The sequence below is a fragment of the Heloderma suspectum genome, chromosome 3 (genome assembly GCF_057233095.1).
Source record: "Heloderma suspectum isolate Gila_16-S chromosome 3, 16-S_ref, whole genome shotgun sequence".
NCBI lineage: Eukaryota > Metazoa > Chordata > Lepidosauria > Squamata > Helodermatidae > Heloderma > Heloderma suspectum.
In genome coordinates, this window is record NC_139460.1 from 320730288 (window position 1) to 320978150 (window position 247863).

The 247863-nt window shown below is 54.1% G+C and overlaps 3 protein-coding genes, 68 non-coding genes and 3 pseudogenes across 78 annotated transcripts; 1 reads left to right on the forward strand and 73 right to left on the reverse strand.

The window, feature by feature from the left end:
- Positions 1-492: 492 nt before the first annotated feature.
- LOC146351629 (5S ribosomal RNA) lies at positions 493-611 on the reverse strand. Its single transcript, XR_014789770.1, has one exon. It is a non-coding gene; the product is annotated as a 5S ribosomal RNA (ribosomal RNA).
- Positions 612-14006: 13395 nt separating this feature from the next.
- Positions 14007-14125, reverse strand: LOC146351630 (5S ribosomal RNA). The gene has a single exon (XR_014789752.1). It is a non-coding gene; the product is annotated as a 5S ribosomal RNA (ribosomal RNA).
- A 3010-nt stretch (positions 14126-17135) lies between these two features.
- Positions 17136-17254, reverse strand: LOC146351631 (5S ribosomal RNA). The gene has a single exon (XR_014789783.1). It is a non-coding gene; the product is annotated as a 5S ribosomal RNA (ribosomal RNA).
- A 940-nt stretch (positions 17255-18194) lies between these two features.
- On the reverse strand, positions 18195-18313 carry LOC146351632 (5S ribosomal RNA). The gene has a single exon (XR_014789785.1). It is a non-coding gene; the product is annotated as a 5S ribosomal RNA (ribosomal RNA).
- Positions 18314-20000: 1687 nt separating this feature from the next.
- On the reverse strand, positions 20001-20119 carry LOC146351633 (5S ribosomal RNA). The gene has a single exon (XR_014789709.1). It is a non-coding gene; the product is annotated as a 5S ribosomal RNA (ribosomal RNA).
- A 2271-nt stretch (positions 20120-22390) lies between these two features.
- LOC146351634 (5S ribosomal RNA) lies at positions 22391-22509 on the reverse strand. Its single transcript, XR_014789786.1, has one exon. It is a non-coding gene; the product is annotated as a 5S ribosomal RNA (ribosomal RNA).
- Positions 22510-23449: 940 nt separating this feature from the next.
- Positions 23450-23568, reverse strand: LOC146351635 (5S ribosomal RNA). The gene has a single exon (XR_014789787.1). It is a non-coding gene; the product is annotated as a 5S ribosomal RNA (ribosomal RNA).
- A 1688-nt stretch (positions 23569-25256) lies between these two features.
- Positions 25257-25375, reverse strand: LOC146351636 (5S ribosomal RNA). Its single transcript, XR_014789760.1, has one exon. It is a non-coding gene; the product is annotated as a 5S ribosomal RNA (ribosomal RNA).
- Positions 25376-27063: 1688 nt separating this feature from the next.
- LOC146351637 (5S ribosomal RNA) lies at positions 27064-27182 on the reverse strand. The gene has a single exon (XR_014789788.1). It is a non-coding gene; the product is annotated as a 5S ribosomal RNA (ribosomal RNA).
- Positions 27183-28125: 943 nt separating this feature from the next.
- LOC146351638 (5S ribosomal RNA) lies at positions 28126-28244 on the reverse strand. Its single transcript, XR_014789789.1, has one exon. It is a non-coding gene; the product is annotated as a 5S ribosomal RNA (ribosomal RNA).
- A 1687-nt stretch (positions 28245-29931) lies between these two features.
- LOC146351639 (5S ribosomal RNA) lies at positions 29932-30050 on the reverse strand. Its single transcript, XR_014789761.1, has one exon. It is a non-coding gene; the product is annotated as a 5S ribosomal RNA (ribosomal RNA).
- A 1688-nt stretch (positions 30051-31738) lies between these two features.
- Positions 31739-31857, reverse strand: LOC146351640 (5S ribosomal RNA). Its single transcript, XR_014789790.1, has one exon. It is a non-coding gene; the product is annotated as a 5S ribosomal RNA (ribosomal RNA).
- Positions 31858-32800: 943 nt separating this feature from the next.
- On the reverse strand, positions 32801-32919 carry LOC146351641 (5S ribosomal RNA). Its single transcript, XR_014789791.1, has one exon. It is a non-coding gene; the product is annotated as a 5S ribosomal RNA (ribosomal RNA).
- A 1687-nt stretch (positions 32920-34606) lies between these two features.
- LOC146351642 (5S ribosomal RNA) lies at positions 34607-34725 on the reverse strand. Its single transcript, XR_014789792.1, has one exon. It is a non-coding gene; the product is annotated as a 5S ribosomal RNA (ribosomal RNA).
- Positions 34726-35668: 943 nt separating this feature from the next.
- Positions 35669-35787, reverse strand: LOC146351643 (5S ribosomal RNA). The gene has a single exon (XR_014789793.1). It is a non-coding gene; the product is annotated as a 5S ribosomal RNA (ribosomal RNA).
- A 1688-nt stretch (positions 35788-37475) lies between these two features.
- Positions 37476-37594, reverse strand: LOC146351644 (5S ribosomal RNA; annotated as a pseudogene).
- Positions 37595-38534: 940 nt separating this feature from the next.
- On the reverse strand, positions 38535-38653 carry LOC146351645 (5S ribosomal RNA). The gene has a single exon (XR_014789717.1). It is a non-coding gene; the product is annotated as a 5S ribosomal RNA (ribosomal RNA).
- A 2446-nt stretch (positions 38654-41099) lies between these two features.
- LOC146351646 (5S ribosomal RNA) lies at positions 41100-41218 on the reverse strand. The gene has a single exon (XR_014789794.1). It is a non-coding gene; the product is annotated as a 5S ribosomal RNA (ribosomal RNA).
- A 940-nt stretch (positions 41219-42158) lies between these two features.
- LOC146351647 (5S ribosomal RNA) lies at positions 42159-42277 on the reverse strand. Its single transcript, XR_014789796.1, has one exon. It is a non-coding gene; the product is annotated as a 5S ribosomal RNA (ribosomal RNA).
- A 1687-nt stretch (positions 42278-43964) lies between these two features.
- Positions 43965-44083, reverse strand: LOC146351648 (5S ribosomal RNA). Its single transcript, XR_014789797.1, has one exon. It is a non-coding gene; the product is annotated as a 5S ribosomal RNA (ribosomal RNA).
- Positions 44084-45026: 943 nt separating this feature from the next.
- Positions 45027-45145, reverse strand: LOC146351649 (5S ribosomal RNA). Its single transcript, XR_014789798.1, has one exon. It is a non-coding gene; the product is annotated as a 5S ribosomal RNA (ribosomal RNA).
- Positions 45146-46833: 1688 nt separating this feature from the next.
- Positions 46834-46952, reverse strand: LOC146351650 (5S ribosomal RNA). The gene has a single exon (XR_014789799.1). It is a non-coding gene; the product is annotated as a 5S ribosomal RNA (ribosomal RNA).
- Positions 46953-47891: 939 nt separating this feature from the next.
- On the reverse strand, positions 47892-48010 carry LOC146351651 (5S ribosomal RNA). The gene has a single exon (XR_014789718.1). It is a non-coding gene; the product is annotated as a 5S ribosomal RNA (ribosomal RNA).
- A 1688-nt stretch (positions 48011-49698) lies between these two features.
- LOC146351652 (5S ribosomal RNA) lies at positions 49699-49817 on the reverse strand. Its single transcript, XR_014789800.1, has one exon. It is a non-coding gene; the product is annotated as a 5S ribosomal RNA (ribosomal RNA).
- A 1688-nt stretch (positions 49818-51505) lies between these two features.
- Positions 51506-51624, reverse strand: LOC146351653 (5S ribosomal RNA). Its single transcript, XR_014789801.1, has one exon. It is a non-coding gene; the product is annotated as a 5S ribosomal RNA (ribosomal RNA).
- A 1687-nt stretch (positions 51625-53311) lies between these two features.
- LOC146351654 (5S ribosomal RNA) lies at positions 53312-53430 on the reverse strand. The gene has a single exon (XR_014789762.1). It is a non-coding gene; the product is annotated as a 5S ribosomal RNA (ribosomal RNA).
- Positions 53431-55118: 1688 nt separating this feature from the next.
- On the reverse strand, positions 55119-55237 carry LOC146351655 (5S ribosomal RNA). The gene has a single exon (XR_014789802.1). It is a non-coding gene; the product is annotated as a 5S ribosomal RNA (ribosomal RNA).
- A 943-nt stretch (positions 55238-56180) lies between these two features.
- Positions 56181-56299, reverse strand: LOC146351656 (5S ribosomal RNA). The gene has a single exon (XR_014789803.1). It is a non-coding gene; the product is annotated as a 5S ribosomal RNA (ribosomal RNA).
- Positions 56300-57986: 1687 nt separating this feature from the next.
- LOC146351657 (5S ribosomal RNA) lies at positions 57987-58105 on the reverse strand. The gene has a single exon (XR_014789764.1). It is a non-coding gene; the product is annotated as a 5S ribosomal RNA (ribosomal RNA).
- Positions 58106-59793: 1688 nt separating this feature from the next.
- LOC146351658 (5S ribosomal RNA) lies at positions 59794-59912 on the reverse strand. Its single transcript, XR_014789804.1, has one exon. It is a non-coding gene; the product is annotated as a 5S ribosomal RNA (ribosomal RNA).
- A 943-nt stretch (positions 59913-60855) lies between these two features.
- Positions 60856-60974, reverse strand: LOC146351659 (5S ribosomal RNA). The gene has a single exon (XR_014789805.1). It is a non-coding gene; the product is annotated as a 5S ribosomal RNA (ribosomal RNA).
- Positions 60975-62662: 1688 nt separating this feature from the next.
- On the reverse strand, positions 62663-62781 carry LOC146351660 (5S ribosomal RNA). Its single transcript, XR_014789807.1, has one exon. It is a non-coding gene; the product is annotated as a 5S ribosomal RNA (ribosomal RNA).
- A 1687-nt stretch (positions 62782-64468) lies between these two features.
- On the reverse strand, positions 64469-64587 carry LOC146351661 (5S ribosomal RNA). Its single transcript, XR_014789808.1, has one exon. It is a non-coding gene; the product is annotated as a 5S ribosomal RNA (ribosomal RNA).
- Positions 64588-66271: 1684 nt separating this feature from the next.
- Positions 66272-66390, reverse strand: LOC146351662 (5S ribosomal RNA). Its single transcript, XR_014789729.1, has one exon. It is a non-coding gene; the product is annotated as a 5S ribosomal RNA (ribosomal RNA).
- Positions 66391-68079: 1689 nt separating this feature from the next.
- LOC146351663 (5S ribosomal RNA) lies at positions 68080-68198 on the reverse strand. The gene has a single exon (XR_014789809.1). It is a non-coding gene; the product is annotated as a 5S ribosomal RNA (ribosomal RNA).
- Positions 68199-69886: 1688 nt separating this feature from the next.
- Positions 69887-70005, reverse strand: LOC146351664 (5S ribosomal RNA). Its single transcript, XR_014789810.1, has one exon. It is a non-coding gene; the product is annotated as a 5S ribosomal RNA (ribosomal RNA).
- Positions 70006-70944: 939 nt separating this feature from the next.
- On the reverse strand, positions 70945-71063 carry LOC146351665 (5S ribosomal RNA). The gene has a single exon (XR_014789765.1). It is a non-coding gene; the product is annotated as a 5S ribosomal RNA (ribosomal RNA).
- A 1688-nt stretch (positions 71064-72751) lies between these two features.
- On the reverse strand, positions 72752-72870 carry LOC146351666 (5S ribosomal RNA). Its single transcript, XR_014789811.1, has one exon. It is a non-coding gene; the product is annotated as a 5S ribosomal RNA (ribosomal RNA).
- Positions 72871-74554: 1684 nt separating this feature from the next.
- Positions 74555-74673, reverse strand: LOC146351667 (5S ribosomal RNA). Its single transcript, XR_014789740.1, has one exon. It is a non-coding gene; the product is annotated as a 5S ribosomal RNA (ribosomal RNA).
- A 1688-nt stretch (positions 74674-76361) lies between these two features.
- LOC146351668 (5S ribosomal RNA) lies at positions 76362-76480 on the reverse strand. The gene has a single exon (XR_014789688.1). It is a non-coding gene; the product is annotated as a 5S ribosomal RNA (ribosomal RNA).
- A 1688-nt stretch (positions 76481-78168) lies between these two features.
- Positions 78169-78287, reverse strand: LOC146351669 (5S ribosomal RNA). The gene has a single exon (XR_014789689.1). It is a non-coding gene; the product is annotated as a 5S ribosomal RNA (ribosomal RNA).
- Positions 78288-79226: 939 nt separating this feature from the next.
- Positions 79227-79345, reverse strand: LOC146351670 (5S ribosomal RNA). Its single transcript, XR_014789766.1, has one exon. It is a non-coding gene; the product is annotated as a 5S ribosomal RNA (ribosomal RNA).
- Positions 79346-81033: 1688 nt separating this feature from the next.
- LOC146351671 (5S ribosomal RNA) lies at positions 81034-81152 on the reverse strand. The gene has a single exon (XR_014789690.1). It is a non-coding gene; the product is annotated as a 5S ribosomal RNA (ribosomal RNA).
- Positions 81153-82095: 943 nt separating this feature from the next.
- On the reverse strand, positions 82096-82214 carry LOC146351672 (5S ribosomal RNA). The gene has a single exon (XR_014789691.1). It is a non-coding gene; the product is annotated as a 5S ribosomal RNA (ribosomal RNA).
- Positions 82215-83901: 1687 nt separating this feature from the next.
- On the reverse strand, positions 83902-84020 carry LOC146351673 (5S ribosomal RNA). The gene has a single exon (XR_014789692.1). It is a non-coding gene; the product is annotated as a 5S ribosomal RNA (ribosomal RNA).
- A 1692-nt stretch (positions 84021-85712) lies between these two features.
- Positions 85713-85831, reverse strand: LOC146351674 (5S ribosomal RNA). Its single transcript, XR_014789705.1, has one exon. It is a non-coding gene; the product is annotated as a 5S ribosomal RNA (ribosomal RNA).
- Positions 85832-87518: 1687 nt separating this feature from the next.
- On the reverse strand, positions 87519-87637 carry LOC146351675 (5S ribosomal RNA). The gene has a single exon (XR_014789693.1). It is a non-coding gene; the product is annotated as a 5S ribosomal RNA (ribosomal RNA).
- Positions 87638-88580: 943 nt separating this feature from the next.
- On the reverse strand, positions 88581-88699 carry LOC146351676 (5S ribosomal RNA). The gene has a single exon (XR_014789749.1). It is a non-coding gene; the product is annotated as a 5S ribosomal RNA (ribosomal RNA).
- Positions 88700-90387: 1688 nt separating this feature from the next.
- Positions 90388-90506, reverse strand: LOC146351677 (5S ribosomal RNA). Its single transcript, XR_014789716.1, has one exon. It is a non-coding gene; the product is annotated as a 5S ribosomal RNA (ribosomal RNA).
- Positions 90507-92194: 1688 nt separating this feature from the next.
- LOC146351678 (5S ribosomal RNA) lies at positions 92195-92313 on the reverse strand. The gene has a single exon (XR_014789694.1). It is a non-coding gene; the product is annotated as a 5S ribosomal RNA (ribosomal RNA).
- Positions 92314-94001: 1688 nt separating this feature from the next.
- LOC146351679 (5S ribosomal RNA) lies at positions 94002-94120 on the reverse strand. Its single transcript, XR_014789695.1, has one exon. It is a non-coding gene; the product is annotated as a 5S ribosomal RNA (ribosomal RNA).
- A 943-nt stretch (positions 94121-95063) lies between these two features.
- LOC146351680 (5S ribosomal RNA) lies at positions 95064-95182 on the reverse strand. Its single transcript, XR_014789696.1, has one exon. It is a non-coding gene; the product is annotated as a 5S ribosomal RNA (ribosomal RNA).
- Positions 95183-96870: 1688 nt separating this feature from the next.
- On the reverse strand, positions 96871-96989 carry LOC146351681 (5S ribosomal RNA). The gene has a single exon (XR_014789697.1). It is a non-coding gene; the product is annotated as a 5S ribosomal RNA (ribosomal RNA).
- Positions 96990-97932: 943 nt separating this feature from the next.
- On the reverse strand, positions 97933-98051 carry LOC146351682 (5S ribosomal RNA). The gene has a single exon (XR_014789698.1). It is a non-coding gene; the product is annotated as a 5S ribosomal RNA (ribosomal RNA).
- Positions 98052-98990: 939 nt separating this feature from the next.
- LOC146351683 (5S ribosomal RNA) lies at positions 98991-99109 on the reverse strand. Its single transcript, XR_014789699.1, has one exon. It is a non-coding gene; the product is annotated as a 5S ribosomal RNA (ribosomal RNA).
- A 1687-nt stretch (positions 99110-100796) lies between these two features.
- On the reverse strand, positions 100797-100915 carry LOC146351684 (5S ribosomal RNA). Its single transcript, XR_014789767.1, has one exon. It is a non-coding gene; the product is annotated as a 5S ribosomal RNA (ribosomal RNA).
- A 1688-nt stretch (positions 100916-102603) lies between these two features.
- On the reverse strand, positions 102604-102722 carry LOC146351685 (5S ribosomal RNA). Its single transcript, XR_014789753.1, has one exon. It is a non-coding gene; the product is annotated as a 5S ribosomal RNA (ribosomal RNA).
- Positions 102723-104409: 1687 nt separating this feature from the next.
- LOC146351686 (5S ribosomal RNA) lies at positions 104410-104528 on the reverse strand. Its single transcript, XR_014789768.1, has one exon. It is a non-coding gene; the product is annotated as a 5S ribosomal RNA (ribosomal RNA).
- Positions 104529-106216: 1688 nt separating this feature from the next.
- On the reverse strand, positions 106217-106335 carry LOC146351687 (5S ribosomal RNA). Its single transcript, XR_014789754.1, has one exon. It is a non-coding gene; the product is annotated as a 5S ribosomal RNA (ribosomal RNA).
- Positions 106336-108022: 1687 nt separating this feature from the next.
- On the reverse strand, positions 108023-108141 carry LOC146351688 (5S ribosomal RNA). The gene has a single exon (XR_014789769.1). It is a non-coding gene; the product is annotated as a 5S ribosomal RNA (ribosomal RNA).
- Positions 108142-109829: 1688 nt separating this feature from the next.
- LOC146351689 (5S ribosomal RNA) lies at positions 109830-109948 on the reverse strand. The gene has a single exon (XR_014789755.1). It is a non-coding gene; the product is annotated as a 5S ribosomal RNA (ribosomal RNA).
- A 940-nt stretch (positions 109949-110888) lies between these two features.
- Positions 110889-111007, reverse strand: LOC146351690 (5S ribosomal RNA). The gene has a single exon (XR_014789758.1). It is a non-coding gene; the product is annotated as a 5S ribosomal RNA (ribosomal RNA).
- A 2436-nt stretch (positions 111008-113443) lies between these two features.
- Positions 113444-113562, reverse strand: LOC146351691 (5S ribosomal RNA). The gene has a single exon (XR_014789700.1). It is a non-coding gene; the product is annotated as a 5S ribosomal RNA (ribosomal RNA).
- Positions 113563-114505: 943 nt separating this feature from the next.
- On the reverse strand, positions 114506-114624 carry LOC146351692 (5S ribosomal RNA). Its single transcript, XR_014789701.1, has one exon. It is a non-coding gene; the product is annotated as a 5S ribosomal RNA (ribosomal RNA).
- Positions 114625-116312: 1688 nt separating this feature from the next.
- On the reverse strand, positions 116313-116431 carry LOC146351693 (5S ribosomal RNA). The gene has a single exon (XR_014789756.1). It is a non-coding gene; the product is annotated as a 5S ribosomal RNA (ribosomal RNA).
- Positions 116432-117371: 940 nt separating this feature from the next.
- Positions 117372-117490, reverse strand: LOC146351694 (5S ribosomal RNA). The gene has a single exon (XR_014789759.1). It is a non-coding gene; the product is annotated as a 5S ribosomal RNA (ribosomal RNA).
- Positions 117491-119178: 1688 nt separating this feature from the next.
- On the reverse strand, positions 119179-119297 carry LOC146351695 (5S ribosomal RNA). Its single transcript, XR_014789757.1, has one exon. It is a non-coding gene; the product is annotated as a 5S ribosomal RNA (ribosomal RNA).
- Positions 119298-121733: 2436 nt separating this feature from the next.
- LOC146351696 (5S ribosomal RNA) lies at positions 121734-121852 on the reverse strand. The gene has a single exon (XR_014789702.1). It is a non-coding gene; the product is annotated as a 5S ribosomal RNA (ribosomal RNA).
- A 1687-nt stretch (positions 121853-123539) lies between these two features.
- Positions 123540-123648, reverse strand: LOC146351697 (5S ribosomal RNA; annotated as a pseudogene).
- A 1862-nt stretch (positions 123649-125510) lies between these two features.
- LOC146351698 (5S ribosomal RNA) lies at positions 125511-125629 on the reverse strand. Its single transcript, XR_014789704.1, has one exon. It is a non-coding gene; the product is annotated as a 5S ribosomal RNA (ribosomal RNA).
- A 649-nt stretch (positions 125630-126278) lies between these two features.
- On the reverse strand, positions 126279-126397 carry LOC146351699 (5S ribosomal RNA; annotated as a pseudogene).
- Positions 126398-140368: 13971 nt separating this feature from the next.
- On the forward strand, positions 140369-153414 carry LOC146351700 (uncharacterized). 3 transcript variants are annotated; one of them, XM_084847662.1, is made up of 3 exons: positions 140369-140443; positions 147238-147355; positions 151003-153414. In XM_084847662.1, the coding sequence occupies exon 3, from the start codon at positions 151028-151030 to the stop codon at positions 152171-152173; it is 1146 nt and encodes a 381-aa protein (XP_084703788.1). In that variant the 5' UTR covers positions 140369-140443; positions 147238-147355; positions 151003-151027; the 3' UTR covers positions 152174-153414. The 3 variants fall into 3 exon arrangements, with proteins under 3 accessions (XP_084703788.1, XP_084703789.1, XP_084703790.1); XM_084847663.1 differs by lacking the exon at positions 147238-147355; XM_084847664.1 differs by lacking the exons at positions 140369-140443; positions 147238-147355 and adding an exon at positions 148502-148565.
- A 2567-nt stretch (positions 153415-155981) lies between these two features.
- Positions 155982-164109, reverse strand: LOC146351701 (PHD finger protein 13-like). Of its 5 annotated transcripts, none has more exons than XM_084847661.1 (6): positions 164058-164109; positions 162573-162616; positions 159768-159860; positions 159042-159603; positions 158518-158562; positions 155982-158308 (listed from the first exon to the last, which is right to left on the reverse strand). In XM_084847661.1, the coding sequence occupies exons 4-6, from the start codon at positions 159574-159576 to the stop codon at positions 158082-158084; spliced, it is 807 nt and encodes a 268-aa protein (XP_084703787.1). In that variant the 5' UTR covers positions 159577-159603; positions 159768-159860; positions 162573-162616; positions 164058-164109; the 3' UTR covers positions 155982-158081. The 5 variants fall into 5 exon arrangements, with proteins under 5 accessions (XP_084703787.1, XP_084703785.1, XP_084703786.1 ...); XM_084847659.1 differs by lacking the exon at positions 164058-164109 and adding an exon at positions 162875-163303; XM_084847660.1 differs by lacking the exon at positions 164058-164109 and adding an exon at positions 162875-162982 and having other exon boundaries at positions 155982-158305.
- A 1894-nt stretch (positions 164110-166003) lies between these two features.
- ABCF3 (ATP binding cassette subfamily F member 3) lies at positions 166004-201191 on the reverse strand. Of its 2 annotated transcripts, none has more exons than XM_084847654.1 (21): positions 201096-201191; positions 196423-196570; positions 195634-195713; positions 193917-193969; positions 193297-193394; positions 191219-191341; positions 189724-189990; positions 189530-189610; positions 185411-185470; positions 185074-185130; positions 183180-183202; positions 181599-181654; positions 180917-181117; positions 179924-180000; positions 179146-179190; positions 177381-177513; positions 176000-176088; positions 173391-173482; positions 170736-170868; positions 169319-169406; positions 166004-167191 (listed from the first exon to the last, which is right to left on the reverse strand). In XM_084847654.1, the coding sequence occupies exons 1-21, from the start codon at positions 201169-201171 to the stop codon at positions 167033-167035; spliced, it is 2139 nt and encodes a 712-aa protein (XP_084703780.1). In that variant the 5' UTR covers positions 201172-201191; the 3' UTR covers positions 166004-167032. The 2 variants fall into 2 exon arrangements, with proteins under 2 accessions (XP_084703780.1, XP_084703781.1); XM_084847655.1 differs by lacking the exon at positions 201096-201191 and adding an exon at positions 200505-200823 and having other exon boundaries at positions 166021-167191.
- Positions 201192-247863: the final 46672 nt, after the last annotated feature.

Genomic DNA, 247863 nt, shown 5'->3' on the forward strand with positions numbered 1-247863 from the left:
CCTAGGCTTCCTGGCATTGCCGCCCTTCTGAAAAGTCACTGAAACACCGCTGCTGCTCTGAGATGCACTCCAGCGCTCCATAGGCGTCTCAAGTCTCCCTTAAGCTGCATCTCCACAAGGTTGCAACAGGACGAGGGAATGGCTAGGCTGCCGCCAGAGGCAGCCGCACTCCACCGCACCACCGGGATGGAAGTCCGGATACCGTCACGGGGGAGGGGGAGACAGCCCCTCTCACAGGCTGGGCAGGTCCGCTGAATGTCGCCCACTCTGCCCCACATGTGGATTGCACCAGCCCACTTTTCCAAAGGCTTGGAGGGAAAAGCCCCCTGCCCAAGCCCTCCTCTGCTCTCTGGTGGAGGAAGGGCATAGCCAGGAGCTCCAGGGGCAGCCAGAGTATGTTGCAAAGGGGAAGCGGCGGCAGGAGCTGCGCTGCAGCACAGGCTGGCTGAAGAGAAGTATAGAAAAGGGAGTGGGAAGAGCAAAAGGAGGAAAAGCCTACAGCACCCGGTATTCCCAGGCGGTCTCCTATCCAAGTACTAACCAGGCCTGACCCTGCTTAGCTTCCAAGATCAGACGCGATCGGGCGCGTTCAGGGTAGTATGGCCGTAGACGCTCTGCTGTCTTGCCACCACCGCCTTGAAGCAGGAGCCCCGCAAGAACGCACCTGTAATGTCAAATGCAGCAGTGATCCAGTCTCCCTCCACCCTTCGTGTCGCCTGCCTCGCTGCATGGGCCTCATTCTCCTGCTTCTGTCGCCTGCACCTTGGCTTCCCTGCCTTTCGCCCTTCTGAAAAGGCACTGAAACACCGCTGCTGCCCCGACACGCACTCCAGCGCTCCGTAGACGTCTCAAGCCTCCCTGGAGCTGCATCTCCACAAGGTTGCGCCGGGACGAGGGAACAGCAGGGCTGCCACTAGAGGCAGCCCTGCCCCGCCACACCACCGGGATGAATGCCCGGAATCCGTCACAGGGGATGGGGGAACAGCCCCTCTCTCAGGCTGGGCAAGTCCGCTGCATGTCCCCCATTCTGCCCCACATGTGGGTTGCACTGGTCTAGTTTTCCAAAGGCTTGGAGGGAAAAGACCCCCGCCCAAGCCCTCCTCGGGCACGTTCAGGGCAGTATGGCTGTAGACGCTGTGCCGCCTTGCCACCAGTGCCTTTGAGCAGGGGCACAGCAACAAAGAGCAAAGGAGATCTTCAGCAAAGGAGATCGTTACCTTGTTGTGGTGCTGGAGCTTGAGCACCTCAGTGACGTCATGAGCTAAACCGTGAAGGGACGCCCAAGAGGGGAAGGTCATGGCAGAGAGGTCAGACTAAATACGATCCCTGGGGAAGGAAACGGCAACCTACCCCAGTATTCTTGCCATGAAAACTAAATGGATCAGTACAACCAGAGATATGTTGGTATACTATCGAAAGGAAAGGACGGCTAGCAGCCGATGGTGCTGGTACTGAATGATGAATCCGATGTTCTAAAGATCAACACACCATAGGAACCTGGAATGTAAGATCTATGAGCCAGGGCAAATTGGATGTGGTTATTGGGGAGATGTCAAGATTAAATATAGACATTTTGGGTGTCAGTGAACTGAAATGGGCCACTTCACATCAAATGACCACCAGATCTACTACTGTGGACAAGAGGACCACAGACGAAATGGAGTAGCCTTCATAATTAATAATGAAGTGGCTAAAGCAGTGCTTGGATACAATCCAAAAAATGACAGAATGATCTCAATTCGAATTCAGGGTAAGCCATTTAACATCACAGTGATCCAAATATATGCCCCAACCACAGAGGCTGAAGAAGCAGAAGTAGATCAGTTCTATGAGGATCTGCAGCACCTACTGGATAGTACGCCAAACAAAGATGTTATTTTCATTACAGGAGACTGGAATGCTAAGGTGGGTAGTCAAACGACACCTGGAATTACAGGCAAGCATGGTCTGGGAGAACAAAATGAAGCAGGACATAGGCTGATAGAATTTTGCCAAGACAACTTACTGTGCATAACAAACACTCTCTTCCAACAACCTAAGAGACAACTTTATACATGGACTTCACTAGACGGTCGACACCAAAATCAGATTGACTACATCCTTTGTAGCCAAAGATGGCGGACATCTATGCAGTTGGTAAAAACAAGACCTGGAGCTTATTGTAGTTCAGATCACAAACTTCTTATTGCACAATTTAGAATCAGACTAAAGAGAATAGGGAAGACCCACAGATCAGTCAGATATGTTGTTGTTGTTCAGGCGTTCAGGCGTGTCCGACACTTCATGACCCCATGGACCATAGCACGCCAGGCCTTCCTGTCCTGCGCTCTCTCCCGGAGCATGCTCAAGTCCATATTCATTGCATCAGTGATGCTATCTAGCCATCTCATCCTCTGCCGTCCCCTTCTCCTTTTGCCTTCAGTCTTTCCCAGCAAAAGGGTCTTTTCCAGAGAGTTTTCTCTTCGCATTAGGTGGCCAAAATATTTGAGCTTCAGCTCCAGTATCTGTCCTTCCAATGAGCACTCAGTGTTGATTTCCTTTGGGATTGACTGATTTGACCTCCTTGCAGTCCAGGGGACTCGTGAGAGTCTTCTCCAGCACCACAGTTTGAAAGCATCAATTCTTCGGCGCTCAGCCTTCCTTATAATCCAGCTCTCACAGCCATACGTTACTACTGGGAAAACCATAGCTTTGATTAGATGGACCTTTGTCGGCAAGGTGATGTCTCTGCTTCTTACTATGCTGTCTAGGTTTGCCATAGCTTTCCTCCCAAGGAGCAAGCGTCTTTTAATTTCATGGCTACAGTCACCATCTGCGGTGATCTTGGAGCCCAAGAAAATACAATCTGTCACTGCTTCCATTTCTCCCCTTCCATATGCCAGGACGTGATAGGGCCAGATGCCATGATCTTAGTTTTTTTAATGCTGAGTTTCAAACCAGCTTTTGCACTCTCCTATTTCACCCTCAACAAGAGGCTCTTTAGATCCTCTTCGCTTTCTGCCATTAGGGTGATATAATCTGCGTATCTGAGGTTGTGGATAATTCTCCTGGCAATCTTAATTCCGACCTGTAATTTATCCAACCCGGCATTTCTCATGATGTACTCTGCATATAAGTTAAATAAGCAGGGCAACAATATGCAGCCTTGTTATACTCCTTTCCCAATTTTGAACCAATCGGTTGTTCCATGTCCGGTTCTTACTGGTGCGTCTTGACCCTCATACAGGTTTCTCAGGAGACAGGTAAGGTGGTCTGGTACCCCCATCAATTTCAGAACTTGCCACAGTTTGTTGCGATCCACACAATCAAAGGCTTTAGCGTAGTCAATGAAGCAGAAATAGACGTTTTTCTGGAATTCTCTTGCTTTCTCCATGATCCAGCGAATGTTCGTGATTTGATCTCTAGTTCCTCTGCCTCTTCGATACCCCGCTTGTACTTCCGGTAGTTCTTGGTGCACATACTGCTGAAGCCTAGCTTGTAGGATTTTGAGCATCACCTTGCTGGCATGTGAAATGAGTGCAATTGTACGGTAGTTTGAACACTCTTTGGCGTTGCCCTTCTTTGGAACTGGAATGTAAACTGACCTTTTCCAGTCTTGTGGCCACTGTTGAGTGTTCCAAATTTGTTGGCATATTGAGTGCAGCACTTTAACAGCATCATCTTTTAGGATTTTAAATAGCTCAGCTGGAATACTGTCATCTCTGCTAGCTTTGTTGTTAGTAATGCTTCCTAAGGCCCACTTGACTTCACTCTCGAGGATGTCCGGCTCAAGTTCAGTGACCGCACTATCGTGGCTATCAGAGACATTCAGATCTTTCCTGTATAGTTCTTCTGTGTATTCTTTCCACTTCTTCTTAATTTCATCTGCTTCTGTTAGGTCCCTGCCTTCTTTGTCCTTTATCATGCTCGTCTTTGCACAAAACGTTCCCTTGAGATCTCCAATTTTCTCGAAGAGATCTCTAGTCTTTCCCATTCTGTTGTTTTCCTCAATTTCATTGCAATGTTCATTTAAGAAGGCCTTCTTGTCTCTCCTTGCTATTCTCTGGAACTCTGCATTCAGTTGGGTATATCTTCCCCTTTCTCCCTTGCTTTTCGCTTCCCTTCTTTCCTCAGCTACTTGTAAAGCCCCATCACACAGCCACTTTGCTTTCTTGCATTTCTTTTTCTTTGGGATGGATTGAGTTGCTGCCTCCTGAACAATGTTACGGACCTGCGTCCATAGTTCCTCAGGCACTCTGTCTATCAGGTCTAATCCCTGAAATCTATTCCTCACCTCCACTGTATATTCATAAGGGATATGATTTAGGTCATACCTGAATGGTTTAGTGGTTTTCCCTACGTTCTTCAATTTAAGCCGAAATTTTGCAACAAGAAGCTCATGATCTGAGCCACAGTCAACTCCAGGTCTTGTTTTGACTAACTGTATAGAGCTTCTCCATCTTTGGCTGCAAAGGACATCATCAATCTGATTTCGATATTGACCATCTGGTGATGTCCATGTGTAGAGTCGCCTCTTGTGCTGTTGGAAAAGAGTGTTTGCTATGATCAGCGTGTTCCCTTGGCAAAACTCTATTAGCTTTTGTCCTGCTTCATTTTGTACACCAAGGCCATGCTTGCCTGTTATCCCGGTGATTTCTTGACTTCCTACTTTAGCATCCCAATCCCCTATGATGAAGAGGACATCTTTTTTTGGTGTTAGTTGTAGAAGGTGTTGTAGGTCTTCATAGAACCGATCAACCTCATCTTCTTTGGCCTCAGTGGTTGGGGCATAGACTTGAATTACTGTGATGTTGAATGGTTTGCCTTGGATTCGTACTGAGGTCATTCTATCGTTTTTAAGATTGTACCCCAGTACTGCTTTTCCCACCCTTTTGTTGACTATGAGTGCTACTCCATTTCTTCTAAGGGATTCTTGCCCACAGTAGTAGATATGATGGTCACCTGAATTAAATTCGCCCATGCCTGTCCATTTTAGTTCGCTGATTCCCAAGATGTCGATGTTCAATCTCGCCATCTCATGTTTGACCACTTCCAGCTTACCTTGATTCATTGATCTTACATTCCAGGTTCCTAAACAATATTGTTCTTTACAGCATCAGATTTTCTTTTCACCACCAGACACATCCACAGCTGAGTGTCCTTTTGGCTTTGTCCCAGCCATTTCACTCTTTCTGGCACTACCTGGAAAAACCCTCTGCTCTTCCCCAGTAGTATATTGGACACCTTCTGACCTGAGGGGCTCATCTTCCGGCGTCTTCTCTGTTAGCCTTGTGATACGTTCCATGGGGTTTTCTTGGCAAGAATACTGGAGTGGGTTGCCATTTCCTTCTCCAGTGGACCACATTTTGTCAGAACTCTCCACCATGACCTGTCTGTCTTGGGTGGCCCTGCACGGCATAGCTTATGGCTTCACTGAGTTACGCAAGCCCCTTCGCCACAACAAGGCAGTGATCCTTGAAGTTAGATATGAGCTCACTAATATTCCTCATGAATATGCAGTGAGGTGAAGAATAGATTTAAGGGACTAAATTTAGTAGATAGGGTCCCGGAAGAACTATGGACAGACGTTTGCAATATTGTTCAGGAGGCGGCAAAAAAAAACGTCCCAAAGAAAAAGAAAACCAAGAAGGCAAGATGGCTGTTTGCTGAGACACTGGAAGCAGCCCAAGAAAGAAGGAAAGCAAAAGGCAACAGTGATAGGGGGAGATATGCCCAATTAAATGCAACATTCCAGAGGTTAGCCAGAAGAGATAAGGAATTATTTTCAAACAAGCAATGCACGGAAGCGGAAGAAGATAATAGAAGAGGAAGGACAAGAGACCTCTTCCAGAAAATTAGAAACATCGGAGGTAAATTCCAGGCAAAAATGGGTATGATCAAAAACAAAGATGGCAACGACCTAACAAAAGCAGAAGAGATCAAGAAAAGGTGGCAAGAATATTTGAAAGATCTGTATAGGAAGGATAATAATATCGCAGATAGATTTGACGATGTGGTCAATGAGCTAGAGCCAGACATCCTGAACAGTGAGGCTGAATGGGCCTTAAGAAGCATTGCTAATAACAAGGCAGCAGGAGATGATGGTATCCCAGCTGAACTGTTTAAAATCTTGCAAGATGATGCTGTCAAGGTGATGCATGCCATATGCCAGCAAATTTGGAAAACACAAGAATGGCCAACAGATTGGAAAAGATCAACTTATATCCCCATACCAAAAAAGGGAAGCACCAAAGAATGTTCAAACTATCGAACAGTGGCACTTATTTCATATGCCAGTAAGGTAATGCTCAAGATCTTGCAAGGTAGACTCCAGCAATTCATGGAACGAGAATTGCCAGATGTACAAGCTGGGTTTAGAAAAGGCAGAGGAACGAGAGACCAAATTGCCAATATCCGCTGGATAATGGAGAAAGCCAGGGAGTTTCAGAAAAACATCTATTTCTGTTTTATTGACTATTCTAAAGCCTTTGTGTGGATAATCACAAATTGTGGCAAGGTCTTGGTGGGATGGGGATACCAAGTCATCTTGTCTGCCTCCTGAGGAATCTGTATAATGACCAAGTAGCAACAGTAGGTAAGAACAGACCACGGATCAACTGACTGGTTTAAGATTGGGAAAGGAGTACGGCAGGGTTGTATACTCTCACCCTACCTATTCAACCTGTACGCAGAACACATCATGCAACGTGCTGGGCTTGATGAAGCCAAGGCTGGAGTTAAAATCACTGAAAGAAGCATTAACAGTCTCCGATATGTAGATCATAGAATCATAGAATAGTAGGTTGGAAGGGGCCTACAAGGCCATCCAGTCCAACCCCCTGCTCAATGCAGAAATCCAAGTCAGAGCATCCCTGACAAATGGCTGTCCAGCCTCGTCTTGAAGGCCTCCAGTGTGGGAGAGCCCACCACCTCCCCAGGTAATTGGTTCCATTGTCGTATTGCTCTTACAGTCAGGAAATTTTTCCTGATGTTCAGCCAGAATCTGGCTTCCTGTAACTTCAGCCCATTATTCCGTGTCCTGCACTCTGGGATGATCAAGAAGAGATCCTGGCCTTCTTCTCTGTGACAACCTTTCAAGTACTTGAAGAGTGCTATCATATCTCCCCTCAGTCTTCTCTTCTCAAGGCTAAACATGCCCAGTTCTTTCAGTCTCTCTTCATAGGGCTTTGTTTCCAGTCCCCTGATCATCTTTGTTGCCCTCCTCTGAACCCTCTCCAGTTTGTTTGCATCCTTCTTAAAGTGTGGTGCCCAGAACTGGACACAGTACTCCAGATGAGGCCTAACCAGTGCTAAGTAGAGGGGAACTAGTACTTCCCGGGATTCTGAAGCGATGCTTCTATGAATGCAGCCCAAAATAGCATTTGCCTTTTTTGCAGCCACATCCCATTGTTGGCTCATATTCAGCTTGTGATCGACAACAATTCCAAGATCCTTCTCGCTTGTAGTGTGGTTGAGCCACGTATCCCCCATCTTGTAACTGTGCATTTGGTTTCTTTTTCCTAGGTGCAGAACTTGGCATTTGTCCCTATTAAATGTCATTCTGTTGTTTTCTGCCCAGCGCGCCAGTCTATCCAGATCACTTTGAATTTTGTTTCTGTCTTCCAAAGTATTAGCTATCCCTCCCAATTTGGTGTCATCTGCAAATTTGATCAGCATTCCCTGCAGCTCCTCCTCCAAGTCATTCATAAAAATGTTGAAGAGCACTGGGCCCAGGACTGAGCCCTGCGGTACCCCACTCGTTACCTCTCCCCAGTTTGAGAAGGTCCCATTGAGAAGCACTCTTTGAGTCCGATTCTGTAGCCAACTGTGGATCCACCGGATCGTTGTTTCATCTAGCCCACTTTGAGCTAGTTTGCTCATCAGGATATCATGGGGCACTTTGTCGAAAGCCTTGCTGAAGTCGAGGTATATGATGTCTACAGCATTCCCACAGTCCACAAGGGAGGTTACTTGATCAAAAAATGAGATCAGATTTGTCTGGCAGGACTTGTTTTTGACAAATCCATGTTGGCTTTGAGTAATCACGGCATTGTTGTCAAGGTGCTTCCAGATGGATTGCTTTATGATCTGCTCCAGAATTTTCCCAGGGATTGATGTCAGACTGACTGGTCTGTAGTTCCCAGGTTCCTCCTTTTTACCCTTTTTGAAGATAGGGACAACGTTAGCCCTCCTCCAGTCATCTGGCACTTCCCCCGTCCTCCATGATTTCTCAAAGAGAATAGACAGCGGTTCTGAGAGTTCTTCTGCCAGTTCCTTTATGACTCTAGGATGCAGTTGATCTGGCCCTGGAGATTTGAACTCATTCAAAGTAATGAGGTGTTCCTTGACCATATGCCTGTCGATCTCAAGCTGCAATCCTGCCCCTTCAGCCTGTACTTCGCCTTTGCCAGGGGGGTCATAGACCCTCTTTTGGGAGAAGACTGAGCCAAAGTAGGAATTGAGCACCTCTGCCTTTTCTTTGTCATCTGTTATCGTTTTGCCATCCTTATTTAATAGCTGAACAACCATTTCTTTCCTCTGCCTTTTACTATGCACGTAGCTGAAGAAAGCCTTTTTGTTGTTTTTAACATCCCTTGCTAACCTCAGCTCATTCTCAGCTTTAGCCTTCCTGACGCCATCCCTGCAATTCTGTGCTATCCGCCTGTACTCTTCCTTTGTTACTTGGCCTTCTTTCCACTTCCTATTTGTGTCCTTTTTTGTTTTCAGGTCATCCCTAAGCTTTTTGTGAAGCCACATTGGCTTCTTCTGTTGTCTTCCACCTTTTCTTCTTGTTGGAATTGCTTGTGATTGTGCCTTGAGAATTTCCTTTTTTAAAAGCTCCCACCCATCTTGGACTCCTTTTCTCGCTAGCATCGCTTGCCATGGGACCTTACTGATCATTGTTCTGAGTTTATGAAAATCAGCTTTCCTAAAATCCAGGGTACGCGTTTGACTACACTCGGCTTTTGCTTCCCTTAGAACCAAGAACTCAAGTACAACATGGTCGCTTTCCCCCAGAGTTCTTGTAACTGCTACTTTATCCACTAAGTCATCTCTGTTGGTTAGGATCAAGTCAAGGATAGCCGATCCTCTAGTTCCTTCCTCTACTTTCTGTAGGAGGAAGTTATCCACCACACAAGTCAGGAATTTCCTGGAGGGGCCATGTTTTGCAGAATTTGTCTCCCAACAAATATCGGGGAAATTGAAGTCCCCCATTACTACTACATCATGCTTCCTTAAAACATTGGCTATTTGCTTTTCAAAAGTTTCATCCTTGTCTTCTCCTTGATTGGGTGGCCGGTAGTAGACTCCGACCACCAGGTTCCTTTTATTCTTTGCTCCATTTATTTCAACCCAGATGCTCTCGATGGGGCTACCAAGCTCCTCCTCCTGTATTTCGGTGCAGAGATATGTATTTTTCACATACAGTGCAACCCCACCTCCCTTTCTGTTCCTCCTGTTCTTTTTGAACAAGTTATATCCTTCAATTACTGTATTCCAGTCATGAGAGTCATCCCACCAAGTCTCAGTTATACCTATCAGGTCATAATTTCCCTCTTGTATTAAGAGTTCAAGTTCATTCTGTTTGTTTCCCATACTCTGGGCATTAGTATATAGACATCGAAGACCATGTGCTTCATAGTCTGGCTTTCTTCCTACATGTGTCTGAAGACTATTATTGGGCGCTATCAGAGCTGTTCTCTCCATTGCAGTGCATGCGCCTATGTCCATCGTTACCCCCAGCATTACATCTCCCTTCCCCGTAGGATTCAGTTTAAAGCCCTCCTGATGAAGTTCTTCATGCTGTGGCCAAACACATTCTTCCCATCCTTTGTGAGGTGCAACCCATCCCTAGCCAACAGCCCATCTTCCAGGAAGTATAGCCCGTACTAAGTATAGAGGAAGTATAGCCCGTACTAACATCTCGTACTAAGTCATGGGCAACACCACTTAGGATTAAATCCAAGGTTGCCTTCCCTCTGGTCACTTCCATGAGCAACTGTTCTAGGGCAGAGTCATTTCGGGCACCAAGAAATTTAACCCCTTTGTCATTACTGGAGCATGCCTTTGTCTAGTCAACGTGGGGAGGGGGGGAAACTGAAGTCACCCATTATTACAACACTTCCTCATTTGGAGGCCTCCTTGATTTCGTTTTCCATCCAAAGATCACCCTGAGTGTTCTGGTCTAAGGGATGATAGCATGTTCATAGTACTAAATTAGTTCTGAAGATCTACATGCCCATCACGACCCCAGCTGTCTATAACAGGGTTTGCATGATCACCACACGTCATCATGGGTGCCATCCTGAAAATTCAGGCTCCCCTGGGAATGCAAGGGGCTGCCAATAGGGTAGCTGATTTAGGAAGAGATGTGGAGCACTTCCACACAAGGCTTTTATTGCATGCTTGTGATTGGTCACTCATGGAAGCTTGCGGGTCCTTTACATGACGTTGTCAACTTCCAGGGCATCTCCCATGCTTTCTGACCTTTATCCTGCTTTTTAAAAGATCAGAGATAACCCGATAAGCAACATTAATCCAGTATATCAGCCGTGTGTGATCATTTTTTAAAATTATTATTTACAATATTTGTATACCCCTCCATATTTAGAACAGATTTCAGAGTGGTGAACACAAGAGATAAAATAGTAAAAGAATAAAAAGATTAAAACGCTAAGTCAAAATTATGCTATTTTTAAAAAACAGAATAATGATGGAGTTGCACTATAACCACAGCGCCATCTACTGGCTGTAAAATTAAACATATAGAATAGAACTTGCTAAGAACTTGCCGAGAAAGACAGCCCCGAAAGAAACAGCATGAGTCAGCTCATGTAAGGAGCCGATCTTAATCCTGCAAAGAATCCAGGAGCAGAAGCCCTGGTAAATTGGGGGATTAAAAAGCCTGCTGTGGTGGTGCCTGTGGTTTGCAAGGGGCTGAGTTCCTTTTTGTGCATCTTTTAAACTAAATGAAAGCTAAACTTTCAAACTTGGGATGAGTCTGTTTCCGAACTTTAGTTTATCAGCAGCTGTATAAGACCTAAACCCTGAGCCTACACTGAGCCCAAACTGAAGTTAGCCTACACTTTTTTTTTTGTTTATAAGCTGACTCTTCCACTAGATAGGCCTGCACAGTGGCCCTTATCAATCTAGATGTATGTATTGCTTCTGTTGCCCCTTTCCAAACTTCAGTTTTGTTTAAGTATGTGGTTGCGGTTCTCTTCAACCACACAGGAATAGCTGTTAGAGCAGGGCTGCAAGAACTCTAAGTTCCTGTTGGATTCCCCACCCCACCCCCGATTTAGCTCCTAGCTGTAAATTCCTAAGGGGTTACCCTTTGGGGATTTAGCTCCCTTTGCTGTTTTGGCTTCAGCTGATGATTTATGAGATTAAGGGCACAATCCTATGCATGTTTAGACAGAAAAAAAGGCCTACAACTCCTTGCAAGGCTGGCTGGGGAATGCTGGGAGTTGTAGGCCTTTTTTTCTGTCTAAACATGCATAGGATTGTGCCCTAAATGAGTTTTAAATGATTACCTGAGATAATTTAATAAATATGTAAATAAATAACACCTCCTTTCATGGGGGCCTAACTCGCTAGTGTGCTGTTCCAGAAGCGATGCGGAGATGCTGCATCACTGCGGCTCCTTGTGCTCAGAGAGCTCAACATCTACATGGGACTGCTGAGTGAGCTAATGGGAAGATAAAATTTAAAACTTGAAAGCAGCTGAGCAGCAGAGGAAAGGGGACTCTGGAGTCTGCTTTCCCCACTGCTCAACTGTTTTCTAGCACTCAGCTGAGCACTTAAACCTCATCTTTCCAGCAAGCTCTCCCCGCATTCTGCTCAACGGATGGAATGGTGTGTGTATGCCTGCATGCAGATTATTTGGTGCAGCACCCTGCACAGCTTGAGGGGCCGGGAAGGTGCTCAACAACAGCACACGGGTTATTTGAGGGTTATTTCCCCCTTCAGCAAGCCAAACTGCCCGGGTTCAAACAACACGACAAGCCATGCCTGGGTGGGTGATTAGGCAAATGGCGCCCAGCCAGTGCCATGGCTTAAGCAAGCTCTACGTGATGTTGGGAAGATGAGACAGGATTGTTATTACCTTGGCGTGCTGCCCTGCTGTTAGATATAGTAAGGCAACTGTCTTAGGTGGGAGATACTGGGGGCAATGGTGGCCGTCCCTCAGCCATTACCCTTGAGCCCTCAGCCATATGAAAAGGAAAATCATGAAGTTAAAAACCATGTTTGGAGCAAAAACTGAAGTTTGAAGCTTTGCCCAAGAAGTGGACAAAGAGGCAGTGTGGGGCAGCGGTTAGAGTGCTGGACTGGGACATGGGAGATCCGGATTCTAGTCCCCACTCAGCAATGAAGCTCACTGGGTGACTTTGGGCCAGCCACTAACTCGGAGCCCAACCTACCTCACAGGGTTGTTGTGAGGATAAAATGGGGAGGAGGAGGCCCATATAAGCTGCCTTGTGTTCCTTGCAAGAGGGGAAAAGGTGGGATATAAATGTAGTAATAAAATGTAATAATAAATAAATAAGTGAGATTCTGCACTCCCCCTCCCTTTCCATGACTCCAACTGTTTTGGCTCCCCCCATTTCCCCCCTCCTTCTCTCTCTCTGGGCTCCCTCCCCCTGCACGAAATTAGGTCACAGGGTGCATGAAATTAAGCCAATGGATGCTGCTTGCGAACCCCTACTTGGTATGTTAGAAACGTGTTCCTGTCATGAACAAAGGTTGTCCGAGAGAGGAAGGCCAGGATCTCTTCTCGATCATCCCAGAATGCAGGACACGGAATAATGGGCTCACGTTACAGGAAGCCAGATTCCGGCTGAACATCAGGAGAAACCTCCTGACTGTTAGAGCAATACGACAATGGAACCCATTGCCTAGGGAGGTGGTGGGCTCTGGCACACTGGAGGCGTGCAAGACAAGGCTGGACAATGCTCTGACTTGGATTCCTGCACTGCTCTGACATCCAATGACATCCAATTCCTGCACTGCTCTGACATCCAATGCTCTGACTTGGATTCCTGCACTGAGCAGGGGGTTGGACTCGATGGCCTTGTAGGCCCCTTTCAGCCCTACTGTTCTATGATTCTATGTTTTATCGGTGAAGAGAGTTCTACATCCACAGGACTCCCAATGAAGTATAAGTAACTCCACATTTTTCAAGCATAGGGTTTTTAAATAATTACAGTTACTATACCAATATTTCTATCAAAGAAAAATACATCATTTTGGGAAACAATAAAAGATGAATAAAAGTATGTCCACTGAACGTCAAAGTGTAATTCTTACACTTTTGAAACTTTTCTGAACAAAATTGTCCAGACACTGGAAAAGTAGATAGATTATCCAATACAGTTCCATACTACCATCTAGTGGCATAGTTTGAATATGCCAGAATCATACGTTGTTTTTTTAAAAAACCCTATTATTTAGGGGAGTTGTGTGTCTTATCCCACACTAAGTGCTTATTTGCATGAGTATTTAATGCATAAAATATCACCTTTATAACAGGTAACCTTACAGCAGTGTTTATTGATCTTCTGAAAGGTGGCTTCTGAATTAAAATCAAAGGTACACTTAATTCTTACACTCCAAAAAGGCTTAGAGTAAGTATAGGAACTACCCATTGTCAAAAGAACCTACTACATGCATTTCTGTGTGAGGTGAGATTGGTCTGTAGGCAGATAATTTCCCAGCAGAAGCTGACTGCTAAGCACGGAACAGAACATCGCAGACACAACGGGGCACCTCCTATTTGTGTCCATGTATGTTAGTGTCGGTGGGGTGGGGTGGGGGGATGTCAAGCTCTGGCGTGAGCTGGTCAATGAAGTCATGAAGAGTCGGAAGCAACTGAATGAATAAACAACAACAACAACAACACAGCAACAAAGAACCCTGGAAGCAAAAGACTGCGGTGAGCCAGTTTACCCCCAGCAGCTGTGCTGGGGTACAGGCTGGCTGAAGAGAGGAAGGGAAAAGGGGGCGGAAAGAGCAAAAGGAGGAAAAGCCGACAGCACCCGGTATTCCCAGGCGGTCTCCCATCCAAGTACTAACCAGGCCTGACCCTGCTTAGCTTCCGAGATCAGACGAGATCGGGCGCGTTCAGGGTAGTATGGCCGTAGACGCTCTGCTGCCTTGCCACCACCGCCTTTAAGCAGGAGCCCTGCAAGAACACACCCGCAACTTCTAATGCAGCAGCGAGGCAGTCTCCCTCTACCCCTCGCGTCGCCTGCCTCGCTGCGTGGGCCTCATTCTCCTGCTTCTGTCGCCTGCACCTTGGCTTCCCTGCCTTTCGCCCTCCTGAAAAGGCACTGAAACACCGCTGCTGCCCCGACACGCACTCCAGCGCTCCATAGGGGTCTCAAGTCTCCCTGGAGCTGCATCTCCACAAGGTTGCGCCGGGACGAGGGAACAGCAGGGTTGCCGCTAGAGGCAGCCCCGCCCCGCCACACCACCGGGATGAATGTCCGGAAGCCTTCACGGGGGAGGGGGGAACAGCCCCTCTCGCAGGCAGGGCAAGGCCGCTGCATGTCCCCCATTCCGCCCCACATGTGGGTTGCACTGGCCTAGTTTTCCAATGGCTTGGAGGGAAAAGCCCCCCCCCCAAGCCCTCCTCTGCCCTCTGGTGGAAGAAGGCCATAGCCAGCGGGCCAGGAGCTTCAGGGGCAGCCAGAGTGTGCTGCAAAAGGGAAGCGGTGGCAGCAGCTGCGCTGGGGCTCAGGCTGGCTGAAGAGAGGAAGGGAAAAGGAAGCAAGAAGAGCCAAAGGAGGAAAAGCCTACATCACCCGGCGTTTCCGGGTGGTCTCCCACCCAAGTAGTATCCAGGCCTGACGAGATCGGGTGCGTTCAGGGTAGTATGGCTGTAGATGATGCGCCGCTTTGCCGCCTATGCCTTTAAGCAGAGACACAGCAACAAGGCACCGTCGGAGCAAAAGGCTGCGTTGAGCCAGTTTTCCCCCGACAAAATGCTGCGTTGAGCCAGTTTTCCTCCAGCAGCTGCGCTGGGGCACAGGCTGGCTGAAAAGAGGAAGGGAAAAGGGAGCGGGAAGAGCAAAAGGAGGAAAAGCCTACATCACCCGGCGCTTCCGGGCGGTCTCCCACCCAAGTAGTATCCAGGCCTGACGAGATCGGGCATGTTCAGGGTACTATGGCCGTAGGCGCTCTGCAGCCTTGCCACCACCACCTTAAAGCAGGAGCCCCGCAGGAACACACCCGCTACGTCAAATGCAGCAGTGATCCAGTCTCCCCCTACCCTTCGCGTCGCCTGCCTGCCTTGCTGCATGGGCCTCATTCTCCTGCTTCTGTCGCCTGCACCTTGGCTTCCCTGCCTTTCGCCCTTCTGAAAAGGCACTGAAACACCGCTGCTGCCCCGACACGCACTCCAGCGCTCCATAGGCGTCTCAAGTCTCCCTGGAGCTGCATCTCCACAAGGTTGCGCCGGGACGACGGAACAGCAGGGTTGCCGCTAGAGGCAGCCCCGCCCCGCCACACCACCAGGATGAATGTCCGGAAGCCGTCACGGGGGAGGGGGGAACAGCCCCTCTCGCAGGCTGGGCAAGGCCGCTGCATGTCCCCCATTCTGCCCCACATGTGGGTTGCACTGGCCTAGTTTTCCAAAGGCTTGGAGGGAAAAGCCCCCCGCCCAAGCCCTCCTCTGCCCACTGGTGGAAGGCCATAGCCAGGAGCCAGGAGCTTCAGGGGCAGCCAGAGTGTGCTGCAAAAGGGAAGCGGTGGCAGCAGCTGCGCTGGGGCTCAGGTTGGCTGAAGAGAGAAAAGGAAAAGGAAGCAGGAAGAGCCAAAGGAGGAAAAGCCTACATCACCCGGCGTTTCCGGGCGGTCTCCCACCCAAGTAGTATCCAGGCCTGACGAGCTCGGGCGCATTCAGGGCAGTATGGCTGTAGAAGCTGCGCCACTTTGCTGCCAGTGCCTTTAAGCAGAGACACAGCAACAAGGCACCGTCGGAGCAAAAGGCTGCGTTGAGCCAGTTTTCCCCCGACAAAATGCTGCGGTGAGCCAGTTTTCCTCCAGCAGCTGCGCTGGGGCACAGGCTGGCTGAAAAGAGGAAGGGAAAAGGGAGCGGGAAGAGCCAAAGGAGGAAAAGCCTACAGCACCCGGCGCTTCCGGGCGGTCTCCCACCCAAGTAGTATCCAGGCCTGACGAGATCGGGCACGTTCATGGTACTATGGCCGTAGGCGCTCTGCAGCCTTGCCACCACCACCTTAAAGCAGGAGCCCCGCAGGAACACACCCGCTACGTCAAATGCAGCAGTGATCCAGTCTCCCCCTACCCTTCGCGTCGCCTGCCTCGCTGCATGGGCCTCATTCTCCTGCTTCTGTCGCCTGCACCTTGGCTTCCCTGCCTTTCGCCCTTCTGAAAAGGCACTGAAACACCGCTGCTGCCCTGAGACGCACTCCAGCGCTCCATAGGCGTCTCAAGTCTCCCTGGAGCTGCATCTCCACAAGCTTGCGCCGGGATGAGGGAACAGCAGGGTTGCCGCTAGAGGCAGCCCCGCCCCGCCACACCACCGGGATGAATGCCCGGAAGCTGTCACGGGGGAGGGGGGAACAGCCCCTCTCGCAGGCTGGGCAAGGCCGCTGCATGTCCCCCATTCCGCCCCACCTGTGGGTTGCACTGGCCTAGTTTTCCAAAGGCTTGGAGGGAAAAGCCCCCCGCCCAAGCCCTCCTCTGCCCTCTGGTGGAGGAAGGCCATAGCCAGCGGGCCAGGAGCTTCAGGGGCAGCCAGAGTGTGCTGCAAAAGGGAAGCGGTGGCAGCAGCTGCGCTGGGGATCAGGTTGGCTGAAGAGAGAAAAGGAAAAGGAAGCAGGAAGAGCCAAAGGAGGAAAAGCCTACATCACCCGGCGTTTCCGGGCGGTCTCCCACCCAAGTAGTATCCAGGCCTGATGAGCTCGGGCGCGTTCAGGGCAGTATGGCTGTAGAAGCTGCGCCGCTTTGCTGCCAGTGCCTTTACGCAGAGATACAGCAACAAGGCACCGTCGGAGCAAAAGGCTGCGTTGAGCCAGTTTTCCCCCGACAAAATGCTGCGGTGAGCCAGTTTTCCTCCAGCAGCTGCGCTGGGGCACAGGCTGGCTGAAAAGAGGAAGGGAAAAGGGAGCGGGAAGAGCAAAAGGAGGAAAAGCCTACAGCACCCGGTATTCCCAGGCGGTCTCCCATCCAAGTACTAACCAGGCCTGACCCTGCTTAGCTTCCGAGATCAGACGAGATCGGGCGCGTTCAGGGTAGTATGGCCGTAGACGCTCTGCTGCCTTGCCACCACCGCCTTTAAGCATGAGCCCTGCAAGAACACACCCGCAACTTCTAATGCAGCAGCGAGGCAGTCTCCCTCTACCCCTCGCGTCGCCTGCCTCGCTGCGTGGGCCTCATTCTCCTGCTTCTGTCGCCTGCACCTTGGCTTCCCTGCCTTTCGCCCTTCTGAAAAGGCACTGAAACACCGCTGCTGCCCCGACACGCACTCCCGCGCTCCATAGGCGTCTCAAGTCTCCCTGGAGCTGCATCTCCACAAGGTTGCGCCGGGACGAGGGAACAGCAGGGTTGCCGCTAGAGGCAGCCCCGCCCCGCCACACCACCGGGATGAATGTCCGGAAGCCGTCACGGGGGAGGGGGGAACAGCCCCTCTCGCAGGCTGGGCAAGGCCGCTGCATGTCCCCCATTCCGCCCCACCTGTGGGTTGCACTGGCCTAGTTTTCCAAAGGCTTGGAGGGAAAAGCCCCCCGCCCAAGCCCTCCTCTGCCCTGTGGTGGAGGAAGGCCATAGCCAGCGGGCCAGGAGCTTCAGGGGCAGCCAGAGTGTGCTGCAAAAGGGAAGCGGTGGCAGCAGGTGTGCTGGGGCTCAGGCTGGCACAAGAGAGGAAGGGAAAAGGAAGCAGGAAGAGCCAAAGGAGGAAAAGCCTACATCACCCGGCATTTCCGGGCGGTCTCCCACCCAAGTAGTATCCAGGCCTGACGAGCTCGGGCGCGTTCAGGGCAGTATGGCTGTAGAAGCTGCGCCGCTTTGCTGCCAGTGCCTTTAAGCAGAGATACAGCAACAAGGCACCGTCGGAGCAAAAGGCTGCGTTGAGCCAGTTTTCCCCCGACAAAATGCTGCGGTGAGCCAGTTTTCCTCCAGCAGCTGCGCTGGGGCACAGGCTGGCTGAAAAGAGGAAGGGAAAAGGGAGCGGGAAGAGCAAAAGGAGGAAAAGCCTACAGCACCCGGTATTCCCAGGCGGTCTCCCATCCAAGTACTAACCAGGCCTGACCCTGCTTAGCTTCCGAGATCAGACGAGATCGGGCGCGTTCAGGGTAGTATGGCCGTAGACGCTCTGCTGCCTTGCCACCACCGCCTTTAAGCAGGAGCCCTGCAAGAACACACCCGCAACTTCTAATGCAGCAGCGAGGCAGTCCCCCTCTACCCCTCGCGTCGCCTGCCTCGCTGCGTGGGCCTCATTCTCCTGCTTCTGTCGCCTGCACCTTGGCTTCCCTGCCTTTCGCCCTTCTGAAAAGGCACTGAAACACCGCTGCTGCCCCGACACGCACTCCAGCGCTCCATAGGCGTCTCAAGTCTCCCTGGAGCTGCATCTCCACAAGGTTGCGCCGCGACGAGGGAACAGCAGGGTTGCCGCTAGAGGCAGCCCCGCCCCGCCACACCACCGGGATGAATGTCCGGAAGCCGTCACGGGGGAGGGGGGAACAGCCCCTCTCGCAGGCTGGGCAAGGCCGCTGCATGTCCCCCATTCCGCCCCACCTGTGGGTTGCACTGGCCTAGTTTTCCAATGGCTTGGAGGGAAAAGCCTCCCCCCCAAGCCCTCCTCTGCCCTCTGGTGGAAGAAGGCCATAGCCAGCGGGCCAGGAGCTTCAGGGGCAGCCAGAGTGTGCTGCAAAAGGGAAGCGGCGGCAGCAGGTGTGCTGGGGCTCAGGCTGGCTGAAGAGAGGAAGGGAAAAGGAAGCAGGAAGAGCCAAAGGAGGAAAAGCCTACATCACCCGGCGCTTCCGGGCGGTCTCCCACCCAAGTAGTATCCAGGCCTGACGAGATCGGGCATGTTCAGGGTACTATGGCCGTAGGCGCTCTGCAGCCTTGCCACCACCACCTTAAAGCAGGAGCCCCGCAGGAACACACCCGCAACGTCAAATGCAGCAGTGATCCAGTCTCCCCCTACCCTTCGCGTCGCCTGCCTGCCTTGCTGCATTGGGCTCATTCTCCTGCTTCTGTCGCCTGCACCTTGGCTTCCCTGCCTTTCGCCCTTCTGAAAAGGCACTGAAACACCGCTGCTGCCCCGACACGCACTCCAGCGCTCCGTAGACGTCTCAAGCCTCCCTGGAGCCGCATCTCCACAAGGTTGCGCCGGGACGAGGGAACAGCAGGGTTGCCGCTACAGGCAGCCCCGCCCCGCCACACCACCGGGATGAATGCCCGGAAGCCGTCACGGGGGAGGGGGGAACAGCCCCTCTCGCAGGCTGGCAAGTCCGCTGCATGTCCCCCATTCCGCCCCACATGTGGGTTGCACTGGCCTAGTTTTCCAAAGGCTTGGAGGGAAAAGCCCCCCGCCCAAGCCCTCCTCTGCCCTCTGGTGGAGGAAGGCCATAGCCAGCGGGCCAGGAGCTTCAGGGGCAGCCAGAGTGTGCTGCAAAAGGGAAGCGGTGGCAGCAGCTGCGCTGGGGCTCAGGTTGGCTGAAGAGAGAAAAGGAAAAGGAAGCAGGAAGAGCCAAAGGAGGAAAAGCCTACATCACCCGGCGTTTCCGGGCGGTCTCCCACCCAAGTAGTATCCAGGCCTGACGAGCTCGGGCGCGTTCAGGGCAGTATGGCTGTAGAAGCTGCGCCGCTTTGCTGCCAGTGCCTTTAAGCAGAGATACAGCAAGAAGGCACCGTCGGAGCAAAAGGCTGCGTTGAGCCAGTTTTCCCCCGACAAAATGCTGCGGTGAGCCAGTTTTCCTCCAGCAGCTGCGCTGGGGCACAGGCTGGCTGAAAAGAGGAAGGGAAAAGGGAGCGGGAAGAGCAAAAGGAGGAAAAGCCTACAGCACCCGGTATTCCCAGGCGGTCTCCCATCCAAGTACTAACCAGGCCTGACCCTGCTTAGCTTCCGAGATCAGACGAGATCGGGCACGTTCAGGGTAGTATGGCCGTAGACGCTCTGCTGCCTTGCCACCACCGCCTTTAAGCAGGAGCCCTGCAAGAACACACCCGCAACTTCCAATGCAGCAGCGAGGCAGTCTCCCTCTACCCCTCGCGTCGCCTGCCTCGCTGCGTGGGCCTCATTCTCCTGCTTCTGTCGCCTGCACCTTGGCTTCCCTGCCTTTCGCCCTTCTGAAAAGGCACTGAAACACCCTGCTGCCCCGAGACGCGCTCCAGCGCTCCATAGGCGTCTCAAGTCTCCCTGGAGCTGCATCTCCACAAGGTTGCGCCGCGACGAGGGAACAGCAGGGTTGCCGCTAGAGGCAGCCCCGCCCCGCCACACCACCGGGATGAATGCCCGGAAGCCGTCACGGGGGAGGGGGGAACAGCCCCTCTCGCAGGCTGGGCAAGTCCGCTGCATGTCCCCCATTCCGCCCCACCTGTGGGTTGCACTGGCCTAGTTTTCCAAAGGCTTGGAGGGAAAAGCCCCCCGCCCAAGCCCTCCTCTGCCCTGTGGTGGAGGAAGGCCATAGCCAGCGGGCCAGGAGCTTCAGGGGCAGCCAGAGTGTGCTGCAAAAGGGAAGCGGTGGCAGCAGGTGTGCTGGGGCTCAGGCTGGCACAAGAGAGGAAGGGAAAAGGAAGCAGGAAGAGCCAAAGGAGGAAAAGCCTACATCACCCGGCATTTCCGGGCGGTCTCCCACCCAAGTAGTATCCAGGCCTGACGAGATCGGGCGCGTTCAGGGCAGTATGGCTGTAGAAGCTGCGCCACTTTGCTGCCAGTGCGTTTAAGCAGAGACACAGCAACAAGGCACCGTCGGAGCAAAAGGCTGCGTTGAGCCAGTTTTCCCCTGACAAAATGCTGCGGTGAGCCAGTTTTCCTCCAGCAGCTGCGCTGGGGCACAGGCTGGCTGAAAAGAGGAAGGGAAAAGGGAGCGGGAAGAGCAAAAGGAGGAAAAGCCTACAGCACCCGGTATTCCCAGGCGGTCTCCCATCCAAGTACTAACCAGGCTGAGATCAGACGAGATCGGGCGCGTTCAGGGTAGTATGGCCGTAGACGCTCTGCTGCCTTGCCACCACCGCCTTTAAGCAGGAGCCCTGCAAGAACACAGCCGCAACTTCTAATGCAGCAGCGAGGCAGTCTCCCTCTACCCCTCGCGTCGCCTGCCTCGCTGTGTGGGCCTCATTCTCCTGCTTCTGTCGCCTGCACCTTGGCTTCCCTGCCTTTCGCCCTTCTGAAGAGGCACTGAAACACCGCTGCTGCCCCGACACGCACTCCAGCGCTCCATAGGCGTCTCAAGTCTCCCTGGAGCTGCATCTCCACAAGGTTGCGCCGGGACGAGGGAACAGCAGGGTTGCCGCTAGAGGCAGCCCCGCCCCGCCGGACCACCGGGATGAATGTCCGGAAGCCGTCACGGGGGAGGGGGGAACAGCCCCTCTCGCAGGCTGGGCAAGGCCGCTGCATGTCCCCCATTCCGCCCCACATGTGGGTTGCACTGGCCTAGTTTTCCAATGGCTTGGAGGGAAAAGCCCCCCCCCCAAGCCCTCCTCTGCCCTCTGGTGGAAGAAGGCCATAGCCAGCGGGCCAGGAGCTTCAGGGGCAGCCAGAGTGTACTGCAAAAGGGAAGCGGCGGCAGCAGGTGTGCTGGGGCTCAGGCTGGCTGAAGAGAGGAAGGGAAAAGGAAGCAGGAAGAGCCAAAGGAGGAAAAGCCTACATCACCCGGCGCTTCCGGGCGGTCTCCCACCCAAGTAGTATCCAGGCCTGACGAGATCGGGCATGTTCAGGGCAGTATGGCTGTAGAAGCTGCGCCGCTTTGCTGCCAGTGCCTTTAAGCAGAGATACAGCAACAAGGCACCGTCGGAGCAAAAGGCTGCGTTGAGCCAGTTTTCCCCCGACAAAATGCTGCGGTGAGCCAGTTTTCCTCCAGCAGCTGCGCTGGGGCACAGGCTGGCTGAAAAGAGGAAGGGAAAAGGGAGCGGGAAGAGCAAAAGAAGGAAAAGCCTACAGCACCCGGCATTTCCGGGCGGTCTCCCACCCAAGTAGTATCCAGGCCTGACGAGCTCGGGCGCGTTCAGGGCAGTATGGCTGTAGAAGCTGCGCCGCTTTGCTGCCAGTGCCTTTAAGCAGAGATACAGCAACAAGGCACCGTCGGAGCAAGAGGCTGCGTTGAGTCAGTTTTCCCCCGACAAAATGCTGCGGTGAGCCAGTTTTCCTCCAGCAGCTGCGCTGGGGCACAGGCTGGCTGAAAAGAGGAAGGGAAAAGGGAGTGGGAAGAGCAAAAGGAGGAAAAGCCTACAGCACCCGGTATTCCCAGGCGGTCTCCCATCCAAGTACTAACCAGGCCTGACCCTGCTTAGCTTCCGAGATCAGACGAGATCGGGCGCGTTCAGGGTAGTATGGCCGTAGACGCTCTGCTGCCTTGCCACCACCGCCTTTAAGCAGGAGCCCTGCAAGAACACACCCGCAACTTCTAATGCAGCAGCGAGGCAGTCTCCCTCTACCCCTCGCGTCGCCTGCCTCGCTGCATGGGCCTCATTCTCCTGCTTCTGTCGCCTGCACCTTGGCTTCCCTGCCTTTCGCCCTTCTGAAAAGGCACTGAAACACCGCTGCTGCCCCGACACGCACTCCAGCGCTCCATAGGCGTCTCAAGTCTCCCTGGAGCTGCATCTCCACAAGGTTGCGCCGGGACGAGGGAACAGCAGGGTTGCCGCTAGAGGCAGCCCCGCCCCGCCACACCACCGGGATGAATGTCCGGAAGCCGTCACGGGGGAGGGGGGAACAGCCCCTCTCGCAGGCTGGGCAAGGCCGCTGCATGTCCCCCATTCCGCCCCACCAGTGGGTTGCACTGGCCTAGTTTTCCAAAGGCTTGGAGGGAAAAGCCCCCCGCCCAAGCCCTCCTCTGCCCTGTGGTGGAGGAAGGCCATAGCCAGCGGGCCAGGAGCTTCAGGGGCAGCAAGAGTGTGCTGCAAAAGGGAAGCGGTGGCAGCAGCTGCGCTGGGGATCAGGTTGGCTGAAGAGAGAAAAGGAAAAGGAAGCAGGAAGAGCCAAAGGAGGAAAAGCCTACATCACCCGGCGTTTCCGGGCGGTCTGCCACCCAAGTAGTATCCAGGCCTGACGAGCTCGGGCGCGTTCAGGGCAGTATGGCTGTAGAAGCTGCGCCACTTTGCTGCCAGTGCGTTTAAGCAGAGACACAGCAACAAGGCACCGTCGGAGCAAAAGGCTGCGTTGAGCCAGTTTTCCCCTGACAAAATGCTGCGGTGAGCCAGTTTTCCTCCAGCAGCTGCGCTGGGGCACAGGCTGGCTGAAAAGAGGAAGGGAAAAGGGAGCGGGAAGAGCCAAAGGAGGAAAAGCCTACAGCACCCGGTATTCCCAGGCGGTCTCCCATCCAAGTACTAACCAGGCCTGACCCTGCTTAGCTTCCGAGATCAGACGAGATCGGGCGCGTTCAGGGTAGTATGGCCGTAGACGCTCTGCTGCCTTGCCACCACCGCCTTTAAGCAGGAGCCCTGCAAGAACACACCCGCAACTTCCAATGCAGCAGCGAGGCAGTATCCCTCTACCCCTCGCGTCGCCTGCCTCGCTGCGTGGGCCTCATTCTCCTGCTTCTGTCGCCTGCACCTTGGCTTCCCTGCCTTTCGCCCTTCTGAAAAGGCACTGAAACACCGCTGCTGCCCCGACACGCACTCCAGCGCTCCATAGGCGTCTCAAGTCTCCCTGGAGCTGCATCTCCACAAGGTTGCGCCGGGACGAGGGAACAGCAGGGTTGCCGCTAGAGGCAGCCCCGCCCCGCCGGACCACCGGGATGAATGTCCGGAAGCCGTCACGGGGGAGGGGGGAACAGCCCCTCTCGCAGGCTGGGCAAGGCCGCTGCATGTCCCCCATTCCGCCCCACCTGTGGGTTGCACTGGCCTAGTTTTCCAAAGGCTTGGAGGGAAAAGCCCCCCCCCCAAGCCCTCCTCTGCCCTCTGGTGGAAGAAGGCCATAGCCAGCGGGCCAGGAGCTTCAGGGGCAGCCAGAGTGTGCTGCAAAAGGGAAGCGGCGGCAGCAGGTGTGCTGGGGCTCAGGCTGGCTGAAGAGAGGAAGGGAAAAGGAAGCAAGAAGAGCCAAAGGAGGAAAAGCCTACATCACCCGGCGCTTCCGGGCGGTCTCCCACCCAAGTAGTATCCAGGCCTGACGAGATCGGGCATGTTCAGGGTACTATGGCCGTAGGCGCTCTGCAGCCTTGCCACCACCACCTTAAAGCAGGAGCCCCGCAGGAACACACCCGCAACGTCAAATGCAGCAGTGATCCAGTCTCCCCCTACCCTTCGCGTCGCCTGCCTGCCTTGCTGCATTGGGCTCATTCACCTGCTTCTGTCGCCTGCACCTTGGCTTCCCTGCCTTTCGCCCTTCTGAAAAGGCACTGAAACACCGCTGCTGCCCCGACACGCACTCCAGCGCTCCATAGGCGTCTCAAGTCTCCCTGGAGCTGCATCTCCACAAGGTTGTGCCGGGACGAGGGAACAGCAGGGTTGCCGCTAGAGGCAGCCCCGCCCCGCCACACCACCGGGATGAATGCCCGGAAGCCGTCACGGGGGAGGGGGGAACAGCCCCTCTCGCAGGCTGGGTAAGTCCGCTGCATGTCCCCCATTCCGCCCCACCAGTGGGTTGCACTGGCCTAGTTTTCCAAAGGCTTGGAGGGAAAAGCCCCCCGCCCAAGCCCTCCTCTGCCCTGTGGTGGAGGAAGGCCATAGCCAGCGGGCCAGGAGCTTCAGGGGCAGCAAGAGTGTGCTGCAAAAGGGAAGCGGTGGCAGCAGCTGCGCTGGGGCTCAGGTTGGCTGAAGAGAGAAAAGGAAAAGGAAGCAGGAAGAGCCAAAGGAGGAAAAGCCTACATCACCCGGCGCTTCCGGGCGGTCTCCCACCCAAGTAGTATCCAGGCCTGACGAGCTCGGGCGCGTTCAGGGCAGTATGGCTGTAGAAGCTGCGCCGCTTTGCTGCCAGTGCCTTTAAGCAGAGATACAGCAACAAGGCACCGTCGGAGCAAAAGGCTGCGTTGAGCCAGTTTTCCCCCGACAAAATGCTGCGGTGAGCCAGTTTTCCTCCAGCAGCTGCGCTGGGGCACAGGCTGGCTGAAAAGAGGAAGGGAAAAGGGAGCGGGAAGAGCAAAAGGAGGAAAAGCCTACAGCACCCGGTATTCCCAGGCGGTCTCCCATCCAAGTACTAACCAGGCCTGATCCTGCTTACCTTCCGAGATCAGACGAGATCGGGCGCGTTCAGGGTAGTATGGCCGTAGACGCTCTGGTGCCTTGCCACCACCGCCTTTAAGCAGGAGCCCTGCAAGAACACACCCGCAACTTCCAATGCAGCAGCGAGGCAGTCTCCCTCTACCCCTCGCGTCGCCTGCCTCGCTGCGTGGGCCTCATTCTCCTGCTTCTGTCGCCTGCACCTTGGCTTCCCTGCCTTTCGCCCTTCTGAAAAGGCACTGAAACACCGCTGCTGCCCCGAGACGCACTCCAGCGCTCCATAGGCGTCTCAAGTCTCCCTGGAGCTGCATCTCCACAAGCTTGCGCCGGGACGAGGGAACAGCAGGGTTGCCGCTAGAGGCAGCCCCGCCCCGCCACACCACCGGGATGAATGTCCGGAAGCCGTCACGGGGGAGGGGGGAACAGCCCCTCTCGCAGGCTGGGCAAGGCCGCTGCATGTCCCCCATTCCGCCCCACCTGTGGGTTGCACTGGCCTAGTTTTCCAAAGGCTTGGAGGGAAAAGCCCCCCGCCCAAGCCCTCCTCTGCCCTCTGGTGGAAGAAGGCCATAGCCAGCGGGCCAGGAGCTTCAGGGGCAGCCAGAGTGTGCTGCAAAAGGGAAGCGGCGGCAGCAGGTGTGCTGGGGCTCAGGCTGGCTGAAGAGAGGAAGGGAAAAGGAAGCAGGAAGAGCCAAAGGAGGAAAAGCCTACATCACCCGGCGCTTCCGGGCGGTCTCCCACCCAAGTAGTATCCAGGCCTGACGAGATTGGGCATGTTCAGGGTACTATGGCCGTAGGCGCTCTGCAGCCTTGCCACCACCACCTTAAAGCAGGAGCCCCGCAGGAACACACCCGCAACATCAAATGCAGCAGTGATCCAGTCTCCCCCTACCCTTCGCGTCGCCTGCCTGCCTTGCTGCATTGGGCTCATTCTCCTGCTTCTGTCGCCTGCACCTTGGCTTCCCTGCCTTTCGCCCTTCTGAAAAGGCACTGAAACACCGCTGCTGCCCCGACACGCACTCCAGCGCTCCGTAGACGTCTCAAGCCTCCCTGGAGCCGCATCTCCACAAGGTTGCGCCGGGACGAGGGAACAGCAGGGTTGCCGCTAGAGGCAGCCCCGCCCCGCCACACCACTGGGATGAATGCCTGGAAGCCGTCACGGGGGAGGGGGGAACAGCCCCTCTCGCAGGCTGGGTAAGTCCACTGCATGTCCCCCATTCCGCCCCACCAGTGGGTTGCACTGGCCTAGTTTTCCAAAGGCTTGGAGGGAAAAGCCCCCCGCCCAAGCCCTCCTCTGCCCTGTGGTGGAGGAAGGCCATAGCCAGCGGGCCAGGAGCTTCAGGGGCAGCAAGAGTGTGCTGCAAAAGGGAAGCGGTGGCAGCAGCTGCGCTGGGGCTCAGGTTGGCTGAAGAGAGAAAAGGAAAAGGAAGCAGGAAGAGCCAAAGGAGGAAAAGCCTACATCACCCGGCGCTTCCGGGCGGTCTCCCACCCAAGTAGTATCCAGGCCTGACGAGCTCGGGCGCGTTCAGGGCAGTATGGCTGTAGAAGCTGCGCCGCTTTGCTGCCAGTGCCTTTAAGCAGAGATACAGCAACAAGGCACCGTCGGAGCAAAAGGCTGCGTTGAGCCAGTTTTCCCCCGACAAAATGCTGCGGTGAGCCAGTTTTCCTCCAGCAGCTGCGCTGGGGCACAGGCTGGCTGAAAAGAGGAAGGGAAAAGGGAGCGGGAAGAGCAAAAGGAGGAAAAGCCTACAGCACCCGGTATTCCCAGGCGGTCTCCCATCCAAGTACTAACCAGGCCTGACCCTGCTTAGCTTCCGAGATCAGACGAGATCGGGCGCGTTCAGGGTAGTATGGCCGTAGACGCTCTGCTGCCTTGCCACCACCGCCTTTAAGCAGGAGCCCCGCAGGAACACACCCGCAACGTCAAATGCAGCAGTGATCCAGTCTCCCCCTACCCTTCACGTCGCCTGCCTGCCTTGCTGCATTGGGCTCATTCTCCTGCTTCTGTCGCCTGCACCTTGGCTTCCCTGCCTTTCGCCCTTCTGAAAAGGCACTGAAACACCGCTGCTGCCCCGACACGCACTCCAGCGCTCCGTAGACGTCTCAAGCCTCCCTGGAGCTGCATCTCCACAAGGTTGCGCCGGGACGAGGGAACAGCAGGGTTGCCGCTAGAGGCAGCCCCGCCCCGCCACACCACCGGGATGAATGTCCGGAAGCCGTCACGGGGGAGGGGGGAACAGCCCCTCTCGCAGGCTGGCAAGTCCGCTGCATGTCCCCCATTCCGCCCCACCTGTGGGTTGCACTGGCCTAGTTTTCCAAAGGCTTGGAGGGAAAAGCCCCCCGCCCAAGCCCTCCTCTGCCCTGTGGTGGAGGAAGGCCATAGCCAGCGGGCCAGGAGCTTCAGGGGCAGCCAGAGTGTGCTGCAAAAGGGAAGCGGTGGCAGCAGGTGTGCTGGGGCTCAGGCTGGCACAAGAGAGGAAGGGAAAAGGAAGCAGGAAGAGCCAAAGGAGGAAAAGCCTACATCACCCGGCATTTCCGGGCGGTCTCCCACCCAAGTAGTATCCAGGCCTGACGAGCTCGGGCGCGTTCAGGGCAGTATGGCTGTAGAAGCTGCGCCGCTTTGCTGCCAGTGCCTTTAAGCAGAGATACAGCAACAAGGCACCGTCGGAGCAAAAGGCTGCGTTGAGCCAGTTTTCCCCCGACAAAATGCTGCGGTGAGCCAGTTTTCCTCCAGCAGCTGCGCTGGGGCACAGGCTGGCTGAAAAGAGGAAGGGAAAAGGCAGCGGGAAGAGCAAAAGGAGGAAAAGCCTACAGCACCCGGTATTCCCAGGCGGTCTCCCATCCAAGTACTAACCAGGCCTGACCCTGCTTAGCTTCCGAGATCAGACGAGATCGGGCGCGTTCAGGGTAGTATGGCCGTAGACGCTCTGCTGCCTTGCCACCACCGCCTTTAAGCAGGAGCCCCGCAGGAACACACCCGCAACTTCCAATGCAGCAGCGAGGCAGTCTCCCTCTACCCCTCGCGTCGCCTGCCTCGCTGCGTGGGCCTCATTCTCCTGCTTCTGTCGCCTGCACCTTGGCTTCCCTGCCTTTCGCCCTTCTGAAAAGGCACTGAAACACCGCTGCTGCCCCGAGACGCGCTCCAGCGCTCCATAGGCGTCTCAAGTCTCCCTGGAGCTGCATCTCCACAAGCTTGCGCCGGGACGAGGGAACAGCAGGGTTGCCGCTAGAGGCAGCCCCGCCCCGCCACACCACCGGGATGAATGTCCGGAAGCCGTCACGGGGGAGGGGGGAACAGCCCCTCTCGCAGGCTGGGCAAGGCCGCTGCATGTCCCCCATTCCGCCCCACATGTGGGTTGCACTGGCCTAGTTTTCCAATGGCTTGGAGGGAAAAGCCCCCCCCCCAAGCCCTCCTCTGCCCTCTGGTGGAAGAAGGCCATAGCCAGCGGGCCAGGAGCTTCAGGGGCAGCCAGAGTGTGCTGCAAAAGGGAAGCGGCGGCAGCAGGTGTGCTGGGGCTCAGGCTGGCTGAAGAGAGGAAGGGAAAAGGAAGCAGGAAGAGCCAAAGGAGGAAAAGCCTACATCACCCGGCGCTTCCGGGCGGTCTCCCACCCAAGTAGTATCCAGGCCTGACGAGATCGGGCATGTTCAGGGTACTATGGCCGTAGGCGCTCTGCAGCCTTGCCACCACCACCTTAAAGCAGGAGCCCCGCAGGAACACACCCGCAACGTCAAATGCAGCAGTGATCCAGTCTCCCCCTACCCTTCGCGTCGCCTGCCTGCCTTGCTGCATTGGGCTCATTCTCCTGCTTCTGTCGCCTGCACCTTGGCTTCCCTGCCTTTCGCCCTTCTGAAAAGGCACTGAAACACCGCTGCTGCCCCGAGACGCACTCCAGCGCACCATAGGCGTCTCAAGTCTCCCTGGAGCTGCATCTCCACAAGGTTGCGCCGGGACGAGGGAACAGCAGGGTTGCCGCTAGAGGCAGCCCCGCCCCGCCACACCACCGGGATGAATGTCCGGAAGCCGTCACGGGGGAGGGGGGAACAGCCCCTCTCGCAGGCTGGCAAGTCCGCTGCATGTCCCCCATTCCGCCCCATCTGTGGGTTGCACTGGCCTAGTTTTCCAAAGGCTTGGAGGGAAAAGCCCCCCGCCCAAGCCCTCCTCTGCCCTGTGGTGGAGGAAGGCCATAGCCAGCGGGCCAGGAGCTTCAGGGGCAGCCAGAGTGTGCTGCAAAAGGGAAGCGGTGGCAGCAGCTGCGCTGGGGATCAGGTTGGCTGAAGAGAGAAAAGGAAAAGGAAGCAGGAAGAGCCAAAGGAGGAAAAGCCTACATCACCCGGCGTTTCCGGGCGGTCTCCCACCCAAGTAGTATCCAGGCCTGACGAGCTCGGGCGCGTTCAGGGCAGTATGGCTGTAGAAGCTGCGCCGCTTTGCTGCCAGTGCCTTTAAGCAGAGATACAGCAACAAGGCACCGTCGCAGCAAAAGGCTGCGTTGAGCCAGTTTTCCCCCGACAAAATGCTGCGGTGAGCCAGTTTTCCTCCAGCAGCTGCGCTGGGGCACAGGCTGGCTGAAAAGAGGAAGGGAAAAGGGAGCGGGAAGAGCAAAAGGAGGAAAAGCCTACAGCACCCGGTATTCCCAGGCGGTCTCCCATCCAAGTACTAACCAGGCCTGATCCTGCTTACCTTCCGAGATCAGACGAGATCGGGCGCGTTCAGGGTAGTATGGCCGTAGACGCTCTGGTGCCTTGCCACCACCGCCTTTAAGCAGGAGCCCTGCAAGAACACACCCGCAACTTCCAATGCAGCAGCGAGGCAGTCTCCCTCTACCCCTCGCGTCGCCTGCCTCGCTGCATGGGCCTCATTCTCCTGCTTCTGTCGCCTGCACCTTGGCTTCCCTGCCTTTCGCCCTTCTGAAAAGGCACTGAAACACCGCTGCTGCCCCGAGACGCACTCCAGCGCACCATAGGCGTCTCAAGTCTCCCTGGAGCTGCATCTCCACAAGGTTGCGCCGGGACGACGGAACAGCAGGGTTGCCGCTAGAGGCAGCCCCGCCCCGCCACACCACCGGGATGAATGTCCGGAAGCCGTCACGGGGGAGGGGGGAACAGCCCCTCTCGCAGGCTGGGCAAGGCCGCTGCATGTCCCCCATTCCGCCCCACCTGTGGGTTGCACTGGCCTAGTTTTCCAAAGGCTTGGAGGGAAAAGCCCCCCGCCCAAGCCCTCCTCTGCCCTCTGGTGGAAGAAGGCCATAGCCAGCGGGCCAGGAGCTTCAGGGGCAGCCAGAGTGTGCTGCAAAAGGGAAGCGGCGGCAGCAGGTGTGCTGGGGCTCAGGCTGGCTGAAGAGAGGAAGGGAAAAGGAAGCAGGAAGAGCCAAAGGAGGAAAAGCCTACATCACCCGGCGCTTCCGGGCGGTCTCCCACCCAAGTAGTATCCAGGCCTGACGAGATTGGGCATGTTCAGGGTACTATGGCCGTAGGCGCTCTGCAGCCTTGCCACCACCACCTTAAAGCAGGAGCCCCGCAGGAACACACCCGCAACATCAAATGCAGCAGTGATCCAGTCTCCCCCTACCCTTCGCGTCGCCTGCCTGCCTTGCTGCATTGGGCTCATTCTCCTGCTTCTGTCGCCTGCACCTTGGCTTCCCTGCCTTTCGCCCTTCTGAAAAGGCACTGAAACACCGCTGCTGCCCCGACACGCACTCCAGCGCTCCGTAGACGTCTCAAGCCTCCCTGGAGCCGCATCTCCACAAGGTTGCGCCGGGACGAGGGAACAGCAGGGTTGCCACTAGAGGCAGCCCCGCCCCGCCACACCACTGGGATGAATGCCCGGAAGCCGTCACGGGGGAGGGGGGAACAGCCCCTCTCGCAGGCTGGGTAAGTCCACTGCATGTCCCCCATTCCGCCCCACCAGTGGGTTGCACTGGCCTAGTTTTCCAAAGGCTTGGAGGGAAAAGCCCCCCGCCCAAGCCCTCCTCTGCCCTGTGGTGGAGGAAGGCCATAGCCAGCGGGCCAGGAGCTTCAGGGGCAGCAAGAGTGTGCTGCAAAAGGGAAGCGGTGGCAGCAGCTGCGCTGGGGCTCAGGTTGGCTGAAGAGAGAAAAGGAAAAGGAAGCAGGAAGAGCCAAAGGAGGAAAAGCCTACATCACCCGGCGTTTCCGGGCGGTCTCCCACCCAAGTAGTATCCAGGCCTGACGAGCTCGGGCGCGTTCAGGGCAGTATGGCTGTAGAAGCTGCGCCGCTTTGCTGCCAGTGCGTTTAAGCAGAGACACAGCAACAAGGCACCGTCGGAGCAAAAGGCTGCGTTGAGCCAGTTTTCCCCTGACAAAATGCTGCGGTGAGCCAGTTTTCCTCCAGCAGCTGCGCTGGGGCACAGGCTGGCTGAAAAGAGGAAGGGAAAAGGGAGCGGGAAGAGCAAAAGGAGGAAAAGCCTACAGCACCCGGTATTCCCAGGCGGTCTCCCATCCAAGTACTAACCAGGCCTGACCCTGCTTAGCTTCCGAGATCAGACGAGATCGGGCGCGTTCAGGGTAGTATGGCCGTAGACGCTCTGCTGCCTTGCCACCACCGCCTTTAAGCAGGAGCCCCGCAGGAACACACCCGCAACGTCAAATGCAGCAGTGATCCAGTCTCCCCCTACCCTTCACGTCGCCTGCCTGCCTTGCTGCATTGGGCTCATTCTCCTGCTTCTGTCGCCTGCACCTTGGCTTCCCTGCCTTTCGCCCTTCTGAAAAGGCACTGAAACACCGCTGCTGCCCCGACACGCACTCCAGCGCTCCATAGGCGTCTCAAGCCTCCCTGGAGCTGCATCTCCACAAGGTTGCGCCGGGACGAGGGAACAGCAGGGTTGCCGCTAGAGGCAGCCCCGCCCCGCCACACCACCGGGATGAATGTCCGGAAGCCGTCACGGGGGAGGGGGGAACAGCCCCTCTCGCAGGCTGGCAAGTCCGCTGCATGTCCCCCATTCCGCCCCACCTGTGGGTTGCACTGGCCTAGTTTTCCAAAGGCTTGGAGGGAAAAGCCCCCCGCCCAAGCCCTCCTCTGCCCTGTGGTGGAGGAAGGCCATAGCCAGCGGGCCAGGAGCTTCAGGGGCAGCCAGAGTGTGCTGCAAAAGGGAAGCGGTGGCAGCAGGTGTGCTGGGGCTCAGGCTGGCACAAGAGAGGAAGGGAAAAGGAAGCAGGAAGAGCCAAAGGAGGAAAAGCCTACATCACCCGGCATTTCCGGGCGGTCTCCCACCCAAGTAGTATCCAGGCCTGACGAGCTCGGGCGCGTTCAGGGCAGTATGGCTGTAGAAGCTGCGCCGCTTTGCTGCCAGTGCCTTTAAGCAGAGATACAGCAACAAGGCACCGTCGGAGCAAAAGGCTGCGTTGAGCCAGTTTTCCCCCGACAAAATGCTGCGGTGAGCCAGTTTTCCTCCAGCAGCTGCGCTGGGGCACAGGCTGGCTGAAAAGAGGAAGGGAAAAGGCAGCGGGAAGAGCAAAAGGAGGAAAAGCCTACAGCACCCGGTATTCCCAGGCGGTCTCCCATCCAAGTACTAACCAGGCCTGACCCTGCTTAGCTTCCGAGATCAGACGAGATCGGGCGCGTTCAGGGTAGTATGGCCGTAGACGCTCTGCTGCCTTGCCACCACCGCCTTTAAGCAGGAGCCCCGCAGGAACACACCCGCAACTTCCAATGCAGCAGCGAGGCAGTCTCCCTCTACCCCTCGCGTCGCCTGCCTCGCTGCGTGGGCCTCATTCTCCTGCTTCTGTCGCCTGCACCTTGGCTTCCCTGCCTTTCGCCCTTCTGAAAAGGCACTGAAACACCGCTGCTGCCCCGAGACGCGCTCCAGCGCTCCATAGGCGTCTCAAGTCTCCCTGGAGCTGCATCTCCACAAGCTTGCGCCGGGACGAGGGAACAGCAGGGTTGCCGCTAGAGGCAGCCCCGCCCCGCCACACCACCGGGATGAATGTCCGGAAGCCGTCACGGGGGAGGGGGGAACAGCCCCTCTCGCAGGCTGGGCAAGGCCGCTGCATGTCCCCCATTCCGCCCCACATGTGGGTTGCACTGGCCTAGTTTTCCAATGGCTTGGAGGGAAAAGCCCCCCCCCCAAGCCCTCCTCTGCCCTCTGGTGGAAGAAGGCCATAGCCAGCGGGCCAGGAGCTTCAGGGGCAGCCAGAGTGTGCTGCAAAAGGGAAGCGGCGGCAGCAGGTGTGCTGGGGCTCAGGCTGGCTGAAGAGAGGAAGGGAAAAGGAAGCAGGAAGAGCCAAAGGAGGAAAAGCCTACATCACCCGGCGCTTCCGGGCGGTCTCCCACCCAAGTAGTATCCAGGCCTGACGAGATCGGGCATATTCAGGGTACTATGGCCGTAGGCGCTCTGCAGCCTTGCCACCACCACCTTAAAGCAGGAGCCCCGCAGGAACACACCCGCAACGTCAAATGCAGCAGTGATCCAGTCTCCCCCTACCCTTCGCGTCGCCTGCCTGCCTTGCTGCATTGGGCTCATTCTCCTGCTTCTGTCGCCTGCACCTTGGCTTCCCTGCCTTTCGCCCTTCTGAAAAGGCACTGAAACACCGCTGCTGCCCCGAGACGCACTCCAGCGCACCATAGGCGTCTCAAGTCTCCCTGGAGCTGCATCTCCACAAGGTTGCGCCGGGACGACGGAACAGCAGGGTTGCCGCTAGAGGCAGCCCCGCCCCGCCACACCACCGGGATGAATGTCCGGAAGCCGTCACGGGGGAGGGGGGAACAGCCCCTCTCGCAGGCTGGCAAGTCCGCTGCATGTCCCCCATTCCGCCCCATCTGTGGGTTGCACTGGCCTAGTTTTCCAAAGGCTTGGAGGGAAAAGCCCCCCGCCCAAGCCCTCCTCTGCCCTGTGGTGGAGGAAGGCCATAGCCAGCGGGCCAGGAGCTTCAGGGGCAGCCAGAGTGTGCTGCAAAAGGGAAGCGGTGGCAGCAGCTGCGCTGGGGATCAGGTTGGCTGAAGAGAGAAAAGGAAAAGGAAGCAGGAAGAGCCAAAGGAGGAAAAGCCTACATCACCCGGCGTTTCCGGGCGGTCTCCCACCCAAGTAGTATCCAGGCCTGACGAGCTCGGGCGCGTTCAGGGCAGTATGGCTGTAGAAGCTGCGCCGCTTTGCTGCCAGTGCGTTTAAGCAGAGACACAGCAACAAGGCACCGTCGGAGCAAAAGGCTGCGTTGAGCCAGTTTTCCCCTGACAAAATGCTGCGGTGAGCCAGTTTTCCTCCAGCAGCTGCGCTGGGGCACAGGCTGGCTGAAAAGAGGAAGGGAAAAGGGAGCGGGAAGAGCAAAAGGAGGAAAAGCCTACAGCACCCGGTATTCCCAGGCGGTCTCCCATCCAAGTACTAACCAGGCCTGACCCTGCTTAGCTTCCGAGATCAGACGAGATCGGGCGCGTTCAGGGTAGTATGGCCGTAGACGCTCTGCTGCCTTGCCACCACCGCCTTTAAGCAGGAGCCCCGCAGGAACACACCCGCAACGTCAAATGCAGCAGTGATCCAGTCTCCCCCTACCCTTCACGTCGCCTGCCTGCCTTGCTGCATTGGGCTCATTCTCCTGCTTCTGTCGCCTGCACCTTGGCTTCCCTGCCTTTCGCCCTTCTGAAAAGGCACTGAAACACCGCTGCTGCCCCGACACGCACTCCAGCGCTCCATAGGCGTCTCAAGCCTCCCTGGAGCTGCATCTCCACAAGGTTGCGCCGGGACGAGGGAACAGCAGGGTTGCCGCTAGAGGCAGCCCCGCCCCGCCACACCACCGGGATGAATGTCCGGAAGCCGTCACGGGGGAGGGGGGAACAGCCCCTCTCGCAGGCTGGCAAGTCCGCTGCATGTCCCCCATTCCGCCCCACCTGTGGGTTGCACTGGCCTAGTTTTCCAAAGGCTTGGAGGGAAAAGCCCCCCGCCCAAGCCCTCCTCTGCCCTGTGGTGGAGGAAGGCCATAGCCAGCGGGCCAGGAGCTTCAGGGGCAGCCAGAGTGTGCTGCAAAAGGGAAGCGGTGGCAGCAGCTGCGCTGGGGATCAGGTTGGCTGAAGAGAGAAAAGGAAAAGGAAGCAGGAAGAGCCAAAGGAGGAAAAGCCTACATCACCCGGCGTTTCCGGGCGGTCTCCCACCCAAGTAGTATCCAGGCCTGACGAGCTCGGGCGCGTTCAGGGCAGTATGGCTGTAGAAGCTGCGCCGCTTTGCTGCCAGTGCCTTTAAGCAGAGATACAGCAACAAGGCACCGTCGGAGCAAAAGGCTGCGTTGAGCCAGTTTTCCCCCGACAAAATGCTGCGGTGAGCCAGTTTTCCTCCAGCAGCTGCGCTGGGGCACAGGCTGGCTGAAAAGAGGAAGGGAAAAGGGAGCGGGAAGAGCAAAAGGAGGAAAAGCCTACAGCACCCGGTATTCCCAGGCGGTCTCCCATCCAAGTACTAACCAGGCCTGACCCTGCTTAGCTTCCGAGATCAGACGAGATCGGGCGCGTTCAGGGTAGTATGGCCGTAGACGCTCTACTGCCTTGCCACCACCGCCTTTAAGCAGGAGCCCTGCAAGAACACACCCGCAACTTCCAATGCAGCAGCGAGGCAGTCTCCCTCTACCCCTCGCGTCGCCTGCCTCGCTGCGTGGGCCTCATTCTCCTGCTTCTGTCGCCTGCACCTTGGCTTCCCTGCCTTTCGCCCTTCTGAAAAGGCACTGAAACACCGCTGCTGCCCCGAGACGCGCTCCAGCGCTCCATAGGCGTCTCAAGTCTCCCTGGAGCTGCATCTCCACAAGCTTGTGCCGGGACGAGGGAACAGCAGGGTTGCCGCTAGAGGCAGCCCCGCCCCGCCACACCACCGGGATGAATGTCCGGAAGCCGTCACGGGGGAGGGGGGAACAGCCCCTCTCGCAGGCTGGGCAAGGCCGCTGCATGTCCCCCATTCCGCCCCACATGTGGGTTGCACTGGCCTAGTTTTCCAATGGCTTGGAGGGAAAAGCCCCCCCCCCAAGCCCTCCTCTGCCCTCTGGTGGAAGAAGGCCATAGCCAGCGGGCCAGGAGCTTCAGGGGCAGCCAGAGTGTGCTGCAAAAGGGAAGCGGCGGCAGCAGGTGTGCTGGGGCTCAGGCTGGCTGAAGAGAGGAAGGGAAAAGGAAGCAGGAAGAGCCAAAGGAGGAAAAGCCTACATCACCCGGCGCTTCCGGGCGGTCTCCCACCCAAGTAGTATCCAGGCCTGACGAGATCGGGCATGTTCAGGGTACTATGGCCGTAGGCGCTCTGCAGCCTTGCCACCACCACCTTAAAGCAGGAGCCCCGCAGGAACACACCCGCAACGTCAAATGCAGCAGTGATCCAGTCTCCCCCTACCCTTCGCGTCGCCTGCCTGCCTTGCTGCATTGGGCTCATTCTCCTGCTTCTGTCGCCTGCACCTTGGCTTCCCTGCCTTTCGCCCTTCTGAAAAGGCACTGAAACACCGCTGCTGCCCCGACACGCACTCCAGCGCTCCATAGGCGTCTCAAGTCTCCCTGGAGCTGCATCTCCACAAGGTTGCGCCGGGACGAGGGAACAGCAGGGTTGCCGCTAGAGGCAGCCCCGCCCCGCCACACCACCGGGATGAATGTCCGGAAGCCGTCACGGGGGAGGGGGGAACAGCCCCTCTCGCAGGCTGGGCAAGTCCGCTGCATGTCCCCCATTCCGCCCCACCTGTGGGTTGCACTGGCCTAGTTTTCCAAAGGCTTGGAGGGAAAAGCCCCCCGCCCAAGCCCTCCTCTGCCCTGTGGTGGAGGAAGGCCATAGCCAGCGGGCCAGGAGCTTCAGGGGCAGCAAGAGTGTGCTGCAAAAGGGAAGCGGTGGCAGCAGCTGCGCTGGGGCTCAGGTTGGCTGAAGAGAGAAAAGGAAAAGGAAGCAGGAAGAGCCAAAGGAGGAAAAGCCTACATCACCCGGCGCTTCCGGGCGGTCTCCCACCCAAGTAGTATCCAGGCCTGACGAGCTCGGGCGCGTTCAGGGCAGTATGGCTGTAGAAGCTGCGCCACTTTGCTGCCAGTGCCTTTAAGCAGAGACACAGCAACAAGGCACCGTCGGAGCAAAAGGCTGCGTTGAGCCAGTTTTCCCCTGACAAAATGCTGCGGTGAGCCAGTTTTCCTCCAGCAGCTGCGCTGGGGCACAGGCTGGCTGAAAAGAGGAAGGGAAAAGGGAGCGGGAAGAGCAAAAGGAGGAAAAGCCTACAGCACCCGGTATTCCCAGGCGGTCTCCCATCCAAGTACTAACCAGGCCTGACCCTGCTTAGCTTCCGAGATCAGACGATATTGGGCGCGTTCAGGGTAGTATGGCCGTAAACGCTCTGGTGCCTTGCCACCACCGCCTTTAAGCAGGAGCCCTGCAAGAACACACCCGCAACTTCTAATGCAGCAGCGAGGCAGTCTCCCTCTACCCCTCGCGTCGCCTGCCTCGCTGCATGGGCCTCATTCTCCTGCTTCTGTCGCCTGCACCTTGGCTTCCCTGCCTTTCGCCCTTCTGAAAAGGCACTGAAACACCGCTGCTGCCCCGACACGCACTCCAGCGCTCCATAGGGGTCTCAAGTCTCCCTGGAGCTGCATCTCCACAAGCTTGCGCCGGGACGAGGGAACAGCAGGGTTGCCGCTAGAGGCAGCCCCGCCCCGCCACACCACCGGGATGAATGCCCGGAAGCCGTCACGGGGGAGGGGGGAACAGCCCCTCTCGCAGGCTGGGCAAGTCCGCTGCATGTCCCCCATTCCGCCCCACATGTGGGTTGCACTGGCCTAGTTTTCCAAAGGCTTGGAGGGAAAAGCCCCCCGCCCAAGCCCTCCTCTGCCCTCTGGTGGAGGAAGGCCATAGCCAGCGGGCCAGGAGCTTCAGGGGCAGCCAGAGTGTGCTGCAAAAGGGAAGCGGTGGCAGCAGGTGTGCTGGGGCTCAGGCTGGCTCAAGAGAGGAAGGGAAAAGGAAGCAGGAAGAGCCAAAGGAGTAAAAGCCTACATCACCCGGCATTTCCGGGCGGTCTCCCACCCAAGTAGTATCCAGGCCTGACGAGCTCGGGCGCGTTCAGGGCAGTATGGCTGTAGAAGCTGCGCCACTTTGCTGCCAGTGCCTTTAAGCAGAGATACAGCAACAAGGCACCGTCGGAGCAAAAGGCTGCGTTGAGCCAGTTTTCCCCCGACAAAATGCTGCGGTGAGCCAGTTTTCCTCCAGCAGCTGCGCTGGGGCACAGGCTGGCTGAAAAGAGGAAGGGAAAAGGCAGCGGGAAGAGCAAAAGGAGGAAAAGCCTACAGCACCCAGTATTCCCAGGCGGTCTCCCATCCAAGTACTAACCAGGCCTGACCCTGCTTAGCTTCCGAGATCAGACGAGATCGGGCGCGTTCAGGGTAGTATGGCCGTAGACGCTCTGCTGCCTTGCCACCACTGCCTTTAAGCAGGAGCCCTGCAAGAACACACCCGCAACTTCTAATGCAGCAGCGAGGCAGTCTCCCTCTACCCCTCGCGTCGCCTGCCTCGCTGCATGGGCCTCATTCTCCTGCTTCTGTCGCCTGCACCTTGGCTTCCCTGCCTTTCGCCCTTCTGAAAAGGCACTGAAACACCGCTGCTGCCCCGAGACGCGCTCCAGCGCTCCATAGGCGTCTCAAGTCTCCCTGGAGCTGCATCTCCACAAGCTTGCGCCGCGACGAGGGAACAGCAGGGTTGCCGTTAGAGGCAGCCCCGGCCCGCCACACCACCGGGATGAATGTCCGGAAGCCATCACGGGGGAGGGGGGAACAGCCCCTCTCGCAGGCTGGCAAGTCCGCTGCATGTCCCCCATTCCGCCCCACCTGTGGGTTGCACTGGCCTAGTTTTCCAAAGGCTTGGAGGGAAAAGCCCCCCGCCCAAGCCCTCCTCTGCCCTCTGGTGGAGGAAGGCCATAGCCAGCGGGCCAGGAGATTCAGGGGCAGCCAGAGTGTGCTGCAAAAGGGTAGTATGGCCGTAGACGCTCTGCTGCCTTGCCACCACCGCCTTTAAGCAGGAGCCCTGCAAGAACACACCCGCAACTTCTAATGCAGCAGCGAGGCAGTCTCCCTCTACCCCTCGCGTCGCCTGCCTCGCTGCCTCATTCTCCTTCAGGGGCAGCCAGAGTGTGCTGCAAAAGGGAAGCGGCGGCAGCAGGTGTGCTGGGGCTCAGGCTGGCACAAGAGAGGAAGGGAAAAGGAAGCAGGAAGAGCCAAAGGAGGAAAAGCCTACATCACCCGGCATTTCCGGGCGGTCTCCCACCCAAGTAGTATCCAGGCCTGACGAGATCGGGCGCGTTCAGGGCAGTATGGCTGTAGAAGCTGCGCCACTTTGCTGCCAGTGCGTTTAAGCAGAGACACAGCAACAAGGCACCGTCGGAGCAAAAGGCTGCGTTGAGCCAGTTTTCCCCTGACAAAATGCTGCGGTGAGCCAGTTTTCCTCCAGCAGCTGCGCTGGGGCACAGGCTGGCTGAAAAGAGGAAGGGAAAAGGGAGCGGGAAGAGCAAAAGGAGGAAAAGCCTACAGCACCCGGTATTCCCAGGCGGTCTCCCATCCAAGTACTAACCAGGCCGAGATCAGACGAGATCGGGCGCGTTCAGGGTAGTATGGCCGTAGACGCTCTGCTGCCTTGCCACCACCGCCTTTAAGCAGGAGCCCTGCAAGAACACAGCCGCAACTTCTAATGCAGCAGCGAGGCAGTCTCCCTCTACCCCTCGCGTCGCCTGCCTCGCTGTGTGGGCCTCATTCTCCTGCTTCTGTCGCCTGCACCTTGGCTTCCCTGCCTTTCGCCCTTCTGAAAAGGCACTGAAACACCGCTGCTGCCCCGACACGCACTCCAGCGCTCCATAGGCGTCTCAAGTCTCCCTGGAGCTGCATCTCCACAAGGTTGCGCCGGGACGAGGGAACAGCAGGGTTGCCGCTAGAGGCAGCCCCGCCCCGCCACACCACCGGGATGAATGTCCGGAAGCCGTCACGGGGGAGGGGGGAACAGCCCCTCTCGCAGGCTGGGCAAGGCCGCTGCATGTCCCCCATTCCGCCCCACATGTGGGTTGCACTGGCCTAGTTTTCCAATGGCTTGGAGGGAAAAGCCCCCCCCCCAAGCCCTCCTCTGCCCTCTGGTGGAAGAAGGCCATAGCCAGCGGGCCAGGAGCTTCAGGGGCAGCCAGAGTGTGCTGCAAAAGGGAAGCGGCGGCAGCAGGTGTGCTGGGGCTCAGGCTGGCTGAAGAGAGGAAGGGAAAAGGAAGCAGGAAGAGCCAAAGGAGGAAAAGCCTACATCACCCGGCGCTTCCGGGCGGTCTCCCACCCAAGTAGTATCCAGGCCTGACGAGATCGGGCATGTTCAGGGCAGTATGGCTGTAGAAGCTGCGCCGCTTTGCTGCCAGTGCCTTTAAGCAGAGATACAGCAACAAGGCACCGTCGGAGCAAAAGGCTGCGTTGAGCCAGTTTTCCCCCGACAAAATGCTGCGGTGAGCCAGTTTTCCTCCAGCAGCTGCGCTGGGGCACAGGCTGGCTGAAAAGAGGAAGGGAAAAGGGAGCGGGAAGAGCAAAAGAAGGAAAAGCCTACAGCACCCGGCATTTCCGGGCGGTCTCCCACCCAAGTAGTATCCAGGCCTGACGAGCTCGGGCGCGTTCAGGGCAGTATGGCTGTAGAAGCTGCGCCGCTTTGCTGCCAGTGCCTTTAAGCAGAGATACAGCAACAAGGCACCGTCGGAGCAAAAGGCTGCGTTGAGTCAGTTTTCCCCCGACAAAATGCTGCGGTGAGCCAGTTTTCCTCCAGCAGCTGCGCTGGGGCACAGGCTGGCTGAAAAGAGGAAGGGAAAAGGGAGTGGGAAGAGCAAAAGGAGGAAAAGCCTACAGCACCCGGTATTCCCAGGCGGTCTCCCATCCAAGTACTAACCAGGCCTGACCCTGCTTAGCTTCCGAGATCAGACGAGATCGGGCGCGTTCAGGGTAGTATGGCCGTAGACGGTCTGCTGCCTTGCCACCACCGCCTTTAAGCAGGAGCCCTGCAAGAACACACCCGCAACTTCCAATGCAGCAGCGAGACAGTCTCCCTCTACCCCTCGCGTCGCCTGCCTCGCTGCGTGGGCCTCATTCTCCTGCTTCTGTCGCCTGCACCTTGGCTTCCCTGCCTTTCGCCCTCCTGAAAAGGCACTGAAACACCGCTGCTGCCCCGACACGCACTCCAGCGCTCCATAGGCGTCTCAAGTCTCCCTGGAGCTGCATCTCCACAAGGTTGCGCCGGGACGAGGGAACAGCAGGGTTGCCGCTAGAGGCAGCCCCGCCCCGCCACACCACCGGGATGAATGTCCGGAAGCCGTCACGGGGGAGGGGGGAACAGCCCCTCTCGCAGGCTGGGCAAGGCCGCTGCATGTCCCCCATTCCGCCCCACCAGTGGGTTGCACTGGCCTAGTTTTCCAAAGGCTTGGAGGGAAAAGCCCCCCGCCCAAGCCCTCCTCTGCCCTGTGGTGGAGGAAGGCCATAGCCAGCGGGCCAGGAGCTTCAGGGGCAGCAAGAGTGTGCTGCAAAAGGGAAGCGGTGGCAGCAGCTGCGCTGGGGCTCAGGTTGGCTGAAGAGAGAAAAGGAAAAGGAAGCAGGAAGAGCCAAAGGAGGAAAAGCCTACATCACCCGGCGCTTCCGGGCGGTCTCCCACCCAAGTAGTATCCAGGCCTGACGAGCTCGGGCGCGTTCAGGGCAGTATGGCTGTAGAAGCTGCGCCACTTTGCTGCCAGTGCGTTTAAGCAGAGACACAGCAACAAGGCACCGTCGGAGCAAAAGGCTGTGTTGAGCCAGTTTTCCCCTGACAAAATGCTGCGGTGAGCCAGTTTTCCTCCAGCAGCTGCGCTGGGGCACAGGCTGGCTGAAAAGAGGAAGGGAAAAGGGAGCGGGAAGAGCCAAAGGAGGAAAAGCCTACAGCACCCGGTATTCCCAGGCGGTCTCCCATCCAAGTACTAACCAGGCCTGACCCTGCTTAGCTTCCGAGATCAGACGAGATCGGGCGCGTTCAGGGTAGTATGGCCGTAGACGCTCTGCTGCCTTGCCACCACCGCCTTTAAGCAGGAGCCCTGCAAGAACACACCCGCAACTTCTAATGCAGCAGCGAGGCAGTCTCCCTCTACCCCTCGCGTCGCCTGCCTCGCTGCGTGGGCCTCATTCTCCTGCTTCTGTCGCCTGCACCTTGGCTTCCCTGCCTTTCGCCCTTCTGAAAAGGCACTGAAACACCGCTGCTGCCCCGAGACGCGCTCCAGCGCTCCATAGGCGTCTCAAGTCTCCCTGGAGCTGCATCTCCACAAGCTTGCGCCGGGACGAGGGAACAGCAGGGTTGCCGCTAGAGGCAGCCCCGCCCCGCCACACCACCGGGATGAATGTCCGGAAGCCGTCACGGGGGAGGGGGGAACAGCCCCTCTCGCAGGCTGGCAAGTCCGCTGCATGTCCCCCATTCCGCCCCATCTGTGGGTTGCACTGGCCTAGTTTTCCAAAGGCTTGGAGGGAAAAGCCCCCCGCCCAAGCCCTCCTCTGCCCTGTGGTGGAGGAAGGCCATAGCCAGCGGGCCAGGAGCTTCAGGGGCAGCCAGAGTGTGCTGCAAAAGGGAAGCGGCGGCAGCAGGTGTGCTGGGGCTCAGGCTGGCACAAGAGAGGAAGGGAAAAGGAAGCAGGAAGAGCCAAAGGAGGAAAAGCCTACATCACCCGGCGCTTCCGGGCGGTCTCCCACCCAAGTAGTATCCAGGCCTGACGAGATTGGGCATGTTCAGGGTACTATGGCCGTAGGCGCTCTGCAGCCTTGCCACCACCACCTTAAAGCAGGAGCCCCGCAGGAACACACCCGCAACATCAAATGCAGCAGTGATCCAGTCTCCCCCTACCCTTCGCGTCGCCTGCCTGCCTCGCTGCATGGGCCTCATTCTCCTGCTTCTGTCGCCTGCACCTTGGCTTCCCTGCCTTTCGCCCTTCTGAAAAGGCACTGAAACACCGCTGCTGCCCCGACACGCACTCCAGCGCTCCGTAGACGTCTCAAGCCTCCCTGGAGCCGCATCTCCACAAGGTTGCGCCGGGACGAGGGAACAGCAGGGTTGCCGCTAGAGGCAGCCCCGCCCCGCCACACCACTGGGATGAATGCCCGGAAGCCGTCACGGGGGAGGGGGGAACAGCCCCTCTCGCAGGCTGGGTAAGTCCACTGCATGTCCCCCATTCCGCCCCACCAGTGGGTTGCACTGGCCTAGTTTTCCAAAGGCTTGGAGGGAAAAGCCCCCCGCCCAAGCCCTCCTCTGCCCTGTGGTGGAGGAAGGCCATAGCCAGCGGGCCAGGAGCTTCAGGGGCAGCAAGAGTGTGCTGCAAAAGGGAAGCGGTGGCAGCAGCTGCGCTGGGGCTCAGGTTGGCTGAAGAGAGAAAAGGAAAAGGAAGCAGGAAGAGCCAAAGGAGGAAAAGCCTACATCACCCGGCGTTTCCGGGCGGTCTCCCACCCAAGTAGTATCCAGGCCTGACGAGCTCGGGCGCGTTCAGGGCAGTATGGCTGTAGAAGCTGCGCCGCTTTGCTGCCAGTGCGTTTAAGCAGAGACACAGCAACAAGGCACCGTCGGAGCAAAAGGCTGCGTTGAGCCAGTTTTCCCCTGACAAAATGCTGCGGTGAGCCAGTTTTCCTCCAGCAGCTGCGCTGGGGCACAGGCTGGCTGAAAAGAGGAAGGGAAAAGGGAGCGGGAAGAGCAAAAGGAGGAAAAGCCTACAGCACCCGGTATTCCCAGGCGGTCTCCCATCCAAGTACTAACCAGGCCTGACCCTGCTTAGCTTCCGAGATCAGACGAGATCGGGCGCGTTCAGGGTAGTATGGCCGTAGACGCTCTGCTGCCTTGCCACCACCGCCTTTAAGCAGGAGCCCCGCAGGAACACACCCGCAACGTCAAATGCAGCAGTGATCCAGTCTCCCCCTACCCTTCACGTCGCCTGCCTGCCTTGCTGCATTGGGCTCATTCTCCTGCTTCTGTCGCCTGCACCTTGGCTTCCCTGCCTTTCGCCCTTCTGAAAAGGCACTGAAACACCGCTGCTGCCCCGAGACGCGCTCCAGCGCTCCATAGGCGTCTCAAGTCTCCCTGGAGCTGCATCTCCACAAGGTTGCGCCGGGACGAGGGAACAGCAGGGTTGCCGCTAGAGGCAGCCCCGCCCCGCCACACCACCGGGATGAATGTCCGGAAGCCGTCACGGGGGAGGGGGGAACAGCCCCTCTCGCAGGCTGGCAAGTCCGCTGCATGTCCCCCATTCCGCCCCACCTGTGGGTTGCACTGGCCTAGTTTTCCAAAGGCTTGGAGGGAAAAGCCCCCCGCCCAAGCCCTCCTCTGCCCTGTGGTGGAGGAAGGCCATAGCCAGCGGGCCAGGAGCTTCAGGGGCAGCCAGAGTGTGCTGCAAAAGGGAAGCGGTGGCAGCAGCTGCGCTGGGGATCAGGTTGGCTGAAGAGAGAAAAGGAAAAGGAAGCAGGAAGAGCCAAAGGAGGAAAAGCCTACATCACCCGGCGTTTCCGGGCGGTCTCCCACCCAAGTAGTATCCAGGCCTGACGAGCTCGGGCGCGTTCAGGGCAGTATGGCTGTAGAAGCTGCGCCGCTTTGCTGCCAGTGCCTTTAAGCAGAGATACAGCAACAAGGCACCGTCGGAGCAAAAGGCTGCGTTGAGCCAGTTTTCCCCCGACAAAATGCTGCGGTGAGCCAGTTTTCCTCCAGCAGCTGCGCTGGGGCACAGGCTGGCTGAAAAGAGGAAGGGAAAAGGGAGCGGGAAGAGCAAAAGGAGGAAAAGCCTACAGCACCCGGTATTCCCAGGCGGTCTCCCATCCAAGTACTAACCAGGCCTGACCCTGCTTAGCTTCCGAGATCAGACGAGATCGGGCGCGTTCAGGGTAGTATGGCCGTAGACGCTCTGCTGCCTTGCCACCACCGCCTTTAAGCAGGAGCCCTGCAAGAACACACCCGCAACTTCCAATGCAGCAGCGAGGCAGTCTCCCTCTACCCCTCGCGTCGCCTGCCTCGCTGCGTGGGCCTCATTCTCCTGCTTCTGTCGCCTGCACCTTGGCTTCCCTGCCTTTCGCCCTTCTGAAAAGGCACTGAAACACCGCTGCTGCCCCGAGACGCGCTCCAGCGCTCCATAGGCGTCTCAAGTCTCCCTGGAGCTGCATCTCCACAAGCTTGTGCCGGGACGAGGGAACAGCAGGGTTGCCGCTAGAGGCAGCCCCGCCCCGCCACACCACCGGGATGAATGTCCGGAAGCCGTCACGGGGGAGGGGGGAACAGCCCCTCTCGCAGGCTGGGCAAGGCCGCTGCATGTCCCCCATTCCGCCCCACATGTGGGTTGCACTGGCCTAGTTTTCCAATGGCTTGGAGGGAAAAGCCCCCCCCCCAAGCCCTCCTCTGCCCTCTGGTGGAAGAAGGCCATAGCCAGCGGGCCAGGAGCTTCAGGGGCAGCCAGAGTGTGCTGCAAAAGGGAAGCGGCGGCAGCAGGTGTGCTGGGGCTCAGGCTGGCTGAAGAGAGGAAGGGAAAAGGAAGCAGGAAGAGCCAAAGGAGGAAAAGCCTACATCACCCGGCGCTTCCGGGCGGTCTCCCACCCAAGTAGTATCCAGGCCTGACGAGATCGGGCATGTTCAGGGTACTATGGCCGTAGGCGCTCTGCAGCCTTGCCACCACCACCTTAAAGCAGGAGCCCCGCAGGAACACACCCGCAACGTCAAATGCAGCAGTGATCCAGTCTCCCCCTACCCTTCGCGTCGCCTGCCTGCCTTGCTGCATTGGGCTCATTCTCCTGCTTCTGTCGCCTGCACCTTGGCTTCCCTGCCTTTCGCCCTTCTGAAAAGGCACTGAAACACCGCTGCTGCCCCGACACGCACTCCAGCGCTCCATAGGCGTCTCAAGTCTCCCTGGAGCTGCATCTCCACAAGGTTGCGCCGGGACGAGGGAACAGCAGGGTTGCCGCTAGAGGCAGCCCCGCCCCGCCACACCACCGGGATGAATGCCCGGAAGCCGTCACGGGGGAGGGGGGAACAGCCCCTCTCGCAGGCTGGGCAAGTCCGCTGCATGTCCCCCATTCCGCCCCACCTGTGGGTTGCACTGGCCTAGTTTTCCAAAGGCTTGGAGGGAAAAGCCCCCCGCCCAAGCCCTCCTCTGCCCTGTGGTGGAGGAAGGCCATAGCCAGCGGGCCAGGAGCTTCAGGGGCAGCAAGAGTGTGCTGCAAAAGGGAAGCGGTGGCAGCAGCTGCGCTGGGGATCAGGTTGGCTGAAGAGAGAAAAGGAAAAGGAAGCAGGAAGAGCCAAAGGAGGAAAAGCCTACATCACCCGGCGCTTCCGGGCGGTCTCCCACCCAAGTAGTATCCAGGCCTGACGAGCTCGGGCGCGTTCAGGGCAGTATGGCTGTAGAAGCTGCGCCACTTTGCTGCCAGTGCGTTTAAGCAGAGACACAGCAACAAGGCACCGTCGGAGCAAAAGGCTGTGTTGAGCCAGTTTTCCCCTGACAAAATGCTGCGGTGAGCCAGTTTTCCTCCAGCAGCTGCGCTGGGGCACAGGCTGGCTGAAAAGAGGAAGGGAAAAGGGAGCGGGAAGAGCCAAAGGAGGAAAAGCCTACAGCACCCGGTATTCCCAGGCGGTCTCCCATCCAAGTACTAACCAGGCCTGACCCTGCTTAGCTTCCGAGATCAGACGAGATCGGGCGCGTTCAGGGTAGTATGGCCGTAGACGCTCTGCTGCCTTGCCACCACCGCCTTTAAGCAGGAGCCCTGCAAGAACACACCCGCAACTTCTAATGCAGCAGCGAGGCAGTCTCCCTCTACCCCTCGCGTCGCCTGCCTCGCTGCGTGGGCCTCATTCTCCTGCTTCTGTCGCCTGCACCTTGGCTTCCCTGCCTTTCGCCCTTCTGAAAAGGCACTGAAACACCGCTGCTGCCCCGAGACGCGCTCCAGCGCTCCATAGGCGTCTCAAGTCTCCCTGGAGCTGCATCTCCACAAGGTTGCGCCGGGACGACGGAACAGCAGGGTTGCCGCTAGAGGCAGCCCCGCCCCGCCACACCACCGGGATGAATGTCCGGAAGCCGTCACGGGGGAGGGGGGAACAGCCCCTCTCGCAGGCTGGCAAGTCCGCTGCATGTCCCCCATTCCGCCCCATCTGTGGGTTGCACTGGCCTAGTTTTCCAAAGGCTTGGAGGGAAAAGCCCCCCGCCCAAGCCCTCCTCTGCCCTGTGGTGGAGGAAGGCCATAGCCAGCGGGCCAGGAGCTTCAGGGGCAGCCAGAGTGTGCTGCAAAAGGGAAGCGGTGGCAGCAGGTGTGCTGGGGCTCAGGCTGGCACAAGAGAGGAAGGGAAAAGGAAGCAGGAAGAGCCAAAGGAGGAAAAGCCTACATCACCCGGCATTTCCGGGCGGTCTCCCACCCAAGTAGTATCCAGGCCTGACGAGCTCGGGCGCGTTCAGGGCAGTATGGCTGTAGAAGCTGCGCCGCTTTGCTGCCAGTGCCTTTAAGCAGAGATACAGCAACAAGGCACCGTCGCAGCAAAAGGCTGCGTTGAGCCAGTTTTCCCCCGACAAAATGCTGCGGTGAGCCAGTTTTCCTCCAGCAGCTGCGCTGGGGCACAGGCTGGCTGAAAAGAGGAAGGGAAAAGGGAGCGGGAAGAGCCAAAGGAGGAAAAGCCTACAGCACCCGGTATTCCCAGGCGGTCTCCCATCCAAGTACTAACCAGGCCTGACCCTGCTTACCTTCCGAGATCAGACGAGATCGGGCGCGTTCAGGGTAGTATGGCCGTAGACGCTCTGGTGCCTTGCCACCACCGCCTTTAAGCAGGAGCCCTGCAAGAACACACCCGCAACTTCCAATGCAGCAGCGAGGCAGTATCCCTCTACCCCTCGCGTCGCCTGCCTCGCTGCGTGGGCCTCATTCTCCTGCTTCTGTCGCCTGCACCTTGGCTTCCCTGCCTTTCGCCCTTCTGAAAAGGCACTGAAACACCGCTGCTGCCCCGAGACGCGCTCCAGCGCTCCATAGGCGTCTCAAGTCTCCCTGGAGCTGCATCTCCACAAGCTTGTGCCGGGACGAGGGAACAGCAGGGTTGCCGCTAGAGGCAGCCCCGCCCCGCCACACCACCGGGATGAATGTCCGGAAGCCGTCACAGGGGAGGGGGGAACAGCCCCTCTCGCAGGCTGGGCAAGTCCGCTGCATGTCCCCCATTCCGCCCCACATGTGGGTTGCACTGGCCTAGTTTTCCAATGGCTTGGAGGGAAAAGCCCCCCCCCCAAGCCCTCTTCTGCCCTCTGGTGGAAGAAGGCCATAGCCAGCGGGCCAGGAGCTTCAGGGGCAGCCAGAGTGTGCTGCAAAAGGGAAGCGGCGGCAGCAGGTGTGCTGGGGCTCAGGCTGGCTGAAGAGAGGAAGGGAAAAGGAAGCAGGAAGAGCCAAAGGAGGAAAAGCCTACATCACCCGGCGCTTCCGGGCGGTCTCCCACCCAAGTAGTATCCAGGCCTGACGAGATCGGGCATGTTCAGGGTACTATGGCCGTAGGCGCTCTGCAGCCTTGCCACCACCACCTTAAAGCAGGAGCCCCGCAGGAACACACCCGCAACATCAAATGCAGCAGTGATCCAGTCTCCCCCTACCCTTCGCGTCGCCTGCCTGCCTTGCTGCATTGGGCTCATTCTCCTGCTTCTGTCGCCTGCACCTTGGCTTCCCTGCCTTTCGCCCTTCTGAAAAGGCACTGAAACACCGCTGCTGCCCCGACACGCACTCCAGCGCTCCATAGGCGTCTCAAGTCTCCCTGGAGCTGCATCTCCACAAGGTTGCGCCGGGACGAGGGAACAGCAGGGTTGCCGCTAGAGGCAGCCCCGCCCCGCCACACCACCGGGATGAATGCCCGGAAGCCGTCACGGGGGAGGGGGGAACAGCCCCTCTCGCAGGCTGGGCAAGTCCGCTGCATGTCCCCCATTCCGCCCCACCTGTGGGTTGCACTGGCCTAGTTTTCCAAAGGCTTGGAGGGAAAAGCCCCCCGCCCAAGCCCTCCTCTGCCCTGTGGTGGAGGAAGGCCATAGCCAGCGGGCCAGGAGCTTCAGGGGCAGCCAGAGTGTGCTGCAAAAGGGAAGCGGTGGCAGCAGCTGCGCTGGGGATCAGGTTGGCTGAAGAGAGAAAAGGAAAAGGAAGCAGGAAGAGCCAAAGGAGGAAAAGCCTACATCACCCGGCGTTTCCGGGCGGTCTCCCACCCAAGTAGTATCCAGGCCTGACGAGCTCGGGCGCGTTCAGGGCAGTATGGCTGTAGAAGCTGCGCCGCTTTGCTGCCAGTGCCTTTAAGCAGAGATACAGCAACAAGGCACCGTCGGAGCAAAAGGCTGCGTTGAGCCAGTTTTCCCCCGACAAAATGCTGCGGTGAGCCAGTTTTCCTCCAGCAGCTGCGCTGGGGCACAGGCTGGCTGAAAAGAGGAAGGGAAAAGGGAGCGGGAAGAGCAAAAGGAGGAAAAGCCTACAGCACCCGGTATTCCCAGGCGGTCTCCCATCCAAGTACTAACCAGGCCTGACCCTGCTTAGCTTCCGAGATCAGACGAGATCGGGCGCGTTCAGGGTAGTATGGCCGTAGACGCTCTGCTGCCTTGCCACCACCGCCTTTAAGCAGGAGCCCTGCAAGAACACACCCGCAACTTCCAATGCAGCAGCGAGGCAGTCTCCCTCTACCCCTCGCGTCGCCTGCCTCGCTGCGTGGGCCTCATTCTCCTGCTTCTGTCGCCTGCACCTTGGCTTCCCTGCCTTTCGCCCTTCTGAAAAGGCACTGAAACACCGCTGCTGCCCCGAGACGCGCTCCAGCGCTCCATAGGCGTCTCAAGTCTCCCTGGAGCTGCATCTCCACAAGCTTGTGCCGGGACGAGGGAACAGCAGGGTTGCCGCTAGAGGCAGCCCCGCCCCGCCACACCACCGGGATGAATGTCCGGAAGCCGTCACGGGGGAGGGGGGAACAGCCCCTCTCGCAGGCTGGGCAAGGCCGCTGCATGTCCCCCATTCCGCCCCACATGTGGGTTGCACTGGCCTAGTTTTCCAATGGCTTGGAGGGAAAAGCCCCCCCCCCAAGCCCTCCTCTGCCCTCTGGTGGAAGAAGGCCATAGCCAGCGGGCCAGGAGCTTCAGGGGCAGCCAGAGTGTGCTGCAAAAGGGAAGCGGCAGCAGCAGGTGTGCTGGGGCTCAGGCTGGCTGAAGAGAGGAAGGGAAAAGGAAGCAGGAAGAGCCAAAGGAGGAAAAGCCTACATCACCCGGCGCTTCCGGGCGGTCTCCCACCCAAGTAGTATCCAGGCCTGACGAGATCGGGCATGTTCAGGGTACTATGGCCGTAGGCGCTCTGCAGCCTTGCCACCACCACCTTAAAGCAGGAGCCCCGCAGGAACACACCCGCAACGTCAAATGCAGCAGTGATCCAGTCTCCCCCTACCCTTCGCGTCGCCTGCCTGCCTTGCTGCATTGGGCTCATTCTCCTGCTTCTGTCGCCTGCACCTTGGCTTCCCTGCCTTTCGCCCTTCTGAAAAGGCACTGAAACACCGCTGCTGCCCCGACACGCGCTCCAGCGCTCCATAGGCGTCTCAAGTCTCCCTGGAGCTGCATCTCCACAAGGTTGCGCCGGGACGAGGGAACAGCAGGGTTGCCGCTAGAGGCAGCCCCGCCCCGCCACACCACCGGGATGAATGCCCGGAAGCCGTCACGGGGGAGGGGGGAACAGCCCCTCTCGCAGGCTGGGCAAGTCCGCTGCATGTCCCCCATTCCGCCCCACCTGTGGGTTGCACTGGCCTAGTTTTCCAAAGGCTTGGAGGGAAAAGCCCCCCGCCCAAGCCCTCCTCTGCCCTGTGGTGGAGGAAGGCCATAGCCAGCGGGCCAGGAGCTTCAGGGGCAGCAAGAGTGTGCTGCAAAAGGGAAGCGGTGGCAGCAGCTGCGCTGGGGCTCAGGTTGGCTGAAGAGAGAAAAGGAAAAGGAAGCAGGAAGAGCCAAAGGAGGAAAAGCCTACATCACCCAGCGCTTCCGGGCGGTCTCCCACCCAAGTAGTATCCAGGCCTGACGAGCTCGGGCGCGTTCAGGGCAGTATGGCTGTAGAAGCTGCGCCACTTTGCTGCCAGTGCGTTTAAGCAGAGACACAGCAACAAGGCACCGTCGGAGCAAAAGGCTGTGTTGAGCCAGTTTTCCCCTGACAAAATGCTGCGGTGAGCCAGTTTTCCTCCAGCAGCTGCGCTGGGGCACAGGCTGGCTGAAAAGAGGAAGGGAAAAGGGAGCGGGAAGAGCCAAAGGAGGAAAAGCCTACAGCACCCGGTATTCCCAGGCGGTCTCCCATCCAAGTACTAACCAGGCCTGACCCTGCTTAGCTTCCGAGATCAGACGAGATCGGGCGCGTTCAGGGTAGTATGGCCGTAGACGCTCTGCTGCCTTGCCACCACCGCCTTTAAGCAGGAGCCCTGCAAGAACACACCCGCAACTTCTAATGCAGCAGCGAGGCAGTCTCCCTCTACCCCTCGCGTCGCCTGCCTCGCTGCGTGGGCCTCATTCTCCTGCTTCTGTCGCCTGCACCTTGGCTTCCCTGCCTTTCGCCCTTCTGAAAAGGCACTGAAACACCGCTGCTGCCCCGAGACGCGCTCCAGCGCTCCATAGGCGTCTCAAGTCTCCCTGGAGCTGCATCTCCACAAGCTTGCGCCGGGACGAGGGAACAGCAGGGTTGCCGCTAGAGGCAGCCCCGCCCCGCCACACCACCGGGATGAATGTCCGGAAGCCGTCACGGGGGAGGGGGGAACAGCCCCTCTCGCAGGCTGGGCAAGGCCGCTGCATGTCCCCCATTCCGCCCCACATGTGGGTTGCACTGGCCTAGTTTTCCAATGGCTTGGAGGGAAAAGCCCCCCCCCCAAGCCCTCCTCTGCCCTCTGGTGGAAGAAGGCCATAGCCAGCGGGCCAGGAGCTTCAGGGGCAGCCAGAGTGTGCTGCAAAAGGGAAGCGGCGGCAGCAGGTGTGCTGGGGCTCAGGCTGGCTGAAGAGAGGAAGGGAAAAGGAAGCAGGAAGAGCCAAAGGAGGAAAAGCCTACATCACCCGGCGCTTCCGGGCGGTCTCCCACCCAAGTAGTATCCAGGCCTGACGAGATCGGGCATATTCAGGGTACTATGGCCGTAGGCGCTCTGCAGCCTTGCCACCACCACCTTAAAGCAGGAGCCCCGCAGGAACACACCCGCAACGTCAAATGCAGCAGTGATCCAGTCTCCCCCTACCCTTCGCGTCGCCTGCCTGCCTTGCTGCATTGGGCTCATTCTCCTGCTTCTGTCGCCTGCACCTTGGCTTCCCTGCCTTTCGCCCTTCTGAAAAGGCACTGAAACACCGCTGCTGCCCCGAGACGCACTCCAGCGCACCATAGGCGTCTCAAGTCTCCCTGGAGCTGCATCTCCACAAGGTTGCGCCGGGACGACGGAACAGCAGGGTTGCCGCTAGAGGCAGCCCCGCCCCGCCACACCACCGGGATGAATGTCCGGAAGCCGTCACGGGGGAGGGGGGAACAGCCCCTCTCGCAGGCTGGCAAGTCCGCTGCATGTCCCCCATTCCGCCCCATCTGTGGGTTGCACTGGCCTAGTTTTCCAAAGGCTTGGAGGGAAAAGCCCCCCGCCCAAGCCCTCCTCTGCCCTGTGGTGGAGGAAGGCCATAGCCAGCGGGCCAGGAGCTTCAGGGGCAGCCAGAGTGTGCTGCAAAAGGGAAGCGGTGGCAGCAGGTGTGCTGGGGCTCAGGCTGGCACAAGAGAGGAAGGGAAAAGGAAGCAGGAAGAGCCAAAGGAGGAAAAGCCTACATCACCCGGCATTTCCGGGCGGTCTCCCACCCAAGTAGTATCCAGGCCTGACGAGCTCGGGCGCGTTCAGGGCAGGATGGCTGTAGAAGCTGCGCCGCTTTGCTGCCAGTGCCTTTAAGCAGAGATACAGCAACAAGGCACCGTCGCAGCAAAAGGCTGCGTTGAGCCAGTTTTCCCCCGACAAAATGCTGCGGTGAGCCAGTTTTCCTCCAGCAGCTGCGCTGGGGCACAGGCTGGCTGAAAAGAGGAAGGGAAAAGGGAGCGGGAAGAGCAAAAGGAGGAAAAGCCTACAGCACCCGGTATTCCCAGGCGGTCTCCCATCCAAGTACTAACCAGGCCTGATCCTGCTTACCTTCCGAGATCAGACGAGATCGGGCGCGTTCAGGGTAGTATGGCCGTAGACGCTCTGGTGCCTTGCCACCACCGCCTTTAAGCAGGAGCCCTGCAAGAACACACCCGCAACTTCCAATGCAGCAGCGAGGCAGTCTCCCTCTACCCCTCGCGTCGCCTGCCTCGCTGCATGGGCCTCATTCTCCTGCTTCTGTCGCCTGCACCTTGGCTTCCCTGCCTTTCGCCCTTCTGAAAAGGCACTGAAACACCGCTGCTGCCCCGAGACGCACTCCAGCGCACCATAGGCGTCTCAAGTCTCCCTGGAGCTGCATCTCCACAAGGTTGCGCCGGGACGACGGAACAGCAGGGTTGCCGCTAGAGGCAGCCCCGCCCCGCCACACCACCGGGATGAATGTCCGGAAGCCGTCACGGGGGAGGGGGGAACAGCCCCTCTCGCAGGCTGGGCAAGGCCGCTGCATGTCCCCCATTCCGCCCCACCTGTGGGTTGCACTGGCCTAGTTTTCCAAAGGCTTGGAGGGAAAAGCCCCCCGCCCAAGCCCTCCTCTGCCCTCTGGTGGAAGAAGGCCATAGCCAGCGGGCCAGGAGCTTCAGGGGCAGCCAGAGTGTGCTGCAAAAGGGAAGCGGCGGCAGCAGGTGTGCTGGGGCTCAGGCTGGCTGAAGAGAGGAAGGGAAAAGGAAGCAGGAAGAGCCAAAGGAGGAAAAGCCTACATCACCCGGCGCTTCCGGGCGGTCTCCCACCCAAGTAGTATCCAGGCCTGACGAGATTGGGCATGTTCAGGGTACTATGGCCGTAGGCGCTCTGCAGCCTTGCCACCACCACCTTAAAGCAGGAGCCCCGCAGGAACACACCCGCAACATCAAATGCAGCAGTGATCCAGTCTCCCCCTACCCTTCGCGTCGCCTGCCTGCCTTGCTGCATTGGGCTCATTCTCCTGCTTCTGTCGCCTGCACCTTGGCTTCCCTGCCTTTCGCCCTTCTGAAAAGGCACTGAAACACCGCTGCTGCCCCGACACGCACTCCAGCGCTCCGTAGACGTCTCAAGCCTCCCTGGAGCCGCATCTCCACAAGGTTGCGCCGGGACGAGGGAACAGCAGGGTTGCCGCTAGAGGCAGCCCCGCCCCGCCACACCACTGGGATGAATGCCCGGAAGCCGTCACGGGGGAGGGGGGAACAGCCCCTCTCGCAGGCTGGGTAAGTCCACTGCATGTCCCCCATTCCGCCCCACCAGTGGGTTGCACTGGCCTAGTTTTCCAAAGGCTTGGAGGGAAAAGCCCCCCGCCCAAGCCCTCCTCTGCCCTGTGGTGGAGGAAGGCCATAGCCAGCGGGCCAGGAGCTTCAGGGGCAGCAAGAGTGTGCTGCAAAAGGGAAGCGGTGGCAGCAGCTGCGCTGGGGCTCAGGTTGGCTGAAGAGAGAAAAGGAAAAGGAAGCAGGAAGAGCCAAAGGAGGAAAAGCCTACATCACCCGGCGTTTCCGGGCGGTCTCCCACCCAAGTAGTATCCAGGCCTGACGAGCTCGGGCGCGTTCAGGGCAGTATGGCTGTAGAAGCTGCGCCGCTTTGCTGCCAGTGCGTTTAAGCAGAGACACAGCAACAAGGCACCGTCGGAGCAAAAGGCTGCGTTGAGCCAGTTTTCCCCTGACAAAATGCTGCGGTGAGCCAGTTTTCCTCCAGCAGCTGCGCTGGGGCACAGGCTGGCTGAAAAGAGGAAGGGAAAAGGGAGCGGGAAGAGCAAAAGGAGGAAAAGCCTACAGCACCCGGTATTCCCAGGCGGTCTCCCATCCAAGTACTAACCAGGCCTGACCCTGCTTAGCTTCCGAGATCAGACGAGATCGGGCGCGTTCAGGGTAGTATGGCCGTAGACGCTCTGCTGCCTTGCCACCACCGCCTTTAAGCAGGAGCCCCGCAGGAACACACCCGCAACGTCAAATGCAGCAGTGATCCAGTCTCCCCCTACCCTTCACGTCGCCTGCCTGCCTTGCTGCATTGGGCTCATTCTCCTGCTTCTGTCGCCTGCACCTTGGCTTCCCTGCCTTTCGCCCTTCTGAAAAGGCACTGAAACACCGCTGCTGCCCCGAGACGCACTCCAGCGCTCCATAGGCGTCTCAAGCCTCCCTGGAGCTGCATCTCCACAAGGTTGCGCCGGGACGAGGGAACAGCAGGGTTGCCGCTAGAGGCAGCCCCGCCCCGCCACACCACCGGGATGAATGTCCGGAAGCCGTCACGGGGGAGGGGGGAACAGCCCCTCTCGCAGGCTGGCAAGTCCGCTGCATGTCCCCCATTCCGCCCCACCTGTGGGTTGCACTGGCCTAGTTTTCCAAAGGCTTGGAGGGAAAAGCCCCCCGCCCAAGCCCTCCTCTGCCCTGTGGTGGAGGAAGGCCATAGCCAGCGGGCCAGGAGCTTCAGGGGCAGCCAGAGTGTGCTGCAAAAGGGAAGCGGTGGCAGCAGGTGTGCTGGGGCTCAGGCTGGCACAAGAGAGGAAGGGAAAAGGAAGCAGGAAGAGCCAAAGGAGGAAAAGCCTACATCACCCGGCATTTCCGGGCGGTCTCCCACCCAAGTAGTATCCAGGCCTGACGAGCTCGGGCGCGTTCAGGGCAGTATGGCTGTAGAAGCTGCGCCGCTTTGCTGCCAGTGCCTTTAAGCAGAGATACAGCAACAAGGCACCGTCGGAGCAAAAGGCTGCGTTGAGCCAGTTTTCCCCCGACAAAATGCTGCGGTGAGCCAGTTTTCCTCCAGCAGCTGCGCTGGGGCACAGGCTGGCTGAAAAGAGGAAGGGAAAAGGCAGCGGGAAGAGCAAAAGGAGGAAAAGCCTACAGCACCCGGTATTCCCAGGCGGTCTCCCATCCAAGTACTAACCAGGCCTGACCCTGCTTAGCTTCCGAGATCAGACGAGATCGGGCGCGTTCAGGGTAGTATGGCCGTAGACGCTCTGCTGCCTTGCCACCACCGCCTTTAAGCAGGAGCCCCGCAGGAACACACCCGCAACTTCCAATGCAGCAGCGAGGCAGTCTCCCTCTACCCCTCGCGTCGCCTGCCTCGCTGCGTGGGCCTCATTCTCCTGCTTCTGTCGCCTGCACCTTGGCTTCCCTGCCTTTCGCCCTTCTGAAAAGGCACTGAAACACCGCTGCTGCCCCGAGACGCGCTCCAGCGCTCCATAGGCGTCTCAAGTCTCCCTGGAGCTGCATCTCCACAAGCTTGCGCCGGGACGAGGGAACAGCAGGGTTGCCGCTAGAGGCAGCCCCGCCCCGCCACACCACCGGGATGAATGTCCGGAAGCCGTCACGGGGGAGGGGGGAACAGCCCCTCTCGCAGGCTGGGCAAGGCCGCTGCATGTCCCCCATTCCGCCCCACATGTGGGTTGCACTGGCCTAGTTTTCCAATGGCTTGGAGGGAAAAGCCCCCCCCCCAAGCCCTCCTCTGCCCTCTGGTGGAAGAAGGCCATAGCCAGCGGGCCAGGAGCTTCAGGGGCAGCCAGAGTGTGCTGCAAAAGGGAAGCGGCGGCAGCAGGTGTGCTGGGGCTCAGGCTGGCTGAAGAGAGGAAGGGAAAAGGAAGCAGGAAGAGCCAAAGGAGGAAAAGCCTACATCACCCGGCGCTTCCGGGCGGTCTCCCACCCAAGTAGTATCCAGGCCTGACGAGATCGGGCATGTTCAGGGTACTATGGCCGTAGGCGCTCTGCAGCCTTGCCACCACCACCTTAAAGCAGGAGCCCCGCAGGAACACACCCGCAACGTCAAATGCAGCAGTGATCCAGTCTCCTCCTACCCTTCGCGTCGCCTGCCTGCCTTGCTGCATTGGGCTCATTCTCCTGCTTCTGTCGCCTGCACCTTGGCTTCCCTGCCTTTCGCCCTTCTGAAAAGGCACTGAAACACCGCTGCTGCCCCGACACGCACTCCAGCGCTCCATAGGCGTCTCAAGTCTCCCTGGAGCTGCATCTCCACAAGGTTGCGCCGGGACGACGGAACAGCAGGGTTGCCGCTAGAGGCAGCCCCGCCCCGCCACACCACCGGGATGAATGTCCGGAAGCCGTCACGGGGGAGGGGGGAACAGCCCCTCTCGCAGGCTGGCAAGTCCGCTGCATGTCCCCCATTCCGCCCCATCTGTGGGTTGCACTGGCCTAGTTTTCCAAAGGCTTGGAGGGAAAAGCCCCCCGCCCAAGCCCTCCTCTGCCCTGTGGTGGAGGAAGGCCATAGCCAGCGGGCCAGGAGCTTCAGGGGCAGCCAGAGTGTGCTGCAAAAGGGAAGCGGTGGCAGCAGCTGCGCTGGGGCTCAGGTTGGCTGAAGAGAGAAAAGGAAAAGGAAGCAGGAAGAGCCAAAGGAGGAAAAGCCTACATCACCCGGCGTTTCCGGGCGGTCTCCCACCCAAGTAGTATCCAGGCCTGACGAGCTCGGGCGCGTTCAGGGCAGTATGGCTGTAGAAGCTGCGCCGCTTTGCTGCCAGTGCCTTTAAGCAGAGATACAGCAACAAGGCACCGTCGCAGCAAAAGGCTGCGTTGAGCCAGTTTTCCCCCGACAAAATGCTGCGGTGAGCCAGTTTTCCTCCAGCAGCTGCGCTGGGGCACAGGCTGGCTGAAAAGAGGAAGGGAAAAGGGAGCGGGAAGAGCAAAAGGAGGAAAAGCCTACAGCACCCGGTATTCCCAGGCGGTCTCCCATCCAAGTACTAACCAGGCCTGATCCTGCTTACCTTCCGAGATCAGACGAGATCGGGCGCGTTCAGGGTAGTATGGCCGTAGACGCTCTGGTGCCTTGCCACCACCGCCTTTAAGCAGGAGCCCTGCAAGAACACACCCGCAACTTCCAATGCAGCAGCGAGGCAGTCTCCCTCTACCCCTCGCGTCGCCTGCCTCGCTGCATGGGCCTCATTCTCCTGCTTCTGTCGCCTGCACCTTGGCTTCCCTGCCTTTCGCCCTTCTGAAAAGGCACTGAAACACCGCTGCTGCCCCGAGACGCACTCCAGCGCACCATAGGCGTCTCAAGTCTCCCTGGAGCTGCATCTCCACAAGGTTGCGCCGGGACGACGGAACAGCAGGGTTGCCGCTAGAGGCAGCCCCGCCCCGCCACACCACCGGGATGAATGTCCGGAAGCCGTCACGGGGGAGGGGGGAACAGCCCCTCTCGCAGGCTGGGCAAGGCCGCTGCATGTCCCCCATTCCGCCCCACCTGTGGGTTGCACTGGCCTAGTTTTCCAAAGGCTTGGAGGGAAAAGCCCCCCGCCCAAGCCCTCCTCTGCCCTCTGGTGGAAGAAGGCCATAGCCAGCGGGCCAGGAGCTTCAGGGGCAGCCAGAGTGTGCTGCAAAAGGGAAGCGGCGGCAGCAGGTGTGCTGGGGCTCAGGCTGGCTGAAGAGAGGAAGGGAAAAGGAAGCAGGAAGAGCCAAAGGAGGAAAAGCCTACATCACCCGGCGCTTCCGGGCGGTCTCCCACCCAAGTAGTATCCAGGCCTGACGAGATTGGGCATGTTCAGGGTACTATGGCCGTAGGCGCTCTGCAGCCTTGCCACCACCACCTTAAAGCAGGAGCCCCGCAGGAACACACCCGCAACATCAAATGCAGCAGTGATCCAGTCTCCCCCTACCCTTCGCGTCGCCTGCCTGCCTTGCTGCATTGGGCTCATTCTCCTGCTTCTGTCGCCTGCACCTTGGCTTCCCTGCCTTTCGCCCTTCTGAAAAGGCACTGAAACACCGCTGCTGCCCCGACACGCACTCCAGCGCTCCGTAGACGTCTCAAGCCTCCCTGGAGCCGCATCTCCACAAGGTTGCGCCGGGACGAGGGAACAGCAGGGTTGCCACTAGAGGCAGCCCCGCCCCGCCACACCACTGGGATGAATGCCCGGAAGCCGTCACGGGGGAGGGGGGAACAGCCCCTCTCGCAGGCTGGGTAAGTCCACTGCATGTCCCCCATTCCGCCCCACCAGTGGGTTGCACTGGCCTAGTTTTCCAAAGGCTTGGAGGGAAAAGCCCCCCGCCCAAGCCCTCCTCTGCCCTGTGGTGGAGGAAGGCCATAGCCAGCGGGCCAGGAGCTTCAGGGGCAGCAAGAGTGTGCTGCAAAAGGGAAGCGGTGGCAGCAGCTGCGCTGGGGCTCAGGTTGGCTGAAGAGAGAAAAGGAAAAGGAAGCAGGAAGAGCCAAAGGAGGAAAAGCCTACATCACCCGGCGTTTCCGGGCGGTCTCCCACCCAAGTAGTATCCAGGCCTGACGAGCTCGGGCGCGTTCAGGGCAGTATGGCTGTAGAAGCTGCGCCGCTTTGCTGCCAGTGCGTTTAAGCAGAGACACAGCAACAAGGCACCGTCGGAGCAAAAGGCTGCGTTGAGCCAGTTTTCCCCTGACAAAATGCTGCGGTGAGCCAGTTTTCCTCCAGCAGCTGCGCTGGGGCACAGGCTGGCTGAAAAGAGGAAGGGAAAAGGGAGCGGGAAGAGCAAAAGGAGGAAAAGCCTACAGCACCCGGTATTCCCAGGCGGTCTCCCATCCAAGTACTAACCAGGCCTGACCCTGCTTAGCTTCCGAGATCAGACGAGATCGGGCGCGTTCAGGGTAGTATGGCCGTAGACGCTCTGCTGCCTTGCCACCACCGCCTTTAAGCAGGAGCCCCGCAGGAACACACCCGCAACGTCAAATGCAGCAGTGATCCAGTCTCCCCCTACCCTTCACGTCGCCTGCCTGCCTTGCTGCATTGGGCTCATTCTCCTGCTTCTGTCGCCTGCACCTTGGCTTCCCTGCCTTTCGCCCTTCTGAAAAGGCACTGAAACACCGCTGCTGCCCCGACACGCACTCCAGCGCTCCATAGGCGTCTCAAGCCTCCCTGGAGCTGCATCTCCACAAGGTTGCGCCGGGACGAGGGAACAGCAGGGTTGCCGCTAGAGGCAGCCCCGCCCCGCCACACCACCGGGATGAATGTCCGGAAGCCGTCACGGGGGAGGGGGGAACAGCCCCTCTCGCAGGCTGGCAAGTCCGCTGCATGTCCCCCATTCCGCCCCACCTGTGGGTTGCACTGGCCTAGTTTTCCAAAGGCTTGGAGGGAAAAGCCCCCCGCCCAAGCCCTCCTCTGCCCTGTGGTGGAGGAAGGCCATAGCCAGCGGGCCAGGAGCTTCAGGGGCAGCCAGAGTGTGCTGCAAAAGGGAAGCGGTGGCAGCAGGTGTGCTGGGGCTCAGGCTGGCACAAGAGAGGAAGGGAAAAGGAAGCAGGAAGAGCCAAAGGAGGAAAAGCCTACATCACCCGGCATTTCCGGGCGGTCTCCCACCCAAGTAGTATCCAGGCCTGACGAGCTCGGGCGCGTTCAGGGCAGTATGGCTGTAGAAGCTGCGCCGCTTTGCTGCCAGTGCCTTTAAGCAGAGATACAGCAACAAGGCACCGTCGGAGCAAAAGGCTGCGTTGAGCCAGTTTTCCCCCGACAAAATGCTGCGGTGAGCCAGTTTTCCTCCAGCAGCTGCGCTGGGGCACAGGCTGGCTGAAAAGAGGAAGGGAAAAGGGAGCGGGAAGAGCAAAAGGAGGAAAAGCCTACAGCACCCGGTATTCCCAGGCGGTCTCCCATCCAAGTACTAACCAGGCCTGACCCTGCTTAGCTTCCGAGATCAGACGAGATCGGGCGCGTTCAGGGTAGTATGGCCGTAGACGCTCTGCTGCCTTGCCACCACCGCCTTTAAGCAGGAGCCCTGCAAGAACACACCCGCAACTTCCAATGCAGCAGCGAGGCAGTCTCCCTCTACCCCTCGCGTCGCCTGCCTCGCTGCGTGGGCCTCATTCTCCTGCTTCTGTCGCCTGCACCTTGGCTTCCCTGCCTTTCGCCCTTCTGAAAAGGCACTGAAACACCGCTGCTGCCCCGAGACGCGCTCCAGCGCTCCATAGGCGTCTCAAGTCTCCCTGGAGCTGCATCTCCACAAGCTTGTGCCGGGACGAGGGAACAGCAGGGTTGCCGCTAGAGGCAGCCCCGCCCCGCCACACCACCGGGATGAATGTCCGGAAGCCGTCACGGGGGAGGGGGGAACAGCCCCTCTCGCAGGCTGGGCAAGGCCGCTGCATGTCCCCCATTCCGCCCCACATGTGGGTTGCACTGGCCTAGTTTTCCAATGGCTTGGAGGGAAAAGCCCCCCCCCCAAGCCCTCCTCTGCCCTCTGGTGGAAGAAGGCCATAGCCAGCGGGCCAGGAGCTTCAGGGGCAGCCAGAGTGTGCTGCAAAAGGGAAGCGGCGGCAGCAGGTGTGCTGGGGCTCAGGCTGGCTGAAGAGAGGAAGGGAAAAGGAAGCAGGAAGAGCCAAAGGAGGAAAAGCCTACATCACCCGGCGCTTCCGGGCGGTCTCCCACCCAAGTAGTATCCAGGCCTGACGAGATCGGGCATGTTCAGGGTACTATGGCCGTAGGCGCTCTGCAGCCTTGCCACCACCACCTTAAAGCAGGAGCCCCGCAGGAACACACCCGCAACGTCAAATGCAGCAGTGATCCAGTCTCCCCCTACCCTTCGCGTCGCCTGCCTGCCTTGCTGCATTGGGCTCATTCTCCTGCTTCTGTCGCCTGCACCTTGGCTTCCCTGCCTTTCGCCCTTCTGAAAAGGCACTGAAACACCGCTGCTGCCCCGACACGCACTCCAGCGCTCCATAGGCGTCTCAAGTCTCCCTGGAGCTGCATCTCCACAAGGTTGCGCCGGGACGAGGGAACAGCAGGGTTGCCGCTAGAGGCAGCCCCGCCCCGCCACACCACCGGGATGAATGCCCGGAAGCCGTCACGGGGGAGGGGGGAACAGCCCCTCTCGCAGGCTGGGCAAGTCCGCTGCATGTCCCCCATTCCGCCCCACCTGTGGGTTGCACTGGCCTAGTTTTCCAAAGGCTTGGAGGGAAAAGCCCCCCGCCCAAGCCCTCCTCTGCCCTGTGGTGGAGGAAGGCCATAGCCAGCGGGCCAGGAGCTTCAGGGGCAGCAAGAGTGTGCTGCAAAAGGGAAGCGGTGGCAGCAGCTGCGCTGGGGCTCAGGTTGGCTGAAGAGAGAAAAGGAAAAGGAAGCAGGAAGAGCCAAAGGAGGAAAAGCCTACATCACCCGGCGCTTCCGGGCGGTCTCCCACCCAAGTAGTATCCAGGCCTGACGAGCTCGGGCGCGTTCAGGGCAGTATGGCTGTAGAAGCTGCGCCACTTTGCTGCCAGTGCGTTTAAGCAGAGACACAGCAACAAGGCACCGTCGGAGCAAAAGGCTGTGTTGAGCCAGTTTTCCCCTGACAAAATGCTGCGGTGAGCCAGTTTTCCTCCAGCAGCTGCGCTGGGGCACAGGCTGGCTGAAAAGAGGAAGGGAAAAGGCAGCGGGAAGAGCAAAAGGAGGAAAAGCCTACAGCACCCGGTATTCCCAGGCGGTCTCCCATCCAAGTACTAACCAGGCCTGACCCTGCTTAGCTTCCGAGATCAGACGAGATCGGGCGCGTTCAGGGTAGTATGGCCGTAGACGCTCTGCTGCCTTGCCACCACCGCCTTTAAGCAGGAGCCCCGCAGGAACACACCCGCAACTTCCAATGCAGCAGCGAGGCAGTCTCCCTCTACCCCTCGCGTCGCCTGCCTCGCTGCGTGGGCCTCATTCTCCTGCTTCTGTCGCCTGCACCTTGGCTTCCCTGCCTTTCGCCCTTCTGAAAAGGCACTGAAACACCGCTGCTGCCCCGAGACGCGCTCCAGCGCTCCATAGGCGTCTCAAGTCTCCCTGGAGCTGCATCTCCACAAGCTTGCGCCGGGACGAGGGAACAGCAGGGTTGCCGCTAGAGGCAGCCCCGCCCCGCCACACCACCGGGATGAATGTCCGGAAGCCGTCACGGGGGAGGGGGGAACAGCCCCTCTCGCAGGCTGGGCAAGGCCGCTGCATGTCCCCCATTCCGCCCCACATGTGGGTTGCACTGGCCTAGTTTTCCAATGGCTTGGAGGGAAAAGCCCCCCCCCCAAGCCCTCCTCTGCCCTCTGGTGGAAGAAGGCCATAGCCAGCGGGCCAGGAGCTTCAGGGGCAGCCAGAGTGTGCTGCAAAAGGGAAGCGGCGGCAGCAGGTGTGCTGGGGCTCAGGCTGGCTGAAGAGAGGAAGGGAAAAGGAAGCAGGAAGAGCCAAAGGAGGAAAAGCCTACATCACCCGGCGCTTCCGGGCGGTCTCCCACCCAAGTAGTATCCAGGCCTGACGAGATCGGGCATATTCAGGGTACTATGGCCGTAGGCGCTCTGCAGCCTTGCCACCACCACCTTAAAGCAGGAGCCCCGCAGGAACACACCCGCAACGTCAAATGCAGCAGTGATCCAGTCTCCCCCTACCCTTCGCGTCGCCTGCCTGCCTTGCTGCATTGGGCTCATTCTCCTGCTTCTGTCGCCTGCACCTTGGCTTCCCTGCCTTTCGCCCTTCTGAAAAGGCACTGAAACACCGCTGCTGCCCCGAGACGCACTCCAGCGCTCCATAGGCGTCTCAAGCCTCCCTGGAGCTGCATCTCCACAAGGTTGCGCCGGGACGAGGGAACAGCAGGGTTGCCGCTAGAGGCAGCCCCGCCCCGCCACACCACCGGGATGAATGTCCGGAAGCCGTCACGGGGGAGGGGGGAACAGCCCCTCTCGCAGGCTGGCAAGTCCGCTGCATGTCCCCCATTCCGCCCCACCTGTGGGTTGCACTGGCCTAGTTTTCCAAAGGCTTGGAGGGAAAAGCCCCCCGCCCAAGCCCTCCTCTGCCCTGTGGTGGAGGAAGGCCATAGCCAGCGGGCCAGGAGCTTCAGGGGCAGCCAGAGTGTGCTGCAAAAGGGAAGCGGTGGCAGCAGCTGCGCTGGGGATCAGGTTGGCTGAAGAGAGAAAAGGAAAAGGAAGCAGGAAGAGCCAAAGGAGGAAAAGCCTACATCACCCGGCGTTTCCGGGCGGTCTCCCACCCAAGTAGTATCCAGGCCTGACGAGCTCGGGCGCGTTCAGGGCAGTATGGCTGTAGAAGCTGCGCCGCTTTGCTGCCAGTGCCTTTAAGCAGAGATACAGCAACAAGGCACCGTCGCAGCAAAAGGCTGCGTTGAGCCAGTTTTCCCCCGACAAAATGCTGCGGTGAGCCAGTTTTCCTCCAGCAGCTGCGCTGGGGCACAGGCTGGCTGAAAAGAGGAAGGGAAAAGGGAGCGGGAAGAGCAAAAGGAGGAAAAGCCTACAGCACCCGGTATTCCCAGGCGGTCTCCCATCCAAGTACTAACCAGGCCTGACCCTGCTTAGCTTCCGAGATCAGACGAGATCGGGCGCGTTCAGGGTAGTATGGCCGTAGACGCTCTGGTGCCTTGCCACCACCGCCTTTAAGCAGGAGCCCTGCAAGAACACACCCGCAACTTCCAATGCAGCAGCGAGGCAGTCTCCCTCTACCCCTCGCGTCGCCTGCCTCGCTGCGTGGGCCTCATTCTCCTGCTTCTGTCGCCTGCACCTTGGCTTCCCTGCCTTTCGCCCTTCTGAAAAGGCACTGAAACACCGCTGCTGCCCCGAGACGCGCTCCAGCGCTCCATAGGCGTCTCAAGTCTCCCTGGAGCTGCATCTCCACAAGCTTGTGCCGGGACGAGGGAACAGCAGGGTTGCCGCTAGAGGCAGCCCCGCCCCGCCACACCACCGGGATGAATGTCCGGAAGCCGTCACGGGGGAGGGGGGAACAGCCCCTCTCGCAGGCTGGGCAAGGCCGCTGCATGTCCCCCATTCCGCCCCACATGTGGGTTGCACTGGCCTAGTTTTCCAATGGCTTGGAGGGAAAAGCCCCCCCCCCAAGCCCTCCTCTGCCCTCTGGTGGAAGAAGGCCATAGCCAGCGGGCCAGGAGCTTCAGGGGCAGCCAGAGTGTGCTGCAAAAGGGAAGCGGCGGCAGCAGGTGTGCTGGGGCTCAGGCTGGCTGAAGAGAGGAAGGGAAAAGGAAGCAGGAAGAGCCAAAGGAGGAAAAGCCTACATCACCCGGCGCTTCCGGGCGGTCTCCCACCCAAGTAGTATCCAGGCCTGACGAGATCGGGCATGTTCAGGGTACTATGGCCGTAGGCGCTCTGCAGCCTTGCCACCACCACCTTAAAGCAGGAGCCCCGCAGGAACACACCCGCAACGTCAAATGCAGCAGTGATCCAGTCTCCCCCTACCCCTCGCGTCGCCTGCCTCGCTGCATGGGCCTCATTCTCCTGCTTCTGTCGCCTGCACCTTGGCTTCCCTGCCTTTCGCCCTTCTGAAAAGGCACTGAAACACCGCTGCTGCCCCGACACGCACTCCAGCGCTCCATAGGCGTCTCAAGTCTCCCTGGAGCTGCATCTCCACAAGGTTGCGCCGGGACGAGGGAACAGCAGGGTTGCCGCTAGAGGCAGCCCCGCCCCGCCACACCACCGGGATGAATGCCCGGAAGCCGTCACGGGGGAGGGGGGAACAGCCCCTCTCGCAGGCTGGGCAAGTCCGCTGCATGTCCCCCATTCCGCCCCACCTGTGGGTTGCACTGGCCTAGTTTTCCAAAGGCTTGGAGGGAAAAGCCCCCCGCCCAAGCCCTCCTCTGCCCTGTGGTGGAGGAAGGCCATAGCCAGCGGGCCAGGAGCTTCAGGGGCAGCAAGAGTGTGCTGCAAAAGGGAAGCGGTGGCAGCAGGTGTGCTGGGGCTCAGGCTGGCACAAGAGAGGAAGGGAAAAGGAAGCAGGAAGAGCCAAAGGAGGAAAAGCCTACATCACCCGGCATTTCCGGGCGGTCTCCCACCCAAGTAGTATCCAGGCCTGACGAGCTCGGGCGCGTTCAGGGCAGTATGGCTGTAGAAGCTGCGCCGCTTTGCTGCCAGTGCCTTTAAGCAGAGATACAGCAACAAGGCACCGTCGCAGCAAAAGGCTGCGTTGAGCCAGTTTTCCCCCGACAAAATGCTGCGGTGAGCCAGTTTTCCTCCAGCAGCTGCGCTGGGGCACAGGCTGGCTGAAAAGAGGAAGGGAAAAGGGAGCGGGAAGAGCCAAAGGAGGAAAAGCCTACAGCACCCGGTATTCCCAGGCGGTCTCCCATCCAAGTACTAACCAGGCCTGACCCTGCTTACCTTCCGAGATCAGACGAGATCGGGCGCGTTCAGGGTAGTATGGCCGTAGACGCTCTGGTGCCTTGCCACCACCGCCTTTAAGCAGGAGCCCTGCAAGAACACACCCGCAACTTCCAATGCAGCAGCGAGGCAGTATCCCTCTACCCCTCGCGTCGCCTGCCTCGCTGCGTGGGCCTCATTCTCCTGCTTCTGTCGCCTGCACCTTGGCTTCCCTGCCTTTCGCCCTTCTGAAAAGGCACTGAAACACCGCTGCTGCCCCGAGACGCGCTCCAGCGCTCCATAGGCGTCTCAAGTCTCCCTGGAGCTGCATCTCCACAAGCTTGTGCCGGGACGAGGGAACAGCAGGGTTGCCGCTAGAGGCAGCCCCGCCCCGCCACACCACCGGGATGAATGTCCGGAAGCCGTCACAGGGGAGGGGGGAACAGCCCCTCTCGCAGGCTGGGCAAGTCCGCTGCATGTCCCCCATTCCGCCCCACATGTGGGTTGCACTGGCCTAGTTTTCCAATGGCTTGGAGGGAAAACCCCCCCCCCCCAAGCCCTCTTCTGCCCTCTGGTGGAAGAAGGCCATAGCCAGCGGGCCAGGAGCTTCAGGGGCAGCCAGAGTGTGCTGCAAAAGGGAAGCGGCGGCAGCAGGTGTGCTGGGGCTCAGGCTGGCTGAAGAGAGGAAGGGAAAAGGAAGCAGGAAGAGCCAAAGGAGGAAAAGCCTACATCACCCGGCGCTTCCGGGCGGTCTCCCACCCAAGTAGTATCCAGGCCTGACGAGATCGGGCATGTTCAGGGTACTATGGCCGTAGGCGCTCTGCAGCCTTGCCACCACCACCTTAAAGCAGGAGCCCCGCAGGAACACACCCGCAACGTCAAATGCAGCAGTGATCCAGTCTCCCCCTACCCTTCGCGTCGCCTGCCTGCCTTGCTGCATTGGGCTCATTCTCCTGCTTCTGTCGCCTGCACCTTGGCTTCCCTGCCTTTCGCCCTTCTGAAAAGGCACTGAAACACCGCTGCTGCCCCGACACGCACTCCAGCGCTCCATAGGCGTCTCAAGTCTCCCTGGAGCTGCATCTCCACAAGGTTGCGCCGGGACGAGGGAACAGCAGGGTTGCCGCTAGAGGCAGCCCCGCCCCGCCACACCACCGGGATGAATGCCCGGAAGCCGTCACGGGGGAGGGGGGAACAGCCCCTCTCGCAGGCTGGGCAAGTCCGCTGCATGTCCCCCATTCCGCCCCACCTGTGGGTTGCACTGGCCTAGTTTTCCAAAGGCTTGGAGGGAAAAGCCCCCCGCCCAAGCCCTCCTCTGCCCTGTGGTGGAGGAAGGCCATAGCCAGCGGGCCAGGAGCTTCAGGGGCAGCCAGAGTGTGCTGCAAAAGGGAAGCGGTGGCAGCAGCTGCGCTGGGGATCAGGTTGGCTGAAGAGAGAAAAGGAAAAGGAAGCAGGAAGAGCCAAAGGAGGAAAAGCCTACATCACCCGGCGTTTCCGGGCGGTCTCCCACCCAAGTAGTATCCAGGCCTGACGAGCTCGGGCGCGTTCAGGGCAGTATGGCTGTAGAAGCTGCGCCGCTTTGCTGCCAGTGCCTTTAAGCAGAGATACAGCAACAAGGCACCGTCGGAGCAAAAGGCTGCGTTGAGCCAGTTTTCCCCCGACAAAATGCTGCGGTGAGCCAGTTTTCCTCCAGCAGCTGCGCTGGGGCACAGGCTGGCTGAAAAGAGGAAGGGAAAAGGGAGCGGGAAGAGCAAAAGGAGGAAAAGCCTACAGCACCCGGTATTCCCAGGCGGTCTCCCATCCAAGTACTAACCAGGCCTGACCCTGCTTAGCTTCCGAGATCAGACGAGATCGGGCGCGTTCAGGGTAGTATGGCCGTAGACGCTCTGCTGCCTTGCCACCACCGCCTTTAAGCAGGAGCCCTGCAAGAACACACCCGCAACTTCCAATGCAGCAGCGAGGCAGTCTCCCTCTACCCCTCGCGTCGCCTGCCTCGCTGCGTGGGCCTCATTCTCCTGCTTCTGTCGCCTGCACCTTGGCTTCCCTGCCTTTCGCCCTTCTGAAAAGGCACTGAAACACCGCTGCTGCCCCGAGACGCGCTCCAGCGCTCCATAGGCGTCTCAAGTCTCCCTGGAGCTGCATCTCCACAAGCTTGTGCCGGGACGAGGGAACAGCAGGGTTGCCGCTAGAGGCAGCCCCGCCCCGCCACACCACCGGGATGAATGTCCGGAAGCCGTCACGGGGGAGGGGGGAACAGCCCCTCTCGCAGGCTGGGCAAGGCCGCTGCATGTCCCCCATTCCGCCCCACATGTGGGTTGCACTGGCCTAGTTTTCCAATGGCTTGGAGGGAAAAGCCCCCCCCCCAAGCCCTCCTCTGCCCTCTGGTGGAAGAAGGCCATAGCCAGCGGGCCAGGAGCTTCAGGGGCAGCCAGAGTGTGCTGCAAAAGGGAAGCGGCAGCAGCAGGTGTGCTGGGGCTCAGGCTGGCTGAAGAGAGGAAGGGAAAAGGAAGCAGGAAGAGCCAAAGGAGGAAAAGCCTACATCACCCGGCGCTTCCGGGCGGTCTCCCACCCAAGTAGTATCCAGGCCTGACGAGATCGGGCATGTTCAGGGTACTATGGCCGTAGGCGCTCTGCAGCCTTGCCACCACCACCTTAAAGCAGGAGCCCCGCAGGAACACACCCGCAACGTCAAATGCAGCAGTGATCCAGTCTCCCCCTACCCTTCGCGTCGCCTGCCTGCCTTGCTGCATTGGGCTCATTCTCCTGCTTCTGTCGCCTGCACCTTGGCTTCCCTGCCTTTCGCCCTTCTGAAAAGGCACTGAAACACCGCTGCTGCCCCGACACGCGCTCCAGCGCTCCATAGGCGTCTCAAGTCTCCCTGGAGCTGCATCTCCACAAGGTTGCGCCGGGACGAGGGAACAGCAGGGTTGCCGCTAGAGGCAGCCCCGCCCCGCCACACCACCGGGATGAATGCCCGGAAGCCGTCACGGGGGAGGGGGGAACAGCCCCTCTCGCAGGCTGGGCAAGTCCGCTGCATGTCCCCCATTCCGCCCCACCTGTGGGTTGCACTGGCCTAGTTTTCCAAAGGCTTGGAGGGAAAAGCCCCCCGCCCAAGCCCTCCTCTGCCCTGTGGTGGAGGAAGGCCATAGCCAGCGGGCCAGGAGCTTCAGGGGCAGCAAGAGTGTGCTGCAAAAGGGAAGCGGTGGCAGCAGCTGCGCTGGGGCTCAGGTTGGCTGAAGAGAGAAAAGGAAAAGGAAGCAGGAAGAGCCAAAGGAGGAAAAGCCTACATCACCCAGCGCTTCCGGGCGGTCTCCCACCCAAGTAGTATCCAGGCCTGACGAGCTCGGGCGCGTTCAGGGCAGTATGGCTGTAGAAGCTGCGCCACTTTGCTGCCAGTGCGTTTAAGCAGAGACACAGCAACAAGGCACCGTCGGAGCAAAAGGCTGTGTTGAGCCAGTTTTCCCCTGACAAAATGCTGCGGTGAGCCAGTTTTCCTCCAGCAGCTGCGCTGGGGCACAGGCTGGCTGAAAAGAGGAAGGGAAAAGGGAGCGGGAAGAGCCAAAGGAGGAAAAGCCTACAGCACCCGGTATTCCCAGGCGGTCTCCCATCCAAGTACTAACCAGGCCTGACCCTGCTTAGCTTCCGAGATCAGACGAGATCGGGCGCGTTCAGGGTAGTATGGCCGTAGACGCTCTGCTGCCTTGCCACCACCGCCTTTAAGCAGGAGCCCTGCAAGAACACACCCGCAACTTCTAATGCAGCAGCGAGGCAGTCTCCCTCTACCCCTCGCGTCGCCTGCCTCGCTGCGTGGGCCTCATTCTCCTGCTTCTGTCGCCTGCACCTTGGCTTCCCTGCCTTTCGCCCTTCTGAAAAGGCACTGAAACACCGCTGCTGCCCCGAGACGCGCTCCAGCGCTCCATAGGCGTCTCAAGTCTCCCTGGAGCTGCATCTCCACAAGCTTGCGCCGGGACGAGGGAACAGCAGGGTTGCCGCTAGAGGCAGCCCCGCCCCGCCACACCACCGGGATGAATGTCCGGAAGCCGTCACGGGGGAGGGGGGAACAGCCCCTCTCGCAGGCTGGCAAGTCCGCTGCATGTCCCCCATTCCGCCCCATCTGTGGGTTGCACTGGCCTAGTTTTCCAAAGGCTTGGAGGGAAAAGCCCCCCGCCCAAGCCCTCCTCTGCCCTGTGGTGGAGGAAGGCCATAGCCAGCGGGCCAGGAGCTTCAGGGGCAGCCAGAGTGTGCTGCAAAAGGGAAGCGGTGGCAGCAGGTGTGCTGGGGCTCAGGCTGGCACAAGAGAGGAAGGGAAAAGGAAGCAGGAAGAGCCAAAGGAGGAAAAGCCTACATCACCCGGCATTTCCGGGCGGTCTCCCACCCAAGTAGTATCCAGGCCTGACGAGCTCGGGCGCGTTCAGGGCAGTATGGCTGTAGAAGCTGCGCCGCTTTGCTGCCAGTGCCTTTAAGCAGAGATACAGCAACAAGGCACCGTCGCAGCAAAAGGCTGCGTTGAGCCAGTTTTCCCCCGACAAAATGCTGCGGTGAGCCAGTTTTCCTCCAGCAGCTGCGCTGGGGCACAGGCTGGCTGAAAAGAGGAAGGGAAAAGGGAGCGGGAAGAGCAAAAGGAGGAAAAGCCTACAGCACCCGGTATTCCCAGGCGGTCTCCCATCCAAGTACTAACCAGGCCTGATCCTGCTTACCTTCCGAGATCAGACGAGATCGGGCGCGTTCAGGGTAGTATGGCCGTAGACGCTCTGGTGCCTTGCCACCACCGCCTTTAAGCAGGAGCCCTGCAAGAACACACCCGCAACTTCCAATGCAGCAGCGAGGCAGTCTCCCTCTACCCCTCGCGTCGCCTGCCTCGCTGCATGGGCCTCATTCTCCTGCTTCTGTCGCCTGCACCTTGGCTTCCCTGCCTTTCGCCCTTCTGAAAAGGCACTGAAACACCGCTGCTGCCCCGAGACGCACTCCAGCGCACCATAGGCGTCTCAAGTCTCCCTGGAGCTGCATCTCCACAAGGTTGCGCCGGGACGACGGAACAGCAGGGTTGCCGCTAGAGGCAGCCCCGCCCCGCCACACCACCGGGATGAATGTCCGGAAGCCGTCACGGGGGAGGGGGGAACAGCCCCTCTCGCAGGCTGGGCAAGGCCGCTGCATGTCCCCCATTCCGCCCCACCTGTGGGTTGCACTGGCCTAGTTTTCCAAAGGCTTGGAGGGAAAAGCCCCCCGCCCAAGCCCTCCTCTGCCCTCTGGTGGAAGAAGGCCATAGCCAGCGGGCCAGGAGCTTCAGGGGCAGCCAGAGTGTGCTGCAAAAGGGAAGCGGCGGCAGCAGGTGTGCTGGGGCTCAGGCTGGCTGAAGAGAGGAAGGGAAAAGGAAGCAGGAAGAGCCAAAGGAGGAAAAGCCTACATCACCCGGCGCTTCCGGGCGGTCTCCCACCCAAGTAGTATCCAGGCCTGACGAGATTGGGCATGTTCAGGGTACTATGGCCGTAGGCGCTCTGCAGCCTTGCCACCACCACCTTAAAGCAGGAGCCCCGCAGGAACACACCCGCAACATCAAATGCAGCAGTGATCCAGTCTCCCCCTACCCTTCGCGTCGCCTGCCTGCCTTGCTGCATTGGGCTCATTCTCCTGCTTCTGTCGCCTGCACCTTGGCTTCCCTGCCTTTCGCCCTTCTGAAAAGGCACTGAAACACCGCTGCTGCCCCGACACGCACTCCAGCGCTCCGTAGACGTCTCAAGCCTCCCTGGAGCCGCATCTCCACAAGGTTGCGCCGGGACGAGGGAACAGCAGGGTTGCCGCTAGAGGCAGCCCCGCCCCGCCACACCACTGGGATGAATGCCCGGAAGCCGTCACGGGGGAGGGGGGAACAGCCCCTCTCGCAGGCTGGGTAAGTCCACTGCATGTCCCCCATTCCGCCCCACCAGTGGGTTGCACTGGCCTAGTTTTCCAAAGGCTTGGAGGGAAAAGCCCCCCGCCCAAGCCCTCCTCTGCCCTGTGGTGGAGGAAGGCCATAGCCAGCGGGCCAGGAGCTTCAGGGGCAGCCAGAGTGTGCTGCAAAAGGGAAGCGGTGGCAGCAGCTGCGCTGGGGATCAGGTTGGCTGAAGAGAGAAAAGGAAAAGGAAGCAGGAAGAGCCAAAGGAGGAAAAGCCTACATCACCCGGCGTTTCCGGGCGGTCTCCCACCCAAGTAGTATCCAGGCCTGACGAGCTCGGGCGCGTTCAGGGCAGTATGGCTGTAGAAGCTGCGCCGCTTTGCTGCCAGTGCCTTTAAGCAGAGATACAGCAACAAGGCACCGTCGCAGCAAAAGGCTGCGTTGAGCCAGTTTTCCCCCGACAAAATGCTGCGGTGAGCCAGTTTTCCTCCAGCAGCTGCGCTGGGGCACAGGCTGGCTGAAAAGAGGAAGGGAAAAGGGAGCGGGAAGAGCAAAAGGAGGAAAAGCCTACAGCACCCGGTATTCCCAGGCGGTCTCCCATCCAAGTACTAACCAGGCCTGACCCTGCTTAGCTTCCGAGATCAGACGAGATCGGGCGCGTTCAGGGTAGTATGGCCGTAGACGCTCTGGTGCCTTGCCACCACCGCCTTTAAGCAGGAGCCCTGCAAGAACACACCCGCAACTTCCAATGCAGCAGCGAGGCAGTCTCCCTCTACCCCTCGCGTCGCCTGCCTCGCTGCGTGGGCCTCATTCTCCTGCTTCTGTCGCCTGCACCTTGGCTTCCCTGCCTTTCGCCCTTCTGAAAAGGCACTGAAACACCGCTGCTGCCCCGAGACGCGCTCCAGCGCTCCATAGGCGTCTCAAGTCTCCCTGGAGCTGCATCTCCACAAGCTTGTGCCGGGACGAGGGAACAGCAGGGTTGCCGCTAGAGGCAGCCCCGCCCCGCCACACCACCGGGATGAATGTCCGGAAGCCGTCACGGGGGAGGGGGGAACAGCCCCTCTCGCAGGCTGGGCAAGGCCGCTGCATGTCCCCCATTCCGCCCCACATGTGGGTTGCACTGGCCTAGTTTTCCAATGGCTTGGAGGGAAAAGCCCCCCCCCCAAGCCCTCCTCTGCCCTCTGGTGGAAGAAGGCCATAGCCAGCGGGCCAGGAGCTTCAGGGGCAGCCAGAGTGTGCTGCAAAAGGGAAGCGGCGGCAGCAGGTGTGCTGGGGCTCAGGCTGGCTGAAGAGAGGAAGGGAAAAGGAAGCAGGAAGAGCCAAAGGAGGAAAAGCCTACATCACCCGGCGCTTCCGGGCGGTCTCCCACCCAAGTAGTATCCAGGCCTGACGAGATCGGGCATGTTCAGGGTACTATGGCCGTAGGCGCTCTGCAGCCTTGCCACCACCACCTTAAAGCAGGAGCCCCGCAGGAACACACCCGCAACGTCAAATGCAGCAGTGATCCAGTCTCCCCCTACCCCTCGCGTCGCCTGCCTCGCTGCATGGGCCTCATTCTCCTGCTTCTGTCGCCTGCACCTTGGCTTCCCTGCCTTTCGCCCTTCTGAAAAGGCACTGAAACACCGCTGCTGCCCCGACACGCACTCCAGCGCTCCATAGGCGTCTCAAGTCTCCCTGGAGCTGCATCTCCACAAGGTTGCGCCGGGACGAGGGAACAGCAGGGTTGCCGCTAGAGGCAGCCCCGCCCCGCCACACCACCGGGATGAATGCCCGGAAGCCGTCACGGGGGAGGGGGGAACAGCCCCTCTCGCAGGCTGGGCAAGTCCGCTGCATGTCCCCCATTCCGCCCCACCTGTGGGTTGCACTGGCCTAGTTTTCCAAAGGCTTGGAGGGAAAAGCCCCCCGCCCAAGCCCTCCTCTGCCCTGTGGTGGAGGAAGGCCATAGCCAGCGGGCCAGGAGCTTCAGGGGCAGCAAGAGTGTGCTGCAAAAGGGAAGCGGTGGCAGCAGGTGTGCTGGGGCTCAGGCTGGCACAAGAGAGGAAGGGAAAAGGAAGCAGGAAGAGCCAAAGGAGGAAAAGCCTACATCACCCGGCATTTCCGGGCGGTCTCCCACCCAAGTAGTATCCAGGCCTGACGAGCTCGGGCGCGTTCAGGGCAGTATGGCTGTAGAAGCTGCGCCGCTTTGCTGCCAGTGCCTTTAAGCAGAGATACAGCAACAAGGCACCGTCGCAGCAAAAGGCTGCGTTGAGCCAGTTTTCCCCCGACAAAATGCTGCGGTGAGCCAGTTTTCCTCCAGCAGCTGCGCTGGGGCACAGGCTGGCTGAAAAGAGGAAGGGAAAAGGGAGCGGGAAGAGCCAAAGGAGGAAAAGCCTACAGCACCCGGTATTCCCAGGCGGTCTCCCATCCAAGTACTAACCAGGCCTGACCCTGCTTACCTTCCGAGATCAGACGAGATCGGGCGCGTTCAGGGTAGTATGGCCGTAGACGCTCTGGTGCCTTGCCACCACCGCCTTTAAGCAGGAGCCCTGCAAGAACACACCCGCAACTTCCAATGCAGCAGCGAGGCAGTATCCCTCTACCCCTCGCGTCGCCTGCCTCGCTGCGTGGGCCTCATTCTCCTGCTTCTGTCGCCTGCACCTTGGCTTCCCTGCCTTTCGCCCTTCTGAAAAGGCACTGAAACACCGCTGCTGCCCCGAGACGCGCTCCAGCGCTCCATAGGCGTCTCAAGTCTCCCTGGAGCTGCATCTCCACAAGCTTGTGCCGGGACGAGGGAACAGCAGGGTTGCCGCTAGAGGCAGCCCCGCCCCGCCACACCACCGGGATGAATGTCCGGAAGCCGTCACAGGGGAGGGGGGAACAGCCCCTCTCGCAGGCTGGGCAAGTCCGCTGCATGTCCCCCATTCCGCCCCACATGTGGGTTGCACTGGCCTAGTTTTCCAATGGCTTGGAGGGAAAACCCCCCCCCCCAAGCCCTCTTCTGCCCTCTGGTGGAAGAAGGCCATAGCCAGCGGGCCAGGAGCTTCAGGGGCAGCCAGAGTGTGCTGCAAAAGGGAAGCGGCGGCAGCAGGTGTGCTGGGGCTCAGGCTGGCTGAAGAGAGGAAGGGAAAAGGAAGCAGGAAGAGCCAAAGGAGGAAAAGCCTACATCACCCGGCGCTTCCGGGCGGTCTCCCACCCAAGTAGTATCCAGGCCTGACGAGATCGGGCATGTTCAGGGTACTATGGCCGTAGGCGCTCTGCAGCCTTGCCACCACCACCTTAAAGCAGGAGCCCCGCAGGAACACACCCGCAACGTCAAATGCAGCAGTGATCCAGTCTCCCCCTACCCTTCGCGTCGCCTGCCTGCCTTGCTGCATTGGGCTCATTCTCCTGCTTCTGTCGCCTGCACCTTGGCTTCCCTGCCTTTCGCCCTTCTGAAAAGGCACTGAAACACCGCTGCTGCCCCGACACGCACTCCAGCGCTCCATAGGCGTCTCAAGTCTCCCTGGAGCTGCATCTCCACAAGGTTGCGCCGGGACGAGGGAACAGCAGGGTTGCCGCTAGAGGCAGCCCCGCCCCGCCACACCACCGGGATGAATGCCCGGAAGCCGTCACGGGGGAGGGGGGAACAGCCCCTCTCGCAGGCTGGGCAAGTCCGCTGCATGTCCCCCATTCCGCCCCACCTGTGGGTTGCACTGGCCTAGTTTTCCAAAGGCTTGGAGGGAAAAGCCCCCCGCCCAAGCCCTCCTCTGCCCTGTGGTGGAGGAAGGCCATAGCCAGCGGGCCAGGAGCTTCAGGGGCAGCCAGAGTGTGCTGCAAAAGGGAAGCGGTGGCAGCAGCTGCGCTGGGGATCAGGTTGGCTGAAGAGAGAAAAGGAAAAGGAAGCAGGAAGAGCCAAAGGAGGAAAAGCCTACATCACCCGGCGTTTCCGGGCGGTCTCCCACCCAAGTAGTATCCAGGCCTGACGAGCTCGGGCGCGTTCAGGGCAGTATGGCTGTAGAAGCTGCGCCGCTTTGCTGCCAGTGCCTTTAAGCAGAGATACAGCAACAAGGCACCGTCGGAGCAAAAGGCTGCGTTGAGCCAGTTTTCCCCCGACAAAATGCTGCGGTGAGCCAGTTTTCCTCCAGCAGCTGCGCTGGGGCACAGGCTGGCTGAAAAGAGGAAGGGAAAAGGGAGCGGGAAGAGCAAAAGGAGGAAAAGCCTACAGCACCCGGTATTCCCAGGCGGTCTCCCATCCAAGTACTAACCAGGCCTGACCCTGCTTAGCTTCCGAGATCAGACGAGATCGGGCGCGTTCAGGGTAGTATGGCCGTAGACGCTCTGCTGCCTTGCCACCACCGCCTTTAAGCAGGAGCCCTGCAAGAACACACCCGCAACTTCCAATGCAGCAGCGAGGCAGTCTCCCTCTACCCCTCGCGTCGCCTGCCTCGCTGCGTGGGCCTCATTCTCCTGCTTCTGTCGCCTGCACCTTGGCTTCCCTGCCTTTCGCCCTTCTGAAAAGGCACTGAAACACCGCTGCTGCCCCGAGACGCGCTCCAGCGCTCCATAGGCGTCTCAAGTCTCCCTGGAGCTGCATCTCCACAAGCTTGTGCCGGGACGAGGGAACAGCAGGGTTGCCGCTAGAGGCAGCCCCGCCCCGCCACACCACCGGGATGAATGTCCGGAAGCCGTCACGGGGGAGGGGGGAACAGCCCCTCTCGCAGGCTGGGCAAGGCCGCTGCATGTCCCCCATTCCGCCCCACATGTGGGTTGCACTGGCCTAGTTTTCCAATGGCTTGGAGGGAAAAGCCCCCCCCCCAAGCCCTCCTCTGCCCTCTGGTGGAAGAAGGCCATAGCCAGCGGGCCAGGAGCTTCAGGGGCAGCCAGAGTGTGCTGCAAAAGGGAAGCGGCAGCAGCAGGTGTGCTGGGGCTCAGGCTGGCTGAAGAGAGGAAGGGAAAAGGAAGCAGGAAGAGCCAAAGGAGGAAAAGCCTACATCACCCGGCGCTTCCGGGCGGTCTCCCACCCAAGTAGTATCCAGGCCTGACGAGATCGGGCATGTTCAGGGTACTATGGCCGTAGGCGCTCTGCAGCCTTGCCACCACCACCTTAAAGCAGGAGCCCCGCAGGAACACACCCGCAACGTCAAATGCAGCAGTGATCCAGTCTCCCCCTACCCTTCGCGTCGCCTGCCTGCCTTGCTGCATTGGGCTCATTCTCCTGCTTCTGTCGCCTGCACCTTGGCTTCCCTGCCTTTCGCCCTTCTGAAAAGGCACTGAAACACCGCTGCTGCCCCGACACGCGCTCCAGCGCTCCATAGGCGTCTCAAGTCTCCCTGGAGCTGCATCTCCACAAGGTTGCGCCGGGACGAGGGAACAGCAGGGTTGCCGCTAGAGGCAGCCCCGCCCCGCCACACCACCGGGATGAATGCCCGGAAGCCGTCACGGGGGAGGGGGGAACAGCCCCTCTCGCAGGCTGGGCAAGTCCGCTGCATGTCCCCCATTCCGCCCCACCTGTGGGTTGCACTGGCCTAGTTTTCCAAAGGCTTGGAGGGAAAAGCCCCCCGCCCAAGCCCTCCTCTGCCCTGTGGTGGAGGAAGGCCATAGCCAGCGGGCCAGGAGCTTCAGGGGCAGCAAGAGTGTGCTGCAAAAGGGAAGCGGTGGCAGCAGCTGCGCTGGGGCTCAGGTTGGCTGAAGAGAGAAAAGGAAAAGGAAGCAGGAAGAGCCAAAGGAGGAAAAGCCTACATCACCCAGCGCTTCCGGGCGGTCTCCCACCCAAGTAGTATCCAGGCCTGACGAGCTCGGGCGCGTTCAGGGCAGTATGGCTGTAGAAGCTGCGCCACTTTGCTGCCAGTGCGTTTAAGCAGAGACACAGCAACAAGGCACCGTCGGAGCAAAAGGCTGTGTTGAGCCAGTTTTCCCCTGACAAAATGCTGCGGTGAGCCAGTTTTCCTCCAGCAGCTGCGCTGGGGCACAGGCTGGCTGAAAAGAGGAAGGGAAAAGGGAGCGGGAAGAGCCAAAGGAGGAAAAGCCTACAGCACCCGGTATTCCCAGGCGGTCTCCCATCCAAGTACTAACCAGGCCTGACCCTGCTTAGCTTCCGAGATCAGACGAGATCGGGCGCGTTCAGGGTAGTATGGCCGTAGACGCTCTGCTGCCTTGCCACCACCGCCTTTAAGCAGGAGCCCTGCAAGAACACACCCGCAACTTCTAATGCAGCAGCGAGGCAGTCTCCCTCTACCCCTCGCGTCGCCTGCCTCGCTGCGTGGGCCTCATTCTCCTGCTTCTGTCGCCTGCACCTTGGCTTCCCTGCCTTTCGCCCTTCTGAAAAGGCACTGAAACACCGCTGCTGCCCCGAGACGCGCTCCAGCGCTCCATAGGCGTCTCAAGTCTCCCTGGAGCTGCATCTCCACAAGCTTGCGCCGGGACGAGGGAACAGCAGGGTTGCCGCTAGAGGCAGCCCCGCCCCGCCACACCACCGGGATGAATGTCCGGAAGCCGTCACGGGGGAGGGGGGAACAGCCCCTCTCGCAGGCTGGCAAGTCCGCTGCATGTCCCCCATTCCGCCCCATCTGTGGGTTGCACTGGCCTAGTTTTCCAAAGGCTTGGAGGGAAAAGCCCCCCGCCCAAGCCCTCCTCTGCCCTGTGGTGGAGGAAGGCCATAGCCAGCGGGCCAGGAGCTTCAGGGGCAGCCAGAGTGTGCTGCAAAAGGGAAGCGGTGGCAGCAGGTGTGCTGGGGCTCAGGCTGGCACAAGAGAGGAAGGGAAAAGGAAGCAGGAAGAGCCAAAGGAGGAAAAGCCTACATCACCCGGCATTTCCGGGCGGTCTCCCACCCAAGTAGTATCCAGGCCTGACGAGCTCGGGCGCGTTCAGGGCAGTATGGCTGTAGAAGCTGCGCCGCTTTGCTGCCAGTGCCTTTAAGCAGAGATACAGCAACAAGGCACCGTCGCAGCAAAAGGCTGCGTTGAGCCAGTTTTCCCCCGACAAAATGCTGCGGTGAGCCAGTTTTCCTCCAGCAGCTGCGCTGGGGCACAGGCTGGCTGAAAAGAGGAAGGGAAAAGGGAGCGGGAAGAGCAAAAGGAGGAAAAGCCTACAGCACCCGGTATTCCCAGGCGGTCTCCCATCCAAGTACTAACCAGGCCTGATCCTGCTTACCTTCCGAGATCAGACGAGATCGGGCGCGTTCAGGGTAGTATGGCCGTAGACGCTCTGGTGCCTTGCCACCACCGCCTTTAAGCAGGAGCCCTGCAAGAACACACCCGCAACTTCCAATGCAGCAGCGAGGCAGTCTCCCTCTACCCCTCGCGTCGCCTGCCTCGCTGCATGGGCCTCATTCTCCTGCTTCTGTCGCCTGCACCTTGGCTTCCCTGCCTTTCGCCCTTCTGAAAAGGCACTGAAACACCGCTGCTGCCCCGAGACGCACTCCAGCGCACCATAGGCGTCTCAAGTCTCCCTGGAGCTGCATCTCCACAAGGTTGCGCCGGGACGACGGAACAGCAGGGTTGCCGCTAGAGGCAGCCCCGCCCCGCCACACCACCGGGATGAATGTCCGGAAGCCGTCACGGGGGAGGGGGGAACAGCCCCTCTCGCAGGCTGGGCAAGGCCGCTGCATGTCCCCCATTCCGCCCCACCTGTGGGTTGCACTGGCCTAGTTTTCCAAAGGCTTGGAGGGAAAAGCCCCCCGCCCAAGCCCTCCTCTGCCCTCTGGTGGAAGAAGGCCATAGCCAGCGGGCCAGGAGCTTCAGGGGCAGCCAGAGTGTGCTGCAAAAGGGAAGCGGCGGCAGCAGGTGTGCTGGGGCTCAGGCTGGCTGAAGAGAGGAAGGGAAAAGGAAGCAGGAAGAGCCAAAGGAGGAAAAGCCTACATCACCCGGCGCTTCCGGGCGGTCTCCCACCCAAGTAGTATCCAGGCCTGACGAGATTGGGCATGTTCAGGGTACTATGGCCGTAGGCGCTCTGCAGCCTTGCCACCACCACCTTAAAGCAGGAGCCCCGCAGGAACACACCCGCAACATCAAATGCAGCAGTGATCCAGTCTCCCCCTACCCTTCGCGTCGCCTGCCTGCCTTGCTGCATTGGGCTCATTCTCCTGCTTCTGTCGCCTGCACCTTGGCTTCCCTGCCTTTCGCCCTTCTGAAAAGGCACTGAAACACCGCTGCTGCCCCGACACGCACTCCAGCGCTCCGTAGACGTCTCAAGCCTCCCTGGAGCCGCATCTCCACAAGGTTGCGCCGGGACGAGGGAACAGCAGGGTTGCCGCTAGAGGCAGCCCCGCCCCGCCACACCACTGGGATGAATGCCCGGAAGCCGTCACGGGGGAGGGGGGAACAGCCCCTCTCGCAGGCTGGGTAAGTCCACTGCATGTCCCCCATTCCGCCCCACCAGTGGGTTGCACTGGCCTAGTTTTCCAAAGGCTTGGAGGGAAAAGCCCCCCGCCCAAGCCCTCCTCTGCCCTGTGGTGGAGGAAGGCCATAGCCAGCGGGCCAGGAGCTTCAGGGGCAGCAAGAGTGTGCTGCAAAAGGGAAGCGGTGGCAGCAGCTGCGCTGGGGCTCAGGTTGGCTGAAGAGAGAAAAGGAAAAGGAAGCAGGAAGAGCCAAAGGAGGAAAAGCCTACATCACCCGGCGTTTCCGGGCGGTCTCCCACCCAAGTAGTATCCAGGCCTGACGAGCTCGGGCGCGTTCAGGGCAGTATGGCTGTAGAAGCTGCGCCGCTTTGCTGCCAGTGCGTTTAAGCAGAGACACAGCAACAAGGCACCGTCGGAGCAAAAGGCTGCGTTGAGCCAGTTTTCCCCTGACAAAATGCTGCGGTGAGCCAGTTTTCCTCCAGCAGCTGCGCTGGGGCACAGGCTGGCTGAAAAGAGGAAGGGAAAAGGGAGCGGGAAGAGCAAAAGGAGGAAAAGCCTACAGCACCCGGTATTCCCAGGCGGTCTCCCATCCAAGTACTAACCAGGCCTGACCCTGCTTAGCTTCCGAGATCAGACGAGATCGGGCGCGTTCAGGGTAGTATGGCCGTAGACGCTCTGCTGCCTTGCCACCACCGCCTTTAAGCAGGAGCCCCGCAGGAACACACCCGCAACGTCAAATGCAGCAGTGATCCAGTCTCCCCCTACCCTTCACGTCGCCTGCCTGCCTTGCTGCATTGGGCTCATTCTCCTGCTTCTGTCGCCTGCACCTTGGCTTCCCTGCCTTTCGCCCTTCTGAAAAGGCACTGAAACACCGCTGCTGCCCCGACACGCACTCCAGCGCTCCATAGGCGTCTCAAGCCTCCCTGGAGCTGCATCTCCACAAGGTTGCGCCGGGACGAGGGAACAGCAGGGTTGCCGCTAGAGGCAGCCCCGCCCCGCCACACCACCGGGATGAATGTCCGGAAGCCGTCACGGGGGAGGGGGGAACAGCCCCTCTCGCAGGCTGGCAAGTCCGCTGCATGTCCCCCATTCCGCCCCACCTGTGGGTTGCACTGGCCTAGTTTTCCAAAGGCTTGGAGGGAAAAGCCCCCCGCCCAAGCCCTCCTCTGCCCTGTGGTGGAGGAAGGCCATAGCCAGCGGGCCAGGAGCTTCAGGGGCAGCCAGAGTGTGCTGCAAAAGGGAAGCGGTGGCAGCAGGTGTGCTGGGGCTCAGGCTGGCACAAGAGAGGAAGGGAAAAGGAAGCAGGAAGAGCCAAAGGAGGAAAAGCCTACATCACCCGGCATTTCCGGGCGGTCTCCCACCCAAGTAGTATCCAGGCCTGACGAGCTCGGGCGCGTTCAGGGCAGTATGGCTGTAGAAGCTGCGCCGCTTTGCTGCCAGTGCCTTTAAGCAGAGATACAGCAACAAGGCACCGTCGGAGCAAAAGGCTGCGTTGAGCCAGTTTTCCCCCGACAAAATGCTGCGGTGAGCCAGTTTTCCTCCAGCAGCTGCGCTGGGGCACAGGCTGGCTGAAAAGAGGAAGGGAAAAGGCAGCGGGAAGAGCAAAAGGAGGAAAAGCCTACAGCACCCGGTATTCCCAGGCGGTCTCCCATCCAAGTACTAACCAGGCCTGACCCTGCTTAGCTTCCGAGATCAGACGAGATCGGGCGCGTTCAGGGTAGTATGGCCGTAGACGCTCTGCTGCCTTGCCACCACCGCCTTTAAGCAGGAGCCCCGCAGGAACACACCCGCAACTTCCAATGCAGCAGCGAGGCAGTCTCCCTCTACCCCTCGCGTCGCCTGCCTCGCTGCGTGGGCCTCATTCTCCTGCTTCTGTCGCCTGCACCTTGGCTTCCCTGCCTTTCGCCCTTCTGAAAAGGCACTGAAACACCGCTGCTGCCCCGAGACGCGCTCCAGCGCTCCATAGGCGTCTCAAGTCTCCCTGGAGCTGCATCTCCACAAGCTTGCGCCGGGACGAGGGAACAGCAGGGTTGCCGCTAGAGGCAGCCCCGCCCCGCCACACCACCGGGATGAATGTCCGGAAGCCGTCACGGGGGAGGGGGGAACAGCCCCTCTCGCAGGCTGGGCAAGGCCGCTGCATGTCCCCCATTCCGCCCCACATGTGGGTTGCACTGGCCTAGTTTTCCAATGGCTTGGAGGGAAAAGCCCCCCGCCCAAGCCCTCCTCTGCCCTCTGGTGGAAGAAGGCCATAGCCAGCGGGCCAGGAGCTTCAGGGGCAGCCAGAGTGTGCTGCAAAAGGGAAGCGGCGGCAGCAGGTGTGCTGGGGCTCAGGCTGGCTGAAGAGAGGAAGGGAAAAGGAAGCAGGAAGAGCCAAAGGAGGAAAAGCCTACATCACCCGGCGCTTCCGGGCGGTCTCCCACCCAAGTAGTATCCAGGCCTGACGAGATCGGGCATATTCAGGGTACTATGGCCGTAGGCGCTCTGCAGCCTTGCCACCACCACCTTAAAGCAGGAGCCCCGCAGGAACACACCCGCAACGTCAAATGCAGCAGTGATCCAGTCTCCCCCTACCCTTCGCGTCGCCTGCCTGCCTTGCTGCATTGGGCTCATTCTCCTGCTTCTGTCGCCTGCACCTTGGCTTCCCTGCCTTTCGCCCTTCTGAAAAGGCACTGAAACACCGCTGCTGCCCCGAGACGCACTCCAGCGCACCATAGGCGTCTCAAGTCTCCCTGGAGCTGCATCTCCACAAGGTTGCGCCGGGACGACGGAACAGCAGGGTTGCCGCTAGAGGCAGCCCCGCCCCGCCACACCACCGGGATGAATGTCCGGAAGCCGTCACGGGGGAGGGGGGAACAGCCCCTCTCGCAGGCTGGCAAGTCCGCTGCATGTCCCCCATTCCGCCCCATCTGTGGGTTGCACTGGCCTAGTTTTCCAAAGGCTTGGAGGGAAAAGCCCCCCGCCCAAGCCCTCCTCTGCCCTGTGGTGGAGGAAGGCCATAGCCAGCGGGCCAGGAGCTTCAGGGGCAGCCAGAGTGTGCTGCAAAAGGGAAGCGGTGGCAGCAGCTGCGCTGGGGATCAGGTTGGCTGAAGAGAGAAAAGGAAAAGGAAGCAGGAAGAGCCAAAGGAGGAAAAGCCTACATCACCCGGCGTTTCCGGGCGGTCTCCCACCCAAGTAGTATCCAGGCCTGACGAGCTCGGGCGCGTTCAGGGCAGTATGGCTGTAGAAGCTGCGCCGCTTTGCTGCCAGTGCGTTTAAGCAGAGACACAGCAACAAGGCACCGTCGGAGCAAAAGGCTGCGTTGAGCCAGTTTTCCCCTGACAAAATGCTGCGGTTAGCCAGTTTTCCTCCAGCAGCTGCGCTGGGGCACAGGCTGGCTGAAAAGAGGAAGGGAAAAGGGAGCGGGAAGAGCAAAAGGAGGAAAAGCCTACAGCACCCGGTATTCCCAGGCGGTCTCCCATCCAAGTACTAACCAGGCCTGACCCTGCTTAGCTTCCGAGATCAGACGAGATCGGGCGCGTTCAGGGTAGTATGGCCGTAGACGCTCTGCTGCCTTGCCACCACCGCCTTTAAGCAGGAGCCCCGCAGGAACACACCCGCAACGTCAAATGCAGCAGTGATCCAGTCTCCCCCTACCCTTCACGTCGCCTGCCTGCCTTGCTGCATTGGGCTCATTCTCCTGCTTCTGTCGCCTGCACCTTGGCTTCCCTGCCTTTCGCCCTTCTGAAAAGGCACTGAAACACCGCTGCTGCCCCGACACGCACTCCAGCGCTCCATAGGCGTCTCAAGCCTCCCTGGAGCTGCATCTCCACAAGCTTGTGCCGGGACGAGGGAACAGCAGGGTTGCCGCTAGAGGCAGCCCCGCCCCGCCACACCACCGGGATGAATGTCCGGAAGCCGTCACGGGGGAGGGGGGAACAGCCCCTCTCGCAGGCTGGGCAAGGCCGCTGCATGTCCCCCATTCCGCCCCACATGTGGGTTGCACTGGCCTAGTTTTCCAATGGCTTGGAGGGAAAAGCCCCCCCCCCAAGCCCTCCTCTGCCCTCTGGTGGAAGAAGGCCATAGCCAGCGGGCCAGGAGCTTCAGGGGCAGCCAGAGTGTGCTGCAAAAGGGAAGCGGCGGCAGCAGGTGTGCTGGGGCTCAGGCTGGCTGAAGAGAGGAAGGGAAAAGGAAGCAGGAAGAGCCAAAGGAGGAAAAGCCTACATCACCTGGCGCTTCCGGGCGGTCTCCCACCCAAGTAGTATCCAGGCCTGACGAGATCGGGCATGTTCAGGGTACTATGGCCGTAGGCGCTCTGCAGCCTTGCCACCACCACCTTAAAGCAGGAGCCCCGCAGGAACACACCCGCAACGTCAAATGCAGCAGTGATCCAGTCTCCCCCTACCCTTCGCGTCGCCTGCCTGCCTTGCTGCATTGGGCTCATTCTCCTGCTTCTGTCGCCTGCACCTTGGCTTCCCTGCCTTTCGCCCTTCTGAAAAGGCACTGAAACACCGCTGCTGCCCCGACACGCACTCCAGCGCTCCATAGGCGTCTCAAGTCTCCCTGGAGCTGCATCTCCACAAGGTTGCGCCGGGACGAGGGAACAGCAGGGTTGCCGCTAGAGGCAGCCCCGCCCCGCCACACCACCGGGATGAATGCCCGGAAGCCGTCACGGGGGAGGGGGGAACAGCCCCTCTCGCAGGCTGGGCAAGTCCGCTGCATGTCCCCCATTCTGCCCCACCTGTGGGTTGCACTGGCCTAGTTTTCCAAAGGCTTGGAGGGAAAAGCCCCCCGCCCAAGCCCTCCTCTGCCCTGTGGTGGAGGAAGGCCATAGCCAGCGGGCCAGGAGCTTCAGGGGCAGCAAGAGTGTGCTGCAAAAGGGAAGCGGTGGCAGCAGCTGCGCTGGGGCTCAGGTTGGCTGAAGAGAGAAAAGGAAAAGGAAGCAGGAAGAGCCAAAGGAGGAAAAGCCTACATCACCCGGCGCTTCCGGGCGGTCTCCCACCCAAGTAGTATCCAGGCCTGACGAGCTCGGGCGCGTTCAGGGCAGTATGGCTGTAGAAGCTGCGCCACTTTGCTGCCAGTGCGTTTAAGCAGAGACACAGCAACAAGGCACCGTCGGAGCAAAAGGCTGTGTTGAGCCAGTTTTCCCCTGACAAAATGCTGCGGTGAGCCAGTTTTCCTCCAGCAGCTGCGCTGGGGCACAGGCTGGCTGAAAAGAGGAAGGGAAAAGGCAGTGGGAAGAGCAAAAGGAGGAAAAGCCTACAGCACCCGGCATTCCCAGGCGGTCTCCCATCCAAGTACTAACCAGGCCTGACCCTGCTTAGCTTCCGAGATCAGACGAGATCGGGCGCGTTCAGGGTAGTATGGCCGTAGACGCTCTGCTGCCTTGCCACCACCGCCTTTAAGCAGGAGCCCCGCAGGAACACACCCGCAACTTCCAATGCAGCAGCGAGGCAGTCTCCCTCTACCCCTCGCGTCGCCTGCCTCGCTGCGTGGGCCTCATTCTCCTGCTTCTGTCGCCTGCACCTTGGCTTCCCTGCCTTTCGCCCTTCTGAAAAGGCACTGAAACACCGCTGCTGCCCCGAGACGCGCTCCAGCGCTCCATAGGCGTCTCAAGTCTCCCTGGAGCTGCATCTCCACAAGCTTGCGCCGGGACGAGGGAACAGCAGGGTTGCCGCTAGAGGCAGCCCCGCCCCGCCACACCACCGGGATGAATGTCCGGAAGCCGTCACGGGGGAGGGGGGAACAGCCCCTCTCGCAGGCTGGGCAAGGCCGCTGCATGTCCCCCATTCCGCCCCACATGTGGGTTGCACTGGCCTAGTTTTCCAATGGCTTGGAGGGAAAAGCCCCCCCCCCAAGCCCTCCTCTGCCCTCTGGTGGAAGAAGGCCATAGCCAGCGGGCCAGGAGCTTCAGGGGCAGCCAGAGTGTGCTGCAAAAGGGAAGCGGCGGCAGCAGGTGTGCTGGGGCTCAGGCTGGCTGAAGAGAGGAAGGGAAAAGGAAGCAGGAAGAGCCAAAGGAGGAAAAGCCTACATCACCCGGCGCTTCCGGGCGGTCTCCCACCCAAGTAGTATCCAGGCCTGACGAGATCGGGCATATTCAGGGTACTATGGCCGTAGGCGCTCTGCAGCCTTGCCACCACCACCTTAAAGCAGGAGCCCCGCAGGAACACACCCGCAACGTCAAATGCAGCAGTGATCCAGTCTCCCCCTACCCTTCGCGTCGCCTGCCTGCCTTGCTGCATTGGGCTCATTCTCCTGCTTCTGTCGCCTGCACCTTGGCTTCCCTGCCTTTCGCCCTTCTGAAAAGGCACTGAAACACCGCTGCTGCCCCGAGACGCACTCCAGCGCACCATAGGCGTCTCAAGTCTCCCTGGAGCTGCATCTCCACAAGGTTGCGCCGGGACGACGGAACAGCAGGGTTGCCGCTAGAGGCAGCCCCGCCCCGCCACACCACCGGGATGAATGTCCGGAAGCCGTCACGGGGGAGGGGGGAACAGCCCCTCTCGCAGGCTGGCAAGTCCGCTGCATGTCCCCCATTCCGCCCCATCTGTGGGTTGCACTGGCCTAGTTTTCCAAAGGCTTGGAGGGAAAAGCCCCCCGCCCAAGCCCTCCTCTGCCCTGTGGTGGAGGAAGGCCATAGCCAGCGGGCCAGGAGCTTCAGGGGCAGCCAGAGTGTGCTGCAAAAGGGAAGCGGTGGCAGCAGCTGCGCTGGGGATCAGGTTGGCTGAAGAGAGAAAAGGAAAAGGAAGCAGGAAGAGCCAAAGGAGGAAAAGCCTACATCACCCGGCGTTTCCGGGCGGTCTCCCACCCAAGTAGTATCCAGGCCTGACGAGCTCGGGCGCGTTCAGGGCAGTATGGCTGTAGAAGCTGCGCCGCTTTGCTGCCAGTGCGTTTAAGCAGAGACACAGCAACAAGGCACCGTCGGAGCAAAAGGCTGCGTTGAGCCAGTTTTCCCCTGACAAAATGCTGCGGTGAGCCAGTTTTCCTCCAGCAGCTGCGCTGGGGCACAGGCTGGCTGAAAAGAGGAAGGGAAAAGGGAGCGGGAAGAGCAAAAGGAGGAAAAGCCTACAGCACCCGGTATTCCCAGGCGGTCTCCCATCCAAGTACTAACCAGGCCTGACCCTGCTTAGCTTCCGAGATCAGACGAGATCGGGCGCGTTCAGGGTAGTATGGCCGTAGACGCTCTGCTGCCTTGCCACCACCGCCTTTAAGCAGGAGCCCCGCAGGAACACACCCGCAACGTCAAATGCAGCAGTGATCCAGTCTCCCCCTACCCTTCACGTCGCCTGCCTGCCTTGCTGCATTGGGCTCATTCTCCTGCTTCTGTCGCCTGCACCTTGGCTTCCCTGCCTTTCGCCCTTCTGAAAAGGCACTGAAACACCGCTGCTGCCCCGACACGCACTCCAGCGCTCCATAGGCGTCTCAAGCCTCCCTGGAGCTGCATCTCCACAAGGTTGCGCCGGGACGAGGGAACAGCAGGGTTGCCGCTAGAGGCAGCCCCGCCCCGCCACACCACCGGGATGAATGTCCGGAAGCCGTCACGGGGGAGGGGGGAACAGCCCCTCTCGCAGGCTGGCAAGTCCGCTGCATGTCCCCCATTCCGCCCCACCTGTGGGTTGCACTGGCCTAGTTTTCCAAAGGCTTGGAGGGAAAAGCCCCCCGCCCAAGCCCTCCTCTGCCCTGTGGTGGAGGAAGGCCATAGCCAGCGGGCCAGGAGCTTCAGGGGCAGCCAGAGTGTGCTGCAAAAGGGAAGCGGCGGCAGCAGGTGTGCTGGGGCTCAGGCTGGCACAAGAGAGGAAGGGAAAAGGAAGCAGGAAGAGCCAAAGGAGGAAAAGCCTACATCACCCGGCGCTTCCGGGCGGTCTCCCACCCAAGTAGTATCCAGGCCTGACGAGCTCGGGCGCGTTCAGGGCAGTATGGCTGTAGAAGCTGCGCCGCTTTGCTGCCAGTGCCTTTAAGCAGAGATACAGCAACAAGGCACCGTCGCAGCAAAAGGCTGCGTTGAGCCAGTTTTCCCCCGACAAAATGCTGCGGTGAGCCAGTTTTCCTCCAGCAGCTGCGCTGGGGCACAGGCTGGCTGAAAAGAGGAAGGGAAAAGGGAGCGGGAAGAGCCAAAGGAGGAAAAGCCTACAGCACCCGGTATTCCCAGGCGGTCTCCCATCCAAGTACTAACCAGGCCTGACCCTGCTTACCTTCCGAGATCAGACGAGATCGGGCGCGTTCAGGGTAGTATGGCCGTAGACGCTCTGGTGCCTTGCCACCACCGCCTTTAAGCAGGAGCCCTGCAAGAACACACCCGCAACTTCCAATGCAGCAGCGAGGCAGTATCCCTCTACCCCTCGCGTCGCCTGCCTCGCTGCGTGGGCCTCATTCTCCTGCTTCTGTCGCCTGCACCTTGGCTTCCCTGCCTTTCGCCCTTCTGAAAAGGCACTGAAACACCGCTGCTGCCCCGAGACGCGCTCCAGCGCTCCATAGGCGTCTCAAGTCTCCCTGGAGCTGCATCTCCACAAGCTTGTGCCGGGACGAGGGAACAGCAGGGTTGCCGCTAGAGGCAGCCCCGCCCCGCCACACCACCGGGATGAATGTCCGGAAGCCGTCACAGGGGAGGGGGGAACAGCCCCTCTCGCAGGCTGGGCAAGGCCGCTGCATGTCCCCCATTCCGCCCCACATGTGGGTTGCACTGGCCTAGTTTTCCAATGGCTTGGAGGGAAAAGCCCCCCGCCCAAGCCCTCCTCTGCCCTGTGGTGGAGGAAGGCCATAGCCAGCGGGCCAGGAGCTTCAGGGGCAGCCAGAGTGTGCTGCAAAAGGGAAGCGGCGGCAGCAGGTGTGCTGGGGCTCAGGCTGGCTGAAGAGAGGAAGGGAAAAGGAAGCAGGAAGAGCCAAAGGAGGAAAAGCCTACATCACCCGGCGCTTCCGGGCGGTCTCCCACCCAAGTAGTATCCAGGCCTGACGAGATCGGGCATGTTCAGGGTACTATGGCCGTAGGCGCTCTGCAGCCTTGCCACCACCACCTTAAAGCAGGAGCCCCGCAGGAACACACCCGCAACGTCAAATGCAGCAGTGATCCAGTCTCCCCCTACCCTTCGCGTCGCCTGCCTGCCTTGCTGCATTGGGCTCATTCTCCTGCTTCTGTCGCCTGCACCTTGGCTTCCCTGCCTTTCGCCCTTCTGAAAAGGCACTGAAACACCGCTGCTGCCCCGACACGCACTCCAGCGCTCCATAGGCGTCTCAAGTCTCCCTGGAGCTGCATCTCCACAAGGTTGCGCCGGGACGAGGGAACAGCAGGGTTGCCGCTAGAGGCAGCCCCGCCCCGCCACACCACCGGGATGAATGCCCGGAAGCCGTCACGGGGGAGGGGGGAACAGCCCCTCTCGCAGGCTGGGCAAGTCCGCTGCATGTCCCCCATTCCGCCCCACCTGTGGGTTGCACTGGCCTAGTTTTCCAAAGGCTTGGAGGGAAAAGCCCCCCGCCCAAGCCCTCCTCTGCCCTGTGGTGGAGGAAGGCCATAGCCAGCGGGCCAGGAGCTTCAGGGGCAGCCAGAGTGTGCTGCAAAAGGGAAGCGGTGGCAGCAGCTGCGCTGGGGATCAGGTTGGCTGAAGAGAGAAAAGGAAAAGGAAGCAGGAAGAGCCAAAGGAGGAAAAGCCTACATCACCCGGCGCTTCCGGGCGGTCTCCCACCCAAGTAGTATCCAGGCCTGACGAGCTCGGGCGCGTTCAGGGCAGTATGGCTGTAGAAGCTGCGCCGCTTTGCTGCCAGTGCCTTTAAGCAGAGATACAGCAACAAGGCACCGTCGGAGCAAAAGGCTGCGTTGAGCCAGTTTTCCCCCGACAAAATGCTGCGGTGAGCCAGTTTTCCTCCAGCAGCTGCGCTGGGGCACAGGCTGGCTGAAAAGAGGAAGGGAAAAGGGAGCGGGAAGAGCAAAAGGAGGAAAAGCCTACAGCACCCGGTATTCCCAGGCGGTCTCCCATCCAAGTACTAACCAGGCCTGACCCTGCTTAGCTTCCGAGATCAGACGAGATCGGGCACGTTCAGGGTAGTATGGCCGTAGACGCTCTGCTGCCTTGCCACCACCGCCTTTAAGCAGGAGCCCTGCAAGAACACACCTGCAACTTCCAATGCAGCAGCGAGGCAGTCTCCCTCTACCCCTCGCGTCGCCTGCCTCGCTGCGTGGGCCTCATTCTCCTGCTTCTGTCGCCTGCACCTTGGCTTCCCTGCCTTTCGCCCTTCTGAAAAGGCACTGAAACACCGCTGCTGCCCCGAGACGCGCTCCAGCGCTCCATAGGCGTCTCAAGTCTCCCTGGAGCTGCATCTCCACAAGCTTGTGCCGGGACGAGGGAACAGCAGGGTTGCCGCTAGAGGCAGCCCCGCCCCGCCACACCACCGGGATGAATGTCCGGAAGCCGTCACGGGGGAGGGGGGAACAGCCCCTCTCGCAGGCTGGGCAAGGCCGCTGCATGTCCCCCATTCCGCCCCACATGTGGGTTGCACTGGCCTAGTTTTCCAATGGCTTGGAGGGAAAAGCCCCCCCCCCAAGCCCTCCTCTGCCCTCTGGTGGAAGAAGGCCATAGCCAGCGGGCCAGGAGCTTCAGGGGCAGCCAGAGTGTGCTGCAAAAGGGAAGCGGCAGCAGCAGGTGTGCTGGGGCTCAGGCTGGCTGAAGAGAGGAAGGGAAAAGGAAGCAGGAAGAGCCAAAGGAGGAAAAGCCTACATCACCCGGCGCTTCCGGGCGGTCTCCCACCCAAGTAGTATCCAGGCCTGACGAGATCGGGCATGTTCAGGGTACTATGGCCGTAGGCGCTCTGCAGCCTTGCCACCACCACCTTAAAGCAGGAGCCCCGCAGGAACACACCCGCAACGTCAAATGCAGCAGTGATCCAGTCTCCCCCTACCCTTCGCGTCGCCTGCCTGCCTTGCTGCATTGGGCTCATTCTCCTGCTTCTGTCGCCTGCACCTTGGCTTCCCTGCCTTTCGCCCTTCTGAAAAGGCACTGAAACACCGCTGCTGCCCCGACACGCGCTCCAGCGCTCCATAGGCGTCTCAAGTCTCCCTGGAGCTGCATCTCCACAAGGTTGCGCCGGGACGAGGGAACAGCAGGGTTGCCGCTAGAGGCAGCCCCGCCCCGCCACACCACTGGGATGAATGCCCGGAAGCCGTCACGGGGGAGGGGGGAACAGCCCCTCTCGCAGGCTGGGCAAGTCCGCTGCATGTCCCCCATTCCGCCCCACCTGTGGGTTGCACTGGCCTAGTTTTCCAAAGGCTTGGAGGGAAAAGCCCCCCGCCCAAGCCCTCCTCTGCCCTGTGGTGGAGGAAGGCCATAGCCAGCGGGCCAGGAGCTTCAGGGGCAGCAAGAGTGTGCTGCAAAAGGGAAGCGGTGGCAGCAGCTGCGCTGGGGCTCAGGTTGGCTGAAGAGAGAAAAGGAAAAGGAAGCAGGAAGAGCCAAAGGAGGAAAAGCCTACATCACCCAGCGCTTCCGGGCGGTCTCCCACCCAAGTAGTATCCAGGCCTGACGAGCTCGGGCGCGTTCAGGGCAGTATGGCTGTAGAAGCTGCGCCACTTTGCTGCCAGTGCGTTTAAGCAGAGACACAGCAACAAGGCACCGTCGGAGCAAAAGGCTGTGTTGAGCCAGTTTTCCCCTGACAAAATGCTGCGGTGAGCCAGTTTTCCTCCAGCAGCTGCGCTGGGGCACAGGCTGGCTGAAAAGAGGAAGGGAAAAGGGAGCGGGAAGAGCCAAAGGAGGAAAAGCCTACAGCACCCGGTATTCCCAGGCGGTCTCCCATCCAAGTACTAACCAGGCCTGACCCTGCTTAGCTTCCGAGATCAGACGAGATCGGGCGCGTTCAGGGTAGTATGGCCGTAGACGCTCTGCTGCCTTGCCACCACCGCCTTTAAGCAGGAGCCCTGCAAGAACACACCCGCAACTTCCAATGCAGCAGCGAGGCAGTCTCCCTCTACCCCTCGCGTCGCCTGCCTCGCTGCATGGGCCTCATTCTCCTGCTTCTGTCGCCTGCACCTTGGCTTCCCTGCCTTTCGCCCTTCTGAAAAGGCACTGAAACACCGCTGCTGCCCCGAGACGCGCTCCAGCGCTCCATAGGCGTCTCAAGTCTCCCTGGAGCTGCATCTCCACAAGGTTGCGCCGGGACGACGGAACAGCAGGGTTAGCGCTAGAGGCAGCCCCGCCCCGCCACACCACCGGGATGAATGTCCGGAAGCCGTCACGGGGGAGGGGGGAACAGCCCCTCTCGCAGGCTGGGCAAGGCCGCTGCATGTCCCCCATTCCGCCCCACCTGTGGGTTGCACTGGCCTAGTTTTCCAAAGGCTTGGAGGGAAAAGCCCCCCGCCCAAGCCCTCCTCTGCCCTCTGGTGGAAGAAGGCCATAGCCAGCGGGCCAGGAGCTTCAGGGGCAGCCAGAGTGTGCTGCAAAAGGGAAGCGGCGGCAGCAGGTGTGCTGGGGCTCAGGCTGGCTGAAGAGAGGAAGGGAAAAGGAAGCAGGAAGAGCCAAAGGAGGAAAAGCCTACATCACCCGGCGCTTCCGGGCGGTCTCCCACCCAAGTAGTATCCAGGCCTGACGAGATTGGGCATGTTCAGGGTACTATGGCCGTAGGCGCTCTGCAGCCTTGCCACCACCACCTTAAAGCAGGAGCCCCGCAGGAACACACCCGCAACATCAAATGCAGCAGTGATCCAGTCTCCCCCTACCCTTCGCGTCGCCTGCCTGCCTTGCTGCATTGGGCTCATTCTCCTGCTTCTGTCGCCTGCACCTTGGCTTCCCTGCCTTTCGCCCTTCTGAAAAGGCACTGAAACACCGCTGCTGCCCCGACACGCACTCCAGCGCTCCGTAGACGTCTCAAGCCTCCCTGGAGCCGCATCTCCACAAGGTTGCGCCGGGACGAGGGAACAGCAGGGTTGCCGCTAGAGGCAGCCCCGCCCCGCCACACCACTGGGATGAATGCCCGGAAGCCGTCACGGGGGAGGGGGGAACAGCCCCTCTCGCAGGCTGGGTAAGTCCACTGCATGTCCCCCATTCCGCCCCACCAGTGGGTTGCACTGGCCTAGTTTTCCAAAGGCTTGGAGGGAAAAGCCCCCCGCCCAAGCCCTCCTCTGCCCTGTGGTGGAGGAAGGCCATAGCCAGCGGGCCAGGAGCTTCAGGGGCAGCAAGAGTGTGCTGCAAAAGGGAAGCGGTGGCAGCAGCTGCGCTGGGGCTCAGGTTGGCTGAAGAGAGAAAAGGAAAAGGAAGCAGGAAGAGCCAAAGGAGGAAAAGCCTACATCACCCGGCGTTTCCGGGCGGTCTCCCACCCAAGTAGTATCCAGGCCTGACGAGCTCGGGCGCGTTCAGGGCAGTATGGCTGTAGAAGCTGCGCCGCTTTGCTGCCAGTGCGTTTAAGCAGAGACACAGCAACAAGGCACCGTCGGAGCAAAAGGCTGCGTTGAGCCAGTTTTCCCCTGACAAAATGCTGCGGTGAGCCAGTTTTCCTCCAGCAGCTGCGCTGGGGCACAGGCTGGCTGAAAAGAGGAAGGGAAAAGGGAGCGGGAAGAGCAAAAGGAGGAAAAGCCTACAGCACCCGGTATTCCCAGGCGGTCTCCCATCCAAGTACTAACCAGGCCTGACCCTGCTTAGCTTCCGAGATCAGACGAGATCGGGCGCGTTCAGGGTAGTATGGCCGTAGACGCTCTGCTGCCTTGCCACCACCGCCTTTAAGCAGGAGCCCCGCAGGAACACACCCGCAACGTCAAATGCAGCAGTGATCCAGTCTCCCCCTACCCTTCACGTCGCCTGCCTGCCTTGCTGCATTGGGCTCATTCTCCTGCTTCTGTCGCCTGCACCTTGGCTTCCCTGCCTTTCGCCCTTCTGAAAAGGCACTGAAACACCGCTGCTGCCCCGACACGCACTCCAGCGCTCCATAGGCGTCTCAAGCCTCCCTGGAGCTGCATCTCCACAAGGTTGCGCCGGGACGAGGGAACAGCAGGGTTGCCGCTAGAGGCAGCCCCGCCCCGCCACACCACCGGGATGAATGTCCGGAAGCCGTCACGGGGGAGGGGGGAACAGCCCCTCTCGCAGGCTGGCAAGTCCGCTGCATGTCCCCCATTCCGCCCCACCTGTGGGTTGCACTGGCCTAGTTTTCCAAAGGCTTGGAGGGAAAAGCCCCCCGCCCAAGCCCTCCTCTGCCCTGTGGTGGAGGAAGGCCATAGCCAGCGGGCCAGGAGCTTCAGGGGCAGCCAGAGTGTGCTGCAAAAGGGAAGCGGTGGCAGCAGGTGTGCTGGGGCTCAGGCTGGCACAAGAGAGGAAGGGAAAAGGAAGCAGGAAGAGCCAAAGGAGGAAAAGCCTACATCACCCGGCATTTCCGGGCGGTCTCCCACCCAAGTAGTATCCAGGCCTGACGAGCTCGGGCGCGTTCAGGGCAGTATGGCTGTAGAAGCTGCGCCGCTTTGCTGCCAGTGCCTTTAAGCAGAGATACAGCAACAAGGCACCGTCGGAGCAAAAGGCTGCGTTGAGCCAGTTTTCCCCCGACAAAATGCTGCGGTGAGCCAGTTTTCCTCCAGCAGCTGCGCTGGGGCACAGGCTGGCTGAAAAGAGGAAGGGAAAAGGCAGCGGGAAGAGCAAAAGGAGGAAAAGCCTACAGCACCCGGTATTCCCAGGCGGTCTCCCATCCAAGTACTAACCAGGCCTGACCCTGCTTAGCTTCCGAGATCAGACGAGATCGGGCGCGTTCAGGGTAGTATGGCCGTAGACGCTCTGGTGCCTTGCCACCACCGCCTTTAAGCAGGAGCCCTGCAAGAACACACCCGCAACTTCCAATGCAGCAGCGAGGCAGTCTCCCTCTACCCCTCGCGTCGCCTGCCTCGCTGCATGGGCCTCATTCTCCTGCTTCTGTCGCCTGCACCTTGGCTTCCCTGCCTTTCGCCCTTCTGAAAAGGCACTGAAACACCGCTGCTGCCCCGAGACGCGCTCCAGCGCTCCATAGGCGTCTCAAGTCTCCCTGGAGCTGCATCTCCACAAGGTTGCGCCGGGACGACGGAACAGCAGGGTTGCCGCTAGAGGCAGCCCCGCCCCGCCACACCACCGGGATGAATGTCCGGAAGCCGTCACGGGGGAGGGGGGAACAGCCCCTCTCGCAGGCTGGGCAAGGCCGCTGCATGTCCCCCATTCCGCCCCACCTGTGGGTTGCACTGGCCTAGTTTTCCAAAGGCTTGGAGGGAAAAGCCCCCCGCCCAAGCCCTCCTCTGCCCTCTGGTGGAAGAAGGCCATAGCCAGCGGGCCAGGAGCTTCAGGGGCAGCCAGAGTGTGCTGCAAAAGGGAAGCGGCGGCAGCAGGTGTGCTGGGGCTCAGGCTGGCTGAAGAGAGGAAGGGAAAAGGAAGCAGGAAGAGCCAAAGGAGGAAAAGCCTACATCACCCGGCGCTTCCGGGCGGTCTCCCACCCAAGTAGTATCCAGGCCTGACGAGATTGGGCATGTTCAGGGTACTATGGCCGTAGGCGCTCTGCAGCCTTGCCACCACCACCTTAAAGCAGGAGCCCCGCAGGAACACACCCGCAACATCAAATGCAGCAGTGATCCAGTCTCCCCCTACCCTTCGCGTCACCTGCCTGCCTTGCTGCATTGGGCTCATTCTCCTGCTTCTGTCGCCTGCACCTTGGCTTCCCTGCCTTTCGCCCTTCTGAAAAGGCACTGAAACACCGCTGCTGCCCCGACACGCACTCCAGCGCTCCGTAGACGTCTCAAGCCTCCCTGGAGCCGCATCTCCACAAGGTTGCGCCGGGACGAGGGAACAGCAGGGTTGCCGCTAGAGGCAGCCCCGCCCCGCCACACCACTGGGATGAATGCCCGGAAGCCGTCACGGGGGAGGGGGGAACAGCCCCTCTCGCAGGCTGGGTAAGTCCACTGCATGTCCCCCATTCCGCCCCACCAGTGGGTTGCACTGGCCTAGTTTTCCAAAGGCTTGGAGGGAAAAGCCCCCCGCCCAAGCCCTCCTCTGCCCTGTGGTGGAGGAAGGCCATAGCCAGCGGGCCAGGAGCTTCAGGGGCAGCAAGAGTGTGCTGCAAAAGGGAAGCGGTGGCAGCAGCTGCGCTGGGGCTCAGGTTGGCTGAAGAGAGAAAAGGAAAAGGAAGCAGGAAGAGCCAAAGGAGGAAAAGCCTACATCACCCGGCGTTTCCGGGCGGTCTCCCACCCAAGTAGTATCCAGGCCTGACGAGCTCGGGCGCGTTCAGGGCAGTATGGCTGTAGAAGCTGCGCCGCTTTGCTGCCAGTGCGTTTAAGCAGAGACACAGCAACAAGGCACCGTCGGAGCAAAAGGCTGCGTTGAGCCAGTTTTCCCCTGACAAAATGCTGCGGTGAGCCAGTTTTCCTCCAGCAGCTGCGCTGGGGCACAGGCTGGCTGAAAAGAGGAAGGGAAAAGGGAGCGGGAAGAGCAAAAGGAGGAAAAGCCTACAGCACCCGGTATTCCCAGGCGGTCTCCCATCCAAGTACTAACCAGGCCTGACCCTGCTTAGCTTCCGAGATCAGACGAGATCGGGCGCGTTCAGGGTAGTATGGCCGTAGACGCTCTGCTGCCTTGCCACCACCGCCTTTAAGCAGGAGCCCCGCAGGAACACACCCGCAACGTCAAATGCAGCAGTGATCCAGTCTCCCCCTACCCTTCACGTCGCCTGCCTGCCTTGCTGCATTGGGCTCATTCTCCTGCTTCTGTCGCCTGCACCTTGGCTTCCCTGCCTTTCGCCCTTCTGAAAAGGCACTGAAACACCGCTGCTGCCCCGACACGCACTCCAGCGCTCCATAGGCGTCTCAAGCCTCCCTGGAGCTGCATCTCCACAAGGTTGCGCCGGGACGAGGGAACAGCAGGGTTGCCGCTAGAGGCAGCCCCGCCCCGCCACACCACCGGGATGAATGTCCGGAAGCCGTCACGGGGGAGGGGGGAACAGCCCCTCTCGCAGGCTGGCAAGTCCGCTGCATGTCCCCCATTCCGCCCCACCTGTGGGTTGCACTGGCCTAGTTTTCCAAAGGCTTGGAGGGAAAAGCCCCCCGCCCAAGCCCTCCTCTGCCCTGTGGTGGAGGAAGGCCATAGCCAGCGGGCCAGGAGCTTCAGGGGCAGCCAGAGTGTGCTGCAAAAGGGAAGCGGTGGCAGCAGGTGTGCTGGGGCTCAGGCTGGCACAAGAGAGGAAGGGAAAAGGAAGCAGGAAGAGCCAAAGGAGGAAAAGCCTACATCACCCGGCATTTCCGGGCGGTCTCCCACCCAAGTAGTATCCAGGCCTGACGAGCTCGGGCGCGTTCAGGGCAGTATGGCTGTAGAAGCTGCGCCGCTTTGCTGCCAGTGCCTTTAAGCAGAGATACAGCAACAAGGCACCGTCGGAGCAAAAGGCTGCGTTGAGCCAGTTTTCCCCCGACAAAATGCTGCGGTGAGCCAGTTTTCCTCCAGCAGCTGCGCTGGGGCACAGGCTGGCTGAAAAGAGGAAGGGAAAAGGCAGCGGGAAGAGCAAAAGGAGGAAAAGCCTACAGCACCCGGTATTCCCAGGCGGTCTCCCATCCAAGTACTAACCAGGCCTGACCCTGCTTAGCTTCCGAGATCAGACGAGATCGGGCGCGTTCAGGGTAGTATGGCCGTAGACGCTCTGCTGCCTTGCCACCACCGCCTTTAAGCAGGAGCCCCGCAGGAACACACCCGCAACTTCCAATGCAGCAGCGAGGCAGTCTCCCTCTACCCCTCGCGTCGCCTGCCTCGCTGCGTGGGCCTCATTCTCCTGCTTCTGTCGCCTGCACCTTGGCTTCCCTGCCTTTCGCCCTTCTGAAAAGGCACTGAAACACCGCTGCTGCCCCGAGACGCGCTCCAGCGCTCCATAGGCGTCTCAAGTCTCCCTGGAGCTGCATCTCCACAAGGTTGCGCCGGGACGACGGAACAGCAGGGTTGCCGCTAGAGGCAGCCCCGCCCCGCCACACCACCGGGATGAATGTCCGGAAGCCGTCACGGGGGAGGGGGGAACAGCCCCTCTCGCAGGCTGGCAAGTCCGCTGCATGTCCCCCATTCCGCCCCATCTGTGGGTTGCACTGGCCTAGTTTTCCAAAGGCTTGGAGGGAAAAGCCCCCCGCCCAAGCCCTCCTCTGCCCTGTGGTGGAGGAAGGCCATAGCCAGCGGGCCAGGAGCTTCAGGGGCAGCCAGAGTGTGCTGCAAAAGGGAAGCGGTGGCAGCAGCTGCGCTGGGGATCAGGTTGGCTGAAGAGAGAAAAGGAAAAGGAAGCAGGAAGAGCCAAAGGAGGAAAAGCCTACATCACCCGGCGTTTCCGGGCGGTCTCCCACCCAAGTAGTATCCAGGCCTGACGAGCTCGGGCGCGTTCAGGGCAGTATGGCTGTAGAAGCTGCGCCGCTTTGCTGCCAGTGCCTTTAAGCAGAGATACAGCAACAAGGCACCGTCGGAGCAAAAGGCTGCGTTGAGCCAGTTTTCCCCCGACAAAATGCTGCGGTGAGCCAGTTTTCCTCCAGCAGCTGCGCTGGGGCACAGGCTGGCTGAAAAGAGGAAGGGAAAAGGGAGCGGGAAGAGCCAAAGGAGGAAAAGCCTACAGCACCCGGTATTCCCAGGCGGTCTCCCATCCAAGTACTAACCAGGCCTGACCCTGCTTAGCTTCCGAGATCAGACGAGATCGGGCGCGTTCAGGGTAGTATGGCCGTAGACGCTCTGCTGCCTTGCCACCACCGCCTTTAAGCAGGAGCCCTGCAAGAACACACCCGCAACTTCCAATGCAGCAGCGAGGCAGTCTCCCTCTACCCCTCGCGTCGCCTGCCTCGCTGCGTGGGCCTCATTCTCCTGCTTCTGTCGCCTGCACCTTGGCTTCCCTGCCTTTCGCCCTTCTGAAAAGGCACTGAAACACCGCTGCTGCCCCGAGACGCGCTCCAGCGCTCCATAGGCGTCTCAAGTCTCCCTGGAGCTGCATCTCCACAAGCTTGCGCCGGGACGAGGGAACAGCAGGGTTGCCGCTAGAGGCAGCCCCGCCCCGCCACACCACCGGGATGAATGTCCGGAAGCCGTCACGGGGGAGGGGGGAACAGCCCCTCTCGCAGGCTGGGCAAGGCCGCTGCATGTCCCCCATTCCGCCCCACATGTGGGTTGCACTGGCCTAGTTTTCCAATGGCTTGGAGGGAAAAGCCCCCCCCCCAAGCCCTCCTCTGCCCTCTGGTGGAAGAAGGCCATAGCCAGCGGGCCAGGAGCTTCAGGGGCAGCCAGAGTGTGCTGCAAAAGGGAAGCGGCGGCAGCAGGTGTGCTGGGGCTCAGGCTGGCTGAAGAGAGGAAGGGAAAAGGAAGCAGGAAGAGCCAAAGGAGGAAAAGCCTACATCACCCGGCGCTTCCGGGCGGTCTCCCACCCAAGTAGTATCCAGGCCTGACGAGATCGGGCATATTCAGGGTACTATGGCCGTAGGCGCTCTGCAGCCTTGCCACCACCACCTTAAAGCAGGAGCCCCGCAGGAACACACCCGCAACGTCAAATGCAGCAGTGATCCAGTCTCCCCCTACCCTTCGCGTCGCCTGCCTGCCTTGCTGCATTGGGCTCATTCTCCTGCTTCTGTCGCCTGCACCTTGGCTTCCCTGCCTTTCGCCCTTCTGAAAAGGCACTGAAACACCGCTGCTGCCCCGAGACGCACTCCAGCGCACCATAGGCGTCTCAAGTCTCCCTGGAGCTGCATCTCCACAAGGTTGCGCCGGGACGACGGAACAGCAGGGTTGCCGCTAGAGGCAGCCCCGCCCCGCCACACCACCGGGATGAATGTCCGGAAGCCGTCACGGGGGAGGGGGGAACAGCCCCTCTCGCAGGCTGGCAAGTCCGCTGCATGTCCCCCATTCCGCCCCATCTGTGGGTTGCACTGGCCTAGTTTTCCAAAGGCTTGGAGGGAAAAGCCCCCCGCCCAAGCCCTCCTCTGCCCTGTGGTGGAGGAAGGCCATAGCCAGCGGGCCAGGAGCTTCAGGGGCAGCCAGAGTGTGCTGCAAAAGGGAAGCGGTGGCAGCAGGTGTGCTGGGGCTCAGGCTGGCACAAGAGAGGAAGGGAAAAGGAAGCAGGAAGAGCCAAAGGAGGAAAAGCCTACATCACCCGGCATTTCCGGGCGGTCTCCCACCCAAGTAGTATCCAGGCCTGACGAGCTCGGGCGCGTTCAGGGCAGTATGGCTGTAGAAGCTGCGCCGCTTTGCTGCCAGTGCCTTTAAGCAGAGATACAGCAACAAGGCACCGTCGCAGCAAAAGGCTGCGTTGAGCCAGTTTTCCCCCGACAAAATGCTGCGGTGAGCCAGTTTTCCTCCAGCAGCTGCGCTGGGGCACAGGCTGGCTGAAAAGAGGAAGGGAAAAGGGAGCGGGAAGAGCAAAAGGAGGAAAAGCCTACAGCACCCGGTATTCCCAGGCGGTCTCCCATCCAAGTACTAACCAGGCCTGATCCTGCTTACCTTCCGAGATCAGACGAGATCGGGCGCGTTCAGGGTAGTATGGCCGTAGACGCTCTGGTGCCTTGCCACCACCGCCTTTAAGCAGGAGCCCTGCAAGAACACACCCGCAACTTCCAATGCAGCAGCGAGGCAGTCTCCCTCTACCCCTCGCGTCGCCTGCCTCGCTGCATGGGCCTCATTCTCCTGCTTCTGTCGCCTGCACCTTGGCTTCCCTGCCTTTCGCCCTTCTGAAAAGGCACTGAAACACCGCTGCTGCCCCGAGACGCACTCCAGCGCACCATAGGCGTCTCAAGTCTCCCTGGAGCTGCATCTCCACAAGGTTGCGCCGGGACGACGGAACAGCAGGGTTGCCGCTAGAGGCAGCCCCGCCCCGCCACACCACCGGGATGAATGTCCGGAAGCCGTCACGGGGGAGGGGGGAACAGCCCCTCTCGCAGGCTGGGCAAGGCCGCTGCATGTCCCCCATTCCGCCCCACCTGTGGGTTGCACTGGCCTAGTTTTCCAAAGGCTTGGAGGGAAAAGCCCCCCGCCCAAGCCCTCCTCTGCCCTCTGGTGGAAGAAGGCCATAGCCAGCGGGCCAGGAGCTTCAGGGGCAGCCAGAGTGTGCTGCAAAAGGGAAGCGGCGGCAGCAGGTGTGCTGGGGCTCAGGCTGGCTGAAGAGAGGAAGGGAAAAGGAAGCAGGAAGAGCCAAAGGAGGAAAAGCCTACATCACCCGGCGCTTCCGGGCGGTCTCCCACCCAAGTAGTATCCAGGCCTGACGAGATTGGGCATGTTCAGGGTACTATGGCCGTAGGCGCTCTGCAGCCTTGCCACCACCACCTTAAAGCAGGAGCCCCGCAGGAACACACCCGCAACATCAAATGCAGCAGTGATCCAGTCTCCCCCTACCCTTCGCGTCGCCTGCCTGCCTTGCTGCATTGGGCTCATTCTCCTGCTTCTGTCGCCTGCACCTTGGCTTCCCTGCCTTTCGCCCTTCTGAAAAGGCACTGAAACACCGCTGCTGCCCCGACACGCACTCCAGCGCTCCGTAGACGTCTCAAGCCTCCCTGGAGCCGCATCTCCACAAGGTTGCGCCGGGACGAGGGAACAGCAGGGTTGCCGCTAGAGGCAGCCCCGCCCCGCCACACCACCGGGATGAATGCCCGGAAGCCGTCACGGGGGAGGGGGGAACAGCCCCTCTCGCAGGCTGGGCAAGTCCGCTGCATGTCCCCCATTCCGCCCCACCAGTGGGTTGCACTGGCCTAGTTTTCCAAAGGCTTGGAGGGAAAAGCCCCCCGCCCAAGCCCTCCTCTGCCCTGTGGTGGAGGAAGGCCATAGCCAGCGGGCCATGAGCTTCAGGGGCAGCCAGAGTGTGCTGCAAAAGGGAAGCGGTGGCAGCAGCTGCGCTGGGGATCAGGTTGGCTGAAGAGAGAAAAGGAAAAGGAAGCAGGAAGAGCCAAAGGAGGAAAAGCCTACATCACCCGGCGTTTCCGGGCGGTCTCCCACCCAAGTAGTATCCAGGCCTGACGAGCTCGGGCGCGTTCAGGGCAGTATGGCTGTAGAAGCTGCGCCGCTTTGCTGCCAGTGCCTTTAAGCAGAGATACAGCAACAAGGCACCGTCGGAGCAAAAGGCTGCGTTGAGCCAGTTTTCCCCTGACAAAATGCTGCGGTGAGCCAGTTTTCCTCCAGCAGCTGCGCTGGGGCACAGGCTGGCTGAAAAGAGGAAGGGAAAAGGGAGCGGGAAGAGCAAAAGGAGGAAAAGCCTACAGCACCCGGTATTCCCAGGCGGTCTCCCATCCAAGTACTAACCAGGCCTGACCCTGCTTAGCTTCCGAGATCAGACGAGATCGGGCGCGTTCAGGGTAGTAGGGCCGTAGACGCTCTGCTGCCTTGCCACCACCGCCTTTAAGCAGGAGCCCTGCAAGAACACACCCGCAACTTCTAATGCAGCAGCGAGGCAGTCTCCCTCTACCCCTCGCGTCGCCTGCCTCGCTGCATGGGCCTCATTCTCCTGCTTCTGTCGCCTGCATCTTGGCTTCCCTGCCTTTCGCCCTTCTGAAAAGGCACTGAAACACCGCTGCTGCCCCGAGACGCGCTCCAGCGCTCCATAGGCGTCTCAAGTCTCCCTGGAGCTGCATCTCCACAAGCTTGTGCCGGGACGAGGGAACAGCAGGGTTGCCGCTAGAGGCAGCCCCGCCCCGCCACACCACCGGGATGAATGTCCGGAAGCCGTCACGGGGGAGGGGGGAACAGCCCCTCTCGCAGGCTGGGCAAGGCCGCTGCATGTCCCCCATTCCGCCCCACATGTGGGTTGCACTGGCCTAGTTTTCCAATGGCTTGGAGGGAAAAGCCCCCCCCCCAAGCCCTCCTCTGCCCTCTGGTGGAAGAAGGCCATAGCCAGCGGGCCAGGAGCTTCAGGGGCAGCCAGAGTGTGCTGCAAAAGGGAAGCGGCGGCAGCAGGTGTGCTGGGGCTCAGGCTGGCTGAAGAGAGGAAGGGAAAAGGAAGCAGGAAGAGCCAAAGGAGGAAAAGCCTACATCACCCGGCGCTTCCGGGCGGTCTCCCACCCAAGTAGTATCCAGGCCTGACGAGATCGGGCATATTCAGGGTACTATGGCCGTAGGCGCTCTGCAGCCTTGCCACCACCACCTTAAAGCAGGAGCCCCGCAGGAACACACCCGCAACGTCAAATGCAGCAGTGATCCAGTCTCCCCCTACCCTTCGCGTCGCCTGCCTGCCTTGCTGCATTGGGCTCATTCTCCTGCTTCTGTCGCCTGCACCTTGGCTTCCCTGCCTTTCGCCCTTCTGAAAAGGCACTGAAACACCGCTGCTGCCCCGAGACGCACTCCAGCGCACCATAGGCGTCTCAAGTCTCCCTGGAGCTGCATCTCCACAAGGTTGCGCCGGGACGACGGAACAGCAGGGTTGCCGCTAGAGGCAGCCCCGCCCCGCCACACCACCGGGATGAATGTCCGGAAGCCGTCACGGGGGAGGGGGGAACAGCCCCTCTCGCAGGCTGGCAAGTCCGCTGCATGTCCCCCATTCCGCCCCATCTGTGGGTTGCACTGGCCTAGTTTTCCAAAGGCTTGGAGGGAAAAGCCCCCCGCCCAAGCCCTCCTCTGCCCTGTGGTGGAGGAAGGCCATAGCCAGCGGGCCAGGAGCTTCAGGGGCAGCCAGAGTGTGCTGCAAAAGGGAAGCGGTGGCAGCAGGTGTGCTGGGGCTCAGGCTGGCACAAGAGAGGAAGGGAAAAGGAAGCAGGAAGAGCCAAAGGAGGAAAAGCCTACATCACCCGGCATTTCCGGGCGGTCTCCCACCCAAGTAGTATCCAGGCCTGACGAGCTCGGGCGCGTTCAGGGCAGTATGGCTGTAGAAGCTGCGCCGCTTTGCTGCCAGTGCCTTTAAGCAGAGATACAGCAACAAGGCACCGTCGCAGCAAAAGGCTGCGTTGAGCCAGTTTTCCCCCGACAAAATGCTGCGGTGAGCCAGTTTTCCTCCAGCAGCTGCGCTGGGGCACAGGCTGGCTGAAAAGAGGAAGGGAAAAGGGAGCGGGAAGAGCAAAAGGAGGAAAAGCCTACAGCACCCGGTATTCCCAGGCGGTCTCCCATCCAAGTACTAACCAGGCCTGATCCTGCTTACCTTCCGAGATCAGACGAGATCGGGCGCGTTCAGGGTAGTATGGCCGTAGACGCTCTGGTGCCTTGCCACCACCGCCTTTAAGCAGGAGCCCTGCAAGAACACACCCGCAACTTCCAATGCAGCAGCGAGGCAGTCTCCCTCTACCCCTCGCGTCGCCTGCCTCGCTGCATGGGCCTCATTCTCCTGCTTCTGTCGCCTGCACCTTGGCTTCCCTGCCTTTCGCCCTTCTGAAAAGGCACTGAAACACCGCTGCTGCCCCGAGACGCACTCCAGCGCACCATAGGCGTCTCAAGTCTCCCTGGAGCTGCATCTCCACAAGGTTGCGCCGGGACGACGGAACAGCAGGGTTGCCGCTAGAGGCAGCCCCGCCCCGCCACACCACCGGGATGAATGTCCGGAAGCCGTCACGGGGGAGGGGGGAACAGCCCCTCTCGCAGGCTGGGCAAGGCCGCTGCATGTCCCCCATTCCGCCCCACCTGTGGGTTGCACTGGCCTAGTTTTCCAAAGGCTTGGAGGGAAAAGCCCCCCGCCCAAGCCCTCCTCTGCCCTCTGGTGGAAGAAGGCCATAGCCAGCGGGCCAGGAGCTTCAGGGGCAGCCAGAGTGTGCTGCAAAAGGGAAGCGGCGGCAGCAGGTGTGCTGGGGCTCAGGCTGGCTGAAGAGAGGAAGGGAAAAGGAAGCAGGAAGAGCCAAAGGAGGAAAAGCCTACATCACCCGGCGCTTCCGGGCGGTCTCCCACCCAAGTAGTATCCAGGCCTGACGAGATTGGGCATGTTCAGGGTACTATGGCCGTAGGCGCTCTGCAGCCTTGCCACCACCACCTTAAAGCAGGAGCCCCGCAGGAACACACCCGCAACATCAAATGCAGCAGTGATCCAGTCTCCCCCTACCCTTCGCGTCGCCTGCCTGCCTTGCTGCATTGGGCTCATTCTCCTGCTTCTGTCGCCTGCACCTTGGCTTCCCTGCCTTTCGCCCTTCTGAAAAGGCACTGAAACACCGCTGCTGCCCCGACACGCACTCCAGCGCTCCGTAGACGTCTCAAGCCTCCCTGGAGCCGCATCTCCACAAGGTTGCGCCGGGACGAGGGAACAGCAGGGTTGCCGCTAGAGGCAGCCCCGCCCCGCCACACCACCGGGATGAATGCCCGGAAGCCGTCACGGGGGAGGGGGGAACAGCCCCTCTCGCAGGCTGGGCAAGTCCGCTGCATGTCCCCCATTCCGCCCCACCAGTGGGTTGCACTGGCCTAGTTTTCCAAAGGCTTGGAGGGAAAAGCCCCCCGCCCAAGCCCTCCTCTGCCCTGTGGTGGAGGAAGGCCATAGCCAGCGGGCCATGAGCTTCAGGGGCAGCCAGAGTGTGCTGCAAAAGGGAAGCGGTGGCAGCAGCTGCGCTGGGGATCAGGTTGGCTGAAGAGAGAAAAGGAAAAGGAAGCAGGAAGAGCCAAAGGAGGAAAAGCCTACATCACCCGGCGTTTCCGGGCGGTCTCCCACCCAAGTAGTATCCAGGCCTGACGAGCTCGGGCGCGTTCAGGGCAGTATGGCTGTAGAAGCTGCGCCGCTTTGCTGCCAGTGCCTTTAAGCAGAGATACAGCAACAAGGCACCGTCGGAGCAAAAGGCTGCGTTGAGCCAGTTTTCCCCTGACAAAATGCTGCGGTGAGCCAGTTTTCCTCCAGCAGCTGCGCTGGGGCACAGGCTGGCTGAAAAGAGGAAGGGAAAAGGGAGCGGGAAGAGCAAAAGGAGGAAAAGCCTACAGCACCCGGTATTCCCAGGCGGTCTCCCATCCAAGTACTAACCAGGCCTGACCCTGCTTAGCTTCCGAGATCAGACGAGATCGGGCGCGTTCAGGGTAGTAGGGCCGTAGACGCTCTGCTGCCTTGCCACCACCGCCTTTAAGCAGGAGCCCTGCAAGAACACACCCGCAACTTCTAATGCAGCAGCGAGGCAGTCTCCCTCTACCCCTCGCGTCGCCTGCCTCGCTGCATGGGCCTCATTCTCCTGCTTCTGTCGCCTGCATCTTGGCTTCCCTGCCTTTCGCCCTTCTGAAAAGGCACTGAAACACCGCTGCTGCCCCGAGACGCGCTCCAGCGCTCCATAGGCGTCTCAAGTCTCCCTGGAGCTGCATCTCCACAAGCTTGCGCCGGGACGAGGGAACAGCAGGGTTGCCGCTAGAGGCAGCCCCGCCCCGCCACACCACCGGGATGAATGTCCGGAAGCCGTCACGGGGGAGGGGGGAACAGCCCCTCTCGCAGGCTGGGCAAGGCCGCTGCATGTCCCCCATTCCGCCCCACATGTGGGTTGCACTGGCCTAGTTTTCCAATGGCTTGGAGGGAAAAGCCCCCCCCCCAAGCCCTCCTCTGCCCTCTGGTGGAAGAAGGCCATAGCCAGCGGGCCAGGAGCTTCAGGGGCAGCCAGAGTGTGCTGCAAAAGGGAAGCGGCGGCAGCAGGTGTGCTGGGGCTCAGGCTGGCTGAAGAGAGGAAGGGAAAAGGAAGCAGGAAGAGCCAAAGGAGGAAAAGCCTACATCACCCGGCGCTTCCGGGCGGTCTCCCACCCAAGTAGTATCCAGGCCTGACGAGATCGGGCATATTCAGGGTACTATGGCCGTAGGCGCTCTGCAGCCTTGCCACCACCACCTTAAAGCAGGAGCCCCGCAGGAACACACCCGCAACGTCAAATGCAGCAGTGATCCAGTCTCCCCCTACCCTTCGCGTCGCCTGCCTGCCTTGCTGCATTGGGCTCATTCTCCTGCTTCTGTCGCCTGCACCTTGGCTTCCCTGCCTTTCGCCCTTCTGAAAAGGCACTGAAACACCGCTGCTGCCCCGAGACGCACTCCAGCGCACCATAGGCGTCTCAAGTCTCCCTGGAGCTGCATCTCCACAAGGTTGCGCCGGGACGACGGAACAGCAGGGTTGCCGCTAGAGGCAGCCCCGCCCCGCCACACCACCGGGATGAATGTCCGGAAGCCGTCACGGGGGAGGGGGGAACAGCCCCTCTCGCAGGCTGGCAAGTCCGCTGCATGTCCCCCATTCCGCCCCATCTGTGGGTTGCACTGGCCTAGTTTTCCAAAGGCTTGGAGGGAAAAGCCCCCCGCCCAAGCCCTCCTCTGCCCTGTGGTGGAGGAAGGCCATAGCCAGCGGGCCAGGAGCTTCAGGGGCAGCCAGAGTGTGCTGCAAAAGGGAAGCGGTGGCAGCAGGTGTGCTGGGGCTCAGGCTGGCACAAGAGAGGAAGGGAAAAGGAAGCAGGAAGAGCCAAAGGAGGAAAAGCCTACATCACCCGGCATTTCCGGGCGGTCTCCCACCCAAGTAGTATCCAGGCCTGACGAGCTCGGGCGCGTTCAGGGCAGTATGGCTGTAGAAGCTGCGCCGCTTTGCTGCCAGTGCCTTTAAGCAGAGATACAGCAACAAGGCACCGTCGCAGCAAAAGGCTGCGTTGAGCCAGTTTTCCCCCGACAAAATGCTGCGGTGAGCCAGTTTTCCTCCAGCAGCTGCGCTGGGGCACAGGCTGGCTGAAAAGAGGAAGGGAAAAGGGAGCGGGAAGAGCAAAAGGAGGAAAAGCCTACAGCACCCGGTATTCCCAGGCGGTCTCCCATCCAAGTACTAACCAGGCCTGATCCTGCTTACCTTCCGAGATCAGACGAGATCGGGCGCGTTCAGGGTAGTATGGCCGTAGACGCTCTGGTGCCTTGCCACCACCGCCTTTAAGCAGGAGCCCTGCAAGAACACACCCGCAACTTCCAATGCAGCAGCGAGGCAGTCTCCCTCTACCCCTCGCGTCGCCTGCCTCGCTGCATGGGCCTCATTCTCCTGCTTCTGTCGCCTGCACCTTGGCTTCCCTGCCTTTCGCCCTTCTGAAAAGGCACTGAAACACCGCTGCTGCCCCGAGACGCACTCCAGCGCACCATAGGCGTCTCAAGTCTCCCTGGAGCTGCATCTCCACAAGGTTGCGCCGGGACGACGGAACAGCAGGGTTGCCGCTAGAGGCAGCCCCGCCCCGCCACACCACCGGGATGAATGTCCGGAAGCCGTCACGGGGGAGGGGGGAACAGCCCCTCTCGCAGGCTGGGCAAGGCCGCTGCATGTCCCCCATTCCGCCCCACCTGTGGGTTGCACTGGCCTAGTTTTCCAAAGGCTTGGAGGGAAAAGCCCCCCGCCCAAGCCCTCCTCTGCCCTCTGGTGGAAGAAGGCCATAGCCAGCGGGCCAGGAGCTTCAGGGGCAGCCAGAGTGTGCTGCAAAAGGGAAGCGGCGGCAGCAGGTGTGCTGGGGCTCAGGCTGGCTGAAGAGAGGAAGGGAAAAGGAAGCAGGAAGAGCCAAAGGAGGAAAAGCCTACATCACCCGGCGCTTCCGGGCGGTCTCCCACCCAAGTAGTATCCAGGCCTGACGAGATTGGGCATGTTCAGGGTACTATGGCCGTAGGCGCTCTGCAGCCTTGCCACCACCACCTTAAAGCAGGAGCCCCGCAGGAACACACCCGCAACATCAAATGCAGCAGTGATCCAGTCTCCCCCTACCCTTCGCGTCGCCTGCCTGCCTTGCTGCATTGGGCTCATTCTCCTGCTTCTGTCGCCTGCACCTTGGCTTCCCTGCCTTTCGCCCTTCTGAAAAGGCACTGAAACACCGCTGCTGCCCCGACACGCACTCCAGCGCTCCGTAGACGTCTCAAGCCTCCCTGGAGCCGCATCTCCACAAGGTTGCGCCGGGACGAGGGAACAGCAGGGTTGCCGCTAGAGGCAGCCCCGCCCCGCCACACCACCGGGATGAATGCCCGGAAGCCGTCACGGGGGAGGGGGGAACAGCCCCTCTCGCAGGCTGGGCAAGTCCGCTGCATGTCCCCCATTCCGCCCCACCAGTGGGTTGCACTGGCCTAGTTTTCCAAAGGCTTGGAGGGAAAAGCCCCCCGCCCAAGCCCTCCTCTGCCCTGTGGTGGAGGAAGGCCATAGCCAGCGGGCCATGAGCTTCAGGGGCAGCCAGAGTGTGCTGCAAAAGGGAAGCGGTGGCAGCAGCTGCGCTGGGGATCAGGTTGGCTGAAGAGAGAAAAGGAAAAGGAAGCAGGAAGAGCCAAAGGAGGAAAAGCCTACATCACCCGGCGTTTCCGGGCGGTCTCCCACCCAAGTAGTATCCAGGCCTGACGAGCTCGGGCGCGTTCAGGGCAGTATGGCTGTAGAAGCTGCGCCGCTTTGCTGCCAGTGCCTTTAAGCAGAGATACAGCAACAAGGCACCGTCGGAGCAAAAGGCTGCGTTGAGCCAGTTTTCCCCTGACAAAATGCTGCGGTGAGCCAGTTTTCCTCCAGCAGCTGCGCTGGGGCACAGGCTGGCTGAAAAGAGGAAGGGAAAAGGGAGCGGGAAGAGCAAAAGGAGGAAAAGCCTACAGCACCCGGTATTCCCAGGCGGTCTCCCATCCAAGTACTAACCAGGCCTGACCCTGCTTAGCTTCCGAGATCAGACGAGATCGGGCGCGTTCAGGGTAGTAGGGCCGTAGACGCTCTGCTGCCTTGCCACCACCGCCTTTAAGCAGGAGCCCTGCAAGAACACACCCGCAACTTCTAATGCAGCAGCGAGGCAGTCTCCCTCTACCCCTCGCGTCGCCTGCCTCGCTGCATGGGCCTCATTCTCCTGCTTCTGTCGCCTGCATCTTGGCTTCCCTGCCTTTCGCCCTTCTGAAAAGGCACTGAAACACCGCTGCTGCCCCGACACGCACTCCAGCGCTCCATAGGGGTCTCAAGTCTCCCTGGAGCTGCATCTCCACAAGCTTGCGCCGGGACGAGGGAACAGCAGGGTTGCCGCTAGAGGCAGCCCCGCCCCGCCACACCACCGGGATGAATGTCCGGAAGCCGTCACGGGGGAGGGGGGAACAGCCCCTCTCGCAGGCTGGGCAAGGCCGCTGCATGTCCCCCATTCCGCCCCACCTGTGGGTTGCACTGGCCTAGTTTTCCAATGGCTTGGAGGGAAAAGCCCCCCGCCCAAGCCCTCCTCTGCCCTCTGGTGGAAGAAGGCCATAGCCAGCGGGCCAGGAGCTTCAGGGGCAGCCAGAGTGTGCTGCAAAAGGGAAGCGGTGGCAGCAGGTGTGCTGGGGCTCAGGCTGGCACAAGAGAGGAAGGGAAAAGGAAGCAGGAAGAGCCAAAGGAGGAAAAGCCTACATCACCCGGCATTTCCGGGCGGTCTCCCACCCAAGTAGTATCCAGGCCTGACGAGCTCGGGCGCGTTCAGGGCAGTATGGCTGTAGAAGCTGCGCCGCTTTGCTGCCAGTGCCTTTAAGCAGAGATACAGCAACAAGGCACCGTCGGAGCAAAAGGCTGCGTTGAGCCAGTTTTCCCCTGACAAAATGCTGCGGTGAGCCAGTTTTCCTCCAGCAGCTGCGCTGGGGCACAGGCTGGCTGAAAAGAGGAAGGGAAAAGGGAGCGGGAAGAGCAAAAGGAGGAAAAGCCTACAGCACCCGGTATTCCCAGGCGGTCTCCCATCCAAGTACTAACCAGGCCTGACCCTGCTTAGCTTCCGAGATCAGAGGAGATCGGGCACGTTCAGGGTAGTATGGCCGTAGACGCTCTGCTGCCTTGCCACCACCGCCTTTAAGCAGGAGCCCTGCAAGAACACACCCGCAACTTCCAATGCAGCAGCGAGGCAGTCTCCCTCTACCCCTCGCGTCGCCTGCCTCGCTGCGTGGGCCTCATTCTCCTGCTTCTGTCGCCTGCACCTTGGCTTCCCTGCCTTTCGCCCTTCTGAAAAGGCACTGAAACACCGCTGCTGCCCCGAGACGCGCTCCAGCGCTCCATAGGCGTCTCAAGTCTCCCTGGAGCTGCATCTCCACAAGCTTGTGCCGGGACGAGGGAACAGCAGGGTTGCCGCTAGAGGCAGCCCCGCCCCGCCACACCACCGGGATGAATGTCCGGAAGCCTTCACGGGGGAGGGGGGAACAGGCCCTCTCGCAGGCTGGGCAAGGCCGCTGCATGTCCCCCATTCCGCCCCACATGTGGGTTGCACTGGCCTAGTTTTCCAATGGCTTGGAGGGAAAAGCCCCCCCCCCAAGCCCTCCTCTGCCCTCTGGTGGAAGAAGGCCATAGCCAGCGGGCCAGGAGCTTCAGGGGCAGCCAGAGTGTGCTGCAAAAGGGAAGCGGCGGCAGCAGGTGTGCTGGGGCTCAGGCTGGCTGAAGAGAGGAAGGGAAAAGGAAGCAGGAAGAGCCAAAGGAGGAAAAGCCTACATCACCCGGCGCTTCCGGGCGGTCTCCCACCCAAGTAGTATCCAGGCCTGACGAGATCGGGCATGTTCAGGGTACTATGGCCGTAGGCGCTCTGCAGCCTTGCCACCACCACCTTAAAGCAGGAGCCCCGCAGGAACACACCCGCAACGTCAAATGCAGCAGTGATCCAGTCTCCCCCTACCCTTCGCGTCGCCTGCCTGCCTTGCTGCATTGGGCTCATTCTCCTGCTTCTGTCGCCTGCACCTTGGCTTCCCTGCCTTTCGCCCTTCTGAAAAGGCACTGAAACACCGCTGCTGCCCCGAGACGCGCTCCAGCGCTCCATAGGCGTCTCAAGTCTCCCTGGAGCTGCATCTCCACAAGCTTGTGCCGGGACGAGGGAACAGCAGGGTTGCCGCTAGAGGCAGCCCCGCCCCGCCACACCACCGGGATGAATGTCCGGAAGCCGTCACGGGGGAGGGGGGAACAGCCCCTCTCGCAGGCTGGGCAAGGCCGCTGCATGTCCCCCATTCCGCCCCACCTGTGGGTTGCACTGGCCTAGTTTTCCAAAGGCTTGGAGGGAAAAGCCCCCCGCCCAAGCCCTCCTCTGCCCTCTGGTGGAAGAAGGCCATAGCCAGCGGGCCAGGAGCTTCAGGGGCAGCCAGAGTGTGCTGCAAAAGGGAAGCGGCGGCAGCAGGTGTGCTGGGGCTCAGGCTGGCTGAAGAGAGGAAGGGAAAAGGAAGCAGGAAGAGCCAAAGGAGGAAAAGCCTACATCACCCGGCGCTTCCGGGCGGTCTCCCACCCAAGTAGTATCCAGGCCTGACGAGATTGGGCATGTTCAGGGTACTATGGCCGTAGGCGCTCTGCAGCCTTGCCACCACCACCTTAAAGCAGGAGCCCCGCAGGAACACACCCGCAACATCAAATGCAGCAGTGATCCAGTCTCCCCCTACCCTTCGCGTCGCCTGCCTGCCTTGCTGCATTGGGCTCATTCTCCTGCTTCTGTCGCCTGCACCTTGGCTTCCCTGCCTTTCGCCCTTCTGAAAAGGCACTGAAACACCGCTGCTGCCCCGACACGCACTCCAGCGCTCCGTAGACGTCTCAAGCCTCCCTGGAGCCGCATCTCCACAAGGTTGCGCCGGGACGAGGGAACAGCAGGGTTGCCGCTAGAGGCAGCCCCGCCCCGCCACACCACTGGGATGAATGCCCGGAAGCCGTCACGGGGGAGGGGGGAACAGCCCCTCTCGCAGGCTGGGTAAGTCCACTGCATGTCCCCCATTCCGCCCCACCAGTGGGTTGCACTGGCCTAGTTTTCCAAAGGCTTGGAGGGAAAAGCCCCCCGCCCAAGCCCTCCTCTGCCCTGTGGTGGAGGAAGGCCATAGCCAGCGGGCCAGGAGCTTCAGGGGCAGCAAGAGTGTGCTGCAAAAGGGAAGCGGTGGCAGCAGCTGCGCTGGGGCTCAGGTTGGCTGAAGAGAGAAAAGGAAAAGGAAGCAGGAAGAGCCAAAGGAGGAAAAGCCTACATCACCCGGCGTTTCCGGGCGGTCTCCCACCCAAGTAGTATCCAGGCCTGACGAGCTCGGGCGCGTTCAGGGCAGTATGGCTGTAGAAGCTGCGCCGCTTTGCTGCCAGTGCGTTTAAGCAGAGACACAGCAACAAGGCACCGTCGGAGCAAAAGGCTGCGTTGAGCCAGTTTTCCCCTGACAAAATGCTGCGGTGAGCCAGTTTTCCTCCAGCAGCTGCGCTGGGGCACAGGCTGGCTGAAAAGAGGAAGGGAAAAGGGAGCGGGAAGAGCAAAAGGAGGAAAAGCCTACAGCACCCGGTATTCCCAGGCGGTCTCCCATCCAAGTACTAACCAGGCCTGACCCTGCTTAGCTTCCGAGATCAGACGAGATCGGGCGCGTTCAGGGTAGTATGGCCGTAGACGCTCTGCTGCCTTGCCACCACCGCCTTTAAGCAGGAGCCCCGCAGGAACACACCCGCAACGTCAAATGCAGCAGTGATCCAGTCTCCCCCTACCCTTCACGTCGCCTGCCTGCCTTGCTGCATTGGGCTCATTCTCCTGCTTCTGTCGCCTGCACCTTGGCTTCCCTGCCTTTCGCCCTTCTGAAAAGGCACTGAAACACCGCTGCTGCCCCGACACGCACTCCAGCGCTCCATAGGCGTCTCAAGCCTCCCTGGAGCTGCATCTCCACAAGGTTGCGCCGGGACGAGGGAACAGCAGGGTTGCCGCTAGAGGCAGCCCCGCCCCGCCACACCACCGGGATGAATGTCCGGAAGCCGTCACGGGGGAGGGGGGAACAGCCCCTCTCGCAGGCTGGCAAGTCCGCTGCATGTCCCCCATTCCGCCCCACCTGTGGGTTGCACTGGCCTAGTTTTCCAAAGGCTTGGAGGGAAAAGCCCCCCGCCCAAGCCCTCCTCTGCCCTGTGGTGGAGGAAGGCCATAGCCAGCGGGCCAGGAGCTTCAGGGGCAGCCAGAGTGTGCTGCAAAAGGGAAGCGGTGGCAGCAGGTGTGCTGGGGCTCAGGCTGGCACAAGAGAGGAAGGGAAAAGGAAGCAGGAAGAGCCAAAGGAGGAAAAGCCTACATCACCCGGCATTTCCGGGCGGTCTCCCACCCAAGTAGTATCCAGGCCTGACGAGCTCGGGCGCGTTCAGGGCAGTATGGCTGTAGAAGCTGCGCCGCTTTGCTGCCAGTGCCTTTAAGCAGAGATACAGCAACAAGGCACCGTCGGAGCAAAAGGCTGCGTTGAGCCAGTTTTCCCCCGACAAAATGCTGCGGTGAGCCAGTTTTCCTCCAGCAGCTGCGCTGGGGCACAGGCTGGCTGAAAAGAGGAAGGGAAAAGGCAGCGGGAAGAGCAAAAGGAGGAAAAGCCTACAGCACCCGGTATTCCCAGGCGGTCTCCCATCCAAGTACTAACCAGGCCTGACCCTGCTTAGCTTCCGAGATCAGACGAGATCGGGCGCGTTCAGGGTAGTATGGCCGTAGACGCTCTGCTGCCTTGCCACCACCGCCTTTAAGCAGGAGCCCTGCAAGAACACACCCGCAACTTCCAATGCAGCAGCGAGGCAGTATCCCTCTACCCCTCGCGTCGCCTGCCTCGCTGCGTGGGCCTCATTCTCCTGCTTCTGTCGCCTGCACCTTGGCTTCCCTGCCTTTCGCCCTTCTGAAAAGGCACTGAAACACCGCTGCTGCCCCGACACGCACTCCAGCACTCCATAGGCGTCTCAAGTCTCCCTGGAGCTGCATCTCCACAAGGTTGCGCCGGGACGAGGGAACAGCAGGGTTGCCGCTAGAGGCAGCCCCGCCCCGCCACACCACCGGGATGAATGTCCGGAAGCCGTCACAGGGGAGGGGGGAACAGCCCCTCTCGCAGGCTGGGCAAGTCCGCTGCATGTCCCCCATTCCGCCCCACATGTGGGTTGCACTGGCCTAGTTTTCCAATGGCTTGGAGGGAAAAGCCCCCCCCCCAAGCCCTCCTCTGCCCTCTGGTGGAAGAAGGCCATAGCCAGCGGGCCAGGAGCTTCAGGGGCAGCCAGAGTGTGCTGCAAAAGGGAAGCGGCGGCAGCAGGTGTGCTGGGGCTCAGGCTGGCTGAAGAGAGGAAGGGAAAAGGAAGCAGGAAGAGCCAAAGGAGGAAAAGCCTACATCACCCGGCGCTTCCGGGCGGTCTCCCACCCAAGTAGTATCCAGGCCTGACGAGATCGGGCATGTTCAGGGTACTATGGCCGTAGGCGCTCTGCAGCCTTGCCACCACCACCTTAAAGCAGGAGCCCCGCAGGAACACACCCGCAACGTCAAATGCAGCAGTGATCCAGTCTCCCCCTACCCTTCGCGTCGCCTGCCTGCCTTGCTGCATTGGGCTCATTCTCCTGCTTCTGTCGCCTGCACCTTGGCTTCCCTGCCTTTCGCCCTTCTGAAAAGGCACTGAAACACCGCTGCTGCCCCGACACGCACTCCAGCGCTCCATAGGCGTCTCAAGTCTCCCTGGAGCTGCATCTCCACAAGGTTGCGCCGGGACGAGGGAACAGCAGGGTTGCCGCTAGAGGCAGCCCCGCCCCGCCACACCACCGGGATGAATGCCCGGAAGCCGTCACGGGGGAGGGGGGAACAGCCCCTCTCGCAGGCTGGGCAAGTCCGCTGCATGTCCCCCATTCCGCCCCACCTGTGGGTTGCACTGGCCTAGTTTTCCAAAGGCTTGGAGGGAAAAGCCCCCCGCCCAAGCCCTCCTCTGCCCTGTGGTGGAGGAAGGCCATAGCCAGCGGGCCAGGAGCTTCAGGGGCAGCCAGAGTGTGCTGCAAAAGGGAAGCGGTGGCAGCAGCTGCGCTGGGGATCAGGTTGGCTGAAGAGAGAAAAGGAAAAGGAAGCAGGAAGAGCCAAAGGAGGAAAAGCCTACATCACCCGGCGTTTCCGGGCGGTCTCCCACCCAAGTAGTATCCAGGCCTGACGAGCTCGGGCGCGTTCAGGGCAGTATGGCTGTAGAAGCTGCGCCGCTTTGCTGCCAGTGCCTTTAAGCAGAGATACAGCAACAAGGCACCGTCGGAGCAAAAGGCTGCGTTGAGCCAGTTTTCCCCTGACAAAATGCTGCGGTGAGCCAGTTTTCCTCCAGCAGCTGCGCTGGGGCACAGGCTGGCTGAAAAGAGGAAGGGAAAAGGGAGCGGGAAGAGCAAAAGGAGGAAAAGCCTACAGCACCCGGTATTCCCAGGCGGTCTCCCATCCAAGTACTAACCAGGCCTGACCCTGCTTAGCTTCCGAGATCAGACGAGATCGGGCGCGTTCAGGGTAGTAGGGCCGTAGACGCTCTGCTGCCTTGCCACCACCGCCTTTAAGCAGGAGCCCTGCAAGAACACACCCGCAACTTCTAATGCAGCAGCGAGGCAGTCTCCCTCTACCCCTCGCGTCGCCTGCCTCGCTGCATGGGCCTCATTCTCCTGCTTCTGTCGCCTGCATCTTGGCTTCCCTGCCTTTCGCCCTTCTGAAAAGGCACTGAAACACCGCTGCTGCCCCGACACGCACTCCAGCGCTCCATAGGGGTCTCAAGTCTCCCTGGAGCTGCATCTCCACAAGCTTGCGCCGGGACGAGGGAACAGCAGGGTTGCCGCTAGAGGCAGCCCCGCCCCGCCACACCACCGGGATGAATGTCCGGAAGCCGTCACGGGGGAGGGGGGAACAGCCCCTCTCGCAGGCTGGGCAAGGCCGCTGCATGTCCCCCATTCCGCCCCACATGTGGGTTGCACTGGCCTAGTTTTCCAATGGCTTGGAGGGAAAAGCCCCCCGCCCAAGCCCTCCTCTGCCCTCTGGTGGAAGAAGGCCATAGCCAGCGGGCCAGGAGCTTCAGGGGCAGCCAGAGTGTGCTGCAAAAGGGAAGCGGTGGCAGCAGGTGTGCTGGGGCTCAGGCTGGCACAAGAGAGGAAGGGAAAAGGAAGCAGGAAGAGCCAAAGGAGGAAAAGCCTACATCACCCGGCATTTCCGGGCGGTCTCCCACCCAAGTAGTATCCAGGCCTGACGAGCTCGGGCGCGTTCAGGGCAGTATGGCTGTAGAAGCTGCGCCGCTTTGCTGCCAGTGCCTTTAAGCAGAGATACAGCAACAAGGCACCGTCGGAGCAAAAGGCTGCGTTGAGCCAGTTTTCCCCCGACAAAATGCTGCGGTGAGCCAGTTTTCCTCCAGCAGCTGCGCTGGGGCACAGGCTGGCTGAAAAGAGGAAGGGAAAAGGGAGCGGGAAGAGCAAAAGGAGGAAAAGCCTACAGCACCCGGTATTCCCAGGCGGTCTCCCATCCAAGTACTAACCAGGCCTGACCCTGCTTAGCTTCCGAGATCAGAGGAGATCGGGCACGTTCAGGGTAGTATGGCCGTAGACGCTCTGCTGCCTTGCCACCACCGCCTTTAAGCAGGAGCCCTGCAAGAACACACCCGCAACTTCCAATGCAGCAGCGAGGCAGTCTCCCTCTACCCCTCGCGTCGCCTGCCTCGCTGCGTGGGCCTCATTCTCCTGCTTCTGTCGCCTGCACCTTGGCTTCCCTGCCTTTCGCCCTTCTGAAAAGGCACTGAAACACCGCTGCTGCCCCGAGACGCGCTCCAGCGCTCCATAGGCGTCTCAAGTCTCCCTGGAGCTGCATCTCCACAAGCTTGTGCCGGGACGAGGGAACAGCAGGGTTGCCGCTAGAGGCAGCCCCGCCCCGCCACACCACCGGGATGAATGTCCGGAAGCCTTCACGGGGGAGGGGGGAACAGGCCCTCTCGCAGGCTGGGCAAGGCCGCTGCATGTCCCCCATTCCGCCCCACATGTGGGTTGCACTGGCCTAGTTTTCCAATGGCTTGGAGGGAAAAGCCCCCCCCCCAAGCCCTCCTCTGCCCTCTGGTGGAAGAAGGCCATAGCCAGCGGGCCAGGAGCTTCAGGGGCAGCCAGAGTGTGCTGCAAAAGGGAAGCGGCGGCAGCAGGTGTGCTGGGGCTCAGGCTGGCTGAAGAGAGGAAGGGAAAAGGAAGCAGGAAGAGCCAAAGGAGGAAAAGCCTACATCACCCGGCGCTTCCGGGCGGTCTCCCACCCAAGTAGTATCCAGGCCTGACGAGATCGGGCATGTTCAGGGTACTATGGCCGTAGGCGCTCTGCAGCCTTGCCACCACCACCTTAAAGCAGGAGCCCCGCAGGAACACACCCGCAACGTCAAATGCAGCAGTGATCCAGTCTCCCCCTACCCTTCGCGTCGCCTGCCTGCCTTGCTGCATTGGGCTCATTCTCCTGCTTCTGTCGCCTGCACCTTGGCTTCCCTGCCTTTCGCCCTTCTGAAAAGGCACTGAAACACCGCTGCTGCCCCGAGACGCGCTCCAGCGCTCCATAGGCGTCTCAAGTCTCCCTGGAGCTGCATCTCCACAAGCTTGTGCCGGGACGAGGGAACAGCAGGGTTGCCGCTAGAGGCAGCCCCGCCCCGCCACACCACCGGGATGAATGCCCGGAAGCCGTCACGGGGGAGGGGGGAACAGCCCCTCTCGCAGGCTGGGCAAGTCCGCTGCATGTCCCCCATTCCGCCCCACCTGTGGGTTGCACTGGCCTAGTTTTCCAAAGGCTTGGAGGGAAAAGCCCCCCGCCCAAGCCCTCCTCTGCCCTGTGGTGGAGGAAGGCCATAGCCAGCGGGCCATGAGCTTCAGGGGCAGCCAGAGTGTGCTGCAAAAGGGAAGCGGTGGCAGCAGCTGCGCTGGGGATCAGGTTGGCTGAAGAGAGAAAAGGAAAAGGAAGCAGGAAGAGCCAAAGGAGGAAAAGCCTACATCACCCGGCGTTTCCAGGCGGTCTCCCACCCAAGTAGTATCCAGGCCTGACGAGCTCGGGCGCGTTCAGGGCAGTATGGCTGTAGAAGCTGCGCCGCTTTGCTGCCAGTGCCTTTAAGCAGAGATACAGCAACAAGGCACCGTCGGAGCAAAAGGCTGCGTTGAGCCAGTTTTCCCCTGACAAAATGCTGCGGTGAGCCAGTTTTCCTCCAGCAGCTGCGCTGGGGCACAGGCTGGCTGAAAAGAGGAAGGGAAAAGGGAGCGGGAAGAGCAAAAGGAGGAAAAGCCTACAGCACCCGGTATTCCCAGGCGGTCTCCCATCCAAGTACTAACCAGGCCTGACCCTGCTTAGCTTCCGAGATCAGACGAGATCGGGCGCGTTCAGGGTAGTAGGGCCGTAGACGCTCTGCTGCCTTGCCACCACCGCCTTTAAGCAGGAGCCCTGCAAGAACACACCCGCAACTTCTAATGCAGCAGCGAGGCAGTCTCCCTCTACCCCTCGCGTCGCCTGCCTCGCTGCGTGGGCCTCATTCTCCTGCTTCTGTCGCCTGCACCTTGGCTTCCCTGCCTTTCGCCCTTCTGAAAAGGCACTGAAACACCGCTGCTGCCCCGACACGCACTCCAGCGCTCCATAGGGGTCTCAAGTCTCCCTGGAGCTGCATCTCCACAAGCTTGCGCCGGGACGAGGGAACAGCAGGGTTGCCGCTAGAGGCAGCCCCGCCCCGCCACACCACCGGGATGAATGTCCGGAAGCCGTCACGGGGGAGGGGGGAACAGCCCCTCTCGCAGGCTGGGCAGGGCCGCTGCATGTCCCCCATTCCGCCCCACATGTGGGTTGCACTGGCCTAGTTTTCCAATGGCTTGGAGGGAAAAGCCCCCCGCCCAAGCCCTCCTCTGCCCTCTGGTGGAAGAAGGCCATAGCCAGCGGGCCAGGAGCTTCAGGGGCAGCCAGAGTGTGCTGCAAAAGGGAAGCGGCGGCAGCAGGTGTGCTGGGGCTCAGGCTGGCTGAAGAGAGGAAGGGAAAAGGAAGCAAGAAGAGCCAAAGGAGGAAAAGCCTACATCACCCGGCGCTTCCGGGCGGTCTCCCACCCAAGTAGTATCCAGGCCTGACGAGATCGGGCACGTTCATGCTACTATGGCCGTAGGCGCTCTGCAGCCTTGCCACCACCACTTTAAAGCAAGAGCCCCGCAGGAACACACCCGCAACGTCAAATGCAGCAGTGATCCAGTCTCCCCCTACCCTTCGCGTCGCCTGCCTGCCTTGCTGCATTGGGCTCATTCTCCTGCTTCTGTCGCCTGCACCTTGGCTTCCCTGCCTTTCGCCCTTCTGAAAAGGCACTGAAACACCGCTGCTGCCCCGACACGCACTCCAGCGCTCCATAGGCGTCTCAAGTCTCCCTGGAGCTGCATCTCCACAAGCTTGCGCCGCGACGAGGGAACAGCAGGGTTGCCGCTAGAGGCAGCCCCGCCCCGCCACACCACCGGGATGAATGCCCGGAAGCCGTCACGGGGGAGGGGGGAACAGCCCCTCTCACAGGCTGGGCAAGTCCGCTGCATGTCCCCCATTCCGCCCCACATGTGGGTTGCACTGGCCTAGTTTTCCAAAGGCTTGGAGGGAAAAGCCCCCCGCCCAAGCCCTCCTCTGCCCTCTGGTGGAGGAAGGCCATAGCCAGTGGGCCAGGAGCTTCAGGGGCAGCCAGAGTGTGCTGCAAAAGGGAAGCGGTGGCAGCAGCTGCGCTGGGGCTCAGGTTGGCTGAAGAGAGAAAAGGAAAAGGAAGCAGGAAGAGCCAAAGGAGGAAAAGCCTACATCACCCGACGTTTCCGGGCGGTCTCCCACCCAAGTAGTATCCAGGCCTGACGAGCTCGGGCGCGTTCAGGGCAGTATGGCCGTAGGCGCTCTGCAGCCTTGCCACCACCACCTTAAAGCAGGAGCCCCGCAGGAACACACCCGCAACGTCAAATGCAGCAGTGATCCAGTCTCCCCCTACCCTTCGCGTCGCCTGCCTGCCTTGCTGCATTGGGCTCATTCTCCTGCTTCTGTCGCCTGCACCTTGGCTTCCCTGCCTTTCGCCCTTCTGAAAAGGCACTGAAACACCGCTGCTGCCCCGAGACGCACTCCAGCGCTCCATAGGCGTCTCAAGTCTCCCTGGAGCCGCATCTCCACAAGCTTGCCCCGGGACAAGGGAACAGCAGGGTTGCCGCTAGAGGCAGCCCCGCCCCGCCACACCACCGGGATGAATGTCCGGAAGCCGTCACGGGGGAGGGGGGAACAGCCCCTCTCGCAGGCTGGGCAAGTCCGCTGCATGTCCCCCATTCCGCCCCACCTGTGGGTTGCACTGGCCTAGTTTTCCAAAGGCTTGGAGGGAAAAGCCCCCCGCCCAAGCCCTCCTCTGCCCTCTGGTGGAGGAAGGCCATAGCCAGCGGGCCAGGAGCTTCAGGGGCAGCCAGAGTGTGCTGCAAAAGGGAAGCGGTGGCAGCAGCTGCGCTGGGGCTCAGGTTGGCTGAAGAGAGAAAAGGAAAAGGAAGCAGGAAGAGCCAAAGGAGGAAAAGCCTACATCACCCGGCGCTTCCGGGCGGTCTCCCACCCATGTAGTATCCAGGCCTGACGAGCTCGGGCGCGTTCAGGGCAGTATGGCTGTAGAAGCTGCGCCACTTTGCTGCCAGTGCGTTTAAGCAGAGACACAGCAACAAGGCACCGTCGGAGCAAAAGGCTGCGTTGAGGCAGTTTTCCCCTGACAAAATGGTGCGGTGAGCCAGTTTTCCTCCAGCAGCTGCGCTGGGGCACAGGCTGGCTGAAAAGAGGAAGGGAAAAGGGAGCGGGAAGAGCAAAAGGAGGAAAAGCCTACAGCACCCGGTATTCCCAGGCGGTCTCCCATCCAAGTACTAACCAGGCCTGACCCTGCTTAGCTTCCGAGATCAGACGAGATCGGGCGCGTTCAGGGTAGTATGGCCGTAGACGCTCTGCTGCCTTGCCACCACCGCCTTTAAGCAGGAGCCCTGCAAGAACACACCCGCAACTTCTAATGCAGCAGCGAGGCAGTCCCCCTCTACCCCTCGCGTCGCCTGCCTCGCTGCGTGGGCCTCATTCTCCTGCTTCTGTCGCCTGCACCTTGGCTTCCCTGCCTTTCGCCCTTCTGAAAAGGCACTGAAACACCGCTGCTGCCCCGACACGCACTCCAGCGCTCCATAGGCGTCTCAAGTCTCCCTGGAGCTGCATCTCCACAAGGTTGCGCCGGGACGAGGGAACAGCAGGGTTGCCGCTAGAGGCAGCCCCGCCCCGCCACACCACCGGGATGAATGTCCGGAAGCCGTCACGGGGGAGGGGGGAACAGCCCCTCTCGCAGGCTGGGCAAGGCCGCTGCATGTCCCCCATTCCGCCCCACCTGTGGGTTGCACTGGCCTAGTTTTCCAATGGCTTGGAGGGAAAAGCCCCCCCCCAAGCCCTCCTCTGCCCTCTGGTGGAAGAAGGCCATAGCCAGCGGGCCAGGAGCTTCAGGGGCAGCCAGAGTGTGCTGCAAAAGGGAAGCGGCGGCAGCAGGTGTGCTGGGGCTCAGGCTGGCTGAAGAGAGGAAGGGAAAAGGAAGCAGGAAGAGCCAAAGGAGGAAAAGCCTACATCACCCGGCGCTTCCGGGCGGTCTCCCACCCAAGTAGTATCCAGGCCTGACGAGATCGGGCATGTTCAGGGTACTATGGCCGTAGGCGCTCTGCAGCCTTGCCACCACCACCTTAAAGCAGGAGCCCCGCAGGAACACACCCGCAACGTCAAATGCAGCAGTGATCCAGTCTCCCCCTACCCTTCGCGTCGCCTGCCTGCCTTGCTGCATTGGGCTCATTCTCCTGCTTCTGTCGCCTGCACCTTGGCTTCCCTGCCTTTCGCCCTTCTGAAAAGGCACTGAAACACCGCTGCTGCCCCGACACGCACTCCAGCGCTCCATAGGCGTCTCAAGTCTCCCTGGAGCCGCATCTCCACAAGGTTGCGCCGGGACGAGGGAACAGCAGGGTTGCCGCTAGAGGCAGCCCCGCCCCGCCACACCACCGGGATGAATGCCCGGAAGCCGTCACGGGGGAGGGGGGAACAGCCCCTCTCGCAGCCTGGGCAAGTCCGCTGCATGTCCCCCATTCCGCCCCACCTGTGGGTTGCACTGGCCTAGTTTTCCAAAGGCTTGGAGGGAAAAGCCCCCCGCCCAAGCCCTCCTCTGCCCTGTGGTGGAGGAAGGCCATAGCCAGCGGGCCAGGAGCTTCAGGGGCAGCCAGAGTGTGCTGCAAAAGGGAAGCGGTGGCAGCAGGTGTGCTGGGGCTCAGGCTGGCACAAGAGAGGAAGGGAAAAGGAAGCAGGAAGAGCCAAAGGAGGAAAAGCCTACATCACCCGGCATTTCCGGGCGGTCTCCCACCCAAGTAGTATCCAGGCCTGACGAGCTCGGGCGCGTTCAGGGCAGTATGGCTGTAGAAGCTGCGCCGCTTTGCTGCCAGTGCCTTTAAGCAGAGATACAGCAACAAGGCACCGTCGGAGCAAAAGGCTGCGTTGAGCCAGTTTTCCCCCGACAAAATGCTGCGGTGAGCCAGTTTTCCTCCAGCAGCTGCGCTGGGGCACAGGCTGGCTGAAAAGAGGAAGGGAAAAGGGAGCGGGAAGAGCAAAAGGAGGAAAAGCCTACAGCACCCGGTATTCCCAGGCGGTCTCCCATCCAAGTACTAACCAGGCCTGACCCTGCTTAGCTTCCGAGATCAGGCGCGTTCAGGGTAGTATGGCCGTAGACGCTCTGCTGCCTTGCCACCACCGCCTTTAAGCAGGAGCCCTGCAAGAACACACCCGCAACTTCCAATGCAGCAGCGAGGCAGTCTCCCTCTACCCCTCGCGTCGCCTGCCTCGCTGCGTGGGCCTCATTCTCCTGCTTCTGTCGCCTGCACCTTGGCTTCCCTGCCTTTCGGCCTTCTGAAAAGGCACTGAAACACCGCTGCTGCCCTGAGACGCGCTCCAGCGCTCCATAGGCGTCTCAAGTCTCCCTGGAGCTGCATCTCCACAAGCTTGTGCCAGGACGAGGGAACAGCAGGGTTGCCGCTAGAGGCAGCCCCGCCCCGCCACACCACCGGGATGAATGTCCGGAAGCCTTCACGGGGGAGGGGGGAACAGCCCCTCTCGCAGGCTGGGCAAGGCCGCTGCATGTCCCCCATTCCGCCCCACATGTGGGTTGCACTGGCCTAGTTTTCCAATGGCTTGGAGGGAAAAGCCCCCCCCCCAAGCCCTCCTCTGCCCTCTGGTGGAAGAAGGCCATAGCCAGCGGGCCAGGAGCTTCAGGGGCAGCCAGAGTGTGCTGCAAAAGGGAAGCGGCGGCAGCAGGTGTGCTGGGGCTCAGGCTGGCTGAAGAGAGGAAGGGAAAAGGAAGCAGGAAGAGCCAAAGGAGGAAAAGCCTACATCACCCGGCGCTTCCGGGCGGTCTCCCACCCAAGTAGTATCCAGGCCTGACGAGATCGGGCATGTTCAGGGTACTATGGCCGTAGGCGCTCTGCAGCCTTGCCACCACCACCTTAAAGCAGGAGCCCCGCAGGAACACACCCGCAACGTCAAATGCAGCAGTGATCCAGTCTCCCCCTACCCTTCGCGTCGCCTGCCTGCCTTGCTGCATTGGGCTCATTCTCCTGCTTCTGTCGCCTGCACCTTGGCTTCCCTGCCTTTCGCCCTTCTGAAAAGGCACTGAAACACCGCTGCTGCCCCGAGACGCGCTCCAGCGCTCCATAGGCGTCTCAAGTCTCCCTGGAGCTGCATCTCCACAAGCTTGCGCCGCGACGAGGGAACAGCAGGGTTGCCGCTAGAGGCAGCCCCGGCCCGCCACACCACCGGGATGAATGTCCGGAAGCCATCACGGGGGAGGGGGGAACAGCCCCTCTCGCAGGCTGGCAAGTCCGCTGCATGTCCCCCATTCCGCCCCACCTGTGGGTTGCACTGGCCTAGTTTTCCAAAGGCTTGGAGGGAAAAGCCCCCCGCCCAAGCCCTCCTCTGCCCTCTGGTGGAGGAAGGCCATAGCCAGCGGGCCAGGAGATTCAGGGGCAGCCAGAGTGTGCTGCAAAAGGGTAGTATGGCCGTAGACGCTCTGCTGCCTTGCCACCACCGCCTTTAAGCAGGAGCCCTGCAAGAACACACCCGCAACTTCTAATGCAGCAGCGAGGCAGTCTCCCTCTACCCCTCGCGTCGCCTGCCTCGCTGCCTCATTCTCCTTCAGGGGCAGCCAGAGTGTGCTGCAAAAGGGAAGCGGCGGCAGCAGGTGTGCTGGGGCTCAGGCTGGCTGAAGAGAGGAAGGGAAAAGGAAGCAGGAAGAGCCAAAGGAGGAAAAGCCTACATCACCCGGCGTTTCCGGGCGGTCTCCCACCCAAGTAGTATCCAGGCCTGACGAGCTCGGGCGCGTTCAGGGCAGTATGGCTGTAGAAGCTGCGCCGCTTTGCTGCCAGTTCCTTTAAGCAGAGATACAGCAACAAGGCACCGTCGGAGCAAAAGGCTGCGTTGAGCCAGTTTTCCCCTGACAAAATGCTGCGGTGAGCCAGTTTTCCTCCAGCAGCTGCGCTGGGGCACAGGCTGGCTGAAAAGAGGAAGGGAAAAGGGAGCGGGAAGAGCAAAAGGAGGAAAAGCCTACAGCACCCGGTATTCCCAGGCGGTCTCCCATCCAAGTACTAACCAGGCCTGACCCTGCTTAGCTTCCGAGATCAGACGAGATCGGGCGCGTTCAGGGTAGTATGGCCGTAGACGCTCTGCTGCCTTGCCACCACCGCCTTTAAGCAGGAGCCCTGCAAGAACACACCCGCAACTTCTAATGCAGCAGCGAGGCAGTCTCCCTCTACCCCTCGCGTCGCCTGCCTCGCTGCATGGGCCTCATTCTCCTGCTTCTGTCGCCTGCACCTTGGCTTCCCTGCCTTTCGCCCTTCTGAAAAGGCACTGAAACACCGCTGCTGCCCCGACACGCACTCCAGCGCTCCATAGGCGTCTCAAGTCTCCCTGGAGCTGCATCTCCACAAGGTTGCGCCGGGACGACGGAACAGCAGGGTTGCCGCTAGAGGCAGCCCCGCCCCGCCACACCACCGGGATGAATGTCCGGAAGCCGTCATGGGGGAGGGGGGAACAGCCCCTCTCGCAGGCTGGGCAAGGCCGCTGCATGTCCCCCATTCCGCCCCACATGTGGGTTGCACTGGCCTAGTTTTCCAATGGCTTGGAGGGAAAAGCCCCCCGCCCAAGCCCTCCTCTGCCCTGTGGTGGAGGAAGGCCATAGCCAGCGGGCCAGGAGCTTCAGGGGCAGCCAGAGTGTGCTGCAAAAGGGAAGCGGTGGCAGCAGGTGTGCTGGGGCTCAGGCTGGCTCAAGAGAGGAAGGGAAAAGGAAGCAGGAAGAGCCAAAGGAGTAAAAGCCTACATCACCCGGCATTTCCGGGCGGTCTCCCACCCAAGTACTAACCAGGCCTGACCCTGCTTAGCTTCCGAGATCAGACGAGATCGGGCGCGTTCAGGGTAGTATGGCCGTAGACGCTCTGCTGCCTTGCCACCACCGCCTTTAAGCAGGAGCCCTGCAAGAACACACCCGCAACTTCTAATGCAGCAGCGAGGCAGTCTCCCTCTACCCCTCGCGTCGCCTGCCTCGCTGCATGGGCCTCATTCTCCTGCTTCTGTCGCCTGCACCTTGGCTTCCCTGCCTTTCGCCCTTCTGAAAAGGCACTGAAACACCGCTGCTGCCCCGACACGCACTCCAGCGCTCCATAGGCGTCTCAAGTCTCCCTGGAGCTGCATCTCCACAAGGTTGCGCCGGGACGACGGAACAGCAGGGTTGCCGCTAGAGGCAGCCCCGCCCCGCCACACCACCGGGATGAATGTCCGGAAGCCGTCATGGGGGAGGGGGGAACAGCCCCTCTCGCAGGCTGGGCAAGGCCGCTGCATGTCCCCCATTCCGCCCCACATGTGGGTTGCACTGGCCTAGTTTTCCAATGGCTTGGAGGGAAAAGCCCCCCGCCCAAGCCCTCCTCTGCCCTCTGGTGGAAGAAGGCCATAGCCAGCGGGCCAGGAGCTTCAGGGGCAGCCAGAGTGTGCTGCAAAAGGGAAGCGGCGGCAGCAGGTGTGCTGGGGCTCAGGCTGGCTGAAGAGAGGAAGGGAAAAGGAAGCAAGAAGAGCCAAAGGAGGAAAAGCCTACATCACCCGGCGCTTCCGGGCGGTCTCCCACCCAAGTAGTATCCAGGCCTGACGAGATCGGGCACGTTCAGGGTACTATGGCCGTAGGCGCTCTGCAGCCTTGCCACCACCACCTTAAAGCAGGAGCCCCGCAGGAACACACGCGCAACGTCAAATGCAGCAGTGATCCAGTCTCCCCCTACCCTTTGCGTCGCCTGCCTGCCTTGCTGCATTGGGCTCATTCTCCTGCTTCTGTCGCCTGCACCTTGGCTTCCCTGCCTTTCGCCCTTCTGAAACGGCACTGAAACACCGCTGCTGCCCCGAGACGCACTCCAGCGCTCCGTAGGCGTCTCAAGTCTCCCTGGAGCTGCATCTCCACAAGCTTGCGCCGGGACGACGGAACAGCAGGGTTGCCGCTAGAGGCAGCCCCGCCCCGCCACACCACCGGGATGAATGTCCGGAAGCCGTCACGGGGGAGGGGGAAACAGCCCCTCTCGCAGGCTGGGCAAGTCCGCTGCATGTCCCCCATTCTGCCCCACATGTGGTTTGCACTGGCCTAGTTTTCCAAAGGCTTGGTGGGAACATCCCCCCGCCCAAGCACTCCTCTGCCCTATGGTGGAGGAAGTGTACAGCCCGCTGGAGAGGAGCTCCAGGGGCAGCCAGAGTGTGCTTCAAGAGGGAAGCGGCAGCAGCAGCTGCCCTGGGGCTATGGATGGCGGAGAATTCCGCCACGGACCCCTTTTCTAAGGTATGTTTTGGAGTGTGCTCAAATTCATATTTATTGCACCGGTGATGCTATCTAGCCATCTCATCCTCTGTCGTCCCCTCCTCTTTTTTTCTTCAATCCTTCCCAGCATCAGGGTCTTTTTCAGGGAGTTTTCTCTTTGCATTAGGTGGCCAAAATATTTGAGCTTCATCTTCAGTATTCAGTATTGAAATATATTCAATATTTGAGCTTCAGCTTTCTTCTGGTGAACATTCAGGGTTGATTTCCTTTGGGATTGACTGATTTGACCTCCTTGCAGTCCAGGGGACTCGTAAGAGTCTTCTCCAGCACCACAGTTCGAAGGCATCAATTCTCCGGCGCTCAGCCTTTCTTATAGTCTAGCTCTCACAGCCATACATTGCTACGGCGAAAACCATAGCTTTGATTATACGAATCTTTATCGGCAAGGTGATGTCTCTGCTTCATACTATGCTGTCTAGGTTTGCCATAGCTTTCCTCCCACGGAGCAAGCGTCTTTTAATGTCATGGCTAGTCACCGTCCACAGTGATCTTGGAGCCCAAGAAAATACAATTTTTCAATGCTTCCATTTCTTCCCCTTCTATATGCCAGGACGTGATGGGGCCAGATGCCATGATCTTAGTTTTTTTAATGTTGAGTTTCAAGCCAGCTTTTGCACTCTCCTCTTTCATCCTCAACAAGAGGCTCTTTAGATCCTCTTCGCTTTCTGCCATTAGGGTGGTATCGTCTGCCTATCTGAGATTGTTGATAATTCTCTCAGCAATCATTCCGACCTGTGATTCATCCAACCCGGCGTTTCTCATGATGTCCTCTGCACATAAATTAAATAAGCAGGACGACAATATACAGCCTTGTCATACTCCTTTCCCACTTTTGAACCAATTGGTTGTTCCATGTCTGGTTCTTACTGTTGCTTCTTGGCCCTCCTACAGGTTTCTCAGGAGACAGGTAAGGTGGTCTGGTACTCCCATCTCTTTCAGAATTTGCCACAGTTTGTTGTGATCCAGACAATCAAAGGCTTTAGTGTAGTCAATGAAGCAGAAATAGACGTTTTTCTGGAATTCTCTTGCTTTCTCCATGATCCAGTGAATGTTGGCGATTTGCTGTCTAGTTCTTCTGCCTCTTCAAAACCCAGTTTGTATTTCCGGTAGTTCTCGGTTCACATGCTGCTGAAGCCTAGTGTGTAGGATTTTGAGCATAACCTTGCTGGCACGTGAAATGAGTGCAATTGTATGGTAGTTTGAACACTCTTTGGCGTTGCCATTCTTTGGAATTGGAATGTAAACTGACCTTTTCCAGTCTTGTGGCCACTGTTGAGTGTTCCAAATTTGTTGGCATATTGAGTGCAGCACTTTAACAGCATCATCTTTTAGGATTTTATATAGCTCAGCTGGAATACTGTCATCTCCGCTACCTTTGTTGTTACTAATGCTTCCTAAGGCCCACTTGATTTCACTCTCTAGGATGTCTGGCTCAAGTTCAGTGACCGCACTATCATGGCTTAAGATCTTTCCTGTATGGTTCTTCTGTGTATCCTTTCCACCTCTTCTTACTCTCATCTGCTTCTGTTAGGTCCCTGCCTTCTTTGTCCTTTATCATACCCGTCTTTGCACAAAATGTTCCCTTGATATCTCCGATTTTCTTGAAAATATCTCTGGTCTTTCCCATTCTATTGTTTTCCTCCATTTCTTTGTATTATTCATTTAAGAAAGCCTTCTTGTCTCTCCTTGCTATTCTCTGGAACTCTGCATTCAGTTGGATATATCTTTTCCTTTTCCCCTTGCTTTTCACTTCCCTTCTTTCCTCAGGTACTTGTAAAGCCTCATCAGACAGCCACTTGGCTTTCTTGCATTTTCTTTGGGATGGATTGAGTTGCTGCCTCCTGAACAATGTTACGGACCTGAGTCCATAGTTCCTCAGGCACTCTGTCTATCAGGTCTAATCCCTGAAATCTATTCCTCACCTCCACTGTATATTCATCAGGGATATGATTTAGTTCATACCTGAATGGTTTAGTGGTTTTCCCTACGTTCTTCAATTTAAGCTGAAATTTTGCAAGAAGCAGCTCATGATCTGAGCCACAGTCATCTCCAGGTCTTGTTTTTACTGATTGTATGGAGCTTCTCCATCTTTGGCTGCAAAGGACATAATCAATCTGATTTCGATATTGACCATCTGGTGAAGTCCGTGTGTAGAGTCGCCTTTTGTGCTGTTGGAAAAGTGTGTTTGCTAGGCATAAGCATGTCCTGATTTTAGAACAAGGGAGCGTCTTAGAAGCTCACGAGGGTTGTGCACCTCTGAGAAGACTAGCCTAGTCAGAACTGAATGGGGAACATGGTATTCAGAATGAGATCTCTCCTTTGTAAACGACTAGGACTAAGGGGGCAATTTTATGCATGTTTAGACACAACTCCCAGCATGCCCCAGATATTTTTTTCTGTCTTCACATGCTTAGGAGTGCAGCCTGAAAGTCTAAAAACAAGAAATTTTTAGAAATTCTATTCCTTGTTGAAGTCTTCAGGAAAGCTCTTTTTACCAACAAGAAATGTTTTTATGTTATTTTGTGCAAGTTTTATGTATATTTTGATGTGATGTTAAAAGTATAATTCTAATAAAATAAAAATGGATCAAAAGGTTTTCCCTTTACTTGTCATTGTCAGTACAAAACCAAAATTGAATCCACCTAAAACAATATTTGGTGTATGCTTTGGTTGAAGTGTATAGATCAGCTATGAGTAATTAACTGGCAGCCAAAGGCTTCCTAAATACTAGAAGTATAGTTTGAAAACACTCAGCAAAGGCCAAATCCGTAACATCAGCTGGTAATGGCACCTCCACTCTGGAATGTCCCCATCAAGGCTTTTCACTTGGCATCTACTCTTTTGTATCAGCATTAGCTGCCAAGTGAAATTGGTTGTATTTACCAATTAAGAATAATCATTTGTGTTTTGTTATTCCTGCTGCTTAGTTTTGGCAAACTGTCTTGAAATGTTAATATGAAAGGTGTGATGCAAATGACTTAAGTAAATCACATACAGTAACACCATTCTCTGAGTGTGGATCCTCATGTAGCCAAAACAGCAGTATATATGCACAAGATGGAGGTAGCAGCGGGTTTGTGTATAAGTACAAAACATCTTTAGAAAAAAACCTTATTGGAGGAAAAGAAATCAAAATCAGCTCAATTAAGATGAACATGCTCAGTGTCACAGAATGCTGACTGACTGTTGGAGAAAACCTGTGGGGCGATTGTAAAATGCAGTTGTGTTTCCTGGAAAAGGGCATGGCAGGCTGGTATCCCGAATAGGGGTAGTATAACTTTTTTTTTTTTTGCACTCCCCACATATAAATAACCATTTTCACGTTACTTTCTTTGAACAACTTCACTTATGTCATTATCTTGCTTTGCTAGTTTTTGTAATCAATTTGTAAGATATACAGTCTTCTGCATTTTAAATACCATTTCCCTAATAGTTTCTCTGCCCGTTTCTCTGAATGGAAGCATGTATCCCCCTATGTATTAAAACTGATTGCCTTACTGTAGTTTTGGTAAAAGAAAAAGATTCATAGACTTGGATTCCACCTCTACATTACTTCGGTCTCTCCATAGCCATAAAGTTGGAAGTAAGGGTTATTTCTGGCAGTTCTAAGAAAGGGGGATCATAAATTTTAGTGGGGGTGGGGGGAAGAGGGATGATATTTGCTCCTGGTCAGATGCTTGAATTGTTATAAACACCACAGTTTGTTCATATTGTATTTTGCCAAGCAACTCTGCTCCATATCTATTTTATTGTGCAAACTTATCAGTATCCCCTTTCCTTCCAAACAATTATCCCTTGTCTTTAATCAATTTCTTCCTTGGTTTATTACAATTGAGCATTAAGTGTTGCAGTCTAGTAAAGTGGGGCACTAAGGTCAGTTTGGGGATACTGACTTTATGAAAGCAGTTATACTCCAGCCTCTTACATTTCTTGGCCTATTGGCCCAACTGTTTACAATACTTCCCCTTTACACGGCCTTTACTTGCCACCTGTTGTACACACTGCCACCTTCCCTCTCCTCCATTTAAAATAGTTTCAAACTACTGTCTGCGCCAAGAGAAAAAACATGTCCTAGATTATGACTTTTCAAGCAATGAGATATGTATTGGCTGGGGATATTTCAAAAAATACAACAGAGGGCTGAAAAGGGCAGAAAGAATTTTAAAAAATCCACTGAAAATGGATAGTGGACTGAGACAATGATGTGAGTGATCCTTATAGCCTGATCCTATGCATATTTATTCAAAAATATGATTCTTGGAGTTCAATAGTATTTACTTGTTAGGTGAGCATGCTTACATTTCTAGCTATGGGCCAACATACACATTAAGCATGTAGGGCTTCCATTTTTCCATCCCCCTCTTCCAACCTGAAATTGCAGATTTCACTCTTTCCAACAGACCTTCCTGTTGTCTCCCTGTTCCAACATGAAACAGATGCTCTTCCTTTTTTAAAAAAACAACTCATACAAACAATCCATAGCCTCCCTCAAGACTCACATTAAAGTTATTGGAACAAAATATGATTGGTGTAAACTCTCCCCTCAGGTCATCAACTAAACACACCTGCCAACCCTTCCATTCGAAGCATCTCTAGATTCTGAGATAAGTGGCACTTGAAAATGGGATATGGTTGAAAGAAGAGAGGCATATTGCGACTAGGATGAAACTGAACTCCTTATACATTTTGGAGCCACCATGTTGATACAGAGTTGCCAATGAATGAAAAAAAATCCAGTTAGATCAGGAGGCAGGGCTAATCTATGTGCCAGAAGAAAATGTTGTGTGTATGTAAAAGCCAGAAATTTTTGAGGGAAATCCAGCTGCATCTTTTAGTGCATATGTAACCACCATGAACTGGCTGGTTTAGGCCTTAATGGCGCAATCCTATGGGTTTCAGACTCGGAACTCGGAAGCTTACGATCATTCTATGCAGGGCAGGAAGAGCAGCGGAGGTGATTTTTGCTTCCCTGCCCTGCATTTGTCGCTAGATGGGCTTTTTAACCCCTTTAGCTGGGGCGCTTCAGAGGGGCAGGGAAGGAGGCTGGAGAGGCCTGAGGATAACTCATATCTTGGCCTCTCCAGTCTCTCCCCCCCCCCCCGCCCAATGCCCCCTTCTCTGAGGTCGCGTTCCCAACCTCAGAGAGCAGCCAGTGCAGTTCTTTCTGCAACGGCTGTGAGAGAAAGGGGGGGGGTTGGAGCTCCAGTTTCCCCCTCTGAGGTCGGAGTACTGTCTCCAACCTCCGATTGGGGATTCTGAAATATCCTATGGCTTCTCTAGGGGCCATAGGATTGTTCCCTCTGGGGTGGAGTCAGAGTTCTCACTCAGGAGAGAGCTAGGAGGAAAAGAGGTTGAGCTTCTGGAGAGCTGAATGCTGGAGAACCTATTAATAATCATGGACTCTTACCACCTGAATCATAAAGGGCTATGACAATGAATCTACAATTCATAAGTTGCCATTTGTGGTTGCCATGTGGCTTGGAATTAAAATATCCACAGAAGAGCGACTGAAGTGATCAGCATCTGGTGGAACTGGAGGAACATTGGGACTGGCGAACTGAAAAGTTTCAAGTCAAAATTCCATATTTCTATTTGGACTTAGAGGGATTATTTGTTGCATTTATTTGTATAGGGCCAGTTGCATTATTGTTCTGTATGACTGTGATTCTTACTAAAGACATTTTTCGGTTTTATCATAGCAAGTTTTTATAGCAAGCATTACAGCAAGTTTTATTCTAATTAAGCCCCACAGAACCTACAAAGGCAGAGTTAGGCACCTGGTTATTGAGCTCAGCTGCTCATGTGAGATTGCAGCAAGCATACAAGCAGTTCTTCCATAGCTGCCCTGAGCCATGCAAGTCAGGGCAGGTGGTGACAAGCAATGTGGCCACTGACAGCTCTGGGGATGACACTCGCATCTGCTTCCCAGGATTTTGTAAATCAGAAGCTGGCAACTCTGTGTGGAGTCTGAAAAACTACAGTTTGTCTCACATGAAGCTACCTTATACTGAATTAGACATTGGGTCATCTAACCCAGTACTATCTACTCTGACTGCCAATGCTCTTCAGGGTTTCAGGCAAGTATTTTTCTCACCCTGCTACCCATAGTCCTTTTCACTGGATATGCCAGTGACTGAACTGGCAGCCTTCAATTTGCAAAACTCTACCCTTACACTATAGTCCTTCCCAACCAAATCCAGAAATTTTTCGTATTTAGTTGCTGGGTAGGATCGTAGCACCCAATCCTACAAACTGCTTCCACTGCTCAGAAGAGCATATGTTAAAGCTGTAAGTGTAACTGGAGGAGACTAACATGCCCAATTTGACTGAACATAAATAGTTGCCTTATACTAGTCAAGCTGACTGATATAGCCAGGTATAGTGTGTTCCAAATGGCAACGGCTCTCCATGGTCTCCAGTAGGGGGTCAAAAAGACTTGCAGTCTGAGCTCCTTTTCATCAGAAATATCAGGGTTCTCTTCCGCATGCAAAGCAGGTACTTTACCACTAAGCTATGGCCTTTCCCCGTAGAAAAAAATCCCCAGTATAACTTAATAATTTGCTATGGTATTTTTATATAATTACTTTACCTAATTAATTACCTAATTACTTTGAAAGAGTTCATATCTCCAGGGCCAGATGAACTGCATCCTAGAGTAATAAAGGAACTGGCAGAAGAACTCTCAGAACCACTATCTATTCTCTTTGAGAAATCATGGAGGACAGGGGAAGTGCCAGATGATGGGAAGAGGGCTAATGTTGTCCCTATCTTCAAAAAAGGTAAAAAGGAGGAACCTGGGAACTACAGACCAGGCAGTCTGACATCAATCCCTTGGAAAATTCCGGAGCAGATGATAAAGGAATCCATCTGGAAGCACCTTGAAAACAATGCAGTGATTACCCAAAGCCAACATGGATTTGTCAAAAACAAGTCCTGCCAGATGAATCTGATCTCATTTTTTGATCAAGTAACCTCCCTTGTGGACTGTGGAAATGCTGTGGACATCATATACCTCGACTTCAGCAAAGCTTTCAACAAAGTGCCCCATGATATCCTGATGAGCAAACTAGCTCAAAATGGGCTAGATGAAACAACGATCCGGTGGATCCACAGTTGGCTACAGAATCGGACTCAAAGAGTGCTTCTCAATGAGACCTTCTCAAACTGGGGAGAGGTAACGAGTGGGGTACCGCAGGGCTCAGTCCTGGACCCAGTGCTCTTCAACATTTTTATGAATGACTTGGAGGTGGAAGTGCAAGGAATGCTGATCAAATTTGCAGATGACACAAAATTGGGCAGGACAGCTAATACTTTGGAAGACAGAAAAACAATTCAAAGTGATCTGGATAGACTGGAGCGCTGGGCAGAAAACAAGAGAATGACATTTAATAGGGATAAAGGCCAATTTCTGCACCTAGGAAAAAGAAACCAAATGCACAGTTACAAGATGGGGGATACGTGACCCAACAACACTGCAAGCGAGAAGGATCTTGGAATCGTTGTCGATCACAAGCTGAGTATGAGACAACACTGTGACGTGGCTGCAAAAAAGGCCAAGGCTCTTTTGGGCTGCATTAAGAGAAGCATAGCTTCCAAATCCAGGGAAATACTAGTTCCCCTCTACTCAGCACTGGTTAGGCCTCATCTGGAGTACTGTGTCCAGTTCTGGGCACCACACTTTCAGAAGGATGCAGACAAACTGGAGAGGGTTCAGAGGAGGGCAACAAAGCTGATCAGGGGACTGGAAACAAAGCCCTATGAAGAGAGACTGAAAGCACTGGGCATGTTTAGCCTGGAGAAGAGAAGACTGAGGGGAGATATGATAGCGCTCTTCAAGTACTTGAAAGGCTGTCACAGAGAGGAAGGCCAGGATCTTTTCTTGATCATCCCAGACTGCAGGACATGGAATAATGGGCTCAAATTACAGGAAGCCAGATTCTGGCTGAACATCAGGAACAACTTCCTGACTGTTAGAGCAATACGACAATGGAACCAATTACCTAGGGAGGTAGCGGGCTCTCCCATACTGGTGGCGTTCAAGACGAGGCTGGACAGCCATCTGTCAGGGATGCTCTGACTTGGATTCCTGCACTGAGCAGGAGGTTGGACTCGATGGCCTTGTAGGCCCCTTCCAACCCTACTATTCTATGATTCTATATTATTATTTACTGAATTCCTGGAGGCACAATCCTATGCATGTTTAGACAGAAAAAAGTCCTACAACTCCCAGGATTCCCCAGCCAGCCATGCTGGCTGAGGAATGCTGGGAGTTGTAGGATTGCATTTTTGCTAGATGGGCGTTTCTGCCTATCTAGCAAGGGCTCTGCGGAGGGGGAGGGAAGGAGACTTGGGAGGGCTGGGGATCGCTTGGATCCCTGCTTCCCTTGTCCCCTCCCCGCCCACAGAATTGCCCCTTTTTCTCCTCTCCAAGGTCCCTTTTGTGAACTCGGTGAGGCAGCTAGTGTGGTTCTCTCTGCATCGGGTGCGAGGAGGAGGGGAGCTCAGATTCTTGGTCCCATGGCTGGAGCTCTGCCTCTGACCTCGGATCCAGGAATCTGAACTATCCTATGGCCCTGCAGATGCTGTCTAGGGGCAATAGGATTGCTCTCCCCATCATCTTTTTCTTTAAAAAGACGCAAGGCAACTTATGACAAAATTGTAGATATAAAAAAGATATACAATTGTACATATCCAAAAGTGTATAAACATTTATACACCAACATTCTGCTCCCAACCCTTCAAGACAGCTTCTGAAATAAAAATAAAACTATTAACAACAAAATCCAAACAAAGCCATCTAAAGATGATGCCTCTCTAAAGATTACTGCACAGAGAGCTTTTGCTATTGGGCGGTATAGAAATGTAATAAATAACAGTAATAAAGACCAATCACAATATAAAATCCAATTTAAAGGAAATAGCTGTGGAAAGAAGGCAGCTGTAAGGGTGGGAAAAGTGACTTCCAACAGGCCAGGAGGCCTAAATTACTCACCTACCTATTCTAGGGACAGGGTACCTTTCCCAAGGCTTAGCCGTGCCAGATTAATATTAAGACTATTTCAAGAAACATAAATCTTCTGAGTAAGATATTGTGTGAACTGAGGAACACAGGTAGCCTTGGTTACCACAATCTTATATAAACGTATACGCAGAGGAAAGCTCTTCTTCTTAAGGTGCCATCTCCTATCAGAGGTTAGCTATCATTACAGCTATTGTATTGGCTATAAGACGCCGCTGCTCTGAATAGTAGTATAGAAGTACAGCTGAACCATTCCCTCAAATTCTTTAACCATGAAGTTCGCCTTCTTCCTACTGATCTTTTTCCTTCCATTTTCCCTTGTATAATAAGTTGGAGTATAGTGTATTTTTTGCCTCAGATAATGTGACCAAGGTATTGTAACTTTCTTCTCTTTGTGGTCTTTACCAATTCTGTTTGTTTGCTTACTCTGCATAGTACGTTCTCATGTTTTAATCGACCAGTCCACGGTATTTTCAGCATGCATCGGTATATCCACGTTTCGAAGGATTTGATTTTCCTTATTCTTTTTAAGTGTCCAAACCTCCACTCTGTAAAATAATATTGAGAACACATAGCATCTTACCATCCGAATCCTTACTGCAAGATTAAGGTCCCAATTACATAATAATTGTTTCATTTTAACAAACGCTGTTCTTGCCATTTCCACTCTTGCATTTCTCTCTTGTGTTTGTTCATTTCTTTCACTGAGCCAGGTTCATAGGCATTTGTATTTTGTGACTCGCTCAATTGGCATATTATTTATTATAATAGTAAATGCAGTAAAAGGCTTTTTTGCTTATCACCATATATTTTGTTTTCTTGATATTTAAGGCCATACTCATTACTTAGGGCGCAATCTTATGGCCGCTAGTCAGTGGCTAGATGGCCATTGGATAGGTCGGTTCTTGGGAACTGACCTTCATCCCCTCCTGCACTGCCTTGTAGGCAGTGTGGAACGGCCCCACGCTCAGAAGAAGAGCATGGAGCAGTGAAAACGGGGCGTTCCTGGGGGCGTGCTGGGGCGGGGAAGTTGGAAATCCGGTATGACACATCCAACGTGTTGTCCAGCTGCTGCTTTCCCCCGCTCTGACTTCCTGCAGCTAGACAGCTGAAATCGGCTATCTAGCTGCAAATGCAGGGTGGCTGCAGTGCAGAGGGGACGATCCCCTCCGTGCTTCTCCTGCTCTGCATTGGATAGGCAGTCGCCTCCGAGTTCAGAGGCAGCTGCCTATCCCTGTAGGAATGCTCTCTAACTTTATTAATTCGATCTAGTAATTCGTGTAAGTGAGATATATTGTCTCTCATTACTACAGTATCATCAGAGTATTGAACTGTTAATAATTTTTCTGTTGATGTTTTTGCCAGCTGTTTGTTTGGGAAGTGCTTCATTAAATATAGCTTCAGAATATAAATTGAACAGCATAGGTGATAGACCACAGCCTTGTCTTGGTCCTCTTTGGATGATCTGAATTTCTTCAGATAACTCTCCATCTATACGAACTGAGGTGGTTGGATTCCAGTACAAATTTTCTATAATCCAAATCTCAATAGGAAAGCTCTATTAAGTTCAATGGGCTCTACTCCCAGGTAAGCAGGCATAGGATTGCAGCCCTAATCTACAACAGTGCCATTTTATGCATGCTTACTTGGATTGCATGCTCACAATCAGATACATACTTATTAGGTAAGCATGCACTGGGTTGGAGCCTGATGAAGTCACAGGCAGCATTAAGGGTGTGGGGGAGAGGAAGACACCCCCTCTTCCATACAAGTAGGTTGGCTCCCATTCACTTCTTTTTTTTGCTGGACCTCTGTGGTTAATTGAAAGCACTTTTCACATACAAATCATAATTGAACCATAAACTGGAAACTGAAATGAGGCTGCAACACTAGGCATGGTGTGAATTGGAAGTCAACTCAGTCAAAACCAAACAGGCTCCGGCCCAGCCTAACTTAAGGAGCGCCTCCAGCAACACCGGACAGGTTGCTTAACAAGATCAGCCTCGGATGGCCTCTTCTCTGTCCCATCAAACAGGATGGCTAGACTGGTGGGGACAAGGGAGGGGGCCTGCTCTGTGGTCTCCCTAAGGAACTCTGCCATGCCCCCTCTTTAATGAGCTTCCGCTGCGCATTAAAAACGTGGTTGTTCAGGCAGGCATTTGGGGTGGGTTACGGTATTTTTTTGGGCCGCGGTGGCTTAGTGGTTAAAACGCTGAACCGCAGACCGGAAGGCCCGCAGGACAGCAGTTCGAGACCCGAGTGCCGCGTGACGGAGTGAGCTCCCGTCTTCGGTCCCAGCTCCTGCCAATCTAGCAGTTCGAAAGCAAGAAATTGCAAGTTGATAAACAGGTGCCGCCTCGGCGGGAAAGGTGACAGCGTTCCGTGCACCTCGGTGTTCAGTCACGCCGGCCACATGGCCACGGAAGCGTCTTCGGACAGCGCTGGCTCTTCGGCTTAGAAACGGGGATGAGCGCCGCACCCTAGAGTCGGACACGACTGGTTGGGGACACCTTTACCTTTATTGTATTTACTGGGGGTTATTGTATTGGGCCGCGGTGGCTTAGTGGTTAAGACGCTGAACTGCAGACCAGAAGGTTGGCAGCAGTTCGAGACCCGAGTGCTGCGTGACGGAGTGAGCTCCCGTCTTCAGTCCCAGCTCCTGCCAACCTAGCAGTTCGAAAGCAAGAAACTGCAAGTAGAGAAATAGGTGCCGCCTCGGCGGGAAAGGTAACAGCGTTCCGTGCACCTCGGTGTTCAGTCATGCCGGCCACATGGCCACGGAAGCGTCTTCGGACAGCGCTGGCTCTTCGGCTTAGAAACGGGGATGAGCGCCGCACCCTAGAGTCGGTCACGACTGGTTGGGGACGCCTTTGCCTCTTTTTTAGGGTATTTTTAGAAAACGATGTTTCTTACTGTGGAAATTTATTATTTCAGACTGTTCTATTATATACTTGTGCATTGACCAGCCAGACGGGCGATTAATAAATTTAATAAATAAATAAAATACCGAGAAAATACTCCTATGACGACAGCGTTATCGTGAGAGCCCGGCCCGGCCCGGCCCGGCCCGCTCCTTCGCCGAGCCATCCGCATGCCGATGGAGGCGGTGCGGGCGGTAAGGCACCGTCCCACGTGTCGGACTTCTGAGAGAAAGATAACGGCACATTGCGCCTTATGGCGCCCCGCCGCAATGTCCTTTTCCTCCTTTTTTCCCCCCCTGGGGACCGGAGAGGGGCCGTGCCTCCAGCCGTGCGGAAGGGACGAGCCCCACACCCACTCGGGCCGTGCCCGGGCGACCGCGCGCTAGGCCTGCTCGCGGCGCCCGCGCGAGCCCGCCCCTCGGGACAGCGACGGCGGGGCCCGTTTCCCGCCCGAAGAAGAAGAGCGGCAGCCCCGCCTCTCCCCCTTTGCGCATGTGCGGCTTCTCGGCGCCCCCCTCCCCTGCGTTGGAGGAGGAGAAGGAGGAGGAGGAGGAGCCAATAGGCGTTCTCGCGCTCGCGCTGACTCGGCGCGCGCTGCCCGGGCCTTGGCAGTCTCGCGGCGGGGCTGCTCCGAGAAGCAGGCTGGTGGCGCGTCGGGGCGCGCCGCGTTTGTGCGTGGGGCTAGGTGAGTCTCTGGCGTGCTGTTGCCTTGCTCCTTGCAGTAGGGGCGGGCGCGCCTCCCCCTCCCCTCCCCTCCCCTCCCCTCCTCCTCCTCCTCCTCCTCCTCCTCCTCCTCCTCCTCCTCCTGTTGGTCGTGCTTCGTGGCCCTGGTTGCAGACCTCCCTCCGATCCCCTTCTCGCAAAGCAGTAAAGCTCAAGTTGTGCGCGCGCGGAGAAATTGTGCTTTTCTGCCTTTCCCTACTCTGCTCGACAACTTTTGGGGACGGGCGAGCGATGGCGAGCAAAAGGCTTTTCCAGCTGTGCCCTTCGTCCAGTTGCGGTAATGCTGTTATACGATCAGTCTAAGGCATGGCTGCATTTTTAATACAGGGCAACGTTCTGGGCGCCCCATCCCCCCCCCCCCGTTTTATTTTTAAAAGGATATTGTCGGGCTGGAAAAGGCGCGGAAAAGAGCAGCCGCAACGCTAAGAATCTGTACGAGGAAATGCTGACGCGTTTGGGACTTTGGCGGTTGGAGAGGAAAAGACGTGGGTTGGGAACGGAACAATAACGGTTTATAGTTATTACATGGTGTGGACGGGGCCCCCCCTCTTGCTCATAATTTTAGAATTGGGAGGGGTCACCCTATAAAACTGGCTGGTGGCAGTTACTGAACAAACAAGCAAAACGTACTTACACAACCCAGTTAACTTATTTGTTTATTAACAATATTTATGTACTGCTTCTCATTTGAAACCAATTCATTGCCACAAGACGGGGAGATGCCCGCTAGCTTAGATGGCCTTACCCCCACTCCCTCCAAAGTTAGACCAGCCTTCCCCAACCTGGTGCCCTCCAGAAGTGTTGGGACTGCAGCACCCAGAGCTGGCTGGGGGCTATGGGAGTTGTAACCCAACACATCTGGAGGGTACCGGGTTGTGGAAGGGTGAGTTAAACAAATTCATGGAGGATAAGTCAACTAACATCTGTTGGCTATGATGACTAAATGGTCCCTACATGTTCAAGAACAGTCTGCCCTTGAAAAGTAGGTGGGGAAGGTGAGGGGAGGCTGTGGCCTTAATGCCCTGATTGACCTGGTTCGCACGTAACGACAAACCAGAGTTGAGTATGGGTCGCTGTTGAATCATGGGTTGTTATTACATGCGAACCCTGCAGTATGGTGTAACTATGGGTTGTTAAACATGAACAACCCAGGAAGAGAACCCATGGTTTGTTGTTGGGTTGTGAACTCTGGGTTGTTTGTGGTTACTGCCACATAGTTAAATCATAGTGCAGGGTTTGCACATAATAACAATTGTGTGGACTTCTCAGAGGGATCTGGCTGACCACTGTTGGAAACAGGATGCTGGGTGTGATCGACCTTTGGTCTCCTCCAGTAGGGCTGTTACAGCATTGCCTTCTAAACACCAAAATCCTTACCCCCTTCTTCCTGTGTTCCATTTATATAATATTTTACTTTGAGCCATTCTTTCATAGCATGTTGCCTTTAATCAAGTCACTCCCACCTACATGGCTCGAACAGGTCTGTATACAAACCTAAAAGCTGTGAATGGTGATTTGCTATGTACTAGCAGGGCCACTGCAGGAGCAACTTGCAAAATGTTATGCCCTGGCATGTCTCCTCAGCAGCTTTATTAGTCACACTGATGTAGGCGCTGAGAACAGTTTCGATTTCCATTTGCTGTTTTGTGTTGAGTCACAGCTAGGAAATGAAGGCTGTTTTCAGTCAAGATCTATTTAGTGCCAGGTTTCTTCTTTGGCACAGTAAAGTGTTAATGAATATTTGAGAAAGACATCATGTTTTGGGGAGCGGGAAGGGCTTTCTTACAAGTAAATAGGCTTAGGCTTCGTTCTGTATATACAGACCTGTGAGTAAGCGCAACTGAAAACAGTGGGGCTTACTTTTGAGTAAACCTGGATAGGATTGGATTGCAGCCAGGGAGAGATCCACAGTAGAAGGAAGAATGAATGTTTGTGTCAAACTTCCAAAAACAAATGTTAGTGTAACTTTTAAATATACTATTGCAGTTATTTGATGAAAGCTGACTGGTGTCTTGGGAAGGTAGGGTGAAATATGGATGGATGGATGAATGAAGGAATGAATGAATAGATTGTGAGAGATGGTGTAAAGGAGCAGACATCAAATCTTCAAATCATCCTAATTTGGCTTTTACTGAACCTCACTTTTGAAATTAATCCCCAGTTTTGCTAAAATAAGAACAAATTCCTTTTCCCTTTTATCTTCTGGCCCCCTGACCTTGCCTGGCTTTTTTCTGCCTTTCAAGAAAATGTTGTGTTTTATCAAGTGCAAGATGCCAGGGCACTGGTTTTTACATTTTGAAGGAGGGAATGACTTTTTCCCTGTTTACAGCTGAAGGGATGATAGGGAGCTTCGTGTAACTTGAAACCTCATCGTATTGCTAATATATTAAAGCTGCAGCCTCACTGGCACTTACTTGATGGATGTAAGCCCCGTAGAGTAAACCGGTATAGGACTGGGCTGTAAATCTCAAATTTCCTCCCTTCATTTTAAGACTGAAAATGCCTGCGGTGTGGTAAGCCAGGTACAACATGATGGTTTGGGTCTGGCATCTCCTGTGTCCTCCCCCACCACTTCACCTTTCTTGAATTTGGAGCCTGAGGAAAAGTAACTCAGTCTCACAGACTGCAACTTTAACACTAGTGGAAGGCCCGATTGATATGTGAGTTGTGTGTATGTGTATGGCATGGATGGGGAACTTGTAGCCTCCCAGATATTGTTGGACTGCAGCTCCCCTCACCATTGGCTATGCTGGCTAGGGGCTGATAGGACTTGTGGCCCTTGAGATGCTGGTGGACTATGTTCCCCACCCTGCAATACACATACACACAACTCGCATACTAGTTGTATCCCGGTGTATTGGCTGTTTGACCCCAAAGGATCAAATGCACAGTTTGGGGGGTATGTCTGGATTCGGGGGTGCCTCTGGAATCTCTGGTGGTAGCTGTGGCTAGGAGTGCATTTTAACGGCTGGAGCTTATGCTAAGAAACACTGCACTGGTTCCCAGTTTGCTCCTGAGCACAACCCAAAATGCTAGTTTTAACCTTTAAAGCCCTAAGTGGCCACTGTAAAGAACAAGAGTGACTCCATGTTCTTTTTTGCACGTGATATACATTTTATGTTGTGTGGGTTAGTAATTGCTGGTCTGTGAGGGGCCAGAGAAGGGAGAGCACTGGCATGAAGACCTTGTGACACCTAAGGGGAGGATGAAGCTGTGCTGTCTCAAAGTATATGGCTGTCCTGTGTGGGCGAGTTACCCCTGGCCTCAAGGTCATAAAGCACTCAGGGGCTTAAGGGAGGAGAGATTGCATACAGCTGGATTGGTGTGAATCCCGCCACCACTCCCCCCACCCTCCTTTCTTGAGGGAGGGGGGAGAGCACCAGAGTCGGACCTGGATATAGTATAGATTTGGGGAGGGCTTTTTGCCCAGGGTCCTTTTGTTCTCATCCTGTCTTGAGGAGGAGGTGTCAGGCTTGGTGTGGCTTTTGACTAAAGGCCCTTATGACCAGTAAGTAGCATAGGCTAGTTAGCGTGTTTTTATTTTGTCTGTACATGGGTTTCCAGCTGTTTGATATATTGTAGATCTTTGTTATTCACTTATTATTGTACTCTCCCACACCCCTTTCCCTCACTTGTAAATAAACTATCTACCTCTAAGAATTGTGCTGCTATTTCCATCTGGGTCATTGCTGACTCCAGTGTAGTTTTGGTGGTTGGCGCTGCTATTTTTGGTAAGTCTGGACTCAAAGAATTGGGAGAATTAGTTTGGTCTCTACTCCTTGTGCCTAGGGGCAGGTCTACCTGGGGATTGCCTCCATCCGCAGGTAAGGTGCCAAGCAGAGCGTAGTGGCAATAGTCTAAGAGTAGGTCAGTTGAATCACGCTCCTCTCTGCCTTCCTTTATGTGGTGGAAGTGGTGGGATCTCACACCAACGTAGGGAGGAAACCAAAAGGTGAGGTTGGGGAGTGTGAAGTGGCACTTGTACGGGGTTTGTTATTTGGTTAGCTAGGGCAGTATGCAGACCAGGGCAGAGGCCACACCAAAGCAAGGATTAGGACTGCTAGCCCAAATGGCTGGGAAAGGTGCAGCCGGGGTGGCAGATTTAACTTTATTGAGTAGGTGGTGGAGGCTGGTTCAGCTCAGGGCGAATTAAAGGAGGAAGACGCCCTGAGACCAGGAGCAGAGGAAACATTGTCACCAGACTGGTGGCGAGGGGAGAGCAGGGGAACCAGGGCTTGTGAGAGGAGTGGGCAGCAAGTGGGCTGGCCAGTGCTGGATTCAAACAGTGGTAGCGATCAAGGGGATGGTGACAGTCCTGGTTGGGAGGGAGAAAGTGCTGGAAGCTGAAGTGGGAGCTACAGCGTATTAATGACCAACAAATGCAAGCGATGGCATGGCAGCTAGAACTCCTGCTTGCCCTTCAATGGTAGCAATAACCAAGAGGAAATTTGTGGTCTTCATACCAAGGCTTAAGTAGAATAAGGCACACACATTCAATTATAATAGGTGGTAAGTTTACTTACAAAAGGGGAAAGGGAATAACGTGCAAGAAAACAGAGCAATGTATGGGAACCGTATCTACAAGGCAAAACAACAAAGCTGGCTTGATGTACCAAAGCATGGGTCTTCGATAGAACAGGACCTCAGAAACTAGCAATCCCAAGCAGAAAAGAGAAGGGGCCAAACGGAACCAGGGCAGCAGTCGCCCTTCCGGGGGTGGGTGGGAGGCAGAAAGTTCCCACAAACCTTGTTCAGCCCAATTAGTGAGAGCGCTGCCGTGTCCTTGAAGTTCTGAGCAGTGCGAGATAACACACGCAGATGGCATAATGATTCCATGCAGGCTCAGCATCACAGAATGAAACTTTACAAGCTGCTAAGACACAGAAAGAAAATGGATTTCTTGACACCTCCTTTAAAGCCATGCATGTTGGCAGCCATTGCCACATCTCGTGGTAGCAAATTCCATAGGCTCTGTCCTGAAACTCCTTCCATTCAGCTTCATGGGATGACCCCAGTCCTAGCGATGAGAAAAGGAGTAAAATGTCTCCCTATCCTGGTCTGCCTCATAGAATGCCTTCTCCCATAGGGGACTCACGTGCAAACTCTGAGGTTTGTATATTTGGGGGCTAGACTGATGACAATAAGGAGCAGGGCCTTTTCTGTACTCTCACTGGGGAATTTGAGACCTGCCAGACCCACCCAATTTTTATTTTTAGAAAGCTAGTGAAGACCTTCTTCATTTTCTTTTGGGGATGAGACTTTGTTGACAAACCATCTGGCAAATGACTTGGCTTTTTTCCTTCTGTTTTTGAATCAGACATCACTTCCTCTTTGCTCTTCTGCCACTGGCTTGTACTCCATATGATACATTATTTGCGTAGTTTAAATTGCTGTTGTCTCTAGCATATTACTAGAGCCATGTTGGTTGGCTACAGATGTTAAAATTAAGTTCTTTGTAACTATAAGAGATAGATACTTGTTGCTTTCCCCCCTTTTTCTTCTTATGAAAACTGCAATCCCCAAGAAGGTGAACTCAGAACCTGATGCCCCATCCTATTTGTGTGCGCGCGCACGCTTGTGTACAATTGCATTGAGTCTACACACACACACACACTCTAACTCTTGTACTTGCCAAACCCCTTAGCTGGTGTCTGTGTCCATATTGCTCATCACAGATTGTTATTGAGCTGGTAGAATTTATTTGATGTAAATTGTGTTGCCTTTGTCCCATGCTCACCAAACACAGCTTCTCATATGGCTGGCAGTCATTTAGGTCCAGTTCACACAATGCACATAGGAGTTATTTTAGCCAGGGAGCCACACCCAATATACAATGGGTGCCAATTTGTATATGCAACACCTCAGTGTTGTGCAAACCTGACCATCAGGAGTTAAATAATCCTCGAATAACAAGCAGATGGTTGTTTAACCCTCGCATGCCCCCCCCCCAGACGCTTGTATATTCAAAATGGTGGCCAGCCTGTACTGCAGCTCATTTGGAGTTAAATAGTGAACCCACTGAGTGGCTTCATTTTGTGCCTTTTGTACAGCTTTATGCATACTTCTAGATTATCTTTCTGCCCTGGGGAAAAGATGAGAAAGACCTTTTATGAATGAAGTCTGTGTTAGAGTGATGAGGTCCCCATTGGATCCCAAGGAAGTTGCTCCGCTCTTAATTTCCAGATGAGTGGCCATGTTAATCTGTTGCAGCAAAACCAAAAAAGAGTCCTGTCGCACCTTAGAGATTAACGAACGTATTATGGCATAAGCTTTCATGGACTACTCCATCAGAAGTGGGCTGTAGCCCACAAAAGCTTATGCCATAATAAGTTTGTTAGTCTCTGAGGCGCAACAGGACTCTTTGTTTCTGTTCTAATTATCTTGAATCAATCCTGAGCTTCCTTGGGGGATTTAAACCTTAAGACTAAGAAGAGAACAAGTGATGAGGTTGAAGGGCCTTTATTCAAGACAGCCTTCCCCAATTTGGCACCCTCCATATGTATTGGACCAGGGGTGGTCAATTTGTGGCTCTCCAGATGTTTTGTTCTACAGCTCCCATCAATCCTAGCCAACATGGGCAATGGTAAGGGACTATGGGAGTTGAAGGCTAAAACATCTGGAGGTCCACAAGTTGCCTACCCCTGGTTTAGAAGTATGCTATTGGCGAATGGAAATGTCATATGGAAATAGTTGTGTGGTAGAGATTTTTTATTTTATTTTTAAACTGTTTTTGAAACCATTTTTATTTTATTACAGGGAAAAGGAACAATAGAAAATCAAAAAACACCCATACTGAACTGGAGCATTTCAAAGTTAAAATTACCGATACAACTTTTGGCATAAGAAGAGTTTGCAAAGATCTGTCTATAACAATGTAAGTAGAGCAGACCAGGATGGGATTAGCTGATGTGTCATTTCCCTCCATCACACAGTGGATTCCTCACCCCACCCTATTACAGAAGAACACCTCTTGCATCCCTTCAGGGGATGCTTAGAGTTCCCCTGGAACACTGATTACCCAATGAAGTGATCAATTTCCTCTCTTTTGTTACGGATGTCTTGAGAGGTTGTCTGCCTGATGGAGGCAAGAGTTGAATGCTGCATGTACTGTGCTTGGGGGCAGGGTTAAAGCAGACTTCCCCAAACTGGTGCCCTCAAGACGGTTTAGATTTTTGTTGTTGTTGTTGTTCAGTCGTTAAGTCATGTCTAGTTCTTCGTGACCCCATGGACCATAGCACGCCAGGCCTTCCTATCCTCTGCTCTCTCCCGGGGTGTGCTCAAATTCATATCCATTGCATCGGTGATGCTATCTAGCCATCTCATCCTCTGCCGTCCCCTTCTCCTTTTGCCTTCAGTCTTTCCCAGCATCAGGGTCTTTTCCAGGGAGTTTTCTCTTCGCATTTGGTGGCCAAAACATTTGAGCTTCAGCTTCAGTATCTGTCCTTCCGATGAGCAGTCAAGGTTGATTTCCTTTAGGATTGACTGATTTGATTACAATCCAAGAATTCCTGACTGTTAGCTGTGCTGCTAGGGTTGATAGGAACTGAGGTCCAAAACACATGGAGGGCATCAAGTTGGGGAAAGTTGGGTTAAGATATGCAGGGATCCACACAAGTGCATAGTCATCAGAGTCACTGCTCCTTCTCTGCTCTGGCCAGTTTACCTTATTTATATTTATTTATTACATTTCTATACCACCCAGTACCCGAGGGTCTCCGAGTAGGTCACAACAATTAAAACCGCAAAATACAGCATAAGATACATTATAAAAATGTAAAAGCTTAGAGCTACAATATAAAAGTATAAACCAAAATAAAACCTAGCTACAATGCAGAGATTTAAAATACGATAACAGATTTAAAACAACAGAGCTAAAAGACTAAAATTCCTGGGAAAATAACAAGGTCTTCAGCTGTTGCTAGAAAAAGCACAACATAGGCGCCAGGCGAGCCTTTCTGGGAAGCTTGTTCCACAGCCGGGATGCCGCAGCAGAAAAGGCCCTCTTCTTGGTAGCCACCAACCTCACTTCCTTTGCAGGGGCTCCCAGAGAAGGACCACTGAAGATGATCTTAGGGTCTGGGCAGGTACAAACCTTTGTCTTTTATGCAATCACGACACACACTTTGGACTGATTAGCTTGAATTTGAAAGGTGGTGGAGATGCCAGAATATTGGAAGCTGCCATTTACCAGGTCAAACAATTCTCCATCTATCCCAGTCTTGTCTATTCCAGGGGTAGGTAACCCAGTGTCCACCAGATGTTTTGGACCACAACTCCTGATCATTGGCCATACTAACTGGGGCTGATAGGCATTGTAGTTCAAAACATCTGGAGGGCACTAGGTTTCCTATCCCTGGTCTGTTCTGACTGTCAGTGGCTCTCCAGGGTCTTGGGTAGAGTCTTTTCCATCACCTGCTGCCAGATCCTTTTAGCTGGAGATGCCAGGGATTCAACCTGGGACCTTCTTTATGGGAAGCAGCTGCTCTACCGCTGAGCTGTGGCCCCTCCCCATAGCTAGGCACTGTGTGTGGGAACGAAACATAGCTCAGTGCTGGAATGCCTGCTTCGCATGCAGAAGGTCCCAGATTCAATCCCCACCATTCCTAGGTAGGGCAGGAAAAACTCCTATATGAAACCCTGGAAAGCAGCTGCCACTCAGTGTTGACAATATCAGGTTAGATGGACTCCTGGTCTGATTGACTATAAGGCAAGTTTCTATTTATTTATATACACACACACAGACACACAGCTCCACATCAGAAGATTTCGGAGCAGTGAACAACACGGTAAAAGAATAAAACCACAGGTTAAAAGAGTCAAAACATGAAATAACTCTTGAAATAACAGTGTCTTCAGGAGGCGCTGGAAGGAACACAATGTTGGCGCCTACCTGACCTCTAAAGGCAGGGAGTTCCACAGGAAGGGGGCCACCACACTGAAGGCTCTTCTTCTGGTGGACTCCAACTGGGCCATGGGTCCATGTGGAACCACCAGGAACGTGCCCTCTGATGACCTCAGTGACTGGGCAGGTTGGTAGGGAAGGAGGCGCTCTCTCAGGTATCCTGGCCCCAAGTTGTTTAGGGCTTTGTACACTAGTACTAATACCTTAAACCTGGCCCGGTAGCAAATAGGCAGCCAGTGCAGTTCCCTCAGCAGAGGAGTTACATGCTGAAAAGGGGCAGCTCAACAGCCGAGCTGCTGCATTCTGCACTAGCTCCAGCTTCCAGACCAGCCTTAAGGGCAGCCCCACCTAGAGCGCATTGCAGTAATCCAGTCTTGAGGGTACTAATGCCTGTACCACCGTGGTCAAGCTATCCCTGTCCAGGAGAGGCCGTAGCTGGCGAACCAGCCAAAGCTGATAAAAGGCACGCTGAGCTGCTGCGACCACTTGGGCCTCCAGCAACAATGATGGATCTAGGAGTACCCCCAGACTGTGGACCTGATCTTTCAGAGGGAGTGCAACCCCATCCAGAACAGGCAATGAGCCTATCTCCCGGACCCGGGAACCACTCACCCACAGGGCTTCTGTCTTGCCAGGATTCAGCTTCAGTTTATTGGCCGTCATCCAGCCCATTACTGAGTCTAGTCACTGATTCAGGACTTGCACAGCTTCTCCTGATTCAGATGTCACAGGGGAGCTAGAGCTGCGTGTCATCAGCATACTGATGGCATTTTGTTCCGAATCCCCTAATGACCGCTCCAAGCGGCTTCATATAGATGCTAAACAACATTGGGGACAAGGTGGTACTCTGCGGCACCACATACTCAATTGCCAAGGGGCCGAGGAATAGTCACCCAATGTTAGTCTCTGAAATTGGCCCCGTAGGTAGGACCGGAACCACTGTAGCACAGTGCCTCCAATACGCATCCCATGGAGTCGATCCAGGAGGATACCATGGTCGATGGGATCAAAAGCCAATGAGAGATCGAGCATAATTAACAGGGTTGCACTCCCCCTGTCCCTCTCTCTCATTCTGTTTAATGTTGCCCCATTCAGACCTTCTCCTTCACACATATGCTGACCTTACCTCTGACTTTGACAACAAAAGTAGACTTTGAGAGCCATAGCAGTTGCAAAGAGACTCAAACTTCAAAACTGGAAGGATAAACACCCGCCACCTATCATTCAGTGGTCTGAAGATCTTACTGCTCTTTTGGTCATATTACAATTGCAAAGAATAAAAGAAAGAGAAAAAAAATCAACTTCTGACTTTGGCATGTTTCATGGAATGCCTGAAAGGGGCCTCCATGTGGACACACCCATGCAGGCTCCTTTCAGAGCTTCCACTGAACACACAGAGGTCAGGGGATGGTGCTAGTGGACACAATCCTGCTCATATATTTACTGAATAAGCATGCCTACTAACTGGCTGGTATAACAAAACCAACATAGGAGAGCAGAGCATAGGAGGAGACTCTGAACATGGCAGGCAGTGACCTACCTTGAGGGATGGACAGCTGGCTTGTAGGTGTCTCTTCTTAAGATACTTGTCTCTTTCCCCCTCCCAACTGTATCCTCAGAACACAGATCCCTCCACTCTAAACCATGGGCAGGCCCAGGAAAACCTCTGACAATGTATCATCACCTCGACCTGCTGCTGCGGTGCCAAAAACAGCGCCGGCAACTCCCCGATCTTCTGCCTCCTCCAAGACCATTCCTGGAAACAGCAGAGCTCCGAGTGCACCTCCTACCAAGAGCGAAGGTGGCAAGCAAGGACGCGGAGAAAAGCCGGCCTGTGCCACAAGTCCCAGAGGAGCAGGTCGGGGTTACCAAGCGAGGCCCACAACAGCGTACGGCGGTGAGCAAGGAGATGCCAAGAGCAGCCGTGGAGCGCGATCCAAGACGGCCGCAGCAGCTGGAGGAGTGCAGGCTCCTCCTGAAGCCTTCCCAAGCGGCACTGCTTCCACAACCCAAGGCAAAGCGGCCAAAACCCAGGGCAAAGCAAATCACTTTCCCTCCCAGCTCCCCGCCACAAAAGTGGCTGAAATAGAGAAAGAGACGCGGGGTCAGCGAATTAACCCTGAATGGCACAAGTGGCGGGAAAACCGCATCACAGCCTCCATAGCTCCCAAGATCGCCAACAGTAAGTTTGTGAATGGCCGGAGCACTGACGTGCCTCAGTCATACCTTAAAGCTGTGGTAGAATCTGGCTCCACTGTACAGACCCCAGCCATGTCTTGGGGCGTCCGTAATGAGAAGAAAGCTGTGGAGGCGTACGAAGCGCTCAAGTCCAGCAAAGCTAGCAAGCCAGTGAAGGTTGATCACTGTGGCCTCTTCATTGACAAAGGGAAGGCCTGGCTCGCTGCCAGCCCTGATGGGATTGTCAGAGAAGTAGACACCGGCAAAGAACTTGGGGTTTTGGAGGTCAAGTGTCCCTATAAACACAGAGACAAGACTGTGACAGAAGCTTGCAAGGACAAAACCTTCTGCCTGGAGAAGGAGGGCGATTCCTATGCGCTGAAAAAAACCCACCCCTATTACACACAGGTGCAGTGCCAGATGGGAGTCACTGGCCTCGAAAAGGCAGACTTTGTAGTTCACACCAACAAAGAGACCGCCATTGCCCCAGTAGATTTTGATCCAGCTTTCTGGGAGAAAACAGTGCCCAAGTTGGAGAAGTTCTACACTGATGCTGTAGTCCCTTTTCTAGAGAAGAAGGAAAGTGCTGCAGCCTGGGCCAAAGAAGAATGAGGCAGCTGAGAGGTCCTAACTTCCTCCTTCTCTTGAAGATGTGCCTTTAACGTGTTACTTATACTCACTCCTTTCTGGCTCCTCACCCAGCAGTACAAAGACTAATTGCCCTTCTGTGCCTTAACACAACCTTGCTAATAGTTGCAGAGCAACCCAGCATTGCCTGCCATGTTGCTGCCCCTCTCCAGTTGCCTGGTCATTAGTGTTGCAGGAGAATAGCAGAGAGCTTCAGCACCTGTCTTCATCCTTTGTCCGACAAGCATGCTTTTATTCTCGTGTTGCTTCCACACCAGACGTGGCTGCACACTGCTGCCCTGCCATTTCTCTTGCTTGGTTGCAGGTATGCTGTCCCACCTGCCTGTCCTCACTTTAATGGGCCAGGCAATAGGAATAACATGAGAGCAGTTGTGTAGGTGCAGGGGATACAAAATTGCTACTCACCTCCCACAACTGGCAATGGCACCACTGACTTAATAATTCCAGCTTAATTCCTATAGAACTTGGACATGAGGGTTTAAGCTTCTGGGAGAAGCGGTGGTCTGATGCCTCTCCTGCAGGGCAGAGCCAAAGCCGGCACATTTTTGATAGGACATTTATAGTACTTCCTTCCCTGACCAGAAGGTTTTGCTTTTCCAAGAAATGGCTCATGTGATGGTGATGTTTACTGAATTTGATGGGGAAAAAAGAGATGGATGTTTGGATAGTTAAGAGCCAGATGGCTTGAGCATAAATCAAGACCCAGTTGGCGTCTACAGTTCACCTGTATCTTACGAATAAATCCCAGTGAAGTGTGTGGAGCTGCATAAGGACAGGCTACCAGTTACCTTTTGAGTTAAGATTCCTGCTGATATCAAAGACAGCAAATGTATGACAAATAGTAAGATGCCCCATGCTCTCCAGTGAATAAGATAGGTTGCTCCTTTTTTTCCTTTTACATCATTTAAATAAATGGGGCTTCTATGCTGCCATGCTAACTGAGAGTGCAAGTGGGCCCACTTCACTGCAGGAGAACCAGCATCTTAGCTTTTGAAGCTACCTGCAGCTTAGGAAGTCAAACCACCCATTTCATTTATGTTTAGAAAATCAGCTTTTGATTATTGCAACTTTGTTTGGAACAGAAACTTAGTTAATAGGACATAGCAAGCCAGTCAAATTGTGGAGCATGGCTGCTTTAGTTTGCCTATGGCTTCTCTTGTGTAAAATGAAGCATATGTCCAAATAAAATCACTCACTTCGGATAATGTTGTACTGTGGTGTAGGCACAGCCTGGAGCGGGGAGGAGGACAAAGCTGGAATAACGACTTGCTCATTGTAACTCTTGTTTCCGCTACTAAAACTTTCTTCAGGTGTTCTTACCATGTTGAAAGAATGTGGGAGGGGAGGAGCACTCCAGCCTTGCTCCCCTCTGTCACTCTACGTGTGGAGGGCAATAGACTGAACAGGAGAGCCACCTGTATCTGTGGGGGCTTTCCACATGATTAATCAGATGCGACAATGGAGGGGGTGGGCCTGGAGCACTCCTCTCCTCCCATGTTCTTTCAACACGGTAAGAAGAATGCCTGAAGAGGACTTAAGTCTTGACGGTACAAATTCAAGTGTCGTAATGCCTCTCTGAAAATGTGGAGGAGCAGGGTGGCTGGCAACACATAAGATCAGAAAGCCAGCTGAGAGATTCCTGTCTTCTGCATTCTCAGCCTGCTTTATCCCTAAGGTTTAGGTTTGATTACAATATGTGATACCTATTCAAATGCCCCATCAGCAATCCAGCAAAAAGCAACAGTTAAAAACTAATTAAAACTGGACTCAAATCACTAAACACCAGGTCTAGCTTAGGAGCGTTAACATGTCGCAATAGCAAGTGGATGTTTATTACATTGCTGACCTAACAAAATATGTCCCTAAGATTGGCCTCAGAAACAGAGAACTCAAAAAGTTAGCCAACATTTCATGAAATTACAGACCAGTTAGCATGTGTATTTCCAGGCAAATAAATGGAAAGCATTATTCAAGGTAATATCAAATGTTATATGAAAATGTGGTGTGGAAGAATCCCTCACCAATGTTCTGGAGTCTCAGCAAACATAGATAGGAATGGCCAGTAGTTTGTGTACTTGGGCTTTCAGCACAAAAAGCCTGCCAAAATTTGGGGATTGAGTCGTTTTGTCTTCGAGGATCTTTAAATAATCCATCATTGTAGCATTGGGGCATATCTGCAGCATGAGGCTTCAAATTTTCCAAAATCCCCTTCCTGTGTTCTGAATTAGACCATGACCACGACAGGAGGATCTGCATTACCTGATCCAGCCACGTTACCTTTATTAGCTAGGGTAGAAATAACTACATTAGCTAGACGCAACCATTTGTAGGGACTGGTGTCATAGTGACTGGGTTTGGACCATCATGTTGGTTAAAGAAGCCGTCATGACTTCTTGTGTGTGTGGCTGTCATTCACACAATTCCCTATGATGCAGCACAGGTTGGTGTTAGCAGCTGAACCTGGTGCGTGCAGTGGCAGGGCTGGTTTCATACGCACCCTACAACCCACAACTTGCAGTAGGGGTTGCAGGGTGGGTGCAAAGCAGCCTGTGCTGGGTTCAGATGACACGCCTATGTTGCTTTGCATGCATGAGGGGAGAAGCAATGGCTTCTTTTACTGGCAAGATCATCTGAACACCCCCAGGGTTAGAGGTGCAGTAAGGTGACTGCAGCTGCAAAATTACACCAACTGCAATCCTGTGCATGTCTACTCAGAAGACCCATTTAGTTCAGTGAGGCTTACTCCCATTTGGTATGGCAAACGCAGGACAGTAAAGAGCTCTAAAACATCTTTCCAAAGCACAACTGATGCCAGAGTGAAGGTTCTGTTTGCACACTAAATAGATTAGACACCAAACTACAGGTATGTTCCTGGCATTTGTTACACAGTAACATGTAACTTTTCCACCACTATCTCCTTTATTACTGAGAAATTTTAATTTTGTGAGAACATTCTTTGTCTGCAGGCCTTTATTTTCTGAGGGGCTGTGACTGCCAGGTCCATTCACATTGACAGCTTTACAGTGCGACACTTGTTCTGTTCCACCCATAGCATGTGTTGCCATTGCACACTCATAACCACAAAAAATTGTGAGAGAAATTGCATCCTCTCCAGGTTGGTGATTTGATTCATTTTCAACCCACATGTGTTATGGAACAATATGACTCTCTAACTCATGCACGCTCTAGCAATACTGGAAACTTGTGTTCACCCATTCTGAATCAGTGCGTACAAGTATGTTAGGGGATAGAATTAAAGACTATTGGAAAGTGACTTCTTACTTCCAGCTGTATGAAAAGTATCAAAATTGCTTTAAACATTCTAAAGGGGTATTGACAAAATTCATACTCTGGTGTTTTGTTTGTTTCTTGTTTGGTAATAAATTCCAAAGTTAGGGAGTAAGATTGAATGTATCAATATGAAAGAAAACTATTACAATTGGTATTAAGTGCACAAGTGTTGGACACTCAGTGTCTGCAAATATCTGAACATCTGTTCAGAAATGTAATTCTATTGGATTGAACCGCATATCAACTGTCTTAAGACTTAAGCAACAGGCTCTTGTGGGTGAAAAAAGGCTGCTTCAGTTTACTGGAAGGGAAATTCTAGGCTTTGCCCTGTACTTGACCTTTCATACTGCTGTGTATAAATCAGAAGTGCAGGCCATGTGTATTTAATATCAAAAAATGGCAACCTCCCCTTTTCACAGATTTAACTATTTTTGAACAAGTTCAACTTGAGTTTCATTGAAACAAACAGAACAGTGGCACACTTGATTAAAAGTATTTTTATTCTATACGTATCACTCCATACACTCTGCATAGGGCAAGGACCAGAAAACACAGTTTTACATATGTAATAGAAAGTGACTAACTATAAAAGTGTAAACACTTTGAGGGGGCAGAGGGCTATTGACTGAATCATGGGGTCACTCCCTCAATTCTTCCTACAGCATGACTGAGCAATCCTAAGTAGGGCAAGACCCATCTCGAGCCACTGCAAATCCCTTGTACCATGAAAATAGGGCTGTAGTTACAAGCATGGCCAAAGACATGGTGGGGGTGTGTATTAGATGTAATAAAGGCACATGGGTCAAATCAAAGAGGCTCCATGGACTAGATATAGAGTGCAAGTAGACCAGTCTTCTCTCCAAAACATTACTTTGCTGGCATGATTTTCCCCAGAATGAACAGCAGTAATTTGCATAGTAGACAGGTCTCTTTCCTTTAACATCCCTCAAATTTCACCTCTGGCAACCTAGGTGAAACATCTTCAGCAATGACAGCAGCTTGAAAATCAAAGCAGGACCCAATCTGCTTCTTCACTGCAGCTCACTGGCATACCTCTGGTTCTTTCTCCTTCAGATTCTAGAGCAGGGGAAGAGCAACCTCTGGCCTGTGGAGGGTTGAGCACCCTGCCCCAAGCTCCTCCCTGAGGGTGAGGGATGGGACATGAATCCCCATCATAGGTTGAGTGGTACAAAGGGGAATCCATTTCTCATCTCCGATTAGACATAGGAGATAAGCTAGGATACCCATGTGGCAGTTGGCCAGGACTTGCTGAAGCTGGCTTCTGGAAGCGCTAGGCGAGTCACTTTCCCAGCCACTTGCACCCCAATGGGACACAAGAGATGCAGGAAAGAGCAGCCTGGCTCAGCTGGGGTTCGCAGGACCTGACTGGTCCTTTCTCTGTGCCTCTCTCTGCAAGATTTTTTTAACAAGGTAGGTGGGGCAGATGTCAGGGGAGGGGCCCCACCACCTTGATATCATCTGGTCCACAGGGGTGGTCCAGGGGTGTAATCCAGCCCCAGGACCAAAAGTTGTTGCCCTCCCCTGTTCTAAAGCCCATGCAGCCATCACCCTCACCTCTACTACCAACAGCTTTAAGGTGCGAACCTATGCATGTTTAGACAGAAAAAAACGACAACTCCCAGCATGCTGGCTGGGGAATGCTGGGAGTTGTAGGACTTTTTCTGTCTAAACATGCATAGGGATGCACGCTTAGTCTCTTCCCACAACTCCTGCATTCCCTTCAAAAAAGATGCTAGTGCAACCGGAAGTCTTCAGTGGGTGAGTGCGGAGTAAGCACAGCTAGACATTTTCTAGGAATCTGTATACAAAATATTTACATTAAGTGAAAATTGCCACCACTTCCCCAATTCGTGATTAACCTGATTAAAGACTGGAGTAGCACAGTCCCATTACATGAATTAGGAGCCATGACCACAGTACAGAAGTTTTGCCCCATGTTGCTCTTCATGCTAAAAGAAGAATGAGGCCTTGTTGTTATAGCTGTAAGACATTCCCTCCCAAGCACAGTGTGCACAGGAAGACAACTGCCCTGTTTAATATGTGCTTTACTGTACTGAAAGGGTCCCAGAAGCTTTCAAACTAATTTCCTAAGGGGTAGTTCAGGTGTAGGGGCAAAGGAACAACAAACCTATCCCTGGGGGCATAACCTTACAAATTTAAGTGAGCAGCTATCGTACCACAAAAGAACTAACTTTGGGCCAACTCCCACTAGGTTGCTGAGGAAAGGCACCAATCCCTATCTGCACAAGGCAAAGAGGCTTCTGGCTGACTTAGTGCATTGTGCACTGGAATTAATCAAACCAGTCACTTGTGTCTGCCAGCCACCTTTGCATTTGCTGCTCTAGTGTAACCCTGAGATCTCAACAGCACAGTTTACAGGCCCCTTTGAGAAGATAACCTGTCTCCCCACCCCCAAGATCTTGGGTAAGACACATGTTTCAGTCTTGGAAGCATAGGGGGTCCTCATGTATTTCCCAGGGAAGTTCTTGCATTTTGATTGTCTTGCCAACAGGGATCCAGTCCAGATTTAAAGGGAACCCACCCATTTGCCAAACCAAAGTCAGTCACAGAAGCGCTTGCGGGGGATGGTCCGGGCTCTGTTTGAGCGGCGAATCTCCTGCTTTGCATCACGGCATCGTTGGCAGATGAAGATGTCAGGCACATTGGATTTACGTATCTTGGCACAGGAGAGGTGGATCCAAGTGGCACATTCATTGCACTCTATCATAGGTCTCCCAGCAAAAGGCTTTAGGCAGAAGCAAGTGATGAGATCCCAGGCATCATCTTCTGCGTGAAGAGATACAGTGTTAAAAGCAGGGCCAAAGTTGTTTTTACAGATGTATGTTACACAGGCTTCAGTACTAGTCCTTACAGATTTGAGAGACATTCTGTATTGCCTTAGCCTGCTCTCCCACACCCAAAAGCAACCTGGCCAAAATGCATTTGCTTGCCTTAATGGAATCTAGCAGTACTAGGACACACCATTATCTACTTACCATCTGTTTTGGGGTCCGAGGCTGCAGAAAACTCCTCACACAAAGCTGCAAGAAGGAGAGAAAAAAGTCCAGATAAATGGGGTGCCCTCATGTGTTGGTATTCTGGACTTTGGCTCTACTTAATCTGTGCCAACAGTGTCTCCTGAAATAATTCCTTCCTGCTCACTAGAACTTTGTATCATACTGAACTTTAAGATACTTTAATGTTTCCTTCTTGTCTATATACACACACTCAAAACCCATTGACCATGGAAAAATATGACATTTAGCATTCAGATCACAATACTGACTTTACAGGGAGAGGCAATAGCTCACTGGTGACGCACAAGCCAGGTTACTGGCATCTTTAGCAAGAAGGATCTCGCGGTAGCAAGTGATGGGAAAAAGCTGCTGGAGACCTCTGAGGGCTGCTGCATCAGAGTAAGCAGTAATGGCCTAGAGGGACTAATGGTCTGAATCTGCAGAAAGCAGGTTTATATGTTAATCTGACGACTTTTTCAAAGTTTTCTTATTTGTACACTTACTACCAAGCTGGGAGCCATCTCTATGGAGTTCTTCCTCACTGCTCTGCACTATGGTGTTCCAACAGGAAGGGCTGATTTTTTCCTCCTTGCACATGTCTTGCTCCTCAGGCTTCTCAGCTGCTTGCACCCCATGGATCCAGTCTTTCTCCTTTATGTATTGCTCTAGAAGAGAATTGGACTGGAGCTCTTCCCTTGGGAGACAGGATTCAAGCTCCTTTGTTTTTCCACAAGTCTCTTCTCCTGGCTCAATCCTTTCCTGCTTAATGTCCTTCATACTCATTGGTATCACCCTCTTGTCCACCTCTTGGTCTAAGATGAGCTTCTTTGCAGCTTGCTTCCTCCTCTTAGTTAGCTGGGGTCGGCCTGTGCAAAAGCTGCTGGAAATATCAGAGCAGTTGAGGAGTAGGTCTCCATCTCCCTTGCATGCAGTGTTCCTTCTCCCTCCATCATCTGACAGCACCTGGGAGTCACAGGACTGGGACGAAGGCCAGCTGTCACTGTCTTGAGTGCTGCCTGTGCTGTTCTGGGGGCTCATGTTGCCTCTATGGAGCCAGGGCTCATTCTACAAAGGGAAAAAGAGAAAAAACAAGAGATGTGCACCATTTCACTGTCTTCAGATTTGAAGAGAACAGAAGTCACCAGCACCCAGAACACCAAGTGAGAGTAGAAGAAGCCATCTATACCACTGATATAGTATACCATCTATACCACACCAAGCTATCTTACCTCTTTGGGGTACGGGATGTAGCCTGCATAGGCTAACACAAAGGTACAGAACTGATTGAAGTCTTCTACAGTTCTTTGTCTTTTCTGTGGTGGCTACAAAGATACAGAGATTTATGGATCAGAATCTTACCTTGACCACATTTATACATTTAGCAGAACAGAACAGCCATGCATAATTTATTTGCATGGCAGCCTGGGATAGGAAGACTTTCTTTTATACCTTTATAGTAACATTGTATAATATATTGGTTAAGAAACCAAACCCAAACCACCCCCATACAGGTCCAAAAATCCAGTACTTGCCCCTTCTAAACCAATATGCACAATCTTATCAGCATGTCTTTGGTCAGTGTTGTACCTAACACTAATTCAAAACACAGTTTGCTATAGGAACCTGATATCAAGTCAGACCACTGGGCCAGTATTTGTATCTGACAGCAGTTCTCCAGAGTTTCAGGCAGGACATTTCTCTAGCCCTAACAGGACATGTCAGGGATTGAACCTGGGGCAGTCTGCATGCAAAACATGTGGTCTGCCACTGAGGCACACTCCTTGCCCCAAGGGCCATAGACTGCCTTAACACAACACCGGGGAAGAGGGCACTGAAAGAAAGCTTTAGTTATCAAGCTTCTAGAGTTAAACGGAACAGGAAGAGAATACAGAATCGCTGAGATCTCTATTTCCCACAACCACAGAAAAAGAGTAACGCTGTCTTCGGATTGAAAACCCAAAGGGAAGAAGAGCATGTTCCACTACTACATTTCAGAATAGCAGGAGACAGATCTCCAGGGAAAAGAACTCTCCTGCTACTTGATGATAATAATAATAGTATGTGGAAATGTCAAGATATTTCCCGGTGGATACCCTATCAGAGCAAACAAAACGTAGTCTCGCCCTGCAGACAAAGGAAAGCAGCAAACGATCACCAGCCACAACAAGGGAGTTGGGAACAACATTGCCATCCTCCCCCATCACCAACCATGCCATGACAGCCACTCAAGAAGGGCCATCAGACCAAGGCTTCCCTTTGCAATTGCTGTGCTCATCTGGAGGTTTTTTGCCCCTCCATACCCTCCCAGGATTATGGAAATCGGAGCTGGCAAGCAGTAATTCCCACATACAGGGCAGGAAACAAGTACTTTGCGGGCCATATAAAAACAATGACAATCCAGAATTGACAAAAGGGCTGGGCAGGGGAGTATCCTCAGCAACAGATAAGCCAGACTCCCTTCTCTTCCTCCCTCCATGCTCACAAACAACTACAGACCACCATCACTGGTCTAAAAAACAAGGGAAGCTACTCCTAGAAATTAAATTTGGGGAAGGGTATATCAGGCCAAGCCTCAGTCCAGAGATTAAAATAAAAAACCTGAACTGGGAAGAGGCTGCAACCAACTGGGCTGCTTTTCCCTGTGAGAGCAGCCCACATTTACTTTTCCAGGAAGAGGCAGGCAAAGCACCATGAGGCCCAGGGCAATCACCAAAAGACCCCATTCTTGAATCCCACATCAGCTTACTCCCCACCACCCCAACTTACTTCCGACCAGCAAGTGGTCGACTCCAAGTGGAGAACAACCCTCCATTCACACATATAGCAACTCTAAAGAGTGCCACCAGAGAAAACCTGCTCAGAGCCATTGGGGGGGGGGGGGTGCGCGCGCGCGCGCGCGTATAAGGGGGGGGAGAGACAGTGAGTGAGTGAGAGAGTGTGTGTGTGAGAGAGAGAGAGAGAGAGATAACGGGTAACTAAATCTGGTCAGATTTTGCACCCCAAAACTCCTCATGAAAACGCGGGAGAAGGAGGAGGGGGGGGAGAGCAACGTGCTTATAAAAGAAACGCATTAAACTGGTTCTCCAAATCGGGAGGGACCAAGCTGGCTCATCATCTCTTTCTCCCCCCACCCGCTAATGCATGACTGACATTTACAGCGCCTGCATCTCTCTTCGAGAAGCCCCTTCGACCCCCCGGGGACCAGCAAGGGGGCCGCGCTTCCACATACACACACCTGATCGCTCCCAAGATGGCGCCTGCGCTGCCGAGGCCGTCCGGGGGGAGACCGTCCGGGGGGAGGGGGGGAGGGGGCCAGCCCCGCCGCTCGCCCACGCGCGAGCCGGGGGGCGCTGCGCGGAGCCTTCGCCGGGGGGAGCGGGTGCGTCCCCCCCCCCGGGCGAAGACAGCCCCGATCAAGGTGCGCCGCCACCCGCGCTCCGGCAAAGCGGCGGCCACCCAGCCCAGAAAACGCGGGACGGCGCGGCTGGCCCCTCCCCACCCCGACCTCCGGAGCCGGAGGGCGGAGTCGCCATCGCGCCAAAGGCACCCAGAGGCTCAGCGAGCCCAACCGGGGGGGGCGCCCCTCCCCCCACGACTGGCGACCGCCCCCCCAGCATTCCCCCCTCAGGAATCGAGTCGCCACACGGCGCGGCAAAACACTCACGCCTCTTGAGTTAGGGGGGGGGAATCTTCCTACGCCTCTCGGGCCATCGATCCCAACCGCGCCCCCCCCCCCGTTCCTACAACTCCGCCTCACGTCCATGGAGAGCCCGTCCTTGCTCCCCCCCCACCTCCGGAAAGCAGAGCGCCAGCGCCCCCCCCATTAGAAGCAAGCGAGACCAGAAGGCCCAACACACGCTCCCCTCCCCTCCCCCCAGGCACCCATGATCGACCCCCGCCTCAGGCGCGCCCCCCCGTTCCCGGCTCCAGCCGAGCCCGCGCCCCTCCCCCCGCCCCGGTGGTCGGGGGAGGGGAGAGGGCCGCGAGGCCGCGGAGGAAGGAGCTGAGGGAGCGGAGAAGCGCCCCGGACTCACCTCGTCGAAGCCGGGGGAGCCCGGACTGGGCAGGGGGCTCGCACCTGGGGGAGAGAGCGGAGACACACGGTTAGCCCTCCCCGCGGCGGCCCCGTCCTGCCCCACGCACCCGCCAAGGGGGCACCCGAAGGCTCCGGGCATAAGCCCGCCCGCCGGCCCGCCTCCTCGGGCTCCTCCGGCCAAGCGTGAGCCCCGGGCCGGCCCCGGCCCCCCCGGCCGTTCACAGCCATGCTGAGCGCCCCCCCGCCGCCGCCCCTCCCGCTGCTCTGGCCCGCGGCGACGCCTCCCGCCGCCTCACCCACCTGCGTAGTCCTCGGGGCCGCTCATCCCCGTGTCCGCCAGGGCGCTGCCCCCGGCGCGCCCCTGCCCGCCCTGCCGGGAAGCTCGCTCGCCCGCCCGCCCGCCGAGCCCCGGGGCGCGAGCGGAGAGCGCTGGCGGCGGCGAGCGCGGGAGACGGAGGCGCCGCTGGGCCAGCTGCTCAGGCGCAGGGCGGCGGCGCGCCCCTCGGCTCCGGCTTGCCCTCCGCCTCCGCCGCCGGGTGAGGTGGGCTGCGGCGGGCGCGGTGCCCCCGGGAGCGACACGGGGCGGGCCGCGCCGATGGGCCGCTTGCCCCTGTTGCGCGGGCGGGAAAGGGAGGCTCCCGCGCGGCGGCGGCGAGGACAGCAGAAGCCGCGGCTCCCCTTTCCAGCTCCCCCCGCGGCAACCGGCGCCGGCTCTTGAGCGGCAACCCCGCCCCCTCCCGGCCAGCCCCGCCCCTCCCCTCCCGGGCGGGGCTGGCGGAGGCGGAGCCACCTGAGCCGGGGGAGGGGGCGGCAGCGAAGACGCGGGGGAGCGTCAAAGCGGAATAAGAACGCCCCAGCTCCCCCCGCCCCGCCGCTTGGGCTCGCCCGTCAGCCGAGAGGGGCTTGGCGGGGGGCGGCTGCTGTTCTGCCCCGCGGATTCTGCGCCCGGCCCCCCTCCCGCTGGGGAGAGTTCCCGCCGCCGCCAGGCGCGGAGGCGATCTGGGGAGCGGGGCCGCCCTGCGCGAGAAGGAGCGACGCTTCGGCCAAGGACCGAGCGGCCGCCCTTGCTCGGAGGGGCGGGGATTTCCCGGACCCGCCGCGGCACTTTGGGCCGAAGCGGGATCCCGCCGTCGCCGGCGGGGCGGGGCGCGGCGACGGGCGCTCCTTCCCTCCATCGAAGCCGGCCGGCCGGCCGGGCCGCACCGAAACGCTCGCGAGGAGGGAACCGGCCCGGATCGAGGTTTCTAGCCCCGAGCAGCTCGGAAACGCGACTCGTCGCTCCGGCGGCACCGCCTCCCGCCCCGGCCAAAAGCCCGCGCGGCAGAAGCGCCGTCTCCTCCCCGCTGCAGAGCGCTCTTTCCGTGAACCCGTGAGGACTAGCGAGCCCCGAAGGCATAGATAGCCCGTCCTTGTGGGAAAGCCGGCCCAGCCCTTCGATCCTTTCGGATGCTCGTCGCTGCAGCCTTTTCAGCCCTATGCTCACTTTTTCGAGATCAGCAACGAAGTAACAGCACACGGCGTTCCACAGCGTGGCGTAGGCGCATTACGAACCTACTGGCAGTTTCAGTTTCAACCCTTTCCCTAAAACTCGCCGGTACGGGTTTTGCCTTCTTTACCGCACGGCCCCATACGCTGTCTACCCAGAAGCCCCGCTGGCTTTAACGGGACTTGCTCCCGCAGAGCTCACACACGCTACTGCCGTTTTCACCTTTATCCCATGACTCTTAGATCTCGTTCCTGGTTAGTTGCTGCCAGTTCTGTCACACTCAGTGTATATGCGGAGCTAGGAGTTTTTGACCTATGTGCATCCCTTTATTTACACTGAACTTCATTTGTCATTCTGTGGGTCTCTGCCCCCAACTTGGCAAGATCGTTTTAGAGCTCTTCCCAGTCTGCTTGGGTTTTCACTGTCTTGAATAATTGCCCTCCCCTCTACTGACTGCCAACAACAGGAAAGCAGGCCCTGGTGGGGTGCAGGGAGAGGATACAGCTTAAGGCTGCAATCTTATACCCACCTATGTGGAAGCAAATCCAACTGGAGATCAGTGTAACTGAAAACATTTTCTACAGGATCAGGTTGTAAGAGGATAACTATCTGCAATAGCATCTTTGGATTTGGGGCCAGGAGCCACAAGTCAGACGTAACAGTTTGTCTGTCACTCTTTTCCTACAGTACACAGTGACCTTGTTCAGATGTAATGGCGGTGTCCGGCTGCAATTGGTGGGTTAATTAACCCACAAATTGTGGGGACATGTGTGAGCTACTTTGGTTTCCTGGAACAACCTCTGTGGTATTTGTAGGCTGTGTCTGTTTCTGTGACATCTGAACCTGGGCCCTTGGAATGTTCATGGGTTAAACAACCCCAAGTTAACCCATGGGTTATTCTTGGGTTAACTCAAGGTGGTTTAACCCGTGAACAACCCCAAGTGCCCAGGTTTGGATGTCGCATTCATAGGTTGTCTCAGGAAACTGGAAGCAGCTTGTGCATAATGTGCATCCCCATAACCGTGGATTAGTTAACCCAAGAATTGCCACCATTCTGTCCAAACAGGGCCAATACATATTATCAGAGCATTTTAATTTTTTGGTTCAATAGGTTCCTTGCAGTAAGAATGACTTAGAAGTTTAAAGAGGTGACAGCTCCCTCTTTAAATCATGCAAAGCAATAGATCTTAATCAGTTTCCGCCCTTGTACAGGAATTGTTGGGTATAACCTTGCACTTGCTACTCCTAGAGAGGGTTCTCTTTGGCTGTTCTACCATTTCTGTGAAGTGTGTACATGAAAATATTAGCCTGGACCTTGAATTCTAGCCACAGTATGGGTTTTCCGGCCTCCCCCTTCTCTCTGTAGCCCTTTAAAATATGCTGCTCTTTAGGGTTGGAGGATCTTTGGGAATGGTGTGGGATAGGATTCCCTGGCAGGGGTAGGTGGGTCAGAAATTGCCTCCCTTGTACCAGCAAAACTTAAACGTCTGAGCCAGTATTGTTCTGATCAAATGGGAAGGGTGGTATCACAAGCGTGGCCATTTCTAGGTACTAAGGCAAAGCCAGATTGTTCCGTGTTTTACAATTCATGCATCTGTCCATTCATATATGTATGTACCCATTCAAACCATTATGTTTAGACTCATTCCCTGAAACCGTAATATATAAGCACCCTCCTACATGCAAGCATACACCTAAACATCCAACTGAAATGTGGATTTTTACTGCTGCATGTACTCAAGCTTTTCTCATTCTCCAAGAGCAGGACATTTGCTTTTTGCTGTTAAGTCTGGCTCCTCAGAAAAGAAAACATTCTGCTCACAATATATTCTACAACATGGTGTGAAAGTAGCTCACCTCTGTAGTGCACTTTGGGAGCAGAGGTTGTGATCGGCTCCCCCGGTCATTTTCTCTTATCACCCGCAGAAGTAAAGCTACATCTGGTGAAAAATGGGAAAATAAACTCCAAAGCCAGAGAGATCCCATTTTATTTACACAGCAACCTCAATGCTGATGAACAGGGAGTTGAAAGCTTACCTTGCAACATAAAACCATGTTTATTATCAAGACATGGTGCGTTAGCTGGGACAGAACGTAGTCCTGCATGGAATTTAGATCTTTCGAAGCTCAGAGTTGTGTGGACCATTCTTCGACACAAGCCCCAAGATGAGGAGAGCCAAGATCGCCACCTTCTGGTAGACAGTGGGGCTAGCTGCCCCACTTCCTCCACCACCGCGAGAGAACCCTGGCTTATACAATGCCTACTCTCTCAAGATCACAGCCAAGTGGGAAGCGGGGCCCCTTTTGGCATACAAAAGTACCACCTTCTGAGCAGGAAAGAAAGGGAAACTTAAGGCTAAGCCATGAAGAGAGAAGTGCTTTCCAAAGAGGATCTGGCTTGTGTGTTTGAAAGTTACATGAAGAGGCTGCACCTCTTCACAGGGGGGCTGGGTGGAAGGAGAGAAGGAAAATTCCTCACCCTGACAATTTCAAAGGCGAGTTTGGAGTTTCACCCCATTTCCTGGAGAAGCTACTTAATGTGCAACATCGAGCAGCATTTACAACCAGAAACCTTCCTATACTCATCGAACATGACAGTAGCAGGTTCAATTCTACAGACAGGTGGGAAGAGAGAAGGGATTGCTTGCAGCAGATACTTCCCTCCACCACTCAAGCAGCACTGGACACGCCACACCTCCCTCTCTGCTGTCCTTTGGTCCCTGCCCAGCAGAGACTTGGCACAGATCCTGCAGAACGAGCAACTCTGTTCACTTTCCTCCTCTTCCTCCCCACTGCAATCCCCAGCAGGTGCTGGTTTATGGGAGAGGAAGGGTTAACCCAACAGGAGATCGCACGGCTAATGTTCACACGATGTAGGTGAAATCCCTGCTACACCATCAGGCAGGATGAGGGCTGCTGTGCGGCCTACTCCGCTCCCAACCAGCTCACGCACGCTGTCTGGGAAACCCACTTTATAGGAAGCCCTCCTTCCGGAACTGCTCCTGCAGGATGTCTCTGTATTCGTCAAAGCCTCCCTCAATGCGTTGCACGGTGCCGTTCCCACACACCCACAGCTCGTGGCAGACCAGACGGATGAAACGCTCGTCGTGGGAAACTAGGATCAAACCGCCCTAGAAGAAGATGGAGGAAGAATGCCTCACACCAGGGTTGGGGAATCTCCAGGTCACAGACCATATCAGCTGCCTCCTCCACAGCAACATTCCTACTGGTTCAGGGCTTCTGTTATTTTGGTCCCCCCTGCCACTGACAGTACCCATCTTTCTTACTGTAGGACCTGCTTTGTATTTTGTAATCTCATCTCCAATGTAAAGCCTAGGAAAGTGTTATGTTGGCCACAGCTGAATGCAAAACAAAAGACTATAGCAAGTTAACTGACAAGTAGGAGATAGCATAGCATAGCTGGCTGGGAGATTATGGGGGTTGTAGTCAAACACATCTGGATGGTGCTAGGTTGGGGAAAGAAGGCTTATAAAGAGGGTCTGAGATTAAGTGGATGGTTACTAGAGACAAGGCCACTCCTTTTGTGGTTCTCAGGCTGTGGAATTCCCTCTCCAGAGGGGTCCAGTCAGCCCCCTCTCCTTTCTTTTAGAAGACCAGTTAAAGCTATCCTATTCAGAAGAGGATATGCATCTTAAACTTCTGTTTAGACATGACACTTTTTTGTCTGTCTCCCTCCTCTCCTGAACTCTCATTTCCACTGGCCATTCCACTTGCTCATTAAACTTTTATATAACTTTATGAATAATTAGCAGATAAATTTGCTTGTTTTCCTGTTTCCATCCCCAGCCCCTTTTCTTTTTCTATCCTGTCTATTATACTGTAAGCCTGCAGGCAGGGACTGATTTGTTTTTTATTCTTTGTACAGAGCCTAGAATACATTACGATCATTATAAATATAAACAAACAATACATCATTTATGCTTTAGAAAAAAATATTCTGTTTCTAACTGCAATTCTGTACCTTACTTTTGGACCACCAAGAAGAGCTGGGAGCCAATTTCATCTTCACTCAGGTAAAGGATGCTCCGTCCCCCAGGAAATAAACATCTTCATGCTGACAGGCCTTTAGCAGAGCATTTCCGGGGGAATGGATTTTGGCACTGTAGCTGCCATGTGTAGCAATTGCCACTGGTGCACTGTCACCAAAAGGATGACTTCAAATGAAGCCATCCCTCCTAGAGTAGAATGAGGACAAGGGTGCTAAACCCCTCATACCTTTCATGGGAGGGTGAGGGTAAACCTAGGTCATTGTAAGCTTCTGGTGAGAGGATCTGGTTGGGAGTTTTATGTTCAGGTGAGAGCTAGAGGCACCCATGTTGTGGTTTTGGTTTTTTAAAAAAATTTCCATCCTGTTAGATACTTTGAGAACTGGATGGTTTAGCCTATTTTATTATTTGCTCTTCTCTTAACTCACCTCTCTGTATTTTGCGGATATTGGCTTGTTGCTCTTAATTTAAATTAATCATAACTGCTGTTAGGTACTCTGTTGATTTTATGATAGATTTAAATTGTTATAAGCCCCTTTAAGGGCCAGTGTGGGATGAAACACGGGGAAGAAATCTATGATAACAGAAGATGTGTATGCGTCTGCCTATCTGTCCATGCCGTAATGCTAAGACAGTGAAACCTTGATACCTGAAACTTGGTATGCATACTAAGGGAACCCTAGGGGTGTGCACCTCATGTTTATGTGGTTTTTAAAAGACATTAATCAATTTTAATCAATTTTAATGTGTCCATGTGGTTGAAGCCTGCACTAACATCTTCAGCCACCAGGGACAGATTCCCCTAACCAGCATATAGCTTTGCAGTCCATACAGCTTGGAGCCAGGGGAGATTAGTAGGCCCAGGGACAGAGTAATACATGCATGCCCCCACCGTCCTGCTATGGGGCATCCCCTCCCCCCCACAAGGGAATGGAGTAGACAGACCCTTCCCTCAGGGGTGCACCTTGGCAGAGGTGCCAGCAGACATGGCTTTACTCAGCTGGGGCGGGCACAATGTGTCCACCTCTGACAGCTGTGTAATTTTGACGGCTTTGCTGTGTCAAAAAAAGGGCTATTCCATGCTGTGTAAAATGAAATCTGTTCAACAGTATATTGTAATCAAATTAAGAGAAGTTTCTTTGGGGTGATGTAACCGCGCAGCATCGTTGATAATGGGAAGAAAAGTATACAGGTTGCAGAAAGGGGGTGTGTCCACACACAGACTAAACAGCCACTTGGAGGAAGACTTACCCGGAAATTGTTGAGTGCCTTTGCCAGGGACTCAATGGTCTCCATGTCAAGGTGGTTTGTGGGCTCATCCAAAATGTAGAAGTTGGGGCTGGAAGGAAAAGGAAATTCAACTAATCTGACACTAACCTGGTAGGGTCCCAAAACAAGTCTCAAATGTACATCCCTGATGTCCAGTGAGAAGCCTCCAACATTAACAAGGTCAGAAACGTCAGAGGCTGCCCAACAGTTTTTACACAGGGCTCCCATTGGCTATCAGTCCAGGACTGCAGAAGAACATCAGAAGAGCCCTGCTGGATCAGACCAAGGGTCCTTCTAGTCCAGCATTCTGTTCACACACTGGCCAACCAGCTGTCGACCAGGAACCCACAAGCAGGACATGAGTGCAACGGCACCCTCCCGCCCATGTTCCCCAGCAAATGGTGTACTTAGGCATACTGCCTCTGATATCGGAGGTCGCATGTAGCCATCAGGACTAGTAGCGATTTGATAGATTTCTCCTCCAAGAATTTGTCTAATCCCCTTTTAAAGCCATCCAAATTGCTGGCCATCATCACATATTGTGGTAGTGAACGTCATAGTTTAACTATGTGCTGTGTGAAGAAGTACTTCCTTTTACCTGTCCTGAATCTCCCACCAATCAGCTTCATGTGATGATCAGGGGTTCTAATATTATGAGACGGGGAGAAAAATGTCTCCCTATCCACTTTCTCTACATCATGCATAATTTTGTACACCTCTATCATGTCTCCCCTTACTCACCCTTTTTCCAAGCTAAACAATCCCAGCTGTTGTAACCTTCCCTCATAGGGGAGTTGCTCCAGCCCCTTGATCATTTCAGTTGCCCTTTTCTGCACTTTTCCCAGCTCTACAATGAATTTTCTCAGGTGCGGTGACCAGAACTGTACACAGTACTTCGTGGTCGCACCACAGATTTGTATAAGGGCAGTATGATATTGGCAGTTTTATTTTCAATCCCTTTCCTAATTATGCCTTAACACGGAATTTGCCTTTTTCACAGCAGCCACACACTGGGTTGACAAGGATGCGACCCTCCCAAGATGCTCTGAGAGAAGACTGCCTGGCCTAATGCTAGGCTAGGCACTTGCCTTGTGTGGAGAAGCCATAGCTCAGGAGCACAGCAAATGCTCTGGATGCAGAAAGCCTCAGGTTCAACACCTGACACGGCCATCACAAACAGCGCTGGAAGAGAGCTCTGCCTGAGACCCTAAAGACCAGTTGCCAGGGGACCACCGGTGCGACCCAGGATATGGCAGCTTACTAGATCTTAGGTTCAAAATATGCTACTGCGCAGCAGCATATCAGCAGTTGAAGCAGCAAGCGGGAAGTGCGGGGATGCGTTTGCCCCAGCACTGCAAAGCGCATCGCACTAAGTTCTGAAAGAAAACTTGAGGCTTACCAAGGCATGGTCATCTGGGCAAAAGCCACTCTGCTTTTCTGGCCTCCAGACAGACTGGCAACAGGGCGGACTGCTAGCTCTCCAGAGACTCCATAGCACCCCAGCTGATGACGGTACTCCTCCTCTGTCTTCCCTGGAACCCACACAGAAAGAAGGTGTCAGATTCATGGAGTGCAGGCCTAACAACAGCTATTAGGCATGACAGCTAAACGGCATGGGATTACAGGGACAGGGTCCCAAACAAAGCAGGAAGGACATTCACAGAAAAGATCGCACATGAACTGGAGTAACTGCTAGGAAAGACCCCAAGCTACTAGGATCTGGATGGAAAGTTAGACAGTGTCATTTGGTCATCAGATTCTTGTGCATCTGACCTCAGGTGGAGGAAGGAAGGAAGGAAGGAGGCGGCACTTGAGGCTTCTTGGCAAATTAAAACAATCCACACTTGAACAAAATAAAGAGAGTACTACATCATTAAGCCAACTAGGAGCAGTATCAAAGATACATTTATCTCTTTGAAATAATGTAAAGCACTATACACCTTTCCCATTCTGTTGTTTTCCTCGATTTCTCTGCATTGTTCATTTAAGAAGGCCTTCTTGTCTCTCCTTGCTATTCTCTGGAACTCTGTATTCAGTTGGATATATCTTCCCCTTTCTCCCTTGCTTTTCGCTTCCCTTCTTTCCTCAGCTACTTGTAAAGCCTCATCAGACAGCCACTTGGCTTTCTTGCATTTCTTTTTCTTTGGGAAATTGGAGATCTCAAGGGAACGTTTTGTGCAAAGACGGGCATGATAAAGGACAAAGAAGGCAGGGACCTAACAGAAGCAGATGAGATGAAGAAGAGGTGGAAAGAATACACAGAAGAACTATACAGGAAAGATCTGAATGTCCCTGATAGCCATGATAGTGCGGTCACTGAACTTGAGCCGGACAGCCTCGAGAGTGAAGTCAAGTGGGCCTTAGGAAGCATTAGTAACAACAAAGCTAGCGGAGATGATAGTATTCCAGCTGAGCTATTTAAAATCCTAAAACATGATGCTGTTAAAGTGCTGCATTCAATATGCCAACAAATTTGGAACACTCAACAATGGCCGCAAGACTGCAAAAGGTCAGTTTACATTCCAATTCCAAAGAAGGGCAATGCCAAAGAGTGTTCAAACTACCACACAATTGCACTCATTTCACATGCCAGCAAGGTGAAGCTCAAAATCCTACAAGCTAGGCTTCAGCAGTATGCGAACCGAGAACTACCGGAAGTACAAGCTGGGTTTCGAAGAGGCAGAGGAACTAGAGATCAAATCGCCAACATTCGCTGGATCATGGAGAAAGCAAGAGAATTCCAGAAAAACGTCTATTTCTGCTTCATTGACTACGCTAAAGCCTTTGATTGTGTGGATCACAACAAACTGTGGCAAATTCTTAAAGTGATGGGAGTACCAGACCACCTTACCTGTCTCTTGAGAAACCTGTACGAGGGACAAGAAGCAACAGTAAGAACCAGACATGGAACAACCGATTGGTTCAAAATTGGGAAAGGAGTACGACAAGGCTGCATATTGTCACCCTGCTTATTTAACTTATATGCAGAGTACATCATGAGAAATGCCGGGTTGGATGAATCAGAGGTCGGAATTAAGATTGCTGGGAGAATTATCAACAACCTCCGATATGCAGACGATACCACCCTAATGGCAGAAAGCGAAGAGGATCTAAAGAGCCTCTTGTTGAGGGTGAAAGAGGAGAGTGCAAAAGCTGGTTTGAAACTCAACATTAAGAAAACTAAGATCATGGCATCTGGCCCTATCACTTCCTGGCATATAGAAGGGGAAGAAATGGAAGCAGTGACAGATTTTACTTTCTTGGGCTCCAAGATCACTGCAGACGGTGACTGTAGCCATGAAATTAAAAGACGCTTGCTCCTTGGGAGGAAAGCTATGGCAAACCTAGACAGCATAGTAAGAAGCAGAGACATCACCTTGCCGACAAAGGTCCGTCTAATCAAAGCTATGGTTTTCCCAGTAGTAATGTCTGGCTGTGAGAGCTGGACTATAAGGAAGACTGAGCGCCAAAGAATTGATGCTTTCGAACTGTGGTGCTGGAGAAGACTCTTACGAGTCCCCTGGACTGCAAGGAGGTCAAATCAGTCCATCCTAAAGGAAATCAACCCTGACTGCTCATTGGAAGGACAGATACTGAAGCTGAAGCTGAAATATTTTGGCCACCTAATGCGAAGAGAAAACTCTCTGGAAAAGACCCTGATGCTGGGAAAGACTGAAGGCAAAAGGAGAAGGGGACGGCAGAGGATGAGATGGCTAGATAGCATCACGGATGCAATGAATATGAACTTGAGCACGCTCCGGGAGAGAGCGGTGGACAGGAAGGCCTGGCGTGCTATGGTCCATGGGGTCACGAAGAGTCGGACACGACTGAACGACTGAACAACAACAACAACAACAACAACTATACACCTTAAAAGGATTGAGGGGGAGGGAGAACAAAGGATTAACTGCCTCAAAGCATGAAGTTTGCTAGAAGCAGGGTAACTGAAGGCCAATGAGAGATATTTATCCTTTCCACAACTGGCTATAATCAAACCCATCCTGATTTCCATCATGTACCACAAGGTAACCCCACAGGAAACCCCAAAGCTTACCTGGAAACCTCTTTGCTAATAACTCTGTGGCACTGATGTCCAGATCCAGCTGATCTACATGGTGCTGACTGAAATAGCCAATCTTAAGATTCCTGCCAAGCCAGAAAAGAGTTGGGGAGAAAGAACAATTTTAGTCAGAAATTTTCAGTAAACCCCGATTACTGAAAATGCCACAGTAAAGGAATGATTTCTTCCCTCCCTCCCTCCCTCCGTTGTCTCCTGCCCCTGAGGGAGGGCAAAGTAAAAATTGCTGCTCCTCTATCTGCTTAAGGAGACCAGTTGCCCACAACCTTTCCATGCCAGGGGTAACAAAGCAGGTGCTGCAAGCAATCCGAGGTCGACTCCCATCTTTTTCCACACTGATCACTACTGTTAATTCTTCCCTTTTATCTTTATTTGGACTCGGGTACAACAAGGTTTGGCTTGGCCTAATAACCAGCCATTATTTCTGGTCACCAATCCTTTCTGACAAGTCTTCTGGGATTCGGAGAACTTGAGGGGGGCAGGGTATAGCTAGCGGAACAGTTTATTTATTCTTTATTGTTTCAATATCTTATGTCTCCTTTCAAAGCAAAAAAGCCCTTTCAAGGCTGCATGCGGAAATAACATAAAACAATTATAAAGATATAACACACATAAAACCCGAATTGAGATCAGCAATCCACAAAAAATGATTTAAAACAATAAGCAGTGACAGTTTAAAAACCCAGCCCAACTTTTATTAAGTACAAGCAAAACAACTAAAGAAGGAACTAAATACATCACATGCTAGGGGGTTCCATAAAGATGGGGCCACCAATGGAAGGGCACCATCTCTTGTGCCAATCAAATTGACAGCCGCAGCTAATCTTAGGTCCTGGACGGTGTCCATACAAGTGTAGGTAGTCCTTCGAATAACCTGGGCCCAAACTGTTCAAGGCAGGTGTGGAGAATTCCAATCGGAGGGCCACATTCCAAACTGGGGAAGGTCTCAGGGGCCACATTCCATCTGTGGGTGGGGCCAAAGGCTAAGTGGGCATGGCCAAAATGTGATTACTGGTTTTAAGCCTACTCAGAAGCAACCAGAACAAGGCTTCTGCATATCTACTCTGCAAAAAGCAGGTCTAAAGCATTCAGCAGCACTTTCCAATATCATCCGAAATACCAAGCCTTTGCATATCTACTCAGATGCAAGCATGAGCAGCATGTCTACCCCCACATAAGCAGGACAAACCTCAGAAGTAAGCAGGTCTAATTAGTCACTAAGTTCCTCTCCCAGCTGCCTCCACTCCCACGCAGGGAAAACCTCTTATCTCTGATCAACAGCTGATCAGAGATAAGAGCATTTCCCTACTGCATGGTGACAAAGGCTCCCTTTCTCACTGCACAGCAAGAATGAGCTCAAATCCCCAATCAGCAGCTGATAGGAGATCAGAGCTTTTCCCTGTCAGAAGAAGGGGCGGAGCCTGGGGAAGTTGATGGATTGGATGGGGTACTGTGGTGGGCTGTATCCTGTCTGCAGTTTAGGGCTTTAAAAGATAACCAGCCACACTGTAAATTGGGCCTGGAAATGTACTAACAATCAGTGAAGCTGGTACAGAGTAGGTGTTATATGCTTGGATTGTTTGGCATCCACAAGCAACTGAGCAGCTGGAATCTGTAGCAGCTGAAGCTTCCTCTTTAAAGGACGAGTGTCTCGCTTTGCACTGGACTTTAGGGAAAGGGGAAAGCACCAAGAGACACTTGAATTGCTTCCGCCTTCTCCAAAGCCCAGCACAAAGTGAGACAAGACCTCTCTATACACGCCAAAGGACTCAGGGAGTGGAGCGGAATGAGCTTCTTACTCCTGGCACAGAGGAAGATGGGGCCATTCGTACAGAACTCAGGGGAGGAGATTTTTGTGTTGGATTTCCACAGAACGCGTTATTGCTGTTGGGAACCAGGGTTGTGAACCCCTACCCACCTTTTGCACTTCTCCAATCCTCCAAATGGGGGCCAACAGTTTTAAGAACTATGTTTTAGCTATTGTCACATGGGGTGGGTTGAGGGTCTAGAAACACGGCTACTGAATCAGAACACTGGAGTAGCTTATGCAAAGTAGAATTTTGTATATCTCCCATACTACACTCCATGTCCAATATGATCTGGATTTTTAAAATTCCAATAAAGGGCTATGGAAGTTAATGTAAATTAATGTAAAGGAGAAACAGTACAATACATTTAAGAGAGATGGGTGTTTAGAGGGCATGAAGAAGAGCTTTGAAGAATACAGAAAGCCTGACACTTGGTCTCTGACCGTTCCTGTAATGTTCTGAGATTTAAGCCAGATCTACTACATTTCCAGAGGGTTTTCCCCTCTGCAACCATAAGGACTAGAAACTTTCTTGAACATTCCTAGGACTCATATTTCAGGGTTGAAGCAGCTAAATTCTAATTCACACTATCACTGGAATCCCGTTGGAGGCTTCTCCTAGGCAGACAGCAGCACAAAGCGCATAACCCAAATGCCTATTAGGAATCTAGGAATTGTTTCCAGAGCTCAGCAACAAATCAGCAGCTTTCTGTGGTTTTCCCTCTCCAACCCACTCCCCTATAACTCTGCCACGTCCCTTTATTTGTGTTGAAGTTACCTGTGAGCGTGCCTAATCCCTTGCACAGGCGCCAGGTCTCCCATCAGGATCTTCAACATAGTAGACTTGCCAGCTCCATTCTCCCCTACCTGAAGGAAGGAAGAAAGGAATGGAGACAACCACCAGAGCTCTGTTCTTGGGTCTGAGGGTTCAGGGAGCAGGGAGAAGGCAATGTGTGGTACACTGAATAGCACTAGTTAGCTATCATTTTAGTCTGGCCCTGCTTTATACTAGGCAGTCCTACACTTTTCTTTCTTGATAATATGAACTAAAGCTAAGTAGGCCAAAGCAGGGCACAAAATGCAAGACTGTGTGAAGTATGTCAGAGATACTATACACAAGTTGAAGCAAGGCAAAAACACCTGTCAATTAGAGAATTAAACCAGGCCAGTTAAATTACAGTAAGAACTGGTAAACATCTGACCATCTCATACTTTTTGTGGAAAAAAAATATTTGAGACCTGGCTACAATGTGGCAACCAAGCAGAGTTCTTGAGATGTTTCTAAACACCAAAGTGATGGTTCCCCTTCTGCAGAAGGATCTGCCTTGCTGAGTATCTATCTTCCTTTCTAACTTAATTTTTTTAAAGTTGTTGTTAGTGTCTGAACCATTTTGGAACCATCTGAATTAAATTAGCATCCCCAACACCTTGGGCATCTGGTTCCACAGGCCAAGTGTCATATTGGGTCATTCCACCAACAACATTCCCTACATCCTCATTCCTGTTAGAACCCCAACTCTCAAAAAATGGCTGTCTAAAGTATGGATATTATGATCACACACAGGCGAACCTCTTGTCCTCTGCATATGCCAGCCTTCCCCAATCTGGTGCCCTCCAGATGTGTTGGACTACAACTTCCACCCCTGTATATATTCTTTGCATGTACCAGCTTTCTCCAATGACCAGGCTGGCGGGGGATAATAGGAGTTGTAATTAACACATCTGGAGGGCACTAGGCTGGGGAAGGCTGGCCCCAGGACTATAAATGTATTTCCATGTCCTGGTGGTTGGGGAACAGCAGAAGTTCTTATTAGGCCCTTTAATTAAAAATACATGTAATGTTTTCCCTTTGTCATCTCTATTGAGTAGAGGGGTAGCCCAGCTGGTGCCCTCCAGATGTTTTGGACTACAACTCCCCATAATTCATGACCATTAACTATACTGGCTGGGGCGTATGGGAATTGCTGCCCAAAACCTGTGGAGGATGCTAGGTTACCTACCCAGAAATTTTGTGAATCAATTCTACCCAATGATGCAAGCTAATTTCTGAGTGGTTGGAATTTACTTTATAATATTTATTGTTTTGTTGTTCCTGTTTAATTTTTGTCATCTTTCTGCTGAAAACTTAAAATTAAAGACAAAGCAAATCTCCCCCTTACCACACAGATGCGGGAGTCCAGGTCAGCAGAGACCGAGAGGGAGCAGAAGATGTAGTTATTCGGCTCATAGTAAAAGTCCACTTCATCCAGCTGCAAGATGGGAGGAGAGAACTTCTCAAAGCCATCTGGGAACCTGCAGCAAGAAGGACAAGGGAATGGAGTGCAAAAGGAAGTGTCACAAAGGGCCAGGCCCCCACAAGGCAGAAAAGTAATGTTTGTATTATTTAGTGTTTCTAGCACAGTGTTGGCCCTGTATATAATACTTAGCATTTCATATTTTGTGTTTATACTGCTTTTGTATTCAAGGTACTTCGCACGTATTATTGGGGTATAGATGGGGTGCGGAATCTCCTTCAGGCCGAGGGCCAAATTCCATTTTGGAGAAGCTCTCAGGGGTCGCATTCCAGTGGTGCATGGGGCTGAAGACAAAAGGGGCAGAACCAAAAACACCAGTGTATTGTAGCTTAAAGTGTTCTCCCTGCCAGTAACTAAGGCTTAGGAGAAGAGGCATTTCAGCCTTTTAGAATGGGGAAAAACTCCACAAAAGTCAGAAAACCACCAAATGCTTGGTGGTCAGGGGAAAGGGGCTGAGGCCCTCTGGGGAATCATGGAGGGCTGGATTGGGCCCCCAGGCCTGAATTTCTGCACCTCTGTGGTATAGTCTAAGGCACATGATGCAGCCACCTTGCTGAAGCTATGCACGTCTGGGCAGTGCCTAGATCAGAGGCTGCCTGAGAACGCCGCCTAGAGTTCTTCCAAATAAAATTGGTATATAAACTTAATAACTAAATAATGTCCTCTTTGGTTCAGTCCTTACAACAACTTTGTTATGCAGCCATTTTTTAAATTATCTCCATCTTGTAAATGGGGAGCTGAGTCCAAAAGTATGAGAGAGCCTTGCCTAAAGCCACCTAGTGAGTTCATGCCAGAGATCAGATTCAAACTGGAGACTTCTCAACTCATAGCTCTATCTCTTTAGCTATGACACTACACCAGTGCTCTAGGATACTTATGGTGTTAGGAGGCTGTGTCCGGGGCACAAGCCCAACACTGGAACATCTCAGGAAAGAACAGCGTGAACCAAATGACTGCTACACAGATATCACATAGCTCTCAGGCCATTGGCAACAGTAGCCCAAAGGGATGGCCCACTGCAGGAATTGCAAAGGGAGAAGAAGATGCAGACCATTTGCAGTCTGTCTGTGCACCCAAGAGCCCATAGTCAAGAGCCTGCATTCAAGCTCTGTGAAAAGATCCATTGATAGAACCCTCTACAGAAGGTTACCTGAGCTATTAAGCTGTCTGAGGCCCCAAAGGAAACAAAGAACAATAACAAAGACCAACAATCCACAGAGTTAAGATCTTTTGGAACAGTGAAAGGGAAAGGATGAAAACACACACACACACACAGTAGTCCTGCTGTTACCTTGAACATATCAAGGTGAGCAATTCCAACCAGGAATTTGACACCTTGCAGCCACGTTTCAACTTCCTTCCAACTTCTGGATATGTGTCTACTCACTCACATGCTGAGTGCGACATAGTTGTCCAATGCAAGTTCCTAAACCAGTTGATTCACCACTGACTAGAAGTGACTGAACACAGGGTTTGCAAGATCAACCAACTCTTGAACCAGCAGTCATGAAGTGAGTAGCGTTCTTGACACTGAGAAGGCAGAGAGGGGAGTGGTTCTTGCTCATGCCTCCTTGCCCCTCCCCTGCAAGAAGAGAGCTATGCTGCCCCATTTCCATTAAGAGCCACTTACTTCATTATCACCTCAGATTCTTTGTCCACAGGCTTCAGTTTTGGCCTAACAAACAAACAAAAAAGGTCAGATCAATTTCAGTAAAGATGGATACAGTATCAGAGGATGAGTCCCACCCGCAGCAATTTAAAGCTGGGGAGGTCCTCAAGCCGAGCTCCTCTCTTTCGAAACAGCCACCCTTTACAGCCATCTTCTACCACAAATCCACTGGGCTGCCCCCTTCCCATGTCAAAGTACTCCTAACCCCATCCCAGGACATGTCTAGGACAGGGCTGGGCAACTTGTGGCCCTCCAGATGTTTTGGCCTACAACTCCCTTGATCCCTCACCATTGGCTATGCTGACTAGGGTTGATGGGAGTTGTAGGCCAAACTATCTGGAGGGCCACAAGTTGCCCAGCCCTGGTCTAGGACTTCAAAAATCAAGGAGGGTTGCCAGTTGCCCTTAGCTCCGAATGGAAAGCACCTCTATCTGATCTCTATTTTCCCTGTTCATGGTAAAACAGGAAGCTGGCCTGGTTTCATAAAGTTAAACCCAGTAACCCGGGGGGGGGGGGGGGCCTTTCCAGCTGTGGATTCCTAAAGAAGGAATCTTGTTCAAGAAGCTTCGTTACCTTTGTGGCTTTTTAAAAAGAAATGGCCTCTGCCATTTCCAGCTCTCTAGCTCACCCCTGTCCATGTGTAGATCCATCCCCAGAACTGTGCCATCCAAATATGTGCCAATGTCATTGTACCTTCTCTTCCCATCCCATGCATACTCCAACTGGGATGGGTACTCACAGCTTCTCCAGCAGCTTGAGTTTGCTCTGTACTTGAGAAGCCCGATTTGCATTATAGCGAAATCGATCAATGAAGACCTACAAGAAAAGAGAAGATCAGAGACTCTCCGGCAGGAGAAGCCCCTTGCAGAGCTTCAGCCATAAGAACATGGATTTACTCATTGATCCAAACCACCTTTATTTGTATAAGAACATCCTGGTGATTTTGAATGAGATGTCCTTTCAAAAAAGCTTGCCCCGGGCTGCACCCTTAGCCATGCAGTGAGGCCTATGAAGTACATCAGATCTCTCTCTCTGATGCCCAAATGCCAAGGCAGTATGTATAGTAGAATTTGAGCCACAGCAAAGTATATGTTGTATACCCATAGGAATACTATTCAAAATCTGTTATGATTTTTTTAAAGTATTTTCTCATTTTAGATTACACAGAAGATTCTAAGCTGGTGGGCCATATCTAGTGAAGACTCAATAACATAGGCAAGTCAGGGTGGAAAAAGGTTCCAGTAGTCCTCCTCCATCTAACCCCAATTTTCAACAGCTTGCCAGCCCTACCCCAACCCTTGCACACGCAAAAGTTAAAAAAATATTTTTTGGGGGGGCTGATCTTTGAAGTTGAATTATGCAAAATGTTTATATGCAAAGATTGTCTGCATGGTATATTTTGAACACTGGATGTTAGCTTCCCTGGCAAAGGACTGTTATTGTTTATTTTAGGGCTGTCATCCAATTAAATAAATCTTAATTGCATACGTTTTAACCTACGGATTGAATCTGCATTCCTCTACATGCCAAACAGAAAAATATAACACTTCTTTTGGTTTAGATGATGCAGGCATCTGTTACAGCAGGCAACATCTGAAAAGAGGCATTCCCTCCCTTCTCTCACGCAGGGGAGAGAATGCCTCTTTTAAGATGGCACTTGCCATCTGCAGTTACTCATGAGGCAGGGCTGGGTGTCCACTCCATCTCTAGCCACACTCTGCTCCCTTCGCACCTGGATGTGCGCCCGATACTGCTGCTGGGCCTCATACTCGCGCTGCTGGTTCTTCAGCCGCTCTTCTTTGATCTTGACAAAGTTCTCAAAATCACCACGGTAGCTGTCAAGCTGCTGTGAGTGCAGGTGGATGACGTCAGTGGCCACAGCATTTAAGAAGTTCCGGTCATGGGACACCACCAGGATGGTCGACTGCCAAGTCTAGAAGGTCCGGCAAACAAACGGCAGCCTTAGGCTAGCAGACTGGAACTCTCAGCCAGATCAAAGGATTCAAACGAGTTCCCAAAGAGAGCCTTACCCATCCCACCCCCTTCAAAACATAAAGGAAAACCTCTCCAGAGTTTTGGATACTATGACCTGGTTCACATGATCAAATAGCCCACTGTGGCTTATTTAAGCCGCAGTGGGCTGTGGTGTGTGCAGGCAGCCATTTTGAATATTCAACACCTGGGTGCACCTTGTTGTGTCATGCAAACCTGGGGACCATGGGTTATGCGAGCACTGTTTAGCCCTCACATAACCCACAGCACCCAGGTTCTCACAACACAACAAGCTGCGTCCGAGTGTGGAATATAAAAATGGCCACACGCACACACTGCAGTCCACTGTGGCTTAAGCCATGCTGGGGTGCTTGATCGTGCGAACCAGCCCTATGTCTTTCGCTATCAACTGCCACACAAACCTGCAGATAGCTCTCCAGCCAGATGATCGCCCTTACGTCCAGCATGTTGGTCGGCTCTGGAAAGGAACAAAAAGTAGTTTGGGGCAAGGAACCTAGTTAAGGAGTGATGGCAATTAAAAACATGGAACAGCATCCATTTCCCTTGGGAGGACTTAGTGGATAGGTTTTAAGTGCATTTTGGGTCTGACCAATCACCATATTTGTGGTCAGCCTGGAAATTTACCACATGCAAATTGCACTTGGATGAGGCCACAGGTAGCTGTATTGGGCCCTTAGCACAAAAACCACAGAGTTGGCAAAATAATTGCCTCCGTTAGGACTGACCAGCGTTCACAATGCAGTGTGCAAAGTTTGAACTTGAACAGTCTGAAGAATCCCTTCCTCAAAAATTCCAGAATGTCAAGAACATTACTAGGACCAAAACAAATATATTTTACCAATCTGGTGGATCACCTTCATAGATCTGCTGGGGGACAGATGGATCTGCTTTGCAGCAGAGGAGTTAAACTAAACAATAACTTGGTTGCTGCCAATTCTATGACACAATAAAGGCTATCACAGTCTATAAACAGGGTTTGCTCCACAACTGGCCTATAGCTATGTGTTTACATCAGATTCTCTGCCTTCTTCAGACTGTGCAGCCAAATTGGACTCACCCACCCCATAGCACATCATGGACTCACCCACCCCACAGCACTGAGACACATGCTAATACAAGGTCTATATGGCCTCATCAAGTAAAAAGCTGTGGATTCATTCTACAGATGCAGTTAAACTAATGTGCATGAATCAACTTTGGGGGTGATTCAAGAGGAACCCCGCCCCGGCTCAAAAACACATATACACAGTGTATGCTTAGCGACATGCTTTCTGCTCCCTAGCAAGGATTCCCTCCTCCAATTCCAGGTTGCTCTAGCCATAGTTTGCCTTGATGTCTGCCTCAGGTAAACTATAGTTAGGGCAAATCTTGATTATGGTTAGCAAGCCAACTTCAAACAATAGCATCAAGTAACAGGCCATGTTCATATGATCAAATCTCAGCTTAATAAACAAATATTTGCTTGAGCTTCATGCACTGCCTGTAGCCACTTTGTTCCTCCCTTCATCCGAGCAGGCAGACAGGCCAGGGAGCTGCAGTTAACTATAGCTTCCTATCTAAAAAGGGAACTATGGTTAATGGATTCCAAACAAGCCAGGATCTGGAAGGCAACTTTAAACCACGGTTCCATATTCTGGCTTGTCTGGAAGCCACTAACCATAGTTTCCCAGTTCAGACGTGATGGGACGCTATGGCTTGTTTGCCTGCTCACATGATGGGAGGGGTAAAGCAGCTGCATGTGGGTGCATGAGGCTCCTGCATCTCTCAGATTATTATGCCGAGATTTGAGCATCCAACATGGCTGATCAAAAATAGCACTAACCACAGCTTGCCTGATTTGAATGTTGTAACAAACTGGTTAGAGCAACCTGGAAATGGATGAGGGAATCCACACTGGAGAGGGAAGGAAGATAATTCCAAATGAGTCTGTGAATTATATACCACCTGCATCCTTCCTCCACATTCTTCCAGAAGAGACTTACCATCAAGCAGGAGGAGGTCAGGCCTGTAGGGGAGCGGGCAGGAAGGGAGGGGAGGGAAGAAAGAAAGTGTCAATACTGAGGCTCAGTTTAAAGGCTACTGTTTTGATAGTGCTGTTTTTACAGCGCCTCCTGTGGGACAGCCTGGCAATATCTGGAACGCATCCTAAAGCCAATGCTGACTGCCCTGCCCAGATTTAGTAGCTTTGGCTGGGAGATCCTAGAATTCCCACTCAGCCCAGGCTTTTGTACAATTCTGTACAACACACCTGAGAAGACTACAGCTCGCTGCTCAAGTAATCCCAAATCCTGTAACTGAAAGATTAAAATCCGGCAATTTAAAACAACAACAACACATCAAACTTTAAAATTTATATATTTCATTATAGCTGCACCTTTCCTGACTTTTTTAAAACCTGCATTAATTCATTTGAAACTAGAAAAAAAGAGGTTGGAATTCAAAGAAAAGGGAATTGGAGACAAGATGTTTAACGACCGGGATTGTGCTGACTGAACATTCCTCCTACTCAGCCTACTTTATGGTCTCTAAGCTTGCAGCAGAAAATGCCCACAGTTTTCGGGCTATTTTTCTCAAAAATCATGAGATATAAATTGTACCTTGTTCTTTAAACAATGGTTATGTTTTGGGGGATTCTAAGAAAGCCAGCCAGCTATGATGATAAACAACTATAGCTCCTTTCAGTTTGCAAAAGTGCTCTACCATCTTTTTCTCCTTTGCTTTCATGTTAAAATCATTACCAGAAATCCTTTTCTGGGTGCTCCTACCATCAGAAATTTAGGCAGGTGGCAACTGGGGGAAAAGGGCATTCTCAGTGGTGGTGTCCTAGCTCTGGAACACTTTCCCAGGGCTAGTCCCCTGGCACCTAAACGACAGAGTTTTAGGTACAAGGCCAAGACTTTTTATTTGCCCAGACTTTTAATGATTAGTACATTTCATGTTGCTGCATTATGGTTGTCTTTAGTGATATTTTGTTTAATGTTGGTTTGTGTTTTTAGAGGCTATTTTTTTTAAATTGCTGTTTTTAACGGAAGTTTATCTCAGTTAAATAATCTCAAAAAGATTTTGTAAGGTAGGATATACATTTTAAAACAAAATAACCCTATGAGGTGAATTATCATCAAATTTGTATCTCACCCTATTGCAAGGAGCTGAGGATGGTATACATGGCTGCATAGAGTTTTGAACCTACGTCTCCTGCAGCCCCGTACAATTCCAGTGCTATCTCACTACACCACGCTGGCTCTCTCATGTTAGGATGAGTGACAGTGGTTTGGCCAGGACTATCGAAAACACCAGCACAGCCCCCACACACCTCCAAATGCAAGGATTTCCATGCTTCAATATATAAATGAAAAGCTGCGCATATTACTAGATCAGGAATGGGGAACCTCCAGTCCATGGGCCATATGGCCCACAGGGGTTCCCCACTTCAGCCTGCCAGTTTCTTTCCCAGGCCCTGCCCGCTCTCCTGGCAGAAAAAAGCTCTTACCTCTAAACAGCAGCTGATCAGAGAGAAAAGCTTTTCCCTCCTGAAGGCTGAGAAAGGGAGTGATTCAGTGCTGCTTACCTCTGAGTAGACATGCAGAGGCCCTACTTACTTTGGAGTAGGTTTAAAATGGGTAAGAATTGCATGTTGGCCCCACCCACTCTGTCTTTGGCCCCACCCACAGATAGAATGCACCCCCCAAGACCTTTCTCAGATTGAAATTTGGTCCTTGGACTGCAAATGGTTCCCCACCCCTGTCCTAGATTCTTCCCTTCCCTGGGCACAATTCCTTGAGATTATTGGTTCAAGCTAGTTTTAAGTCCACCAGTACCACCATCAGTGCAGTTTCTGGATACCAGCCTGAATACAGCTGAATCAACAAGACGTACTTGGCAAAGAGGGCTCGAGCTAAAGCCAGCCTCATTCTCCAGCCTCCGGAAAACTCTCTGGGGAGAAGGAACAAAGGAGTCATCAGATTCCCTGTGCCAAGCGGGCAACAGTCAGCCTATAGATACAGCAGGTACCTTCAGGATTCTGAAGGGTACAAGGGTGAAGGTCAGGGATGCCCCAGTTCACTCCCACCCCACTGTAACGGGAAGAGAGAGGCCACCAAGCTTTATGTCACCTGGTAACCTCCAGCACCTAATCACAGCCAAGGTGGCAGAAAAACCAACCTAGGACCCCAACAGCAGGAAAAGTCCAGTCTCGGATACAGAGACCACTTACTTGGTTGTCTGTTGCTGCATCTTTGCACTGAATCCCAGCCCAGCCAGAATAACAGATGCTCTGTAGAGGGGAGGAAGAAGCGATGTCACTGGATGGAGTCAAAGTGGGTGTTCAGACGATCAGCGGGGGAAACAACGCAGCGCTGGTTGTTTCCCCTGCGTGTGCCAGTCACATGACCGGGATTACCCTAATTGCCCACGCCTCACTGCAGGTTGCTGTGTTGTCCGAACCTGGCGCATGGCATGGCCGTGGTAACTTTTCACCCACCCTACAACCCCTACTGTAAACCATGCCCGGGAGTGGGAGAAACAACCAATGCTGCATTGTTTCCCCTGTAGATCGTCTGAACCTGGTCGACAGGTTGGGGGACAGGGGCAACAAGTCTTCCCCATGAAGAGAAGCTGTTATGAACCCTGCTGTATAATTTAAAGAACATTTTAAGAAACTAAATCCGGTACAGCTCTCTCCCTTTCTCACAGCCACAACAAATTCAACTGGCTGCAGGATCCAAATGTCACTCTGAATGCACTCAGGCCTTCAACTAGAAATTACAGAGTTTTTTGAACTAATAATCACTTCTCTGAAGACTAGGAGCACCAAACATAACATTAAACGGTGGTCTTTTTTAGGATCAAGCTACATCTGAGGATCAGTTGTGCAATTCCTCCGCTATCCTGGCTGTTTGCTTGAATGGAATTCAGACCCAGAGACTGCCAAAACAATGGAATTTGGGGTGGGGGCTGCTTAATCTTTTGCTTTCCTACTATTTGCTCAAAACTGGCTTCTCCAAGCAACCTATCTGCCCACCAGTGGGGGAGAACAGCAATTCTGGTGTTTGTGAAGCGCATCCAAGGCCGATGTGCATTTAAAAAAAAGCACAAAAGGGGTTGGGAAGAACCACACGCTCCAACTGCTAAATGCAGTGCAAGCCTCTATGCAATATTTTCCCTGATGCTCCATGCAGGGCTCCAACATAGAGTGCAACCAGGAAAGTTGGAGAGGAGATCCAGCCTGCCCTTCAGTCAGGCACCAGAAACCCCAGGACCCTGCTGTAAATGCCAGCATCTGAGGTGCTGCTTCAAGAACATCCAAGGCTACATAAAGAGAACCAATTAACAGCTTGGGAAAAGGAATGAGAAGCTCAGATTAATGTCTCTGCCAAAAGATAATGGGATGATATGGTAGCATTAGTCCCAATTTTCTGCATTCCCTTTTGTCCAAACACAGCCTTTCTTCAGTGAAGCTTGTAAGAATAGGTAACATCAAAGGGGGGTTAACCCATGAATTGTTGTGGGATTAACCACTGGGTTCTTTAGCCCCTAAACAAGCCAGCAGTATAGGTTCATCTGTCATGCTCACAACCTCCGACTGGGTCAATCAGAGGTTGTTTACAGAAAGTGGAAACAGCTCTTGCGTGCAGGCCCACAAATTATGGGTTAATTAACCCATGATTTGCTGCCAAATGCCACCATGATGTGCAAAAAGCCTGAGAGTGAGACCTGGTTTGCACAGAACATTAACTCATGGTTTAACCCATGGATTGTTGAATTCTGGGTTGTTGTGATGTGCGAACCCAACCACGCTAAAAAACAACCAAAACCATGGACAACCCCCCAAAAGAAGCCATGGTTTGTTGTTGTTGTTATTACATTTCTATACCACCCCATAGCTGAGACTCTCTGGGCAGTATACAAAGATTAAAAACATTAAACATTAAATTACAGTATACGTGTTTAAAACCATTTACATAAAACACACAAACAGTATACACAAAGACAACATATATCTAAAAACAACACTGAACAATCAACCATAACCATAAGACAAATCCAGGAATGATGGAAATCTCATCATATGCTGCCAAGTGCCTGAGAAAAGAGATAGGTCTTAACCTGGTGCTGAAAAGGTAACAATGGTGGTGTCAGGGGGGCCTTGTCAGGGAGATCACTCCACAGTTGGGGGGCTACCACCACAGCTGTTGGGGTGTGAACACTGGATTGTTTAAGCCATGGGTTGTTATTACATATTAGCCCCGAACCATGGGTCGTTCAGGGGTGGTTTCGTCAGGCTACAGAGGCAGTGGGCAAGAATTAGCTCATTATGAGCTGCAGAGAGAGATTGGGTAAGGGGATGAGGGTGGTGGTGAATGCCTCCCTTGAGGAGGGAGTGATGCCATCAGCCCTCAAGGAGGCAGTGATAAGACTGCTCTTAAAGAAGCCCTCCTTGGATCCCCAAGTTTTGAACAACATTCACCCAGTCTCGAATCTGCCATTTTGGGGCAAGGTGATTGAGCAGGTGGTGGCGATGCAGTTGAAGGCACACTTAGAAGAAGCCGATTATCTAGATCCATTTCAATTGGGCTTCAGGCCTGGGCATGGGAGAGAAACGGCCTTGGTGGATGATATGAGGAGGGCTTTGGATAGGGGTGAACGCTCCTTCCTTGTTCTCCTCGACCTCTCAGCAGCTTTTGATACCATTGACAACAATATCATCCTGGACCGCCTGGAGGAGTTGGGCATTGGAGACACCATATTACGGTGGTCTCAGTCCTTCCTCTCTGGCAGGTACCAGAGGGTAGCACTGGGAGAGGTGGTGTTGGACCTGTGGCCGCTCACTTGTGGGGTGCCACAAGGTTCCATCCTCTCCCCAATGCTATTTAACATCTGTGTGAAGCCGCTGGGGGCTATCATCAGGAGGTTTGGGATGTGGTGTCATCAGTATGCAGATGACACACAGCTCTACCTCTCTCGTTCAAATCTTCACCAAGGATGGCCATGGAATCTGTCCAAATGTCTGGAGACGGTGAGTGGCCGGATGGGGAGGAATAAGCTGAACCCTGACAAGACTGAGGTACTTTTGGTGGGAGACAAGAGGAGGTTGGGGGATACTGACCTGGTGTTGAATGGGGTACGGCTACCCTTGAAAGACCAGGTCCGCAGCCTGGGGGTCATTTTGGACTTCCAGCTGTCCATGGAGGCTCAGGTGTCAGCCATGAGCCGGACAGCACTGTACCAACTCCATCTGATACGGCAGCTGAGCCCCTACCTTCCCGATCAACTGCTCCCATTCGTAGTACATGCCCTGATCTCCTCCCGCCTAGACTACTGTAATGCACTCTACGTTGGGCTACCCTTGAAGACGGTTCGGAAGCTGCAGCCAGCGCAGAATGCGGCAGGTCAGCTGATTAAAGGCAGCCACTGGCATGATCACATCACTCCGGTGCTGAAGGAGTTGCACTGGTTACCAGTTGTTTTCGGGGCCAAATTCAAGTTGTTGGTTTTGACCTTTAAAACCCTATATGGTTCTGGCCCAGCCTATCTCAAGGGGCGCCTCCAGCAACACCAGACAGGCCGCTCAACAAGATCAGCCTTGGGTGGCCTTCTCTCTGTCCCATCAGCCAGGACAGCTAGGCTGGTGAGGACGAGGGAGAGGGCCTTCTCTGTGGTGGCGCCCACTCTGTGGAACTCCCTCCCTAGGGAACTCCGCCATGACCCCTCTTTAATGAGCTTCCACAAAGCATTGAAAACTTGGTTGTTCAGGCAGGCGTTTGGGGTGGGTTAGGGTATTTTTAAACAATATTTTAATGTGTAATTTTACTGTTTCAAGTTGTACTGTGGTACTGGCCAGATGGGCAACTAAGAAATTTAATAAATAAATAAATAAATAAATTGTAAAATAAACCCAGCTGCTCTACATGCTGGTACTACAGTGCCACAAAGGCATTTGGGGTATAGGAAGGGAGCAAGTGAAGGAGGGAAACAACCAACCCAGGGAGAGAAAACAAACCACCATCTGCGAGAGACTCTCTCATAAGTGTGTGTGTGTGTGTGTGTGTTTGTGTGGTGGGGGGGGGGTTGTAATTTGTTTTGAGACTGTTCTTCATGGTTGAAACCAACGCATTCATTTAATTAATAAAGTAAACACACACACACACACTCAGTGCCTTTTTGATCCAAGATGCTATATACAGACTTATACCAAAAGTTGCTGTTTTTTGCCCCGGATCTTGGGACTCAGATATCAACACTTGCAGTTTTACCTGAAGGAGAACTCCATTAGACAACTAAGCATGTACCAAAAAGTCTGTATCTAGCCCTACTAAATGGAGCTTTATCTTACCTTGCTGGGGCCTTGTCTGCCTCAATCTCTTCCAGCCCTGCATAGATTTCTGACAGCCTGGCACCTTCGGTGCCTTCTCCCCTGAAATAGGACAAAAAAACTGTATGGATGGCAAGGGAAGCTCAGCTCCGTATCATCAGATGCCAAGATCTGGGCTAGGTGAGCTGGGCAGGGCACCTCAAGGCCAGGGTTACCTTCCAGAATTGGCCCGGGCTGTCAGCTCCTTCTCCTCTTTCAGCAGGCTCTCCCGGGTCGTGTCACACTCCAGCACACTCTGCAGGGCTGGGGTCTCATCCCCAGCCACTTCCTGCTCCACGTGGAGGATGCTGATGTGGGAGGGGATGCGCAAGCTGCGGCTGGCCATCATCTTCAACAAAGTGGTCTTGCCCAGCCCGTTCCGGCCCACCAGTCCGTACCGCCGTCCATACGCCAAGTTCAAGTCTGCACCTGTGAGAAGGACACTGACAGAAGGCAACACATGGACCTTAGGACAGTCTGTGTGTCAGCTACCAGCCCACATCAGGGGATCAGGAAAAAAACAGGCTGCCTAAAACAGTGGGAAGGCTGAGGGGGCGACCTGAAATCTCACCCTGGCCAGGACGTGTAGTGACATCGCAGCAGCTTGTGGGTGGAGCTACAACCAGGCTAGAATAGAGTCCCAAGTCTAGAAAGAAGCCGCAGCATCTACTGTTCCGCCTTCCATTTCTACGTACAAGTAGGGATGGACGGATTGCTTACAGGCCGATCCGCAGCGTTGTCCGCTGGGGGGGGGAGGCAATCCGTTCCGCCTCCCCGGAATCCTCTGGAGCGGCTCCGCTCCGCGGCAATTCCGCAGAGCCCCACAACAGTTCTAGACCGCTTGTGATATGGTAATAGCAGCTGCCATTACCGTATCGCAAGCAGTCTGGAGCCAGCATGCCATTCCAGAGGGAATCCTTGGGAGGCGGAGGTAAGTGATCTGTTCTGCCGTGGAGTCCGGAGGCCGGATTCAAAAGAATCCCAACTCATTTGGGTATGCGGCGGAATTCTCCGCCATCCCCATGCACAAGCAGCAACGTAGCAACGACAAGACAGTCCCCCCACCCCCGTGGCCTCCATTCCACATACATCGACATGACACAGCATCCTCAGGTGAAAGCAGAAGGTTCGCACAGGGCAGGCTGTGCGACCCCTGCACCTCTGTCCTCCAACCCCTTCCTGCTCCTCCATAAACAGGGCGCCACGGCTTAGCAAACCCTCTCCCCAGTCACCGTCTGTCCTTTTCTAGAGAGCCTCCAAAGATTATCTGAGTGTGTAGCCAGGCTCAAGTCGGAGTAGTCCCCAACCAGGTGCCCTGCATTATGGGAGTTGTAGTCCAATCCATCTGGAGGACGCCAGGTTGGGGAAGGAGAGAGTAGGCAACCCTTCAATTTCCTTTAAAAGCTAAGCACCAGCACTTTGAATTGTGAGCAGACACAGACCAGGAAACAGCTGTTTCAGCACCAGCAAGACATACTCGCAGCAGCCAGTCCCAGTTAGCAGCTGTATTTTGGACTAGTGGCAATTTCCAGACGGCTTTCAAACCCAGCCCCACAGGGAATGCACCGCAGTACACTGAAGCTGGATGAAAAATGGCCCATTTGGCGGTCGGCCCCCATCGCAAAGCTGGCTGCCCACAAGCCTCTCCTCCAGCTGTCTGCTAGGACTCACCGCTCACCGAAGGACACGTCGAAGTTTTCAATGCGCACGTCGTAGGACTTGTTCTTGCCGGATGTCTCCAGGCGGGCCTCCTTCTTGCTGGCGGCTTGGCTGGCTGATGCCTCTTCAAGCACCCTGCCCCCCGGCGTGAAACAAGAAGGGACCGTTAATGCCAGGGAAAGGAAACGCTTCTCCCCATTGTATTGGGGTGCAGAACCTCAGCTCGCCCAGGGTCCCAATCCAGCCCTCTTGGGGTCCCCCAGATGGCCATGGCCCTTTCCCTGGACCTACCCTCTTTCCCAGCTCAGTGGTTTCCCGGAAGTCCCCCCCCACACACTTCTAAAGAGGTTGAGATACTGCTCCTAAGGCTTCATTATGGGCAGGGAAGAGCTTTAAGCTGAATTACACTGAGGCATTTTGGTACTGCGGGCCTGCCCCTTTGCTTTGGGCCCTGCCAACCTCCAACATGCAGCCCCCGAGAGCTGCTCTGGAGTAGAATTTGGCCCTTGAGCTGAAAGAGATTCAACGCCCCTGGATCAGACAGACCACATCACCCTCCCCAAGCACAACAACAGCAGTCCTCCCAGCGACAGTTAGCTTGTTTCTGGGCTGCCTCACTTCAGCCTGCAGGCGAGGCTCACGTGACAGATGGCTTCCCCACGGAGGAGAAAAAAAGATTCCTGCTCACAGGCCAGAACCTGCCTCCCTGCCCCCAAGATACTAATTGTGTGGGGGACTGGTTTGTATGCAAGGGCATTCCATGCTCATCGTGAGCCTCCCTCCTCCCCACAGTCCGAAGTGGTCCAAGCCCTGACACAAGTTGACCACTTCATCAGCCACTGATCTGATCTGCACAGAAAAGGCCACGAGCCAGGACTGACTAGATGCTATCAGGCAGGAGGATTAGGTGCAACTGAGGACTCTGTGCTTGTCCCACACACAGCTTGTGGAGAAGTGCAGGTGGTCTCCGCACATAAGACAAGGGCTTGAAGCAACAGCCTAAAAGATGGCCACTTCCCCTGCAGCCTGCCATGGTATTTCTGGTCCACTGAGGGTAGCCTCTTCATAGGGCTATTGAATGAACACTGCTGGCACCCAGAGAAGCATTTTAAGCAGCCACGCCCTAACAGCCCTCTAAGGAGGACACCAAAGCCCGTCCAGAGATTGTTTTAAAAAAATCTGATCTGTCCAAAGGCTCCTGGTACACAGTAAAGGACACTGGGGGAAAGATGGTTGCCAAGCTATATGGGACTGAAGCAATGTTGGGCTTTTGTCAGTCTAAATTACCACCAAGAATTATGCCCAGAATTTTCACATGCAACTTGAAATGCCTTTTTCTGGGCAGACTTTTTAGGTTATGGGACAAGAAGTGAGCTAGGGGGATGGAACACTTTCAGTATATACACTGCAGCACTCTCATACTCTGTACGCTTCTGAAGTCACTTCCAACACATGCAAGAGCATCACTCCGTTTCCAATCGCTTGCAATGAATGTGCGAACCAACTGACCCCGCAGATAAGGTTAAGGATAGAGGGGATGAAAATTCTCTGACCTGGCCTACACACATACACAAGGCACTGAGGGATGAACCAGCCCTTATGTGTGGGTGTGTGAACCAGCTCTTATGACCAACAGCTGTTTGTACCAGCTGAGAGGTGGTTGCCATTTGCCCACCAGCAAAATAAATGGCACAAGATTTGTACTACCAGGCCGTATTAATTTGCCCAGATAAGTTTGACATAGCCCAAGGGTGGGATGGGGTGAGTACTTCTATCTTTTTGTGCATTGTTCAGTAAGAAACCATGCTGAATCTCAGGGTAAGACAGAATATAAACTCATTTTTAAAAGATGGCAAAGCAATCTCATCTTCCCTGGTGTCTCCCATGGTCAGTATTTCTTCCATCGTACCAAAAAAAGAAAAAAAAAAAGAAAGAAATCCACAGAAAGATAATCAGCACCAGCTGCAAGATTTCTGCACATGGCTTCAGTTCACTGAATTTAGTATTTCCTGCTGCCAGCCTCTCAGGACACCCCGTCGTCAGGCTCTGAGGAGTCCTCCCCACTCAAAGTTGATCTGCCCCTCACTCACAGTGGGCTGCCAGACTTGAAGGAATCCCGCTCCTGCTTCTTGCTCTGCTTTGCTTTGAGGCGAGCCTCTGCTTTCTCCAGCTTCTTGGCATTCACTATCTGTAATGCAGGAGATGGAGCAAGAGCAAACATCAGGATGAGTTCACCATCTCCAAAGGAACTGCTTGCTTTCCTGCATCATCTGGACCTGCTCGCTGCAATGACACAGTTATGCTACTCCAACACCTTCCATCCAACAGAAGCATGCTGAGGAATGGAATGCATGGACTGAAGGGCAGGGGGAGAAGAGGAGAGGTAGGTATGCAGATAGTTCCCCTCTGAAACATGGGATTGGACATGAGAGCTCTCCCCCCCCCCCCACTATGATTACAAGAGCAAAAACACCAATGTAACCGAACCACGTCTGAGGGACGAGGCCGTGACACAAGTGAGTCCTAGCATCACACCAGTAGAAGGCGAAGATGCCACACGAGATCAAGGAAAAGACAGGACAAATGCAGCAAGGGGACAAGAAGGCCCCAGAGAGCCAGGGGCAGTTGCCACTCCAGCTCTCTAACCGCAGTTGAGTCAGCACTTTGTGGAGTCAACAGTAATGGGACCCACCAGCTCTGGTGCCCTTACCGAGTTCTGGTCTCTCTTCAGCAGCAGCCCCGGCAGCAGGTCCAAGCTCGAATCTGCAATCAGCCAGAAAGACAGTGAAATGTCTAGCTGCATGAATCTCAGCAGCACCGACGCCACCCCTCTTCCCCTGTGTGTCCTACTTAGGAAAGCACTCCTGCATATACAAAAAAATATGGAAGTACTCATTCACTGGTGTCCTAGATGCATGACTTATTTTATTGTCAGATCTCTCACTGCCACCATGCTCCAGTGTCTCTGATCTTGTCATACTGGAGCATAACAGAAGTAGCTCAGCGAGGAGCTGGGGTAAGATTTTCTATGCAGAACTCCCTTCCTCCTCCAACACTGCTGTCCCCAGGGCTTGCTCTTCCCAAGCATACTGGAGCCAGGAATGCTCCACTCCTGGTCCACATGGGAGGAGAGGACAGGCAGGTTCACACACTGCAAGGCAGCCCCTGGCCTTCCTGGTGGCTTCCTCTTCCCAGCAGTAATGAGCATGGAGTTCTCCAACACTGGTGTGGAAAGGGGAGGAGAAAGGTCTCCCATCGCCATCATATGGGGGGACGAGAGGATGGAGGAAGGGGAATGGGAGGGGGAAGACCGGCCACCTTTCCTCACCAACCCCCCCCATGACTTTTTACAGGCCAATAGCTGACACTAGAATACCTGATGGACCAATATACAAAAATGGGGCTGTGTCAGTGAACTGGGGGACAGAGGAGATCAACAGTGTATTGTGCAAGCACCACCATGTCAGTACGCTGACACCTGCAGTTCCAAGTGAATGTTACACACATCCATTTAGGTAAGACCCAGGTCCCATACCCTGCATGAACACAAAGGCTGGGTTCACACGTAACACTAACCCATCACATGGGCTGGTGAATTCTGTGCTGTCGTGATGTGTGACCCCCGCTGTGCTAACAAACCAGAGTTTGTGAACTATGAACAAGCCAGAAAAAGATCCCATGGTTGGGTTGTGAACTCTGGGTTGTTTAAACCATAGGTTGCTGTTATGTGTGAACCCAGAAATGTGGGTTGTTTTGCCAGGCTTCAGAAGTGGTGGGCAAGTGGTAAAAAACCAGCCGCTTTACATGCCACTGTAGAGCAGCACTGGAGGACGAGGGAAACAAACAACCCAGGGATTGAGAAAATAAATCACTGTTTGCTCTGTCATCTGCCAGACAAACCCTGGGTAAGACAACAAACCATGCTTAACCATGGGTTAAATAAACCACAGGTTAGTGTTATGAGTGAACCGGGTCAATGCTTTTCACTAGAGCTAACAGGCAGAGTAAAGGCGTAGGGAGAGGCAGAGCCAGAACCACCTCTGAGCTGGGTCCTCTGGCTTGTTGCTGTTGTTGTTAAACTAGGGTTAGAGGCAGAAGACAAGAAACAGAAACTTACTATAGCAAAGTTATAAGCTCAGATGGCTTTAGAAGGGAATAAGGAAAATTAACAGATGAAGGGGCTATCAACAGCTATTAGCCATGATAGCTAGACAGAACCCCCAGGTCTAGAGGCAGTATACCTGTTAATACCTGTTGCCTGGGGGGGGGGGGGGCTACTGCCTTTATTCCCCACTGAAAGGTATCTGGAATGTCAACTGTGGAAAAGAGGATGTAGGACTACATGGACCTTTGGTATGATCCAGCATGGCTCTTCTTATGCTGTGGGAAGCATAGCTGCAACAAGCCCCTCTGCCAGCACTACTCACCATAGTGATCTGTGATCTGAGAAAGCTGAATTGGGGCATCCAGGAGCACCTGCCTGTTTCTCTGGGAGTTTTCGCTGTCCCTGGCAGGCACAGAGAATCAGTTAAGAGGCCTCAGAATTTATTTATTCATTCACCCAGTGATTATGAATGCCTCTTGCATTTTGGGGGAGAATGTGTGATCCGAACAACTGCCCTTCAGCCCAGTATCCTGCCCTCCAACCCTGGCAAGCAATGGAAAAAGCGTACAAAAGTATGGGGGCTGCCAGAGTTCTGCAACTCTGCCCGTGTAAAAATCCACGCGGAATCTGGATCCCCACATGCTGCTTCACATATTGAGACAGGGAACTTAAAGGGAGGGGATGACCCATCACGCAGCCCTCGGCAGGCCAGATGATGCCAGAGGGCAGCAGGCCCATTCCCCCCAACATCACCTAGTTCCTGGCCAAAGCACCAGCTGTCACTCCTCCAGCTGGCGCCTCAGTCAAGTCCCCGGCTTTGCCTGCCCTGTGTCCTTCTCCACTGAGGAGGATGTAGGGCAAGCAGAGCTCTTAGCGTGCTACACACTCTCCCAGTTGGAAGGGCCAATGGCACACAGGGGAATCCGCAAATCAGGGATTGTATTCCTCAGTAACCCTGAAGGGGCGGAACTAAGAGCAAAGGCATTGGCTGATGCCCTGAGGGCTGGCTGCATTAAACTAGCATCATTGGTTCAATCCCCTGTGCCTGGTCACAACTCCTTCCAATGGGCACTTGAGACTCCCCCCCCCCCCCCCGCTGGAAGGAACTTACAGGTGAAGGGTGTTGTACATCCGCTGGCAGATAGCACGGATGTCCTCATCATCTTTAGAGTCCCTGGACACATCCTGCAGGAGCTCCCCGATCGCTTCAAACAGATCATCCACTGACTCAAAGTCTGAGCTGCCGCTATGTAGAACCCCTGCCAAGGGAACGCAAAACACCATTAATGCACGGCTGAGTCCCATGCCACTTTTATGGGCTTAACTGGCAGCTAATTTGAAAGGGGGACAAGAGGCCAACCCGCCCCCCCCCCCATGACCTGTTGCCAAGTTTCATTGCCACGGATACTGCTCAACCACACTCTTGTCTTGCCTCTGGTAATACTGGCAATACAGGGAAAGAGATTTGGTCCAGGCGCCACCAGCTGTTGAACCTTAACCCATGGTTAATGCAATACAGCTCGCAATGATGGTAACCAGTAAGAACCAGTACCCCTCCTACACCACCAAGCCATAAAAATAGCCCTGCTGTTAAAAGGACACGACTTCAACTCACACCTCACAATTAGGCTCTATATTTTTTGGGAAAAAATACTAGGTTTTTCTCGAGATTTCTAACAGGGACGGGCTTGAACACACCTAAGCTCTTGTCATTCCCATACCTCTCTGTAGAAATGGAACTTCTCTTCCCACCTACAGACAGTGTTTTTAGCAGATCCGAGATATTTTGGTACTAAGAAAAGGTGGAGGGAAGCCAGAGAGGCAGCAGAAGTTTGCGGGGGAGAGGAAGAACCGAGAAGAAGCCTCAAACTGGTACCCAAGAAGTATAATTGATAACAAGTGCTCAGCACATTCAATAACATTTTACAGCACCCCTGAGGAAGATACTAGTATAATATGGACATTCAGGGCGCAATCGTATGCATGTTTAGACAAAGAAAAGGCCTACAACTCCCAGCAAGGCTGGCTGGGGAATGCTGGAAGTTGTAGGCCTTTTCTCTGTCTAAACAATGCATAGGATTGTGCCCTAAAATAGATACAGTGGATAATTTAATAAAAATTCAAAACGTAGTGTAAAATAATAGTTTATCAATACATTTTGAGTATGTTACATCTTGGGAATAAGGGAGCAATCCTATGTCCCCCAGACAGTTTCTGGTCAGATGAAATAGCCCGTCTCAAGAAATGCAGGGCAGTTGGAGCGCGGAGAGAAAGTTCACCTCTGCTGTCCTTCTGCCCTGCATTGGCTAGTTGACAGGCTCTGAGTTTGGAGGTTGCCGATTATCCACATAGGATTGTGCCCTAAATAATACTAGACACGAAAGGGGTCACCTCATGAAGCTGATTGGTGGGAGATTCAGAATAGATAAAAGGAAGAATTTCTTAACAAAGCACACAGTTAAACTATGGAAATCACTACCATAAGATGTAGTGATGGCCACCAATTTTTATGGTTTTAAAAGGGGGTTACACAAATTCCTGGAGGAGAAGGCTATCAGTGGCTACTAGTCCTGATGGCTACATGCTACCTCCAATATCAGAGGCAGTATGCCTATGCGCGCCAGTTGCTGGGGAACGTGGGCGGGAGGGTGCTGTTGCACTTATGTCCTGCTTGTGGATTTCCCTTCAACAGCTGGTTGGCCACTGTGTGAACAGAAGTGCTGGACTAAATGGACCCTTGGTCTGATCCAGCAGGGATCTTCTTATGTTCTTTTGAAAAATATGAACTTGTCACATGGATGAGTGCACTTCTTGGTCAAAGGTGGATATATGCCCCCACTGCCAGCAAAAAAATCTTCCAACTCTTATTCTCAAGAGACACACAAGCTAGTTGTCCCCTACAATCCTCAGCTCTCACCATCTCCTCTGTAACTCACCATGAGTTCTGATCTCCCAATTCCTAGTACACACAGTCATTCACACCCAACTCTGGGCCAATAAGAGCCATCAGCACATAGAGCAGGAAGACCATCTGATCCTTCCTTCACCCTAGCTGGTCTTGCACAACGAAAGCATCTGCACAATGGAGATGCCAGTTAAGGAGAGTTCCTTGTATCTGTCAGATAAAAGGATGGTTACTTAGAATCCACTGGGAGTTCATAATCTCTTATACCCTTAATAAGCTGAACTACTGCTCACCTATAGACTTGAGTCCTAAGATTTCTATTCAGCATAAGTGGATCTTGAACAAAACAAGTTTAAGGAAATCAAACTGTACCCTGCAACATCTGGATATCCTCTTTCTCTGTCATTTCAAGCCATGAGTAGCAAGTTCTGTGGTACTCATAACCATCTTAAACTTAAAACACACACACCCCATAATCAACTAGGAGCAGCTAAGCAATGCAATAGGATACTAAGGCAGGACAGGGGAGGGACAGCTAAAAGAATGACAGTCTCCTTCCTCAGAGGTTTTCAGGGAAAGGCTGAAGAGGGAACTGTTAGACATGTTTTCAAGGAAAACAGTATTTACTCCAGACAAATTTACCACTCAATTATTCTTATATACCAGATGGTTAAAGAATGGTCAGGGATATTTTCTCCTCTTCCTGTTACAGTGCAGACCTAAGTTAAATTACTGACTACAAAAATGGAAGAAATAGTTATATAATTGAGAGTAAAACAAGGGTGACCTTGTGTATGTAGCTTGTAAGGTGATTCAGCCACAGAGGCCAGCTATCTGGGATTTACTCTTCCCTAGTACAATGTTGCATATGCACCCCTCCTCCGTTTGTGGAGCAGCCCCCAGCCCTTGGCTGATCCAGACATTGCAATGGTATCCCAGAATCAAAATAAGACCTTGGAAGGTGGTGGGGGGAGAGAAGGAGGGCAAAGAACAGAACATTCTTGAGCTCCGAGTACCAGCTGGGGGAGGATGTGATCCAGGGCCTCAAAGAGGCGACCTGTCAAGCCTGCATTTTTCTCTAGAAGCAAATCCAGTTTAAATCAATGGGACTTGCTTCTAAACATGTTTAGGATCAGGAATGCACATGAAATAAATAAGAAAAGCAATGTGTCAGATACTCAGTTGAGAGTGGCAAACAATGAGAAGCAACTAAGAGTAATTTCATTCTCGGAGTACAATCCTAAGTGCAAAATACTGTGTAGCAGTTACGGTGTAACTGGAAAATAGCAAAACCAACTGTTTTTCACCAGGTACAAGATCTGGGGAACACAAGCAGGAGGGTGCTATTGGACTCATATCCCACTTGTGGGTTTCTCACAGGTAAGCTGGGTGGCCACTGTGTGAACAGAATGCTGGACTAGATGGACCCTTAGGTCTGATCCAGCAGGGCTCTTTGTAAGTTATTGCAGATTGTATGGCAAGGAGGGACCTGTTCCTGAGACTTTGGACAGCCACTGCCACTTGGAGGAAATGAATGCCAGACTAACTGCCTCAGTAGGCACGGTTCATCATGGCATATTTTCACCACTTCTGACCCATGATAAGCACTTGTATGAAAGAAACATGTTTGAATGTACTGCACATATCAGAGCCTTTCCCAAATTCATCCCCTCCAGATGTTGAATTTCTTCACATGCTGGCTGGGGATGGCGGAAGTTGTACACCAGCGTACCTGGACAGGACCAGGCTGGGAAAGACTGTGACAGATGTTTAGGCTAGGCAAATATATGTATCTTAAGCACACTAACTAATTTCTTGATCAATCAATCAATCACAGATTAACATAATTTTAACAGATTTCTCTCCCATTAAATTAAAGAGCCAGTGTGGTGTAGTGGCAAGAGTGTTGGGCTGGGAGCTGGGAGATCCGGGTTCTAGTCCCCACTTGGCCATGGAAGCTCACTGGGTGACTTTGGGCCAGTCACACACTCTCAGCCCAACCCACCTCACAGGGTTGTTGTCATGAGGAGAAAATGGAGGAGAGGAGGAGGAGGAGGAGAATGTAAGCCGCCTTGGGTTCCTTGCAAGAGGAAAAAAGGCGGGGTATAAATGCAATAATGAATAATAAAATAAAGGATTCCGCTATGAACGGCGCAGCTGCCAAGAAGCAACCTGCGTCTGCCTCCCTCTCCAGACAATGCTTCGAGAAACCGCGACATGGTTCCGCGGGCACTACTTCGCTGAGAGCCTGCTTCCGCGTCCCGCAAGCAGCGCTTCGATGAACTCACTCAAATGCCTTGCATCCATCGCAAAGCCGGCATCACCCCCTTCCACGCCTTCGGCGGACGGCAGCCCCTACCCCGAACCGCATCCGCGGGGTGGGAGCGCCTGTAAAGGGGAGGGAACGTGCCGCGGCGATGATTCTCCGGACGTCAGCGGCAATCCGACCGCCGCTGCACCGGGACGTGGCCCCGCGGACCGCAGCGGGCGCGTGCAGGATCGCGTGTGGATGCGGGCAAAGGTTAAGGGGGGGGGAGGCGGGGGGGGGAAAGCCCATTACGCATGCTTGGGTTTTCAGAAGATCTCGTGGCTGCCGGAGCCAAACGCGCGATTTGGCTTGGTTTTGCCGAAAGCCCCCCGCCCCGCCCCGCCCGAGGCGCCCCCCCGCCCAGCTCCGCGGAGGCCGCGGCTCAAGGGGGGCGGCGAGCGCAGCCCCCCCGGGCCGCTGCCCATCTCCGGGCGCCCGCCGACCCACGCCCGGCCGCCTCGTCAGGGGGAGCCGGAGGCGGCCGCGCGGGAAAGGCCGCCAGGCTCAGCGCCGTCGGGGAGGGCAGGCGAAGGCCGGGCCCACCGGCCGCCCGGCGCCGCCTCAGCCTCACCGGTCACGTAATCGAACATCTCCCCGTCGAGTTCCGGGAACTCCCTCCGCAAGATCTCCGCGCAGGAGGCCGCCATCGCCGCCGCCGCCCGGCCTCAGGGTCTTCCTCAGCCCCCGGCAGCCGCCTCGGCCGCCGCACTGGGTGCTGGGAAATGTAGTGCGCCGAGACTGAGGGAACGGGCAGAAGCGACGCGGCCGGCGTCTTCCCCTCTTCCTTCGGCCGCGCGCAAAGGGTGCTGGGAGCGCGAGGCACGTCCCCCCCACCCAGGGAATGGCGTCCGGGGCGAAATCGGGGCACACAGCAGCAGCTGTCCCCAACCTGGTGCCCCCCGGATGGTTTGGACTGCAACTCCCATTGACCCCCTGTTGGCTGGGGATGGTAGGAGTTGTAGCCAGACACATCTGGGGGGGGCCCGGGCTGGTTTAGTTTGATTGTTTGTATTACCAGAGGAGACTCTTACGCGTCCCCTGGACCGCAAGGAGGTCAGATCAGTCCATCCTAAGGGAAATCAACCCTGAGTGCTCACTGGAAGGACAGAGACTGAAGCTGAAGCTCACATACTCTGGCCACCTAATGCGAAGAGAAAACTCCCTGGAAAAGACCCTGATGCTGGGAAAGACTGAAGGCAAAAGGAGAAGGGGACGGCAGAGGATGAGATGGCTAGATAGCATCACCGATGCGGTGAATATGAACTTGAGCACGCTCCGGGAGAGCGCAGGACAGGAAGGCCTGGCGTGCTATGGTCCATGGGGTCACGAAGAGTCGGACACGACTGAACAACAAGATAGATTCATGGGAGATTACGAGTCTCTCAATAGGTATTAGCCATGATAAACCAGGTGGAGCCTCCATGGTTAGAAGCAGTGTATATTTGCCCATAGGCATCTAGTTGCATGGGCGTCTGCTGAAATTTTTCAGGGGGGGTTGAAAAAGGCCATTACAGGGTTAAAGGGCATGATTAATTTGGGGTGGGGTGGCATGGTCAGCTTGCAGCCCACTGCTAGGCTCTGCTCTATAGGCAACACACAATAGAGTCAGGTACCTTCACAAGAGGTGTCTTTACTTCTACTGTACATGAGAAAGCATCATGGAGCAGCATGGCACACTGTCTCAGCTCCAAAGCCAACACTAAGAGAGAGATGGGGAGAGGTTCCACTTGGGTTTCCTTCAGGAAGTAATTGCAACCTCATAAAAAACAATTTAGAAATCCAGGAGTTTCCTGTAGCTGGGGTTGGAGCTAAAAAGGGCAGGTTCTCTTAAAGCTATCTCTGTCTCACAACAACCTGTTCTAATCCTTAATGAATTGCACTGTTGCTACTATTAATTTTACAGCCCCATCTACATTTCCGTAAAATGCCAACAACACTGGACTACTCTAACACACATACCCTCCACAAAATAAGAATAACAATGGGTGACTTTGCAGGACTTCTGTAGCCCACACTTTCTCAGCCACAGTCCTGCCTCCTGCAATATGGGTATTAATGATGAGCTTTATCTACACGCATTGTCAAGGTGTTTTTTTTAATGTTTATAACCTCAGAAAAAATATTAAAAAGAACCAGAGTTAGAAAGATCATGAACTCCTGTCTCTGCTACTACCTTTTGTTTTTTGGTAGACACGCTACTGTCCAAACCCAGCTACAGGAAACTCCTGGATTTCTAAACTTTTTTATGAGGCTGCAATTACTTCCTTACAAGGAAAACCCCCAAAAGGCTTAAGACACCTAGAAGGGTTAACATACCCTGATACTGGGTGTGTTAACCATTGCTGTGACTTCATTCATTGGCTAAAAATACTAAACACAAATTGAATAGGCAGAAATGTGGCTGCACGTTTTGCCTCATATCTCAGTTTCTAGAAGGACTAGAGGCGGTTTCTACACGAAGCATTTATCACGTGCACATGATTGGCCACTCGCAGAAAAGAGATTTGGCTATTGGGCGGTATAGAAATGAAATAAGTAAACAAATAGAAGTTTGCGGGTCTTTCACATGATGTTGTCAACCTCCAGGACGTCTCCCAAGATTTTTCCCAGCTTTTGTTGTTCAGTCGTTAAGTCGTGTCCGACTCTTGGTGACCCCATGGACCATAGCACGCCAGGCCTTCCTGTCCTCCGCTCTCTCCCGGAGTGTGCTCAAGTTCATAGTCATTGCATCGGTGATGCTATCTAGCCATTTCATCCTCTGCCGTCCCCTTCTCCTTTTGCCTTCAGTCTTTCCCAGCATCAGGGTCTTTTCCAGTGACTTTTCTCTTCGCATTAGGTGGCCAAAATATTTGAGCGTCACCTTCACTATCTGTCCTTCCAATGAGCAATCAGGGTTGATTTCTTTTAGGATTGACTGATTTGACCTCCTTGCAGTCCAGGGGACTCGTAAGAGTCTTCTCCAGCACCACAGTTCGAAAGCATCAATTTTTTAGCGCTCAGCCTTCCGTATGGTCCAGCTCTCACAGCCATACGTTGCTACTGGGAAAACCATAGCTTTGATTAGATGGACCTTTGTCGGCAAGGTGATGTCTCTGCTTCTTACTATGCTGTCTAGCTTTGCCATAGCTTTCCTCCCAAGGAGCAAGCGCCTTTTAATTTCATGGCTACATTCACTGTCTGCGGTGATCTTGGAGCCCAAGAAAATAAAATCTGTCACTGCTTCCATTTCTTCCCCTTCTATATGCCAGGAAGTGATGGGGCCAGATGCCATGATCTTCGTTTTTTTAATGTTGAGTTTCAGACCAGCTTTTGCACACTTTCACCCTCCACAAGAGGCTCTTTAGAGCCTCTTCGCTTTCTGCCATTAGGGTGGTATCATCTGCGCATCTGAGGTTGTTGATAATTCTCCCAGCAATCTTAATTCCGACCTCTGATTCATCCAACCCGGCGTTTCTCATGATGTACTCTGCATATAAGTTAAATAAGCAGGGCGACAATATGCAGCCTTGTACTCCTTTCCCAATTTTGAACCAATCGCTTGTTCCATGTCTGGTTCTTACTGTTGCTTCTTGACCCTCCTACAGGTTTCTCAGGAGACAGGTAAGGTGGTCTGGTACTCCCATCTCTTTCAGAATTTGCCACAGTTTGTTGTGATCCACACAATCAAAAGCTTTAGCATAGTCAATGAAGGAGAAATAGACGTTTTTCTGGAATTCTCTTGCTTTCTCCATGATGCAGCGAATGTTGGCGATTTGATCTCTAGTTCCTCTGCCTCTTCGAAACCCAGCTTGTACTTCCGGTAGTTCTCGGTTCACATACTGCTGAAGCCTAGCTTGTAGGATTTTGAGCATCACCTTGCTGGCATGTGAAATGAGCGCAATTGTGCGGTAGTTTGAACACTCTTTGGCATTGCCCTTCTTTGGAATTGGAATGTAAACTGACCTTTTCCAGTCTTGTGGCCACTGTTGAGTGTTCCAAATTTGTTGGCATATTGAGTGCAGCACTTTAACAGCATCATCTTTTAGGATTTTAAATAGCTCAGCTGGAAGACTGTCATCTCCGCTAGCTTTGTTGTTAGTAATACTTCTTAAGGCCCACTTGACTTCACTCTCGAGGATGTCCGGCTCAAGTTCAGTGACCGCACTATCATGGCTATCAGGGACATTCAGATCTTTCCTGTATAGTTCTTCTGTGTATTCTTGCCACCTCTTCTTAATCTCATCTGCTTCTGTGAGGTCCCTGCCTTCTTTGTCCTTTATCATGCCCGTCTTTGCACAAAACATTCCCTTGATATCTCCAATTTTCTTGAAGAGATCTCTAGTCTTTCCCATTCTGTTGTTTTCATCGATTTCTTTGCATTGTTCATTTAAGAAGGCCTTCTTGTCTCTCCTTGCTATTCTCTGGAACTCTGCATTCAGTTGGATATATCTTCCCCTTTCTCCCTTGCTTTTTGCTTCCCTTCTTTCCGCAGCTACTTGGAAAGCCTCATCAGACAGCCACTTTGCTTTCTTGCCTTTTTTTCCCCTTTGGGATGGATTGAGTTGCTGCCTCCTGAACCATGTTACGGACCTCCATCCATAGTTCCTCAGGCACTCTGTCTATCAGGTCTAATCCCTGAAATCTATTCCTCACCTCCACTGTATATTCATAAGGGATATGATTTAGGTCATACCTGAATGGTTTAGTGGTTTTCCCTACGTTCTTCAATTTAAGCCAAAATTTTGCAAGAAGCAGCTCATGCTCTGAGCCACAGTCAGCTCCAGGTCTTGTTTTTACTGACTGTATAGAGCTTCTCCATCTTTGGCTGCAAAGGACATAATCAATCTGATTTCGATATTGACCATCTGGTGATGTCCATGTGTAGAGTCACCTCCTGTGCTGTTGGAAAAGAGTGTTTGCTATGATCAGCGTGTTCTCTTGGCAAAACTCTATTAGCCTTTGTCCTGCTTCATTTTGTATACCAAGGCCATGTTTGCCTGTTATCCTGGTTATTTCTTGACTTCCTATTTTAGCATTCCAATCCCCTGTGATGAAAAGGACATCTTTTGTTGGTGTTAGTTCTAGAAGGTGTTGTAGGTCTTCATAGAACCGATCAACCTCAGCTTCTTCGGCTTCAGTGGTTGGGGCATAGATTTGAATTACTGTGATGTTGAATGGTTTGCCTTGGATTCATACTGAGATCATTCTATGGTTTTTGAGATTGTACCCCAGTACTGCTTTTCCCACCCTTTTATTGACTATGAGTGCTACTCCAATTCTTCTAAGGGATTCTTGCCCACAGTAGTAGATATAATGGTCACCTGAATTACATTCGCCCATGCTTGTCCATTTGAGTTCTCTGATTCCCAAGATGTCGATGTTCAATCTTGCCATCTCATGTTTGACCACCTCCAGCTTACCTCTTACATTCCAGGTTCCTAAACAATATTGTTCTTTACAGCATCGGATTTTCTTTTCACCACTAGACACATTCACAGCTGAGTGTCCTTTTGGCTTTGGCCCAGCCGCTTCACTCTTTCTGGCGCTACTTGGAAATACCCTCTGCTCTTCCCCAGTAGTATATTGGACACCTTCCGACCTGAGGGGCTCATCTTCCGGCGTCATCTCTTTTAGCCTTGTGATACGTTCCATGGGGTTTTTTTTGGCAAGAATACTGGAGTGGGTTGCCATTTCCTTCTCCAGTGGACCACATTTTGTCAGAACTCTCTGCCATGACCTGTCCGTCTTGGGTGGCCCTGCACGGCATAGCTTATGGCTTCACTGAGTTACGCAATCCCTTCGCCACAACAGTGATCCATGAAGGGGTTTTCCCAGCTATCCTGCCTTAAAAAAGTTTGGAGATAAGCTGGAATATACCCCCCTTTCCCACAGGCCATTTCTGCAGTGTGTAGTGCCGGCATACAGTTATAATTCTGCCACTAGATGGTACTGTTTCATTGGGAAAAAAATAGAACGCCCGAGTAAGGCTGCTGAGGAAGGGTGCTTTCCATTTTGTCACAGAAACAGAAGCAAAATGCTCCAGTAGGGCTGCAGGATTTTCCATTAATGTAGAAACGCCAGAGACTTGCTTTTTTTAAAAAAAAGAAAGCTGGGAATCTGGGGCCTACCGCTCATCTCCAGGGGGTCAGTTGCCCCTCTCTTTCCCCTCCTGTGGATGCCCATGATCATGGATGAAATTTGGAATGGCTGTCCTCATAATGTGACTGTTAGCCACCTCTCTTTTTCCCTACTCTTCTCTTTCAGCACGTCCCCAGCCTTTGTGGGTGAAATCATAGGGTTTCCTATACCAACATGAACAGCCCAGTCCTATGCATGTTTACTGGGGGTGGGAGTTATGCCACAAAAAGCCAGTGTACGTAAGGAGTGCACCTTCCCTTGTGATTCTGAGCCGGGGCAGCTATTTTTCTTACAAGCAGCACCTCCACAGGCACACTTCCCAGGTGGGCGACATTCCAGTGTTCTGTCCCCACCTCACCTGGGGGCTGGAAAGCAACTCATTGGTTCACTTTAAATTAAAGTGAACCCAGCCAGGGGTCCATGCCAGGTGGAACGGAACAGGAAATCAATGATTTCCACAGTCCTTCCACTCCTTCCAGCTTCACGTTCTACCATTTCGTTGCAGCCCCTCTCAGCTGAGCTTCCTGGAATCCCACCCCACCTCCACGCCAGCTTTAATCTACTGACTTCCCCTGGCTGGACTTCACCCGCCCACGTTGCAGGGGATCGGAGAGTAGAGACAGACGGGCCAGGTGTGCACAGCCTGCGGTGCCGTTGCTGCTCTCAGAATGGGGCGACTTTGGCGTGGACGAGCCTGGTCGTGCTGCTTATTTTTATTTTTATTTTTATTTAAAACATTTCTTGGCTGCCTTTCAGGGCAGAAGCCCTCCCAAGTCAGCTTACAACAATAAAGTACATAAAAACAGTTAAAATATTAAAAGTGGTAAAAACATAAAAACAACAAAAGCCAACAATAAAACCAGCAACAATGGTAACAGTAGGAACGGCAACAATAGCAGTCATCTCAAGAGCAGGCCATGGTAAAATAATACATTTTCAAGGCCTTCTTAAAAGTCTGCAATGACGGAGCATGGCGGACTTCCTATGGCAGCTTGTTCCAAAGGTGTGGGGCCATTGCAGTGAAGGCCCTCTAACGTGTGATCACCAACTTGACTGCTCTCACGAGTGGGCAAATGAGAAGGGCCTGTCTTTCTGATCTTTCTTCTGCCTGCCAAGACTTCTTTGCCTCACGAGGAGGCACTCCTGCAGTGCTGGTTAAACTCAAGAGCCTCCCCCATCCTGTGTCTAATTTACTGACCTCCTGTCCTGGCCTGCGCCTTGCCTGTATGGCTGGAAACTGAAAGTAGAGATAGATGGGGGAGGCGTAGCACGAGCAGCTCCTGTTGCCGCTCTCAGAATGATGTCATGACTGGAATCCGGGAGGGGGGCAGTTGTATCCCCTTGTGCCTATGAGTGGATGCCCATGTCTGGCTGGCCACTGTGGGAAGTAGGAAGCTGGTAGGACTAGATAAGGCATTTGGTTTAACTTTTTTGTATCATCTTAAGTTGCTGGGATGAAATAACAAGATACCTCCAATAATCATGCTGTGTGAGACCAAAGGACATCCCCCCACCCCACCCCACCGACACTAACAAACATGGACACAAATAGGAGGTGCCCCGTTGTGTCTGCGATGTACTGTTCTGTGCTTAGCAGTCAGCTTCTGCTGGGAAATTATCTGCCTACAGACAAATCTCACCTCACACAGAAATGCATGTAGTAGGTTCTTTTGACAATGGGTAGTTCCTATACTTACTCTAAGTAAGCCTTTTTGGAGTGTAAGAATTAAGTGTACCTTTGATTTTAATTCAGAAGCCACCTTTCAGAAGATCAATAAACACTGCTGTAAGGTTACCTGTTATAAAGGTGATATTTTATGCATTAAATACTCATGCAAATAAGCACTTAGTGTGGGGTAAGACACACAACTCCACTAAATAATAGGGTTTTTTAAAAAAAAAGTATGATTCTGGCATATTCAAACTAAGCCACTAGATGGTAGTATGGAACTGTATTGGATAATCTATCTCCTTTTCCAGTGTCTGGACAATTTTGTTCAGAAAAGTTTCAAAAGTGTAAGAATTACACTTTGACGTTCAGTGGACATACTTTTATTCATCTTTTATTGTTTCCCAAAATGATGTATTTTTCTTTGATAGAAATATTGGTATAGTAACGGTAATTATTTAAAAACCCTATGCTTGAAAAATGTGGAGTTACTTATACTTCATTGGGAGTCCTGTGGATGTAGAACTCTCTTCACCGATAAAACATAGAATCATAGAACAGTAGGGCTGAAAGGGGCCTACAAGGCCATCGAGTCCAACCCCCTGCTCAGTGCAGGAATCCAAGTCAGAGCATTGGATGTCAGAGCAGTGCAGGAATTGGATGTCATTGGATGTCAGAGCAGTGCAGGAATCCAAGTCAGAGCATTGTCCAGCCTTGTCTTGCACGCCTCCAGTGTGCCAGAGCCCACCACCTCCCTAGGCAATGGGTTCCATTGTCGTATTGCTCTAACAGTCAGGAGGTTTCTCCTGATGTTCAGCCGGAATCTGGCTTCCTGTAACGTGAGCCCATTATTCCGTGTCCTGCATTCTGGGATGATCGAGAAGAGATCCTGGCCTTCCTCTCTCGGACAACCTTTGTTCATGACAGGAACACGTTTCTAACATACCAAGTAGGGGTTCGCAAGCAGCATCCATTGGCTTAATTTCATGCACCCTGTGACCTAATTTCATGCAGGGGGAGGGAGCCCAGAGAGAGAGAAGGAGGGGGGAAATGGGGGGGAGCCAAAACAGTTGGAGTCATGGAAAGGGAGGGGGAGTGCAGAATCTCACTTATTTATTTATTATTACATTTTATTACTACATTTATATCCCACCTTTTCCCCTCTTGCAAGGAACACAAGGCAGCTTATATGGGCCTCCTCCTCCCCATTTTATCCTCACAACAACCCTGTGAGGTAGGTTGGGCTCCGAGTTAGTGGCTGGCCCAAAGTCACCCAGTGAGCTTCATTGCTGAGTAGGGACTAGAATCCGGATCTCCCATGTCCCAGTCCAGCACTCTAACCGCTGCCCCACACTGCCTCTTTGTCCACTTCTTGGGCAAAGCTTCAAACTTCAGTTTTTGTTCCAAACATGGTTTTTAACTTCATGATTTTCCTTTTCATATGGCTGAGGGCTCAAGGGTAATGGCTGAGGGACGGCCACCATTGCCCCCAGTATCTCCCACCTAAGACAGTTGCCTTACTATATCTAACAGCAGGGCAGCACGCCAAGGTAATAACAATCCTGTCTCATCTTCCCAACATCACGTAGAGCTTGCTTAAGCCATGGCACTGGCTGGGCGCCATTTGCCTAATCACCCACCCAGGCATGGCTTGTCGTGTTGTTTGAACCCGGGCAGTTTGGCTTGCTGAAGGGGGAAATAACCCTCAAATAACCCGTGTGCTGTTGTTGAGCACCTTCCTGGCCCCTCAAGCTGTGCAGGGTGCTGCACCAAATAATCTGCATGCAGGCATACACACACCATTCCATCCGTTGAGCAGAATGCGGGGAGAGCTTGCTGGAAAGATGAGGTTTAAGTGCTCAGCTGAGTGCTAGAAAACAGTTCAGCAGTGGGGAAAGCAGACTCCAGAGTCCCCTTTCCTCTGCTGCTCAGCTGCTCTCAAGTTTTAAATCTTATCTTCCCATTAGCTCACTCAGCAGTCCCATGTAGATGTTGAGCTCTCTGAGCACAAGGAGCCGCAGTGATGCAGCGTCTCCGCATCGCTTCTGGAACAGCACACTAGCGAGTTAGGCCCCCATGAAAGGAGGTGTTATTTATTTACATATTTATTAAATTATCTCAGGTAATCATTTAAAACTCATTTAGGGCACAATCCTATGCATGTTTAGACAGAAAAAAAGGCCTACAACTCCCAGCATTCCCCAGCCAGCCTTGCAAGGAGTTGTAGGCCTTTTTTTCTGTCTAAACATGCATAGGATTGTGCCCTTAATCTCATAAATCATCAGCTGAAGCCAAAACAGCAAAGGGAGCTAAATCCCCAAAGGGTAACCCCTTAGGAATTTACAGCTAGGAGCTAAATCGGGGGTGGGGTGGGGAATCCAACAGGAACTTAGAGTTCTTGCAGCCCTGCTCTAACAGCTATTCCTGTGTGGTTGAAGAGAACCGCAACCACATACTTAAACAAAACTGAAGTTTGGAAAGGGGCAACAGAAGCAATACATACATCTAGATTGATAAGGGCCACTGTGCAGGCCTATCTAGTGGAAGAGTCAGCTTATAAACAAAAAAAAAGTGTAGGCTAACTTCAGTTTGGGCTCAGTGTAGGCTCAGGGTTTAGGTCTTATACAGCTGCTGATAAACTAAAGTTCGGAAACAGACTCATCCCAAGTTTGAAAGTTTAGCTTTTCATTTAGTTTAAAAGATGCACAAAAAGGAACTCAGCCCCTTGCAAACCACAGGCACCACCACAGCAGGCTTTTTAATCCCCCAATTTACCAGGGCTTCTGCTCCTGGATTCTTTGCAGGATTAAGATCGGCTCCTTACATGAGCTGACACATGCTGTTTCTTTCGGGGCTGTCTTTCTCGGCAAGTTCTTAGCAAGTTCTATTCTATATGTTTAATTTTACAGCCAGTAGATGGCGCTGTGGTTATAGTGCAACTCCATCATTATTCTGTTTTTTAAAAATAGCATAATTTTGACTTAGCGTTTTAATCTTTTTATTCTTTTACTATTTTATCTCTTGTGTTCACCACTCTGAAATCTGTTCTAAATATGGAGGGGTATACAAATATTGTAAATAATAATTTTAAAAAATGATCACACACGGCTGATATACTGGATTAATGTTGCTTATCGGGTTATCTCTGATCTTTTAAAAAGCAGGATAAAGGTCAGAAAGCATGGGAGATGCCCTGGAAGTTGACAACGTCATGTAAAGGACCCGCAAGCTTCCATGAGTGACCAATCACAAGCATGCAATAAAAGCCTTGTGTGGAAGTGCTCCACATCTCTTCCTAAATCAGCTACCCTATTGGCAGCCCCTTGCATTCCCAGGGGAGCCTGAATTTTCAGGATGGCACCCATGATGACGTGTGGTGATCATGCAAACCCTGTTATAGACAGTTGGGGTCGTGATGGGCATGTAGATCTTCAGAACTAATTTAGTACTATGAACATGCTATCATCCCTTAGACCAGAACACTCAGGGTGATCTTTGGATGGAAAACGAAATCAAGGAGGCCTCCAAATGAGGAAGTGTTGTAATAATGGGTGACTTCAGTTTCCCCCCCTCCCCACGTTGACTAGACAAAGGCTTGCTCCAGTAATGACAAAGGGGTTAAATTTCTTGGTGCCCGAAATGACTCTGCCCTAGAACAGTTGCTCATGGAAGTGACCAGAGGGAAGGCAACCTTGGATTTAATCCTAAGTGGTGTTGCCCAGGACTTAGTACGAGATGTTAGTACGGGCTATACTTCCTCTATACTTAGTACGGGCTATACTTCCTGGAAGATGGGCTGTTGGCTAGGGATGGGTTGCACCTCACAAAGGATGGGAAGAATGTGTTTGGCCACAGCATGAAGAACTTCATCAGGAGGGCTTTAAACTGAATCCTACGGGGAAGGGAGATGTAATGTTGGAGGTAACAATGGACTTAGCCGCATGCACTGCAATGGAGAGAACAGCTCTGATAGCGCCCAATAATAGTCTTCAGACACATGTAGGAAGAAAGCCAGACTATGAAGCACATGGTCTTCGATGTCTATATACTAATGCCCAGAGTATGGGAAACAACAGAACGAACTTGAACTCTTAATACAAGAGGGAAATTATGACCTGATAGGTATAACTGAGACTTGGTGGGATGACTCTCATGACTGGAATACAGCAGTTGAAGGATATAACTTGTTCAAAAAGAACAGGAGGAACAGAAAGGGAGGTGGAGTTGCACTATATGTGAAAAATACATATCCCTGCACAGAAATACAGGAGGATGAGCTTGGTAGCCCCATCGAGAGCATCTGGGTTGAAATAAATGGAGCAAAGAATAAAAGGAACCTGGTGGTCGGAGTCTACTACCGGCCACCCAATCAAGGAGAAGACAAGGATGAAACTTTTGAAAAGCAAATAGTCAATGTTTTAAGGAAGCATGATGTAGTAGTAATGGGGGACTTCAATTTCCCCGATATTTGTTGGGAGACAAATTCTGCAAAACATGGCCCCTCCAGGAAATTCCTGATTTGTGTGGCGGATAACTTCCTCCTACAGAAAGTAGAGGAAGGAACTAGAGGATCGGCTATCCTTGACTTGATCCAAACCAACAGAGATGACTTAGTGGATAAAGTAGCAGTTACAGGAACTCTGGGGGAAAGTGACCATGTTGTACTTGAGTTCTTGGTTCTAAGGGAAGCAAAAGCCGAGTGTAGTCAAACGCGTACCCTGGATTTTAGGAAAGCTGATTTTCATAAACTCAGAACAATGATCAGCAAGGTCCCATGGCAAGCGATGCTAGCGAGAAAAGGAGTCCAAGATGGGTGGGAGCTTTTAAAAAAGGAAATTCTCAAGGCACAATCACAAGCAATTCCAACAAGAAGAAAAGGTGGAAGACAACAGAAGAAGCCAATGTGGCTTCACAAAAAGCTTAGGTAGGGATGACCTGAAAACAAAAAAGGACACATATAGGAAGTGGAAAGAAGGCCAAGTAACAAAGGAAGAGTACAGGCGGATAGCACAGAATTGCAGGGATGGCGTCAGGAAGGCTAAAGCTGAGAATGAGCTGAGGTTAGCAAGGGATGTTAAAAACAACAAAAAGGCTTTCTTCAGCTACGTGCATAGTAAAAGGCAGAGGAAAGAAATGGTGGTTCAGCTATTAAATAAGGATGGCAAAACGATAACAGATGACAAAGAAAAGGCAGAGGTGCTCAATTCCTACTTTGGCTCAGTCTTCTCCCAAAAGAGGGTCTATGACCCCCCTGGCAAAGGCGAAGTACAGGCTGAAGGGGCAGGATTGCAGCTTGAGATCGACAGGCATATGGTCAAGGAACACCTCATTACTTTGAATGAGTTCAAATCTCCAGGGCCAGATCAACTGCATCCTAGAGTCATAAAGGAACTGGCAGAAGAACTCTCAGAACCGCTGTCTATTCTCTTTGAGAAATCATGGAGGACGGGGGAAGTGCCAGATGACTGGAGGAGGGCTAACGTTGTCCCTATCTTCAAAAAGGGTAAAAAGGAGGAACCTGGGAACTACAGACCAGTCAGTCTGACATCAATCCCTGGGAAAATTCTGGAGCAGATCATAAAGCAATCCATCTGGAAGCACCTTGACAACAATGCCGTGATTACTGGAAGCCAACATGGATTTGTCAAAAACAAGTCCTGCCAGACAAATCTGATCTCATTTTTTGATCAAGTAACCTCCCTTGTGGACTGTGGGAATGCTGTAGACATCATATACCTCGACTTCAGCAAGGCTTTCGACAAAGTGCCCCATGATATCCTGATGAGCAAACTAGCTCAAAGTGGGCTAGATGAAACAACGATCCGGTGGATCCACAGTTGGCTACAGAATCGGACTCAAAGAGTGCTTCTCAATGGGACCTTCTCAAACTGGGGAGAGGTAACGAGTGGGGTACCGCAGGGCTCAGTCCTGGGCCCAGTGCTCTTCCACATTTGTATTAATGACTTGGAGGAGGAGCTGCAGGGAATGCTGATCAAATTTGCAGATGACACAAAATTGGGAGGGATAGCTAATACTTTGGAAGACAGAAACAAAATTCAAAGTGATCTTGATAGACTGGAGCGCTGGGCAGAAAACAACAGAATGACATTTAATAGGGACAAATGCCAAGTTCTGCACCTAGGAAAAAGAAACCAAATGCACAGTTACAAGATGGGGGGTACGTGGCTCAGCAACACTACAAGCGAGAAGGATCTTGGAATTGTTGTCGATCACAAGCTGAATATGAGCCAAGAATGTGATGTGGCTGCAAAAAAGGCAAATGCTCTTTTGGGCTGCATTCATAGAAGCATCGCTTCCAAATCCCGGGAAGTACTAGTTCCCCTCTACTCAGCACTGGTTAGGCCTCATCTGGAGTACTGTGTCCAGTTCTGGGCACCACACTTTAAGAAGGATGTAGACAAACGGGAGAGGGTTCAGAGGAGGGCAACAAAGATGATCAGGGGACTGGAAACAAAGCCCTATGAAGAGAGACTGAAAGAACTGGGCATGTTTAGCCTTGAGAAGAGAAGACTGAGGGGAGATATGATAGCACTCTTCAAGTACTTGAAAGGTTGTCACAGAGAAGAAGGCCAGGATCTCTTCTTGATCATCCCAGAGTGCAGGACACGGAATAATGGGCTCAAGTTACAGGAAGCCAGTTTCCGGCTGAACATCAGGAAAAACTTCCTGACTGTTAGAGCAATACGACAATGGAACCAATTACCTGGGGAGGTGGTGGGCTCTCCCACACTGGAGGCCTTCAAGACGAGGCTGGACAGCCATCTGACAGGGATGATCTGACTTGGATTCCTGCACTGAGCAGGGGGTTGGACTCGATGGCCTTGTAGGCCCCTTCCAACCCTACTATTCTATGATTCTATGTAAATGTGGTTGAACCTATTGGAAACAGTGACCACAATGCTATCAGATATAATATACAAGGTGGCCCAAAAGTAGGTATACACTTGTTTAGGATGTTGATGGGAGGGGGAGAGAATGTGTGAGTAGAAGATGTGTGAGTGGAGTCAGAATGACAGTTGGAATTTGTGTCGTACTGTGTGTCACAGTGTTCTGGACAAGTTCAAGGAATGTTGCAACGTTGATGGAATACATTTCGAGCACTTACAAGATTTAACAGTGTTAAACAAATGTAAATGTAATAAACAATGTAATAAAATGCAAATAAACTATACTGTATGCTTACTTTTGGGCCACCCTGTATATTTAAGTGGAAAGTTTCCAAGGAAGTCCATCACAGTCACATTTGACTTCAAAAGAGGAAACTTCTCTAAAATGAGGGAACTGGTAAAAAGGAAATTGAAATTGCAAGTCAGGAGGGTTAAATCCCTTCAAAATGCTTAAAGGTTACTCAAAACTGCAATAATAGAAGCTCTGCTAGAATGTATACCACAGGTTAGGAATGGTAGCACCAAGTCCAAGAGGGTGACCCAGCTGCTGTGAAAAAGGCAAATTCCATGTTAGGCAAAACTAGGAAAGGAATAAAAAATAAAACTGTCAAGATCATGTTGCCTTTATGCAAATCTATAGTGGGATCACACTTGGAATGCTATGTACAGTTGAGCAGGGGGTTGGACACGATGGCCTTGTAGGCCCCTTCCAACCCTACTATTCTATGATTCTATGAGTTCTGGTCACCACACCTAAAAAAGGATATTGTAGAGCTGGAAAAAGTGCAGAAAAGGGCAACTAAAATGATCAAGGGGTTGGGGCATCTCCCCTATGAGAGAATGTTACATTTTATATATATATATATATGCCCAATAACTGAAGCTCTCTGGGTGGCTCATAAAAATTAAAACTACATAGTTCAGCATAAAATAATATAAAATATGAAAACATTAAAACCACAATATAACAATACAACCAGAATAAAACCTAGCAGCAATGCAGAGGTTTAAAATACAGATTTAAAACACCCAGAGCTAAAAGATTAGGAAGCTAAAATGCTAAAATACTGGGAGAATAAAAAGGTCTTCACCTGGTGCTGGTAGGAGTGCAACGTAGGTGCCTCTCTAGAGAATTCATTCCTCAGCCAGGGTGCCACAGCAGAAAAGGCCCTCTTCCTGGTAGCCACCCACCTCACTTCCTTTGGCGAGGGCTCCCGGAGAAGGACCCCTGAGGATGATCTTATGGTCTGGGCAGGTACATATGGGAGGAGGCAGTCCTTCAGATAACCTGGCCCCAAGCCATTAGGGCTTTGAATGTTAATACCAGCACATTGAATCGGGCCTGGAAATGGACCGGCAGCCAGTGCAGCTGGAAAACATCTGGGATGGTTAGCTTAGAAAAAAGCCAAGTAAAGGGAGATCTGATAGAGGTGTATAAAATTATGCATGGTGTGGAGAAGGTGGATAGGGAGACATTTTCCTCCCTCTCTCATAATTGTAGAACCTGGGGTCACCCTATGAAGCTGATTGGTGGAAGATTCAGGACGGATAAAAGGATGTCCTTCCTCACACAGCACGTAATTAAACTATGGAATTCACTACCATAAGATGTAGTGATAGCTACCAATTTGCATCCAAGACACTTCTCTTGAGAAGATAAAATACTTCCAAATACACATAGGGCATCTCTACATTAAAAGAAAATCCGCAGTCCTCCCGTTGTGGAGCCTTTCTGCAATTATGATGGGCTCTCAGACGGTGACCATGGTGACCACGTGATTGCTGAGAGGGGAAGATTTAATTTTTAATGTTCTTTAGGTCTCAAAGAAATAGCGCCATCTAGTGGTTATTTTAATAGTGCAACAACTAATGTACACAGTAGGGAACATCTAGGATATCATAGAATCATAAATTAGTAGGGTTCGAAGGGGCCTGCAAGACCATCGAGTCCAACCCCCTGCTCAATGCAGGAATCCAAGTCAGAGCATCCCTGACAGGTGGCTGTCCAGCCTCGTCTGGAATGCCTCCAGTGTGGGAGAGCCCATCAGCTCCCTAGGGAATTGGTTCCATTGTCGTACTGCTCTAACAGTCAGGAAGTTTTTCCTGATGTTCAGCCGGAATCTGGCTTCCTATAACTTGAGCCCATGATTCCGTGTCCTGCACTCTGGGATGATCGAGAAGAGATCCTGTCCTTCTTCTCTGTGACAACCTTTCAAGTGCTTGAAGAGCGCTATCCTATCTCCCCTCAGTCTTCTCTTCTCCAGGCTAAACATGCCCAGTTCTTTCAGTCTCTCCTCATAGGGCTTTGTTTCCAGTCCCCAGATCATCTTTGTTGCCCTCCGCTGAACCTTCTCCAGTTTGCCCGCATCCTTCTCCAAGGGAGATGCCCAGAACTGGATACAGTACTCCAGATGAGGGCTAACTAGTGCTGAGTAGAGGGGAACTTGTACTTCATGGGACTTGGAAGCTATACGTCTATCAATGAAGCGCAAAATAGCATTTGCCTTTTTTGCAGCCATCACATTCTTGGCTCATATTCAGCTTGTGATCTACAACAATTCCAGGATCCTTCTCGCTTGTAGTATTGTTGAGCCAAGTATCGCCCATCTTGTAACTGTGCATTGGTGCAGAAGTTGGCATTAAATTTCATTCTGTTGTTTTCTGCCTGGTGTTCCAGCTTATGGAGATCCCTTTGAATTTTGTTTCTGTCTTCCAAACTATTAGCTATCCCACCCAATTTTGTGTCATCTGCAAATTTGATCAGCATTCCCTGCATCTCCTCCTCCAAGTCATTCATAAAAATGCTTTATTAATACAACATTCCCTATTTAATATGGAATAACCGGGACATAGAGCTGGATGTGCCCTGGAGGTTGATGACATCATGCAAAGGACCAGCAAACTTCTGGGAGTGACCCGCCATGAGCGCATGATAAAAGCTTCAGTGTCAGCAGTACTGGCCTAGATGGAGCCATGGTCTGACTCGATGTAAGGCAGCTTCCTACGTTCCTATGCGGCTTCGCGCTATATCCCACATTCCATTGTGGCAATGTGGGTGGAGTGGGAGGGGGCAGTGATTCCCCCCCCTCCACTGAGTTGAATGAGTTGCACCGGCATATCTCTCATGGTGGTGGTGTATCCCAGGTTGTGCTGGCATAGGCGGGGCTTCCGCCATATCCTGTAGTCCCTCAGCTGGTGTGGCTGAAGTATTAAACTGAAGTCCTCCATTCAGCTTAAGTCTTCCATTTTTAAAACAATTATTTTGATTTGTATGAAATAATGGGAGACCATTCAACAGGAAATAGTGTACAGACAACTGGGCTTAGAATGCCCAAATTTAGTAGCGTCGAAAACAACCACCCAGGGAGCTTCAGTTGAATTAGGGGTGGGTGAGCACCCATATATTGCTCTTGCTAGAAAACCGTTGTACCCCAGCAGTGCTGCTGTCAAATGGCTGGGAACCCTGGAGGTGCTACATGGAAGCCTAATGCATGTGAGGTGCAAAGGGTGGTCTTGGGAATGGGGCAGCAGGTGGTGGAGGGCTCTGGTGAAGAGAAGCGGGGCCTAAGACTGAGTGTCTTTTCTCACTGGGGATGATGGGGCTGGACTATAAGCTCTATCATCCCTTTCAGGAAAAGACATTCAGAGTGTCACTTCCTGCTGCAGGAGAGGCCTACAGCAGGCCCGTAGAAGTGAACTGCTCAGCCTCCCCTCTGTTCCCCAGGGCCTTCCACTGTGTGCGCCCCATTTCCCCAGGGCAAGGCTCTCTTTTCTTGGGCGAGGGAGAGGATTTAGCAGGTGCAAGAGGCCAGGGTGGGATGTGAGCAGGTTGCGGGGCTGCTCAGAGTGGGCCGTGCTCAGTCTTTCCTCATGTAATTTGAGCAGGCGTGCTCACACAAAAGAGGCACCCTCCCGCAAACAGTCGCCCCGTCCTCTCTTCAAACGTTTGTTGGTGGAAAACGCTCCTTTGTGGACCTTGGCCTCAAGCCACAGACATTTAACAGCGGTATGCAAACGTGGCCATACAAGTGGCGCCTACCGTTTTTCTGATTGTTGCCCTGCAGATGAAAGTCTAGCTGAAACCAGCTTGTTATGAAAGTAACAAGATAGTGGGTATGGTTGACCTCTTCTTGGATGTAATGGGACAGCAACATCCAGCAATACCCTCTGCTGTAGCGGTTTCCTGCGTGGCACCATGGCACCCACCAGGCCAGGCTGAGGCACCTCCCCCTCCACAAGCAAAGCCCTCCTTTCACTTGCACAGGGGGGAAGAGCCCTCCTGGCCAAAAACAGCCGGAGGGGGATGAAGTCCACCCTGCCAAGGACCCTGTTTCCAGTCTTTCAAGCTGGACCCAGGCCTCCAGAGCTCCCCCACCCCACCCCACCCCACCCCAATTTTGCCACATCCCAGCAATCTGCTTCCAATTCAGTCTCGACCTTTAGGTTTCAGCCTGCCCATCTTGGAAGCCGTTCCCCTTCTCGTTATCCTCATGCAGAGGATTTCTGCAGCCTTGTGAAGGCTGGCAGGCCTGGATCTGCTGTGGACTGTTGCGCCTCCTCTGTGAAGCTGTCCGCTATGTGAAGGGCCATTGTCTGGTTCTGCAGCCAATGGCCCGATGGCCTCCAGGGGGTGAGGAGGGCGCCTGGGGGCGCTGTCTGAGTCCGAGGCATGTGGGAAAGCCACATCCTCTGGCCTGGGAGGGCCCAGAGTAGTGGCTGGTGGGTTACGGAATCAAGCTTCCTCCCCTGCTGAGTCCTCCTCTGATCCAGGGGAAGAACGGAGGCCAAAGGCCACGACAGAAACATGATGTTCAAAACTTATTTGCTCAGCTGTTCAGTTCTTCATGTATTCTTTTTAGCGTGCCCATGCGTGGTGCATAGCAATACAGCATGAGCTGCAGCCCTACGCACCGCTGAACCATGAGCAAGCTAAAGATGGCGTGCCGCAGGGGGTCAGGTAGCAGGGCTGCTAGTCTGTTTGAGAGAAAACGGTTCCCTCGAAATCAGAGAGCTCGTCCAGCCAAAATTAAGTGCTTTAACCACCCCATTGACTTCAGAGGGAGAGTAAAGTATGTGAAATAACTGCCAATGTAACAGAGGAATGCTGTTATCACGTTACGCAACCTGAGAGGCCATAGGAGACAGCAGAAGCACAGCTATGCCAGCAGAACACAAGATTCGCAGCTGGTGTGGAAGATACACCCAGCAAGCATTGCAGGTTTGCCAAAGGAACAGTCTTCTGGCGTATCTCCACTGCCAGTGAAGAAACACTGGAGGGATGGCCAAAACTGGACAGAGTCACGGGAGTGACTGGGATGGCAGAGGAGCCGTATCGCTTTGCCTCAGGTTGCACACACTTAGAGCTCACAAGGGAGTAGTCTGGGGAAGGGAAACATGGAGAAAGAGGTCTTGGCACAAAAGGGGATCACTGTGTACAATCTCACATTGAAACTTGAACACACTGCCAAGCCTCCTCTGCCTGGAGCTCTAAAAGAACTCCCTGCCTCAGGGCTCCAGACACAAACCAGGTGTGGTCCTGTTGACCTCAGTGGATTGGCTTCCATGGTGTCACAGGGGTGTCATCACCGCAATGGCCCACTGACGACATTGCCACCGGTGATGGGGGTATGGCTGCATTTTCCCTCCATTGAGTGTTATTTCCTCCCCTGGTCATTCTGGGACAGGCCAGTGTAGGTTTGGTGGATGTTGCGTTGGCACAGTGGTTGTGAATCTCTTTCTGCGGTGTAGCTGAGGGGAGGATTGCTGGGCCAAACTCTCTTCCCTTCAGCTATTTAAGTGACACCTCTGGAGGGCACCAGGTTGGGGAAGGCTGGAGAAGAGGCTTGTGGAGAAGCATGGAGAAGTAGCAGAAAACAGGAGTAAGCCTATCCATCTCTGTCCAGGCCTGGGAAATTTCCTCCCCCATGTTTTGTGGTTCCTCTTCAGACTCTGAGCTACTTTGCCAATCACTGCACTCGGGGGCAATCCTGACATCATCCCCGCTCCCATTAAGCCCCCCCTTGCGTTCCCCCCCAGGCTTGTGGGGCCACTGTCGGTGGAAACAGCGTAGCAGCAAAGGGGCGTGCAAATGTTCAGCCAATTCCCAGGAGCATTCGTCTGGGCCATACCCCTTCCAGTCCACTAAGTATTGCAGATGCCCTCGGGAAAGGCGTGAGTCCAGGATGTCAGCGACTTCAAACTCCTCCCGGCCGCCAACCAACACCGGAGGCGGTGGGGGCAGGCAGAGCGATGGGGATCACCAGAGACCAGTGGGGAAAGCAAGGAGCGATGAAAAACAGGATGCACCTTCATGGAGGGGGGGAGTGCCAGTCGAAAAGCGACAAGGTTAATCTGGGCTGCAATTTGGAAGGGACCCATCCAGCGGGCTGCGAGCTTCTTAGTGGGGGAGTGAGAGGGGAGGAACCGGGTGGACAACCAGATCCAGTCCCCAACTTGCAGGGGCGGCCCGGGCTGGCGACGTCGGTCTGCAGTTTCTTTATACGCTGCTTTCACCTGTTCAATGTAGTCCTGTAAGAGGTGGTGCACAGAGCGCAATTCCTCCAAAAATTCATGGGCCACGGGCACTGAGGCAGGGCCGAGTGAGGAGGGGAATGCCTTGAGATGGTACCCAAAATTGGCAAAGAAAGGAGTTTGGTGGGTGGAGGCATGGCAAGCATTGTTATATGCAAATTCTGCCAGAGGCAGCAGGGAACACCAGTTGTCTTGTTGGTAGTTTCCATAACAGCGTAAGTTTTATTCAAGCGTGGCATTGGTGCGTTCAGTCTGTCAATCCGTCTGGGGGTGGTGAACGGAGGAAAGCCTGAGCGTAACATTGAGCAGTGCAAGCAACTCCTGCCAGAAATGAGCTGTGAATTGGGGCCCCCAATCCAAAATAAGCCCCTCCGGCCAGCCATGCAGCTGAAAAACATGTGACAAGAAGAGTTCTGCCGTCTCCCTGGCCGTGGGCAGCCCTGAGCATGGGATGAAGTGAGCCATCCTAGAAAACAAGTCCACTACCACCAGAATGGTGATCTTACCTTGCGAAAGGGGCAAGTCGGTGATGAAGTCCAGGGAGAACAGCTTCCAAGGGCCCGAGGGTGGAGGCAGGGGGTGGAGTAAGCCAGTGGGTTTGCCCGAGGGGTCTTTCGCTTGTTGACAGGTATCGCAAGAGGCGACCTAGGTCTTGACGTCCCGACACACTCAGGGCCACCAAAAGTCTCGCGTAGTCAGGAGCACCCTAGCTGCCTCTTAAAGTCCCCTCCAGTAGCCAACTCAAGACACAGATGAAAGGTATTCTTTCCAAGGCTTTATTCCTTTACAACTTAATGACTCTTTCAGATGCTAATTTCCAGTGACTAAGCAAGGAACTGCACTGGGGTAGTAGCAGAGTAGCCTAAGCTCCAGGTAAGGCAGTTGGTCCCCGTTTGAAGGAGAAGAGCGGGAAACTTCTGAACTTATGGGCTATGGAGAGGTCCTCCCTCTTACCCATGGGTCCTCGGGGCATGACCGTCGTTTTAGCGCCAAGCGAGCAGAGCACCTCCTCTCGGCGCCCTCCATCTGGCGCTGCTCCCTGCATCTGCGCCGTGTCCAGCAAGACCCCATCCCCTGCTCTCTCGCTGCCAGGGTCACTCTCTCTCAGGAATGCAGGCAGGAGGAATCTCTCCCTGCCGCTGTGCCTGTGAGCGATGAGTGGGCTCCTCTCCCATGGGTTGTTGCTCTTCCTCAGAATCAGAACTGCTCTGGGGCTCTATGGGCTCAGTCTCCTCCCTGACACGCATAACTCCATGTAAGGTCTTGGAGAAACCAAAATGCCCAGCAGTGGGGGAGTCATGGCATTGTTGGAGGACTCTTTCTCGGAGGCGTTTGAAGGCATAGAAACCCTGGTTGAGTGGTAAAGCAGTCCACCTTGCAAAGAGAAGGGGGTAGACCTGGGGGTGCCAGTTGCTTGTCCTAGTTCCTCCACCTTTTCGTGGACAAAAGGATCCCGGGCTTGGTCGGTGCAAAGGAGCTCTATCCAAGAGCAAGGTTCCACAGTAGCTGCCGGACTTGGGGCGGGGGGGAGAAGGATCAGGGCAGGGGAGGGACTCTGTGTCTAAGGTGGACTTGATGGCTAACAGTTCCTTCTCCCAGGTGGTATAATTCCGCTCGGACACGTTTAATTTCCTGGAGTGGTACGCACAAGGCTGCAGCTCACCTCCTGCAGGTCCTGGCTGGAAAAGTATGGCCCCCACCTCAAAGTCAGAGGCATCTGTTTGCACTATAAAAGGCTTCCCTGGGTTGGGGTATAAAAGGATCAGCTCTGAGCTAAATAGCCTTTTCAGCTCTTCAAAAGACTCTCGGGCGGAGGCAGTCCAGTGAAAGGGAGATTTCTTGCCTTTAAGGAGGTCTGTGAGAGGAGTTGTCAGTCTTGCATAGCTAGGCAGGAACTTTCTGTAAAAGTTGGCAAAACCCAGGAAACGTTGTAAGTCCTTCTTTGTGGATGGAGCCTGCCAGGAGAGGATGGCTTGGACCTTTGCAGGATCCATCTTGATGCCTTCCGCTGAAATAATGTAACCCAGGTAGTCCAGGGATGTCAAGTCAAAAGCACATTTCTTCAGCTTGACTGTCGGGAGGCGCCCTAGCGGCCTCTTTCAGTAGACTCCAATAGCCAACTCAAGACACAGACGAAAGGATTCTTTTCAAGGCTTTAATCCTTTTACAACTTAATGACTCTTTCAGGTGCTAATCACCAGCGACTAAGCAAGGAACAGCAGAGTGGCCTATGCGCCGAGTAGGCAGTTGATCCCTGTTTGAAGGAGAGTCACTTGAAGACCCTGAACTTATGGGCTAGGGAGAGATCCTCCCTCTTTCCCTTGGGTCCACTGGAGGCGGCCGTTGCTTGCGCACCAAACAGGCGCTACGCCTCCTTTCCGCGCCCTCCATCGCTCGTCGCTCCCTGTGTCTGCGTCGAGTGTCTAGCAAGCCCCCTTCCCGCACTTTCTCACTGCTAGGATCACTATCTATCTCAGGAATGCCAGCAGGAGGAATCTCTGCCAGCTGCTGTGCCTATGAGGGATGAGCTGGCTCCTCTCCCACAGATTGCTGATCCTCCTCAGAATCAGAACTGCTCTGGGGTTCTATCGGCTCAGTTTCCACCCTGACACAGGTTGCCTCAGCTCCGCCCCTGCCATTTCTTTCTTGTCTCTGCGTCTAGCGTCAAAGAATTCAGGCTGTACCAGCCCCCCTTTTCCCTGTTCGCTATCTCTCACAGGGATGGGTGAAGAGGGGCCCTCACCATCCAGCTGTGCATTTGAAGCTTGAGGAGTAGGCCTATCCATCTCTGTCCAGGCCTGGGAAATTTCCTCCCCCACGTTTTGTGGTTCCTCTTCAGACTCTGAGCTACTTTGCCAATCGCTGCACTCAGGGGCAACCCTGACAGGATGTGTTGTACTGGCATTTCTGCCTTCCCCACCCTGGAATCCCCCCAGAATGCCCCATTTTCACCGCCCTGCGTTCTGAGCTTCCTGCGAGGTAGCGTGGAAGGGGGGGAAGGTCGGTAATCTGGGAACAGACCTTGGAGCATGGGCTCTGAGGTCGGTTCTCAGAAACCAACATACCCTATGGCCATCTAGCCGCTGACTAGTGGCCAGAGGATTGCTCCCTCCATCACTGAGCTGTCCTTCAAGATCTGGCTCCAAAATACGAAAAAAGAGATGGATCTCTGCAGGTCGTATTTTGTACTCTGACTCCCTCTGGCATTCCCAAGACGGTAGCTCCCAGAGCATTGTACCATTCCTTGCCACCATGCTCCATGAGTTGTAATGTGGTAGAGAGGAGGGGATGAATATGACAATTCAGAAACATTGGCATGATCCAGTACGTTCCAAATTTTTCTTGCCGTAGCAGCCACGTCTGTTGCTCAACCTGTCAGACTTATAATATGGAAAAAGTTGTAAAGGTTGAACAAGGTTACAGAGGCCTCCCAGAAATACCTTTCCTGCATTTGTAAATAGACTTTGTTCAGATGCCAGAGCAGGCTGGCTATGAATACATATTGGTGATTGTTTGTTTGTGTTCTGAATGGACAGAAGTCATTTCTCTAGAAAAAAAAGTCCAACATGTTCAGCGTAGAAAGAACAAATGGGGTTCTGAAAAATAAACTGTCAAAATTATGCACCGAGCTGAATTCAGAGTAGGTGACTGTTTTACTTTTGCCCTTGATGTCCACGAGGGCCACCCCAAACAGGAAGCACAAGCTGTCACCCCTTGAAATTGTCAATTTGTCACTGGCAGGCCAATGAGACTTTTGTTGTCCACACTGACTCGGTTGTAACCTGATCTGCAATCACAGACTCTTTGCTTAAAACTAACGAAGCGTGTGAGACATTTTCATTCCCAGAGCCAGCAAACCCGTCCACTGTATCCACATCACACAAAGTGTCATGATCCTGAACCAGGAGGCCCCCAACATTTTTTAAAAATATTTTTCTTGTAACACACACTTCCACACCAGTGGGAGTCCACATCAAAAGGCACCAAAGGAAGAGCTGTCTAGAATCGTGTTGGAAGGGACCTTATCAAGTTCTTCTAATCAGCCAGTACCTGTAGGAGAAGGAGGAGAAGCCACCATCCAGGGAAGAGGGAGTGCTGCTGCCGCTGCCCACCACCACCACCACCACCACCACCATTATTATCAGCACTGCTCTCTTCTGTGAACTTTTGCCTGGACAGAGCTACTGTGGACTTCTGCCTAGCAGACAACCATTCCCTGCAGGACCAGGCCCCCGGGGACTGAACCAGCTGTTGCTGACAACCTCCACCTGTCTCCTCTTGGAAGGAAATATATAAGCTGGCTGGCTGCCACTGGTGGGGTTGCCACTGAAAGGGGAGACACCAAAGGGGGTGTGCCTCTTTGGGTCGCTCCTTCAGGGAGTGGTGAGGGTATCACCCCCTTCTTGGGTGTGGGTGTGGGTGTGGGTGTGGGTGTGGGTGTGGGTGTATATGCACATGCACATGCACATGCACATGCACATGCACATGCATGAATGTCTTGGCTGAGTGAGCTATCCCAGGGTGAGAGCATGGGATAGCTGGGGTGGGTGAATTCCAACCATCCCTTAGGTGAGAGCTGAGGGGTGGGGGCAACTGGCTAGGGTGAGAGGCTAGTCCCATAAGGCTGGATGACAGCCTTATGGGAGTGTAGAAATGTGGAGTGCTTGAGGGGGGAGTTGGAGTTTTAATTTTAGGTTATTGTTACAGTTTTTTACTGGCCTGGTTTGTTTGTCTGGCTGTACTGGCCTTTTGTTATTAGTTTTATATCGGTTTAGAGTTGTACATGTGCTCAGGTGAATCCCAGGGAAGCGGGGGAGGAGCAGGGTGCCCCTATTGGAATAATCTTGGGCAGAGGGAGGTGTGGCATTGGGGGTTGGACGTGCCAGAAAGGCGGGACAGATATTTGAAAGCTGTCCCATCTTTTGGTCCTTCCCCCAGACCTCAAAATCTAGGGTGCCCTATCAGCCCACCCTCTGATCTGTTGGTGCTGCTTTTGAATGCCAGGTCAGTACATAATAAAACAATTACTATCCATGATCTGATTGTGGATGAAGGGGCTGACCTGGTGTGCATTACTGAGACCTGGGTGGATGAGCTGGGCGAAGTGGATCTGTCTCAGCTTTGTCAACCTGGGTACTCACTGAAGCACCAACCTAGATTGGAGGGCTGCAGGGGAGGAGTTGCCATCATCCATAAGGATTCTATCTCCCTCACAAGGAAACCCATCTATCCTAGCACCAGTGTGGTGGTCTGTACCTTGTGTTGGGCCAAAGAGACAGAACAGGTATGCTGCTGGTGAACTGCCTAACGTGCTGCCCAGCAGTCTCCCTGCCTGAGCTGGCTGAGGTGGTCTCAGAGGAGGTGCTGGAGAACCCTAGTACTGTGGTTGTGGGGGACTTCAACATCCATGCTGAGGCTATCCTGACAGGGCCCACTCGGGACTTCATGGCAACCATGATGACCGTGGGGCTGTGTTAGTACATCACTGGCCCAACACACATGGCAGGACATACCCTGGACCTGTTTTTTGCTGTTGGCCAGGTGAGGGATGATCTGGGAGTTTTGGGGGGGGGCGGGGGTCAACAACTCCATTGTCATGGTCAGATCATTTCCTTGTGAAGTTTGGTTTGGTGGTAGCAGATCCTCCCTGCAGGAGTGGGGGACCGAAGGAAGCTTCTCCAGCTGGTCCAGGGACTACAGAAGCAAGCAAGCTCCCAGAGAGCGAGCGACCAGAGTGAGTGAACAGGGGGAGCAAACAGGAGTTGGCAGGGGAGGTCAAGGGGGAGGCCCCTAACATTTTTTAAAATTATTTTTCTTGTAACACACACTTCCACACCAGTGGGACTCTGCTTTTAACCTCTACAGAGTAGAGGAGCAGGCACAGGCTAGTCTAGAACAATCACAAAGCTAGACACACAAAGGGAAAAGAGGCTATGGAAGGCAAGACTCTCCAGTGGTGGTGACCTGCAAGGTGTGTGCAACATTTGTTTTCTTGCCTGAGAACAACATGGCCTACACCTGCAGCAAATTCAAGTTGATCACGCTGCTGGAAGAAAAAGGAAGAGGACTGGCGCGGTGACTGTCGACCCTCTGGGGAATAAGAGAACACGAAGAGTTCTTGGACAGAATGGTGGAACTACAGCAGCGAAGTGAAGACCAGAAGCTTGAAGAGCAACAGCAAGATGAGGCAGAAATGGGAAATGCTGAGGTGAGGAAAAATGCAGTAGAGGATACTCCTTGGAAAAGGGTGACAGTTAGGAGAAGAAGAACTAGACGCCACTCTGCACCAGTGGAAGCAGTGGAGCTGTGGAACCAATTCCAGGTACTTGAGGATGAGACTGGAGGACAGCCTGCAGAGGAAGAATCACAGGGGAACCTGCATGACAGTGAGCAAGAGGCTGAAGGTCAGTCAAGCAGAGGCGATGAAACCCAGGCCTACAACAACAAGAAGAGAAGAGTAATAGTAGTGGGAGACTCCTTGCTGCATGGGATCGAGACCCAAGTATGTCGCAAAGACCCGTGGACTCGCCAGGTATGTTGTCTCCTGGGAGGACGGATTAGAGACGTGACTGAAAGGTTGCCTGCACTCATAAAGCCCACTGACAGGTATCCCTTTCTTCTCATCCATGTGGGAACAAATGATACCGCCAAGCAGAGCTACGAAGAAATCACGTCAGACTTTGAAGCTTTGGGAAGGAAACTCAAGAACTGTGGGGACCAAATAGTTTTCTCATCCATCCTTCCAGTAGTTAGAAGAGGGATAGAAAGGGAAAGAAAAATACTCGGGTGAATAAGTGGCTATGAAGGTGGTGCTGGCGCGAGAGATTTGGGTTCTGGGACCACGGGCTATACTTCCTGGAAGATGGACTGTTGGCAAGGGATGGGTTACACCTCACAAAGGCTAGGAAGAATGTGTTTGGCCATAGCATGAAGAACTTCATCAGGAGGGCTTTAAACTGAATCCTACGGGGAAGGGAGATGTAAAGTTGGGGGTAACAATGGATGAGGGCTCATGCACTGCAACAGAGAGAACAGCCCTAATAGCGCCCAATAATAGCGCCCAATAATAGTCTTCAGAAACATGTAGGAAGAAAGCCAGACTATGAAGCACATGGTCTTTGATGTCTATATACTAATGCCCAGAGTATGGGAAACAAACAGAGCAAACTTGAACTCTTAATACAGGAGGGAAATTATGACTTGATAGGTGTAACTGAGACTTGGTGGGATAACTCTCATGACTGGAATACAGCAATTGAAGGATATAACTTGTTTGAAAAGAACAGGAGGAACAGAAAGGGAGGTGGGGTTGCACTATATGTTAAAAATACATATTTCTGCACAGAAATAAAGGAGGATGAGCTTGGTAGCCCCAAGCTCCCAATATATGGAGGTGGTGCAGGGAATGCTGATCAAATTTGCAGATGACACAAAATTAGGCGGGATAGCTAATACTTTGGAAGACAGAAACAAAATTCAAAGTGATCTTGATAGACTGGATCACTGGGCAGAAAACAACAGAATGAAAGTTAATAGGGATAAATGCCAAGTTCTGCACCTAGGAAAAAGAAACCAAATGCACAGTTACAAGATGGGGGATATGTGGCTCAACAACACTACAAGCGAGAAGGATCTTGGAATTGTTGTCGATCACAAGCTGAATATGAGCCAACAATGGGATGTGGCGGCCAAAAATGCAAATGCTCTTTTGGGCTGCATTCATAGAAGCATCGCTTCCAAATCCAGGGAAGTACCAGTTCCCCTCTACTCAGCACTGGTTAGGCCTCATTTGGTGTACTGTGCCCAGTTCTGGGCACCACATTTTAAGAAGGATGCAGACAAGCTGGAGAGGGTTCAGAGGAGGGCAACAAAGATGATCAGGGGACTGGAAACAAAGCCTTATGAAGAGAGACTGAAAGAACTGGGCATGTTTAGCCTTGAGAAGAGAAGACTAAGGGGAGATAGGATAGCGCTCTTCAAGAACTTGAAAGGTTGTCACAGAGAGGAAGGCCAGGATCTCTTCTCGATCATCCCAGAGTGCAGGACATGGAATAATGGGCTCAAGTTACAGGAAGCCAGATTCCGGCTGAACATCAAGAAAAACTTCCTGACTGTTAGAGCAATACGACAATGGAACCAATGACCTAGGGAGGTAGTGGGCTCTCCCACACTGGAGGCATTCAAGACGAGGCTGGAAGCCATCTGTCAGGGATGCTCTGACTTGGATTCCTGCACTGAGCAGGAGGTTGGACTCGATGATCTTGTAGGCCCCCTCCAACCCTACTATTCTATGATTCTATAAGATGGTCCACCCCCAGAGACTTATGGAATCCAATGGATTCTTGAACGTCCTGGGGGATTTTCTGGCTGATAGGGCTGACGATTCAGTCGAGGCCTTGGTCTCACTATGGAATGGTGACACGGGAAGGGCTATCGATACAATCGCTCCCAAGTGCCCACTCTGGTGCTGTGGAGCCCGTAACTTGCCTTGATTTACAGAAGATCTATGGGCAATGGAACAGGCTGGATGATGGCTAGAGTGCAAGGGGTGCAGGTCTCGGAGCAAGTATGATAGAAAATTAGTAAAGACCCTTCGTTGTGCCTATCATGCAGCAGTGAGGATAGCAAACAAACCTTATTACAGCTTTATCATCTCATCCTTGAAATATCGACCAGCAGAATTGTTCAGAGCGGTGAAGAGCCTGTTGGGATCTTGCTCGGGCTCAGAGAAATTGGGATTGGAACCCTTGGTCATTTGCTGTAATAAATTGCTAGGCACCTCGAGGAGTTTGTTCAGAACTCGATGCTACAATTATCGCATCTGGAGAGGTGTCCAGTGTTCCGTCTGGTTGTGTTTCCTGGGATCAGTTTCAGTCTGATGATGTGGACAAGACGCTTGAATCAGTCTGTCCCACCACATGTAAGCTTGACCCTTGCCCACCTGACTGATGACCTACTCCAGGCAAAAGACAGGGGGAGTGCTACCCTGTTGATCTTCCTGGATCTCTCAGTGGCTTTTGACACCATTGATCATGGTGTCTTACTGGATCGGCTCTACGGGATGGAAGTTGGGGGCACTGTGCTACACTGGTTCTAATCCTACCTGCAGGGCCGCTTCCAGAGAGTGGTATTGGGGGATTCCTGTTCTACCCCATAACATATGAAGTTGTGGGGTGCCACAGGGTTCTATTCTATCCTCCATGCTGTTCAACATCGATATGAAGCCATTGGATGAGGTCATTAGGTGTTTTGGGGTGGGGTGTCACCAGTACACTGATGATACTGAGCTCTATTTCTCCTTGTTGTTGGAGTCAGCTGAGGTGGTGAAGGTGCTGGACCAGTGCTTGGAGGCTGTAATGGGCTGGATGAAGGCCAATAAACTGAAGCTAAATCCTGACAAGATGGAAGCTCTGTTGTAGTAAAAATGTAACCTAAAAGCCATTGTATGTGTCTTAAGCAGCACATAGTACTGTAAGAGCTGCGCATGCCTGGAATGAGCAGACAGTAACCCTAAGATAAGGTTGCCAAGCAAACCGCTGGCAACCAATCAAAAGTAACACGCTGGCTGAGGAATGCAAGCTAAGTGATAAAACTGTAGCGCGGAGGTTGCCCAGGGTCGACTCTGCTTTGAGCGTGAGCTCCTTTGTCGAACTGTTTGCAAACAATAAAATCGAGTTGGACCCAGCCTGAAGTTGACTCTCCTCTTTGGGGCAAATTGGACTAGCCTCCAGGGGGCGAAACTAGCATTTTGTGCAACAAACTGGCGAGCTGGCAGGAGTCCCTTGGACCACCCTGGGGTCAAACGACAGAACCTGCGAAGGTGCCTGTGGGGCGCGCCGGACCGCCTTTGAGGTCTGCCACGGCACCAGAGAACGGAGGTCGGGACACCCAGGAGGTTAAAGGCATGGACTCCATTGATTGGGTCAACCAGGCTGAATGGGTCTGAAGAGACGGCACTAGGGTGTTGGGCAGAGTAAGTACTTGATTTCCCTTCTGTCTTTCTGTTTGAGTTGCCTTCGGAGCGTCTGAGGTTTGTCAGACTCTGTGTAAACGTCTGAGGTTTGTCAGACTCCGTGTAAGTGTCGGAGGTTTGTCAGGCTCCGTGTATGGTTTCAAATAGAGGTAGGCACAATGGAGGCGGGTAGCTCCCGTTTAGAAAGCTCTGCCACTCCCTTGGGATGCATGCTAAAGAACTTTAGCAAAGTCAAGCGTCTGAGGTTTGTCAGACTCCGTGTACTAAGATGTCGAAAGGCAAGCTGGTTACACTCTGTCAATTGGAATGGCCAGCATTTGGAATTAGTGGGCCAGACATAGGATCCTTTGGTGTAAATCTTGTAAATGCTGTATATAAAAATGTGGTGAATAATGGGCAATGGGATCAATTCGCCTATATTGATAGTTGGTTAAATTGGTGCGGAAAGAATCCCCCTTAGTTACAGAAGTGTAAATGTGTAAATGTGTTACTGGCAAAGGACCACAGGGGCAAGAGACCCCGGGTGGTGTCTGAATCAAGTAGTAAGAGATAAATTTGCCTCAGGGAAAGTGAGGTTATCAGCATTTGGATGAGTGCCAACCAAAATCCACTGAAGGTGAGAAAAGGTTGAATATAAAGTTCAATATTGTAAAGTCATGATGGTATGCTCCGAGGTGAAGCCCAAAGCCCCTGTTCCCCCCGATTCAAGCCCCACGGAAGGAGCTTGAAGACTGGGAGACCCTGCCCAAGGTGCCCTGAGCTCCCCCCCGGTCTGATTCGGTCTGTTAGGTTGGGAGGAGAGGTTGTTGGGGGAGGGAGGGGGCCCGCCAGAGACAGTTTGTCTGCCACCGTATCCAAGTTTGTTAGAAGAAGCAAAAGCAGTTGAAAAAGTTGCAACTTCTGAAGAAAGAGATTTGTTTGATGACTTAAAGACTGTGGCAAAATCAAGAAACAAAGACAGAGCAAGTTCTTAAAATATCAGGGTCTGTGTGAGCTTATCTCTGTCAGCCTACTCAGAGCAGAGCCAAGGGGGACTTGCCTAACCCCCCTTCGCCGTGGCTGGTTTAGCCTTAGCAAGCAGAGAGGCTGGAAGGTGTCTGTGAGGACCTGACAAAAGAGTGAGATTTGCAAAAAAACAAACAAACAAGAAAAGCATCACAGCTGGAAAGCTGAGCAGCACTGCTCTGTTCTTATCTGTGGAGGAATCTAGAAGAGGTGTAAGGTTACACCTTCCCCATTCGAACTGATGAAGAGACACAGAGCTTTTGTTAAAACACATCCCTTCTTTATGTCCCAAAGCCTTCTTTGTTAGAGGCACTCTGCACATGGACTGGAACTTTGGCCAGTTAAAGACTTGCCGTAAAAAGTACTGTGAGGCTTGTCATAGCCTTAAACTCCCGTTGTTGTAGATTGTGTGTTTGTTTGTGATCAGCTCAGTGTACAGTTTGATTTGTGATTTCAACACTCAGATAAAAAGCTGCATTTGACTGAAAGAACTGGGTATATTTAGCCTTGAGAAGAGAAGACTGAGAGGAGATCTGATAGCACTCTTCAAGTACTTAAAAGGTTGTCCCAGAGAGGAAGGCCAGGATCTCTTCTCAATAATCCCAGAGTGCAGGACACGGAATAATGGGCTCAAGTGACAGGAAGCTGGATTCCAGCTGAACATCAGGAGAAACGTCCTAACTGTTAGAGCAATACGACAATGGAACCAATTACCTGGGGAGGTGGTGGGCTCTCCCACCCTGGAGGCATTCAAGACGAGGCTAGACAGCCATCTGTCAGGGATGCTCTGATTTAGATTCCTGCACTGGGCAAGGGGTTGGACTCGATGGCCTTGTAAGCCCCTTCCAACCCTACTATTCTATGATTCTATGATTTCCAAGGCTTTGATTTCATTTACCCTAATGAAGCATACAGATACAAATTGCTAGAGATTCATAGACTTCAAAGGAAACAGCCTTCAAAAAGTTCAAAGAGAAACTACGAAAGTTAGTTTCCCTTTAAAAAGGGGGCAGCAAATTCTCTTAACTTAAGAGGTGAGAGAGAGAGAGTCCCCCACTCTCCCGTGATACTTCTAAGCCCAGCTGTGTTTCTGAAGCCTAAGAAAGTTCCTGCCCCATGTGTTCCAGCTCTTTCTCAAAATCTGAACTGTTCTGACGTTCCATTTGCTCAGAGGCAAACCTGACACTCTGCCAAAACTCATGCAGTGTGGAGTTGCCGATGCAAAAATGGTGGCTTGGAACTCTTTCCACATATGAGAACGCCCTTCCCTTGATTTTGATGGGCCCTGACCATGCAGTCAGAGGAGCAGTATAATGGTTAGATCTGCTCCACCATGCCCTACTATACAAAACAAATGTTTTCCAGTCATGGTGTTAGATTTTAATGATATGAAAAAGGTATAAAAGAAGGCAGAAGAAAGTAGCAGACAAAAAGGCTTAAAAAAGAAAGAAAGCTTATCCCAAATGTGTGTCGTTGAAGATCTAAGCAAGCGAGTCTCTGTCGAAGCAATGGCAAACAGCCTAACTTGCAGAGAAAACAAAGAGTTAAAACTGGTGCATGGCACAGAGAATTTGAAACATGATTTGCAGAACAGGCAAGCCAAAAGATAAGTGTGCCTGTTACAAGAGGGAGGCTATAGTAGCCATAAAAAGGGGTGAAGCCCCCGTATGAAGCTTTAACAAAAATATTACCCACTAGAAGTGGACAATTAAAATAAAAAAGGCTTTTCTTAAATTGAAGCAAGCCTTAATATCACCGCCTGCTTTAGCCTTATCAGACCCCAGATCATGAAGTTTTTAGAGCTATGGTGCACATGAGAGCACATAAAAAAGTGCCATTCCTGGAAAAAGGAAAAGGCAATGCTGGCAGCCACCATGGGCGGAGATATAAACAGCAGCTTGAGAGCACAGAAGCGACCAGAGGGGGTGGGGGGGGGGCAGAAAAGGAAAGGGCCGACCGGGGCTCAATAAATGTGCGTATTGCCGAGAGAAGAGACATTGGAAGAAAGATTGTCCAGAGCTGAAAGAAAAGAGAAAAGAGACTCACCCTGAAGGCTGCCAAATGCTGGCAGGGTCCTCCAGTGGGGGGGAGTCTAGCTGAAGGGCCACCACCCTACGAACAAACGCTCGGGAGAATCCCAAGGTAAAAGTAAGGGTTGGTGGCGAGGACTGTAAAGCCCTAGTAGATACTGGAGCCACATTTTCTATGATCTCTGTGAAGCCCCCCGGCAAGAGAAAGTGGAAAGCATGTAACTATAGAAGAAATTAAAGGGAAAAAAAAACAAACTAAATTGCCCCTGTGTAAGCCCCTCCTCACGAAGACTGGAAATAACATACTGGAACATGCCTTTGTAGTTTCATCTGCATACCTGGTTGCCCTCTTGGGGCGGGACTTGTTAACAAAACTGCAAGCTAAAATCTTCTTCAGTGATAATCAGATTGTAGTACAGCTGCCAGCAATGCAGGGCTCAAATTATCGAATGGCCCTTCAAGCAATCAAGATTGTGTCAGAGGCCAAAGGGACTGAGATTTTAGAGAATGTTAATCCATGTGTGTGGGCAGACAGAACCCCTGCCCGACCAAATGCATAACACAAATTAAAATCTTCTTTAAAAAGGGAGAGCCCTGTGTGCGTGAGGCAGTATCCTCTGAAAAAAGCCACCTGTGCAGGCTTGAAGCCGCTCATTGAGAAGTTCAAAAATTATGGTTAGCTAATAAAGGGATCATCCCCCTTTAACACCCCGATTTTGAGTGCGCCCGAGGCAGATAGCACCTCCTTCAGATTAGACCAAGACCTGAGAACAGTGGCTGACTGCCCTTTGTGCCTCAAAAATGATTCAAAGATGTTTGAGCCCCCAGCTCAAATGAGAAGTCGCCCATGCGCTTACTATCCTTTTCAGAGATTTCAAATTGACTTTTCAGAGTTGCCCCAGACTCATGGCTATCGGTACCTGCTAGTAATGATAAAAGCAATTGACTGCACCGCTCAGACAGTAGCCAAGATCCTGTTAAAAAGTAATCCCTAAGCTCTTGTTACCTAAAGAGAGTGAATCAAATCAGGGGCCCCATTTTGTTGGACAAGTGACGCAAGTAGTGGCCCAGGCATAACAAACTAACTAGAAGCTACACCCCCCTTGGAAACCTCAATCTACAAGTCAAGTTGAGAAGATGAACCGCACCTTAAAGACAATGCTCATTAAAATTTGTTTAAAGATTAAGTTGAAAGGCCACAGGCCTTGCCAATCACCTTGACTCAAGTATGGTGCGCCCCCAAGGGAAGTATTAAATTGACACCTTTTAAACGTTCCACAAGTGCCCACCTCGGATATTACCTATGGCTGATAGCTTAAATGTGAATTTAAAAGTAAAAGTTTTAAGATTCAAGGTTATGTTACTGCTTTGCAGTATGTTTTGTTTTCACAGGTTTGCGACGCCGCACCAATCCTGGCCTTTAGATGCTCCAGTGCATAATCTCAATCCCAGCGATTGGGTGCTAATCCAGTCCTAGAAAGATGAACCACCTACCAAGAAGAAGAAGGGTCTGTTTCACATCCTACTTACCACTCCCATTGTTATGAAAGTCGCCAAAGAAAAGAAGTGGATTCATCACACTGAATAAAGGCATCACCTGCACCAGAGAGGGTCACACCGGAAGCTGACCCACCTGAAGGTCACCGTTGGAATAATGAACCCCTGAAAGGACTCAAGTAGCTCTACAGAAAGAGGGTGCTCTCGTTTCAAGGGTTCCTGATGAACGGAACAAAACTGAGTTCCAAAAGTTCAAAAAAAAAGTGTTTTTGTTGTCAACATTCTAGTAGCTAGAACAAAGGCGTCCCAGGCCTCACTTGCTGTTTAGAGAAAACCATCAATGCCACAGCAATAATAGTTTGCGCCTTTAAGTGCATAGTCCACCGCGGGACCAAAGAGAGTATAAATTTGAGAAAAGCCTTTTGAGGGGGGAATTGTAGTAAAAATGTAACCTAAAAGCCATTGTATGTGTCTTAAGCAGCACATAGTACTGTAAGAGCTGCGCATGCCTGGAATGAGCAGACAGTAACCCTAAGATAAGGTTGCCAAGCAAACCGCTGGCAACCAATCAAAAGTAACACGCTGGCTGAGGAATGCAAGCTAAGTGATAAAACTGTAGCGCGGGGGTTGCCCAGGGTCGACTCTGCTTTGAGCGTGAGCTCCTTTGTCGAACTGTTTGCAAACAATAAAATCGAGTTGGACCCAGCCTGAAGTTGACTCTCCTCTTTGGGGCAAATTGGACTAGCCTCCAGGGGGCGAAACTAGCATTTTGTGCAACACTGTGGGTGGGTGGTTCCTGAGTCTGGGAATTGAGTAAGTGATCTGTTCTGGATGGGGTTTCAGTTCCCCTGAAGGAGCAGGTGCATAGCTTGGGAGTACTCCTGGACCCATCCCTGTTACTGGAGCCCCAGGTGGACTCCGTGGCCCAGAGTACTTGGGGCCAGCTTTGGCTGATCCACCAGCTATGGCCTTTCCTGGACAGGAATAACCTAGCCACAGTAGTATATGCACTGGTAACTTCTTGATTAGACTACTGCAATGCACTTTATGTGGGGCTGCCCTTGAAGATGACTCGGAAGTTGCAGCTAGTACAAAATGCAGCAGCTAGACTGCTGACTGGAACATCTTATAAAAATCATATAACACCAGACTTAAAGGGATTGCACTGGCTGTCAATATGCTTCCAGTCAGAATTCAAGGTTTTGATGATGACATTTAAAGCCCTCAGCGGCTTGGGACCTCGATATTTGAGGGAGTGCCTGTCTTCATATATGCCTGCCCAAGGACTGAGATCTGTTGGAGGGGCCCTCCTCTGTGTCCCACCAGTGCAAAACATACACTATGGTGGGATGTGGGAGACAGCCTTATCTGCTGTGGCACCCATGGAAGCCAGTGTGGTGTAGTGGCAAGAGTGTTGGACTAGGAGCCAAAACTCCTAGTCCAACTAGATCCGGGTTCTAGTCCCCACTTGGCTGTGAAGCTCACTGGATGACTTTGGGCCAGTCACAGACTCTCAGCCCAGCCCACCTCACAGGGTTGTTGTTGTGAGGATAAAATGGAGAGGAGGAGGATAATGTAAGCTGCCTTGGGTTCCTTTCAAGAGGAAAAAAGGCGGGGTATAAATGCAGTCAATCAATCCATCACCCTGGTTGTGGAATGCCCTCCCATTGGAGGCCCGATTGGTGCAGACATTGGTCTCGTTTCGGTGCCAAGTAAAAATATGGCTTTTTACCAAAGCCTCTGAGAGTTAAATGCATTCCCTAAAGTAGCACACTGTTTTAACAGTTTTATTGTTTCAGTTTTTAATTGGCATTAGCTTGTCCATGGTTTAATATATTTTTAGCTGTTTAAATTATTTATTGTTTTATACTGTTTAAACTGATTTTATTGTGATGGGCTCTCCCACACTGAAGGCCTTCAAGACGAGGCTGGACAGCCATTTGTCAGGGATGCTCTGACTTGGATTCCTGCATTGAGAGGGGGGTTGGACTTGATGGCCTTGTAGGCCCCTTCCAACCCTACTATTCTACTATTCTATGATTCTATGATACTAGAGGGATACAAAGAGAGAAAGAAGGCAGGAGATGGACACTGGAGGTGGGTATATTGTATACTGTCTGAAACAGCTCTAGTCACGCATAGGCTACGCACCTGGGCCTCTTCTGCTTCCTACCGTTGGAATCATGAGGCAGATTAGGATGAGGATTCATCACAAAACTCTCATTAAGGCAATTCCTTAATAAGGAATTCACAATAAGATAGCTAATGCTGAACAAAAGCGAGCTGTGCCCTTAACTGTTTGTGGGCCACAGACTTTTGCTATAATAAGATCCATCACTGCTCCTGCCTCACCCAAAACTAAGGCTCCATCTACATGAGTCTTTTACTCCAGGGCGGCTGCGAGTCGAGGTCCCTCGGGATAGATAATGCAGTCAGTCACCACTTCTCAGCCATCCGTGGTTTTCTCCCGGAAATTGCAGGTTTCCGAGGTGGTGTTTTGCTGCGATTTGGGGGGGTTGCTGTGGGTTTCCCCATGGTTGTGAACCATCTGTCCCTTCCCTGAACCGACTTCACATTTTGCTGTGGGCGTGTTGTAGGCATGCGTAGTGGCTGCATCGCTCTGTGATGCCCCTTTACTCCCCCCATCCCTTAGCAGCTGTGTAGTTACAGAGGCATAGACAGGCATTTTGAATTCTTTAATCACACTTTTGCACATTTTTGCGGCTTTGCATCTTTGCAACAGTTGCTTTTGGACTCAGTGTCCAAGAGCCGGGGTGTGTGTCTTGGGGGAGGACCATCTTCGCTCTGGGCCACCATTTTGGAGTGATGGGTAGGCACGTACTGCTCATGCTTGCGTGTGCGAACCATCGTGAGAGTCTCAGGCTGGGGAACTGACAAACAGATGGCGTGGAAATGAAGGAGCACAAAACAACCAGTTTTTAACTAATGAGGGAAGGAAAGATACAACAGAACCCCCAAAATACAGAACAGTCAATGAAGTGTTGTATCCCCACGCTCATGGGACTGCATAGCTGCACATTTAAGTATAATGGCAAAAAAAGGCACCACGAGTCTGTTAGGGAAGCCTGCAGTAAATCGTGAGTGTATCGCAGGGGTTGCTAGTAGGGATGTACGAAAATCACTTACCTTTCGGGGATTATGCTGATGGTGTGGTGGGAGGCGTTCTGTCCCTCTCCGCGGAATCCTCGCCGGGGGGGGAGGCGCTCCATTCCTCCCCCCCGGAATCCTGGCCGGCCGGCTGGCTGTGCTCCGCAGTGATTCTGCGGAGCCGCCGGCCGGCTCCGCCAGCAGCCGGACATCCGGCCGCTGGCTAGCAGGGACGCAAATGGCAGCAGCCATAGCCGCCGCTGTTTGCGTCCCTGCAGTCAGCCGTGATAGGCTACATAAATGTTTACGTAGCCTATCACGGCTGATTAAAAAACAAAAAAACAAAACATGCTTATACAAATGGCGGCGCCCATGGGCACCGCCATTTGCGTTCCTTATTTTGGCACGTCTTAGTCTACGTAAACATTTACGTAGACGAAGACTGCGAAAATAAGGGGAACGCAAATAGCGTAGACGCTACGCTATTTGCATTCCCCTTATTTTCGCCGTCTTAGTCTACGTAAATGTTTACGTAGACTAAGATGTGCCAAAATAAGGAAAGCAAATGGCGGTGCCCATGGGCGCCACCATTTGCGTACGCACGGGTTTTTGTTTTTTGTTTTAAGTCAGCCGTGATAGGCTACGTAAAGATTTACATAGCCTGTCACGGTGTTTTTTAAAAATCTTTACGTAGCCTATCACATTTTTTTTTTTTTTAAACCTGGAAATGGTGGTGGCAGCAGCTGGTCGGAAGACCGGCCGCTGCACCGCCGCCAGAGCTGCCGCCGCCAGGAAGATCCGCCCCAGGTAAGTCCCGTCCCGGGGAGGTGGCGGTGGGGTGGCGGGCCGTTCCGCCACCGATTTCGGGGGGCCGAATGCGCTGGCATTTGGCCTCCCCAAGATCCGTGGTAGAACTTTCGTACATCCCTAGTTGCTAGTTCGAAGCTGCATTGCTGCACAGTTGCGACGGGGTGGGGGTGGGAAAGCGGTGCCATGTAGATGGGGCCTAAGACATTTGATGAACTTTTAGGATTATCGAAGATACATTTCTCACCAAATCCTTCAGTTATCGTGCAGAGATTTAAATTTCACGAACGAATGCAGAAACCTGGAAAGGGCGTTGCCACTTATATTGCAGAACTGTGCCATCTTTCTCAAGACTGCAACTGGGGATTTTCTAGAGGATATGTTGAAGGATCGCCTTGTCTGTGGGGTCTATGATGAAAGACTACAGCGACGTCTCCTGTCTCAGCCAAACGTGACATTTGCAATGGCTCAAGAAAATGCATTATCCAGTGAGACTGCATCACTATATGTAACAGAACTCAAGAGAGATGCAGAGGATGTAAATGCCATCCAGAGCAAGCAGGCTGATAATTCTGGGCAGAAAGGTAAACAGAACACAAGAAATGCACCCCTCATAAAGTTTGCAAATAGGCCCTGGCTTACCTATTCCTGCTCAGGCTGTGGAGGAGCACATCAGCACTCTCTGTGTAGATTCAAGGATGCTGAGTGCAGGTTTTGCAAGAAGAAGGGCCAACTTGAGTGAGTCTGCCATTCGAAATCCATCAGCACAAGGCCAGCGAACTATAGCAAAGAGTCACTCCACCTAGCATTTTATTGTGTGCTGTTTGGTTTTAATTTTTGTGAACCACCCAGAGAGCTTCGCCTGTTGGGTGGTATAGAAATGAAATGAATGAATGAATGAATGAATAAATATCTCATGCAGTTGATTATCCACAGGAGGATGAAACTCAACAGCTATATCACATCCAGAAGGTCTGCGGCAAGGAACCTCATGATTTTGTGCTGTATGCAACAGTATTAATCAGTGGCCGGAAGTGCAAAAAGGAAGTGGATTTGGGGTCTGGGGTATCCATAATTAACAGAGACACCTTTAAGCACATCTTTTCTGGGACCCTTGCTCCAAAGTTGTCCAGTCCATCATGCATTCTGTATGATTACAATGCAAAGAAGGTCGATATCGTTGGATGCTGCACCGTAGATGTATAGTATGGCTCCTTCCAAGGGAACCTTCCACTTATAATTGTGGAGGGGCAGAAGAAAAACCTCTTGGGGAGAAACTGTTTTTTATCAATAGGGATTAGCATGCAAGGAATTCACGCCCTTACTACAGGTTGGCTTGCAGCAATTGTTAATAAATTTCCAAAGGTGCTTTCCGAAGAATTGGGAGAATACAAAGGGAAGCCAGTGTCACTCCATTTGGATCCATCTATTGCACTAATTTGCATGAAAGCCAGGAATGTGCCTTTTGCATTGCGGGGAAAAACTGAAGAAGAGCTTGAGCACCTCATCAAGCAAGGGGTACTAGAACCAGTTACACAGACCCAGTGGGCTATGCCCATTGTGCTAGTATTAAAGCTTAATGGGGAGGTGAGACTGTGGGGGGATTACAAGTGCACTGTGAATAAGGCACTTAAGCAGCATCCATACCCAGTGCCTGCTGTCAATCAACTCCTCGCTGTTCTTGGTGGAGGGAAGGTCTTTGCAAAGCTTAATCTGGCCCAAGCATATCAACAATTGGTCATTGATGATGCTACAGCAGATGCCCAAACAATAACCACTCATCGAGGGGCATTCCGAGTAAAGCGTCTGCAATTCCGAATTTCTGTAGCCTCTGGACTGTTCCAACAATTCATGGAAACCGTACTTTCTGGAATTCCAGGTGTTGTACCATATTTTGACGATGTCCTGCTCATGAGATCAACAGAGGAAGAACTTGCTGAACGATTTCAAGAAGTCCTACGTCATTTTGACACATCCTGCATTCATGTAAAAAAAAAGTGCTGAGCCACTGCATCACTTCTTAGGAAAAGGAGTTCCATGGAAATGGACCAGCCAGCATGAGAAGGCTTTCCAGAATGTCAAACATGTGTTGAGCTCAAATTCTGTACTTGTACATTATGATGACACCCCACCCCACCCCGCTAATCCTTACTACTGATGCTTCTTCTTATGGGGTTGGTGCTGTGCTAAGCCACAAATTCCCAGATGTTACAGAGGCACCGATTGCTTATTATTCTGGGGACTATGTCATCCACTGAAAGAAACTTGTACAAATTGGCAGAGAAGCCCTGGCTGTTATTGCAGGAATCAAAAAGTTCCACAACTATCTCTATGGCCATGCTTTTGAAATACGCACAAATCACAAGCCTCTTTTAGGAATCTTCTCTCCTGATAAGCCTACTCCCTGCACACTATCACCTCATATGCAGTGCTGGAGCATTCTGCTGAATGCTTATGATTATACACTTTATACACTTGTCTACAAACCAGGAAAGGCAACAGCTAATGCCAATGGACTGAATTGGGTACCACTTCAAATTCCAGATTTTGTTTATTTATTACATTTATATCCCACCTTTTTTCCTCTTTAAGGAACCCAAGGTGGCATAAATAATCCTCCTCCTCTCCATTTTAGCCTCACAACACAACCCTGTGAGGTAAGTTGGGTTGAGAGTCTGTGACTGGCCCAAAGTCACCCAGTGAGCTTCCATGGTCAAGTGAGGACTAGAACCCAGAACTCCTGGCTTCCAATCCAACACTCTAGCCACTACACCATACTGGCTTGTTGTACACTGGAAGTCTTGATGCTAGAAACCCTTCCTGATCGACCTTTTCAGACCGATCAAATTACTAGGCCGACTGCTCAAGATCCTGTACCGGCTTGTGTTTTAAATAAGGTATGGAGGGGATGGCCAGATGAGGAACTGCCAGAGGAATGTAAGCCATTTAAATGTCATCAGCATGAGATGTCTACCCATAAGGGATCTCTGCTATGGGGAAGCTCTGTTGTTATTCCACATAGGGGTCATCAGGGTGGACACTGAGCCCATAGAATCCCAGAGTAGTTCTGATTCTGAGGAAGAGGAGTCGCTCCTGGGAGAGGAGTGCGCTCCTCTTTCCCAGGGCCAACAGCTGACGGAGATTCCTCCCACCAGCATTCCTAGCTTAGATAGCAGTCCTGGGAGTGAAAGAGCGCGGGAAGCAGACTTGATGGACGCACGACGCCGCTGCAGAGAGCGGCGCCAAATGGAGGATGCAGAAAGGAGGCGTAGTGCCCGGTTGGCGCGCAAACGACGGCTGCGCCCAGAGGATCCAAGGGAAAAGGGGAGGGACTCTCCCTAGCCCATAAGTTCAGGGTCTGCCAGTGATTCCCTTTCAAACGGGGACCAACTGTTCCAACTTAGGGCATAGGTACTCTGCTGCTCATAGCTAGTTGCTAACAGTAGAGTTGTTAAGTTGTAAAAGAGGAATAAAGCTTTGAAAGGAATCCCTTTGTCTGTGTCTGGACTTGGCTACTGGATTAGACTGAGAGAGGCCTCCAAGGAGCCCTTGACACATACTGCATGCAGCTCATCCAGGGATCGTTTGCACGAAAGCATTGGCCAGGAGCTACGTCTGGTGGCCCGGTATTGACTCAGATATTGAAAAAACTGTAAATGCGTGCAGTACTTGTCAAGCCACTAGGCACAATCCACCAAGGGCACCTATCTTCCCATGGGAAGTGACCAAAAAGCCATGGTCAAGAATCCATATTGATTTTGCAGGACCATTGCAAGGGAAAAACTTCTTGGTTGTGGCAGACTCTTACTCGAAGTGGCTTGAAGTAGTCTTAGTACCATCACAAACAGCCGCTGCAACGATCACAGCGATTGTGGAAACAGGTCAGTAGTGGAGCCGCCATACCCGGAAAAAGTCGGACTATAAGCAGTCTCAGAAGAAGCGGTTTTTCAGTGATAAAATGCGACACTGGGGCTGAATGGCCACGACGTCATGGAACCACAGAGACCCCACGGCACAGGCAGGTTGGAGCAAATTGCTGGTGGAAACACAGCTTCAGTCACAATTGTTTGTGGTGGTTTATCCCAACACTCGGGGAATATGTCATAGGATTCCACCCCCACCCCTCATCAACATATAATGGGCAGAGTAACAGTGAATTATGTCTTCGGTTTGGTTGCATCCAAAAACACATCTGCAGTCCTGCAGCAGAATACCAGGCTATCGCCCTACAAGAAGGCCTTCTGTAAATGGGAAAGGTCAGTGTTTGAAGGTCATGTGCCCTCACGTGATCCTTCTTCAGTTTACCAAACCACATTGAAAGACACATGCTGTTAATAGGTATGTCATGTTTCCGGGCATCTTTGCTGTGATCGGCTTGGCGGTTGAGCCTGAGGAGCTGTCTGGCCAGAGGGGGACCCCTCCTCCATAATACAGTCACGGGGGGCGGGGAGGACAGAATTCTGTTGCTGAGACTTGGGGCTTGTCAGTTGGGGCTTGTCCCCTGGGAGTAGGCAGTGAGCCCGAGAGAGAGAGAGAGGAGGTGGTGGAGGAGAAGCCTGTCTTTGCAACACACACAGTTGTACTACTCTTTAGCAACCCCAGAGTTAGAGCGTAGCTAGGAACTGCAGCAAAATGGTTGCTTTTGTTCCTGAGTGTATGTTCTGGATGCTCTTTGCCTTTTGCAACCACAAATAGCCAAATGGTCCCCTCATGGGCAGGGCACACTTTTGATTTTGAAGTCTTGATGCTGCTGCTGCAAGAAGCAATCGGGAGGAACAGGGGGTGGGTGGAGAAAGGGGAAGCTTGTGAACTTGTACTGGGTGGTAGGTGTCATAGGCAATCGTGAGCAAAAAGCATTCTGCACATGTTCAGATTCTTCATGCCTGGCCAAAGATTCTTTGATTTCTATCCCCAACCCCTCCGAAAGGAAAGGGTAGGCAAACGATGACAGGAGGAGATCCACAGCAACAACACTGCACATTATGTATTATTTTATTTATTAAAACCTGGAGTGGAGGCAAGACTCCAGTCTCCTCACTTTGCACAATCCACACAGAGTTCTCCATAGTATCAGTATCTTCCCTGTCCCCCTTCTCACACTCACACAGATCGAAGAACTATGAAAATAGTTTCAGAATCCCATGGGAATTTAGACACATACTCCGCAACAGAACCCTATAACACCATAAGACAAAACTATTTTGAAAATGAGGGGAATTTTAAAAGTCAACAATTCCATTGGTCATTCAGCTCCCCAGCTGTCACCTTTTCTCATATCTCTGCCTTGAGTGCGGAGTCTGCTCCAAGAGGGCTAAGCCAGTTCATGAGAGTTACACGGGCACACAGGTGGTGTTGCTATGTGCTGTGGTGGCATGACCGGCAGTCTCACTCCCTGTATCTCCCCTTCCCGTCGTTCTGGGCGTGGGTAGGTTTGGTGGACATGACATTGGCACAGTGGCTGTGTATCTCTTTCCCCAGGGTAATTGGTGAGAGGATGCTGGATACTGGACTTAATATAAATATAGCACTCAGTGTGGTCATAACTGATTCAAGGAGGAACGCATTCCTATGCTAATTGGGTATGGTGCAAGGACCTGTAATTTATATATTCAGTGTGGAATATATAAAAGGCTGCCAGTGGAAAGATAGAGAGAAGCAGCAACACACCTGAGGAAGGCAGAATTCCCCCATAGATACTGCACTGAATCCACCCAGGTGTACTAGAAAGGTACAAAGACAGAGAAAGAAAAGGCAGGAGAATGCTGAGGATCTGGCCATTGTTGACTGCCATGCTGGTGGGTAGCATTCTGTACTACCTGAAACTGCTCAGGTCATGGAGAACCTACCCTCCGGGGCCCTTCCTGTCTTTGGAGTCCTGCGGGAGACTGGGATCAGGTTGAATAACCTTAATCTTTTTAAGGTACTTCTTTACAAATTACTTACCAGTGGAATAAGTAGCTTAGCGAACAGAACTCCAAATTAATTTTTTTGGTGGTAACTGGATAACAGTCGGTGTTGTGTTGATAAAACCTCCTGTCAAAAAATTTGATATGAAAAATGAATGTGTGTAATAGGGCAGCATTGAAACTACTGCAATTTGTTTTTTCGGTGAAAAAGAAAAATCATTTTGGGCTAATGGAATGAGCAGACAAAACAGGGAGCTAGAGTTTGAGGGAGTTGAAAATATGTTGAAAGATTTTGGCAGGCAAACTCAGACCGACAGAGCCCAATGTCCCAAAGAAAAGAAAAAAAGAAAGAGAAACATACGATCTGGGCATATTAAAAGGAATTTTCACTGGCGGGGCAATGAACTTAAAAGGGAATTGTAAAACCATGCAAAAGGTCATTTTTAATCTTCATTGAAAATTAAACACTTTTATTGAAATAAAGAAATGTCATGAAACATGTAATTTAATAGTAAATAATTGCAATTTAAAGAAAGTTGGCATTTAAGATTTAACTTAAAATGTCCAGAACTATGAAAGAACTTGTTTTACAAATTCCCACTCAGCATAAATCTGTGGAACAGGCTGATGTTGTCTCATGTCTCTGGTTCAAAGAAAATGGGCAACAGCAGGCCAGGGATCCTAATAGGCCATGCTAATCCCATTCAGAGCTATCTGTGGTGTTGTACTTGTTCATGTGCCATCCACTATAAGATTATGCAGGAACACAATCCTTTCCATTTGTATTATTATTTACTATTATCTATTATCACTGCCTTGTTGTGGCGAAGGGGCTTGTGTAACGCAGTGAAGCAATAAGCTATGCCGTGCAGGGCCACCCAAGACGGACAGGTCATGGCGGAGAGTTCTGACAAAATGTGGTCCACTGCAGAAGGAAATGGCAACCCACTCCAGTATTCCTGCCAAGAAAACCCCATGCAACGTATCACAAGGCTAAAAGAGATGACGCTGGAAGATGAGCCCCTCAGGTCGGAAGGTGTCCAATATACTACTGAGGAAGAGCAGAGGGAATTTCCAAGTAGTGCCAGAAAGAGTGAAGCGGCTGGGCCAAAGCCGAAAGGACACTCAGCTGTGGATGTGTCTGGTGGTGAAAAGAAAATCCGATGCTGTAAAAAACAATATTGTTTAGGAACCTGGAATGTCAGATCAATGAATCAAGGTAAGCTGGAGGTGGTCAAACATGAGATGGCAAGATTGAACATCGACATCTTGGGAATCAGCGAACTCAAATGGAGAAGCATGGGTGAATTTAATTCAGGTGACCATCATATCTACTACTGTAGGCAAGAATCCCTTAGAAGAAATGGAGTAGCACTCATAGTCAACAAAAGGGTGGGAAAAGCAGTACTTGGGTACAATTTCAAAAATGATAGAATGATCTCAGTACGAATCCAAGGCAAACCATTCAACATCACAGTAATTCAAGTCTATGCCCCAACCACTGAAGCTGAAGAAGCTGAGGTTGATCGGTTCTATGAAGACCTACAACACCTTCTAGAACTAACACCAAAAAAAGATGTCCTTTTCATCATAGGGGATTGGAATGCCAAAGTAGGAAGTCAAGAAATCACTGGGATAACAGGCAGGCATGGCCTTGGTGTACAAAATGAAGCAGGACAAAGGCTAATAGAGTTTTGTCAAGAGAACACGCTGATCATAGCAGACACGAAGAGGCAGAGGAACTAGAGATCAAATTGCCAACATTTGCTGGATCATGGAGAAAGCAAG

Coding starts and splice junctions, on each gene's coding strand:
- LOC146351700 (XM_084847662.1), top strand. CDS start 151,028: ATGGGCAGGCCCAGGAAAACCTCTGACAATGTATCATCACCTCGACCT.
- LOC146351701 (XM_084847657.1), bottom strand. CDS start 162,301: ATGGACGTGAGGCGGAGTTGTAGGAACGGGGGGGGGGGCGCGGTTGGG. Junction 159,861..161,773: donor GCCATCTTGGGAGCGATCAG/GTGTGTGTATGT, acceptor GTATCTTTGTAG/CCACCACAGAAAAGACAAAG. Junction 158,309..158,517: donor CTCGGACCCCAAAACAGATG/GTAAGTAGATAA, acceptor CTCTTCACGCAG/AAGATGATGCCTGGGATCTC.
- ABCF3 (XM_084847654.1), bottom strand. CDS start 201,171: ATGGCGGCCTCCTGCGCGGAGATCTTGCGGAGGGAGTTCCCGGAACTC. Junction 193,970..195,633: donor TCAGATCACAGATCACTATG/GTGAGTAGTGCT, acceptor GGCTGATTGCAG/ATTCGAGCTTGGACCTGCTG. Junction 169,407..170,735: donor GCCCAGATGACCATGCCTTG/GTAAGCCTCAAG, acceptor TTTTCCTTCCAG/CCCCAACTTCTACATTTTGG.